Below are 288,358 nucleotides of genomic sequence, written 5' to 3' on the forward strand. Positions count from 1 at the left end.
GCGTCACGAATGCCGTAAGCTCCTAAGACTCCTCATGTAGCTTGATCCGGAAATAGGCCGAGGTGAGATCAAGTGTTGAGAATACTTTTGCGCCTTCTAGCATACTCATCATCTGAGTGATGTTGGGCAGAGGGAATCTGTCGACCACGACCTCTTTGTTCAGGGACCTGAGGTCAATGCACAAACAAACCGACCCATCCTTTTTCTGAGCTGCTACAATTGGCGCCAACCATTCCGTGGCCTCCACAGGTTCGATGGCTCCTGCTTTGCACAGTTTTTCAAGTTTAATCTTCACTGCTTCCTGGATTGCTATCAGTAGTTTCCTCACTTTTGCTACAACAGGCGTCGCGTTTTCCTTTAGTTTGATCTTGTGGCAGTAATTCTTCAAGCATCCTAGTTCTTCTCTGAAAACTTCCTTGAACTCTGTGACAATATCCTCCCTCGTTTCATGCACTTCCTGTATTAGGATTTGAGGATCTTTGTTGGGATTTAGATAGACCCCTAATTCTTTCTGTGCCTGCCAACCCAAGATGTTGTCACCCACTGTAGATACATAGATTTTAGACACAGTTGCTCTATCCTTGTACTCTACTGTGTCCCAGAAGTAACCCTTCACGGAAATGGGACGACCTGCATAGCCCCCAGGCCTTACATCCATCCTGTTCAATCTAATTTTCCCCCTGGACACCCGTGAAAATTCATTTGCGCTGATGATCGTTATTCCTGAACACGAATCAAACAATGCTACTACTTCAGTGCCTTTTACTTTTATGGTGTCTTTGGGGTTGCTGACCTGATCTCCACCTACTTGCAACACTATCTCATCACACACTGTGTTTGTCCTGTCTTTGTTCTGCTTGCTAAACCCCTGACCGCTCCTGAAGTACTGCCTAAAATGGCCCTTCCTCCCGCACTTGTTGCACGTGAATTTGAGTGCAGGGCACTCCTTATCGTTAGCCATGTGTCCTTGCTTCCCCATGTATAGCAGGTACCTTTGAACGACCACCCTGTCTTGTTCTCCTTCTGCACTCTATGTACTATCTTCTGGCCCTTGACTTCTGACACCCCTTCACTTTCAGTCACGACCTCGCTTACTTTGATTTTGTCTTCGCTTCCTTACCCACCACTGTCCTGCTTTATCTCGCTCACGCACTGCAACATGTGTTCCACCTGTTTTGCAACTATTAGGACCTCCCTCAGAGGCGGGTCATCTTTCAGCAACAACTCTTCCCGTACGCGTTCTGTCCTACACCCTAACACAAACTGGTCCCTTATTCTCTCTTCGCATGCACCCCCAAACTTGCACGTCGCTGCCAGTTTCCTTAGATCAGACACAAAATCTTCTACTGATTCCCCATTCTTCTGCACTCTCTTCCCGAAATGGTACCTTTCCATTATGGTGCTGGTCTTAGGAAGGAAGTGTAAATCTAATTTCTTAAGGCTAATTTCTAACTCATTCAACCCTCTCGCTTCCTGCGCACCTAGATCTGGGAGGTGTTCCAACACCTCTTCCCCCTCTGCTCCTAAGTAGTATGACAGTAAGGCTACTATCCTTTCTAACCCTAGGTTTGGGCCGCATACCGTTGCATAGTTCAAAAACACCTTTTTCCAGTGTATTGCAGGCTCTCCAGGGTTAGACTGAAAGAAAGGTGGAGGTGTCACACTCTGCATCTTAAATACTGTATTTGGGAGTCTACCCTGGGCAATGTAATCCTGAGCCCTGGATGCACAACAGAATAGTGTTGAATGCCAGCAAAATACTCTCTCAACGAACACAAAAGGAGTAGAATGAGATCCCTTCACACATCTCCCTAAGCACAAAATTAACCATTAAGCATTAACTGTTGGATGAGAATGTGAAAGAAAAACCATCAAAACATTTTCTGTCCACTAGGTGGCACTGTGGCGCCTAAGTCAGCTAATGGTATTGTATAGCAATGTAAAGGGCTTTAACTTAATGAAAGGCGAGACCTATTGCATTTTTAATGCTTGTTCCTATTGGTCACAGTTACAGTGTCCAGGTCCTGACTGCAGATTCTACACGATATACAGGACACAATTTAATTTTCAAATATAAGTCAGGAATGTGAGACGCGAACAACGAGGTGGAAAAGAGAAGCAATGAATAAAAAAAAGTTTATGCGCATCAACTTGGGGAGGCTAAGTTGCGCGCTGATGATCTAAAGCGGTGGCATGAAGGTCCCAAATTGAGGCAAGTCCCATGCTGATCACGTCTGAGAATTAGAGGGGATTCCACTGTCATGAAGAAGGTCTGGACATGAGGTCTCCAAAGGAGTTAGGGGCGGCACCATACATAAAAAAAAATTGTGACAGCCTGCCTCAAGCACTCCTTCTAAGCAGCCCTGCCTGCCAATCTCATAATCTTCCTGTGCCTGAATGTGCCCTTGTGTAACGTAACTGGAGTTCATGTAAAGCAATCCAATACCTTTGGGTATTGTTTTGTAATTGCATTTATATAGCACTTACTACCCCTGCCGGGGTTGTCAAAGCGCTTTTTAGGCGAGTAGCAAGCTACTCCGGAACCCCTAAAGGATTAGTGTTGAGTTAATATAGTGAAATATGAAAGTAATTTGAGTGGAGGATAGGTTAGTCAGTTATTTGGATTCAGAAGGATAGCAGAAGGATAAGGGGGGAAAAGGCTAGCATTTATATAGGGCTTGTTACCCCTAATGGGGTGTTGAAGCACTTTCTTGGAGAGTAGCAAGCTACTCCAGAACCCATAAGGATGAGTGGTGAATTAGTGTAGTGAAATATGAAAGTAATTTGAGTTGTGGATAGTAGTCAGTTATTTGGATTAAGGACAGCGGAAGGATAGAAGAGGGAAAAAAGGTTTGCATTATGTAGCTTTTGTTACCCCAGCAAGATTGTCATGTAGGTCACTCACATTTTACAGTAAGATAAAAGAAAATAAACACCTTTTAAAAGAATAAGCAGTCATGTGTCAGAATACTAGACTGAATGACAAGATACAACACTAAATTCCCTGTCATCTTTAATGCTCATTCACCTTAAGAACTCCAGCAGCACCTGCGTCTCTATCCCAGAGTATATGCATGCTTTGCTACTCTTTACTGAAAGCACAGTTCTCCAGCCCTCAGCTTTGCTATCCCTGTCTGCACCTCTCAGTTCCACCGCCCCAGGGATCGCCGACTCGGCTATCCCGGAATGAACCCTCACCTCTAGCAGTATTACCTCCAGCGTGGCTGCCTAAGTACGAGCGGCTGCCCCTCGCACCTATACCAATGCCAAAGGTGCAGACCCAATTTTACAAATTAAGACTCATGCCTCATCCCCTTTGTAGAGTCTCACGCCTCATCCCCTTTGCAAACCGATGACCATTTTCTCTGCTATCCAAACGCCTTAGGTTTACAGGCTACACCATCCTTCACAAGCACGCCAGCCCACAACACCTGAATCATGCCCCCCGATGGTCAGATTTGGCCCAGGCCGATACCTGCTCTGCTGTCCGTTTTCACTGCAGCGTGCCAGTGCATTAAACATGGAGCTGCCACCCACCTCAAACACCCCTTCATTGTCAAACTCCGCAGTCATTGCTCTTAGCCATGCTTATCCGCTGCACTACAGGAAATGTCCAACTGTTGCCTATATGTTGTCTGCCTGGAGCGCGACTTGGAAGAGACGCGGGAGGGCAGGAGCGTGACGCCGTGAGCGTGCACGTTGGCGTTCCCTGCAGCTCGCGCGTTCACAGACCGGTGTCTGCTTGTGCACCGGTCTGTACCACTTGGGAGGCCTTCACAACGACAATAAGGCTCGCTAGCTGCAGCGCTTTGCACTGCAACGCCAGGCGAGCCCTAAAAAATAAAACCCTCAATATGTTTATTTATTTATTTATTTATTTTTGTGTTTTCTATAGCGCGAACATGACCCTAAAACAGGGTATCAGAGCGCTTTACAGATCCTTATAAAAATCCAAATCATACGTATTCCGAGTCATTACTGGTTTGAAACAATTAGAATTGCAAACAGCATAGTCCAATATATAGTATTCACACAGATAGCTTATTTTAGCAATAAACCACATAATACGACACTAAAAAGATTATACAGTTTCTGTAGTTGGCGCCATAAAACACATCATGATTGAACAGGTCTCATGATTGCAAGGAGGGCTTGAGTTCGCCTTCGAGCAGCACGGGAGCATGACACTTACAAAGTTCGGCAGTAGGGTATTAGGGAAGAAATTTCTTCATGTAAAATAGTTTTGCTTCCTTTTTGAATGTTGAGATGTATGGAATTCTTCTAATGTCAGGGGGGAGGGCGTTCCAAATTCTCGGTGCTGCCCCTGAGAATGCTCGGTCACAGGTTTTTTTCTTATGGAATCGTGCCGTTTCAGTAGAATGTCCTCTTTGCTCCTGGATGCGCGAGACCCTCCTGACAGAGTGAGTTTCTGGGCAAGATAGACTGGGGATTTGTTGTGCACTGCTTTATGAGTGATGCATGCTAGTTTGAACTGGATTCGTGCTTCGAATGGGAGCCAGTTGAGAGCTTTCAGATGCGGAGAGATATGGTCGAGTTTTTTTGATCCCGCTATCAATCTTGTGGCTGGATTAAGGCATGCTTTCAGTGGGGCTGTTGAGATTTTGGGGAGCCCTGCTAGAGTAGTGCAACCATATTCAATCCTTGAAATGACCAGTACCTGAACTGCTGTTTTAAGGTCAGCTTTATTTAGAACAGTGTGGAACGGAGGCGGCACATACCGCTGTACAGCGATGTCCGAGCGTGGGGGTCCTGTTCCCCGCGCCCGGTCGATTAACGTCCCGGTCTCCCAGGACTCCTTCTCTTTCTCGTCCCCTGCAGGTACCGACACCCGAGCCTGGAGGACCGGAAACGCTCGCCAGCGATCCCGGAAGCGGAAACAGGACGACCTCTATCGACCCGGAGGCACCTGCCCCTGACCCCGGAAGTGGTCGGTCAGACAACAAGCCAGAAGATAGAAAAAGGCCCGAGGACGAAGGAGAGGCATTCGGAGCAACCGACTCGTGGCAGGAGGCAGCGGAGAGCGACGAACCCCCGACAGAGAGCGGCGCAGCACGGCTAGATCGAAGCGAGGACGAGGACGTCTGGACGGAGGACTGGTGGCGTCCTCAGGAGGTGGCTGGAGAGCGGCCGCAACTCGGACGAGAGTTGCGGCGGGGCACGTGAGTACACGTCACCCTTTCTCAGTGCCCCCTCCTGTACATAGAGTTGTATATATAGTTGTATATAGCATGGATTCACGCGCACAGAGACACTGTATATTTATCCCCTTTGTCACGCGCACTGTATAAAGCCCGAGCACTGCCCAGCACCTGGCACCTCTCTTCCCTCCCCTCTCTTCCTTGCCTCTCCCACCTTCCCTTACCGCCCCCCCCTCACCGGCACTCTTTCGTATCCTCCCACTCCCGGGTGTAGGTGGTGTATTCCGACTGTTTTGCTCGGACTAAAGCCCTTACGCTTCTCTCCTTTTTCCAAGCCTCCGAGGAGTCCCAGTACCATACCGAGGAGACTACTGGTGGTAAAGGAGAAGCAGGACCTGATCCACAATCCACCTCGCCGAGCCTGGTCATCAGCCAAGTCAACCAACCCTACCTACCTTGTGACTTTGTGCATCTTGTCATCTGTTGAATAAAAACCTCAGACATAGCTCACTATATTCGGCCTCCCCGCCTGTTATTTCGGTCCGCCCGTTCCCCAAGCCCACAAACAGGTTTTAGCTTTCGTAAGTAGCTTAAGTGGAACCTAGCGTTTTTTGCCATTGTGTTAATATGCGCTGACATGTTAAGATTTTTGTCCAGAATGATACCCAGAGATTTGGTTGATTCCACAATCTTCGGATTACAATTTAGAGCAGTATAGAGGTTGGCCCAGTCTGCAATCATTCTTTTACTTTTCTGTGGAGTAATCAGTAGGAATTCAGTTTTCTGAGGGTTTAGCTTTAGGTGGTTCTTGGATAACCATAGTAGGGTTCTCTTTAAGGCTAGATTCATTGACTTTATGTCATCCTCTGAAGCGATCTTGATGTACAGCTGAGTGTCATCAGCATACATAAGGAAAGCAATGTTGTCTTTTTGTAGAATTTCTGTGAGAGGTTCTACATACAGATTGAAAAGAGCCGGAGATAGCGTTGATCCTTGCGGAACTCCTATATTATTGTTGGTTGGGCGTGAAAGGGTTTGGTTGATAATGACTTTTTGTGATCTATTTTCCAGAAAGGAGTTAAACCAGGTTAATACCGTATCTTCAAAACCCATCCTGTTTTTCAGACGTTCGAGTATATAGGCATGATTAACCGTATCGAAGGAAACCAAAACATAAAAATAGAACACATTCAGGAAGAATCGTGCTGTTTTAACTTCACTCGCAATAAGCTGGGACCTCCATGACCCCGTGATATTAACTCCGCTGCAAATTGGTTCACCGGTAATTGACTTGTGATTTAGACTACGGGATCAGAGTTCAGGTATGCTGGGTCTAGAAACAACTTAATTCTAACACGCAGAAGGCAGGGAAACACAGAGATACTCAATGTGTATCGGGGCTAAGCACCACAAAATGAAATGAGATATATAAGTATGTATGTATGTATGTATATATATATATATATATATATATATATATATATATATATATATATATATATATATATATGTGTGTGTGTGTGTGTGTGTGTGTGTGAAATATATGTTTTACTCTCATAGCAGTAGTATATAACATGCACTGCACTATACTCTAGCCAAATACTCAAATACTGCAGGCCATTTTTATTACACAAGGGTAATGATTGCGAACTACGCAAAAACATGACTCACGTGCTAAGGAAGACATAATGTGTATGTAAGAAATCCCTATCCAAGTATCAGAACCCGCCCCTTCAAGAACCTTGACGTGGGAGTAATCAGCCAGTATCATTCTCTTAATAAGATGCTATCCATAGCTCAGAGGCTGGTAGAGCACGTGTTGCTGAGCTCTGAGGGCGTGGCTGCGCTCAGAGCCTGGGCCCATCTGGAGTGAGTCTGAGCTGCAGCGCGAGCAGCTGCTGGAACCCTCTGGAGTCTTGCATTTACTTTCACTTTTGGTTTCTTCTGTATTAAGGCTAAGAAGTCTGGAGGTACTGAAAAATGCCTGCAGAGGAAAACAGAGACGGGCCTGCAGTCCAGGCGCACGTGGCATTGGGGTCCTCTTTGGAAGATGCATCCGTGGCCCCTGCAGCGCCTGAGCAGTGGGGCTGCACAGTCACTCACTGCAAGCCCTGTGGCCGCATGTGGGCGCTGCTGAAGGCACTGGAGAGCAGAGTCAGGGCCATCGGTGGGAGGCTGGGCAGCATTCACGAGCGGACAGAGGAGCCCTTGAAAGTAGTCTGGAAGGTCTGGGTGAAGAAGGAGGCAGCGATGGAGCCAGGTGAGGCCTGAATCTTTAACTTGTGACTTCTGGGTTGGAATACTGTTAGGCCCTGTCACCTCTCTAACTGCCCTGGTTTGTACCTCACTGGCAGGCCCAGAATCTTCTCACTGTCCCCTCCCTGCGGTCTCTTCCAACCTCAACCTCTGCTCGAACTGACACCTCGATCTGTGTGTGGTCTGCGTGTCATCAGCAGCCACCATAATAAAGCACAAAATGCCACGGTAACCTGCCCTGATCTTGAGAGCTAGTACCTATCTTTGGCATAATGTTACATTTTTCTGATCTGAGGTAACCAGTTTTCCAACTGCATCCGCTATCTTATTATGATAGGATGCAACAGTGAGTGCCATTACAAGAGACCACCAGGGAGCGAAGCCGGTACCTCGTCATCTTGGGGCCTATTATAATCAGAGCCGAGCTGGGGAACCAAAAGCAGGCCTGAGAAACATGCTCAAACCAGCCGCACTCCCTTCCTCTGCGCCCAATCTCCCTTTCCATCCATCCATTGTCTCTCCTCTCTCTTCTCCATCTCTGATCGCGTTCTCTCTGTCTTCCTCCTCCCTCTCTCTCTCGCTTCCTTGATGCTTCCCGGTGCCTGTTGCAATTAACCGCGGGGGCTGAGGAAAGCGACCGAGGCACAATGAGTGGTCCAGGGCCCCTGTCCGCCCATGATTTTATTTATAGCTTGACATTGAAAATTGCTGTGTAGGTGGTCATAGCGCTGCTGTTTATTTGTGGTTGTGTTGTCTGTTTCCTAGGTATCCAAACCCCTACCTTCTGCCCAAACGGACTGGACGTTCTAGGACGCCAGAAACCACAAAAAGTGGCCAGAGACACCCTAAACATCAACATGTGCAGCCAAGTGTCCCCACCGACACCTGCTCGGCACAAGATGCCCAGGGCCCTATGCTGCTCAGTTAAGGCTCTGAGGGACTCGGATGATGGACTTACATTCTAAAACTAGAACTACTGCAACACACCTGTAACAAGACTGCTGTCAGGACTGGCAGTGGCCCCACTCCTGAACACACCCAACAGAAATCTTGGGGCTGATTCACAGAAGTAATCTGAGATAAAATCCTAAACTTACCACTTTTGGTATTCACAGAAGACATTTAGAAGTAGTAAAGTTAGGAATCCTAACTTTACTACTACTAAACTGGGAAAAAATCCTAACTTTACGACTTCCGGTATTCACAAAAGGTATTTAGTAGTAATAAAAGTTAGAACTCCTAACTTTACTACTACTAAATGCCTTTTGGGAATACCAAGAGTAGTAAGTTTAGGATTTTATCTCAGTTTAGTAGTAGTAAAGTTAGGAGTCCTAACTTTACTACTACTAAATGCCTTCTGTGAATACAGAAAGTAGTAAGTTTAGGATTTTATCGAAGATTAGTTCTGTGAATCGGCCCCCTTCCGATTAGGTCAAATTTTTTCTCTATACAGATGACTGAGCTAGGGAACTCGCTCCTGGCAAAAATATGGATCATTCACTACAACTGAATTCCAATGTGCAATAATGTCCCAATGACCCGATCAGGCTAACCTCAGATTGGAGAATGAGGTATGGCATCCACAAGCCGGACTCACTCTGTCTACGTCTTCCTGCACTCATTGCCTAAGCACAGCTGCACCATTGGAGCATCATGACTGGAGCACTGCTGAACATCCCCCACAACATGACTGGAGATTCCATCTGAACTTCGAGCATGACAACCAGATCAAGGCCACAGGGTCTGCCAAACATGCAGCAGAACAGCCTCTTCCCCGACCATCTGGTGCTAGGTCTGCCAAACATACAGCAGGATGAATGGCCTCTTATGCAACCATCTGGTGCTTGGTCTATCAAACATACAGCAGGATGAATGGCCTCATATGCAGCGATCTGGTGCTTGGTCTGCCAAACATGCAGCAGGATGAATGGCCTCATATGCAGCCATCTGGTGCTTGGTCTGCTAAACATACAGCAGGATGAATGACCTCTTATGCAACCATCTGGTGCTGGGTCTGCCAAACATACAGCAGGATGAATGGCCTCATATGCAGCCATCTGGTGCTTGGTCTGCCAAACATACAGCAGGATGAATGGCCTCATATGCAGCCATCTGGTGCTTGGTCTGCCAAACATACAGCAGGATGAATGGCCTCATATGCAGCCATCTGGTGCTTGGTCTGCCAAACATACAGCAGGATGAATGGCCTCATATGCAGCCATCTGGTGCTTGGTCTGCCAAACATACAGCAGGATGAATGGCCTCATATGCAGCCATCTGGTGCTTGGTCTGCCAAACATACAGCAGGATGAATGGCCTCTAATGCAACCATCTGGTGCTTGGTCTGCCAAACATGCAGCAGGATGAATGGCCTCTAATGCAACCATCTGGTGCTAGGTCTGCCAAACATACAGCAGGATGAATGGCCTCATATGCAGCCATCTGGTGCTAGGTCTGCCAAACATACAGCAGGATGAATGGCCTCATATGCAGCCATCTGGTGCTTGGTCTGCCAAACATACAGCAGGATGAATGGCCTCTAATGCAACCATCTGGTGCTTGGTCTGCCAAACATGCAGCAGGATGAATGGCCTCTAATGCAACCATCTGGTGCTAGGTCTGCCAAACATGCAGCAGGATGAATGGCCTCTAATGCAACCATCTGGTGCTAGGTCTGCCAAACATGCAGCAGGATGAATGGCCTCTAATGCAACCATCTGGTGCTAGGTCTGCCAAACATGCAGCAGTATGAATGGCCTCTAATGCAACCATCTGGTGCTTGGTCTGCCAAACATACAGCAGGATGAATGGCCTCATATGCAGCCATCTGGTGCTTGGTCTGCCAAACATACAGCAGGATGAATGGCCTCTAATGCAACCATCTGGTGCTTGGTCTGCCAAACATGCAGCAGGATGAATGGCCTCTAATGCAACCATCTGGTGCTAGGTCTGCCAAACATGCAGCAGGATGAATGGCCTCTAATGCAACCATCTGGTGCTTGGTTTGTCAAACATACAATAGAATGGCCTCGTACCCAACCATCTGGTGCTGGGTCTGCCAAACATGCAGCAGAACGGCCTCTAACTAGACGATCTGGTGCTTGGTCTGCCAAACATACAGCAGGATGAATGGCCTCTAATGCAACCATCTGGTGCTTGGTCTGCCAAATATTCAACAGAACGACCTCTTACCTAACAATCTGGTGCTTGGTTTGCCAAACATACAATAGAATGGCCTCTTACCCGACCATCTGGTGCTAGGTCTGCCAAACATGCAGCAGGATGAATGGCCTCTAATGCAACCATCTGGTGCTAGGTCTGCCAAACATACAGCAGGATGAATGGCCTCATATGCAGCCATCTGGTGTTAGGTCTGCCAAACATACAGCAGGATGAATGGCCTCATATGCAGCCATCTGGTGCTTGGTCTGCCAAACATACAGCAGGATGAATGGCCTCTAATGCAACCATCTGGTGCTTGGTCTGCCAAACATGCAGCAGGATGAATGGCCTCTAATGCAACCATCTGGTGCTAGGTCTGCCAAACATGCAGCAGGATGAATGGCCTCTAATGCAACCATCTGGTGCTAGGTCTGCCAAACATGCAGCAGGATGAATGGCCTCTAATGCAACCATCTGGTGCTTGGTCTGCCAAACATACAGCAGGATGAATGGCCTCATATGCAGCCATCTGGTGCTTGGTCTGCCAAACATGCAGCAGGATGAATGGCCTCTAATGCAACCATCTGGGGCTAGGTCTGCCAAACATGCAGCAGGATGAATGGCCTCTAATGCAACCATCTGGTGCTAGGTCTGCCAAACATGCAGCAGGATGAATGGCCTCTAATGCAACCATCTGGTGCTAGGTCTGCCAAACATGCAGCAGGATGAATGGCCTCTAATGCAACCATCTGGTGCTTGGTCTGCCAAACATACAGCAGGATGAATGGCCTCATATGCAGCCATCTGGTGCTTGGTCTGCCAAACATACAGCAGGATGAATGGCCTCTAATGCAACCATCTGGTGCTTGGTCTGCCAAACATGCAGCAGGATGAATGGCCTCTAATGCAACCATCTGGTGCTAGGTCTGCCAAACATGCAGCAGGATGAATGGCCTGTAATGCAACCATCTGGTGCTTGGTTTGTCAAACATACAATAGAATGGCCTCGTACCCAACCATCTGGTGCTGGGTCTGCCAAACATGCAGCAGAACGGCCTCTAACTAGACGATCTGGTGCTTGGTCTGCCAAACATACAGCAGGATGAATGGCCTCTAATGCAACCATCTAGTGCTTGGTCTGCCAAATATTCAACAGAACGACCTCTTACCTAACAATCTGGTGCTTGGTTTGCCAAACATACAATAGAATGGCCTCTTACCCGACCATCTGGTGCTAGGTCTGCCAAACATGCAGCAGGATGAATGGCCTCTTACCCAACCATCTGGTGCTGGGTCTGCCAAACATACAGCAGAACGGCCTCTTACTAGACCATATGGTGCTTGGTCTGCCAAACATACAGCAGGATGAATGGCCTCTAATGCAACCATCTGGTGCTTTGTCTGCCAAACATTCAACAGAACGGCCTCTTACCCGACCATCTAGTGCTTGGCCCTCCAAACATACAGCAGAACGGCCTCTAACTAGACGATCTGGTGCTTGGTCTGCCAAACATACAGCAGGATGAATGGCCTCTAATGAAACCATCTGGTGCTTTGTCTGCCAAACAGTCAACAGAACGGCCTCTTACCCGACCATCTGGTGCTTGGCCCTCCAAACATACAGCAGAACAGCCTCCTATCCGACCATTTGGTGCTTGGCCTGCCTAACATTCAACTAAATGGCCTCTTATCCAACCATCTGATGCTTGGTCTGTCAAACATACAACAGAACGGCCTCCTATCCGACCATCTGGAGCTTGGTTTGCCAGACATGCAGCAGGATGACCTCTTACGCTACCATCTGATGCTTGGTCTGCCAAACATACAACAGAATGGCCTCCTTTCCGACCATCTGGTGCTTGGTCGGCCAATAATGCAGCAGGATGGCCTCTTACGCAACCACCTGGTGCTTGGTCTGCCAAACATACAACAGAATGGTCTCTTACCCGACCATCTGGTGCTGGGTCTGCCAAACATGCAGCAGAACGGCCTCTTACCCAACCATCTGGTGCTGGGTCTGCCAAACATGCAGCAGAACGGCCTCTTATGCAACCATCTGGTGCTCGGTTTATCAAACATACAGCAGGATGATTGGCCTCATATGCAACCATCTGGTGCTTGGTCTGACAAATATGCAGCAGGATGAATGGCCTCTTATACAACCATCTGCTGCTTGGTCTGCCAAACATACAGCAGGATGAATGGCCTCTTATGCTACCATCTGGTGCTTGGCTTGTCAAACTTACAATAGACTGGCCTCTTACCCGACCATCTGGAGCTTGGTCTGCCAAACATGCAGCAGGATGAATGGCCTCCTACCCGACCATCTGGTGCTTGGTCTGCCAAACATACAATAGAATGGCCTCTTACCAGACCTTCTGCTGCTGGGTCTGCAAAGCATACTGCAGAACGGCCTCTTACCCGACCATCTGCTGCTTGGTCTGCCAAACATACAGCAGGATGAATGGCCTCTAATGCAACCATCTGGTGCTTGGTTTGTCAAACATACAATAGAACGGCCTCTAATGCAACCATCTGGTGCTGGGTCTGCCAAAAATGCAGCAGAACTGCCTCTTACTAGACCATCTGGTGCTTGGTCTGCCAAACATACAGCAGGATGAATGGCCTCTTATGCAACCATCTGGTGCTTGGTCTATCAAACATACAGCAGGATGAATGGCCTCATATGCAGCCATCTGGTGCTTGGTCTGCTAAACATACAGCAGGATGAATGGCCTCTAATGCAACCATCTGGTGCTTGGTCTGCTAAACATGCAGCAGGATGAATGGCCTCTAATGCAACCATCTGGTGCTTGGTCTGCCAAACATACAGCAGGATGAATGGCCTCTAATGCAACCATCTGGTGCTTGGTCTGCCAAACATACAGCAGGATGAATGGCCTCTTATGCAACCATCTGGTGCTTGGTCTGCTAAACATACAGCAGGATGAATGACCTCTTATGCAACCATCTGGTGCTTGGTCTATCAAACATACAGCAGGATGAATGGCCTCATATGCAGCCATCTGGTGCTTGGTCTGCCAAACATACAGCAGGATGAATGGCCTCTAATGCAACCATCTGGTGCTTGGTCTGCCAAACATACAGCAGGATGAATGGCCTCTAATGCAACCATCTGGTGCTTGGTTTGTCAAACATACAATAGAACGGCCTCTAATGCAACCATCTGGTGCTTGGTTTATCAAACATACAATAGAATGGCCTCTTACCCAACCATCTGGTGCTGGGTCTGCCAAAAATGCAGCAGAACTGCCTCTTACTAGACCATCTGGTGCTTGGTCTGCCAAACATACAGCAGGATGAATGGCCTCTTATGCAACCATCTGGTGCTTGGTCTATCAAACATACAGCAGGATGAATGGCCTCATATGCAGCCATCTGGTGCTTGGTCTGCTAAACATACAGCAGGATGAATGACCTCTTATGCAACCATCTGGTGCTTGGTCTGCCAAACATGCAGCAGGATGAATGGCCTCTAATGCAACCATCTGGTGCTTGGTCTGCTAAACATGCAGCAGGATGAATGGCCTCTAATGCAACCATCTGGTGCTTGGTCTGCTAAACATGCAGCAGGATGAATGGCCTCATATGCAGCCATCTGGTGCTTGGTCTGCTAAACATACAGCAGGATGAATGACCTCTTATGCAACCATCTGGTGCTTGGTCTGCCAAACATGCAGCAGGATGAATGGCCTCATATGCAGCCATCTGGTGCTTGGTCTGCTAAACATGCAGCAGGATGAATGGCCTCTAATGCAACCATCTGGTGCTTGGTCTGCTAAACATGCAGCAGGATGAATGGCCTCTTATGCAACCATCTGGTGCTTGGTCTGCTAAACATGCAGCAGGATGAATGGCCTCTAATGCAACCATCTGGTGCTTGGTCTGCCAAACATACAGCAGGATGAATGGCCTCTTATGCAACCATCTGGTGCTTGGTCTGCTAAACATACAGCAGGATGAATGACCTCTTATGCAACCATCTGGTGCTTGGTCTGCCAAACATACAGCCGGATGAATGACCTATTATGCAACCATCTGGTGCTTGGTCTGCCAAACATACAGCAGGATGAATGGCCTCTTATGCAACCATCTGGTGCTTGGTCTATCAAACATACAGCAGGATGAATGGCCTCATATGCAGCCATCTGGTGCTTGGTCTGCTAAACATACAGCAGGATGAATGACCTCTTATGCAACCATCTGGTGCTTGGTCTGCCAAACATGCAGCAGGATGAATGGCCTCATATGCAGCCATCTGGTGCTTGGTCTGCTAAACATGCAGCAGGATGAATGGCCTCTAATGCAACCATCTGGTGCTTGGTCTGCTAAACATGCAGTAGGATGAATGGCCTCTTATGCAACCATCTGGTGCTTGGTCTGCTAAACATGCAGCAGGATGAATGGCCTCTAATGCAACCATCTGGTGCTTGGTCTGCCAAACATACAGCAGGATGAATGGCCTCTTATGCAACCATCTGGTGCTTGGTCTGCTAAACATACAGCAGGATGAATGACCTCTTATGCAACAATCTGGTGCTTGGTCTGCCAAACATACAGCAGGATGAATGGCCTCTTATGCAACCATCTGGTGCTTGGTCTATCAAACATACAGCAGGATGAATGGCCTCATATGCAGCCATCTGGTGCTTGGTCTGCCAAACATACAGCAGGATGAATGGCCTCTTATGCAACCATCTGGTGCTTGGTCTGCTAAACATACAGCAGGATGAATGACCTATTATGCAACCATCTGGTGCTTGGTCTGCCAAACATACAGCAGGATGAATGGCCTCTTATGCAACCATCTGGTGCTTGGTCTATCAAACATACAGCAGGATGAATGGCCTCATATGCAGCGATCTGGTGCTTGGTCTGCCAAACATGCAGCAGGATGAATGGCCTCTAATGCAACCATCTGGTGCTTGGTCTGCTAAACATACAGCAGGATGAATGACCTCTAATGCAACCATCTGGTGCTTGGTCTATCAAACATACAGCAGGATGAATGGCCTCATATGCAGCCATCTGGTGCTTGGTCTGCCAAACATGCAGCAGGATGAATGGCCTCTTATGCAACCATCTGGTGCTTGGTCTGCTAAACATACAGCAGGATGAATGACCTCTTATGCAACCATCTGGTGCTTGGTCTGCCAAACATACAGCAGGATGAATGGCCTCTTATGCAACCATCTGGTGCTTGGTCTATCAAACATACAGCAGGATGAATGGCCTCATATGCAGCCATCTGGTGCTTGGTCTGCCAAACATGCAGCAGGATGAATGGCCTCTTATGCAACCATCTGGTGCTTGGTCTGCTAAACATACAGCAGGATGAATGGCCTCTTATGCAACCATCTGGTGCTTGGTCTGCCAAACATACAGCAGGATGAATGGCCTCTTATGCAACCATCTGGTGCTTGGTCTATCAAACATACAGCAGGATGAATGGCCTCATATGCAGCCATCTGGTGCTTGGTCTGCCAAACATGCAGCAGGATGAATGGCCTCTTATGCAACCATCTGGTGCTTGGTCTGCCAAACATACAGCAGGATGAATGGCCTCTTATGCAACCATCTGGTGGTTGGTCTGCCAAACATACAGCAGGATGAATGGCCTGTTACCCAACCATCTGGTGCTTGGGTTTTGGTAAACACAAATGTGCTGTGAACTTGTTGACTTGATGCTGTGCTGTTTGCCAACTCGCACTGAGGGGCTAAATAAAAGAATCAGCTGTGCTTTTCAGTCATTATTCCATTATACCAGCGTGTATCACTACACCCAAGAATGCGCACAAGAGCTCTTTTATGGTTGAACTCCTGTTAAACTATAAGCAAGAGTGTGCCTTCACATAAACGTTATATGCGCATATTTATTCCTGTCTGTGATGCGATTACGAGTCATGTACCTAATAAAAAGTACCAAAAAAAAGTGTTCCTTCACACCTAGCCTAGTGGTCGCCCTTCACCCTTGTACATGCACCTGTCAGTCTCGCGTTTGTGCATGAAGCTGTGGACACTGGCTCTAGGCTATTTTCTCATGAGTCCATTTGTTGCATAATTTGGACAAGCCATCCCTGCGTTCTCATTTCGCGCCAACCTATTAAATATTGTGACACTATCACCTTTGTGCTATGTCCTGTTTACGTGGTTCTTTGTCTGTCTATAGCTTGTTGATGTTCTTGTCTTCAGCAGGATGTTGGATATTTGCGCTAGAACGTTTTCCAGAGACGGATTAGAAAGCTCAGATGATGATAGGCTGAGCTGATGTCAATATAGTCAACGAAAGTACACCTATTCAAGAAAAGTGTGGGAATAGCAAATAATTACCAAAAAGCCGCCTCATGTTGGCATCCAAGAATAACAAAGACATTGTCATTAAGCCAGCTGATAAGGGGGAAGCAATTGTGGTGCAAGATGCCAAAAAATACAAATTGGAAATCTTCAACCAGCTTGGTGATGGGGTAAGCTACATAAAATTACGCACTGAACCTTCCAAAGGTCTGGCTTTGGAGATCCTCACCCTGACAAAGGAAGGTAAAGAGCAAGGTTTTTTGAGTGAGCTTGAATTCCGTTACCTGAACCAGCAGGACCCTCGGTTACCCACAATTTATACCCTGCCCAAAATCCATAAGAGTATGCAGGAACCACCTGGAAGGCCGATTGTGTCTGGATGCAGCTCGGTCTTGGAACCACTGTGTAAATACATAGATATATTTCTTAAACCGATTGCTAAAACATCTGAAACTTACCTACGTGATATTCTCCAGACCATCAACTTGGTGGACAGTCACCCTTTTGACAATTAGAATCAACTACTGGTCACTTGCGACATTGTGTCACTGTACACCAGCATCCTGCAGCAAAAGGCCCTTGAAGTGATTCAACAGGTACTGGATCGACGCCCTGCACCCATGGGCGTACCAACGGATTTCATTATTGCTTTATTGACCATCGCCATGATGTGAAACGTTTTCATCTTTCAAGGTGGGTTCTACCTACAGACCAAGGGCGTCGCGATGGGGGCAATCTTCGCGCCGGACCTAGCCATCATCTTCATGGATGACTTCGAACAGAAGCATGTTTTCAACTGGACTAACCCCTACTACAATCATGTTACTTGTTAGCGACGCTACATCAACGATGTGCTGTTGCTCTGGACAGGCATGAAAGCAGAATTGTTTAACATAAATTGAAGCACTCCAACTTGTAATAGCCCAAATTTAGCTTAGTCCATACAAAAAGACATACAAAAAGTTTCCATGAAGATTTTCTTCCTTTATTTCTTTTTTTGTTCCGATCCAATCCCAACCAACGCGTTTCGCCGAGGTTATTAAATACCTCTCGGCTTCGTCAGGGCTTATCTTCAAATTGAACCTGCCTCCAGTTTTTTTCACGCGGGTGCTTTTATGTATTATCTGTTGCAATTTAGCTTGGCGGAGGGAATAATATCCTTATATTCGCAAGTCCTGCACTTTTATCTAAAGTATCCAAATTGATTTCACTTGTATATGTCGCCTTTTATCTCAATTACCGCAATCCACTCTTCCTGTCGTTTATCTGCTTAGCGCTGATATGAACACATTTCCACTCCGCTGCCCTTCATAAATCTGCACCAATTCTCACTCTTCTCGAACTGGCGGCCCAGAATTGGATTCCTTCCATATCTGGCTGAATCAGCAAAGCCAAGATATACAATTCACTTTACAGTCCAGTAACCACCAAGTGGACTTCCTTGATATTACCATTTTTGAAGAAAATAACCAACTCTCCACGACTCTGTAACGCAAACCAGCAGAGCGTAATTCATTACTACGCTACAATAGCCACCATCCCCGTGGTTTAAGGGACAACCTGCCGGTGGGCCAATTCCTGCAGATACGCAGGAATTGTACAAAAAAGGAAGATTACTTGAAGGAATCTGAAGATTTAAGCAAAAGACTTCTGGAGAGAGGTTACCCAAGACTACTAATCAAAGAAGCTCAGAAGAGGTCATGGTACAGTCCCCGAGAAGCACTCCTCACTACGCGGAACAAAAACGATGAGAGCCTTCAGAGAATGATCTGCGTAACCACTTACTGTACTCAGAGTAATGCCATACGCAAAATTGTGAACAAACACTGTGGTCTGGTTGCTGAAGATATTGAACAACAGACTCTCCCTATGCACTCCTTCAAAAAGGCTAAAAGTATCAGGGACCACGTGGTCACCTCCTTCCTGGATAGCCCTGATCCACCCACATTACAAACTTTGTGGAATTTACCAGTGACAATTGGACATTTCAGATGTGAAGGATGTAAGGCCTGCGAAGTAGCTGTACAAACCAAGCAATTTACCTACAAACAACACAGGGTGGAGCTTAAATCATTTACTAATTGCAATACTAACAACGTAATCTACTGCATCACATGCCCCTGTGGGCTCATATATGTAGGACAAACACAACAAAAGATAAAAGCGCGAATCCTGCAACATTGCAGTAGAAAAAGATGCGAGGTACAGGGAGCACCCTTAGTAGACCACTTCAGAACAGCCAATCACAAACCAGAGGACTTGAAATGGGTCGTCCTTGAAAAAGTGTCTTTGGGCCCAAGGGGAGGGAACTTAGGCTCTATTCTAAATCTAAGGGAAAGCAAATTGATGAGTCGTTTTGATTAAATCTCTAACGGGCTTAATGAACACGATGCCAATTATGCCCAGTTAGCTTGTCTTTGATAGAACAATGAGGTTTACACAGAAGTAACGCTGCATGCACAGTTATAACCATACTACTTTGTTTATGTATTGTCGTCCCTTTACAGGTGAACAAAGTCCCCAATATCATGACTACTGCCAGTCCTTATGTGCTGAAATTGTCATTATGTTATTTAATACCGTATGTGGAGACATATTTCTCCCTCCTAATGTGGCCTGTACTTCATTTTTTGACTACTGCCACTTTGTATGTGCTTACACTGTGATTATGTAATAACGTTTGTGGAGGCATGTTTTACCCTCCCAATGTTCACTGCACTACTTCTGTTTTTACCGCAAAACGTATGTTAATGCAACTACAATGCCGAATGAGACTGTGCACTGACTTCGTTTCACATGATATGACTCCTACTTTTAAGCACTGAACTTGTGTCTACTGTTAGCCATATCAGCATTTGAATTTCCAACAGTTGTTATATGGAACAGCATTAGATTGGACTCTTTTGGGCCACGTACCTACCTTCACCTCCACCTATGAACCATTTATCTTGGTTATTTTTTATTAATCTAATTAGGTTATTCCTTTTTAGGTCTCGGCCTAGCGTACACTGCGCAGGCAGTGTCGCGCAGCCGAGAAATTTTGTTTTACAGTACTGGGCTTTATCCCGCCTCTCTCTTCCATTGGCTAGCTCCCTAAATGGAGGCTAGCCATTGGAAGAGAGATGTGTCAATCTTAGCGGGAGCAGATTCGTGGGCGTTTCTGTCTTTTTTTTAAGTCCCGCCCCTTTTCTCTCCTTCATTCGGAGGTGGGCGGTTACTTTTTTTTTTTTGCCGGCGCTTTTGATTTCCATTTCCCCCGACCGCCGCCGGAAGAAGTCATCCTCGGGTGAGTGCTTGCTGTCCTGCCCCCCCCCCTTGTTCGTGCTTGCTGCAGACACCACAACCGGGCGCGAGATATGTGGACAGTGTTTTGGGGTTGCAGGCGGTCAAACACAGCGGGGTGGTGCCGGTGAGGCCATTAACGTGTGCACCGAACGAGAGGGTTAGGCGGGCCGCGGTCACAAGTGGGGACTGGGAAGGGAGGTGCCTTGGGCGCGAGACGTAGACAGTGTTACGGGGGTGAGGCCGTTAACGGGTGTTGTCTCCATTAAAACATGTCCGGGGCTTCTGTTCATATTGGGAAGGGGCACCGAACGAGAGGGTTAGGCGGGCCGCGGTCACAAGTGGGGGCCTGGAAGGGAGGAGTGTGTGTGTGTTTGACTGTGATCAGTGCACTGGGGGCAGCTGCTGAGCCCGATCGGGAGCCCCTGACAAAGAGGCGGGCTGGGAGCGCGCTCTTTTTCAAACAATATATACATATATATTCGTGCTTGCTGCAGACACCACAACCGGGCGCGAGATATGTGGACAGTGTTTTGGGGTTGCAGGCGGCCAAACACAGCGGGGTGGTGCCGGTGAGGCCGTTAACGTGTGCACCGAACAAGAGGGTTAGGCGGGCCATGGTCACTAGTGGGGACCGGGAAGGGAGGTGCCTTGGGCGCGAGACGTAGACAGTGTTACGGGGGTGAGGCCGTTAACGGGTGTTGTCTCCATTAAAACATGTCCGGGGCTTCTGTTCATATTGGAAAGGGGCACCGAACAAGAGGGTTAGGCGGGCCGCGGTCACAAGTGGGGGCCGGGAAGGGAGGCGTGTGCGGGTGTTTGACTGTGGTCTGTGCACCGGCGGCAGCTACTGAGCCCGATCGGGACCCCCTGACAAAGAGGCGGGCTGGGATTGCGCTCTTTTTCAAACAATATATACATATATATTTTTAATTTTTGGGGGACACATTTTGCAGGCTTGCCCCAGCCGGGCGTGAGATGTGGGCAGTGTTACGAGGTCGCAGGCGGCCACACGCAACGGGGTGAGGCCGTTAACGTGTTGGCTCCATTAAAACATTTCTGAGCCTTCTGCTCATATTTGGGAGGGGGCACCGAACGAGGGGGATAGGTGGGCCACGTTCACAAGTGGGGACCGGGAAGGGAGGTGCCTTGGGCGCGAGACGTGGACAGTGTTACGGGGGTGCGGGCGGCCACACACAGCGGGGTAAGGCCGTTAACGGGTGTTGGCTCCATTAAAACATGTCCGGGGCTTCTGTTCATATTAGGAGGGGGCACAGAACCAGAGGGTTAGGCGGGCCGCGGTCACAAGTGGGGGCCGGTAAGGGAGGCGTGTGCGTGTGTTTGACTGTGGTCTGTGCACCCGCGGCAGCTCCTGAGCCAACCCAGACAAAGGTGGGCTGGGAGCTTGCTCTTTTTCAAACAGCAACGGCCTCTCCAGCCCCCGCTCCCTGCAAAGGGCGAGCCGGGGCCGGGCTCTCCCGCCTCATAGGGCGTCACATGGCCGCTTGGAGCTCCCGCGCCAGTCCGCAGCTCCTCCATATAAGCAGCCGTGCTGGATCTGGCCTCATTTCTGCTCACAGCACCGAGAAGAGAACATCTCTGGACGCAGCAAAGGAGGGAAGGGGCTTGGCAAAGGCGGCGCCAAGAGGCACCGCAACGTGCTCCGGGACAACATCCAGGCATCACCAAGCCGGCCATTCGCCGCCTGGCGCGCCGTGGTGGAGTCCAGCGCATCTCCGGCCTCATCTACGAGGAGACTCGCGGGCTGCTCAAGGTTTTCCTGGAGAACGTGATCCGGGACGCCGTCACCTACACCGAGCACACCAAGAGGAAGACCGTTACCGCCATGGATGTGGTGTATGCCCTGAAGCGCCAGGGCCACACCCTCTACGGATTCGGCGGTTAAACACTCGACTTGCCCACGGAAAAAAAAGAAAAAACAACCCAAGGGCTCTTTTAAGAGCCAACCACCATGTCCTGTGAGAGCTGTGTCTATGAACTATTATTCCCGCAGCGCAGGGCTGCTATCTAGGCCCACACTCGGTCGGGAGGGGAGGAGGGGGAAACCCGGGGATTTGCTCCGCAGCCACTCTGCTCTGGAAGGCACGGCCGGGAAGGTGGGTTTACTCCGTCCCAGGGGCCCGCCACCATGGAGCTCTAAACTAGGTATTTAAGGCGGGTTCAGCCCGCCCCAGGGGCCTGCCACCTTGGAGCCCTAAACTGGTAACCTAAGGTGGGTTCAGCTCGGTTCAGGGGCCCACCATCATGGAGCCCTGGACTGGGGACCTAAGGCGTGTTTAGCCCGTCCCAGGGTCCCGTTATCCTGGAGCCCGAAACTGGGGAGATAAGGCAGGTTTAGCCCGGCCCAGGGGTCCGCCATCATGAAGCTCTGGGTGGCTCTGTGTGGGTGGCTCTGGGTGGGTGGCTCTGTGTGGGTGGCTCTGTGTGGGTGACTGTGTGGGTGGCTCTGTATGTGTGTCTGGGTGGCTTTGTGTGTGTGGCTCTGTGTGTGGGTGCAAATGCAATAGGTCTCGCATTTGCGAGAGATTAAGCTATTGGCATTTTGAATGACGATGCCATTTATTTATATGTTTTAAAAACAAAATAAATAAAAATAATGTCATGAGCAATGCCAATAGCTCTAACTTTAACAATGCCGAGACCATTGCATTGTAAATGCTTGTTCATAATTGTACAGCCCTATTCACAGTTTTTCCAAACGGATAATACGATTAGAACACCACATTGCTTTCCGATTGAGCTCCCGTATAGTCTGTTTATAGTGGCGCTAGGCAACCGGGCCGCGGAGATGCTGTCAGCATCGAGCGGCTGCAGGGAAAGACGCAGTAGGTGCACGCCTTCTTAAGCGGATTCCTTAGTCGGCTGTCATTCTTTGTGATTCATTCCAGCGGCAGGACCAGTTTCCTGTGGTAAGCGTTGCGAATCTTGATATACTATATCTGATTTTCATTTAGGTATGGTGCTTTGCACGTAGTCCCAGTTATTGATAGAATGCTATTATTGACCCCTTCTAGATTGAGGCACAGGCTGTCCCATTTTGTAGTTGACTTTCCCGGCCACAGCGAATCGGTGAGTTTTTTACTCACGTTGTTTAGATGTAAATTAGATTTTGCGAATTCTATATGGGATAGAGGTCTCATTTTCCCCATGTTTTATCCACAGATTACAAACCTAAATAATCAATGCGTATACCTGCTGAGAGGTATCTATTCATTTATTCATTATTTTTATCCTTTGCTTTTTGTTTGGAATTATAATATTTGGTTAATCTGGTTCATTGCTTTGTGTTTGGAGATACACATTTTGGTTAATCTGGTACGCTCACTAGCACTCTAGAGATGTTGCCTTTGAGTAGGCCACATTTATTGACACTTCGTGTTCCCCATCGTTTAAGCCAAACGATTAGGTTGGAATATTAAATAGCCAATACTCGGCTTGGGCCCCATGTTTTTATGTTAATAATGTAATGGTTTATGGGCCATATATACATTTACTTGTCATTTTGAGTATCCAAGTGTGCTCTGCCCACTTTTACTATCGAGAGGAGAGAATCCTCTGTTCCTCCCTATGGTGATAACATGATGTATGTTCAACATGAAGTTACATTATTTTGTCATCAGCTCTGACACTTACGAATACGGCGCTCTTACCAGGCCACTCATGTATACACCTTATGTTTCAGGTGATATTTCGCTCTCTGCTTTCTAGGAGCCTACTGGCGCTCCATTGCTCGTTGAATCAGCGCCACAAATGAGGCGGCTTTTTGGTAAATATTTGCTATTCCCACGCTTTTGCTTGAATAGGTGTACTTTTGTTAGCTTAATTATAATTTCCATTGACCCTAGGTGCTCTCACACACCCCACCATACATTCCAGTCCTGAGGAAGTCCCCATAGTAAGGTGGAAATCAACCTACGTCTATCAGGGGTCGAAACGTCGACTTTTATATCTTCACCTATCCATGAACAACATATTACTGTTACTGTGTTTCGTTATATGGGCTAGTTGTACAATTGGTCTCTTATGTGGCTTAGTAAATATGCTTGTGTGATGTCAACTATACATTTTGTGACCCCACTGGGTCTCTAAAACTTTCCACTAAACCCAAATCCTCACTAAAACCACCTACTTAACCCCACTTCCTCCCTCCTTCTTGGCACATTGTATATACTCAGTGAAGATTTTTTGTCATACATATGTTTTGAAGAGGATGTGATTAAATAACATCACTCTTTAATCAATTGTGTAATTGTTTTCACTCCTGATTAAGTATTAAGTATTATGTGTGTTCTCTGAATGTACATACTGGGACCACTTTCCCTGTAACATTACCCAGGTCCCAGTACTTTTGGGTTTACCCTCCTATGTAATGATGTCAATATAGATCATGGTGATTTGCACTGAAGTGGATTTAAACTGGTAACTATGCTTGCACTTCTGGCAAAACACCTACATGAAGTTCCCTACACTCTGTGGGCATTCTGTCATCTTCTGTGGTTGCCATTTTGTTTCTCTTGGGGTGAGGGCTGTGTAGGACTCAGCACTCTGTGACCATCTTGCTAAATGTATCTCTGAGTGCCATGGTGCTCGCAGCAGGTCTCGCTTGCCTCTTTACTCCTGTGCGATTTATTCCTTGAGCCTCCTGTTTCGATTGAGGTCTGGCACTGTAAGATTTTTCTTAAACTTTCCCTTGGGCTATCGGCCAACTGCTGACAGAATAAGATGCCCCTGAGACGGGGTGAGTGCACAAACTGATTTGCATTTCTTTTTTATTTGTAAATACTATCTTAAATACATAAAATTGCTTTTAATCCCTCTTTTTTAATAAACATAGACCAATTACAATGGGGTAATCTTATCAATTGCTGCTTTCCCTGAACAATGAAAAAATAATTTGTTGCACTAGCACTTTTTTAGGTCTCGACTAAATAGACGAGAGTATAGGAGTCAAACCAAGCTCTGAAACCATCGCGGATTGCGTCCAGTTCATGTGGTGCACTCGTGCGGAACGTACGTCCACCTGAAACCCATCAGCCTCCCTCCCTCAGGCATCTGAAGCTTCCCCAGCGTGCGCTCGGCCTCACTTCTCCTCCCCCCTAATTACATCCCTGCTGTTTCACTTTCACGCCCGCGAAGCCGTGCTCTGCCGAGAGCTTCACTTCAAAGGGATCCGCTGCCCCGCCCCCTGCTTCACAGTTCAAAGGAATGCGCACCCCGCCCCCGCGATGCCGAGAGCATTTCCCGGCCGCTTTTAATTCCATTTTTAGGTCAAGCGTCAGCGAAGGACCTATTGTCAGCGCTTTTGGGGGAATTTGAGACAGCGTTCGGGCACGCGCCTCTGCTGTCTCAGATTCCTCCTCGAGGGCGCTCACGGCGCCGTGCACATCCCCTGCCTCCCATTCACAGCCTCTCTCAATCACACACAGCCACACTCACGCATGCGCACACACATTCCCACGTGCACACACTCACCCCCCTCCCCACCAGGCATACACACACACACACAGGCAGGCACGCACACACACACACACACACACGCACGCACCCCCTCCCCCACCACTCACGGGCTCACGCGCACACACACGCGCGCACACACAGACACACATATCCCTCCATCCACTCACCGTGCTCTTTTGTTGCGTCGCCTCGCTGCGCTCCTTTTCTCCAGCGCATCTCCACATGCGGGGCACTTCTCTGGATTTTCACGCTACCGCGGGGCTCTCCCTCCATGATGGGAGCCCTGCATCAACGAGCAACACCGGCCTCTTCCGGCCGCGTCACAGGCCCCGCCCATTTCACAGGCAAGGGTGGCTGACTTCCTGGGTTCGCCCCCGCCGGCAACACGTGCAGCAACCTAGACCGGTAACTTGTGATTGCGGGCAAATTACTTGTTTATTATAGTATATGCAAATGATCAACAGGCTTGGTGTCAGTGTAACTAATGAGTGAACTATATCACGCATATGAACTACTAAAGGCCTACGTATGAGTTGACAGTGCAAATATGCAAAAATTGCCGATTGTAATTGCACAGATGCACCGTACATTACACAATATGCGTCCAGCTCCTTCCACAGAGTGCCTCGGTGAGCTGCTCTCACACGGGCGACTCCAGCCTCTACAATGTTTCATTTTACTACCGAAGTCTTTTTTGTGTAGCGCAACCACGACACGAAGTGATAGCGGCGCTTTACATGGGCACCAGTTACATTACACAATATGCGTCCAGCTCCTTTCACAGAGTGCCTCGGTGAGCTGCTCTCACCGGGGCGACTCCAGCCTCTGTGAGTAACTCCAAAGATGTTAACTGCCAGTGAACGCAATAAGCGTCCAGCTCCTTTCACACAGTTCCTCTGTGAACTGCTCTCACACGGGCGACTCCAGCCTCTACAATGTTTCATTTTACTACTGAAGTCTTTTTTGAGGTGCGTTTGCACTTTTGTGTAGCGCAACCACGACCTGGAGTGATAGCAGCGCTTTACATAGGCACCAGTTACATTACACATGGACAAACCCTTCTCTTATTTTTATTATAGTATATGCAAATAATCAACAGGCTTGGTGTCAGTGTAACTAATGAGTGAACTATATCACACATATGAACTACTAAAGGCCTACGTATGAGTTGACAGGGCAAATATGCAAAGATTGCCAATTGTAATTGCACAGCTGCACCGTGAAATGAGGGGTTTCAGTCTCCAGATCGGTAATAACCATGTCCACCTGTTGTTGTCGGTTCCCTTGCCACAGGCTTACACCTGATTTCAGGGACATCTCTGCTACCATTTACCACATGCTTTGACTCTTTGAGCTAATGGTAACAGGGTTTAGGGGGGTTGGAGGAGGGAGCAACGTGAGTCACAGGTTGGTCCATCGGTGTACCTTGACTTAGACCCATGTGGCTCCTTGGCCTTCACTCGTTCCTCTGAAGTGGACAATTTCTGGGTCATCAATGCTTTCTTTGAGTTCGAGGTCCTTGCACTCTTCGAGAATGTGCGTGTTTTCCGGCTGTCTCCCTCATGTGCTTATCTGCCCCTTTGTCTCCGTAATGCTCTGTTTTGCTGTGTGCTTCTTACCCCGTCTCCATGCTGCCCTGTCTCGCTGTGTGCTTCTATGCACACCAACCCTCCAGTCTTATGTTGCTCTGTCTCACTGCGTGCTTCTCTGGGTCCCATGTTTTTTCTGTCCCTTGTGTTGTGTCCCCTGCCTCTGTGTTGCTCTATCTCACAGCTGTGTTCCTTCCGTGTTCTTTTGTCTTGCCTTGCACTTCTCTGTTTCATGTCGTTTTCGACCCTCATGTGGCTTCAGCTCTCATCACCATCCTCACTATTGCTTCCTCACCTGACCCAGCCTCCCATTTTGCTTCCGCTCTTCTCCTTGGTTTACTTTTTTCCTTTTTAGTAACTAAAAAAAACAAAAAACACTGGCATAATTTTGTAGGCACGTGTGCGTGCCTTTAAAATGACACTGCCATTCGTATCACATTTTTTAATAAATTCTTTAGCCATGCAACACAGCACCATGCATACTGTGCAGCATGGCTAAAACCCAGTAGCAAAACTAATAGTTCCCAAAGACAAGACTGGTTGGCTTTGCCATGGTTGTAACAAGTCAGACCAAGATATAATTACACGCCACACAATTACACTCTACTGAATACAACATACACTCCACATAATTATATGCTACATAATTCCACTGCGCTCAACGCAACATACACTACAAATACCACTCAGCACCACATAATTACACGTCACATAATTACACTGCACTCAATGCAACATACACTCCAAATACCATTCTGTGCCACATAATTACACGCCACATAATTACACTCTACTGAATGCAACACACACTCCACACAATACCACTCAGTGCCACAATTATATGCTACATAATTACACTGCACTCAATGCAACATACACTCCAAACAATACCACTCAGTGCCACATAATTGCACGCCACACAATTACACTTTACTGAATACAACATACACTCCACATAATTATATGCTACATAATTACACTGCGCTCAACGCAACATACACTCCAAATACCACTCAGTGCCACATAATTACACTGCACTCAATGCAACGTACACTCCAAATACCACTCTGTGCCACATTACAAGCCACATAATTACACTGCACCCAATGCAACATACACTCCAAATACCACTCAGTGCCACATAATTACACGCCACATAATTACACTCTACTGAATGCAACACACTCCACACAATACCAATCAGTGCCACATAATTACACGCCACATAATTACACTGCACTCAATGCAACATACACTCCAAATACCACTGTGTCACATAATTACACACCACATAATTACATCGCACTCAATGCAACATACACTCCAAATACCACTCAGTGCCACATAATTACACTGCACTCAATGCAACATACACTCCAAATACCACTCATTGCCACATAATTACACGCCACATAATTACATTGCACTCAATGCAAAATACACTCCAAATACCACTCAGTGCCACATAATTACACGCCACATAATTACACTCTACTGAATGCAACACACTCCACACAATACCACTCAGTGCCACATAATTATGCTTCATAACTACACTGCACTCAATGCAACATACACTCCAAACAATACCACTCAGTGCCACATAATTACATGCCACATATTTAGACTCTACTGAATACAAAATACACTCCAGACAATACCACTCAGTGTCACATAATTATATGCTAAATAATTACACTGCGCTCAATGCAACATACACTCCAAATACCACTCAGTGCCACATAATTACACGCCACATAATTACACTGCACTCAATGCAACATACACTCCAAATACCTCTCAGTGCCACATAATTACACGCCACATAATTACACTGTACTCAATGCAACATACACTCCAAATACCACTCAGTGCCAAATAATTACACGCCACATAATTACACTGGACTTAATGCAACATACACTCCAAATACCACTCTGTGCCACATAATTACACGCCACATAATTACACTCTACTGAATGCAGCACACTCCACACAATACCACTCATTGCCACATAATTATGCTACATAATTACACTGCACTCAATGCAACATACACTCCAAACAATACCACTCAGTACAACATAATTACATGCCACATATTTACACTCTACTGAATACAACATACACTCTAGACAATACCACTCACTGCCACATAATTATATGCTACATACTTACAGTGCGCTCAACGCAACATACACTCCAAATACCACCCAGTGCCACATAATTACACGCCACATTATTACATTGCACTCAATGCAACATACACTCCAAATACCACTCAGTGCCACATAATTACACACCACATAATTACACTGCACTCAATGCAACATACACTCCAAATACCACTCAGTGCCACATAATTACACGCCACATAATTACACCCTCACTCTATCTGTCTATCGCCATCACTCTCTCTCTTTATCTACCTATCTATCTATCGATATCACTCTATCTGTCGCCCTCACTCTATCTGTCGCCCTCACTCTATCGCCCTCACTCTTATCTATCTATCGCCCTCACTCTTTCTGTCGCTTCATTCTATCTGTCGCCTCACTCTATCTGTCGCATCACTCTATCTGTCGCCCTCACTCTATCTATCTCCCTCACTCTATCTATCGCCCTCACTCTATCTATCTATCTATCTATCTATCTATCTATCTATCTATCTATCTATCTATCGCCCTCACTCTATCTATCGCCCTCACTCTATCTATCGCCCTCACTCTGTCTATCGCACCCACACTATCTATTGTCATCACTCTATCTATCACCCTCACTCTGTCTATCGTACTCACACTATCTATTGCCATCACTCTATCTGTCTATCGCCCTCACTCTATCTGTCGATCTATCGCCCTCACTCTGTCTATATATCGTCCTCACTCTGTCTATCTATCTATCGCCCTCCTTCTATCTATCTATCGCCCTCCCTCTATCTATCTATCGCCCTCCCTCTATCTATCTATCGCCCTCCCTCTATCTATCTATCACCCTCCCTCTATCTATCTATCGCCCTCCCTCTATCTATCGCCCTCACTCTATTTATCGCACTCACTCCATCTATCTATTGCATCACCACAGCATCATTTAGCACCACCGCAGCATCACTCAGGGACACCACAACATCACTATGCGCTACCACAGCATCACTAAACGCAACAGCATCATTCCGCGCCACCATAGCCTCAATCTGTGCAACCATTCAACAATAACTGGTTCAAATATGTTCTCTCAATGTTTCAAGCTTTATTACAAATGTCATAAAAAGATGTTAATATTTCACTTCTGTTCTTGGATTTTCGTCACAATAAAATACACTGAACATAATCTTCACAAAAGTAATTTACAAAAGTTTAGGCTATTGCCATTATAATTACAATAACTTTTATTTAAGTATTCATTATTAAAAAAATTAAAAGCCATTGTTATTAGTAATATCAATACATCTAAGTCACGTAAATACAACACATATTGCATTACAAATGCTATAGGTGTCACGTTTGCGAAAGTTAAAACTATTGGCATTGTAAATGACAAAGCTATTAATTTCGCTATTTTCAAAACCAACACATAAATATAAAATGTATCATTTACAATACCAACAGCTCAAACTTTCCTAATGCGAGACTTATTGTATTGCAAATGCTTGTTTTCTTTTGGCGATGTTCTTGTTTAGAGTGAGTGCTCTCTCCTAGAGGTTGGAAGTCTGCTTGGCTTGTTTATTTTTTATTTTCTAAGCTACCTGGATCAATAATCGGGCCACTTTTATTTTAGTGCCCAGGCCTATTTCTTGTCAAAGTCCGACACTGGACACGCTCAGAGTTTACCCTGCAGCCTAATAGATGCCAGCTAGTTTCTCATTTAGCGAAAAGGTACTCATAAGTTGATTGCAGCTGAGTGGGTAAATGCTGTCCCCGTCAAAGGCTGTGAACGGGCTGCAGGTCAGGCACCAGTTCATACCCCCGCATGGCCAACTCAGCTTCCACCATTCCAATGTCAGTAATTTCCGCACTATTGCATTATCTGTTAACAGGGGCGTAACGCAAGCCCTGCATCGCAGGGGGGGCCTAACCATCAGAGGGCCCCCCAGCTCTTCAAGCAGGCCCTTGGCAGCCCAAGCTTAGTGAGATATGGGTGACTAAGGCCCCTCTCAACACATTCTGCAACTGGCTCGCTGCTTTACAAAGGGTGAACTTTTGAACGAGCACGTGTCCAAACCCATCTCCTTCACTAAAAGACTATCATATGCTCATCGTCCAGCCTATGTTACTGACCTGATACCTGCCAAACGGTGTCTTGCGCCGCCCACACACCCCACCGACGTACTGCCCCCCTATGGTACCATATGCATGAATTGTAATATATACACATACACTGCTTTTCTGGACCAGCAGGCAAAAACATCTTTTGTCATCATCAGAACAGGACATTGCACGCCTTTCTAGGCTTTGCTGGGGGATGCTGGGGGATGCTGTGCCCACAGTGCCTGGTCCGGGCTACGAGTTGCCCGTGCAAGTTCCCTAAGGCAGTGTGTTCACAGCAGAGGGGCACGCAGCTCCGCTGCACCTCGTTCTACACAATGTTATGTATTAATCCTCTATAAACGGAGCTGTCCCGGAGTCACACGGGTGATTTGATCCTACAGGCTAAGTCAGCGACAGCACTACCCCTCCCCAGAGAAGTGGAAGGGAGACTCCCTAATCTATGGGCTGTCCCCTGAGAACGGAAGGAATCCTGGCCCGCCCTCTCTATCAGCCCCCAGCTCCGCGAAATCTGCTCGGGGTTGGCGTGTCCCTCCGTGTACTTACTGATCCCTTCCTCAGTCTGAACCTTCATTGTAGTTTGTTCTTCTCTGGGGAACCTTTAGCGACAGTTCAGATGAGTGGGCCTCTTCGGATCAAAAATATTGAAAACATCTCCCGGAAAACACCGATACCTCATCGACGGACTCCGCATCCTCCTATAGTTTCATCCGATCTGGGTGTAAAAACGCGCTAGCATGACCTATATGTAAAGTAGCAGCTAACAACTTCCCAATACCATAGGGCTTATTTACAAGCGCCTTGTGTCACCGGTGCGTAACTTTTTCCCATGTTAAAAGTGACGAACTGGCGGCGCAAGTGTCTTGTAAATCGTGCACTATATGCAACAGCGTTTTGCTGTGATTGGTCCATGTGAGAGAACCCCGAGGCAATGTAAACAGAATACATGCAGAAAGTGTCATCAGCTTGTGGGCTGCATACCTCTCAAGATTCCTAGGTCCACAAACGAGTAGTGCATTCGGTGCGTTATTTTATTATTATATTTTTTTTGCTTTGTATTCTGAGCCTTGAAGTCCTGATTTTATACTGGGATGAACCGGACTACAAATCTTCGAATGCAAAGTAAAATCCTGACCACCACAGCACCACTCAGCACCACCACAGCACCACTCAGCACCACCACAGAACCACTCAGCACCACCACAGCACCACCACAGAATCACTCAGCACCACCACAGCACCACCACATTATCTCTCAGCACCACCACATTATCACTCAGCATCACCACAGCACCACTCAGCACCACCACAGCATCACTCAGCACCAGCACAGCACCACTCAGCACCACTCAGCACCACCACAGCACCATTCAGCACCACTACAGCATCACTCAGCACCATCACAGCACCACCACAGCACCACTCAGCACTACCACAGCACCACCACAGCATCACTCAGCACTACCACAGCATCTCTCAGCACCACCACAGCATCACTCTGGAACACTACAGCATCACTCTGGAACACCACAGCATCACTATGCGCTACCACAGCATCATTTTGCACCACCACAGCATCACTCAGGACCTCCACAGCATCACTCCGGGCCTCCACAGTATCACTCAGGTCCTCCACAGCATCACTCAGGGCCTCCACAGCATCACTCAGGGCCTGCACAGCATCACTCAGGGTCTCCACAGCACCTCTCAGCACCACCACAACATCACTTCGCGCCATCACAGCATCAATCCGTGCAACCATTCAACAACAACTGGTTCAAATATGTTCTCTCAATGTTTCAAGCTTTATTACAAATGTCACAAAAAGATGTTAATATTTCACTTCTGTTCTTGGATTTTCGTCACAATAAAATACACTGAACATAATCTTCACAAAAGTTATTTACAAAAGTTTAAGCTATTGCCATTATAAATTACAAATCAAAAAAGGGGGGTTGCTGCACTGTTCCTAGAGGAAGAAGAGGTGGGGGAATTTTTGCTGGCGTGACCAAGGGGGGGATTTTAATGATACCCTGGGGCATCCATTATGTTGGATGTATTTGCCTCACACACCCCGAGGAGTGTCATGCTTCATCATCGGCGGTTGCTCCTCGTCGGGGAGGCGGTGCAATCCCCGACGGGCACACCTCAGAGAGGGGCTCTTTGGCGGAGATCTTTTTCCAACTGCCTATTGGTGAAGTGGGGGTATGTGGGCAGGGTGGTGTATACCTATGATAAGGCGGCTAAAATGTAACAAGGGGTACCGGAATGGACTTTATTCTGGGGGTCCCCTGGCTACGGTTAAAAAGGTGAAGCTAGTTTCCTAGGTGTCAACCTATTATGTTGTGTGACCCTAGAAGATACTAGCGGTGCATGTGGTCAACATGTTTCTCGCTAATGGTATATTAACCGCGATTCTTCAGGACCAAAGTGAAAACAACAACATGCTCGTATCATATGTGTTGTGTTGTTACCTTAGTGGATCCTCCTATGCCTACTGATCGTATGCTAGAGGCCACATGAGTGTTCGGCAGGGCGGGGATGGGTAGGTCACTACACCCGGACACAGCAGACTTCAGCCACACCTTGGGCTCAGCGCTGTAGTATCTTCTAGGGTCACACAACATAATAGGTTGACACCTAGGAAACTAGCTTCACCTTTTTAACCGTAGCCAGGGGACCCCCAGAATAAAGTCCATTCCGGTACCCCTTGTTACATTTTAGCCGCCTTATCATAGGTATACACCACCCTGCCCACATACCCCCACTTCACCAATAGGCAGTTGGAAAAAGATCTCCGCCAAAGAGCCCCTCTCTGAGGTGTGCCCGTCGGGGATTGCACCGCCTCCCCGACGAGGAGCAACCGCCGATGATGAAGCATGACACTCCTCGGGGTGTGTGAGGCAAATACATCCAACATAATGGATGCCCCAGGGTATCATTAAAATCCCCCCCTTGGTCACGCCAGCAAAAATTCCCCCACCTCTTCTTCCTCTAGGAACAGTGCAGCAACCCCCCTTTTTTGATTTGACTCTCTAGTACTCAGTACGGACACTAAGCTGCTACTGGACCTTCCACCATTTTGAGTGGGTAATAGTGTCCTCTCGCCTCCCCCCTCTTTGTAACCCATTATAAATTACAATCACTTTTATTTAAGTATTAAATATTTTAAAAAATTAAAAGCCATTGTTATTTATAATATCAATACATCTAAGTCACGTAAATACAAAACATGTTGCATTACAAATGCTGTAGGTGTCACATTGCGAAAGTTATAACTATTGCATTGTAAATGACAAAGCCAATAATTTAGCTATTTTCAAAACCAACACATAAATAAAAAAATTGTCATTTACAAGACCAATAGCTCAAACTTTCCTAATGCGAGACCTATTGCATTGCAAATGCTTGTTTGAGGATTGCTGTTCGGGCACGAAAAATGATGGATAATCCCTGACTTTTCTCTGTCTAATAACGGGTAATTTTGTCTGATGTCCAACTGATTTTAATTCTGTATGGTTTTATTTTATGATAACATTGTCAATCTGTGTGTGTGCTTTTATGAATTCTTGGAATTCGAATAAAGATTTTTGAACTGAACTGAACATTCTTTGAGCCAAAGAGAACTTATTCTAAGATGATTCTATACGTGCCAGAGAAGCAGAGTAAGCTATAAAGCCATTCCCATAATGACAAGTGTCCAGCCTGGCCCACTTCAATTACTGGAGTCTGAAACTTAGGCAGGGTCAATAACATTTCCCTATGCAAAGTAGTCCTGAAGAAGGTCTTGGGTATTCTATACACTTAAGACTAAAGATCAAAGGTGGTTCCACTTTTGTGCTATAAATTTTCATCACCCATGACTAAGTGCAACATTTAATGTCTGATTACCTACTAAGAGTGGGCTGGCCATACATTAATCTAATGCCTCTATACACACACACACACACACATACACACACATATATATATATATATACATATATTACCTAGTTATAGTTAGGATTTTTTTCAATGTTAAATCTCAAACTTCTATTTGGAATTACTTTGGCGCCGGTTTACGAATCTGCCTGAAAATTTCCTCAAAATGGCCTCTTCGAACTCCGGTCCTTCCCTGAAAGTTTGGGGGGGATTCGTCAAGCGGGGGCCGAGATAAAAGGGGGGTCCCAAAACACGTTTTCCCCATGTTAATTTCCATAGGGCGGTCGACCTCACTTTTAGCCCGAACGGCTAAATGGATTTCCACCAAACTTGGCAAAATTGTAGGGACTGGTAGCCCGATGTGCCTTTGCTATGTCTCAAGATATGTGCTCCAGTGGATTTTGAGTAATTTAGGTTCAAAAAAATATATATATCTGTAAGCGCGCCCCGGTACGCACACTGGGGCGCGAACCAGCGCACTACGCGACTTGCTCACGGAAAGCTGATTGGCTCTCGGGTGTCGGTAAACATTCCAAACGGTCCGGAGCGGCTGCCATCTTGTGTCTCGGTAGGATCGAGACACAAGAGGTGGCCAAAACAAAGGGGGAAAAGACCATTAGGGGGCAGAGTAGACCCCCCTGACCGCCTAGGTTTCATGTGGGGGCTATAAAAGGGCCCCGCGGGGCAAAAAAAATATATTTTTTTTTCCGATTTGTGCGGGGGGAGCGCCCGGTACGCGCACCGTGGAGCGCACCGGGGAGAAAAGAGAATGGCAGAGTTTAAAAATTTAAGTCATTTTATATAAATGGGAGGTAATTCTGAAAAGAACTGTTTTTTTTTCTTTTTGTTGTTTTATATTTTTTTGTTGTTTTTTTAACATTTTTTTACTTTTTATGGCTTTTCTGAACAGTTTTATATATTTTTTGTATTTTCTTAGGGGAGAAACAAAAAACAGGGAATTGTAAATGGCTCAACTGGAGCAAAAACAATTCTGCAAAAAATTAGGGTTTTTTCGGGCACTTATGGTTATCCCCAGCACAGATGATAAGTTTAACACTTTGCTCACCATAGCAAATTAACTTACCACAATATTTGCACATGATTTTAAAATCGTTAAATTTGGGTTGTATGATAGGCATTGTCTCTGTTGCCTCTGAACCCGATGGAGTTGGTTCTTTTGATGTTGAGGGTCTAGATGATGATTGGGGTAGCTTACTGCAGAGGTCCCTTACCTCTGCAGCAGAATAGTTGATTGGGTGCCAACGGATCATGTGCCGAATCATGGTATGATTCCCGAAGGAATATTTTTTGTTAGGGTTTCCCCTGGACAGCTCTGTGTAACGTCCTGAACGTCTCAGGATCGTTTAACAAACACGATAATGAGGACGCAACCACTTGTGTATGCTTAGATACTTTAATGAAGGCACAAATATACAAAGAGTAAACAAAAGTTATAGTCACTGGAGGTCTTCAGTCTATCTACGTTACCAGCCCACAGCACGGATGGTCTTCACCGTCCTCTGCAAATACGCCGATCCCCATTGTATCTTTCTGGTGTTGCCAAGGGTATGGCGACCGGCATTTCCACTACTACCGCAGGGTTTTGGTTCGTGAGGGAGGTGCTGGGCGTGAGCGGGTCCAACTGTATAGCATCCAGTCTGGCCTTAACATCGGCTGTTTCTTGTCTAGATGCAGCCAATTCAACTTGCACGGCCGCCAATGCAGCCAGCACATCATCAAGTGTTGCCATGTTTGTTTATCGACCAGGAGACAGTTAGGGTTTATGGGTCGGATATTTTGTAATGTCCTGAACGTCTCAGGATCGTTTAACAAACACGATAATGAGGACGCAACCACTTGTGTATGCTTAGATACTTTAATGAAGGCACAAATATACAAAGAGTAAACAAAAGTTATAGTCACTGGAGGTCTTCAGTCTATCTACGTTACCAGCCCACAGCACGGATGGTCTTCACCGTCCTCTGCAAATACGCCGATCCCGGCGTATGCCAACAGAGGGCAGGAAACGTAATGGCCGGCAATGCCACTCGGTATGCTGTGAGGGGCTCGAAGAGTGATGGGGAGAAACGAGGAGACAGGGAAACACCCAGCCGGGGTCTCTACCTGAAGGGAGCAGCCGCTCAACCTCTTCCTCGTACTGCACCGGGACGCGGAGTCACCTCCGGGTGATGCGTCACCGATACCCAATTCACAACAAGGGGACAGAACTGAGAGCAGCCGCTCGATCGATCCTATGGACGTCCTAGCCTGTAACGCGGCAAACACCTCCTGGTGTGCGTTACAGCTGGTAGTCCTTGTATCTCGGGTCGGGCTGGGAGCTACGACTCCTACCAGCTCAAAAGCCAATGCGCCTTGACTCAGCCGAGTCAGAGCGAAACTCAATGGTGGACCGGTAGAGCTTCCGGGTCAGTAACAGGTTGCCGTTGGACAAGACACGGCCCAGGGAGTAACGACTCAACCTACCTCCGTTCTTGTCTGTCTGGAGCACCACTCCGGAACACTGCTCTTCACGAAGCAGGTACGTCGGTGTAAACACAATATCCGACAGCGTTGTACCTCCAGGTTCCTCCCTTTATAGGGCGTGTTTTCCTTGAGTTATGTAACGGCTCTCCCGTTTACATAAGGGCGTGTTTTCCTTGAGTTATGTAACGACTCTCCCGTTTACATAAGGGCGTGTTTTCCTTGAGTTATGTAACAGCTCTCCCGTTTACATAACCTCTCAACCGCTAAGCATCCTGGGAGATGTAGTCCGTTTTCGCTGGTTACCGTTTTCCTCCCCTCGCACGACAGGAATTCTTGACAGTACTTCCTCCCTCTCAGCAGCTCCCCACGGGGCCAGCGCTGGCAGGAAAACGCCGATGGAACAAGGAGACCAAGCGCGGAGCATGAACCCCTTCAGCCGGTTCCCATGATTGCTCCTCCGGGCCATAGCCTTTCCACGCAACCAGGTACCACAGCTTCCCCCTGCGCCATTTGGACGCCAGTATGCCCGACACTTCATACTCCACCTCCGACTCCACGCATACCGGCCTAGGTGTCCCAGACGGCTTGGAGGATGCTGGTTTGAGCAATGATACATGAAAGACAGGGTGTATCCGCAATGACTGGGGCAAGCACACCTTCACGATCACGGGACCCATACACTTGGTAATTCGATAGGGGCCCATGTACTTGGGATGCAACACACTGTTCTTTCGAAACCTCATGTTTCTTGTGGATATCCAGACGTAGTCTCCAGTGCCGTACAGTGGCCCGGGCCTTCTCTTCCTGTCTGCAGCAGCCTTGTATCTTCTCTTGGCCTCAATCAGGACAGCCCTTGAGCGCATCAACGTGTCTTTTATGTGTGCCACCCTGTCCGCTGTGGCGGGAATCCTGTCCTCTCTGAACGGATGTAGAAATGGCAAGAACCTGGGATGTTGGCCATAGTTGCTATAGAACGGAGATGACTGTGTGGAGCTGTGAGTGGCGTTGTTGTAGGCTATCTCTGCAACCCATAGCAAGTCGACCCATTCTTCCCTGCCCTGGTCCACAAAACATCGCAGATACTGTTTGAGCGTTTGGTTCAGGCGCTCGGTTTGGCCGTCCGTTTGAGGGTGGTAGCTGGTGGACAGGGCGGTCTTAACGTGCAGCGCAGTGCACCAAGTCTTCCAGAATTGCGCAGTAAACTGCGACCCCCGGTCCGACACGATCACCCCAGGTCATCCATGCAGTCGTACCACATTCTTTAGGAGTAGTGACGCCAATTCCCCGGCCGTAGGGACTCTCTTGCAGGGGATGAAGTGCCCCATTTTCGTCAAGTAGTCCACCACCACCAGTATTGCCGTCATCCCCTGGTCTACCGGTAGGCCCACCACGAAGTCCAGTGATATGCTATCCCATGGTCTATCCGGGGTTGGAAGTGGATGTAAGAGCCCTTGGGTTCGGCCATGGTCGGCCTTCATGGTAGCACACGTAGGACACTCCTGTCCCCACCTCCTGACATCCACTCTCATGGTTGGCCACCAGAAATGCCGTCCCATGCTAGCCACCGTTTTTTCAAAGCCCAAATGACCTGCGCATGGAGAGTCATGACACCAGATGAATGCTTGTTTCCTTAGCCTAGGCGTGGGTATCAATAGGCACCTGCCCTTCAGGGATATCCCGTCCTTCAGCTGCCATTCTCTGTGACTGAGGAGCCACCTCCGCCATGCAAATGACCTGATCCCTCTCCTTATTCCCCTCAAAAAACGTGTCCGGCTGGATCACCCCCAATACCATTCTCGGGGAAATGATGGAATGCTCGTTCGCAGGCAATGGTTCCTTAACTGCCGATTGACGTGACAGGGCGTCTGCCTTCCTGTTTTCCGTCCCAGGCCGGTATGTGATGCGGAAGTTGAACCCCGCAAAGAAGATCATCCACCTCAACTGCCTGGGAGACAGGTGTCTTGCGGCCGTCATGAACTGTAGGTTCCGATGGTCCGTATACACCGAAACCACATGTCGTTCCCCCATCAGCCAATGCCTCCATTCGGTGAAAGCGTCCTTGATAGCGAGAAGCTCCTTCTCTGCAATGTGGTAATTGCGTTCGGCGTCGTTGAGCTTGCGGGACATGTAGGCAACGGGATGAAGCACCCCAGTGTCATGGTTGCGTTGGGACAAAATAGCCCCCAGTGCCACATCCGAAGCGTCCGCTTCCACCACATAGGGGAGATCCGGATCGGGGTGAGCCAACACCGGTGCCTTACCAAAGGCGCTTTTCAGGGCCTCAAAGGCTGTGTTCGCTTCAGGGGACCAGACAAACTCCTTAGACTTCCTCAGTAGCTGTGTGATTGGGGCCACCAATCCCGAAAATCCATCTATAAACCGCCTGTAAAAGTTGGCGAACCCAATGAAACTTTGGACGTCCTTCACGCTTTGAGGCACCGGCCACTCTTTCACCGCCTTGATCTTGCGTTCCGCCATCTCCTGACCCTCCGGACTCAGCATCACTCCGAGGAACTCCACCGATGTGACGTGGAAGTCACACTTGCTGAGTTTACAAAACAGCATATTCTCCCTGAGTTTTTGTAGCACTGCCTTGACGTGGTGTACGTGCTCCTCCACACTGGACGAATAGATGAGGATGTCGTCGATATATACGACCACGTATATATCCAACACATCTCTAAATACCTCATTCAGAAAGTACTGAAAGGCAGCCGGGGCGTTGCACAGTCCGAACGGCATGACGAGGTACTCAAAAAGGCCGAACCTGGTCTTAAAGGCGGTCTTCCACTCGTCTCCGTCTCTCATGCGCACCAGATGGTATGCCCCTTTCAAATCCAACTTGGTGTAGATACGTGCTTTCTTGACCTGTTCCAGAAGTACACTGATGAGAGGCAAGGGGTACCGGTTTTTTATTGTTATCGCATTTAACGCCCTAAAGTCCACACAGGCCCTCAGCTCCCCATTGGCCTTCGGAATGAAGAAGAGCGGCGAGGCGGCCGGAGATTTGGACGGACGGATGAATCCTAGCTTGAGGAGTTTATCCAGATACCCCCGGAGATGCACGTTTTCAGGCTCTGTCAGGGCATACAGCCTGCCACTGGGAACGCTGGCCCCCGGCACCAGGTCGATCTGGCAGTCAAACTGTCTATGTGGCGGTAGCACTTCTGCCTTCACCTCATCAAACACGTCCTCAAAACTGTGATAAGCCTGGGGGAGAGCCACATCTTTCTCTGCCGCTGTAGCCACCGTCTGACTCCCGCTATTTTCTGCGTCAATGGGTTCCGGTCGTATGCCACAATGCAGGGTGCAATATGGTGACGTCATTTCGATGCGATGCGTTGGCCAATCCACAGAGGGGTTGTGTTTCTGTAGCCACAGCAATCCCAATATGACACCGTATTGGGGTGCTCGGATGATGTTAAAATCAATGTTTTCCAAATGGTTCCTCCCATATTTCACCGGGATGGCCCCCGTGTGCTGCCCGATGGGCCCTGTCACCAATCGCCTTCCGTCTACTGCATAGACGTCTTCGGGTACCGCTTTGGGAATAAGCACTAGTCCTAGCCTGCATGCCTCGTTGTAGTCCATAAACATGCCCGTGGCCCCTGAATCCACCATGGCCACAACGGGTATCCACTGGTCGTGCACTCCCACGTGCACCGTGAGAAACAGGTGTCGTTGCCCTTTGGTGACCGAGTTGGAAAGTGAAGGGATGGATGAGTGACTCCGAGATGCCCCTTCTTTGGTCTGGGAGTCCTCTAGTTTTCCGCCGGTACGTCCACTACGGCTGTTACCGACCGGTTGGCCCGATAACGTGACGTCTTCGGCTTGGCAGGGCATTCACGTACGCAGTGGCCTTTTTTGCCACAATACAGGCACAATCCTTGTTTACGGCGTGATTCTTTCTCCGTGGCTGTGAGACTCGCTCGTATAGCGCCAATGTCCATGGGTTCCCCCTTGGATGTGGTGGAAGTTTCAGGACTTCCCACCATCACATACGATGGAAGGGCTTTTCCTTTTCTCCCATGTTCCCCCTTTCTTTCGCTTAGCCTATGGTCCAACCGTAAGACCAGGTTGATAAGGCCTTCACATGTCTTGGGTTGAGGGTCAATATGAGCCACAGCGTCCTTGAGCTTATCGCACAGCCCTTGATGGAAGAGCGCCGTTTGTTTAGCAACAGGCCACTTGGTTTCCGCAACCAACCTACGGAACGCGTTGAGATACTGTACCAGGTCGTTGGATCCCTGTCTTAACTCAAGCCAGTGGCGGTGCGTCCATTAGGGGCGTTGGGGCGTTGCCCCACTAGCCATGGACGACCGCACGCTGCAGGAAGTAAATACTAAATACTACTAGGCTTCAAAAATAAATTATCCGCTTCACTAAGCGTACTCGGCAGTTTGCGACAGAGAGAGCCAGCGGGACAAGCCTGACAGAATCGGAATCGCGGAAGGCAGTGGGGGCGGGGCTTCGGCAATGAGTGACAGCGCAGCCATAGGCAGCGCAGCAGGCACTGTCTGTGAGTGTGTGCGCATTTTGGGCTAGCCATTTTTTTGACTGGCCCACGCATGTGCACACCCAGTAGTACCTTCCCTCCTCCTCCTCCCCCACAGCACGCAAACAGGCAGGGACCCGGCTCCCCCGGGTCCCAAAATGGGCAGTATTGACCCTGATCTTTAGCCAATCCTGGCGCAGTGGCACTGGTAATGCTGCGCCAGGATTGGCTGAGACACCGTGGAGACTTCAACACTGTGGTGCCGCGCGTGGGTGGTGGATGTTTCCTAAGTGCTGCACTGTAATGGCCAATCACATGTGGCTTATGTCAAGCCATGAAGTGGTGATTGGCCATTTTCCCATGCTGCTGTAAGCACGTCACCGCGCCTGGCGTGCCTCAACAGCACACGACGAGGAGTAAGAGAGTCACGAGGAGAGTGTGTAGTATACTACTCTGTCATGTACCCTCGTGACTCGTGCGTGCCAGCGGCAGTCTCCATACAGTCAGCGAGTCGAGTCTGTCGAGTGTCACGTCACCTCATAAAAAGTACGTTTTTTAAAAGTACAACAATCCAGTACAGAAGTGAGTCAGTGTGCGTGGTGTGTCGTGTGTGTCTCTACTAGTCTTTGCATATGCGGTGTGTGATAATGATTGCATGACTGACCTAGTATGTGTATGTAATGTTGGTGACTGCTTGAACCCATGTGCGTGTGCCTATGTGTGCGAGTGCGACTGTAACTGAACTCACATGCATGTATGTTGTGTTGTTTTTTGTGACTGCCGCTGTGTGTGCTTGCTCGTGAACAGTGGTGAAAGCAGCCGTCTCAGACTTAAAGAAAACTGGTTAAATTAATTTCTGCAACAGTCACTGATATCAAATCTTTTATTTCTGCTGCCCGGCTGCCGATCAGCGGCCTTTACATTTTACACTCAAGCCGGTGCGCTGCGCAGCGCACTCCTGCTGCGCTTCACGCATCGCTCGGCTCATGATGTTATTAAACTCCGATTATGGATCGGACACAGACAAGATCAGGCCTGGTTTTATTAGGAACCTATGATGACTGCTGAGACTTCGATAATATTGCATGATTGACTGCTGAAAAACGGAAAACTCTGGCTAAACAGAAAATCAGTGCAGGCTGCTGGCACTAGAGTCCCTGCACTGATGGTAGTGTCCCGAGCTGGCAGGATGGATGCCACACTCTCAGCGTTGCTGCAGGCGGTAGATTCCCAGGGCCGCCTTGGCTGCTCCTGCTTCCCACCACGGGCTAGGGGGCTAGGTTGAGAGCAGCGGCTCTGGCTGAAGTTACAGTCTGGGCTGCGCGAGTTCCCATAAAGGTCCTCTTCCCTGGTCATCACCCGCATTCCAGGCCATCCGAAATCAGGCTTCTGCCGTTCCAGCATACGCATATTGCTTTTCCTGTTCCCCACTCACTGCATCTCCGACCTCCCCCACATGCACTTCACCTCATCTGCTCCCCTAAACTGCCCGGCCACAAACGATCTGTCACATTGTCCTTTCCTGCTCCCGATCCCTACATTACAATGTCTGCTGCTCAATCGACAAACACCCCCACACACTTACCTGTTCTCCTGCAGAGCACTTTCAACCTGCCTGGAACACACAGCTAAGAATGCACAAATGGCCTTTGTTAGCTGCCAGAAATGGACATGCGGCCTCACAGTGGACCCTACAGAAAGACCATTCATTGTGCTGTGCAGCCGGCGATCAGTTCTTGTCAGACACCAGGCCATTAAAGGTATTGCTGTAAACAGGTCTTGGGTTGCACATTTCGGCCACCACAATTCCTAGTAATGTTCTCTGGACAGGGAGGTTTGCAGTCAGGTAATGTGCCCTGGTGCACTGCAGTGCTCGCGTTTCACTTTCTTTGTGCCTGCTGCTTCAGTCTACTGCTCGTGGTCGTGGCTAATAATCTGTTGTTGTTCGTAATCGTTGGCTTGGAAAACATCAAAACAAGTAAGAGTCGGGCGGGGGCCCCAGCTGTGACCCGTGCCCTCTGACCGGCCCTCGTATTATTATACACACATGTGATGATCACTGACTGATAATTTAGTGCTATAATGGCCTGGTCTCTTTGATTAATGATGGGGACTGCAGTGCTTTAACTAACAAAGGTGATTCTGGCAATTATTCAGAGCCTGACGCGCGTTGCAGATACAACATGAAACAAGTCAATTTCTCCTCAGTTCCTTGTAATTAGTGGCCACAATCCTTTACTAGTGCACACTGTCACTGATCACGTTTAGGAGGCCAGGCAGGGTGAAAGAGTCTTTGAATCTTTCGAATCAAAAGCTTCCTACGTGGGAGTGAACAATCAGCAGCCAAGCAAGAGGCAGCAAGCTTATATGTTCGAGAAACGATCGTTTTGTGCTTTGTTTTGTGGTCACCAGTGTCATTATTGGTAAGAAAAGGGGACCTGTTAAGAAAAAAACACACATCATTTCATGTTGATTTTTGAGTTTAACAGTGCTACTAAATTTATTTTCAAAAAGTAGCTTAATCTTTCCAGGATGTGATTGTATTAATTAATGTGCGATGAAACTTTGCTCTAAATATGCTGATAGCCCTGAAATAGAAAGATTGCAGCATCAATCATTTGTAAGGTTGAAACACAGAATTAGTATCTACTGCGTTTCTCTTGCTCATACTCATATTCGTGGTTGAATGTCTCCTTTATCCCTGCTCATACCTGGTATAGGAGCAGACCCATCAGCCCCCCTTCCCTTTGTGGATTTCCCAGTGTTAAGCATTTCTACTTTTATTAAATTAAATGAATGAACATTTAGAAAGCCAATGTTTTAAAGAGCGCATAAGAGAAGCTGAAAGATTGCTCATGAAGCAAAACTTTCCTTCTGCATCTGCATGCCTTATCAACACACCATTCATCATTTTTACTTTTGTTAATGTTGTACTATTTTGCTTCAGAATTTTGACTTGTGCTGCATCCAATTACATTCTTGCCTAAAGTATAGACAAAACAATATACAGTTAGTGTGGTGACTGAAATGATGGCTCAGTGAGCTGATGGTTGGACATCAGGATCATGGTTTTAACAGTCATAAAGTAATAGCTGTCCTGATATATTTCTGTAATACTTAGTTAAATGTTTTTTTGTATTCTACCTTATGATACGACCGTGGACAACCGTGTTACAGGCTTATTTTCTCTTGTGTCCTAATGATGGCCTAACTATAATTCCTTTATTAACCTTCTTGCTTTATCAAACTTGCTTGAAAAGGCACCATTTGCCCACTCTTTTAAAAAAAATAATGCCCGGGGTGGGGGCAACTCGCCCTTATGACAATCGGGCACATTTTCTACACTTGCGCGGCACAGGGGACTCATCCTAAACATTTACGCCCCACCACTTTGAAATGTCACCAGCCGCCACTGACTCAAGCATTTCACGGTCCGCCGTGTACGAGTCAGCCCTTCGGTCAAAAACCTTCAGGAATTCTTCGCGGAAAGCACCCCAATCACACAAGATGGGGTCGTCCCTGCTCACCAGAGGTACGGCCCACTGTGCCGCGTTTCCAGCCAAGTAAGAAATAAGGAAAGCCACCCGAGACTGACTCGTGGGGAACGCCTTCGGTTTGCACGACAGATGCAGTGCCACTTGAGTGAGGAATACCTGCACTGTGTTGGGGTCCCCATTGTATCTTTCTGGTGTTGCCAAGGGTATGGCGACCGGCATTTCCACTACTACCGCAGGGTTTTGGTTCGTGAGGGAGGTGCTGGGCGTGAGCGGGTCCAACTGTATAGCATCCAGTCTGGCCTTAACATCGGCTGTTTCTTGTCTAGATGCAGCCAATTCAACTTGCACGGCCGCCAATGCAGCCAGCACATCATCAAGTGTTGCCATGTTTGTTTATCGACCAGGAGACAGTTAGGGTTTATGGGTCGGATATTTTGTAATGTCCTGAACGTCTCAGGATCGTTTAACAAACACGATAATGAGGACGCAACCACTTGTGTATGCTTAGATACTTTAATGAAGGCACAAATATACAAAGAGTAAACAAAAGTTATAGTCACTGGAGGTCTTCAGTCTATCTACGTTACCAGCCCACAGCACGGATGGTCTTCACCGTCCTCTGCAAATACGCCGATCCCGGCGTATGCCAACAGAGGGCAGGAAACGTAATGGCCGGCAATGCCACTCGGTATGCTGTGAGGGGCTCGAAGAGTGATGGGGAGAAACGAGGAGACAGGGAAACACCCAGCCGGGGTCTCTACCTGAAGGGAGCAGCCGCTCAACCTCTTCCTCGTACTGCACCGGGACGCGGAGTCACCTCCGGGTGATGCGTCACCGATACCCAATTCACAACAAGGGGACAGAACCGAGAGCAGCCGCTCGATCGATCCTATGGACGTCCTAGCCTGTAACGCGGCAAACACCTCCTGGTGTGCGTTACAGCTGGTAGTCCTTGTATCTCGGGTCGGGCTGGGAGCTACGACTCCTACCAGCTCAAAAGCCAATGCGCCTTGACTCAGCCGAGTCAGAGCGAAGCTCAATGGTGGACCGGTAGAGCTTCCGGGTCAGTAACAGGTTGCCGTTGGACAAGACACGGCCCAGGGAGTAACGACTCAACCTACCTCCGTTCTTGTCTGTCTGGAGCACCACTCCGGAACACTGCTCTTCACGAAGCAGGTACGTCGGTGTAAACACAATATCCGACAGCGTTGTACCTCCAGGTTCCTCCCTTTATAGGGCGTGTTTTCCTTGAGTTATGTAACGGCTCTCCCGTTTACATAAGGGCGTGTTTTCCTTGAGTTATGTAACGGCTCTCCCGTTTACATAAGGGCGTGTTTTCCTTGAGTTATGTAACAGCTCTCCCGTTTACATAACCTCTCAACCGCTAAGCATCCTGGGAGATGTAGTCCGTTTTCGCTGGTTACCGTTTTCCTCCCCTCGCACGACAGGAATTCTTGACACTCTGCATCACAAATCAAACAAGTCACCTTCGCAGCGTTGACTTTTTTGAAACCCCTTGGGATTTTGTAGAACTGCCATACGAAGTGCTCTTTTAGTTTGTAGGGCTGATGAACTTCTTGCAGGAACTGCCTTGAGCCTTCCTCCTCTTCCTCCTCCTCCTCCTCTTCTTCTTGACCACCAATGTGATCTTCTGGTGGTCTTTTTGATGGTAGTGGTGGTGGTGGTGGGGCAGATGCTCCAGCTGCTGCTGCTAATGTAGCCATTTTTAAGTAGAATATATTAGAGACAGATCTCAAAACAGGTCTTTTTTTGAGATCTCAGTCAAAGGACAAAGTCAGAATAAAGAAAAAAGGAGGGTGCTTTCATCATTTTGAAAAAAAAACTGTTCTGGACCAATGAGAAGTGTTATTTTCAAGTCACATGACCAGGGCTTTCATCATTTGGAAACCAAAAGTGTTGTGAACCAATGAAAAGTGTAATTTTCAAGTCACATGAGCAGGGCTTTCATCATTTTGAAACCAAAAGTGTTGTGACTCAATGAAAAGTGTTATTTTCAGGTCACATGACCCGGCGCGCTTACGCTACGCGACCCGGGTCGCATAGCGTAAGCGCGTCAGAACGTTTTGCGATCGTATGCTCATGCGTGCTTCCGGGTGCGCTTACGCTGTGCGTCATATGACGCATCACGCGGCTACGCGATACGTCACAAAGTTTTTTTCGTTCGCGGCAATAGCGCTAACGGGACGCTCACCGGTATGCGCCCCGGGGCGCGCCATAGCACTGCGCTTACCGGTGAGCGCATCGGTACGCGCCCCTGGAGCGCACCAGGCCAAACAAATTTTAAAAATATATATATATTACATAATTATGAAATATAAAATTCGTTATAAAAAATATTACATTTCATACCTATAGAGATTCGAAATTTTAAATTCACTGAAAAAAAAATAGGTTTGAGGCCCTATGTATAGTTAGGAATTAGCATTTAAAAAACCTTTGAAATTCACTGATAAAACCATAGGTTTCACACCAGTTATAGTTAGGAATTAGCATTTAAAAAACCTAGTAAATTCACTGAAAAAAACATAGGTTTCACACCAGTTATAGTTAGCTGGAAATTTTACTGACATAAAACCATTGAAATTCCACGTTATAGTTAGTTGGACTCACTATAACTTGCGCGCCTGCAATGCACTGCTGATGACGTCACAGATTACATCACTCATGACCTGGTCAGTGACATTATGGGTGCCTGCATTACCTCAATGCCACATTTTGGGTGGTTCATTGTGTTACTTGTTGGCTCCCTGTATAGTCAATTCATCATATTTAAGATGGTTGTGCAATTGTATTGGTTATTTCGTTGTCTTCTGTACCTTAAGTGCAACATGCGACACACAAAATGTCATTTACCTAATTAAATGCCCGTGTGGCATCATTTACATTGGCAAAACGGAAAGGAAAATAAAAACCCGCATCAACGAACATAAGTCCAACATCAGGACACATAACCCCAAGTCCAATGTAGCTGTACATTTTACAGAATCCAGACACAACGTGTCACAACTGAAATTTCTGATACTTGAAGTGGTGGAAAGACACTAGGGCAAAGACAATCACAAAGAGCTCTTAAGAAGAGAGATGACATGGATTTATAAACTGCAGTCCATGAAACCCATGGGACTGAACGACCGTTTGGAATTTTCGTGTTACTTATAAAAACACCTATCTAAGGTGTTTCATGCCGTGTACAGTTTTTCCTGAAGTACGATTGGCCATGTATTCACCCAATGGTGTAATCGTCCAATTCCTATTGTTTTATTATTCTTGCTGTATCATTTATGTTTGTTTAAATTCCTTATATGCCGACTGCATTAGCTTTCCCTCACGTAAAATGCTTTTTATATCTATCATATAACCCTGAATGTTATACACCCACTTCCTGGTACGCGGGGTTCAGTCCATCGTTTATTTTTAGCGCACACCATTGAGCGTCATTCACCCACTTCCTGGTTCGCGGGGAGTAATCTAGTCCGTTGTTTATATTTAGCGCACACCATCGAGTGTCATTCACTCACTTCATGACTCGCGGTGAATAGGAACGCCGAAGTTTTACCCGTAGAGCACGGAGCACTCTAACATCCTGTAAGTATCACGCGACGAATTAACTAGCGAAATCTATGCAGGTGCCTGATACGCACGTTACATAGAGACAGATTAGCTACTAACACACGCTCCAATTTACCTTTTACAGACGCCCAACAACACCGAGTATACGTGAGTGTTTATGACATCAAACTTAACCTCCGCGAACGTGATTAGACACTTTAATGTATAACTTTATGCACTAAACCTCCTACGCCTCACCATCCGGCTTAAACACACAGAGCACTGACAGAGACACTTTACTTTACCCTCCCGTTCACCTCGCTATTTAAGCCGATCACCCACACCACCAACCCCATCCGCATGCTACGATTATCACCTACCAGATCATGAACTTGTACGCTGCTATATCTTATATTGTTGTTTTCAGAAACCTATGTTGTTGTTTTCAGAAGCTCCCAGATGAAGGGTTCATTACCCGAAATGCATTGGAGCCATTTCAAGAATATATAATGTACATACAAAGAGAATGAATCAAAAATCATGAAGATAATGATGAAATACGATTAAAGATCATCAACAGCTTATCATTTGGAAGCTTGTTTTTTCAAAGCACCTACGGTGTGCACAAGACACAGGGATGTTCCCAAGTTAGATGGGATCACAGTGACTATCTGTATTAGTAAACGCGCGCCGGACGGACGCGCCACCTGTATGTAGCACCCAACCTTCAATCAAACTCAATCAAACATCCCTATAATAACTGCTGTGCGCCCTCCAACCAAAACATTTTCAGTCATTTCCATATTCCGCCCAGTGGAGGACGGCACGCCACACAAAGACAACATGCAATATGAAGAAATAGCCAGATCAACAGAAGCCAGGGCTGATATACTGCCTTTTGATGAAGGAGAAACAGCCCGCATATATGCATTGATAAATGAAGATATAGCCACAAGCTCTTCCAACCGCACTAAGGAACAATGTATCCGGCAATTAATGTATTTATCCAAACGTGAAATCAATCAAAAACTCCACGCCAGTACTCTGCTAAAGTATCATCGCTCGATGCGGATCCCCAGAGGGTTACGGATAGCGCTGAAACCGTCACTTTGCAAGAACTCGAAATCCTTCCAAGAAAAATGGAACGCCATTCTAAACAAGTGCAGCTTAGACCTGATTTTACTCATTGTACAAGAATTATCGAACATACTGATTGAACTTCATAAAGAGATCAAGGAAATAGAAACCGAATTGACAAACATGGCCACCCCTGAGGAGTTAACAAAAATTCTTGAGGATACGAAAGCACAAATAGAGAAACACACAAGAGAGATCAACGACCGAAAAATTAGAAAATTCAGGAGAGACACACAAGATTATAAACTGGGGGAGGTATACACGTAGGCAGACGTGTATGCCAAAGAAGACGAAATAAACCATTCAACCCCCAAACAGACACATCCTCCTCAGGAAGTGACACGTCAAATCGACCCCCAAGAAGGGACAAAATGCATGAACAATCACGAGTTAATGAAACTACACAGGCCACAGATGACAATACAGCTGAACCATCAACTGCGGTTGCTTTTTTATCGGAAGGCCAAAACAATCAAGACGACCCAGGAGGAGCCTCAGAAAAAACAAAAGAAAAAGAATCCCAACAATCCAATACACGGAGCATGAAGAAAAACAAGAAGAGAAACACCTAATCATAAACATTTCTGACACCATCATGAATCCACACGAAATAAAATTACTATCGAAAGGCACATCCTTTATACCCACAGCTAAAACCAACCATCTAGAACTGCAAATAAGCACATACAAGTTCATACGGAAACTCAAGTTGAGACATTTTTTTGATCACATGATCCCACCCACCACCAAAAAAGTCGACCAACTCATGGGACTAACACCAATCAGCACGTTTGAAGCCCCTACTAGTCACAAAAGCATCGACCTCTTTGAGACACTGATAAGACAAGATATATCAAAACTCAATTATAACAAACCATCAAAAAGAAACATAACACAGAAGGATTTCGACACATTGCGAAAAATTTCTAACAATGTCAATATCAAATGTGGAAAGGCAGACAAGGGAGGCGCACTAGTAGTGATGAACTCCAGTATGTACAAACAAAAAATGGAAGAACACATCAATGACGAACAATTATATCTGAAACTTCCCACCAATCCAACGAACCAATTCAAAGAGAAACTTGCCCAAATTGTTAATAAAGCACATGAGACGTCCATCATCAATGATAGGACCAAGAGATATAATTACGCAGATGACCTCCAGCTCGTTTTCGACCTCTCCTCTTCTTCTAACTCCCTCTCATTTTTTCGTTCCACTCTGGTTTTTATTTCCAGTTGGATGAGCGCCAATCATCTCAAGCTCAATCCAGACAAGACTGAGCTTGTCTTGACTGGTGGCTCATCCAGTCCATGGTGCTTTCTGCCCCCCCATCCTTGGTCCCCCTCCTACCCCGGTTTCCACTGTTAAAACGCTGGGCATCAAGTTCAGCCAGGACCTGTCAATGCATGCACAGGTTAGCTCTGTAGTGTCCTCCTGCTTCCTCTCCCTCCGCTTGATCCGAAAAATCTCCCGCTTTTTTTCCCTGGATTCCCTTAAAATTATCATTTCGGCCCTCATCACCTCCCGCCTTGATTATGGAAATAGCTTGTTCGTGGGCATCCCCGCCTACGAAACTCGCCGTCTTTAAGCAATCCAGAATCAAGCTGCCCGTCTTATTTTTCATTTTCCCAAAACTCACCATATCACTCCTGTTCTTAAATCACTTCATTGGTTACCTGTTCTGCAGAGATCCCTATTTAAACTAGGGAGCCTAGTTTTCCGGGCTGTTGATCGCTCTGCTCCGGCGTTCATCAATACCTTGATCTCCACACATACCCCTGCCCGTACCCTCCGCTCATCTACTTCTGCCCTCCTCACTGTTCATCGCTTTCGCAAATCCCGCACTGGTGGTACAAGATTTTCTGTGCTGGCCCCCCGGTTTCTGGAACTCCCTCCCTCTATCTATGCGCTCAATTCCCATCTTTTCACACTTCCGCAAAGCGCTCAAAACATTCTTGTTTGCCCAGGCCTACACCTGTTAACTTCCTTGGCCCTGTCTGTATCTGTTGTTTAGAGCTCTCAGCGCCAGGAAGCCGCTTGGCCACAGTCCGCTTAACAAATATCTTATTCATTCATTCAGATATCTATTAAAATTATTTCCAAAAAGTCCCACCATTACCATGATCCCCAAAATTCATAAGAACCTAATGGATCCTCCATGCAGACCGATCGTCTCAACAAAAGGTTCCCTTCACGAACCTGTGGGAAAACTAATAGACCGCTATTTACAACCGATTGTAAGAAATATGAGGAGTTACATCCAGGACACCACAGACTTTTTAACCAAATTGGCACAAATCAAAATGAACACCAACCAACAACTAATTCTATGCACAGCGGATGTACGATCACTTTACACCTCCATCCCCCATAGCGGAGGGATAGAAGCCATCGAGAAAGCCATCCTCGAGAGTGACATAGAAACAGGGATGCAAACTTTCCTAATGGAATTAATCTTCTTTACACTTTACCATAGCTACTTTCGACAAGATGACACCTGGTATCTGCAACGGTCCAGAACTTCTATGGGCAATTGTGCCGCACCGACCTATGCGAATATCTACATGAAGCTCTTTGAAGAGGAGAACATCTACAACGACCCTAACTGGACGGACAATCTAGTAATGTACGCAAGGTACATTGATGATGTTTTTATCATTTGGAGAAGCACAGAAGAATCTTTAGTACAAGCACTGACGACCCTAAACTCAGCAAATGAAAGAATTCAATTCACATGGGAGATCAACCATGAGACTATAACCTTTCTGGATGTTAAAATTACTGCCACTGAGACCGGTTTCGAGACAGATCTGTTCCGCAAACCAACAGACAGAAATAACACCCTGTTATACACTAGTTTTCACCAAGGATCCCTAAAACAGCACCTACCTACATCATAAATGTTACGGGTAAAAAGGATTATCTCGAACCCGCAACAAACAGTAACACAGTTAAATGAGATGGGAAAAAGATTTCAAAAAAGAGGCTACCGGGGGCGTGGCTAGCAGCCGATCATGGCGGCAGCATAAGGGACGAGCTCCGCGGCTGAAGCGGCCTCTTCGTCGATCCGACACAAAATCCGTCACAATTACAAGCCCCAAAGGCAGGTACCGGATCCCAGGACCGGGCGGAGTGAGCAGCGGCAAGCAGCGAGAAAATCCGACGTCCGTAGCCAAAGATACGTCGAAGCCTCCGGCCGGCCTACCAACACCTCCAGAGCCGGGACCTTCCCCGGACTTTCACCCCGCCGGAAGTGCATCCTGACCGGAGAACTTAGACCGGAAGTGCCCGTGCGGTGGTAGACTCAATAGATCGACTGCACCTCGGGAAGTCGGAGAAGGCGGCACATGCGAATCAAGGAAGCGGTGCCTACAGGAGGGGCCGCTGGAGTCCTGAAAGCCTTGAAGGTCGTCACCTAACGTGCCGAGAGCCTGGGCATCGACGACGGAGTGGACGCCCGCCATCTTGTGACCTGAACAGTCGCTACGCACTTGGCGACTAACGGAGCACCTCGCGCCCCGAAGACGCACACCCGACCTGATCGTTGCTGGACCGGACCGGTCAGGAGGCTTGCACCGATCCTCACATCCTGGCGCGTAGGGGCACGAGGAGCACGACACTCGGCGGCATGGCGGGGAAAGGCCCTAAGGGCGGCGTCACACAGACTCGTATAGATCGCTTTACCTCCGACAAGCCCGCCGGATCCCCGGCAGGGAAGGAACAGCCTGGCAAGACGGCCGACTCCCCTGGGGGAAAAAAGGCCACACTGGACGACGTCATGGTTGCATTGGCACAATTACAAACTACTGTTGGTGGAATCTCCACGGACGTCACCCTACTTAGAGCGGACCTCCACAAAATGTCGGAAAAGGTCAAGAGTATGGAGGTGATCACAAAATCACTGGTGGAAGACGTCGCGGAACTCCAGCGTGAAATGGGGAAGATGGCGCAGGACAATAGAATGCTTCGGGAGAAGCTGGATGAGCAGGAGGGGCGTTCTAGGCGCAATAATATCCGCCTTATAGGGGTACCGGAATCGGAAGGTGTGAAGGCGATGGATCTCTTCGTAGAGAACCTGATCACTAACGAACTAAAGCCGAAGGGACTGTCCAACTTCTTTTCGGTGGAGAGGGCCCATCGAGTCCCGGGTGGCCAACCAAAGCCGGGGGCTAACCCGCGACCCATAGTGGCACGCTTGTTTAACTTCCGTGACCGGGACACAATCCTGCAGGCAGCCAGGTCCTCCCCCCCCTCAAGATCCAGAACGCCACCGTCGCCATCTTCCCCGACTACAACGCGGAAGTCGCCCGTCGGCGACGCACATTTTTCGACGTGAAAAAGGAACTGAGGTCCAGGGAACTGCCGTACTCAATGTTATTCCCCGCAAGACTAAGGGTGGTAGCGGAGAACAAAACCTGGTTCTTCGACAGCCCGGAAAACGTGCAAGAATGGCTCGAGGGATGGAGACCGGGTCAGAACCACAGACGGACGAATCGCTCCAGAAAAGATCGGGCTGAAGGCCATCGCCGAGACTCACAGGCCTCCGGAGGGGGACCGGACAACAGTGACTCTTTGGGAGCTGAAGGCGGCGGGGACCAGGCTGAGGAACAATGAACGCCTGGGAACAATTCATTTTTTGCTTCTGTATTGAGACTATTAAGCTGTGAAGCGCTTCCCGCCATTGGACACTGGGTGAAGGGCCTCCGGGGGTGTGAATGAGAGACTGCCGGCTGCGGAGAGTCCCTCACCCCAACGCGCAAGTACACTGTTTTGGGGATGGGGTATGCACTCTGCTAAGTTGGGGGGGCGGGCAGTTTTGAGTCCGTATAGCAGGGGGGCAGGGAGGGGGGGAGAGTTGAATAAGTTTTCTCTGTGGGACTTTTCGGTCCTACAAGGTTATGTTCTATGCACACTTAAGTATCTCGGCATGTCTTATGTAACTAAGAACTACTGGTACACTCGGGCGCAGGGAGGTCTGATTGGGAGACTGGCAATGGCTGCAACGGATAGTCCAACCACGAAGAACTCACTAACTGTCATGTCCTGGAACGTGAGGGGCCTGGGGGATAAGATTAAGCGAGGGCTAGTGTTGCAGGGGATAAGGAGACGGGGACCGGCTCTCATTCTCCTCCAGGAGACACACTTGTCGGGAGCGGCCACGAAGGCCCTAGATAGGAGAGGCTATCACATGATAGTGCATGCTGAGTTCACTTCGGGGTCCCGTGGCACTGGCATCCTGCAAAAAAAATCTTCCAAATTCATTGTCAAGTCTACTGCAACGGATGGCCATGGCAGATTCGCGGCAGTTCATGGCCAGTGGGAGGGGAAGCTCTTTAATGTAGTCTCTGTCTACATACCACCAGCACTGCACTCTGAGGCCTTGCCGGATCTGGGCAAATTCCTGCTAACACTCCCCGATGGGGAATTGCTCATAGGTGGGGACTTCAACATGACACTCACAAACTCCGAGGACCGCTTTCCCCCACGTACGCACGCAGGAGGGCCCAACAGGCTCCAGACATTCTTGACTGCACAGGGGTTGGTGGATGTATGGCGCGCTCTGCACCCTACTCAGCAACAATACACATACTACTCGGCCACGCACAATAGCCTGTCCAGGATAGACTACTTCTTTACTTTGATTAATGGTCACCTTACTGTAGCCGAAGCCGAGATACAACCACGGGGGGTCTCCGATCACTCGCCACTCACATTAACACTCACCACTACGACCATGGCACGGCGCAGATTATTCCCGATTTTCCCAGGCTACCTCAAGGTACCTCGGATTACCAAGGACTTGAAGAGGACAACCCGGCTGTATTTCGAGGAAAACCAATCTTCGGTGGCCTCCCCCTCCATACTGTGGGAGGCGTATAAGACAGTGTTCAGGGGTCAGGCCATAGCAGTGATCGCAAATCACAAAAGGACGCACAGGCAAGAGGCCCTCGAGATAGAGTTAGGCCTGGAGAGGGCCAACACGGCCCATATGGCGAACCCCTCAGACGACACGCTTCACGAACTCCAGGTCCACCAGCACCGCCTTACAGATCACATGCGCAAGGTCACGATGTCAGACATTGCGGCCACGCAGCACAGGGTATATGATATTGGGGACAAGGCCAGTAAATTGCTGGCGTGGTTGGACAGGAGACAGGGGGGGGGAAGAATATCCTACAACTTACGGACCCACAGGGCAACAACCACACCCGCCCCGACGAGATAGTAGACGTCCTCGCCGATTATTTCACTTCAGTCTACACCCCAGAGATAGTGGTAGAGGAGGGGGAGGTACAGACTGCCCTTGAACACGTTCCTTTGCCAGAGCTGACACCAGAGATGTCCGAGGACATAGACGCGCCTCTCACGGTGGAGGAGATCCAGATGGCTATAGGCGCCCTCCATCCAGGCAAGGCGATGGGCCCCAACGGGATTCCCATTGAATGGTTGAAAGTCATGGCCGAATCCTTAAGCACGCCCCTACTCAATATGTATGAGGAATCTAGAGCACAGGGTACGCTGCCGCTAGATCAGCGGATGGCTACCATTGTGGCGATACCGAAGCCAGGTAAGCCCCCCAACGAATGCTCATCATATAGACCGATCTCACTTTTGAATCCGGAGGCCAAAATTATTGCCAAAGTGTTGGCAAACAGGATCTTGCCGACTCTGTCCCACCTAATCCACCCGGACCAGTCCGGATTCATGCCACACCGCAGCACTGCTCTAAATCTCCGCAGGGTGCATGGTGTAATGGCGCGAGTTCCACTACTGCAAGAACCGGCTGCCATCCTCTCCTTAGACGCCAAGATGGCGTTTGACATGGTGGAAGGGAGCTACCTCTTTGCAGTGCTCACGCGTATGGGTTTTGGCCCGGTGTTCCTTTCCTGGATACGAATGCTGTACAGAGACCCAGTGGCGCAGGTGACGGCCAATGGCCACATTTCAAGAACCTTCTCCCTAGGCAGAGGTACACGACAGGGCTGCCCGCTTTCACCCCTACTCTTCGCCTTAGTTCTAGAACCGCTGGCGGTTACGATACGCACCACCCAACTCCTGAAAGGGATACAATGGACCCCGTTATGGGAGGACAGAGTGTCCCTCTACGCAGACGACATGCTGATCTATCTTACGGATCTGGAAGAGAGTCTCCCTAACCTCCTGGCTCTCTGTACAGCTCACGGGCGAGTCTCGGGTTACACCATTAACTGGACCAAGTCCATCATTTTTGAACTGCGGGGGCCACTCCCGCCTCTCCCGGACTCCTGCCCACTGGAACCGGCGCACACGTCCTTTAAATACCTGGGGATCCATATCACCCGGAATGAGGCGGATTTCTCACGGCTCAACCTACAACCTCCCTTGGCCCGGCTCCGAGAGGACGTGCGCCATTGGAAGGATCTCCCCCTAACGCTCCTTGGCCGTGCAGCGCTATTTAAAATGATGGCTCTGCCACGTTTCCTATATGTGCTGGAGAACGCCCCGTACTTGGTGCCAGATGGCTTCCTTCAGAAAATAACGGCGCAGATCTCGGGCCTGTTATGGGGCAACCAGCCAGCCCGCATTTCTCACGCCAAATTAAACAGGGGATGGTACGACGGGGGAATCGCCCTCCCAAACGTACAGTTGTACTACTGGGCGGCCCAACTCAAAATCCTTAACCAGTGGATACATGCCCCGCAGGATGACCCAGCGTTCAAGGCTGACAGGGCGCAACTGGGTGCAAACACCTTATTGGCCCCACTGTACCACCGTGGAGTGGCGGCCAAACTCACTGGGCCTACGAAACACACAGTCCGCATATGGTACAAGGCACAGGCAAAGTTGAAGTGGGATGGCATCATTACGAAACTTACGCCCCTATGGGACGCAAAGGCGTTGGGCCATTTGCGGCGCTCTAAGGGCTTCACACAATGGGACAGCATCGGCATCTCCACGGTGGGGGACATGTGGACAAGGGAAGGAGTGATCTCCTTTGCCACTTTACAGGACCAATATGAGTTGGGGAACACAGAGCTCTACAGATACATCCAGGTCCGACACGCGCTACAGGCAGCGATCTCACCCGACACATCCCTGCCCGAATCCTCCCCTCTGGAGGATCGTCTACTTACCGACTTCATGCAAGAAGGGGCGACATCGCTGACATACCGCAAGCTGATTAACAATATGCCTGATCCACTGGGGAAACTGAAGGACAAATGGATGGCAGAAGTGGGTGACCTGGATGAAACTGACTGGAACACAGCCATGGCATCCCCACGTGAAGCAGGCATATCGTCTAAATTTCGCCTAGTGCAGCTAAAATTCATTCACAGAATCTACTACACCCGTACGTTGCTTCATAAACTGCGCAGGGCGGATCATCCGTATTGTCTGAGGGGCTGCGGGGCAGAAGGGACCTTCATACACACGGTGTGGGAATGTCCGTTGATAGTCAGCTACTGGCAACGGGTAGTACGCACGATGGCCCAAACACTTCACACCACCCTCACCCTAGACCCACGGCTCTGCCTGCTAAACATCTGGGAGCCGACTGACCTCACCTTTTATGCACGGACCTGGGTCACAGTGGGGATGGTAACAGCGAAACGGGACATAGCACAGAGGTGGGGGTCGGCTGATCTCCCCACGCTGCCCCAATGGCTCCGCAACATGGACATGCTTATGTTGACTGAAAGGGCGGTGTACAAATTGAGGGGCAATCCACGTAAATGGAATGGGGTGTGGCAATCCTGGAACACATATAGAGGGGATATCTGCGAACCACTGGAGGAGGATGACGACGAAGGATCTGAGAGTGACGAGGAGCGTTGATTGGGTTATAACAATGTATATAGGGCGTGCGCAACAGAAGTGGGTGGGTCCAGCCGTGGGAGGTGGTATGGGAGGGAGTGGGAATTGGGGGGTTTGACACAATACACTGCTCTCTTTACAGATGGACTGTGCTACGAGTGCCGAAAGCTACTACTTCAAGTACGTGCCGGACTAAGTGTGCTGTTTTCATTGTTTTATGTTTATTGCAAGGTGAAAAAGGCAAAACTCAGACGAATAGTAGCCAACAAAACACAAAATCGCAAACTGTATTTCTACGACACAAGTATATCCCTATTCATCACATCGTCGATATGACCTGAAATGCTTTGCACTAATGTGGATGTTATAAGTTTTATCATTGTAAATACTGTATCACTTCATTCACCTAGTAACTTATATGTGAGAACGCGATGGATGAAACTGTACATACTATCTTTGTTTTGCACCAAAAATAAAAATTTAAAAATTAAATTAAAAAAAAAAAAAAAAAAAAAAGAGGCTACCCGAAGGAGCTCATAGAAAAAGCCATAGAAAAAGCTCAAAAGTCTCCAAGAGAAAAGTTATTGATAATAACAACCAAAAAGCAGGAGGACAGAATGGTCCTAGTATCAAGATTTTCCACGCTAAGTACAGCATATAGAAAAATTATTTTAAGACATTGGCCAATCCTAACTGCAGAACAAGATTTTGGAGACTCGTTCAAAAGTCCCCCCATCTTTGCATACACTCGTAGTGCAAACATCAAAGAGATCCTTAACAATACCTCAATCACCAAAAGCAAATATAAAGGAACCCAACCATGCATGAATTGTGGCAATTGTAATTGCATCATCAAAGGCACATCTATAAACCATCCGATGAAAGGGAATGAAATCAAACTGAAAGTCAGTGCAACATGCGACACACAAAATGTCATTTACCTAATTAAATGCCCGTGTGGCATCATTTACATTGGCAAAACGGAAAGGAAAATAAAAACCCGCATCAATGAACATAAGTCCAACATCAGGACACATAACCCCAAGTCCAATGTAGCTGTACATTTTACAGAATCCAGACACAACGTGTCACAACTGAAATTTCTGATACTTGAAGTGGTGGAAAGACACGAGGGCAAAGACAATCACAAAGAGCTCTTAAGAAGAGAGATGACATGGATTTATAAACTGCAGTCCATGAAACCCATGGGACTGAACGACCGTTTGGAATTTTCGTGTTACTTATAAAAACACCTATCTAAGGTGTTTCATGCCGTGTACAGTTTTTCCTGAAGTACGATTGGCCATGTATTCACCCAATGGTGTAATCGTCCAATTCCTATTGTTTTATTATTCTTGCTGTATCATTTATGTTTGTTTAAATTCCTTATATGCCGACTGCATTAGCTTTCCCTCACATAAAATGCTTTTTATATCTATCATATAACCCTGAATGTTATACACCCACTTCCTGGTACGGGGGGTTCAGTCCGTCGTTTATTTTTAGCACACACCATTGAGCGTCATTCACCCACTTCCTGGTTCGCTGGGAGTAATCTAGTCCGTTGTTTATATTTAGCGCACACCATCGAGTGTCATTCACCCACTTCCTGACTCGCGGTGAATAGGAACGCCGAAGTTTTACCCGTAGAGCACGGAGCACTCTAACATCCTGTAAGTATCACGCGACGAATTAACTAGCGAAATCTATGCAGGTGCCTGATACGCACGTTACATAGAGACAGATTAGCTACTAACACACGCTCCCATTTACCTTTTACAGACGCCCAACAACACCGAGTATACGTGAGTGTTTATGACATCAAACTTAACCTCCGCGAACGTGATTAGACACTTTAATGTATAACTTTATGCACTAAACCTCCTACGCCTCACCATCCGGCTTAAACACACAGAGCACTGACAGAGACACTTTACTTTACCCTCCCGTTCACCTCGCTATTTAAGCCGATCACCCACACCACCAACCCCACCCGCATGCTACGATTATCACCTACCAGATCATGAACTTGTACGCTGCTATATCTTATATTGTTGTTTTCAGAAACCTATGTTGTTGTTTTCAGAAGCTCCCAGATGAAGGGTTCATTACCCGAAATGCATTGGAGCCATTTCAAGAATATATAATGTACATACAAAGAGAATGAATCAAAAATCATGAAGATAATGATGAAATACGATTAAAGATCATCAACAGCTTATCATTTGGAAGCTTGTTTTTTCAAAGCACCTACGGTGTACACAAGACACAGGGATGTTCCCAAGTTAGATGGGAACACAGTGACTATCTGTAAGCAATTCATAAGGCATAGAGTACAATAGAATTATTTACTATATGGGTATATCCATTTGATTATTCTTGAGTTTTCCTCACTATGCAGTAGGATCTAACAAGGCCAAAACGGGAAACAACCATTGCAACTCAGTCATTACAACGTGCTACCTTTACAACATGGGTATTACAACGCATGTCACTACAACGCATGCCATTATAGACCACACCATCACAATGCATGCCATTACAACGCATTTTAAGGTAAGTAATGTTTTTTTTGTTTTAGTATGGGTGTGGGGGTACATGGGAATAGTAGCCTTTACCCCTACACTATCCAACACTAACCCTACTGTTGCACTCATTGGAGTGGGAATAGTAATTTTTACCCCTACACTATCCAACACTTACCCCACTGTTACCCTAAAAATATTATGCATAGAAAGGGTATGCATTGTAATGGAATGTGTAGTAAAGGTAGTTTCTAGAAATGTGTTGTAACGGCATTCATTGTAAAATCATGCGTAGTAAAGGTAGCTGCGATGTAAAACCCACGTTGTTAAGGCATGTGTTGTAATTGTTTGCGTTGTAACGTCATATATTCGGTCTAGAATTGCCTGTGTTCCCTTCTGGAGCGGTCCATGTCTGCCTATTCAGGATAGACTGTTGGTGGGTGAAAAGCTATGTGTGGTAATGCTACCCTTAAAAATTGCCAGTGTTTTAGACTATTTGCAAGCATTCCACCCATCATCTTCTGATGTAACGCCCTAAGTGGCCAAGGGAATACCCAGATCTGGGTCCCTTGCTCACTGTGACAGAGGCTTCAAACGATACCTCATTAATGAAGCCTAACAATGTTTTAACAACCTGGGTTGATTGTGTTCCCTTCTGGAGGGGTCCTTGTCAGGTAATTTGGGGTGGATGGTCTCATGAGGAACAGTATCAGTACTGATTTGCATAAGGCAGGTCTCTGTCCAGAGTGCCACAGTGGGAGAGCAACTGCCAATGGTTTAGACTGTTTTCAAGCATTCCTCCCATCACCTTCTGAACAGTTGTTCCTGAGATTTGCCATGAATGGTATCTGTGTCTGTGTATGTAGGGTATGCAAGTGCATTTTTTTATGTATTCAGCGATTTCGATATTCTGAGCTATTACCGTTGTATATTATTCTTTATATGTTTAGAAATAATTTCGGAAATAGTTTTCAATGCAATTCAAAAGTTTTCAGTACTTGTTAATGTTGACTGTTTAATGCCAAATTTCTTATAATGCTTCCCCTCTCTTGGTTAAGCTTATTGTGCATATTATTTCATTTTTGGACAAGTTTTTGAATCTTACTATGAGAGCTACACAATAACCCGACCCCTTACTCTTGGAGCCAACAAATTGGGGGCTTCCTTAACTCTGATGGGTGGGGGGGGAGGGGTTCACGAGGGATTACAAATCAGAAACTGAGGGTACTCTTGGAAAAGAGGAACTACTGGGGGAATTATCAATCCAATCACAATTCCCCCCGTAGTCCTCATTTTCATCCAGTATTCACCCAAAGACTCTACCTGCTTTTTGAGTTACTGCAGATTTTGTCATTCTGATGGGCAGATAACGTGTGTTGCCGGCCTCATCGAAATTAAATGGAACCTTGTAATGGGTGCATGAGTATATTATGGATGCTGTGTACAGTCGTTGATATTCTTCTTTACCCAGCTTTTGGAGCGCGGGGTGCCATGTGTGTTTCCTGTGTGCTGTGCATTCTGGTCAGATTCTGCGTTTTGTGGTTTTGGGGTCTGCTATGGGCAGGTGTGTGTTCTTGAGCGAGTTACATTCTGTCTGTGGGAAGACATTGACATTTTTTGGCATCCTAATGCACTTTTTGTTCCAGGCCACATACCAGGGAGGTCCAGTGTATTAGCTGTGCATCACTGTTAATAGTCTAAAGCCAGATGTTCATTGTCTTCAGCTGTTCAGTCATGCACCATTTGGGGTGGCTGAATGCTGCATTACCAGATATGGGTGGTCCAATGTGCTAAAGTTGTATGACACCATGGTGGTCACATGCAGTGTGACATTTATGATGACCAAGTGTTCACTCTGCCCTAGTTGACTTGTCATGCGCATTATGGGTGCCTGCATTACCTCACATTGTGTTACTTGTTGGCTCCCTGTATAGTCAATTCATGATAGTTAAGATGGTTATGCAATTGTATTGGTTGTTTCGTTGACTTCTGTACCTTAAGTCCGCAGTGGTAACTAGTGGAGGGTATTATCCACGCACAATACGGATCTGTTCTCAGTTGTACTTGCACTACAAAGAGGATAGTATGATTTTTTGGGTTGGTCATATTCAGGGTATGTGGTGACTCTTATGAAGAATGAAATGCATATTGTGGGCTACACAGTATTTTGTTTTATAGTTTCTATTGTGGTCTTTCTGCTTTTCGTCTGTGCCATTGTCATGTGGCTGTGCAACTTCCTACCATTTGGAGGTGTTTGGTGTTCATACGTCACTTGTACTCCTGAATGCAGTTTCCACATTGTAGGTCCATTCTTGTGCTGCGGAGGGATGTTTTATGTTAGATGTAGTATGTGTTTTGTGGTATGTCTGGAGTTGTGAAAGTAATTAAGTTTATTTTTGAAGGATTAAAGTTTAATGTGTTTTTGTCTTTATCAATCTTGTGGAATGCAACATTGTTTGGTCCTTTGAAAACAAATGGAGATGTGCTGTGTACTGTCTCTTTTGGCCTTTGTCTGTGAATTACTTGGCAAAGTAACTATATTGTTGAGAATAGGAAGTATGTGGAATGTTTGTACTTGTGAAAGGTAAGCTCAGATGCAGCTGTGTTGAGCTGCTGTATGCATAGCTACTTGTGTGGTGAGTTGCACGTTGGAGACGCACAAGTCTGAAAGTGTAATGCCCCGGTTACTTACCGGTAATCTTCATTACTCCGAGTATAGTCTTCCTCGCCACATGACTTACATAGTGAGCTTCAGCTCCACACCAGAACCCTCCAAAGCAAAAAGTTAGCCTCCCATGCCTCCCATCCCTTCCCAAGATGGCCGACCCATTACCACCTGACCTCTATAAGAGGCGGGCCGGCCCAACCCATCAGCCTGAAACAACCAAGCACAAACATGAAGCCGATAGCCAGACAGGGAGGGAGGGATGGGAACTCATGTGGCGAGGAAGACTATACTCGGAGTAATGAAGATTACCGGTAAGTAACCGGGGCATTACCTCCTCGTTAGTCTTCCTCGCCACATGACTTACATAGTGAGCATATACCAAAGCCAAGCGGCTTCATGGAAAACTCACAAGAAACCAACAGACCAGAAGGGGACGCCCACGAAAGAGGGCAAACCCAACAGACCAGTACAAGTGGAAGGACCGCCCAGGAGAGAGGCAACCACGAGTAGGAGAACCAATCCAGGACCGAAGACACAGGGAAGGCTGAAAAACAAACTGGACCCCAGAGACACCAAGTGCCGCCAGGAAAACCGCCCCAACCGAAGGAAGGCAGAGAAAAGGCACAGGACCGGACCGCACGGAGCCAAGAGGGCAACAGCAACCAGGGCCAGAACAGAAAAGTGCAGGCTGACCAACACACCAGAGCAGCCCAACAGGCAGCACAAAGCGAGAGGGGAGCAAAAGTCCAAAGAGAGGAACCGAACGAACAGAGGGCATCCCCACCACAGCGACCCAACAAAAAGAATCACAAGCAGAAAGAGGCAACCAGTCCGTCCAACACAGCAAAACCGCAAGGGCGACCACAAACCCCGAGAGAGCCGAACCAGAAAAACTGGGAAGCGGCACCAGAGTCTTCCAACAGAGAGGCAAGAGCCGGAAAAACGGAAAAGGGTGCCGAAAAGAAACAGAAGGGGGACAAACCCCCGTCACACAAAGGACCCCCGGAAGGGACCGCGACTCCAAGGAGAGAATCCAGGCAGGCACCAGGGAAAATGAACCCAGGAAGGAGCCGGAAACGACACCAAAGAGACCAGGAGGAGAACCAACCAGTCAAAGGAGAAAAACTGAAAACCCACAGGCCCGCCCACGGCCAGAAGGGAGGAGAAGAGGCAGAAATAGCCAACCGGACAGGCACGGAAACACCCCACACAGGGACCAAGCAAACCGGCCCAGGAAGAAACACAAGAAGGGAGCGAACCGCCGAAGAGAGCACCCAGGCAGCCATACAGACAGCCAGCCCACAACCAGGCCCAGCCCAGCGAGACAAAGAAGAACCGACTGGCACAGAAGCGCGGCAGCAACACACCAAAAGGCGTGAAGAACAGAAGGGCAGGGCGAAGACGAGTCCGAGCCAAGACAAGACACCCAGGGAGCCAACAGGACCCGGGACTCTAGACCCCGCACCCGGAGGCCGACCAGCGAGGCCCGTTAATGGCCAAACCCAGGAGGAGAAGCAAACAGCCCGACCCCAACACACGGACGGACACAACGGGAAAAGGCACCCGCCGCGCCGCAGACCCTCGTGAAAAGACCCAAGCAGACCCCGGAGCACCGAGGAATGCACCTGCCCCGGCACCCGAAGGTAAGAAGAGGAGACAGGGACAGGGGGCGCGGCCGAAAAAATGGAAGAGCCCCGCCGCCAACAGGCACACACAGGGAACCAAAAGGCCGGCAGCCGGGCACCAAGCCGAGCAGGCAGCACCCCGGCCCGCCACATAGGGAATCAAGAGGGGCCGAGGGGAACAAACAGAAGCCGGGGAGTCATGAAATGCAGGGAAGGCCCCCACAAGGCCGAAGAGGCAATAAACGCCCACCCGGAAAAAACCAGGAGATGAGCACACCCCACCAGACATCCCACTAGGAGCAGGACACAAACAACAAAGCCCGCTAAAGCAGGGCATAAAGCAAAAACTGGAGGGGGCGCAGGGCAGAACTCCCAAAAGCCCGCAAACACTAGGAGCCCGCTAGAGCAGAGCAGTGAACCCAATGGGACAGTGTGAGGGCTAGAAGGCAGGGGAACCAGAGAGCGAGCCCGCTGGAGCAGGGCCTCCCCCTAGGGCACTGGGACCCGCTGGAGCAGGCCCTCAGCCCAACTTACCTGATCAGACGCTCAGGAGAATCTGCAGCGCAGAACTAAAAAAACAGGCTGATGGGTTGGGCCGGCCCGCCTCTTATAGAGGTCAGGTGGTAATGGGTCGGCCATCTTGGGAAGGGATGGGAGGCATGGGAGGCTAACTTTTTGCTTTGGAGGGTTCTGGTGTGGAGCTGAAGCTCACTATGTAAGTCATGTGGCGAGGAAGACTAACGAGGAGGTAATCTGTGTTTTTAATTTTGCCGAATTGTAGATTGTTATACCTACTTATTTAGGACTTTTAATAAACTGCTGGTAACTTTAAAGCACTAAAATTAGTGCAGGTTTGATACAACTCCCTTTTTTTAGGTCTTGCCTGAGACACCACATACCCTGTCACTTGTGAGACATTTTGTTTAATTACAGTGGTCTTAGGACCAGTCCATCGCTTACCATTGGTTGGCTTCATCGTCACTCTTATTTGCTTCCTTCTGATTTGTTAATACATGTGGGCTTCATGTCATCTTCTTGTATTGGACCCTCCCCTGGGCATGGGCAAAGTACTCGTGTCCTTCTGCTGCCTGCTTTTTTGGGGGTACCCTTTTTCTTTTTGTTGATGCACTCCATGGAAGTTCATGTGTTTATGAGTTGTTTACCTCATTCAGAATCGCATAATGTACTTCTTTTCACTTGCCTCTACATCAATCAGTCAGGAGTTTATAAAGCGCACTTCTCACCTGTGAGGGTCTCAAGGCGCTGGGAGGGGGGGCTAGGTAGCTCTGGCTCAGTCGAAGAGGAAGGTCTTGAGGTCCTTCCTGAAGATGTGCAGGTTAGGGGAGCGTCTGATGCTGACCGGGAGCTTGTTCCAGGTTTTGGCTGCGATGTAGGAGAAAGCCCTTCCTCCTGCTCTGCTTCTGCGGATGCGGGTGGTCTCCGCTAGGGCGGGGTCGGTGGATCGGAGAGTTGTTTTGGGTGCGTGGAAACGGACTCTTATCGCTATCAGTTCCCTTTTAAGCTGCCAGCCTTTCACTGCAATTTGTCCTTCATGTTTGCTGTGCCGTTTCTTTCAAACTAGGATGATTACATATATTTGGAATGACAATTGTCGTATGTGCCTGTGTTATTTACACCTTAAGTGTTTCACTCTTACTTCTATGCTTTTGCACTCGCTCCCTATGTTGTACCTTCCAGTTGCATTGTTCATTTTCTATTCGATTTCATTGGTTTTCACCTCTGAGTTTTTGCATTGGCTTTTATGTTTGTTTACTGTCAAGAAATCTTACTTTAGATGTACTCAATTTCTCAATTTTTTTCTCTCATCCACACATACAACTTTGCTTTCTCATCCCACCCACCCTCTGCTCCTCCGTTTAGTTGAGGCACTCATGTTGCTCTCATCTGTTAATTCTTCGGCATGTTGTCAATGTTTGTTCATTTGGTGTTACCTGTGCACGGCAAGACAGGCTCCTCCAATGTTTGTCCACTCCTGTAATTTTGCTTCGTCCTTTAATCCTTGAAATAAATTTGGAAGTAAAAGAATACATACTTTCACGAACGTGCCACATTACAGATTCACTGCTAATTTACAATTAAGCCGTGCATTACTAAAGTGTATATACTTGTAATAGCTGAAAAGGGGGCGGGGGATAAGGAGCTGGATATAGGCCCAGTGGCTGGTGCTCCCGAATAGTAGATAAGTCACTAAGGAGAGTCACTGTTCCTGAGAGAAGAATTGGAAAGGAGTCATTTTAGAGAAGTTGGAGGGACTCGGAGAGACTTCTACTTGATGTCCTCACACACCCCGAAGGATGTCATGCTTCATCATGGAGTGGTGCTCAGTCTAGCTACTGAGGGTCATAATGAGCAGCACTCAACCTTTTGCTTTTTTAAACCATGACAGAGGGGTCCCCCTCATTAAATAAGTTTACCTTAGATACCCTCTAGGCATTAGGTCTCGTGACCTATCAATGCGCATGCGCATTGAGCGGAGCGAGACTATAGGGCTTTAAACAGACTTTAACTAACTGGCGATTTGGTGCTGTGCCCGTGCGCTTTTAGGTCAATGCGCAAGCGCATTGACCTAAAATGCGCGTGCACATCATCAAATCGCCATCTGTTCCCTCAGCCACACTCCTCCCACACCTTTGAAGTGAAGCTTAGCTTCACTTCAAAGGCCCCTGCTGCTTCACACCCTCATCGCCGCTCTCCCCGCTCCGCCCCCTCCCCTGCCCGCCGTGTCGCATTTCTCCTCCCCCCCCCCACAGCAATGCCCTCCGTCTTGTTTGCGTTTTGCTTCGTACTAGTGGGTGACCTGTATATTAATGTATGCCGGCATGTGGTGGCAGGTGGACATCTGTGAAATGCCCCAGCCTCTGTATAGGGTGTTCTGGCTGCATGTGCACTTGCACCTGGCTAAGAATCCTTCTGGTCCATTGATCGGGGATTCATGCGTTCATTTGCTGCTTAAACTGCTGGCGATCTGTCTGCTTCACATTGAGTTTGCCCCCCGCCCAAACCACCATACACGAATTGAGAGGCTGTCGGATGCTAGCTAGACCTCTTCAAATACATTGCTGTGTCTGGACAGTGCATGCACAGAGACTTCACACTATAGGAGTTTCACCCCTCTTCACCTCCTAAACCCTGATTTTATTGCTGCACTGCCCTAGCCATTGGAGCGTTCCGACCTACGGAGGTATTCATTTATTTATTTACTAAATTGTACAAGCGCGGTCCGCATCGGATGCGCTTGGTTCCGTGTCTCGTCTTTTTTTTTTTTTCATTAGTTGTGTTTGTGCCTACAAGAGTTCTGCAGTATGCGGCTGTATTGAACAGATCTACTCTTTAAATACATTGCTGTGTCTGGACAGTGCATGCACAGAGACTACACACTGTAGGAGTTTCACCCCTCTTCACCTCCTATACCCTGATTTTATTGCTGCAGTGCCCTAGTTTATTTATTTATTTAATCAGTTGCACAAGCGTGGTCTGCTTTGGCCGTGCTTGTATATTTATTTATTTAATTAGTTGCACAAGCGCTGTCCGCTTCGGCTGCACTTGCTTATTTATTTTTTTCATTAGTTGTGTTCCTACAAGAGTTCTGCAGCATGCGGCTGTAATGAAGAGATCTACTCTTTAAATACATTGCTGTGTCTGGACAGTGCATGCACAGAGACTTCACACTGTAGGAGTTTCACCCCTCTTCATTCTCCTAAACCCTGATTTTATTGCTGCACAAAATTGGTTTGCTTGGATTGACATTCTGAGGCTAGTACTGATAAAATCTTTTTTAAAGGATTTAAAGGAACAGCGTGCCATCCGTCACTGGCCCCCACTCTCATATTGTTTGTTGCTGTGAACACCATGTAATGAAGTACAGTCCCAGGGGAATTGAAAAGGTACTATATTTACAGGATTCGCACAGACTTTTACTACATCGCCCTGCCAGGGCTGAAGCTGCTCGGCATGGTGTGCCCGTGCAGACTCAACCCACCACACCCCGAGCTCTGGCTTTTCAAGCTAGTTTGCAGGAGGAACTCGCTTCTTGTTCTCCCTCTCCCCATCTCCCCCTCTGCCTGCTCTCCTCTCTCTCTCCCTCCCTCCCCTCTCTCTCCCCTCCGTCCTTCGCTCGCGTCCTCCCCCTCTCTTCTTCCCCTCCCTCTCTCCCTCTACCCTCTCTCCTTTTCCCTCTCTCCCTTTCCCTCACTTCCCTCTCTCCCTTTCCCTCTCTTCCCTCTCCTCTCTCCCGTCTCCGTCTCTTTCTCCTCTCTCCCCCTCTCTCTCTCCTCTCTCCCTCTCTCTCTCTTCTCTCCCTCTCTTTACCCTCTCCCTCTCCCTGCTCTCTCCCTCTCTCTGCTCTCCTTTTTCTCCCTCTCCCCATCTCCCCCTCTGCCTGCTCTCCTCTCTCTCTCCCTCTCTCCCTCCCCTCTCTCTCCCCTCCATCCTTCGCTCTTGTCCTCCCCCTCTCTTCTTCCCCTCCCTCTCTCCCTCTACCCTCTCTCCTTTTCCCTCTCTCCCTTTCCCTCACTTCCCTCTCACTCTCTCCCTTTCCCTCTCTTCCCTCTCCTCTCTCTCCGTCTTTCTCTCTCCTCTCTCCCCCTCTCTCTCTCCTCTCTCCCCCTCGCTCTCCTCTCTCCCTCTCTTTACCCTCTCCCTCTCCCCGCTCTCTCCCTCTCCCTGCTCTCCTTTTTCTCCCTCTCCCCATCTCCCCCTCTGCCTGCTCTCCTCTCTCTCTCCCTCGCCTCTCTCTCCCCTCCGTCCTTCGCTCTCGTCCTCCCCCTCTCTTCTTCCCCTCCCTCTCTCCCTCTACCCTCTCTCCTTTTCCCTCTCTCCCTTTCCCTCACTTCCCTCTCACTCTCTCCCTTTCCCTCTCTTCCCTCTCCTCTCTCCCCGTCTCCGTCTCTCTCCCCCTCTCTCTCCCCCTCTCTCTCTCTTCTCTCCCCCTCTCTCTCCTCTCTCCATCTCTTTACCCTCTCCATCTCCCTGCTCTCCTTTTTCTCCCTCTCCCCATCTCCCCCTCTGCCTGCTCTCCTCTCTCTCTCCCTCTCTCCCTCCCCTCTCTCTCCCCTCCGTCCTTCGCTCTCTTCCTCCTCCTCTCTTCTTCCCCTCCCTCTCTCCCTCTACCCTCTCTCCTTTTCCCTCTCTCCCTTTCCCTCACTTCCCTCTCACCCTTTCACTCTATTCCCTCTCCTCTCTCTCCGTCTCTCTCTCCTCTCTCCCGCCTCTCTCTCCCCTCTCTCTCCTCTCTCCCTCTCTTTACCCTCTCCCTCTCCCTGCTCTCCTTTTTCTCCCTCTCCCCATCTCCCCCTCTGCCTGCCCTCCTCTCTCTCTCCCTCGCCTCTCTCTCCTTCGCTCTCGTCCTCCCCCTCTCTTCTTCCCCTCCCTCTCTCCCTCTACCCTCTCTCCTTTTCCCTCTCTCCCTTTCTCTCACTTCCCTCTCACTCTCTCCCTTTCCCTCTCTTCCCTCTCCTCTCTCCCCGTCTCCGTCTCTCTCCCCCTCTCTCTCTCCTCTCTCCCCCTCTCTCGCCTCTCTCCATCTCTTTACCCTCTCCCTCTCCCTGCTCTCCTTTTTCTCCCTCTCCCCATCTCCCCCTCTGCCTGCTCTCCTCTCTCTCTCCCTCTCTCCCTCCCCTCTCTCTCCCCTCCGTCCTTCGCTCTCTTCCTCCTCCTCTCTTCTTCCCCTCCCTCTCTCCCTCTACCCTCTCTCCTTTTCCCTCTCTCCCTTTCCCTCACTTCCCTCTCACCCTTTCACTCTATTCCCTCTCCTCTCTCCCCGTCACCCCCTCTCTCTCCCTCTCTCTCCTCTCACACCACCACAGCACCAACCTGCACCACCACAGCACCACTCTGCACCACCACAGCACCACTCAGCACCACCACAGCACCACTCTGCACGACCACAGCACCACTCAGCACCACCACTGCATCACTCAGCGTAACCACAGCATCACTCAGCGCAACCACAGCATCACTCAGCACAACCACAGCATCACTCAGCGCAACCACAGCATCACTCATTGCAACCACAGCATCACTCAGTGTAACCACAGCATCACTCAGCGCAACTCAGCATCACCACAGCATCACTGGTTCAAATATGTTCTCTCAATGTTTCAAGCTTTATTACAAATGTCAAAAAAGATGTTAATATTTCACTTCTGTTCTAGGATTTTCGTCACAATAAAATACACTGAACATAATCTTCACTAAAGTTATTTACAAAAGTTTAAGCTATTGCCATTATAAATTACAATCACTTTTATTTAAGTAATAATTATTTAAAAAAGTTAAAAGCCATTGTTATTTGTAATATCAATACATCTAAGTCAGGTAAATACAAAACATGTTGCATTACAAATGCTATAGGTGTCACATTTGCGAAAGTTATAACTATTGGCATTGTAAATGACAAAGCTATTAATTTAGGTATTTTAAAAAACAACACATAAATAAAAAAAAGTCATTTTTGAGACCAATAGCTCAAACTTTCCTAATGCGAGACCTATTGCATTTCCAATGCTTGTTTTTAATTGTCACCTCTTACATAACACTGCACACTGACCCGTACACACCATACGGCTAGATCACAAAAAGATCTCCGATGAAGTGACCCTTCGGGGGACCCGTAGGGCATTGCAGCACCGGCCCGACGAGGAGCACCGCCCCATGATGAAGCATGGCATCCTTCGGGGTTTGTGAGGGCATCAAGTAGAAGTCTCTCCGACTCCTTCCCACTTCTTTAAATTGACTCCTATACTTGTAATGCCTTTTACTTTGCAGCATATTATTCAGTTATAAATTTAAACGTTACATTGGTTACCTAAGGTATTTATTTTAAATTCACAATTTTTTCAGTTGTTAAGATGATATGTACTCTGTTTAATATTCCCAGTCATGCACTATTCCATAACACATTTATTCATTCCCATTGCGCGAGTCAGCGCAGAATGACCAGGCCAATGTAAACGGGTGCTTTATTAGGACAGGTATGCAGCTGAAACTTAATACATTATAACATACGTCCCACAACCCCACCTCCATGATACAATTATACCAACTAACTTCCCCCACCCTTAAGCCTCCTTGCAACATGAACAACTCCACCAAAAATTTCACCGTACTTTCACAATTGACTCAACCATTGCTCCCCTGTACTACCTCTGCCAAGGTCTGCCATGCCAGGCCCTAACCCTTCCGACCTATTACGTGATTCCTATGCTTTTGTGCCACCTGTCCAAAGTGACAAATTAAAGCCTCAACCCAACGTTACCTAACTAATAAAGCAAGTCATGGGTAATAAGAAACATCATGGGTAGGGAGGAAGGAAGTAAAGAACCCACTAACGAACCTGCCTTTCAGGACCACAGTGCACTATCACTGTGTCCCAGTCACCTGATGAGTCCCTAACTGCCACCAAGCTGCTCCCCAGGTACCCAACACCCAATCCAGTGCCACTTAGGGCCCAGGCTACGACACCCACCCTAGGCAACCTGGGGGTGGACATCCAGATAGATGCCAGCCCCAAGAGTCCATATTTGCTTTTCACTTGCTGCTCCTGGGAAACTTACACTCACATGTGAAGCCCAGTTACATTTAGCTTCACTACTTTTCTGCTGTTTTATTCCTTTCAAGGCAACCCGCGGCATTGCTTTTACTTTATTTATGTGTTTTTCTTTAAATTCTTGAATAGCGATTGCAGATATTTCATCTCTGTGCCCACCACTATTGCGCTTCAATTTGAGCGCCAACCTACAACCAAATTTCTGGCTTCTTTCTCTAACAATATCTGCTCCTTCAAAACCTTTGGTCATCCACATATAGAACTTTCTTCTCTTTTCTTCCCTCTGCTTGTCCGTACATTGATGCACGCTTGTTGCCCTTGCCCCTTCACACTCCAGCCTGTTATTCTCTTTCCTTTGCATCATAAGCAGTGCTTAATTTGTAAAAACGTAAGTTCCAGGGCGATAGTTATATTTCAGGGAGCCACTGCAGCTTGCAATCCACTGCCCGTGAAAGTCCTGTCAAAATGGCAGTACCATTGCTACTATCAACTAACCATCACGCTTCTACTATGGGTTTTGCGGGGCAGGCGACTGCAAGGAGGTGTGCTTCCTGGGTATTTTGGAAAAATGGTGCAGCCCAGGTTGCAAATGGGCTTGTGTGGGCTACATGCCTTTGGTAGGTAGCCCAACATAAATACGGCCGTCTTAGGGTTAATAGTCACCAGTTTGGGAAGGTGACGCAGCGGTTGCAGTAGGAGAATTTTGATCAGTAGGAGAAATTTGATATTGATGGTAGTGACAGGATGGAGGATTACATGTAAAAGAAGACATACGCCCCCTCGCAGAGGTTGGTCGCATGGATTTACTTTCTCCAGGAGCACGGGTGACAACGCGTGTGCCACAACGAGCAGCGAGTGGGTTTGCCGTGGCGATGAGGGCTTGTTTGCTGTCGGGGGGAGTATGGAAGGGCAGGAGCGCATCTAGGTAAGCTTAAGGGGATGTCCCAGAGGCAGGAGAGCGACCTATGGGTCAACACACGGCACGCACCGTGTCCACACTGTGGTGTACCGCCTCACCTTGTCATTTGTGAAGGGGGAAAGAGGGAGGGGCCCATGGGAACAAGGTGGCACCGGGCAAAGACAAAAGGAATGAACCAGCGGGGATTGTTAGAAGCGAGTCCCTGCTGCCAGAGCATGAGCTGTTTGGCGCAGAAAGAATAGCGGGGACTGCAGGAGACACGGCCTGATAGTGTTTGTAGAGGAGATGGAGTGACGGAGCCACCCGGGCCGTCCACGTACTCCTCACATGCACACACGCACGCACAATGAGGGTGGGCTCGCCCCAGGGTTTAAATAAAGGGGCTCAGGACTGCTCTGCGTCTTGGCCATGTACTATACCACAGTGTACGCGTCCCTTATTTACTGCTGCTCAAGCATGCAGCCTAACCAAGTGCAGCGAGTGTCCTGCTAGTCTAGGACACTACACTGGCGACGAGGGTAGGATCACACCCACGCCTCGTGTTGATCTCACCTGCAGTGCTCCCCGGTGTCCGTGGTCGCGGCCGGCTGCAGCCACCAAAGTTCTAGGAGCATGTGGTCTGCGCAGCCGGGACGCGTGTGCTGCCCAGTGGGTGCCTACCCCGCGCAGCTCTGGTTGCCCTGGAGAAGAGGTGCACCGGCGTGTGTATCCTCAGCGGGTGCCTACCCCGTTACACGTCGCTGCTGGCCTGATGTCTTCGGCGCATGGAGCAGCACCACGAGGTGAGGCCAACTATGCCCACGCATGTCAGCGCCGTCCGGGCCTGCAGACCCAAACCTCGCCCCATCTTGCCGATGCCCCTGCGGTGTCACGGCCTGGCCGCGCTCCCACAGTCACGTGGCCGAGCCGGCGGTTAAAACACATGCTTGTCACCGCGTGTTTGCCGTCTGGACCCTGCTGCGCGTTGCCCCGCACGAGCGAGCTCATCACGCCTATCGGCCCAGCAGCCCTTCGGCCCATCGGCCCTTCAGCCCATCAGGTCAAGGAGGGGGAGGCCTACACCACGGGACTCATAAGGAAGCCACGCACGGGCCTGACACTTGATCCTCTAGGGAGCTGACAAGCCTCCCAGCGTGAGAGCCTACACCTGAGCCAGACTAGTCACACAGCCAGCCCTACCAGCCACTCAGAGGCACCCCTGTTCAGCACCAGCAGCATTAGCATGACCCCACGGTGTGCATAGCGACGCCACACACGGCACAGACACCGTGTGCTTGCCTCACACACCCCACACCAGCGGGACATCAGCTCTGATACGAGCCCACACGCCAATCAGCGTCAACGATCATCACTGCCCACGCACTTCCCCAGGCAAGCTAACAGCCGAGGATGAGCGGCCAAGATGCTAATGGAGGAAGCCCTCCCCCGGTAGCACAGCCGCCACCCCCTCAGCAGGTTGACCCACTAGCTCACACTCGGCCTGGCCAGCCCACAGCTGCCCCATTACCACCTTTCAGTGAGCTCTCCGACCCATCCACAGCCGCAGCGCGCTGGAAATCTTAGATTGACCGCCTTGACCATTATTTCATTGGCGTGCGAAAAACCGACGGGAGGGTGAAAAGGTCGCTCCTCATGTGCTACGTAGGAGGCAAATTGTATGGGCTTTTTGAGACTTTGCCAGATAGAGGGGTGGACGACGACTACAACAGGGCGGTCGCTGCTCTTAACCGACATTTCGATCCACAGATAAACCCCGATTTTGAGCGCTTCAATCTCCGGCAGGCACGGCAAGGAGAGGCCGAGACCATCGATGTCTCCTATGCTCGCCTAAGGAAGTTAGCGAGCTCCTGTACCCTGCCGAACCAGAGGGAGGAGATCAGGGCACAGGTCATCCAGGGATGTCGGTCAGTCACGCTGCGACGCCTAATCCTACGACAACCCAGCATCAGTCTGGATGAGATTCTCGTGCTCGCCAGGTTCCACGAGCTGTCCAACGCTCGCACGGATGAAATGGAGGTGGGCCTCAACCGGCCAACTCCACAGCCCGCATTGACGCAGCTACCCACGATCAAAGAGGAGAGAGTGGACCCGAACTGTGGTTTAGATCACCTTCGGGCGGGGAGGCCTTTCACGATAGGAAATACGTGCTCCCAGTGCGGAAAATGTAACCATTTTGCAAAAGTCTGCAGGAGAGGAAGAGGAAGGAGCAACGCCCTTGGCCCACGTGGGCCCTCGACGGCAGTGAGGCAACTGACGCTGGAAGATCCAATGGAGCAAGTTGACAACACCCCACCAGGTTTTGGCCTAGGAGCTTGTGGCAGTTTGGGTGGGGATAGGCAAGAGGCGAGTCTTAGTTGGGGTTAGACTTGGTTTTATTGCGTGAAACAGTCTATCAGTACAGGTGGGGCGCACAAACAAAGGTCGAGGAGACCGACTTCTTTCTCGTCGGGTCTTGCTGTGTCCGTCGGGCTCCCGGCGTCGGGTCGGGGTCCTCCTCCCAGGCACTCCGGGCTCCGTCTCGACCCAGTCTCCACCGAGGGGGGGAAACAGAAAACAGAGGAGGGGTGAGTATACGGTACGAGGCTACAACCAGTACAGGGGGGAAAGGTAGTGAGGGAAGACTGTGTGCTTTGCTAGATATACGATCAGTGAGGGAAGTGCATGAGGGTCGCTTTAAACTATGGGCCAGCCGATCGTCCCTTCCCCAACCTCAACCACCCCTTGACCCGACCCCGTACCTCTGTTAGCCACGCCCCTCCGGGGGAGTGGCTGGGCGGATCGTGGGTCCGGTGCCCTCCTGGGATCGTGGGGGTTGCCTGCCTTCGCAACCCGTCTGGCTCGGCGCAACTGGGAACTTCCTCCTCTCCGCTCTCCGGTGCTCCCCTGACCGTTCTTCCGTCGCTCTCCCACTCGTCGGACTCTTCCTCGGCCGTCCTGATCCGGGCTGGTTGAACTGTCCCCGTGGGTTCGTAGAGTCCCGCTGTACTCGCTCTCCCTTGCAATCCGCGATTCTGGTGTTCTCCTCTTCTCTCCGTCGCCTCTTCGCTCCGCTCCGCGCTCCACTCAAATCCTCTGCTCCACGCCGCTCCTCCACTCTGCAACTCTCTGACCACTCCTCCGGTGTATAGACACCCCTGGTCCTGGGTTCGTGCTTCTTTTAAAGGGAAGGTGAGTCCCTCCTCCTCATCACCTGCTCCGTGCCAGTTAAAGGGGCCGTGTTCTAGATCCTCTTCATCGCAACTATACTGGATCGCCCCCGGGGCCCAATTCGAGGAATCGGTCACCTGCGGAGAGAAGAGGGGGGGGTCACAGAGTTTAGACACACTCCGGGGCGAAAGGGGGATCGGCCCCTCGGCCCGGTTACACACCTCCCCCCCTGGACGCTTCCGTTCGGGAAGGGGATTACGGGACAAATAGTCGGCCCCCGTGTTGTCAACCCCCCTCTTGTGACACACCGTGAAGGAGTATGGTTGAAGAGCCAAAAACCACCGCAACACCCTCGGATTGTTAGACCTGTTGCGGGCCATCCACTGGAGGGGAGCGTGGTCAGTGTATAGGGTAAACGGTCTCCCCTCCAGGTAGTAGGCCAACTTCTCCACGGCCCACCGAATTGCCAAACACTCCTTCTCCACCGTGGAGTATTTTAACTCCCGTGGGAACAGTTTACGGCTTACATACAGGACCGGGTGTTCCGCCCCATCCTCCCCTGGTTGGGACAGAACCGCCCCGATGCCATAATCCGAGGCGTCCGTGTGTAGGGAAAAGGGTCTGTTGAAATCAGGGGAGGACAAGACGGGCGTCGTGGTAATTGTTCTTTTTAGGGCGGAAAAGGCATCCAACATCTCCACTGTAGGGTTCGCTAGCCCTGCTGCTTTAAAAGTGGTCCGAAGGGTGTGGGTGAGCGGGGCGGCCAGCTGGGCGAACCTGGGGATGAACCGCCTATAATACCCGATCAGCCCCAGGAAGGCACGCATCTCCTTTTTAGAGCCCGGAAAAAGCGTCTCCTCTATTGCTCGGACCTTCTCGATCTGCGGTTCTATCATACCGTGTCCCAGCACGTATCCTAGATATTTTACTTTCTGGAAGGCTATTCGGGACTTCTTGGCGTTGATCCGTAGTCCGGCTCGCGTGAGGGTGTCCAACACCTGTTCCAGGTGGGCCAGGTGAGACGACCAATCGGGACTGAACACGACAATGTCGTCTAGATAGGCGGATGCACAATGTTTGAGGTCCTTTAAGACGTTATTCATCAGTCTTTGGAAGGTGGCAGGGGCTCCATGCAACCCGAAGGGTAAGACATTGAATTCATAGTGACCCGAGTCAGTGGAGAACGCTGTCTTATGTTTGTCTTCTTCCCGCAGGGGCACCTGCCAATATCCCTTGGTCAAGTCGATCGTGCTGATATATTTAGCTTCTCCGAGTTTTTCGATCAATTCGTCTATCTGGGGTATCGGATAGGCGTCAAAGGAGGAAATGTCGTTAAGGGCACGGAAGTCCATACAAAACCGGCGACTTCCATCCGGTTTGGGTATCATCACTATGGGGCTAGACCATTGACTACTGGATGGACGGATGACCCCTAGTTTCAGCATGTCTTCTATTTCCTGTTGGATGCCCTTCCTTCTTGCTTCTGGGACCCTATAAGGACGGATTTTCACCACTCTTCCCGGAATTGTGCAAATTTGGTGTTCGGCCAGAGCGGTTCTTCCTGGCTGATCGGAGAAGACCGTGTGATGTCGGTTCAGGGTGGTCATCAACTCTTTCCTCTCTTGGGCCAGCAGCTCCTCATTGATCACGAGTTGGTTCAGTGAGCTCCCCTGGGTTGAGGGAGGATGGTCGGCCAAGTGTACTGCAGTAGGAGGGCGTCCCAGCCATTTTTTTAGCAAGTTGATGTGGTACACCTGGGTTTTCTTTGGGTGTATCTGAAGTCTATAGCTTGTATTGCCAATAGTAGAGACCACCTGGTAAGGGCCACTCCATTCTGCTCTGAACTTCTGTAGGGAGGAAGGTAACAACACCAAAGCCCAGTCTCCCTTTTGTAATTTCCTCCATTTTTTTCCCTTGTCGTAACACGCTTTCTGTCTTTTCTGGCTACTGTCCAGGTGGGCATAGGCCAGGTCCCTCAGCTTACCCAGCTTGGACCTGAGATTCTGGGCGTACTCCAAAGCGTGCAGGGTCTCCTCAGGGGCTTCGTTCTCCCAAGCCTCCTTCGTCATGTCCAGGAGAGACCTTGGTTGTCTCCCGTAAAGTAGTTCGAAGGACGAGAATCCGGTACTGCTTTGTTTCTGCCCCCGTATCACATACAATGCAAGAGGCAATACTTGGTCCCAATCCGCTCCATTCACTTCCAGCATCTTCCTCAGTGTGGTCTTCAAGGTACGGTTGTACCTCTCCACTAGTCCGTCTGTCTGTGGATGGTACACGGCGGTGCGGATTTGTTGGATGTCTAACATCCTGCACACTTCCTTCATCAGTTTGGAAACAAATGGGGTCCCTTGATCCGTTAGGATTTCTTTCGGGAACCCCACTCTGGAAAATAGTTCGAGCATTCGATCAGCTACTTGCCTAGTGGTAGTAGATGCCAACGAAAATGCCTCTGGAAACCTTGTGGCGTAGTCCACCATGACCAACACATATTGGTGTCCTTTTTTTGTCTTCGGTAGGGGTCCGATCAGGTCCATGCCCACGCGCTCAAAGGGTACCCCTATGATGGGCAGAGGCTGTAGAGGCACCGCTGGGGGACGAGTCATGTTCTTTTTCTGACATGTTTCACACTTCTGGCAGTATTCTAATGCATCCTTGTATATTCCGGGCCAATAGAAATGGCGGAGGAGGGTCTGTGTTGTTTTTTCAGCCCCTGTGTGTCCGGCAACAAGGTGTGAATGAGAGTAGAACAGGATCTGTTCTCGGAACACCAAGGGGACTAACAGCTGTTCTGGTTCGTCCTTCTTTCCTTGTCTGTAGAGCAGGTTGTTTCGGACCAAGAAGCGTGGATATGTCGGGGGGTCCTGCCCTTGCAACCGTTGCGCGGTGTCCCATGCGTTGAGCAATGTGTTGTCGTTGGCCTGTGCAAACTTAAAGCTGCGGTCTAGGACCCAGGGTTCTTGGGACAAGAGGGTGGGCCTAGGGTTGTTTTCTGAGGTCGATCCCAGACTATGATGGAACATCTCCAGGAAAGAGGGGTTATCGGTCCCGATAATAAGATCCTCAGGGAGGGTATCTAAGACTCCCACTTTGATGTTCTGGGGGCGGCCTTCCCTCGGGTATATGGGTAATAGAGCCACTGGATAGGGGCGGACGTCCCCGTGGACACAGCGTATAAACACCTGATCTTTGGGTATCAGATTGGCGGCTGTTATATGCTTGGTCTGTACCACTGACTGTCGGCACCCCGAATCTAACAGGGCTTGTATGCGAGCCCCATTCACTGTCACACTTACTCTAAAGGCTGGTCCCATTTCGGCGGAGTACAGAACTGTTCGGGGGAGGTACCCCACCTCCATGGGTTCTTCGGTGGACTTCCTCCGGGGACACAACCTGGCAATGTGTCCCCAGTTGCCGCAGTCAAAGCACTGCGGGCCGTTTTGCGGGTGAGGCTCCGGCCTCCAGGGTTTGGGCCTCGACACCTCTGACAGACGCACGGGTCTCTTCTCGGGCTTCGGGGGTGCTCTGGGCTTCTCTGCTTCCCACGCGTTGGGTCCTCGGGGCTGCGCCCTCGCATAGGTATTCGCCATCTCGACTGCCTGGGCCGTAGTCAGGTTGTGATGCTGTCGTAACCAACGCTGAGTGGAGTACGGGAGAGCCTCCAGGAATTGCTCCAAGTACACTTTATCCATGATTTGCTCTTTGGTGCTATGTTGGGGTGTCAGCCATTTGTCTGCAGCCATCTTCAGGCGCACGAACAGGGTCTTAGGGGTTTCTCCAGGTACACCCCGCTCCTTCCTGAACTTGATCCGATAGGCCTCAGTGTCTAGTCCCAGGTGATCCAGGATTATCCCCTTGATGGTGGCATAAGGGGTGTCTCCGGTGGGGTTCGCCACCTGATAGGCGGCCTGCGCTTCACCCACCAGCAGGGGGGCCAAGAAGAAGGGCCACTTGGCCGCCGGCCAGCCGCAGGCGCGGGCTGCACGTTCAAAGTTCAGCAAGAACGCATCCGGATCTTCCCCCGGTATGTACTTCTGCAGGGACACTCCCCCTATGCTGTGTGGAGTTAGGCCGGTCGTGGAGGTTACCGTAGGTATCACCGGGTTCAAGGCATTCGCGGTCACTGCCGCCTTCATTATTTCCCGGTCGGCATCCGCCGATTGTATCTGCTTTTCCACCACCCATTCCAGCCGTTCCTGCCCTTTGGCTAGTCGTTCCAGGATAGCCTCCATGTCTGTTACACTGATGGTTGTCGTGCCCGCATTCTCCACCACTGTGGCAGTTTGGGTGGGGATAGGCAAGAGGCGAGTCTTAGTTGGGGTTAGACTTGGTTTTATTGCGTGAAACAGTCTATCAGTACAGGTGGGGCGCACAAACAAAGGTCGAGGAGACCGACTTCTTTCTCGTCGGGTCTTGCTGTGTCCGTCGGGCTCCCGGCGTCGGGTCGGGGTCCTCCTCTCAGGCACTCCGGGCTCCGTCTCGACCCAGTCTCCACCGAGGGGGGGAAACAGAAAACAGAGGAGGGGTGAGTATACGGTACGAGGCTACAACCAGTACAGGGGGGAAAGGTAGTGAGGGAAGACTGTGTGCTTTGCTAGATATACGATCAGTGAGGGAAGTGCATGAGGGTCGCTTTAAACTATGGGCCAGCCGATCGTCCCTTCCCCAACCTCAACCACCCCTTGACCCGACCCCGTACCTCTGTTAGCCACGCCCCTCCGGGGGAGTGGCTGGGCGGATCGTGGGTCCGGTGCCCTCCTGGGATCGTGGGGGTTGCCTGCCTTCGCAACCCGTCTGGCTCGGCGCAACTGGGAACTTCCTCCTCTCCGCTCTCCGGTGCTCCCCTGACCGTTCTTCCGTCGCTCTCCCACTCGTCGGACTCTTCCTCGGCCGTCCTGATCCGGGCTGGTTGAACTGTCCCCGTGGGTTCGTAGAGTCCCGCTGTACTCGCTCTCCCTTGCAATCCGCGATTCTGGTGTTCTCCTCTTCTCTCCGTCGCCTCTTCGCTCCGCTCCGCGCTCCACTCGAATCCTCTGCTCCACGCCGCTCCTCCACTCTGCAACTCTCTGACCACTCCTCCGGTGTATAGACACCCCTGGTCCTGGGTTCGTGCTTCTTTTAAAGGGAAGGTGAGTCCCTCCTCCTCATCACCTGCTCCGTGCCAGTTAAAGGGGCCGTGTTCTAGATCCTCTTCATCGCAACTATACTGGATCGCGCCCGGGGCCCAATTCGAGGAATCGGTCACCTGCGGAGAGAAGAGGGGGGGGTCACAGAGTTTAGACACACTCCGGGGCGAAAGGGGGATCGGCCCCTCGGCCCGGTTACAGAGCTGAAGACGACAACGTGTTCTTTGTGTCATTTGTCGACCGGGAAGGAACAAAGCGCTGACCACCGCCCATGTGCACCATCACGGTAGCTGGGTCTCCTGTGAGTGCCCTCATAGACACTGGAGTGTCAGTAAATGGGATGGACAGTGACCAGTATGAGAAACTATCGCCACGCCTGCCACTCCCCCGTCCAAGGCAAGGATATACACGTATGACGGAAACGAGCCACTTCCTTTACGAGGAGTCATGGAGGTCAAAATCACCAGCGAGGGCCATTGTCTCAACACAAAGTTCCACGTCACCGAAGGAAAACTAGGCACCTTCCTCAGTTGCCACACGGCGGAGGACCTGGAGTTAGTGTTCTTTACCAACCAGGTGCATGATCTGCATGCTCGAGAGATGCTCCGAGACTTTCTCATGCTGTTTGAGGGTCTTGGTTGCCTGAAAGGGAAGACATTCAAGCTGCACGTCGATCCGACAGTCTGGCCCATGGCGCTGAGGCATCGGCGGGTGCCATTTCACTTTTGACCGCAAGTGGAGATGAAGTTGAAGAAATGGGAGGACTTGGGGGTGATAGAGAAGGCGTCGGCCCCACACCGTGGGTGTCCCCTCTAGTCGTAGCCCCGAAACCAAAACAACCAGGAGTCATTCGACTCTGCATCAAAATGCGCCTACCAAACAAGGCTGTGAAGAGACAACGTCATCTCACACCCACAATGGATGACAATGTGGTCGACCTGAACGGCGCCAAGTGGTTCACCAAACTCGACCTCAATGCCGGCTATCATCAGCTGGAACTCCACCCTGACAGTAGGAACATCACAACATTCTCCACCCACGTAGGACAGCATTGCAACAAGAGGCTGAGCTTCAGCATCTCTTCGGCCGCGGAGGTTTTCTAGAATGCAATAAGGGAGACTCTCACAGGACTGCAGGGTGTAATAAATTGGAGCGTTGACATTCTCGTATTCTCCAAGACACTAGAGGAGCACTACGTACACCTCTGGGCCGGGCCACCCTTCAACGGCTTGTGGACAATGGACTCCCCCCGCACAGTGCAAAGCTCTCGTTCCACCAGGAGGTGGTGGATTTCTTCGGATACATCCTCTCCAGGAATGGGCTGCGAGTTGACACGAAGAATGCGGCGGCCATACGATTTGCCCCGAGACCCACGTCAGCCACTGAAGTCCGGAGTTTCCTTGGGATGGCCATGTACTGTGGCCAGTTCATTCCTAACATGGCGTGCCTGTTCAAGCCACTCCGTACCCTCACAAAGTCTGGTCAACCATGTGTCTGGTCTGCAAAGGAAGATCCGGTATTCCATGCCGTCAAGGAAGCCCTCATTGATGAACAATTCATGGCATACTTTCGCCCACATCGGCAAATCAAAGTAGTGGTGGATGCAAGTCCCGTAGGACTGGGCGCAGTCCTGATGCAGAAGACAGAATCCAAGGAATGGGTCCAAACCGCGTACACCAGCAGGGCGTTGACTGCAACAGAGATGCAGTACCCACAGATAGAGTGCGAGGCCCTGGGCATCAAATGGGTGAGCCAGCACTTCCATCTCTACTTATATGGACATGAATTCTGAGTGGTCACGGACCACAAGCCTCTTGTTCTGTGGTAAATAAAATTACCGGGACTATTTTTCTATACATTAAATGACAATAAGGATAGCTCATAAAAATAAGAGGCAGAGTCCGTGGTATCTGAGTCATACAGGCTTTAATTAAGATGACTCGAGTCACTGAGAATCGGGTTCCATCACCACTAAGGTTCAGGAAGGGATATCTAATGTTTTATTAACATCACACATTATATATAGTAAAACTGTACAATTGAAATGAATACAGTAGGCGTAACAAGTGAAAAGAGAGAGATAAGAACACATGGGCGTAAAAGAAGGCGTGTACAGGGGCGTACACGGAGGTGTGTGCTGGATGCGTCACAGAAGTGTCATAGGTGGGTGGGTGGATGCATAGAGGAAATCTGCAGGGTCAGCAGAAACCTTCAACATACATGCGCGCGCAACTGAGCATGACGTGTATAGACGTGTAACTGGGGAGAGCTGGGGGCTTGACTTTAGCACTAGTAGAGGAGTCTGGTGTCTGGGATGTCAGAACGACCTGCACCTATAGCATATCTGATATCTTGTGTTTGGAGGATGTGTTGTCTGAAGTAAAAGGTCTCTCGGGCAGAGGCCATTCATCACTGAATGCTAGTGGGTGCATACGTGTCTTCGTGCAATGCGCGGGGCCATGGGCCTACTATGGCAACGGGTGCAGTAAATTACTTGCAAGGAAACAGGAAGGCCGGGCCCTTTGCTCTGCAGGCGGGGAATATGTTTACCTATTTCACTAGACTGGAATGTGTTTTTTACGGAGTCTGAGCAGATAACTGTAGGCAAAATACCGTCTTGGCAGGCAGGCCAGGCCGAGCCGGGCACTGCTTGGCTGGGCAGGAAGTAAGGTAGAGGTCAGGGATGTATACTTAAACTGCAGCTTTCTGAGACAGAAGAGGCTCGGAGCCTGAATTAAGGGTCTGGCTCCATTGAGCCACAAAAACGTGTGCTTCGCGATATTTAAAAGTGCACCATGTAAATGCATTGGAAACGTAGGTCTGGATGCGGAATTGACGTTAATACCATGGAGGGCCTACTAACTGACATACTAACATTTGACGGAAATGCGGGGGCAATATTAAAACAGGCACGGAAAAGGAATTACATGATAACAGGGACATACATGGGACATAGGTACATGGATAGGGTGCGAGGGGGGGGCACACTGGCTACCTGAAAATTTCTATTTCCTCATTCCCTCCTTGGCCCCTACTGCGCCCTTTAGGATATATCTATTTTCATGAGACCATCTATCTGTTCATATAACATCATTTGCTCGTCGTTTTTCATTCGAGCACGGGAACGTGAATGTGGACGGGGAATACAGGCCGTGGCGCACAAGCCGCAAATCGCTGGGCCACATTGTAGACAGAGACAGCAACTAAACACTATAAGCAATACTAGTCCTAAGAATGACAGTACGGTCCAGCCCCATCCTGCTATTACACTCCAGAGCCAGCCGGACCAAGACCAAGGGTCCTGATGCAATTCACGGGCTATCTTATGGAGTCTCGTTATTGCAGCATACACTGATGGTGCGTTATTTGGAATGAACACGCAACAACTGGAGCCGATCACTCTACAAGCTCCGCCCCTATCGGCCAGGATGACGTCAAGAACAAGGCGGTTCTGAAGTACAACAAGTCTCATAGCAGACTGCTCTTCGGTCAAGTTTCCTAAGGCAAAAGTAGTTTCGTTCACTACCGCTTCAAGAGTTCTGGTCAATCTTCGTATTATCTTACTATTTTGGACGGGACCTATGAACCAGAAGTATCCTTTAATGTAATCCTTATACTGGTCCCACGCTGATTCGGAATAATCGATAACAGGAGGAAGGTCTCTCTTATGTTTAACATGCACAAGACGGATATTTCGGTGATAATCGGATGGGGCTAGAAAAACTGGTGGCAGTAGAAACGCAATATAACATGTTCCACCCCAATCTAAGGGCAGACGTACATAAGCTGTCTGACCACAAATAAAATAAGAATGACTGGAAGCTTTGAAAGTAGACTTTCCTTTATCACTAAATTCGACCACAGTATTACAATCACTGTGTCCTAGGTGTACTGAACCATTTTTCCTAATGCATAATTCACCTTTCACGGGTAAAACTGTTATAAACGGCAAGTCCGAATTAGTCTCGGACTGGACGTTCAGAATCATGAGGTTAAGGGAAAAATTACCTAAATCATAAACTTCATTTTCTAGATCGGTCCCTGTCCTTTGGGGAAGACCGTCTTTGTCTGGGAAACAGGCTTTATTCATAACTGTATTCAGGTCTCCCCATATCCAATTGCTCTGGGAAACTGTGGACTTACTGCCTAATGAGGACATTATTGCAAACCATGCTCCGCACGAACCATTGTGTGAAAACGGATAGGGAAAGAGGGGCAGAGCTCCCTTCATTTTCTGGTAAGGTGGGAGTCGGCCACATACCCAGCAATTCGTGACATTGCTGGTCTGGTGTGAATGGTGTAACATACGGATAAAAGTGTTGTTGCGCAGTGCTAGTCGATAGGATAGTTCGTGAGGTGGTAGGTCACTGAATGTGTGCTCTACAGTGTTATTGAAAGAAGAATGTACATGTGAACCAAGGGGAGGAAAGAAAACATGTAGCGTCAAGCTTATACATATAATCGTAATACTTAGAAAAAACATAAAAAGCAATGTAACGATGCATCTACTACGTAGATTTTTACAATATTTCATTTTCATTATTTCCTGTCTATCTCTCTCACTATTTGGGTCTACAGTCTCATACATATCAGGAACCTGTCTAACCGCTTCACCCGAGGGGGACTTAAACAATTAAACGCTGCCTGACTTACTAGACCGTAACTTTGTTCTGTACTCCTGCTGCGGAGTTTTTTCTAACAAAGGGAGTTTAGTGTCACTATCAGAAATGTTCTCAGAAACCTTCGCGAAACAGTCTTTGGAATCTGAGTTTAGTCCATGAAATCGTTTAACATGATGGGCATGGATCCAGCCCTTGCGACCTTCTACTTTTACTGCCGTCCTCGTAGTTAACAACACAAGTTTCGGTGATTTCCATTGCGGCTCCAGGGGGCTTGACCAGTCAAAATTTCGTACATAAACGACGTCGCCCGGGACAATGGCGTGATCCTTAACCTGGGTGTTGTCTGGAAAGGCGGCGGCAACCTGTGAACGACAAGAGAGTAGTGCAGACATCAAGGAAGCCAGGTAATCTGTCAGCATGTTACTGTCAACGTCGGTAATTTTCCTAGGCATAGGTGTACCCCAAATATTTGGGGGTCGACCGAAGACAACCTCATAAGGAGATAGTCCGGTTCTGGAATGAGCTACCATACGCATGTAAAAGAGGGCAACCGGCAAGGCTACCATCCAATCCACGCCTTTTTCTGCACAGACCTTAGCTAGTCTGGTCTTGAGAGTCTGATTGTGTCTCTCGACAAGACCTGCTGCTTCGGGGTGTCGTACACAATGGAACTTCCACTGGTACCCTAACAGAAGAGATACTTGTTTCATGAGTTCAGAAGAGAATGGCTGTCCATTATCTGAGTACACGACACGGGGCAAACCGTATCGCGGGAAGAATTCACGGACCAACTGTTTGGCAGTGGTCACAGCAGTGTAATCTGGGACTGGGTATGCTTCTGTCCATCTGGATAGGGCACATACAACTACGAGGACGTACTTGAATCCTCGACATCGATCCATCTGGATATAATCCATCTGGAGGACTTCAAAAGGGTGGTCAGGAGGATGAAATCCACCTTGTTCCACGGGAATGCCTTTGCCTGCGATTGAACTGACAACAGATCATACAGGTACGTACTTTCTGTTTTGCTGCTGCGCGTAAATGTTTGTTGAACCAAATGTTCTGTATGCTGTCTAACATAGCTTTTTCTCCTAAGTGTGCTGGACTATGTGCTGTATTAATGATAACTTGAACCATAGAGTCGGGGAGAAACCATGTGGCTTTTCCCTTTGTCATCCATCCCTGATCTGTCTGGACCCCTCCTTGTTCAGTCCATTTCTTGATTTCGTCTGGAGTGGCATGTGTCTGTATGTCGAGTACATCTTGTGTGGGATCCCTGACTGTCATGCAATTCGTCAGTGATGATACTTCAGTCTTTGTCGTGTCAGCTGGAATGTCTGTATGAGTCTGAGCTGTAAGCTTGGCTGTTCGATCTGCCAGGTCGTTACCCTGGGAAATGGTGTCAGTAACTTTCGTATGTGCTTTGCACTTCATGATGGCTATGGCTGTAGGCAAGTGTATTGCATCTAACAGAGCTTGAATGAGGGGACCATGCTGTATCTTGGCTCCATGAGAAGTCAAAAAACCTCTCTCTTGCCAGAGGACACCGAAGTCGTGAACGACTCCGAATGCGTACCGTGAATCTGTGTATATGTTTACTTTCAAGTTCTTGGCTCGTATGCAGGCTTGGGTCAGAACGATGAGTTCTGCTGCTTGGGCAGACAAGGTGTCAATACGATGTGTTTCTATGACTTCAGTTTCAGTGGTCACTGCATATGCGGCCACTAACTCTCCTGTGCTTGTTCTCATGCATGAACCATCCACATAAAGTGTCAGGTCTGGGTCGGGCAATGCAATGTCTGTCAAGTCTTGTCTTGGCATCGTCAAGGTGTTAATGACTTCCACACAGTCGTGTGGCGTAGGGTCTGCTGTAATCGAGGGTAACAGTGTAGCAGGGTTTAATATGTTGCAACGTTGGATCTCTATATGTGGCTGAAACAGTGTCAGTTCATATCCTGTCAGTCGTGCTATGGTCAAGTGCTGTGTCTGTGTCCTGTTTAAGAGAACTTCCACGGAGTGTGGAACCTGTACTGTCAGGGGATGTCCTAACACTATGGAGTCGCTTTGTCTGATTGCTAGAGCTGTTGCTGCAACTGATTTTAGGCACACAGGCAAAGCCTGGGCTACTGGATCCAATGTACTAGAAAAATAAGCACAAGGCTTGTGTTTTCCTGCTTGATCTTGTGTGAGAACAGATAATGCTGTGCCATCGCATTCAGTGACAAAAAGTGTAAAAGGTTTGCTGTAACATGGTGTCGCTAAAACAGGTGCCTGACATAGGGCTTTCTTCAATTAGTCAAAAGCAAGTGTATGTTCCTGAGTCCAAGGGAGGACAGTCGAAGACGCTGCCTCCTGTGTTGTCAACTGTATGAGTGGTTTGGCTAAATATGCATACTGAGGAATCCATTGTCTGCAGTAAGAAGTGAGGCCAATGAAGGCCCATACTTCCTTTTGTGTCTTGGGCTGTGGAAGATGTGCAATTAACTGAATGCGGTCTGGTGTCAGCTGTCTACCCCTCTTGGACAGCAAGTGTCCAAGGTTAACCACTTGCTGGGCACAGAATTGTAGCTTCGAAGGGGACACTTTGTGCCCCTTTTCGGCCAGGAAATACAAGACTGTCAGTGATGCACGTTCGCAGTCTCGTTCTGTTCGTGCTGTGATCAATAGATCATCAACGTACTGGAGTAGGGCAGTGTCAGTAGGCATGTGAATACTGTCTAGTTGTCGTTTCAGTGCTTGACTGTAAATACTGGGGCTTTCTGTGAACCCTTGAGGAGCCCTTGCAAATTTGAAGCTTCGGCCATTTAAACAGAATCCGAAAAGATACTGACTTTCCGGATGAATGGGGACACTAAAGAAGGCGTTCTTGAGATCAATTACAGTGAAGAACGCAGCTTCGGAATCAATGGCAGTCAATAGGGAGGAAATATCTGGGACCACTGGGTACTGGGGTATTATGCATTTGTTTAATTCTCGAAGGTCAATCACCAGTCTGTAGACCGGTGGTGCATTAGGGTCAGTTCGTTTAAGAACCGGGATGATAGGAGAATTACACACATTGGAGTCAGTTTCTACAACCACTCCTTGTGCAATGAGTTCGTCAATAATTTTCAGTAAGGCCACTACAGCCTCAGGTGGTAACTTATATTGTCGGATTCGGGGCAGCACAACTCCTTGTTTTAACGTGACACGGTATGGTGTAATGTGCATGCAACCTACATCAGTCGGACCTTGCGCCCATAAATGCTGTGGTACATTCTGTAATCTTGGATCAAAATCTCTTAACATATAATGTCCTTTAAAATCACGTAAAAACAATCTCACTCCTTCCGGAGAACAACAAATCACTGCTCTTAGTTCTTTCAACGTCTTTATACCAAGCAAGTTTTCTGGACATGATTTCGTAAGCAACAAGTCTGTAGTGCGGGACAATGGACCAACTTCTAGGGAAACTGGCTTTGATGCTTCTCTACTTTTCTCTGATTTCCTAATTTCTTTCTCTGTTCTTCTATGCGCTTCTTTACGCCACAATTCTATGGCATCTTTCTGGGATTGTCTGGCTTTCTTTTTCCACAGTGCTTCTTCTACTCTCATGATGCAATCCGCATCCCATGTCCCTGAGACAGGCCATCTATATTTCTCTTCCAGATCTTTAGTATAGTCAACCCATAAATCTAAGTACAGTATGGCATCTAAGCCATGTTTATGGTACATAAAATGTCCAGGAGTATCCCTAGGCGGGACGGGAACTGCCTCTTCGAGTATCCCTTTCCTGGTTCCTATCTGACGTAATTTCGAAAACAGTGGCATATTTGAACTGGCTTGAACAAGAACACATTAAACACAATAATGAACTGCAAACAATCATTCATACCACGACATTAAAACATTTCGAACAGAGATTACCTGGTACATAGAATAACACAAATCTGAAAAACAATACTGGAATACTAGATACTGGATGCACTGCTAAAACAGTACAGTCATACCGGTCCCATAAAGAGACACGTCATACCGTATCCACCTAGGTGGACACGTCTATACCGGATCTGTGTACCCAGACCCGTCTTGACCGGGCTCAAATAAATGAACCCGTCTATATGCGTTCCCAACAACGGTACTCACCGGGAAGCAAAACTGAAGGCCTCGGAAACTCGACACTGGACTGGACTGGACTGCTACAGCTTCTGACTGCTACGCATGCGCTTCGGAACAGGTGGGCCTCCAGGTACCTCGGACCTTGCTCTCTCGGCTTGGGCTCTGGTCGGGACAGTCCGCATTCCTCACCGCCTCGTGTGGATGCCTGGTCGCAGTCTCCGTCTCCTCCGTGGGCCTGAGGGAGTTAGCAGGAAAACCCGCGGATGTGCACAGAAGGGGGTCCGTCACGGCTGTAGAAGGGGTCAGGGGCCTGCGTTACATCGCCGGCGCGTGGGGAAGGGGACTAGTCCCTGTTCGGGCACCAGATTATGTGGTAAATAAAATTACCGTGACTATTTTTCTATACATTAAATGACAATAAGGATAGCTCATAAAAATAAGAGGCAGAGTCCGTGGTATCTGAGTCATACGGGCTTTAATTAAGATGACTCGAGTCACTGAGAATCGGGTTCCATCACCACTAAGGTTCAGGAAGGGATATCTAATGTTTTATTAACATCACACATTATATATAGTAAAACTGTACAATTGAAATGAATACAGTAGGCGTAACAAGTGAAAAGAGAGAGATAAGAACACATGGGCGTAAAAGAAGGCGTGTACAGGGGCGTACACGGAGGTGTGTGCTGGATGCGTCACAGAAGTGTCATAGGTGGGTGGGTGGATGCATAGAGGAAATCTGCAGGGTCAGCAGAAACCTTCAACATACATGCGCGCGCAACTGAGCATGACGTGTATAGACGTGTAACTGGGGAGAGCTGGGGGCTTGACTTTAGCACTAGTAGAGGAGTCTGGTGTCTGGGATGTCAGAACGACCTGCACCTATAGCATATCTGATATCTTGTGTTTGGAGGATGTGTTGTCTGAAGTAAAAGGTCTCTCGGGCAGAGGCCATTCATCACTGAATGCTAGTGGGTGCATACGTGTCTTCGTGCAATGCGCGGGGCCATGGGCCTACTATGGCAACGGGTGCAGTAAATTACTTGCAAGGAAACAGGAAGGCCGGGCCATTTGCTCTACAGGCGGGGAATATGTTTACCTATTTCACTAGACTGGAATGTGTTTTTTACGGAGGCTGAGCAGATAACTGTAGGCAAAATACCGTCTTGGCAGGCAGGCCAGGCCGAGCCGGGCACTGCTTGGCTGGGCAGGAAGTAAGGTAGAGGTCAGGGATGTATACTTAAACTGCAGATTTCTGAGACAGAAGAGGCTCGGAGCCTGAATTAAGGGTCTGGCTTGATTGAGCCACAAAAACGTGTGCTTCGCGATATTTAAAAGTGCACCATGTAAATGCATTGGAAACGTAGGTCTGGATGCGGAATTGACGTTAATACCATGGAGGGCCTACTAACTGACATACTAACATTTGACGGAAATGCGGGGGCAATATTAAAACAGGCACGGAAAAGGAATTACATGATAACAGGGACATACATGGGACATAGGTACATGGATAGGGTGCGAGGGGGGGGCACACTGGCTACCTGAAAATTTCTATTTCCTCAGTTCCTCTCTTCGCTGGCATATCTCGGTGCGCTTCTCCCCGTATTGAGAGGTGGGCAGTTCAGCTGCAGGCCTACTGCTTTGAAGTAATCCTCCGTCCGGGGGTCAACAACCCTGCCGACTTCCTGTCGCGGCACCCTGGCCTGCCATTGCCGTCCAATGCACTGGCCAACGAAGACTACACTGAAGAGTTTGTCCGGATGGTCTGTCTCAAAGCATGCCCAGTCGCCCTCACGCTAGAGGACACTGGAAAGGCAACTGAATCGGATGAGTGCCTCAAGGTCAAGACCACGTTAGCCAACAGGAACTGGCATCACTTCCTAGATGGTATCAGCTCCCTGAATGCGAATGAAAGGCTGTTACGACAACAAGTGTGGAGGGTACAGAGCGAACTCAGCGAGGGCCTTCATGGAGTTGAATTTCACGGGACCACACTTGTGATTCTGAGGAGCCTGCAATAGGAAGTGGTCCGTCTAGTGCGCCAAGGGCATCAAGGAGTCTCGAAGACCATGGCCAGGCTGAGGAGCAAAGTCTGGTTCCTGGGGATGGACGCCATGGTTGAGGAAGTCGTACGCACATGTCATGCCTGCAACATCAAGGGTGGCGACTCTGCACCCCACCCGGTGATCACAGAAGATCCATGCCTGAAGCTATGGTCCAAAGTGAGCATCGACTTTGGGTCATTTCTGGACGGACGGAGCACCCTAGTACTCGTGGACTCCGACTCAAAGTTCCCGGTGGTGGAGGTAGTGTCGTCGACGACGTTCCACCACGTCAAGAACGCTCTTGAGTGCGTCTTCGCCATGATGGGACTGCCTGCGAAGATCAAGTGAGATAATGGGCTGCCGTTCCAGGGGAGAGACTTCCAAGAGTACCTGGCCTCGAGGGGCATTTGACACCAAAAGATCACGCCACAGTTGCCTCAGGCGAATGGGGAGGTGGAGCGGTTCATGCGAACAATGAAACAGGCCCTCAGAATTGGAGTTGGAGTTGAGAAGGGAGAAGATGCCGAGCAGTGCCTTCTGCAGTTTCTCAGTGCTTATCGTCAAACCCCACACTGCACCACCTAGTGTGCGCCGGCTCACCTAGTATTTCGGAAGATGCCAAGAGAGTGTGCCTGCGGACCCATCGTGGAGTCCCCCAGCGTTGGATCAAGGGGCTGCCCAGACCCGAAGGAAAGCGTCTAAAGATAAGGCGAGCCAGGCTCGAAGGGCACAACCAATGAACATTCACGTTGTGAACCAAGTCGTGGTGAAGGACCGCCACTCCGGCTGGAAGTATCACACCCTGTATGAGCCTGAGGTGTGGGAGGTCATCAATGTACACTGCACCATCGTATCAGTTATGCAAGGGTTTGTGTGGTCACAAGGAACACCTCATGGTTCAAGAAAGTTGTGAGCGGGCCACCACTTACGGACCAAGCCATGGAAGACCAGGATGAAGGGGATGGGATAGTCACCACGGACACCCCTCTTGGCAGTCCAGAGCCAACGCAACATCAAGCAGGAAGAGAATTGGAGGCGGCGGAAGAATCGCAAAATTCTGGAGCCGTGCCTCCTGAGCCAGAGAGGGACGTGGAGGGAGAACTCCCGGAGCCAGAGGTATGGTCTCCGGCCGAACCCCACTCCCAGCCAGAGACTGAGAGACTTTGCGTAGTGCACAAAGAAAGACTGAACGAAACCCAAAAGGGTCTCTGTATCTAAAAGATTGGAAGGATGTAGTGACGGAGCCACCAAGCCCGTCCATATACGTCTCACACACACACACGCACCCCTAGGGTGGGCTCGTCAAAGGGTTTAAATAAAGGGGCTCACAACCATTCAGGGTCTTGGTCCAGTACTATACCCGAGTGTATGCGTCCCTCATTTACTGCTGCTCAAGCCTGTGGCCTAACCAAGTGCAGCGAGTGTCCTGCTAGTCCAGGACACTACAGGAGGGGGCGGAGGCAGTGAGAGGGCCGGTCTAATACCCGCCAGCTCAAAATAAGCCAGGCAGCAGGGAAGAAAGTGTCAGATAAGAGAGGAGAGGACCGGGGAGGGTACATGGGGCCCCTGCAAGTGAAAGATTGTTTAGAAAGGGAGAGGTTTGTGACGAGGACAGAGAAGGAGGGGAGGGAGGGGGCTTGGAAGTCCCGGGGCCAAGCAAGAGTTTATGGGGAGAGGACAGTGAGGAGGAGAAGGTTTGGCAAGGAGAGACAGAAGGAGGGTATGCAGCCATACCACTAGATTCTGTGGGGCAGCCAGGGACGGAGGGGGCAGGGGGTGTAGGAGGGGGTTGGGCTAGGATAGAAAGGGGGTGCCTGGTCAAATGATAAAGCCAGAAGAGGGGCAATGGGTTTATGAGATGGACACAAGCATAAGAGGGCAGGGGAAAGCTCGGGAGAGTGATGGTTACCCTCAGGGACAGTATACCTGGGAGGAGGATTGAGGCAGGTACTGCAGGGGGTTGTTCCCATTGGAAGAAAGACAGGGTAGGGACAAGGGGGAGAACCCCTATTTTCTATACCGCCAGTGAAAGGGTCGGGAGGCCAGCAGTAGGCACTAGATCGGGGAGGGGCACAAGGGGGGGGTACAGCGACATCCCAGCTAGCGGCGATGTTAAAGTGGAGCGGGAGGAAGACGAAGAACTACAGGGGTAGACAGGTGCGCTTTTCAAGGTGCGGTGCAATGGCAAAACAGGATCTGCACAGCACTTTTAGGCGCATGGGCGGAGAGAGGAGTGTGGCATGGTGATAAGGGGGGCCATTCTGTGGTGGCAGAGAGCTGGGGAGTGGGGAGAAGTCACGTGGTAGAGCCACAATGGGAGCATATGTGGCAGGAAGGCATGAAGGAGGGGGTGGGCACACGAGCAGGACAGGTGAGGACAAAGGCAATGGGTGCCAGGTGGAACAAAAGGGCAGATAGGCAGGGATATTAACACTGACACGCTGGACCTTCCTTTCGCTTTGCAGGCACCGGTACACATGGTAGGGCTGACTCAGGAAAGCTGGGCACGGCTTATCTACCCCGAGGTGAACAGAAGGTAGCGTATTGGGTGGCAAGCTGGATGTTGGCGCATGACAGTACTTCCACTGCCACACAAAGGATTTAGGGTGGTCTCAGCACTGCGTCAGCCTGGACAAATCGGTGCGGTTCCCGGGGTGGCGGAGTGCAGTATGGCTGGGCATGAAGAAAAGGTACAGGCAGCAGGGCACAATACGGCCTACTGGCACAGTCCGGATGTCAACAGGAGACAGCAGAGTGCAGGTTACAAAGGTGAAGTGATGCAAGTTGTTGTGCATGCGGGGCAGATGAGTATGGGTGAAGGGGCCATGCAGCTTGATTATGATGAAATGAGCTTGGAAGAGGAGGAAGTGGTGGAGGATGATTGTCCAGGGCACAAGGAAAACATCTAGTGGCAGAGTGGAGCACGTAGAGCAGGGGGCGCAGTTAATGCAGTTGTCACTAGTGTATTACAGGCATGGGCGACGGATCGGAGGGAATGTGGTGCTACTGTTCATGGTGATGGCCCTTCATGTCTGGTTAGGCATCTGGATCTGGAGTGGAGGCAAACCTTGATGCCAGGTAAGGGTGACGAAGGTGCATGGGCAGGTAGAGGTGGAGTGTCGACTGGGGTAAATGCAGGGGGCTGGAATAGTGGGGAGGTGAGGCTATGGAAAGGTTTGTATGTCAACAATATAGGGATAGGAATGAAGGTGCACACAACAGAAGAGAACAGCGGGACGCCCCAAGACACATCGAACAGAGTTGGTGGGTGGATACGGTGCAGACAATGACACTGGGAAGGGGGCCAACGTTGGTTCAGAGAATATTTCAGACAAACTAGAAGGGAAGAGAGGACAGGAGGACCAGGACAAAGGGGAGGGACAAGAGACACAGATTAAAAAACTAAGCAACTCAAGATATGGAAGTTACCATATAAGGGGGTGACGAAGCCGATGGGCGACCGCCTCAGGTTAGCAACTAAAGAGAGGTTAGGGAAAGGGGAGTACGTGGAGATGATGACATTATTACACAGGGAACTCAGAGCTAAAGAAGGTTTCAAGGAAGAGAAGTATGAATTCTCAAAATGACCTTGAGTACCAATGACCATAGAGAACTGGACTGTGACATTTTTTATTTTCGCATGAGTAAAAATTCCCGGAATGGTGTGTGCAATTGTTCAAATATATGGATGTCATCTGAAAGGCACACATCAACTATAAGCATGGGTGCAATATGACAAGGAGTTCTGGGCACCAATGGCTTGGGACATGGAGACAAAGTGGGAGGAAATCAACAACGATCTGTGGCAGCAGACAGTGGGCCTGGCCAAATTCGGTAAAAACATATTCATGGCAAGTGGCCTTCCATTAGTATACCTGCCCTTTCAGCCCCGTCCCAACCAAGGGGGGTGGGAGCTGCACCATGGAATCAGGGAGGGGCACAAGAGACTTGGGATTTCAACAAAGGTTGTTACACAAGAGAATATTAAAAATGTTGACATGAATGTTTGAAGAGCTCAGGCAGACATGCCCTGGTGCACTGCCAGGGGGCAGCGGCCAGGGACAGCAGCACACAGGACAGTAGACACAAAGGCAATACAGGTTTTCAGAAGGAACATTTAGTGGCAGGCTTTCGGGGAGGATGAGTGACACAAGGAAACATAAGCATGGGCTCGTACTCCAATTGATGTAGAGTGTTTAGAATTTTGGTTTGCCAAATATCACAATAGGGAGGATGCCAGGTTGCATATACAGGGGTTTTTGAGAGGGTTTTAGGCTGTGGTATGAGGCCCCACGGTTGAGTAGGTGGGCAGAGAACTTGAAATCATCACAGTCACATAAACATGAGGTGAGGACGAAACTTCAGAAGGAGTTGCGGGAGGGAAGAATGGTGAGCCCTTTCAGAGAGTGGTCTATGCCGGATGTGATTGTATCTTCCATTGGAGTGGTGTTGAAAAAAGATAAAGGGGAGTATTGGCTTATACATCTGTCGCCGTCGAAAGGGAGCTCAGTCAATGATTTTATTTCACAGCAGTCAGCATCAGTCTCATACTCTTCAGTGGACGTGGCAATGATTTTGGTGGACTGGGCAGGGCATGGGGCCAGGATGACAAAGTCCAAATTTAAGTCGGCTTTCGCCTCTTACCAGTGTACCAGAGGATTTTCAGTTGTTGGGTATGCAGGTTGAAGGGCAATGCTATGTGAATAAAGCATTACCCATGGGATGTTCCATATTGTGCGCTATGTTTAAGCGTTTTAGCTCATTTCTCCAATAACTGTTTGTGTGGGATACAGGTCCAGGACCATGACGCATTATCTGGACAATTTATTTTTCATGCAGCTACCTAGTTCTGCGGACTGTCAACAGCAGTTGGCAAGTTTTGAAGAGCTCATAGGTGATTTGGAGGGTCTTTGGTGTAGGAGAGTAGGGTCTGCTTCCTATGGTCACCCCCACTTTTTGCTCTGATATACCTATAAGTCACTCCTATGGCAGGCCTTAACAATCCTGGAGGCAGAGTGCTTGGTTTTATGTGAGATGGTGCTCTAGCATGAGCTGAGCCTGTCTGCAGCTTTCGGAACCATGTCCTTATAGCTGTTCTATGATATAGCCATACCATATACTCTTAAGTGCATTATAATCCTCTCGGTTAATGCTAACTTTGGTTTGGCTTTATCAAAACATGTTGTGTAAGGTGTCATACGCTTTGGAATACTACCCCCCCCCCCGCCAGTTCTGGCGGCGGGGTAGCATTCCACCCTTCTAGAGGGAGAAGACATGTAGTTGTAGCTTTACCCGTGTAGGAGAGTAGGGTCTGCTATCCTATGGTCACCCCAATTTTTGCTTTTTGCTTCACTGGTTTTCGACTTAATGTGGCTGTGGGCCTGCTAATCTGACCCACAGCCTGCTGTTCTCTCTCTAAATTTACAGACATGTACTATAGGTACATAACCAATTTGGTACTGGACACCTTATCAGCCCCTGTACAGTGCACTATAGGTGCCCAGGGCATAGGTGCATCCAAGGCCTACCAGGGGCTGCAGCATATCTTTTGCCACCCCTGGCTGGTCCTTAAATTGACACAACTGGCTGATCACTCAGTTGGGGCAAGGTGATGTAATCACCCCTTGCGTAGATATAGTATACCTATGTCTAAACTTATATCTGGACACATATAAACCTATGAGTCACTCCTATGGCAGGCCTTATCAATCCTGGAGGCAGAGTGCTTGGTTTTATGTGAGATGGTGCTCTAGCATGAGCTGAGCCTGTCTGCAGCTGTCGGGACCAACTCCCTTAGCTGTTCCGGGATAATGCCACACCATATACTCTTAAGTGCATTATAATACATCGCGGTTATGTGCTAACTTTGGTTTGGCTTTATCAAAACATGTCGTGTAAGGTGTCATACGATTTGGAATGCTATCCCCTCGCCAGTCCTGGCGACAGGGATAGCATCCCACCCTTCTAGAGGGAGAAGACATGTTACTTTACTAAAACGCGGTTAATCCTAACCAGAGCCTCAGCTTCACAAAATGGATGCTGCTGCTACCGAAACAAGTCTGACCTCTTGCTGCTGACCGAAACTCGGCAGAGGAGGCCTGGACAAAGGGTTTCCTGTCGCAGGGAGGTGCTACACCTCCCCAGACAGGAGATAGTGTATTGGGGCAGGGAGAGCTGAAAGAAACTAGACACTGCCTGGGGCGCACAAGGCTTCCCCTTGCATAATCCGGTCAAACCGGTTCTGGGGCGCACCAGCCCCAGTCCCAGCGCGACCCTGGACAAAGGGAAAGGGGTGTAACCACCCCCTTCCTGGGTCCCACCCATAGGAGGGACCTAGCAGGTAATCCAGCCCACTAGAGTGGACGAAGAGTGGAAGCAGTGCCAAAGCACATCAGATTATCCTGACTGATACTTATGAAACGAAACTCTGGACCCTTCGACATCCTACTCGACGTAGAAGACTGAAGAATCTCCCTTGTGGTCAAGGAGTGACCACCCCGTGCAAACAGGCACCATCCAGCACCTCAACGTTTGCTTTGTTGCAGTTCCCGCCGGAACTCGAGCGACAGAGATCGACAAGACCCAGCGTGCCTGCCTTCTAACAGCCCAATCCACAGTCCCTGCAGAGCTGAGACCCATGGAGGCGACCTGAAGCGTGGGGCCGGCCATCTTGGAAAGACCACGAGGTGCTGACCGTGCAACTCCCGAGGCTCCCTCGAAGCTGTGCAATGGGGTTTGAGAAGCCCCAGTCCTGAGCCACTCTTGCACCGAAGCTCACCCCTCTACACTCGCCGAGTGCTGCGTGGGGCCCTTCTGCATCTTTTGGCTCAACGCGTTGGTCCGGTCGCTTGCCCGTTGGCTAGCAGCCCCAGTACCGACGAACCATTGAATTTGACCAGCCAGTCCGGTTGCTCTGGACTGGCCCTCGCTCCCCTGAAAAGGAGCACCCGCTCTGATCCTCCTGGTCCGAGTAAGAAGCGATCTTCGAATCCTGCGTGGGTTGCGCTTGCCAAGGGTTGTTTGCTCCAATCCGGAAGCCGACACCGCCGACAGCAAGAGCCTTCGTGGGACAGCTCGTGATCCACTCCTGGACATCCTCGGTGCCCCAGAGTCCACGTGGCAGCGCAGACAAGCTTCACGACATCGACCTGATTGCGCCCGACATTGCCTGGTTCTTTCCTGGTTCCACCCTGGTCACTGCTGAGTCCACTGCTTTCAGGTCATCTTCATCTTCGATCCACCCTTGGATCGCACCGAACACTTCTCTTCTGGCCGCCTGCAGCATCTTCATCTCTAGGCTCCATAGATCTACACAACGAAAGCCAACACTACTTTGCACCTGTGCACCCGCTTACTGTGGGTGAGGTAACTCATGAACGCCGGTGCTCCTGTACTGGTATACACCTCTAGTGTCTAAGTCTAAAGTTTTGTCCTTCTAGGTCAGTCGGAAGACTCTTAAAACAGTAACTCGATAACTTTTACGCACCATTGACTTTGCATTGGTGCATGTGTGTGCTTTAAGCGCTGCACCCGATTCCCGCGGGCTTTGCCCGACTTCAGCATTGCTAGTCCCGACTGGTCCCAGCGATTCCCCAGGCCCTAGGCCTGACCACTGTTCGATTAGTGATACTTATACCACTATTTTAGTATATGGTTTGCGTGGCCCCTGGGCCTCATCCATAATTGTGCAACTTTTGTATGTTTAATTGTGCTTTTGTTTAAACGCTTGTGCTTCTAGACTCATAAAGAGTATAGAGGATTATTCTAGAAATAAATACATATATTTTTATAATATATAACTTGTGTGGTGTCCTTTCATTTGATATTACAGGATTGTGATTGGTAAAACAGCTTGCTTAACACAACCTCTTGAGTTAAGCCTTTAAGGCTGCTTAGTCCATGCTACCCTTAGGATAGCTTGTCTATATGGTTGACAAGGGATTGTTTGGACTGATACAAGGTGCCCCCAGAATTGGAGACATCATATATCAGGCCAACTTCTCACAACCCGGTTAAAGTTAAACAGAGCCTCAGCATCACAAAATGGATGCTGCTGCCACAGACACAAGTCTGACTGCAGCTGGGAGCCCTTCCAGCGAGGGAGGCCTGGACAATAGGTTTCCTGCCTTGGGAGGTGCTAGCACCTCCCCAGACGGGCTTTAGTGTATTGGGGCAGGGTGGGTTGAATGAAATGAGACACTGCCTGGGGCACACAAGGTGCTCTATGCATAGCTCGGTTCAAACCAGTTGCTGGGGCACTCCAGCCCCAGCTCTGGTGAGAAACTGGACAAAGGGAAAGGGGTGTAACCACCCCCTTCCCTGGTCCCACCCATAGGAGAGACCTAGCAGGTAATCCAGCCCCTTTAATTCGTATAAAGCTAGGAGCTGAGTCTAGAGATTTTAGATTATCCTGAAATGAAACTCTGAAACGAAACTCTGGACCTTCGACATTCTACTGCAACTAGAAGACTGAAGAATCTCCCTTGTGGTCAAGGACTGACCACCCTGTGCAAACAGGCACCACCTAGCAAATTGCCGGTTTGCTTTGTCGTCGCTCCCGAAGGATCCGGACGACCCTGCTTCACAGGACTGGACTTCCAGACTTCTCCGACCCCGACCCACATCTCCAGCAAAGCTGAGACCCGTCGAGGACATGAGAGACGTGGGACCGGACACCTGGCCATTTTGCTCTTTGCTAAATTGTGCAGCTTCTGAGGCGTCCTCGAAGTTGTGTATTGGGACTTGAGAAGCCCCAACCCGAGTCGTAAGTGCACTGAAGCTCAGCCCTCCACACTCCATGAGTGCCGCGTGGGGCCCGCTCTTGCATTTCCTCTCGACGCGTCTTCGCGGTTGCTAGTCCGCTGGCTAGTGGCCATCTTGAAGACTCCACTTTGCCTGGTTGCTCTGGTCTTGCTCCTGCTTTCCTGTAAAAGGGAAGCCCCACAGACCTTGCTGGTTTGTTAAAGAAGCCGATCTTCACTTCCTGCGTGGGTTGCCTTTGCCAAGGCTTGTTGACTCCGATCCGGAAGCCGACAGCGCAAAGAGCGAGAGCCTTCGTGGGACAGTCTGTATCCAGTGCCTGGTTGTCGTCGATGCCTCCTGGTCCATGTGGCTGCAGAGACAAACTTCACTTCTTCACCTGTTTGCAGCTCGACATCGCCTGGTTCCTTCCTGGTCACTGGCTAGACTGCTTTGAGGTTCTTCACTTCCTCGATCCACCCTTGGATCCACCCAGACATCTTCCTCCTGGTCGCCTGCAGCATCTTCTTGCAGCTCTCCATAGGAATCGACGACGAAACCCGACACGACTTCACACCTATGCACCCGGCTTCCCTGGGTGAGGTAACTCGAGTACTCCGGTGCTCCCATGGGTAATAACTATCCAAGTGTTCTATTTTTACTGGGTTTTCCCGCAAGTCCACTCGGACTGTCCGAAATCAACTAGTTTCTAACTTTTACGTTCCCATTCTAAGTCTATGAGAACTCGCGTGTGTGTAAAGACACTGCACACGCATCCTGTAGGGCTCCTGCTTCGTAACCTTTGGTTACTCAGTGTAGCCCCAGCGATTCCCTAGGCCCTAGGCCTATTCACTTTTCCTGAAGTGGTTCCTATACCACTTACTTAGTATATGGTTCGTGAGGCCCCTAGGGCAGAATTGTATTTGTGCAACTTATAGTATGCTTATTGAGTAACTTGTACTGTATCTCGAACTCTGACCTCATAAAGAGTGCAGAGGGGTCGTGTTAGTAATAAATACATATATATTTGATATATACCTTGTGTGGTGTCCTTTCATATGGTATTCAAGGGGTTATTATTGGTAAAACAATTGGCTTCACATGCTCTCTGAAGTATTAGCCTAAGACTGCCTTGTCCATGCTACCACTAGGATAGCTGGTCTATAAGGTTGACTTTACAACCATCACCATAAGGGTTGTTTGGACTGATACAGGGTGCCCACTAGAATAGTGGACATCACATATCAGGCCAACTTCTCACATTTGGCACCAGGCAAGATGATGGGTCCCAGTACGGTACTATCTTTCTTAGGATTCAAACTGGATTCTACCTGCATGGAAGCAAGATTGCCCTTGGACAAACAAATATATATGCAACTACTATTGGGCACAATGTTAGCAAAGAATAAGGTGACTGACAAGGAAGTGCGAGTTTTGCCAGGTCATTTAAATTTTGCATGCAGAGTAGTGATGGCAGGTAGGATTTTCTGCCAGATATTGGGCAGGTCATTAGCAGGCCTTTCACAACCACACTACCACATGCTTGTTTCTAGAAGACTTCAATGGCATATCCATAGTGGCCCCAGAGAGAGTGTGATTGGGAGGTACAAATGTATTCTGTTCAAGGGTTGGTATAGGGAAGAGGATGGGGTTCAGTTTAAATTGACAATGATTGACAAAGGTCACAATTACAGAAAAGTTGGCCGGGATAGCGTTTATGTGCAAGTTCCTGTGGGGGGTAAGAGTCATCAGCTGGAGAGTTAGGGAGGATGTTTGAAGGTTGGGAGAGGAAGAGAGGTAGGAGGACCAGGGTGAGGAAACCACTGACAAGATGTCTGTTCCGTGAGGTATTGGAGCCCTGCCCTTGATATGCCACAGGAGAGGGGAGGTGTTGTTGTTTGCAACTCTGATGTCATGGATGTTCATTGGTGCTTTCACAGTGTTGGAACTGCTGAGCAGAAAAGGGTTCATGGCCCTAGAATGGGGAGAAGTGGCAGTTGGGCCCACAAGATAGAAATCCTCCTGCGCCACTCCAAGATAGATCAAAGGTCCAGGGGAAAACAGTGGTGTTACAAGAATTCCCTGTGCAGGCTTTATGCCTGGTTAAACTGGGTAAAGAAATGAAGGCGACAATAGGGGACGCGCGGGGTGTGGTGTTTTGCCATGCAACCGGGACCAAGGTCACCTCTTTTCAACTGTGGTGTTTGCTAAGGAAAGTGTTAACTAGTTTGGGGGAAGCCTCAAAAGATTTTGGAACACACTCCTTCAGGATATGGTGGCCACGGAAGCGGCAAGGAGAGGTTGGGGTGAGAGATAAGTTGACGCAGGTGGTCCTCAGAGTGTTTCAGGCGGTACCTGAGATTGGGGAGGTGGAATTGTGATATGAGGGGGGGTAGGCGATGTGAGACATAGGTTGTTTTTCCAGGTGCAGTGGCTGGTCTAGGGTGATCAACCTGTCCATGTAGATTGTTGGACATTCATTCCTAAAATGGGCGTAGAGACATGAACTGTTAAAAGGTCAAGGCGTTAACCATTTATTTATTTATGGCGATTTTTAGAGCGCGCAAATACCCGAGGGTGTCTCGGCGCTGTGTCACAGAACTCTCTGTCGGAGAAGGGGGGTTTAGGCTTGGAAATTGAGCTGAGTTGGTGCACATTTGATGTGGAGAGGGAGAGTGTTCCACAGTCTGGCTGTGGCAACGGTGAAGCGTTTGTCTCCCCAGTTAGCCCTTCTTGTGCGGGGGATTGTTAGCAGATGAGCTGAGGATGAACGCAGTGTTCTTCGCTGTTCGGGCGGGTGAAAGGCTTGTTTTAGGAATAGGGGGCCATGATTGTGGATCGCTTTATAAGCTATGCAAAAGGCTTTAAATTTGATGCGGCTCCTCACCGGCAGCCAATGTAGCTGTTGGATGTAGGGGGAGACAGATGCAAATTTGGGAATGTGTAGCAGGGTCCTAGCTGCTGCATTCTGTACAGTCTGTAGTTTGTTGAGGACCTTTTGTTGTGCATTTAGAAGCAAGGCATTACAATAGTCCGTTTTAGAAAAGACTAACGTGCTGACTAAAGTTTTGCCTGCAGAGGATGGTAAGTACGGGATGAGTTTTTTGATCTTTTTTAAGGTGTGGAAGGAGGATGAAACCACAGAATTTGCATGCTGCTGGAAGGACAGTTTGTTGTCAAAGATAACCCCCAGATTTCGTACCTTGACTACTGGTTCTGGAGGTTGTCCCATTTGTTGGGGCCACCACTGTGGAAACCAGATTGGTTGTAGTCTCCCGAATGTCATCACTTCTGTTTTATCAGAATTTAGCTTGAGGCAGTTTGATGACATCCAGGAGCTTATTGCTTTCATACCAGATTGGAAATTTGAAGCTACTGTTTGGCCATCATCAAATACGGACAACACCAGTTGTGTGTCGTCTGCGTATGTGGTGAGAGAGATTCCGTGGGATTTGATGACCATGGTTTCGATAACAGCTTGTTCAAGATCACATGGCAGTTGCAGGGGCAAGGGTGTGGAATTCCAATAGCCAGATGCCCAGGACATACTTTTGGGGTCAAGGATAAGAAGTTTTCATTTTTATTATGTCATTGGGACAAGTAGGCATAGCCCACTGCACTCAACCCTTTTGGCTGCCAGAGAACAGTACTACATTATGAGTCAAGAAAGGGCATTGTCTGCTGTTAAGGTAAGAGTTGCACCCATAAGTTAATGCTGTTCCAACTTTTTTTATGGTTAATTAAGACAAAGCCTTCATTATTTGGGTGAGCGCTGTACAGGAAATCTTTTAAATTCAGACTTCACTACTGACAGTGGTTTCATTATAAAAAATGTTGCATAGTTTAACAATATGAGGCTACTTATAATGAAACCAAGATGCTCTCTGGTTAAATGCAAATATGAGCAAAAGCTTGAAAGCGAGATTAATTATCCTTTTCTTTCAAAATAAAATGTTCATTAAAAAAATGCAACTAGGAAAAAACGTTTTGCTGAACTTCTTTGAAGTTTTAAGTACCATTTCTTTGAAGCATCATTTAGAAAAATGTATTAATGCATGTTAGTATTTGCCAAAAATATTCATGATGGCAAATCAGTGTAACTGGTTTCAACCAAATTATAGGAAACATAAAAATATACAAGCATTTGGCAAAGTCAATAAGTATGAAATTGGTGGTCAGCCTTTCGGTTTTGTCAATGCGTGTCTTGCTTTGACATGGATTTTGTAAAAAGGTACTGTTGTTGGATCTACAGGGCCATCATCATTATAACAAACATTGGCAAAAGCTAAAATATTTTTGGTCTCAAAAACCACACATTGCCACAGTAGATCCTGGCACTGAACAAAACTAATTTGCGTGCTGATATGCAACTTGTGAAAGATCAGAATGCTGTCACTCTCAGTGAAACCAGGAGAGAGAGAGAGAGAGAGAGAGAGAGAGAGAGAGAGAGAGAGAGTACATTTGCTCATTCGAGAACCTGTTGAGTGGTAACAGTTTCACTTTCCCACCAACCACTTTTTTCCCTAAACCTGGAAGAAGTTTAACTTCTACCCTTGTCAGGAGTCAATTTCCACCTTTTTTATGTATAGGATGAGCTCATCAAAAGCTGTAAAACATGGAAGTTAGTATAAACAAATACAATCTTTATTCGGCAAAGCATACAGCCATAAAAGATACAATACATTAAGAAACAAGTGGAAGTTAGTAGGTTTGCTCTGACTCAAATGGGCATTCCTACCAAGGGGATTGCTTACCGCTATCTCCAGCCCCAGTATGTACATCTGCAGAAAAGTTGCAAAATAAGGGAATTGCTAGTATTCAAACCGTACATATGGTATGAACGCTGGCATAATCAGAGAGGCTATTATTAGAGCTCTTATATATGAGATTGCTGCTATAATTTGTCACCGCAATGGCACCAAAGAGACAAGTGGATTTTGTTACAGGACAAGTAGATTCAACAAAGCAACCTGTCCCATGGACAAGTAGATATTTTATTAAATTCCACACCTCTGCAGGGTAAAGGTGGGATGAAAAGGTGGGAGTTACTGCATTGTTGGGACAAAATGTTGAACAGGTTAGAGGTCCGGATGTGTTAGTCATTCACTTGGCCGAAAATGACATGGTGGTTTCTATGGGGATAGCGTTACTGAAAGAAATGAAGAATTGTATGTTGGAGATAAAACATAAATTGGCAGGATTTTACATAATATGGACGGAATTTGTTCTGATAGGGAAGTGGAGGAGGGCTGACAGAGACACCACAATAGATAAGGCACGACGCAAGGTCAACAGGGATATGAGGATTTTCTGTAGGGTCGAGAATTTTGAGCGAGTGGAACATCTGGATTTGAGGAATGATACGCCAGGATTTTTGGGAGGGAATAGGGTACACTTATCTTGCTTTGGGATGGAGCTATACTTGTGTCAGGTGATAGAGGTTTTGAACCGAACACTGAACATGCGTAGATGGAATAGTGGTTCCTAGTTGGCGAGGTCAGAAAAGCCAATGACTTGTCTGAGTGGCAGTTGGAAGGTACGCTGTCATGGTTACCGATTCAGATTGTTGTTGGGCAAATAGGGAAGCAGGAAAATGGGGGTGCCAATAAAATTACACCTGAAGGAAACAAGGATAAATGTTAAGAAGTAGGATCAGTTGATAGTTAGATGTTAATAGATGTAGGGAAAGTGGTAAGAGAGTTAAAGGTCACCAGTTCAATGACAGGGTAGGAGTTAGACAATTTGCAAGATGAATATGTGAAGGTAAGTGGGAAGATAAGGGGTGGGGCGTTAAGCAATCGTAGGTCAATGGTTATATAGTGAGGTCTAGTTTTGTGAGGCAAAGGCCAAGGGGTTTCTTGTTGTAATGTACACCTGTTTTTTAACCCCTTTGATGCTTGTGACGGAACCATTCCGTCATCAGTCACGGTTGAGCTGTGCTGATGACGGAATGGTTCCGTCACGACCACACCCAGTTATGGAATGTCCAGCACCGGAGGGAAATCGGGGCCACATGCAAGGTGTTAATAAAGCAGCCTTTTTCCCACAACAAAGCTTTTTTGTGGTCTGTGCTGCTCCCCTTTTACCCAAATATGACAGATATTTCAAGTCCCCCAAAGCAGTACAAATAGCCTGGATGCACTGGCATTATGTTTTTTTATTTATAATAAATCGTTATTTTTATGGGCTCATAAAAAAAAAGCCAGCGCCACCATGTGGTAGACTGTCAACGTGTGGGCGTTAAGAAATAGGTGCTGGTGCTGAGCACCTGCAAACACCAGCACACATTAAGCCCTGAATAAGTACATTGGAAACAAAAAAACGTGTGTTTACTTCAATTTTGATCTATTTGCATACATCACATTACTTTAAAAAAACTGTGAAAGGAAGGACATCCTGCTTTCTATTCTTCAAAACATTTGAATGTACGGGTTCCCTACTTACGTTGCAAAAGGCTGTGCTAAGTACAACTGCCATGGAGGTATGTTTCACAGTTTGGGGGGTACCACCATGTTGGAATGCGGAAGCTACAGCGCTTTACAGTGTAAATACAACACAATCATAACAACAACAAAGGCAGTTATTAGCTGCCAAATTGATGTACACCCCTATACGGGGCATTTTACAAGCCATTCCTTACGATAGAACCAATATAACATTTGCTTGCCAAATATGTCTTAAACAATAGATGTTTGTTAATTTTTACAGAATATAAATTCACTTCCAAGCAGATTCAAGATCACATTCTTTACATACTTATCAAAATAATACAAACAGTAGGTCATAATGTATACTGTCTAGCATTTAATAAAGCTACTACGTTATACAAACAAAGACAAGAAAGAAAAAAATATTCGAGGCGAGACGGTATTGGCTTTGCCAATTCTTAGAATAAATAATCAAAACAGCCACTGTAAACGTAAAGACTCCTCCATGGCACACCAATGCCCCAATATCACACTGCACCATCCAAGTAAGAACATATGGAAACGACCCTCGTAAGTTGTATTGTCGCAATATTCACCATTACGGGGTTAATTCATTCATGTTGCTAGCTCCCGGAAGTCCACGGTCTATGAGGGGCGTTCCTGGGAAATAGAGCGCTGATAGCGTGGAATTACAGCCGCCGATATTCAAGGGGCCCAGGAAAAAGGTTATTCATTTTTGTTGCAAAATCCTTCTCCAGGTCTACCCGTTTCATTGGGGGAGCCTTGGGAGAGGCGGCCCTGTTAGGCTGGGTGCCCTGCGCGGGGAGGGCCTAAAAGTCCCGCCCACTCCCCCGAGCACCGTCGTTCACTCCGTCCTCGTATGCACTGCACAGCATCAAGACTCCACAATGTTCTGGCTGCAGGGAGCTCGGTTCTGGAACCAGAGAGGTGAGGCAGTTCTAGAGCAATTAAAAACGTATGCCATGCATGATGCAGCGAGGGGCCTCTACAACTCGGTTTTCCAGTTTTTGATATAGCGCCGCGCAGCCGCTTAAGAGGTTTGTTCCTTTAACGCACCACCCAGCTCTTCTGGCGAAGAAGTGCGGGTCCAAGATTTGATGGGTGCCTGGACTGGATGAGAGGATTGTTTCTTTTCTAGGAATTTTCTAGTTCATTTTACCCGATGTTCATATTTGCAGTTATGTTTTTTCGCATATTTTACTTTGCAGAGTATCGAAGATTATTTTCTAAAGCAGGTTGGGTTGCAGATGTGGTGTCGTAGGAAAGGATTCGATTTAAGATTGGGTTAGAACCCCCCTCAACCCCCAGGCAGGGACACATCTTTGGATCTCCAGGGTTCAGCTTGGCCCCCGGGCTGGGCTGTGTCTATCTTCTCTCATGTCCAGAGAGTACTAAATGCAGTGACCACAGAGCATCTGAAATGCAAGAACAGTGAATTGGGGCTTCTGCAGAAGCATGGATAAATACGACGAAAATAAAGTTTTTCTACGTTTTGGACCATAACCATTTCTTTCAGCAGTGTTTTCAAAGCCTGTATTTCATCCAAATGATGTCTTACCCATTAACAATTCATTGTCCATTTGCAAAATTGATATCGCAGTGAATTTCAGATTTCAATCAGCGAGAATTAATTGACGTAACATAGTTGCCTACCCATCATTGACCGTCAGAAAGCGAGAGTAATATAGCTTCGGGTTTAACCAGAATAGTGATCGCAATTGCGGCACTACTATAAAGAGATATCCAGAATTTCCCACCGGCTGGTGGATAAACTGAGAACGAGTAAGATACCAGGATTGACCATATGGTGTCAGATAGTGCCGGCTGGCATACTGTTTCTGCCTTGCTGTCAATGAGAGATATACGCAGGCTTTCTTCCAAAATAACAGGTTGTCCAACTGTATTATAGTCCTGATGAAGACCCGCCCAGGTTGCGATAAAACCAGCACCAATGTCTAGGGTCGAAACGTCGACGTTAAAATATGGATCAGTCCCTATCTAAGTTTCAATACAAAGAAGAAAATTGTATCTATTGTGTGAGAAGTTGGCCCGATATGCAGTGTTCACTATTCTAGTGACCACTATGCATCGGTCCAAACGACCCTTATGGTGATTGGTTGTAAGTCAACCTTAGACCAGCTATCCAAGTAGCGTGGATACGAGCAGTCTTCGGGCAAAACTCTAGAGGGCGTGTTAAGCCAGCTGTTATACCATCACATACCCCTTGAACACCAAGTGAAAGGGCACCACACAAGTGTTATGAAAATAAACAGTATATTTATTAGAATCACAACAGCCCTGTACTCTTTATGAGGACAGGGTACTAAGCACAGAACAAAACTCTTAGGAAAATACTTCAAGTGCACAATCAATACAAGTGCCCGAGGGCACGGAAAGTTTAGTGGTCTCGGGCGGACCCGATAAGGCAAGTCGGAAGCGAGGGACTCAGGACCCTTAAGTAAGGAGGCTATGCGGGCACCGAAATGCCGGAGTTACCTAGCCACAAGGGCTGCGGCTGCACAAGTCTTACAGGCGTCGGGGGTCTTCGCTGACGAGCCAGGAGCCGGAAGGAAGGAGTTGCTGGCCACCGACCAGTGAAGAATAGTTCGTAGAGATCCAAGCCTGGATCAGAGATCGATGATACCTGAAAGCAGAGGGGACCAAGTTCGTACTACTAGCCAGTAGTCAGAGGGTACCAGGAAGGCACCGGATGGCCGTCACCTCGACTAGGTGAGTGGGCGACGCTAGGCTCTGCAGTCTCACGGACCAGGAGGCGTTGTCGGCGACCAGGATGGAGGTGCGAGCTGTCCCACGAAGGTTGATGCTGTCGGCGTCGCTGGGCCCAGGATTGGGGCAACAAGCCTTGGCAGATTTCAGGGCCACGTGGTGGGCCTAAAATGGCGTCTTGAGTGGACCAGGAGGGTCCGGGGTGCTCCTCTCGGAAAAGGGAGCAAGGGCCGGTCTGGAGCAACCAGACCAGCAGCGTTGGTTGTCGGATGTCGTCAAGGAGATCACAAGCCAGCGGCTAGTGATCGGACAACGTGCTGAGCGGCGAGCAGAAGGGCCCCACGCAGATCGTGGAGATGCTGGGAGGCTGCACTTCGGTGCTGGAGCTGCTCAGGATCGGGGCTTCTCGGACCCCAGAGCACTCACCAGAGGATTCCTTCGGTGGTCGTGCTGGATTAAGAAAGCGTGCAGGTTTTGATGATGGCCGGTCCCTCGAGGTCTCGTCGCACCCACAGATCTCAGCTGAGCTGACGATGTGGGTAGAGGTCAGAGGTGCCAGGGAAGCCGGTTCTCGTCGAGCTGGGCCGTCGGATTCCTGAGGAAGGACTTGCAGCAAACCGCAGAGTTCTTAGATGGTGCCTGCGGATGCAGGGTGACTACTCCTTAGCCACAAGGGGGAAATCTTGAGAAGAGTCTCGAATGTCCTTTCGTAGAAAGTAGTTCTTGATTCAAAGATGATCTAATTTGGAAGGGTCCCCGCTCCGGCCTTTATCCTAAAGAAAGGGGTGGGTACATGACTAGGTCCTGCCCTAGGGGTGGGACCAGGAAAGGGGGTAGTTACACCCCTCTCCCCCTGCTGGACTTTCCCCCGGTCAGGGGCTGCGCGCCCCTGGAACTGGTTCTAGCCGGCAGATGCGTAGTGAGCACCGGGGTGCCACTCCGCAGTCACCTTCTTGCAAAGCCCTAACTACCCAGAATACACAAACCCTGTTTGGGACGGTGCGAACACCGCCCCTGGCAGGAAACCCTATGTCCAAGCTCTCCTCGCTGGAAGGACTCCCAGCAGCAGGAGGTCAGACTCGTGTCTGTGGTGGCAGCGTCCATTTTGTGGAGCTGAGGCTTCAGTTAACTTTAACCGGGGTTCACAGTTACGTACATGTCGTGTCCCTCTAGAAGGGCGGAATGCTAACCTCGTCGCCAGAATTGGTGAGGGGGCAGCATCCCGATTCGTATGACACCTTACTCGACATGTCTTGATAACGCGATACCGAAGTTACCGATGTGATACGCGTTATCATGGAACAGCCATTGGGTCTTGGTTCCGCATGCTGCAACCGGGCTCGGCTCGTGCCAGAGCCCAATTCACACGGTTCCATGCACTCTGCCTTCAGGATTGTCAAGGCCTGCCATAGGAGTGACTGAGAGGAACTCGGGTGTCCATTTTAAGGTTAGGTATAGGGATACTATACCTACAGCAACGGGCGAGTACGCCACGTTGCCCCAGCTGTCGTGCAGCCAGTTGTGTCACATTTAGATGGCCATCCAGGGGTGGCATAATACATGCTTCAGCCCCTGGTAGGCCCTGGGTACACCGAGGCCCTGAGTTACAGGGTCTGACAGGGTGGCCCAGTTCCAATTGGGTAATGCACCTAGGGTGCACACAGCAATTTAGCGAGAGAACAGCTAGGCTGTGGGTCTGATTGGCAGGCCCACAGCCCGAGAAAGTCGCAAACCAGTGAAACAAAAGCAAAAAGTCCGGGTGATCATAGGATTGCAGACCCTACTCTCCTACATGACCCCCCCCCAAACGTTGGGACAATAAGCTAACCTTGACCAGGTGAGTCTTCTTGTTCTAAGTGGAAATACCTGGAGAGCCCATCTGCATTGCCATGATCAGTGCCAGGTCTATGCTCCACTGTGAAGTCCATCCCCTGTAGGGAAATGGACCACCTAAGTAGTTTGGAGTTTTCACCCTTCATCTGACTTAGCCATAGGAGGGGCTTATGGTCGGTCTGAATCTTGAAATGAGTGCCAAACAAGTATGGCCTCAGTTTCTTCAGGGCCAACACCACAGCGAAGGCCTCCCTCTCTATAGCTGACCAATTTTTCTCTCTGGGGGTCAGCCGTCTGCTTATAAAGCAATGGGCTGGTCATTCAGTTGAGATAGAACAGCTCCCACACCCAACTCAGAAGCATCTGTTTGGACAATGAATGGTTTGGAGTAGTCTGGACTCTTGAGGATAGGTGCCGTGCACATGGCCTGTTTTAGGTCATCGAATGCTTTTTGACAGCTCGCTGTCCACTGAACCTTTTTTGGCATTTTCTTACTTGTCAGTTCATTGAGCGGAGTCACAATCGATCCGTAATTTCTGACAAACTTCCGGTAGTAACCAGTCAGGCCCAAGAAAGCTCGAACCTGAGTCTGGGTGGTTGGAGGAGCCCAGTCCCTGATTGACTGTATCTTGCTCTCCAGTGGTTGAACTTGGCCTCCACCGACAAGGTGGCCCAAGTATACAACCTGTGTCTGCCCTATCTGGCACTTGGTAGCCTTGATAGTGAGACCTGCTGCTTGCAGAGCCTCTAACACTTTCCGCAGGTGGACCAGGTGATCCTCCCAGGTGGAGCTAAAGACAGCGATATCATCAAGATACGCCGCACAGAAGTCATCCAGCCCAGTGAGAACGTGATTTACCAACCGTTGGAAGGTGGCAGGTGCATTTTTCAAACCAAAGGGCATCACCACGAACTGATAATGCCCACCAGGGGTAGAAAATGCGGTCTTAGGCTTGGCGTCCTCAGCTAACCTGATTTGCCAATACCCAGCTGTCAGGTCAAACGTACTTAAGTAGTTGGCCGAAGCCAATCTATCGATAAGCTCGTCTGCCCTTGGTATTGGGTGGGCATCAGTCTTAGTGACTGCATTGAGACCCCTGTAGTCTACGCAGAACCTCATCTCTTTCTTACCGCCCGGGGTGTGAGGTTGTGCACTAGAACTACGGGACTAGCCCAAGGGCTATCCGAGGGTTCAATGACTCCCAGCTCCAACATTTTCTGCACTTCACTCTTGATGCAGTCTCTGACGTGATCGGGCTGCCTGTAGATTTTACTCTTGACGGGCAAGCTGCCACCAGTGTCAACCTCATGGGTGCACCAATTGGTCTGACTGGGTGTTAGAGAGAACATATACCGGAAGGATTGAAGAACTTGTTTACAATCCTCCTGTTGATGCTGGGAGAGGCTGCCACAAAAGACAACACCGTCTACCGATCCATCGTCAGGATTCTGAGTGAGCAGGTCGGGGAGAGGGTCACTCTCCTCCTCCTGTCCCTCATCTATGGCCATGAGCAAACTCATGTCCTTCCTGTCGACATATGCTTTGAGCCTGTTGACATGGAGCACCCTGTGGGGGCTCCGGGGAGTTCCCAGGTCCACCAGGTAGGTGACCTCTCCCTTTTTCTCCAGGATGGTGTAGGGCCCGGACCATTTGTCCTTGAGTGCTGCTGGGGCCACTGGCTCCAACACCCACACCTTCTGTCCGGGCTGGGAAACAGTCAAGACAGCCTTTTGGTCATGCCAAGCTTTTTGGAGTTCTTGGCTGGCCTTAAGGTTTTCGGATGCCTTCTCCATGTATTCAGCCATCCGCGAGCGGAGGCCAAGCACATAGTCCACTATGCTGGTTGCAGGCTTTTTGAGAGGTCTCTCCCATCCTTCCTTCACCAAACACAGGGGTCCCCTTACAGGATGCCCGTACAAAAGTTCAAAAGGGCTGTAGCCAACCCCCTCTGTGGGACTTCTCTGTAAGCGAATAAAAGGCAGGGGATCAGGACGTCCCATCTACGCCGAAGCTTTTCAGGTAGTCCATGAATCATCCCTTTCAGGGTCCTGTTTAATCTCTCAACAAGCCCATTGCATTGTGGATGATAGGGTGTAGTGAACTTGTAGTTGACACCACATTCCTTCCACATAGCAGTTAAGTAGCTCGACATGAAGTTTGCACCTCTGTCGGAGACGACCTCCTTAGGGAAGCCCACTCTGGAGAATACTCCAACTAGGGCTCTTGCCACAACAGGTGCTGTAGTGGTCCTAAGGGGAATAGCTTCAGGATACCTGGTGGCATGATCCACTACCACCAGTATAAATTTGTGCCCTGATGCTGTTGGTGGTTCCATGGGACCGACAATGTCAATCCCCACCCGTTCAAAGGGCACCCCCACCACAGGCATTGGTATAAGGGGGGCCTTTGTCGTGCCACCTGACTTACCACTGGCTTGGCAAGTGACACAGGAGCGGCAAAACTCCTTGGTATCTTCGTTCATGTGAGGCCAGTGAAAGTGCGAGACAAGCCTGTCCCACGTTTTCGTCTGGCCTAAGTGACCTGCTAAGGGAATCTCGTGGGCCAAGGTAAGTAGGAAACCACGCTGAGACAAGGGTACGACCAGCCTCCTGGTCATGCCAGGCTTGGGGTCTCTTGACTCAGTGTACAGGAGTCCATCTTCCCAGTATACCTTGTGGGTACCTGTGGCGTTCCCAGCAGCCTCAGCAGCAGCCTGCTGTCTGAGGGGTTCAAGAGAAGTGCAGTCTAACTGGTCCTTCCCCAGGAAGGGGGTTCTTACACCCCTGCCCCTTTGTCCAGGGTCGTGCTGGGACTGGGGCTGGGGAGCCCCAGAACCGGTTTGACCGGATTATGCAAGGGGAAGCCTTGTGCTCCCCAGGCAGTGTCTAGTTTCATTCAGCCCACCCTGCCCCAATACACTATCTCTTGTCTGGGGAGGTGTAGCACCTCCCTGCGACAGGAAACCCTTTGTCCAGGCCTCCTCTGCCAAGTTTCGGTCAGCAGCAGGAGGTCAGACTCGTGTCGGTGGCAGCAGCATCCATTTTGTGATGCTGAGGCTCTAGTTAGAATTAACCGCGTTTTAGTAAAGTAACATGTCTTCTCCCTCTAGAAGGGTGGAATGCTACCCCCGTCACCAGGACTGGCGAGGGGGTAGTATCCCAAATCGTATGACACCTTACACGACATGTTTTGATAAAGCCAAACCAGAGTTAGCACATAACCGCGATGGATTATAGTGCACTTAAGAGTATATGGTATGACAATATCCCGGAACAGCTAAGGGAGTTGGTCCCGACAGCTGCAGACAGGCTCAGCTCGTGCTAGTGCACCATCTCACAAAAAACCAAGCACTCTGCCTCCAGGATTGATAAGGCCTGCCATAGGAGTGACTTATAGGTATATATGTGTCCAGATATAGGTTTAGATATAGGTATACTATATCTAAGCAAGGGGTAGTTACACCACCTTGCCCCAGCTGAGTGATCAGCCAGTTGTGTCAATTTAGGAACCAGCCAGGGGTGGCAAAAGATATGCTGCAGCCCCTGGTAGGCCTTGGATGCACCTATGCCCTGGGCACCTATAGTGCACTGTATAGGGGCTGACAAGGTGTCCAGTACCAAATTGGTTATGTACCTATAGTACATGTAGTCCATTTTAAGAGAGAGCAGATAGTCTGGGGCCCTGATTAGCAGGGAACCAGGCCAACTAAGTCGAAAACCAGCTAAACACAAGGCAGAAAATCTGGGGTAACCATAGTCAGGTATCCACCCTCCTACATTGCATTTGTCACCCCGAGTGGGATGGGTATGCTCAGACGTGAGTCCCATGCTCTCCACACCACTGGAGTCAAGCTATCCTGGCTGAAGACGGCTGATAGCCAGAAATCTGTCCTAGGATGCTTGATTCCGGTCCAGGAAAGACATGGCTTGGCAGTTCGGGCTGGACTGTTCCCATGAGGCACAGGGTTAAGGCTGATTTGCATATGGCCATGTCTGAACTGGAGTGGTGTGGATTGCAAAAAAACGATGGATTTAGGCCCAGATCTCTGTTCTGGGGTGAATGTATGACATTTTTCTGCATTCTGTCCATCAACTGTTGTTTTTGCATTGTGTTTCAGGCATGCACTCTGACGTGCATTTACAGTTCACTTCTCTGAGAATACTATGTCTCCCTAATTAGTCCAATCAGTTGTTGATTCAGCATGGGGCTCTGCAGTGGCCAGGATATGATTACATCTAGGTTTTAGAATACCTTCAGCTTCATCCCAATTATTTTTAGGGAAAAACATGAAAGTACTCCAGAGAATGGGCTTACATTCACCACCTGCCCAAAAATGTACCATAATGGGGAGCCGCGGCCAACAGTCAATAGGTAAAGGGAGCCGCAGGTTGGAAAAGTTTGGGAACCACTGACCTAGAGCAAAACCACAGTACCTACGTTGGACTTTGGAGGCACCCGCAATTTTTTTCTTGTTGGATTCTGAGTCTTTCAGCAGGGCTCTGCAGAAGTGATTGCAATTTAGAATGATGACACTACGCAGGGTTTACCTTTTCTAAACCCATCGATTCAGATGAGAGGAGTGAAGTTTAAGTGTAGCTATGATAATTTAATCCAATCTTGGGTGTTAAAAGGTTGCAGCCCAGTTTCAAAGCCCTAGACACTCATTCACATTGAGCCCACCCTTCCCCACATTGTGACATTGAAATGGGTGTTGTCAAATTGTGATGGCATGTGAAAGAGCCACGTGATGCTCCTGCCTGGGAAGAATATTATCATTCTTTGCTGCCCTGCTAGCTGTACAGACCTAAGCAGGGGTCGTACCATACCAAGCTCAGCTTCTGCGTTTCCATGAGGAAGGGACTCAGGAGTCCATGTACTGTCAGAGAATGTGAGGTATTCACAAGGCAAAGGCCCACAGTTTACCAAGACATTCAGATGTTCTCCTGTGCAGTAACTTGTGGAAACTCATCTATTTTGCTCTTTTGCATATGCTTCATTCGACCATCATTTAATTTCTATCGCCATTTCTCTTCGGTCTCACTCTCTGCTCCTTTAGTGTCATTTCTTTTTTTGTTGTTGCAAATTTATATAGCGCAAACTCGACCCAAAGGTATTAGAGCGCTTTACACGAGCACCAGTTACGTTACACAAGGACACATTCCTTTTTGGGAGGCTCTGGGAGATTAAGTGATTTGCACAGAATCATAGGATGCTCAGCCGAGGCTCGAACCTGGTTCCCTAACTTTAAAGTCGACAACTCTAGCCGTAAGGCCATATCCTCTTCCTTTCATTCCTCCTTCTAACTTCAATCTCGCCCTCTAGCATTCTGGTGTCCCCTTGCTTGTCAGTGTCATCTATTTTAGGCTCTTCCTTCATACTTTCATTCTCCCTCTTATCTCTGCCTCCATTTATTTACTGCACCCTTGTATTACAAGAAAGTTAGTTCAGAATCTTAGTTAAAGGAATAGCTTAATGTCATCTGGCATCAATGGTACATGCTCCAACAAACTGCTCCAGTTTGTTCTCTTTTTCCTCCCGTTGAGATTTCGCCGTCTGTCTATTCGCTGATGTTACGCCTGACAGTTTCTTGTTGCATACAGTATTTAAAGTTCCTGATTATATTTGTGTAGTGTGTACATGTGAGTAAAGTATGTTTGTAAAGGTAGGTGAGGTAACCAACTTTAAGGGAGAGCCGATCCAGAGTCGAGTTGAAAGTCTTTCTGGGCTTGAAGAGCCATGCACAAGGCAACCACTGACCCTGTTGATCATCTAAACTGTGCAACACTACCTTATAAAAATGTAACAAAGACACTACAAAATGTATTTTTTGTAACAGACAAAAGCATTTCAACGTATTACATCAAGTGATATCACTGCATTTTGAAAATATTTATTAAACATGACGTTAAAAATATTAATTTCCTCCAATCCCCCGCTATGACAAGATTGCTATTAGTAAATTAAGAGGCAAGTCGCTTATAATGTACACGCTGTGTGTGGCCTAGGTTCTTGCATGGAGCAACATTCTAGTGCTATATTTATGCATGGGTTTATATGTGTGTGTGTGTGTGTGTGTGTGTATATATATATATATATATCAATCAAGTAAACACTCCATCCACTTCCACCAAAACCACGGTGGCGAAGAAGGAGAAGCGAACCTCTTATTCTCAGGCAAGATGTTCTTTATTCAACCGTGCATATCCACAACAGCAATCGACAGATGACGCGTTTCGGGCTCGAGAGCCCTTGATCACATAGAGACTGGTTTGGTTGTAGCCATTTTTAAATATTATGCCCCATCCTACTTAGGTCACATGGTCAGCCAGTTAGCATAAAACTAGAAGACAGACTTCGCGATTGATCGCTGTTGCAGACGAACAATTTTGCACATTATTGTGACATATTGAAATCGTTAACTACAACAATTTAGAATGTGTATATTATACATTCTCTATCAAAACACAATTCATCATAAAGTCTTTCAATTGAAACATTTCTGGATAAATCCATATATACAATTTTGTATAAAAAAGAGCCAAATTTCTATCTGCATAAATGCAAAGAACCTACGACCATCATGGCACTAATATATAGGATGTGCAGAGTTGAGCATAGCAACAATTTATGTGCATGAAATCGTGCAAAATAAAATCTCGGAATTGAGATAAAATTGAAATAACAAGGTAGACAAGTAGATTACAACGCATGATAATGGATGTGATATCGAACCAAGAAACATATCCTTAGTATCAGAATCACCCACATCTCTCATAAATAAACCATTGTACACATCCCTGGCATTAGTGCAAATAAGTTAAGTGCAATATTACCAACTATCCCTGTATAAATAAAGGGAACCCAAAATTTCCTTGAAAAACCAATTTTAAAATACATACAATAAGGCGAAAAAGTCCTAATCAGATCATCATTTCATTTTTAGATTTTTAGATACATACAAATTTTCTAGACCATAGAACATAAAAAACAATTTTTATAGGCAAGTGTACATATCCTCCGTGTTGTTAAGTCCATTGGGACACTTGCTATCGAAATTGAGAATGAACTTGGTTTCTAATCTCCTGAGTAACAACTCTCTGTTGCCCCCTCTACGCTGTTTTGGAACTGAGGACACCACATAATATTGCAAACAGTTTAAGTTTTTATCATGCACCTGTTTGAAGTGGCGCGCCACAGGATAATTGGGATCACTGTGCAGAGTAGCGCGTAAGTGCTGCAGAATTCTCACGTGCACCTGTAGCTTGGTGCTACCAATATAATTGAGACCACAGGTGCACGTGAGAACATAGACTGCAAACTCAGTCTTGCAATTGTAATTACCCACTATTTTGTGTGGTGTTGGGCAAAAGGGGGTTTGATACTCTGTTTTATTGACCCCAAATCTACATGCGCGGCACGAGGAACATTTATAGAAACCCGATTTGGGTTTTAGCCAATTGGATTTAGTTCTGATTTCTGGACTGGTTGGATCCAATATGGATCCCATGTTCCTTGCTCTACTGAATGTTGTAGTTGGACTTGGGGGCAAGTTCATTCTCAAAACAGGATCGGTTAGAACTATTGCCCAGTGCCTGTTAACAATGGACCTGATTTTCCGTTCATTCTCACTGAAAGTTGTTATCAGTCTAGGATACTGGTCATTACAATTCATCTCCGGAATGGCCTCAGGTTCAAGGGAACTGTTAAAATCCACTACTGCCTCACTTGGTAGGGGCAACAAGCTAGCTCTCGGTCTAAGGGCGGTTTTGGCTAGTGCTTCCTTCAGTAATTTATCAGAATAGCCTCGAGCTTTCATTCTCTGCATTGATTCTGCTGCGCACATATTGAACTCAGTATCAGTGCTGCATATTCTTTTGAGGCGTAGAAGCTCTCCATAGGGGATACTGGCAATAAGATGCCTAGGATGGGAACTAGAGGCATGAAGTGTTACATTGCTAGCGGTAGACTTCCTAAATAAAGTACTTTCTACCTTATTATTTTTGACAAATAATTTCACATCCAGGAACTCTATACTGGAATCATTAATGTGGGAGGTAAAGTGTCGGTTTAAATTGTTCATATTGATGTTGTCAATGAACTCTACTGCTTTTTGTCTGCTCCCTTTCCATACGATGAAAATATCATCGATATATCTAAGGAAATATTTGATGTTAGTGTCAAAAATTGCTTGGTAGTCCCTCCTAAGAACCTGCTCCTCCCACCAGCCAACGTTCAAACACGCATAGCTGGGGGAGAAGCAGGCTCCCATTGCCACGCCCCTTAATTGCTTGAATAACTCCTTCCCAAAAAGAAAGAAATTATTGTTCAAGCACCAGCTCATCAAATCGATTAAAGCCTTGTTGTGTTGATAATATTCACACGGCCTTTGGTCCAGAAAGAATTTCACTGCATTAAGTCCTGCCTGGTGGTCAATGCTAGTGTATAAAGACTCAATGTCTAATGAAATAAGATACATATCTTCTGACCATTGTAGATTTTCCACTTTACTGAGAAAATCACCAGTGTCTTTGATATAGCTAGGAAGTGACTTAACAAGATTTTGCAGAAAAAAAATCAACATATTGACCTACTTGTTCGGCTACGCTTCCTATAGCAGAGATGATAGGTCTGCCAGGGATGGGAGAAACAGCTTTGTGCACTTTCGGAATTAAATATAGAACAGGCACAATAGGGTTATCATTGTACATAAATTTGAATTCATCATTAGACACTAGTCCATCTCTACGTAATTGCATCAATTATTTCTTAAGAGATTCAGTGGCAGTATTGTAGTTTTTAATGTTTGACAACTCATAACAGTCAGCATTATTGAGTTGACGTTTAGCCTCTTTGATGTAATCCTCCCGTGGCCAAATTACTAAATTGCCACCCTTGTCCGATTTTTTTAATGATGATTTCATTGTTTTCCCCCACTTTTTCATTAAATTAGCATAGTCTCGTTTCTTTTGGTGAATATGTTTTTTCCTTTTTGTTTTTCTGGACTGTATTTGTGTGTTTAGCTTTTTAATTTCCTCCACCACACAGTCGTGGAAAGTATCTAAAGCGTCTCTGGGCATCATGGGAATGTACTTAGATTTTTTCTTAAAGGGGCTGATCCCAGCTCCTTTTTGCAGTAGATTAATGTTTCTGAGTCTGGTTTGAGTGGTTAAATCACAGCTGGTATCGTCAGTTTCCGCATCTCCAGTATTGAGATCATGAAGATTTGAATATGTGGGTATATCTTCTGCCCTAATTCCCATACTATCTACGTTTGGGTCGGTGTTATCCAGAAACTCACCATTTCTGTCTTTGTCCGTTTTTAAAGCAAAATGCTTCCTTAACTTCAGTTTTCTGACGAACCTAAAGATGTCAATTCTCGTAGAGCTGTAGTTAAATGACTGACCAGGACAGAAATTGAGAGCAAGTGACAGCAGTTGTTTTTCGGCAATGGTGAGGGGTACATTGGACAAATTGATAATGGATTTATCCAAATCTACTTCTTTCATGTCCAATTTTTCTTCTTTTTGTTTTTTACCCCTTTGCTTGCACTTTTTTCGTCTTTCTTTTCTTCGTTTGTTTTTTCTTGTATTTTTTGTTGTTTGTTGTCCTTTCTCGGTCTCAAAGAATGTAGTCTCTCTGCCACTAAAAAATTCAATTCCTCGCCCATATTAAGCACAGTAGCTGGTATTTCTCTCTCTCCACTCTCAATGCTAGACTCGCTTGCGACAGATATAGAGTTGAAACTTGAACTTTCTACATTTGCTCCTTCTGTGACACTTACTTTGTGTACATTTCAAGATTCTCCTTTATTCTTTTCTTTTTCTTTTTCTGCGAATTTTTTACGATTTTCATTGTTGTACTTCCGAGCAAACGTGAAAATTTGTCCATTGTTATAATCGGACTCATCTCGGGCGAATTTATGGGCTTTCCGGTGTTTAATTTTGTCCTCATGTTTGCGTAGCCTCTCGTCGATGGCAATTCTTGATGTTTTGATAAAATCGACCTGTGAAGATTTCTTAAGTTCTTCCTCAATGCTTTCGATTTCCTTCAAGATTTCTATACGGTCAATGGCTGCATACTTGATGAGGATGTGTACAGATTTCATGGAAGCGTCTAAATTGTTTTGTGCCCATTCTTCTAGCATTGACAGGTTGGGGTTATCAAAGCTGGGCGCCAAAAGGATACGAAGACCCATCAGAACCCGGCTGACCTCAGGATACTTAGATAGTGATCGGTGTTCCCACCATTTAGTTATTTCTAAACGCATGTTCTTTTCCAGATTTTTTAATAACAATTTCTCATTCTCCTCGGCCATCGGAGGTGTACTTGTAGTGATTGCAGTATTAGATGTTTTTTTGGTTCTTCTACAGAATAGTTCGTCTGCTGCTGCTTCGTGATGGCGTACAGCCTTGTCTGTCATGTTGAGGGATATTGACTTTTGGTTGCGGTATAGCCAGCGTTGTGTAACGGCTATACCCAAATTAACTGCCTATGATCTACCCACCTCTGCCAAAATGCCGACGTCACTCACCGGGTACTGTGTCCGCTTCTGCTTCGAATCAGTCCGATTCTACTTGCTGAACAAATATCCCTGAATCTCCTGTGACTTGCGGCGGCAAGAGGGGGCTGCTACCAGTGTTTCGCCACGAACATCCAAACCAATTCGACTTAATGGCGGCAGCCGCTTCCGGGTGAGAGGGTCCGCAAAACGGAAGAAAGTCGGAACTTCCGTGAATTTCCAATCAAGTAAACACTCCAGCCACTTCCACCAAAACCACGGCGGCGAAGAAGGAGAAGCGAACCTCTTATTCTCAGGCAAGATGTTCTTTATTCAACCGTGCATATCCACCACAGCAATCGACAGATGACGCGTTTCGGGCTCGAGAGCCCTTGATCACATAGAGACTGGTTTGGTTGTAGCCATTTTTAAATATTATGCCCCATCCTACTTAGGTCACATGGTCAGCCAGTTAGCATAAAACTAGAAGACAGACTTCGCGATTGATCGCTGTTGCAGACGAACAATTTTGCACATTATTGTGACATATTGAAATCGTTAACTACAACAATTTAGAATGTGTATATTATACATTCTCTTTCAAAACACAATTCATCATAAAGTCTTTCAATTGAATAAATATATATATATATATATATATATATATATATATATACACACACAAACACACACACCCATACACGTGTTACCATCCTTGTGGGGACTATGTGTGAACACCTGCCTTGTGGAGACTAACCTTTCCCATTTGTTTAAAAATATGCCAATAACAGAAAAATGTTAAGAAAAAATTCCTAATACAGGATCCTGCTTCAAATTTGCAAATATATTGTTTTATGATCACGCGCACAGAACCATCATTGTGGGGACTTGAACATGTGTTACCATCCTTGTGGGGACTTACTCAATAATTATCATTTGTGATTGAATGTCTTCATAAAGAAATGGCTAAATGTAATTTTTCAATGTTGTACTTAAATTACATGATAGTTTAGTCATATGTGAATAGCTCATTGTGTCCTGTGAGCAGACAGAAAATAGTTTGTGATGATAATGCATTTTTCAGCAGAAGCCTATAGCATATGTAGTCCCTGGAAAGGGATGTACAGTTATTTGGCCTGTTACTGAGTGCTCAAAAACTTTTAGGATTAAGGAAACGACACAACATTGAATTAATTTAGAGGCCAAAGATCCTGCAATGTGGGCTGGTAGGAAAGCCAAGTTGAGATTACCTAGTTCCGTTTCATCAATCTCATTACTAGGCATAATTTTTTTGTATGTCGGTGCAATAATAATTCCCAGAGATATGGTATGATATTATAGTTATGTTCTACAACTGACAGAGAGAGTCTGTGATCATAGTAATTTTTAAGCCACTGCAGAGATAATGTGTGATTATTTTGAAATTTTGTTTAAATATAGTCACTCTCAGTTTCTATAGGCATAGTGTGGGATTATACTTATGTTCAAGTCCCCGCATAGACAAAGTGTGGTTCTACTTATACTTAAGTCCCCACAAAGATGGTATTTGATGCTAGTTATGTTTAAGTCACATGAGATAGTTTGTTATTAGAGGGATGCCCAGGTTCTCACATAGATAGTGTGATTTTAGACATGCTCAAATCCTCCAAAACAGTGTCTGAATATAATCATGTTTGGTTATATTCTGGCTGATGTCCCCCTACAGGTCCCCCTACAGAGAGTGGACAATGACAGTCATTCTGCAGATCCTGGTAATATAGCGTGTTATTATAGAAGGGTGTAGGTACCCATAGAGATAGTTTGCAATTATTGTAATGTACAAGTCCCCACAGAGATAGTGTGTGATTATTGTAATGTTAAAGTCCCCACAGAGATAGTGTGTAATTATAGGGATGTCAGGTCCCCACAGAGATAGTGTGTGATTATAGGGATGTCCGGTCCCCACAGAGATAGTGTGTAATTATAGGGATGTCAGGTCCCCACAGAGTTAGTGTGTAATTATAGGGATGCCAGGTTCCCACAGAGATAGTGTGTAATTATAGGGATGTCAGGTCCCCACAGAGATAGTGTGTAGTTATAGGGATGTCCAGGTCCACACAGAGATATTGTGTGATTATTGTCATGCTTAAGTCCCCACAGTGATGGTGTGTGATTACATTCATGCTTAGGCCCCCACAATGATGTTGAATGATTAGTCATGTTAAAAAAAAATCGCAAAACATAAACATAAACAAGTCCCCGCTGGGATGGTGTGTCATAATTGTTATATTTAAGTCCCCCACAGAGAGTGTCATTATATTTATATTCAGGTCCCCACATAGAAAGTTTTATGATAGTCATATTCAAGTCCCAGTACAAATATTGTATGATGATAGTCATACTGATGTTCATGTAGAAATAGTGTGCCATTACATTAATGCCCAGGTCCCCACAAATATAGTATTTAATGATAGTTATTCTAAAGTCCTGATTGAGATAGTGTGTGATTATATTCATGTTCAAGTCCCCTCAGAGAAATCGTATGATTATAGTTATGTTCAAATCCCACCAGAGATAGTTAGTGATCATAGTTATGTTCAAGTCATCACATATAGAATGTTATGATAGTCAAGTTTCCAGAGAGATAATGTATTAATAAAGATATGCTTAGGTCCCTGTAATGATAATATGTTATTATAGTGATGTCCAGTTGTCTGCACAGATAGGGTGTGATTAAAGTCAAGCTCAAGTCCTGCATGGATGTTATATGATTATAGTGAAGACTAGGCCCCCAAAGAGATAGTGTGTGATAATAGGGATGCCCACATTTCCATGAGATTGTGATTGTAAACCTGCAGAGAAAGTGCATGATAACTGTCAAGCTCAAGTCTCTCTACGGAAAAAATCTTTTATAATAGACATGCTCATGCCCCTGCATATATAGTATGTGATGATAATAATATTCAAGTCCTCCCAAAAGAAATAGTGTGTGATTATAGACATGCCAAGGTCACCAGTGAGATAGTGTGTGATGATAGTCATGTTTAATTCCCCAAAATTATATTGATGCCCTGATTCCCCCAGAGATAGTGTGTAATTATAGGGATGCCAAGTTCCCCACATAGATGGTGTGTGATGATAGGGATATCTAAATTCTCAGAGAGATGTGTGTGATTATAGTGTTACCGCTGTCCACACAGAGATAGTGCGTGAATAGTGAATATAGTCAAGTTCACAGCCCCCAAGAAAAGCTTGCATGTGACTGGTTATATTGATGCCCAGGTCCAAACAAAGATATTGTGTTATTATTGTGATGACCAGGTCCCCACAGAGATAATGTGTGATTACAGGGCTGCACAGGTCTCCACAGAGATGGTGTGTGATTATAGGTATACCAGGTCCCCATAGAGATAGTGTGTGATCATAGTAATGTTGAGGTCCCCAAAGAGATAGTGTGTGATTACAGGGATACTAGGTCCCCACAGAGATGGTGTGTAATTATAGGGATATCCAGGTCCCCACAGAGATAGTGTGTCATTATACCAATGGCCAGGTCCCCACAGAGATAGTGTGTCATTATGCTGATGATCAGGTCTGCCCCAGAGATAGTGTGTGATTATAGGGATGACCAGGTCCCCAGAGATATAGTGTGTGATTATAGGGATCCCAAGGTCCCCACCCTGAAAGTGTGGGATCATAGTCATATTCAAGTCTCCAAAGTGATGTGTTTGACGATAGTTATATTAAATATACCAAACAGATTCTATTAGTATGGTGGATTTGTAAACTAATGTATTCACTTGAGGGATATATGTTTGACCTCCCACTCACACATTTAAATCATGGGTATTCCATTCAACTCAAGTTATAATTACTTGAGATAACTATAACTGGTGAATTGCAGTGTTTAAGTTTTAAATGGCATGTTTTAACTGACATTTTCACCTAAATTAAATGTACTATATATATATCTCAAGTCCCAACTGCTGCCAACTCACTGCGGGTGCCTTCACATGCGTAATGGTGAAGCTCACACCAATAAATCCCCGCTTTTTGTAGTGTAGCATCACACACTTGTGTTATATCACCCCACTGACTGCTGGTGGTGTGTGTGCCCGGTGAAAGCGTGCACTGACGGCTGCTGGTGTGTGTGCACGGTGGAAGCATGCACTGACAGCTGGTGATGTGTGTGCTCGGTGGAAGCGTGCACTGACGGCTGGCGGTGTGTTTTCGGTGGAAGCGTGCACTGACGGCTGGTGGTGTGTGTGCCCAGTGGAACTGTTCACTGACGGCTGGTGGTGTGTGTGTCCGGTGGAAGCGTGCACTGATGGCTGGTGATGTGTGTGCCTAGTGAAAGTGTGCTCTGACGGCTGGTGGTGTGTGTGCCTGGTGAAAGCGTGCACTGATGGCTGGTGGTGTGTGATGGCTGGTAGTGTGTGTGCCTGGTGAAAGTGTGCACTGATGGCTGGTGGTGTGTGTGCCTGGTGGAAGCGTGCACCGACGGCTGGTGGTGTGTGTGCCTGGTGGAAGCGTGCACTGATGGCTGGTGGTGTGTGCGCCTGCTGGAAGCGTGCACTGACGGCTGGCGGTGTGTGTGCCCGGTGGAAGAGTGCTTTGACGGCTGGTGCTGTGTGTGCCTGGTGGAAGCGTGCACTGGCCGCTGGTGGTGTGTGCCTGGTGGAAGCATTCAATGACGTCTGGTGGTGTGTGTGCCTGGTAGAAGCGTTCACTGACGGCTGGTGGTGTGTGTGTGCGTGCGTGCCTGGTGGAAGCGTGCACTGACGGCTGGTGGTGTGTGTGTCCGGTGAAAGCGTGCACTGGCGGCTGGTGGTATGTGCCTGGTGGAAGCGTGCACTGAAGGCTGGTGGTGTGTGTGCCCGCTGAAAGCGTGCACTGATGGCTGCTGGTGTGTGCCTGGTGGAAGCGTGCACTGAGAGCTGGTGGTGTGTGTGCCTGGTGAAAGCGTGCACTGACGGCTGGTAGTGTCTGTGCACGGGCGGTAACGATCAGCCCTCTATCATAATGACCCCCTAGAAATTCACCTGCCTCCCAAAAACCCATACCCACCCTGAAAAATCCTTTGGCACGTCAAAACCCACACCCATCCTAATTGCTGAAAAATCCCTTACCACTCAAAAACCTACATGCACCCTAAGAGATTTCCCTTGCCCCAAAAAAATCACACCCACCCTAAACCTTAAAAATTCCCTTGCCACCCAAAAAACCATGCCCACCCTAAACCCTAAAAAATCCCTTGCCAATGAGAAACCCATACCCACCCTAAAAATAAAAATCCCTTTGCCGCACTAAGGCCCCCATTAGGATGACGGGCCCATCGTGGAAAGGGACCGCCCGCCATAAGGGCGGGGGTCCTGTGGCTGGCATTAGGATGCGCCCACCACAGTAGCAGGCGCATCCAGCATTCCTACCATTGTGGCGGGCGGTGCACTCAGCACCACCTGCCACAATGGCAGGAAGGCATGCTGTGCACTTCCATGCACAACATGGCAGGCACCGCGCGGTACCTGCCATGTTGTGCATGGGACTGCTGGGGGGGGGTACCATAGGTAACCTCCATGTGCGCCCCCCAGAGTCCTTGGGGACCTGCAACGGGCCCCCAAAGCAGACTGCATGCCTTTCTGTGGTGGCATTGCCACCACGGAAAGGCATTGCAAAATGCCCATTCTAATATGGCTGGCGTTGTCTGATAGACACCGCCACCATACAGAACCCTTTTCCACCCGGTCGCAAGGAGACCGGGGCGGAAAAGCGGTGGACAGTCATTCCACCCGCCGCGGACCCCCCAGCCATACTAATATGGTGGGGGGTCATTCCGGCACGGATGGCGGGCGGATCGCCCCCGCCAGGCCGGCGGTGGCTACCGCTGGCCTGGCGGGGCAATCTGTCTGCCATCTTAATGGGGCCCTAAACCTTAACAAATCCCTTGCCACCCAAAAACCCATACCCAACCTCAGCCCTGAACATTCCCTTACCAGCCAAAAAAAGATACTCACATTAAACCTGAAAAAGTACCTAAGCACTGAAAAACACACATCCACTCTAATCCCTAAGAATTCACTTATCATCCAAAAACCCATTCACCCAAAACCATAAATTTTCCTTGACCCCCAAAAATCCACACTCCCTCTAAACCTTCAAAATTCGTATGCCACTTTAAAACCCACATCCATCCCAAATGCTGAAAAATCCCTTACCACTCAAAAACCTACATGCACCCTAAACCCTAAAAATTCACTTGCCTCCCAAAAACCCATACTCATCCTGAAAAATCCCTTACCACTCAAAAAAACATACAAACACTACACCTAAATGATTCATTACCACCCCAAAACCCATACCTAGCCTTAACACTAAAAAATCCTGCCTCACCCAAAAATCCATACCCACTCAAAACCCTAACATATCCCTTGCCCCCCAAAAATCCACACCCACCCTGAACCTTAACATTTCCCTTGCCACCCAAAAAACATACCCACCATAAACCCTAAAAAATCCCTTACCACTCAAAAATCTACACCCACTCTAAACCCTAAAATTGCACTTGCCACCCAAAAACCCATACCCACCCTGAAAAATCCCTTGCCACCCAAAAACCACATACAAACACTACACCTAAACGATTCATTAACACTCAAAAACCCATACCCAGCACCAACCCAAAAAAATTCCTTACCACCCAAAAATCCATACCCACCCGAAACAAAAAATATTTCCCTTGCCCCCATAAATTCACACCCACCCTAAACCTTAAAAATTCCCTTGCCACCAAAAAAACACACCCAGCCTAAACCCTAAAAAATCCTTTGTCAATCAGAGTCCAATAACCACCCTTGAAATAAAAATTCCTTTGCCACACTGAAACTTAGCAAATCCCTAGCTACCCAAAAACCCTTACCCCCCTCAGCCCTAAACATTCCCTTACCACCCAAAAAACTATTCTCACGCTAAACCATAAAAATTCATTGTAGCCCTAACCCCCAAAAATCCCTTACCACCCAAAACCCCATACCTACGCTAACCTTAAAAAATTCATCACCTCTCAAAAACCCATACCCACCCTTACCCCATAAAAATTCACAGGTCAACCAAAAAAGTATATCCAACCTAATACCGAAAAAGTACCTTAACACCGAAAAACACACATCCACTCTAATCCCTAAAAACTCACTTATCATCCAAAAACCCATACCCACCCAAAACCATAAATTGTCCTTGCACCCCAAAAACCCACACCCACTCTAAACATTAAACATTTCTTTGCTACTTAAAAACCCACACCCATCCTAAATGCTGAAAAATCCCTTAAAAACCTACACCCATCATAAACCCTAAAAATTCACTTGCCTCCCAAAAACCCCTACCCATCCTGAATAATCCCTTGCCACCCAAAAACCGATACAAACACTACACCTAAATGATTCAATACCACCAATAAACCCATACCCAGCCTACACCCTAAAAATTACCTTATCACCCAAAAACCCATACCCACCCAAAACCCTAACATATCCCTTGCCCCAAAAAATTCACACCCACCCTAAACCTTAAAAATTCCCTTGCCACCAAAAAAATCATACCCACTCTAAGCCCTGAAAAATCCCTTGCCAATTAGAATGCCATAACCACCCTAGAAATAAAAATGTCTTTGCCACACTAAACCTTAACAAATCCCTTGCCACCCAAAAACCCATACCCACCCTCAGCCCTAAATATTTCATTGCTACCCAAAAAAACGATACTCACACTAAACCCTAAAAATTCCTTGCGACCCTAACCCCCAAAAATCCCTTACCACTCAAAAACCCATACCTACCCAAACCCTAAAAAATTCCTCGCCTCTCAAAATCCCATACCCACCCTAACCCCATAAAAATTCACTGGTCACCCAAAAAAACTATGCCCAACCTAAACCCGAAAAAAAGTACCTTACCACAGAAAAACACACATCCACTCTAATCCCTAAAAATTCACTTATCATCCAAAAACCCATACCCACCCAAAACAATAAATTGTCCTTGCCACCCAAAAATCCACACCCAACCTTAAACATTCCTTTCCCACACCCATCCCCAATGCTGAAAAATCCCTTACCACTCAAAAACCTACACCCACCCTAAACCCTAAAAATTCACTTGCCTCCCAAAAACCCATAACCATCCTGAATAATCCCTTGCCACCCAAAACCACATACACACACTACACCTAAAAGATAACTTACCACCCAAAAACCCATGCCCAGCCTAAACTCTAACATATCCCTTGCCCAAAAAAATTCAAATCCACCCTAAACCTTAAAATTTACATTGCCACTCAAAAAAACATACCCACCCTGGACACTAAAAATCCCTTGCCAATCAAAAACTCATACCCACCCTAAATATAAAAAATCCCATGCCACCCTAAACCCTAACAAATCCCTTTCCAGCCAAAGACCCATACCCATCCTAAACCTTAGAAAATACCCTTACCACCCAAAAAGATACCCACGCTAAACCCTAAAAGTACCTTACCACCCAAAAAAACACATCCACTCTACTCCCTAAAATTTCCCTTATCATGCAAAAACCCATACCCACCCAAAACCATGAATTTACCTTGCCTGCCAAAACTCCACACCCATTCTAAACATTGAAAATTCCTTTGCCATTTAAAAACCCACACCCATCCAAAATGCTGAAAATTCCCTTGCCACACTAAACCCTAAAAATTCACTTGCACCCAAAAAACGTACCCACCCTAAACCCTAAAATGTCCAATGCCACCCAAAAATCCATACCAACCCTAAACCCTAAAAAATCCCTTACAACCCAAATACCCACACATTCCCTATAACCCTACATATTCCCTTGCCAACCAAAGAACCCATACCCACCCTAAATACTAAGAAGCCCTTATCACCTACAAACCTATCCTCAGCCTAAAGCCTGGAAATTCCATTGCAACCCAAAAACCCATATCCACCTTAAACTCTCAATATTCCCTTGCCACCCAAAAATACATATCCACCCTAAACCTAAGGCAAACCCTACAACTCAAAAATCGGTAACCACCCTGCACCCTTAAATTCCTTATCACCCAAAAACGTATACTCACCCTAAACCATAAGATTTCCCTTGCCCCACAAAAATCCACACAAACCTAAAACCTTAAAAATGTCCTAGTAACTCAAAAACCCCTACACACCATAAACCCTACAAAATCCCTTGCCACCAAAAATACCACACCCATACTAAAAGCTAAAAATTCAATTGAAACCCATAAAACCCATACCCACCGTAAACCTGTTCCTGCATCACTCTATGCCTGAATGGGTTTTCTTTTGACTTTTACAGGGTGCTCCCTTGTGTCTGGACAAAGCTATACTTCTCTGAAGAGCTCTTATGAGTGTGAAGCACATGTCAGGGGTTGTGCTGCAGTGTGATCAAAAGTGCTATTTATGGCACTTTCGGCCACATTTACGACCATTTTCATTTGCGACTCGCAATTTGTCAATTTTAATGACTCGCAATTAGTGAGTCGTAAAAGGAAATGTAGTAATGTGTCTCAGCTGCATTTTGCAATTCCTAGTGGAGTCGCAACTGACCTACCTCATCAATAATGATATACAATACTCCACTATACAATACTCCACTATACAATACTCCACTCCATGCCACCCCACTCTATGCCACTCTGTGCCACCTTCTCTACAACATTTTGCTCCACTCTTCTCTAGGCCAATCCATTGTGCACTCGGCTACTCTACTCTTCACCAACCTACTGTACTATACTGTACGCCACTCTATGTCACTGTTCTCGACTGTTTCCCACTCTACTCAGCTGTTCACCACTCTACTCAGCTGTTCACCACTCTACTCATCTGTTCGCCACTCTACTAGACTCTATTCTACAACACTTTACTCCACTCTATGACACTATACTCTAATCTAAGACATTTTACTCCACTATTTGACACTTTATTCTAATCTACAACATTTTGCTCCAATCTATGACACTTTACTCCAACCTACGACAGTATACTCTATGACACTCCACCCTACGACAGGCTACCGACTTGCAAAATAGGGTTGATACATGCAACAACCCTTTTTAGCAGTCGCAGATGGCCAGCATCTCCGGTTGTGACCATTAAAAATGGTCATACACTTGGGCGCAGAGACATGGGAATTAGGACCAAGGGCCACATGTATCAGCCTGATTTACAAAAGTAACTTACAATTTTGGGTAATTAAACTTTTGAGTAAGTTTACTACTTTTTGGCTGTTTACAATTTTGAGTAATTAAACGTTTGGGTAAGTTTGCTACTTTTTGGCGGTTCACAATTTTGAGTAATTAAACTTTTGAGTAAGTTTACTACTTTTTGGCTGTTCACAATTTTGAGTAATTAAACATTTGAGTATGTTTACTACTTTCTGGCAATTCCCAATACATGTCTACTCCAAGCCAAAGGGGCTGGTGGCTGTACACTGTTGAGTAATTTATACTTTTGAGTAATTTACACTTCTGAATAAGTTTAATGATGTTTGGCTATTCACAAAATCTAAGTGTAAATGTACTTAAAAGTGTTATTTACACTCGAATTTTGTGATTAGCCAAAAAGTAGATGTTCTCAAAATTCTACATTTTTTCAAAAGTGAAAGTTATCTTTGTGAATCAGGCCCTTATATATTGTCCTAGTGTTTCTCTCTTGTTATCTTAAAGGTTTTTAATTCCCTAAACTAGTGTCAAAGTTACAATGTCCCAGTATGAGATGTGTTTGCCTTGCTATCTGAACTGTCTCTCTACCATTGCCCTGGTCTAAGGCCATGTCTTGGAATTTGTGACTCCTTGTTGCAGTGTCTCTTCGCCAGGGCACATTTATTCATGTCCCAAAGTTTGTGTCTCAGTGTACTGGAATCAATGCAACCCTGTCTCATTGCAATTGTCCCTCTCTGTCCAAAAGCGTTTTCCTGCTTTCCCCATGCCTCCCATATGCACGTCTTTCTATGTCCATGTCTCTCTATGTTAATATTTGTCCATGTCCATCTCACCATATCACTGTCTAGGCAGCTCAATGTTCTTTTGACTTCCTGTGTCTGTTTTCGCATCTATGTCTCCCTGTTTTAATGGATGCCCTTGTCTCTCTCTGATCCATGTTTTATTATTTAATTTTCCCTGTGTCTCCTGTGTCCACGTGTTCCACATTCACCACTCCATGTTTATGTATGGCCACATCAACCTCCCCCTTCTCGTTGTCATTGTGTACCTCTACCCATAATTCCTCTTGTCTCAATCCACAGTGGCTGACTGCAACCCAGCAGCAAATGATCTGTTCAATGAAGCTTAGACCTGTATTTTCTAGGAATTGCTGGACGTTGTACTGAATACACTTTCATTGTAGCAGGAGCTTCCAAAAAGGGGTCGCTTTAATCAGAAAAGTATGTGCAACATCCGTGGTGACTGTAATGCAGAAATCAGGATGTGATAGGAACTTGGAGAGTAATAGTGAAGAGTGCAGATAAAGCGACGTGCACAATCTGCAAAATGTTTTTTGTCTAGTGGAGAACACTGAGTTTCAACCCAGATGACAAGGTGTGAAATTTAGCATTTTACACTATCCTGTCAAGATTAATTATTCACAGTTCACAATCACACATTACAGACTTTACATGCTTATTTGTATACAGGCTTTGAACAGACCTGGAACTACAAATAACCTGGCTTTATGCTAAGCCATTAATTATGCTATTCGTGTGAATATTCATCCTTCTTGGAGCTCTAGGATTTAGATTTGTCAAATTCGAATTGCTGCTGTGCCCATTACATGAGCCCTAAACATTTTATAATAGTAAACAAATTAGTATAGCATTAAAATATAGATAACTAGCAACTTGCAGTATCACAGCATTGTATATGTGGCGAAAGAGGGCCTGATATGAGAAATATATGTTGTCATAAAACAGAAAATAGTTTTTAAAATGAGTTATATGATTAGGTGCACTTGCCATTCTTTTGTTGGACACCTGCCTCTAAAGTAGGGTTAGTTGTATTGCATGGTAAAAGGTTCTGAAAAAACAAATCCACTTGAGAACATGTTATAAACTAGTACGAAATATCTCCTTCAAGTTACAGTTTAATATAGCCCGGAATTTAAATTGGTAATCTTGTCTGCATATGGCTTCATTAAGGGGTGCAGACATCCATACATACAGCCCAAGCGGATTCCCTTCCAACAGCTACAGCCCTGTGCTGCCGGGTTTCTCTTCCATTGCTTGCTGCTCTGTGGGCGCCGGTGCCAGGGCGTGGAGCAGGTCTGAATGGAACTGGGAGCATCATGCACGACCCTTTGTTATGCTAAACTCGGAATAGAGCACATTCACATCTGATTCTCAGCCACAGTCTGACCACAGAGGCTGACAAAGGGCCTCTCACCCGCAGCTCAACAGGAGTATGGGGGGAGGGTTGCCTCAAATAACTGGGCACGGAAGGGCTTCTTATCTTCAAAGGAAGAAAAGTTGTAGCAATGTTACCTGCAAATTTTCATCCACAATCCCACATAACCTACTGCTGGAAAAGTTAGTAAAGTCAGGAATCTGCTAAAGCACCTGCATGCAGCCAACATTTTTCTGTTACGGTTTTGCAATATCCCAATTTCATAAATGTTTCTTTCCATTCAGTCACACGACGGCTTAGGGGTACAGAGACCTGTTCATAATTTACCAATTGACTTACCCCGTTTTCTGTTCTAGTTTTAATATTGTATATTTATTTTTCAAAACAAATTCTTTCTTACTAACTGAGTCACCCGTTTTATAGACACGTTCTGTACACCATTATTTGTTTTCATTTTGTGTTTTACTTTTATCTTCATTATACCTTTAGAAAAAGATTGCCTTGAAATTTTAGGGGCATATTTACGAGTTCTGGCGCATCTCTGCATATCAGCAGAGATACGCCAGAACAAATGCGTCACGCAAAACTACCCTTGCGTCACGGCAGAAGCACCGCATTTACAATGCGGTGCGCCATGGCGCAAGGGTAGGCAGATGCGTGACGGATCTCGTGATGTAAGGGTGGCGCATCACTGGAGTCGCGTCGCAAGCGCGACGCAACTCCAGCAATGCTCTGGGCCGCCCAATACTTAACATGCTGCGTCAGTCCTTACGCCTGCTTCAAGCAGGCGTAAGGAATTGACATAGCAGTATCGCGGAAGTGCCTGCGTGAAATCTTGTAGATTTCACGCAGGCACTTTTGTGAGGCGCACAGGCGCCAGAACGCCCACCCTGCGTGGGAACGCCCCCATTGTGGTGCTGGGCTTTATAACGTGACGCATCTCCCTAGATGCGTCACGTTGTAAATGCCTCGCAGGGATGCGCCACGGTTACGACGCTGTTGCGTCACGCAAGGCGGCGTAAACGTGGCGCAAGGGGCTTGTAAATCTGCCCCTTAGTTGCTACCCTCATCTACAGCGTCTAACATGCCCAGACAGCGTGTAAAGATGTGCCTCATGCATAATTTAAGTGGCACCTGCTCCTCATGCTCAGCTTCAGTACTGGGTGCACATCCCTCCATAACAGAAGTTCCATGGAGTGCCATGTTCAGAGCAGCAAACACCATAGTGTGCTTTCTGTGCATTGTTTGCATAGCTGCCGTCTCAGGCATGTGGCTCCTGCATATCTGCATATGTCCAGCATGTGTTTACTGTACATTGTGTGTGCAATAATGTGATTACAATATGGCTTCAGCATTAAACATGCACTTATTTCTACACTTGCGACAAAGACTTCACATGGACGTTGACACACCAAAATGCCAGGGGTAGTGACAGTGACATGACACACCCTTTTACCTTAATGGCATCACAAGAAGAGACCATGCAATGAATCTTCCCAGTAAGTGAGGCCACATAACTATATCATAATGGCAAACAGTATTTGACAGCGCTGAAATTCCCAAATAGCTGTATGATTACTATGACAACACTACACAGAAATGTGCAATATTAGGATGCTGGTGTGATCTTTGAAAGTGATGGAAAGTAACACTTGCCATGAATTGTAGCGAGCAAAGTAAGTGAGTCAGGCCTCTTATATAAGGGTTCAGATGTGGTTTATGGTGTCTCCCCTTGAGAACATTGTGAATAAAATGGACTCAAATGCTGCATTTGAAGCACAATTTTCACATTCATTTGCTCAAAAGCCAAAGGCACTGTAGGAACACTCATTAAATATTCAAATCCTTTATAGTGTGCCTAATCAATGAATCTTGATGCTTCCCGTTTTTTCAAAGTGTGGATGGGTGCCCCCTATATGCCATGGATGCCGGCATGCCAATAATTACATACAATTTGGCAGTGACAAAGTTTTGCCATTAAGGCCATCCATGAATCATGGCGGTGGGAAGCAGGAGGGGAACATCTGTTTTGAAATAATACCTCTAGTGTGTCAGTGCTAGCATTTTTTCGTGATTGTCATGCCTTTATGCCACAGTTGTCCTCCCTTAGGTGAAGAACTACCTCCAGCTAGCTAGCGGCGGCCTAAAAATTATGCCAGATGGGCAAGAATAGAAGTTAGGGATCTGAGCAGTAGTCAAGCAACTTATTATTATAGGCAAATATACTACCTACTAATGTAGTTATGTCATTGACCTTGGAGCAGAACACCACGAGATATGAAAGATTTTTAATTCAAAGAAATGCTACTCATATGGTGTTCTTGTAAAAGGTATATTATATGGAAAAAAGACCATTAAAAAACACACACAAACATTGGCACTTTGCCAACATTTGTGCCTAAATGAATGTTTAAATCCGAGCTATCTTTGCTCTGCTTGAGGAAAAAAATATCACATCGAGTTGCAAAATGCAGTTTTTTTGGGGGGTTTGCTTATGTGGGGGCCAGCCTCATCACATAAGGTAAAGAATGTTACTTGGTTATTTCTTTTTCACAGTAAAGTATGCTTTGCTTTTAAAATTGTGTTATGCACTAATGTTAGTGGACTCCAGTTTGGGATGTTACTGCAGTCGGTAGAAATCTACAGACACTGGGGTCAGAAGTCAAAGCTACTCGGCTGGAGCTGGCAGTGTCAAGGTCTGGGCTCTTTGTCATTCAGAGCTGCGCGGGACAGCGCTCCTTCGCACCTCTTCCTGGGCCTCAAGAATGACAAAGGAAGCCCTCACCTTGCACATCGAAAGGAGGGGGAGGGGTTGCCACAGAGGATGGAGCAGGGATCCGATGTATAGAGCTGTACTCCTTGAAAGTGTAATGGGAAAGGGTTTACAGTGCCGGCTATGGGAGCTTTTAGTCTCAAGCCTGGGAGATGGTGAATTTAAGTACATGAAAGACTGACCTGGAAATTGTTTTTAAACATAGTCTACAAGTCAATTTGTGGAAGAAACAGAGAATAATTAAAAGAGTGAAACAAAAGACAAGCTACATTAAATCTGTTAATGTTTAAAAAACAAACTGTACTACTGCATTACTGCGAAAGATTATCTGCAACATGCACGCCGGGAACTGTCTCGAATGTGCCTGCGCTACTATCCTATTGTGAATGTTATGTGCAAAAGGTCTGATCTTCCATTAAGTGCTATGATTTTCAGCACTGGATCGTCGCAAGCTTCTCCTTAAAACCGAAGTTGAGTGCAAAAACGCTGGGCTCATTAAGAGCAGAATATGAAATCATTGCTTTATTCTTTAGATTAAAGAATTAGTAGTGCATAACTTTTCTGATTGCAAATGCAGGACTACAAGCCTCCGAATGTAAACTACGCTTGGCGCCTTTCAGGACTATGTGCGACCATATCGAAGTCACACATCCTTGTAATATTTCAGACCCAGTAGGGAACCATTTAGTTCTTGTGGACACGTCACAAATAGAGAATTATTTTGGGCATCGCACTAAAAAGCACTAAAAAAGTTGACAAACACACTATGCAACGGAAATAACATTCTTATAAAGCTCTGGATAACGACGAGTGCTATTGCCACTTCACTGTACATTGCGTACATGCTCTTCTATTTATTAGATAATCTTTCCTCATGGCTATCCAAGCATGTAATTCATAATAGAGTATCTTGGAGAATATGTTGGTAGGTGGACATAGCAGGACACGCAGTCTGTGATACAAAGCACATAGGTATCAATAGTGATCTATTCCATGCTTGAAGTGTATGGAAACCCTCCGAACAGGACATGAAAAAGTGAAAATAAGACCATAGTGAACCAAATATGAGCTTGCTTCATATTGTTTTTTATTTAGGCCATCTGGTCCTACGGCTATAGAAACATTCCAGTAATCAATTAGCGTAGTCACTCTCACTTTTTAATTTCTCACCTCAATTTCAATAAGAACTGAACAGTCAAATATGAGCACAGGAGCTATGCTGTTATGAACACCAAATAGTGTATTTATATATCCCACCCAAAAGGCTTGAGGGATCTCTTCCTTTAATAGAGTATATAGGTCCACAAATATATCTTTTGAGATTAATCCCTATTTTCTTTTAGTGCCCCTATAGACTCGAACATGTTCTCAATAGTGTTCCAGTTCCTTATAACTGTATTTCATTTGTTGTGAATAATCAGATTTTCAGAATCAGGTTTTCTCTTTTGATACTGAGGTGAATTAGTCAATAATTTAAAGTGGCTCCCATTTCCTACACACTTCTCTGAGGTGTTTAAGGTTTCTGCTAACATCTCTAGGTTATCACTGCCAATTAATTGCTCAATCAAGCAGGATTTAGAAAGCGTGGCTAGTCATCTGTGAGAGTGCTAAGGGACTTGCTGCTTCGGGTGGGTTCAGTGGAACAGCCAGGTCTTAAGTGCTTTCCGGAATTCTAGGAGAGAGATCGAGGTCCGGAGCTGATGGGAGAGGTCGTTCCAGGATTTGGGAGAAAGGTAGGAGAAGGAGTACCCTTCACTGTTGCATTACCAGGGGTTGTGTGTTAGGGAGAGGCAGGAGGAGCGTAGGTGTCTGGAGAGTTGGTGCACATTCAGTCGGTGGTTGATGTATGATGGTCCTTGGCTGTGTAGGGCTTTGTAGGTGTGGATTCGCATCTTGAATTGACTTCTTTTCTGTATGGGGAGCCAGTAGAGTTTCTTGAGGTGAGAAGGTGATGTGTGTCTCTTTGGGGAGGTCAAGGATGAGGAGTCTGGCCACTGAGTTCTGTATGATTTGCAGTCTCTTCAGGAGGTTAGTGGTGATTCCTGCATGGAGTGTGTTGCCGTAGTCAAGGCGGCCAATGACTAAGGCTTAAGTGACGGTTCATCTTGTATTGATGGAGAGCCATTTGAAGATTTTCTGGAACATGAAAAGAGTAAGGAAGCAGGCTGATGAAACTGTGTTGATCTGGCTTTTCATGGTGAGTTTGCTGTCAAGGGTGATGCTGAGGTTGCAAGCATGGTCTGTCGGAGTTGGTGAAGGTCCTAATTTTGGGGGTCATGAGGAGTCGTTCCACGGGGAGGTGTTGTTGCTGAAGATCAGCACTTCTGTTTAGTCTGTGCTCAATTACTGGCAGTTGTTTTTCATCCAGTCAGTGACACTCATCATACACCTGCGGAAGTTGGCCCTCGTGGTGACGTCTTCTGAGTGTGAGAGGATGAGCTGGGTGTCATCTGCGTAGGATATGATGTTTAGTCCATGAGCTCTGATGATGTTGGCCAAAGGGGTCATGTACGTGTTCATCTGTGTGGGGCTGAGGAACATGCCTTCGAGGGATGCCGCAGATGATGTTCTTGGGTTCCAAAGTGAACGGAGGTAGGCAGATTCTCTAGATTCTTCCAGTGAGGAAGGAGGCGATCCATTTGAGGGTATCTCTTTGGATTCTGATGGGATGATGTCTTTTGATTAGATTGTGGTGGAATATAGTGTTGAATGCTGCAGAGAGATCAGGGAAGATGAGGGCCGCCATTTCTCCTTGGTCAAGGAGAGTATTAAAGTCATCGGAGGCAGCAATCAGGGCAGTTTTGGTGCTGTGGTTGGTGCGGTATCCAGATTGGGAGGTGTCCCGAAGATTGTTGTTCTCCAGGTGTTCTGCAAGTTGGCAGTTGATGTTTTTTTTAGGACTCTGGTGGGAAAGGGTTGCAGAGATATGGGATGGTAGTTCTTGAGTTCAGTGGGGTTGATGGATGGTTTCTTGAGGAGGGGTTTGACTTCTGCATGCTTCCATTATTCGGGGAAGGTGGCCAAGGTGATGGATGCATTTAAAATGGCAGTAAGCTTGCTGCTGATTTTCTTGCTCCTAAGATTGAAGATGTAGTGGGTCAAGGGTTTGTGGAAGCTGTGGTGTTCTGTGTGGTAAGCTGGCCCCAGGAGGTGAGTAGATGGTCAGGGCTCACATTTTTAGGAGGCAGGTGGCAAAGGAGGTCAGAGGGGGCAGGTTGGAGTCCAAAGTTTTTGTAGACGGTGGAGCTACTGTCATGGAAGAAGTTTGCAGGGGGTTGCAAAGTTCCTGGCAAGTGGTGATGATGAAGATTTCGGTGGCTGAGGGGTTGGAGAACTCTCTGATGATTTTGTAGAGTTCTTTGCTATGGTTTGGGCTCACTTTGCTGCAGTCCTCCAGGGCATTCTTTTTTGTCTCCTTCAGGTGCTGGTGGTAGTGGTTGAGGGCTGACTGGAAGGTGGCTCTGTCTGTGGAATCCTTGCTAGTTCTCCATCTCCTTTCTAGTTGCTTGCAGTTGCGTTTCATGGTTTTTAGTTCCATGGTGTACCAACTGGCCTGTTTGGTGGATATTTTGTGTATGCTGGGATTAATGGGGGCGACTCTGTTCGTGCAGTCAGTGATCCAGACCAAGACGTTCTTGACAGCCTGTTCTATGTTTGCTGTGGTATCAGGGTGTTGAGGGCATCGGTCCACTGGCTGTCTGACACTTTGATCAAGCTAGGGTAAGGGGGCACTGGAAGGCTTGGTGGAAGTGCCGGGAGGGTCATGTGATGATGTAGTGGACAATGGTATGGTCTGTCTAGGTGAGCTCGGGGACATGACTGGACTTGACTCTGTCGCTGGCCATGAAGATGGGGTCAAGCATGTTTCCTGCGTTGTGAGTGGGGCTGGTAACTAGTTGGGTGAAGCCGATGTTGTTCATGCTTTCGAGGAGGATGGGCATGTTTGTGTAGTTGAGGTCATCGAGAAGGAAATGTAGGTCTCAGAAGAAGATGTAGTCCCTAGAATCTATAGCGCGCTGTTAGAACAAGTTGGGAATGGTGTTGCAGAAGCTGGCTTGTGGTCCTGGAGGTCTGTAGGCGAGGATGTCTCTGAAGGTGGATTTGCCGTCAGTTTGGAGCTTGAGATTAAGGAGATCCATGATTGGGTTGGTGTCGTCTTCCATTGTATGGCACATTACACCACTCCCTAACACTTTACTCCACTCTACATTACTTTGCAACACTCTGCTTCACCGCTCTACAACACTGCTCTTTGCCTCTCCACTCTTCATCACTCCATTCTATGACACACTAGTCCACTCCATGCCACTTAACTCTAGACCACTCCACTCCACTCTACAGTACTCCACTCTGAACCACTATACGACTCTACTCCACTCTAGACCACTTCACGCTGACACTTTACTCCCCTCTATGCTCCACCACTCCACTCTACGACACTGCAGAACACTCCATTCCACTCTAAGACCCTCCACTCTATGGCACTTGATGCTACTTTGACACTCTATGCCACTTCACCCTTACTGCACCACTCTACTCTGACACTTTCCTATAGTCTACGCTACAACACTCTATGCCACTCTACAACACTCCTCTCTTCAACACTCTATGTCACTCTGCTACACTCTCTGCCCTCTACTCTACTACACTACACTCTACACCACTCCACTGTATACTACTCCACACCACTCCACTCCACTCTATGCCACTCCTCTTTGGCACTCTACAACCCTCCACTCTACTACACTACACTCTACTCTATGCCCCTCCACTATGTGACAATTCACTCTACAACACTCTACACCATTCCACTCTATGTCACTCTATGACACTTCAATCTGTGACACTCCATGGCACTGTACACCACTCAATGCCATTCCACTCTACTACACTCCATGCCACTTCACTCCACTCTGTGACACTGCCTGCCATGCCACGCCATGCCACTCCTTCTATGACACTCTACTCCACTCTTTGCTATGCCACTCCACTCCACTCCACTCAACTCCACTTTATTTCACTCCACTCTACTCCACTCAGTAACACTTTACTCAATTCTACAACACTTTACAACACTCTATGCTTCACAACTCTATGCTACTCCACTCTATATCATTCCACTCTATGGTATTCTACTCCACTCCACTCCATGCCACTCTATACCACTCCACTCTTAGCCACTATACGACTCTATACCACTCTACGCCCCTCCACTGTATGACCCTCTTCCCTAGGCCTCTCCGTCCTGCAACACTCCACTCTACCTCACACTTTGCCCATCCACTCTCCTCCACTCTGCGCCCTTCTACTCTACGACCCTCCATTCTACAACCCTTCACTCCATGGTAGTCCAGACTACTCTACTATACTCCACGACACTCTACTCCACACCACTCCATGTGTCACTCTACTCTATTCCACTCCACTGTAATCCACTCTATGCCCATCCACTCTACGCTCCTCTACTCTATGCCCACTCCACTCTATGCCCCTCCACTCTACGTCCCCCCATATTATGCCCCTCTGCTCAGCGGCACTCCACTCAATGCCGTTCCATGCCACTCTGCGCCACTCTATTCCATTCCACTCTGTACTCCGTGCTTAGATACTTCAGTTTACTCTACAATATTTTACTCACTGCATGACATTTTAATCAACTTAATGCTATGCCACTCCACTCTATGACATGCCATGATACCCCACTCTGTTCCACTATACTCTATACCACTCCACTCCATGACATTCCACTCCATGATAATTCACTCTATGACTCTCCACTCTACGACAGTCTATGTAACTCCATTCTATGCCACAACACTCTATGACGCTCCTAGCCCCTCCACTCTACAACCGCTACTCTACGTCACTCCACTCTATGCCACTCCACTCTATGCCACTCCACTCTAGAACACTCAACACCCCTGTATGCTAATCCAAGCCACTTAACTCTAGGTCACTCAGCTCCACTCTACACCATCCCATTCTAAGACACTCCACTCTACACACTTTATGTAACTCTAAGTGACTCCACTCTACGCCAATTCACTCCAATCGATTTGAGTCTAAGGTGCTTTACTCCACTATGCGACCCTTCACTCTATGCCCCTACTCTATGTCCCTCCACTCTACTTCTCTCCACTCTACAACACTCTGCTCTATAACGCTCCATGCCACTCTACGTCCCTCCACTCTACACCCATTCACTCTTTATGGCCATTCTGCTCTATGACACGCCACTCTACGACACTGCACTCTGACACTCCACTCCATCCCTCTACATGACACTCCACTCTATCCCACACCACTCTTCCCCACTCCACTCCATTCCACTCCACTATTCAATACTCCACTATTCAATACTCCACTATTCAATACTCCACTATTCAATACTCCACTATTCAATACTCCACTCCATGCCACCCTGTGCCCCCCTTCTCTACAACACTTTGCTCCTCTCTACTCTAGGCCAATCCACTGTGCACCCCTCCACTCTACGCTACTCTATGCTACTCTTCACCAACCTACTCTACTATACTGTATGCCACTCTATGCCACTGTTCTGAACTGTTTGCCACTCTACTCAGCTGTTCACCACTCTACTCATCTGTTCGCCACTCTACTGCACTCTACTAGACTCCACTCTACAACACTTTGCTCTACTCTGACACTCTACTCCAATCTAAGACATTTTGCTCCAATTTACGACACTTTACTCCAATCTACGACACTTTTCTCAAATCTGACACTTTGCTCCAATCTACGACACTTTGCTTCAATCTACAACAGTATACTCTGACACTCCACCCTACGACACTCCACTTTCTCCCACCCCACTCTGTGACACTCCACACCACTTTACTCTATGACACTTTATGCCTCTCCGCTCAATGAACCTGCACTCTACGCCTCTCTACACCACTGTCATGCTACACCACTCTACTCTATTCCACTCTACAACACTTTACTTCACTATACGCTAAGCAACTTCACTCTCTGCCACGCCACTCTCCTCCACTCTATGACATTACATTCTACAACCCTGCCCATCACTCCACTCTACAACACTCCACTCTGTCCCACTCCACTACATCCTACTCCTCTCCACGACACTCCACAACACTCTATGATACTCCTCTCCACAACACTCTACTCCACTCTACGCGCTTTTCTCAACTCTACAGTATGCCCCTTCACTCTATGCCCCTCCACTCTGAGCCACCCTGCGTCACTCTACTCTACGCCACTCTACTGTACACCACTCTATGCCACTCCCCTCTATTCTACTTTTCACCACTCTATTGAACTCTATGTCACTCCACTTTGGACACTTTGCTCCACCCTACAACACTTTATTCCATTCTCCTCCACTCTATGATACACCACGACACTCCTCTCCACTCTATGCCACTCTACTCCACGCTACTCTACATCACTCCACTTTATGACACTCTAATCAGGACACTCCACACCCCATCACTCTTGTCCCGTCACTCTACAACTCTCCAGTCTATGTCACTCCACAACACCGTAGGATACTCTTCTACACTCTAAGCAACTCGCTCTATGTATTCCATGCCACTTTACTCTGTCACTCCACTCTACTCTATGACACACTACTGAAATCTACTCCACTACTCCACTCTACACCCCTCCACCCAACTCTAAGCCACCCTATTCTAGGACACTCAGTGCCACTCCTCTCTACAACACTCTGCTCTACTCTACTCCACTACACCCTACTCCACTCTACTCTACTCAACCACACTTCACTCTACTCCATGACCCTCCAGTCCAGTCTACACCACTCTACTCCATGACACGCCACTCTACTCCATGACACTCCATAACACTCCCCTCCACTCTATGCCACTCAAGAACTCTCCACTTCACCATATATCCCTTTATTTTACTACAGTCCACCCTACTCCACAACACTCCATGACACTCCACAACACTCCTCTCTACTTTCTGCCACTCCACAAACTTCCACTCACCTCTCCTACACTCCACTCTACACCATTCTACTACCCTCTACACAATGCAACTCCACTCTACTTCACTCTACTCTGTAGCTCTCCATGACACTCCACAACTCTCCACTCTACCCCACGGCTCTCCACTCTACTTCACCACACTACATTCTATGACACTCCACAGCCCTCCACTCTACTCTACACTGCTCTACCCCACTCTACACCACTCTACTCTACCACACTCTACTCAACTGTATGGCACTCCACTCTACGACACTCCACTCCACGCCACTCTCCTCTTTGCCACTAACTTTTAGCCATGTTTAACAGCAGTCATGCTCGTGTACAAAATGGCTGAAACACTTTGGCAAAGTCAATAGCTCTTGCATAGGCAAGACCTATTGGCTTGCCAATGCTTGTTATGATTGTTCTTCATCCACCCTCGAGAATGGCAACAAACAGTTTTAATTTGGGAAGCTTCAGGAACAGTTTAAGCAGTTCAAATATTTTAAATGTACTTATATATTTTAGTGATATTTAAATAAATACATTCATAGAAGTTCACTATTATTATAAGCACATGTCTTTTCTGTTAAAAATATATGTTTCCCATGCTGTAGGCATAATATTGATTTAGTTAGCTGCATGAGAGAATGTAGCCCTTACGGCAAAACAATGCTAGCCTCAATTATCTAATATAACATATTCCATGGTGCATTTTAATAATTAAACAAAGGCAAAGCAATATAAAGGCAATGCATTTCTGGCACAAGCATTAAACTAACAATTTCCATTGATGCCTCTAGGTTACCTGTCAAAAATGATCAAAATAGTTTATATTTTTGCGCATTGAATTGCACCATCAATCTTTAAATTTTAAATGCATATATGGATCAAATGGCAATAGCAAAGTATCCAGGGATTCAAAAGTGACCCAAATTTCTTTTAACAATGTTATCTAACCACTAACAATGTTTTGACCGAAAAAGTCCTAATTCAATAGCTTCTTGTCAAACTGTCAATAAAGTTTTATATTAATACATAGAGAAAAGGATCATTTAAATTGAAAATATTTGGAAAAACAAAGGAATATGCAGCTTTTACTTTGAAATGTCTGTCCTTTCTGCTGCTAGTGTTTGTATCTGGTGAGCAAAGTGTGTTTAAATGCTAAGTGTGTTTAAGACTGCAGTACCGCCTCCTGTCTACAGGGGCAGAGCGAGCAAAAATATAAACACACTTATTGAAACACAGGTCCCCACAGTGCAATTTTTTTAAAAGTTGTAAAAATTGGCACAGATGTTCCTGAAGCCATTTTTTATCATTTAAGGGACACTGCCTTGTGGGGACCTGGGTTCAGGTCCCCACAGTGCAATCAAGTCCCCACAGCGTGAGTGTGTTATCACACCCAAGTCCCCACAAGGATAGTAACACAAACCCGCATGCACACACACACACACACACACACACTAGTATGTATATACCATATCCATGCATAAAAATTGTACTAAAATGTTGCTCCATGTAAGAACCTAGGCCACACACAGGGTGCACATTAAAAGTGATTTGCCTCTTAAATCTCTAATAGCAATGTTTTTATAGAGGGGATTAGAGGAAATGAATTGTAATGCTTGTAATTTGACACAATAGGACACACCTAAACCCTGCACTCCTGAGAGGAGGCAAATGCACTCCTGCCCCTTTAAATAACACATTTAAAACAGCACTCCCAAAAGACGAGGCGATAAAACAAGACCCAGCACTCTCTTAAGGTGAGGCAAGAAAACAAATTCAGGTGCATTTAAAGTGACACACACATGTTTATTAATTCAATATTTTGGAAAGGTAAGCAAAATATATTAGTTTATACAGACTCCCAAGTATCAAGTAACCCAAGCACAAAACCAGAATAACATGTAGTATATATATACATGTGGCAAGGAGCAAAGGAATTTAGAAATGATATTCACAAAGTAAGTAACACCTTACTGATCGTTCACTCGACATCCTTGCCAACTCAAGCTTGGGAGCCCGTTGACAGCTGGGCTTGGACTCTCGACCAAGACTCTGGTTCCACTCGTCTTACAACAGTACGTCTACTCCGTAAGTGAGCTCCAATTCACCTGTCAACATTCTCTGGCTTTAATCTGTTTTACTCACTGTGAGGCGAAGGTTCTAGAAACCTCGCCCCTTTATTCTGTTGCGAAAAACCGAGCTGGCTGTACTGGTCTGTGTCAAGGTCAAAACAGAAACTGGCCAGGCTCCTGTATTTTGACTCCGAGACAGAACTGTACATTCTGCACATTCCCTGAAATGTACCAAGCATGCACCCCACACAACATGTTCCAGTTCACTCTGATCGGTGAGGAGCGGAAAAAAGTGAAGAGCAAAAACATGCCCTCCACACTTTGCAGCTACATGTGAGCACAGAAAATTGAGTCTTTTATACCAGATGGAGTCAGCACAGAAAATTTAGTCAATTATGCCAAATGGAGCCAATGGTCAATATATCATTCTTAATATCACTACATTCCACCCTTTGACCATTGGCTTTCATAACATTGTCTGAGATCAACTGATTTAGATCAAAGCATAGATAGGAGATTAGGCACACAATGGATACAACAATGTAATGATATCATGATGCATATTGCTAATATTATCCCGCCTAGAACAGAGCGATGTTTACCAAAATCCAGCAACCACCCAAACAAACAATCCCACCATCCTTTTTCTACATCCTGCTTGACATCTTTAGTTACCTTGTGTAAAGCTTCAATGTGGGGCTGAATTGACCTAGAATGATCTGAAAGATTAAAGCAACACATGCCTGTGAGAAGTTAGCCTGGCATATGATGTCCACTATTCTAGTGGGCACCTTGTACCAGTCTAAACGACCCTTATTGATGGTGGTTGTAAATTCAACCTCATAGACAAGCTATCCTAGTTGTAGCATGGACCAGCAGTCATAGGCTAAGACTTTAGAGAGCATGTGAAGCAAGCTGTTTTCCCACTTATAATCCCTTGAATATCAAATGAAAGGACACTACACCAGGTATACATCAAATATATTTGTATTTATTTCTAACACAACCCCACTGCACTCTTTATGAGGTCAGAGATCGAAGTACATCACAAGTTACTCAATTAGCATACGATAAGTTGCACAAATACAGATATGCCCAAAGGCCTCACAAACCATATTCTAAGTAAGTGGTATAAGAACCACTGCAGAAATAGTGAGTAGGCCTAGGGCCTAGGCAATCGCTGGGGCTACACTAAACAACCCAAGGTTAGGAAGTAGGAGACCCACGGGAGACGCGTGCAGTGTCTAAACACAGTCGCGAGTTACCTTTGACTTATAATTAGGGCTCCCGGTTTTCCGTTTAAACGGATTTTTACATATAAATACAGACGGAAAACATGTTTTCCTTCGTCTGTATTTATGTGTAAAAACGGGAAAATACTAGCACATTTTGCGCGCTGCTGTGCTCCAGCAGTTGTCTCGCCACGTCCTCTTGCAGATTCTAGGGCTGTGGGGTCTTTTTTGCGCTCCTGTCGACCTTTTGTTACCTGCCCCAGCCATTGCTGGGACTCAGCTCCGCCCCTCGAGTGAGCCTGGCCAGCCATTTCAAAAGAAAGTCAAGTACGTGCTAATCCTGTTAATTGTTTTTGCCTTCAGTAGGTGCCTGCACTATAGGGGTCTTGGCAGGAGGCACTGTGCCCTGAGCTCCCAGATGATCCAAGGCTGCAAGCGCCAAGAGGCCCACATTGTTCTCAGTGCTCCACCTCGAGATTAAACACTCTCACACACACCGCATTCAGCCCCCCTACCTTCTCTTGGCTCGGGCTGCGATCTCACTCACAAGACACGCCTGGGGTGGACAGAGGGGAGTGGGCGCCAGAGAGAAGAAACCCAATCCTTGTGTTTTCATCCCGGGCTGCGCAGGAAGGCAGGGCTCAGTCAGACACACACAGGGAAGCAGTGCTTAATTTGTAAAATGATAAGTACCGGTGCCCAAAGTGTTCTTTAGCAGCCTGCTGCGCTCGATCTCGTATTGATTCAGTTCCTTGCCTCGCTCACTCACTGGTATACTCTCCTTGATGTTTTAATTCACTTTGGCACGTTCATTTTCATCCTCGTTTTCCTCCCCTGGCACCGTTTCTCCCTCTCTTCCTCCTTCTTTCCTATGCTGATGCTTTTCTCTATATGTTTTTTATTCCGCCTGGCTCAAACTAAGCACTGAATCCAGCAGGTTCTAAAGGTAAAGTGCCTTGCTGGCAAAACGCTCCTCTGGAGTTATAAATCTGCTTGCCCGTTATGTCCAGATTGTGTGATCCTGGGTGCCCAGTCTTAACTTAAAGTGCCTCAGCTCTGTTCTCTCACCACGCCAGCTCTTAGAAGCAGATTAAGCCACAGTATGAACATCTAAAGAAATGGTAATAGAGAGAAGACTGTTGATGAACACTGTCTTATCAAACTGTAAGTGGAGACCCAAGTAGCGACTGAAAAGTCTTGCTGACAAAATAGAGAATATTCACAGTTCTACCCTCTGCAGAAGCCCTCACACAGGTTTATACTTTTTATGCACTGAATGCGACTGCTTTGATAACTTCTTTCTGAGCCCTCCCAAGTCTGCCCTCCCACACTGTGCATGTACTGTACTCCGTTCTTCACAGCTGTTCATATATTCTGTCGCTTTGATACAGGATTGTCAGATTTTATATGGCGGGGTCAGTGTCACACCATGAGGCTTGTTTGGCGGCCGCGGCCCAAGATATGCCACAGGCTGTGGGCAGACAGTAATGACTCCGCATTTATGGCTACTGCTATAATTTAATAATATTCGATGATACTGCTAGTAAGTATTTAGTACTTACTTACAGACTGACCGTTATGTGGTGGGCTAGGGCACAATGCCTTAGACCTAGTAAAAACTGGGCCTGGTTCTGCCTGCCGCCCTCAACGTCGTGGGGCTGCCTCCCTTAATGCAGGCTGATGAGGAATTGCGGTGCGCTCTGCAAACGCATGTGTGCCGAGTCAGTGAGGAGGAGGAGATGGTATTTAATATCATTTAAGGCAAGTCAACAACATCATGCAAATAATGTGACGTGCAAGCAGCAGACGCGCAGACCCGGCCCTGATAAGTAAGTGTCCCCCAGTCTCCCAGTAGTAAGTGGCACAAATTAAGCACTGAGAAGAGGCTGTAAGTGAGACTCAGAAACAGAGTACTTGTAGAGTCCATAACCATTGCTGTCTCTTCCTTCTTGCCCGGACAGGACAAGACAAGGACAGTGTCCAATTCTGCTGCCCTTCTCTTTCTTCCTCGTACTCCCTCTCTTTGTCGCGCTCCTCCTCACTTGCAGAAAACCGTGACTGTTCTTTCCTTTCCTTTCTGTCATTCATTCCCCAGTGAAATGGATCCAAAAAAGGACACTTGTCTCACAAAACTCTTTTTCTGACATTTTTCTGTTCCAAACGCAGCTTCAGGGGAGAGAAAAAAGGTTTAAAAATATGAGCAATAAATACATAACTAAATAAAACAAGACAGAGAAGTTGCAAAGTTGCTAGATTGGTTTTATTCACACCCAAACACATTAGCGCCACCTTACAGAGTTTGCCAGTCAAGCGCTACTTTTCTTTTCATGTCCTTAGCTTTCTGAATAATGAGTGTAAAAGCTTTAAGTTGTATTCCCTATGAATGTTTAATTTTGCCAGAATAGTGTTACTTTTTTCAGGCAGCAATTTATTCTTGTCTAGTGCATAGTTTGAATTGAGTTGCTTCTAGGTGTTTATAGCGGGGCACAGTTGGGTTGTAGCTGAAGGCAGTGTGAGGTTCTCTCAATGGGGCAGTATGGTGTTCAGTGGGGAAGAGGATGTGGCACCCTGCGGATGACAGAAACTGCAAGGCTCTGAGACAAATGGCTTGTGATAGCACTTTTAAGCATATTTGGGACATTCTGCAAATGGCAAAGTCTTCAGATGAATGTACAGTGTTGACCAATAACAACTGAGCGCATGTGTGCATTGTCAATTTAAATAAATGTGGAAAAATACTAGCTGTAGTGTCGTCTTTTGTTTGCGGCAAAAATAAATGTGGATAAATACAGAAAAAATGCCCAAAAAATAAATATGGATAAATACAGACGGAAATGGCAAAAAAATAAATACCATAAAACCGGGAGCCCTACTTATAATGGAGAACGAAGAAGTTACAAAGTTACTTTTCAAGGACACTTTCGGAGGGACTACGGTAATACCCCTTTAGACTAGGACACTTCGAGAGTCAAGACCCACGGGAGCACCGGAGCTTGTGTTACCTCACCCAGGGAAGTCGTGTGCATAGGTGTCTTTTCGTGTCGGGTTTCGTCGTCGTTTTCTATGTAGATCTGCAAAGAAGTGCTGCAGGTGACCAGAGGAAAAGTGTCCGGGTGGATCCAAGGGTGGATCGGTGAAGTTAAGAACCTGAAAGCAGAGGGGACAGAGTCTGGGTCACTAGCCAGTGACCAGGAAGGAACCAGATGATGTCGCGATGATCTCAGGTGAAGAGGTGATGCTTGTCTCTGCAGCCACGAGGACCATGAGGTGTCGACGACGACCAAGAGCTGGATTCGAGCTGTCCGACAAAGGATCTAGTTGACTGTGGTGACGGTATCCGGACTGGACCCAACAAGCCTTGGCAAACGCAATCCACACAGGATGTGAAGATGGGCTTCGGGTCAGACCAGCAAGGTCTGAGGAGCTTCTCCTTTGCAGGGAAGCTGGAGCAAGCCTGGAGCAACCAGGAAAGCAGTTTGGTTTCAAAGGTTTGTCTTCAGGGGGCTCACTAGCCAGCGGGCTAGCAACCGGGAAGACGCATTGAGCTGAAATGCAAGAGCGGGCCCCGCACGGCACTCGTGGAGTGTGGAGGGCTGAGCTTCGATGCAAATGGCGCTCGGGTCTGGGGCTTCTCGTACCCCAATGTACAACTTCGAGAGTACCTCGGTAGTCGAGCTGTTAGCAAAATGCAGGATGTCCAAGGTGTGCGGTCTCTCGTGTCCGCCACAAGTCTCAGCTTTGCTGTGGATGTGGGTCTGAGTCAGAGAAGTCTGGAAGTCCAGTTCCTGTGTCACTGAGTCTTCGGGATCCGGCGGGAGCGTCAACAAAGCAGACCAGCAAGTTACTGGTGGTGCCTGTTTGCACAGGGTGGTCACTCCTTGACCACAAGGGAGATGTCTTTAGTCTTCTAGTCAAAATAGAACGTCGAAGGTCCAAGATTTCTGTATCAAAGTTTGGTTCCAGGATAATCTAAAATCCTGGGGACACAGCTCCTATCTTTATACTGATTTTAGGGGCTGGATTACCTGCTAGGTCCCTCCTATGGGTGGACCTAGGAAGGGGGTGGTTACACCCCTTTCCCTTTGTCCAGTTTCGCGCCAGAGCGGGGCTGGAGTGCCCCAGCAACTGGTCTGAACAGGGCTATGCATGAAGCACCTTGTGTGCCCCAGGCAGTGTCTCAAAAAGCATCTGCTGATGCAGCCCTCCCTGTCCCAATACACATCTGCCTGTCTGGGGAGGTGCTGGCACCTCCCTGGACAGGAAAACCCATTGTCCAGGCCTCCCCTGCCGGAGTTTCGTCCAGCAGCAGGAGGTCAGACTTGTGTCTGTGGCAGCAGCAACCATTTTGTGATGCTGGGGCTCTGTTTAACTTTAACCGGGTAAAGCAGGAACATACATGTCTTTTCCCTCTAGAAGGGTGGAATGCTACCCCGCCGCCATAATTGGCGAGGGGTAGTATCCAAAGTGTTTGACACCTTACACGACATGTTTTGATAAAGCCAAACCAAAGTTAGCATTAAGCGCGAGGATTATAACGCACTTAAGAGTATATGGTATGGCTATATCATAGAACAGCTATAAGGAGATGGTTCTGAAAGCTGCAGAGGGGTTCAGCTCATGCTAGGGCACCCTCTCGCATAAAACCAAGCACTCTGCCTCCTGGATTTTCGAGGCCTACCATAGGAGTGACTTATAGGTGCATATGTGTCTATATGTATGGGTAGATATAGGTAGACTATATCTAAGTAAGGGGTGCTTACACCACCTTACCCAAGCTGAGTGATCGGCCTGTGGTGTCAGTTTGGATGGCCAGCCAGGGGTGTCATAATACCTGCTGCAGCCCCTGGTAGGCCTTGGATGCACCTATGCCCTGGGTACCTATGGCACACTATACAAGGGCTCACAAAGGTGACCCAATACCCAATCAGGTATGTACCTAAAGTACATGGTATTAATTTAGAGAGCGAACAGCTGGGCTGTTGGTCTGATTAGCAGGCCAACAGCCACACCAACGTCGAAAAACCGGAAAATCATAGCAAAAAGTGGGGGTGACCATAGGAAGCAGACCCTACTCTCCTACACAACCCCCCCCCCCCCACGCAGATACATTAAACTAACCTTGACCAGTTGAGTCTTCATGTTCTAAATGGAAATATCTGGAGAGTCCATCTGCATTGGTATGGTCAGTCCCAGGTCTATGTTCCACTGTAAAGTCCATCCCCTGTAGGGAAATTGACCACCTAAGCAGTTAGGAATTTTCACCCTTTCACCATCTGATTTAGCCACAAGAGGGGCTTATGGTCTGTCTGAATGTTGAAGTGAGTTGCAAACAAGTATGGCCTCAGCTTCTTCAGTGCCCAAACCACAGCAAAGGCCTCCCTCTCAATAGCTGAACAACGTTTCTCTCTAGGGGTCTGCCTTATGCTAATAAAAGCTATTGGCTGGTCTTGACCATCTTTATTAAGTTGTGAAAGAACAGCACCCACACCCAATTCAGAAACATCTGTTTGAACAATGAATTCTTTGGAGTAGTCTGGACTTTGCAGAATAGGTGCAGTGCACATGGCCTGCTTAAGGTCATCAAATGCCTTTTGACAGCTTACCGTCCACTGATCTTTCTTTGGCATTTTCTTTGAAGTTAAGTCATTGAGAGGTGTCACAATGGACCCATAACTTTTGACAAACTTCCTGTAGTACCCAGTCAGGCCCAAGAAAGCTCTGACCTGTGTCTGGGTGGTGGGAGCAGTCCAGCCACCTCTGTCTGAGACAACCTCCTTCGGAAAACTGGGTCTGGATCTTGCTCTCCAATGGTTGAACCTGACCTCCAACTACCAGGTGGCCCAGGTATACAACCTTGCTCTGCCCTATCTGGCACTTGGTAGCCTTGATAGTTAGGCCTGCCTTTTGCAGGGCCTCCAAAACATTCTTCAGGTGGATCAGGTGATCTTCCCAAGTGGAGCTAAAGACAGCAATATCATCTAGATAAGTTGCATAAGTTGCACAGTAGTCATCCAGACCTGAGAGGACTTGGTTCACCAACTTTTGGAATGAGGCAGGTAAATTCTTCAAACCAAAGGGTATTACCACAAATTGATAATGTCCTCCTGGGGTTGAAAATGCTGTTTTGACTTTTGCATCATCAGCTAGTCTGATATGTCAGTAGCCAGCTGTCAAGTCAAATGTACTCAAAAACTTGGCAGAAGCCAATCTGTCAATGAGCTCATCTGCTCTTGGTATTGGGTGGGCATCTGTCCTAGTGACGGCATTGAGGCCTCTGTAATCCCTTGCAAAACCTCATCTCTCTCTTACCATCTTGGGTGTGAGGTTTAGGCACTACGACTACAGGACTGGCCCAAGGGCTCTCTGAGGGCTCAATGACTCCCAACTCCAACATCTTTTGGACCTCTGTCCTGATACAGTCCCTGACATGATCACGTTGCCTGTAAATCTTACTTTTAATAGGCAGACTGTCCCCAGTGTCCACTTCATGAGTGCACCAGGTAGTCTGACTTGGAGTCAGAGAAAACATATGTCTGTAGGACTATAGAACATGTCTGCATTCCTGCTGCTGTTGGTCAGTGGGGCTGCCTGCCAAGGCTACACCATCAACTGAACCATCATCAGGGTTCTGAGAAAGCAGGTCTGGGAGAGGGTCACTCTCCTCCTCCTGTCCCTCCTCTGTATCCATGAGCAAGCCCATGTCTGCCCTGTTAACTTATGGTTTCAATCTGTTGCCATGAAGCACCCTGTGGGGGCTCCTGGGAGTTCCAAGATCAACCAAATAGGTTACCTCTCCCTTCTGAACCATCATCAGGGTTCTGAGAAAGCAGGTCTGGGAGAGGGTCACTCTCCTCCCCCTGTCCCTCCTCTGTAGCCATGAGCAAGCCCATGTCTGCCCTGGTAACTTATGGTTTCAATCTGTTGACATGAAGCACCCTGTGGGGGCTCCTGGGAGTTCCAAGATCAACCAAATAGGTTACCTCTCCCTTCTGTTCAACAATAGTGTGGGGTCCAGACCATTTGTCTTGGAGTGCTGCTGGGGCCACTGGCTCCAACACCCACACTTTCTGCCCTGGCTGGTAAACAGTCAGCACAGCCTTTTGGTCATGCCAGGCCTTTTGCAATTCCTAGCTAGCCGCAAGGTTTTTGGATGCCTTTTTCATGTACTCAGCCATCCTGGAGCGGAGACCAAGTACATAGTCCACAATGTCTTGCTTTGAAGCTTTGAGAGGTAACTCCCATCCTTCTTTCACCAGACAAAGGGGTCCTCTTACAGGATGCCCAAACAGAAGTTCAAAAGGGCTGTAGCCAACCCCCTTCTGTGGGACCTCTCTGTAAGCAAAGAAAAGGCAGGGCAGGAGGATGTCCCATCTTTGCCTAAGCTTTTCAGGTAAACCCTTAATCATGCCTTTTAAGGTCTTGTTGAATCTCTACACCAGACCATTGCACTGTGGATGATAGGGTGTGGTGAACTTGTAGTTCACTCCACACTCCTTCCACATAGCACTCAAATATCCAGACATAAAGTTTGCACCTCTGTCTGAGACAACCTCCTTCGGAAAACCCACTCTTGAAAAAACTCCCAGAGGGCTCTTGCCACAACAGGTGCTGTTGTGGTCTTAGGGGAATAGCTTCTGGGTACCTGGTGGCATGATCCCCTACCACCAGAATAAACCTGTGCCCAGAGGCTGTTTGGGGAACCATTGGTCCAACAATGGCAATCCCTACTCTTTCAAAGGGAACCCCCACCACAGGTAGTGGTATTAGGGGGTCATTTGTGGTGCCACCTGATTTGCCACTGGCTTGGCAGGTACACAGGAGCGACAAAACTCCTTGGTGTCTTCTGACATGTGGGGCCAGTGAAAGTGAGAGACAAGCCTGTCCCACGTCTTGTTCTGGCCAAGATGTCCTGCAAGGGGAATATCATGGGCTAATGTAAGAAGGAAGCCCCTGAATGCCAAAGGCATGACCAACCTCCTGGAAGCACCAGGCTTGGGGTCTCTAGCCTCTGAATACAGGAGCCCTTCATCTCAATACACTCTATGGTTTCCATTAGCATTCCCAGCAGCCTCAGCAGCAGCTTGCTGTCTGAGGGGTTCAAGATAAGGGCAGTCTAACTGCCCCTGCCTCAGATCTGCCCTTGAAGGTCCCCGTCCCAAGAAACTCAACCTGATCAGGCTCAAGCTCTTCTATGACAGTTCCGTCTTGCGTCTCACAATCAGCTTCCTTGGAAGGCTGATCCTCATCCTGAGGCAAGGGGGAAGGCACTGCCTTAACCCTACTGCTTCTCCTCCTGTCAGGCAACTGGTCCATTATTTCAGAATCCAGGGCCTGTTCAGTGTTGCACTTTTTGGCCTGTGACCTGGTCACAGCAAGGACATGTGCTAATATACCTAACATCTCTGTGTGAGTCCTATACTCCACTTTAGACCAGGCTCTTGAGTTGGTATTCTGACTAGGCCAGAATCCATCTCAGTTCCCATGGTTAACCCTACTACACCCTTCTGTTGAGAACCTCCACTTGGAGCTGAACTAGGGGGAACAGTTGCCTTTATTTATTTATATAGCGCACTACGACCCGAAGGGGTCTAGGCACTAGCCTGGCGGAAACAAATCACAACTGCCACATAAGAAAGAGCACAGAAGATTAGATGGTAAAGAGCCACGTTTTAAAATCTTTTCTAAAAGGCAAAAGATCTTGAGCTGATTTCAGATGAGTGGGAAGTGCATTCCACCACCTGGCCGTAATGAGATGAAAGCTTTTCCCTCCCCCATCTCTGTAGGCGGTAGTTGGGAATCTTGACATTATTGGGCGATGAGGAACGAAGCGCGTTGAGGGTAGATACCATTGAAAAAGATTCTGCAAAGACGCCGGCCAGTACCATGTAAAGCCTTGAAGGCGATGCACAGGGCTATAAAGCGTATTCGCCTTAGGGGCAATGGTGGCTGGAGCTGTCTCCTTCTTGGCACAATCACTGGTCCAGTGAGTATTTACTTTACAAATCTTGCACCAAGGTTTCTTTGGACCTTCCTTCTTTTTGGATTGTTGGGAACCCCCACCATTAGAAGCTTTTTGGGGACCTTGAGAAGACTTCTGGGGCCCGATGTAGGTGGCCAAAACTGGTCGGAAACGGCCGAATTCGGCCGTTTCCGACCGGTATTTGGCCTTTTGAGATGTAGGGGACCTTTTTTTCTCCGATTCGGTATTTTACTGATTCGGTAAAATTACCGAATCGGAAAAATACCGAATCATAAATTTACCGATTTTTAAAAAATCGGGATGTAGGTGGCACTACTTTCAGTCCCACAGGCCCTTCAGATTCGGTATTTTAACACCCAATCCAATTGGGTGTTAAAATACCGAATCCAGGTGTGCATGCACATGTGTGCATGCACACCTATGCCATGTGACAGACAGACATGCCCTTAGGGCATGTCTGTGTGCCACATGGCACACAAGCCAGTATTGGGGGTGCTAGAGGGTGTCAAAGTGACACCCCCTGCACCCTTGCAGAAATCGGTAATTACCGAATCGGTAAATACCGATTCGGTAATGCACATTGATTCCTATGGGCTTCAAGGCCCATAGGAATCAATGGGGGATACCGATTCGGTATTTACAGAATCGGTAAATACCGAATCTTACAGATTCGGTATTTACCGATTCTGAAATACCCACATCTCCCCCCCTCCAATTTACCACTTCTTAAATACCGAATCGGTATGATTCGGTATTTAAGAAGTGGTAAATTGGAGTTTACCTACATCGGGCCCCACTTCTTTTGCTTTCTCCCCACCCTTTTGGTCTTGCTTCTTCTGGTCACCACCTTATTTCTGTACCTTCTGCTTCACCCTGGTTCTGACCCATTTGTCTGCCCTCTTACCCAATTCTTGTGGAGAGGTCAAATCAGTCAACCAGGTGTTGATGCAATAACTGGTTCTGACAATTATTAAGAATCTGTTCTCTCATTATAAGGTTATACAATCCTGTATAGTCACTTACTTTACTGCCCAGTAACCGGCCTCCCAGAGCCTTAGTAGCACAATCTACAAAATCTGTCCAGTCCTGAGTCTGTGTCTTCTGGGTATCTCTGAACAGCAACCTGTACTGCTCAGTTGTTAGGCCAAACCCATCTATCAGAGTACTCTTCAGGACATTGTAGTTGTCAGCATCCTCTTTTCTAACAGTGAGGAGCTTGTCTGTGTTTTTGTCTGCAAAGGATAGCCACAAAATTGCTTCCCACTGACTTTGGGGTACCTGCTGTACTTTGCAGGCCCTCTCCAAAGCAGTTATCCACTTATGGATGTCATCCCCAATCTGACGGGGAGGGACAATTTTGTTCAGGTTTCTATGGTCATGAGACCTTCCCCTACCACTAGGGTTGTTTCTGCCACCAGTGGGCTCTAGCCCACACAATTTCTTCTCCCTTTCAAGAGCCAGGGTCTCTTTGGCAAGGGCAATTTCTTGCCTCTTGATCCTAAGCTTGACTTCTTTCATTCTAGCTTTGTGCTCTCTTCTCTGAGGGGAAGTCATTCTCCTTTGAGCAGAGGCAGAGGACCCTACCGATGAGTCCAAATGTTCAGATTTATCGGAAAGAGATCTGTGTCTTTTGTGCTCACTATTAGGCCTACATGGAGGGATAGAGGGAGGCCCTCTTAGGCCCTCTCCACCCTCAGGTAGTCCTGTGTTTCCCAGGTCAGGTTCATTAACCTCATCCTGGTCTGCATCCTCATCATCAGTATCAAATTCCTGGTGGGGAATCCAACTAGGATCTTCTTCTGATGAGGTATGGCCCCTCCCTGCTACCATGTGCCTCTGGGTCTGAGGCTTTTTCTAAGTCAGCTGCCACTAAAAGATTTACTAGGTGCTGGGTGGTTGGACTCTGTCCTTGTCTTAACTTTCTGACAGCACACAAGCTTCTCAAATCTTGAAAAGTGAAAGTGTCATTCTTAGTTGTCTACCCATGGCTGGCATCAGGCAGAGAGGCACTACCTCCTGCTCTTAAAGACATGACTAGTGTGGTGTGGTGTGTGCACCTACCTACACTACTTGTTTACCTAGTAGAACCTCTCTAGAAGTTGTAGTCAGGGTGTGCTAAGCCCTTACCACCTACAACTGCTATGTTCAGTAGAACTTATGTATAATAAGACTTGATTCATATGTACCTACAGGTACCTTGATGTGATTTTTCAAATGATATTCTCAAGATTATTTGGCAAGCTCTTATCCCATCTGCTGCACACCAATGTGAGAAGTTAGCCTGGCATATGATGTCCACTAGTTCTAGTGGGCACCTTGCACCAGTCTAATCGACCCTTATTGATGGTGGTTGTAAAGTCAACCTTATAGAAAGCGATCCTAGGGGTAGCAATGGCCAGCAGTCATCAGGCTAAGACTTCAGTAGGCGAGTTAAGCAAGTTGTTTTATCAATTATAATCCCTTGAGTACCAAATGAAAGGACACCACACAAGGTATATATCAAATATATATGTATTTATTCTAAACACAACCCCTCTGCACTCTTTATGAGGTCAGAGGTAAAAGTACAATACAAATTACTTAATTAGCATACAATAAGTTGCATAGTATACATTTTGCCCAAGGGGCCACACAAACCATATACTAAAATAGTGGTATAAGAACCCCGTGAGAATTAGAAAGTAGGCCTGGGGCCTGTGGAATCGCGGGGCTACTCTAAACAACCAAAGGTTAGGAAGTAGGAGTCCCACGGGAGACGCGTGCAGTGTCTAAACACTACAGCGGGTTACCTTTGACTTTCTACGGGAAACAAACAAGTTACAATTTAAGGATACTTCCGGATGGACTACCCTGGAACCCTTTTAGACTTAGACACTAGGAGGGCCAATACCCTCGAGACTACCAGAGTACTGTTACCTCACCCACGGAAGCCGGGTACATAGGTGTCTTTTGATGTCCGGTTTCGTCGTCGATTTCAGTGGAGATCTGCAAAGAAGTGCTGCCGGCCACCAGAGGAAAAGTGTCCAGGTGGATCCAAGGGTGGGTCGAAGATCTGAAGAACCTGAAAGCAGAAGGGACAGAGTCCGGGTCACTTGCCAGGGACCAGGATGGCGATGGAAAGCTGCCAGCCAATGTCTGGTGATTTCAGGTGAAAAGGTGAAGTTTGTCTCTTCAGCCTCAAGGACCAGGAGGCGTCGACGACGACCAGGAACTGGTTTTGAGCTGCCCCACGATGGATCTAGTTGACTGGGGTGTCGGTATCCGGATTGGACCCAACAAGCCTTGGCAAACGCAACCCACGCAGGTTGTCGAGATTGGCTTCGGTGCAGACCAGCAAGGTCTGTGGTGCTTCTCCTTTGTAGGGAAGCTGGAGCAAGCCTGGAGCAACCAGGAAAGCAAGTTATTTATTTTATTTTATTTTATTTTATGGAACTTATAAAGCGCACTATCGCCTGGCAGGCATCCTGGCGCTGTACGGCTCAAGGAGTGGAAATATGTACAGTGTGGTGGCAACTAAAGTGTAGGAAATAGTTAGATTCAAAAGGAAGTCTTCGGGGGGCTCACTAGCCAACGGGCAAGGAACCGTGAAGATGCGTCTTGCTGAAATGCAAAAGCGGGGCCCACAGGACACTCGTGGAGTGGGGGCCTCTCGGCTTCGGTGCAATTGGTGCTTGGGTCAGGGGCTTCAAGCACCCCAATGCACAACTTCGAGATACCTCATGAAGTGAGTGCAGCTTGCAAAATGCAGGATGTCCAGGAGTTCCGGTCCATGTCTCTCGTGTCCCCCACGGGTCTCAGCTTTGCTGTGAGCGAAGGTCGGGGTCAGAGATGTCTGGAAGTCCGTGTCCTGTGTCGCAGATTCTTTGGGATCCGGCGGGAGAATAAGAAATGAAGACCGGCAAAGTTGCTGTTGGTGCCTGTTTGAACAGGGTAGTCAATCCTGGACCACAAGGGAGATGTCTTCCGTCTTCCAGTCGAAATGGAATGTTGAAGGTCCAGGATAATCTAAAGTCCTAGGGACTGGGTTCCTATATTAATACTAAGTTTAGGGGCTGGACTACCTTTAAGGACCCTCCTATGGGTGGACCTGGGAAGGGGGTGGTTACACCCCTTTCCCTTTGTCCAGTTTCACGCCAGAGCTGGGGCATAGTGCCCTAGCAACCGGTTTGAACTGGGAAATGCATGGAGCACCTAGTGTGACCCAGGCAGTGTCTGGAAAGCATTCACTGAATGCTGCCCTCCCTGCCCCAATAGACAAATCCCTGTCTGCGGACTGGGGAGGTGCCAGCACCTCCCTGGACAGGAAACCTATTGTCCAGGCCTCCCCTGCCGGAGTTTCGTCCAGCAGCAGGAGGGCAGACTCGTGTCTGTGGCAGCAGCATCCATTTTGTGATGCTGAGGCTCTGTTTAACTTTAACCGGGTTTACCAGTAACTACATGTCTTCTCCCTGTAGAAGGGTGGAATGCTACCCCCGCCGCCAGAACTGGCGGAGGGTAGTATTCCAAAGTGTTTGACAGCTTACACGAGATGTTTTGATAAAGCCAAACCAAAGTTAGCATTAACCGCGAGGATTATAATGCATTTAAGAGTATATGATATGGCTATATCATAGAACAGCTATAAGGAGATGGTTCTGAAAGCTGCAGGGGGGCTCAGCTCATGCTAGGGAACCCTCTCATATAAAACCAAGCACTCTGCCTTCAGGATTGTCAAGGCCTGCCATAGGAGTGATTTATAGGTGTATGTGTGTCTATATATAGGTATACTATATCTAAGTAAGGGGTGATTACACCACCTTACTCAGGCTGTATGAACAGACCTGTGGTGTCAGTTTGGAAGGCATACCAGGGGTGGCACAATTCATGCTGCAGCCCCTGGTAGGTCTAGGGTGCACCTATGCCCTGGGTACCTAGGGTACACTATACAGGGGCTAACAAGAGTGACCCTGTAACCAATCCGGTATGTACCTAAAGTACATGGTATCAATTTAGAGAGACAACAGCTAGGCTGTGGCCTGATTAGCAGGGCCACAGCCAGACTAAAGTAAAAAAAACTGAGAATCAGAGCAAAAAGTGGGGGTAACCATAGGAAGCAGACCCTACTCTCCTAAAGGGTGCATACAGTGTGGCATCGCTCCCCAGTTTCCCCAGCAGTGTGGTCGGAGTGACGGCAGATCAGCTGTGTCGCAGAGGAAGGAGGATAGAACTCAGCTATGTTGCAAAGTTCTTCACGGAGAAGAGATAAGGGTGCAGCTTACGACCAGAGACACAGAAGAGATGAAGCTCAGTCAGCACTCAGTGATGGCGATTGGGATAGGCGATCTGGGGTGTCCCTGATCTGAGTGCCTTTTTTTGACGGGTGAAGAAAGTCATCTACCTGCTGTTTGTTCGTGAAGAAGTCGTGCTTATCCCAGTAGGTGACTCTCAGACGTGCTGGATAGAGCAGAGCGTATTCAATCTGGAGTTTGCAGAGTTTTTGCTTGGCAGGAAGAAGTTTACGGCGAGCCTCCTGCACCGCCATCATGAAATCGGGATATATTGGGAAGCTGGTGCCTTCAAATTGGAAGTTCTGGTGATCTCTGGCCAGTTTCAGCGCAACGTCCCAGTCTCAGCGCAACGTCCCAGTCTCTGTAATTTAAAAGGCGTGCAATTATCGGTCTCGGGTTAGGGGCCGGGCGTGGACAGAGGGATCGATGCACCCGCTCCACTATGAACTGAGATGAGAAGACTTCTGCTGTGAAGGTGGTGCGCAGTAGGCGTCCGAGGAAATCTTCCATCCTGCCGGTATTTGTACTCTGAGGAATTCCGGTAATGCAGATGTTATTGCGCCGGCTTCTAGCTTCCAAGTCCTCGTTCTTGGCAGCGATCACCTTTAAGTGCTTATCCATCTGGATCATTTGGCGGCACATCTGCGTGGTAGTGTCCTCTGTATCCGAGATACGCTTCTCTGCCTCCTTGATCCGCTCATCATGCTTCTCCACCTTTTGGACTAAGTAGTCCATGCACGTGCTCATTGAGTTAATTTTGCTAGAGAGGTCGGTCAGGCTGCGTTGCATGTCCAGAAGGAGGGATTTAACGTTGTCTTCTGGAGCTGAGGGAGGGACCAAGGAGGATGCAGTGGTTGAGGAGTCCGACTCTTCAGTGCAAGATCGTGTGACCGACCTCTTGGGATCAAAGGGGAGTTTGGTTTGTTGGCCCTCTGGTTTCCCCATGGTATCTGAGCAACGGACAGAGAGTTCTAGCATAGATGGGAGGCAAAGTCATCCGCAGACGTGTTTCTCAACAATAGTGGTAGCGGAGATGGAGGCAGGCTAGATTCATGCAGAGGGTCCACAGCACGATGCAGGGTGGCGGAGGTAGAGCTTCTGTTATATTGGCAACCGCAGGTTGGATGGAGCAAGGAAATCCAGCATCAGGGGGCCAGAAAGTCAGTCTCGGGTGCGAATTCTAGGAGTAGTGCAGTTAGAACTGCTCACAGTTATCAATTGCAGTGAATCAGGCGTGCAGCGCTCTTCAGAAGGAGTGTATAGGAGGGGATGAGTCCTCAGTAGTCCACACAGAACCGGAGTTCTGTTGTGGCACTTGAGTCGGCAGCCTTTGGAACCAAGACCACTGGGCTGGCCCAAGGACTGTTGGAGGACTCAATCACCCCTAATGCAAGCATCGTTGAGACCTCCTCTTTGATGCAAGCTCTCACCCAGTCAGTCACCCTGTAAGTTTTGTGCTTCACAGGTAGGCTGTCTCCCGTGTCCACATCATGGACGCACCAATCTGGCACACCAGGAACCATGGAGAACAGATCAGAAAACTGTCCCAGCAACTGGCGGCAGTCATTCTGTTGCTCAGGGGTCTGGGTGGAAGAGAGGTTTACACCATCCACTGACCCATCTTGCTCTGTTGCAGACATGAGGTCAGGAAGAGGCTAAGTCTCCTCCTCCATCCCAGCATCCGTCGCTAAGAGCATGCCCACTTCGGACCTCTCCAAGTGGGGCTTCAGGCGGTTGACATGCAGGACCCTCAAGGGGTTCCTGGGAGACCCGCTAGTCCACCAAGTAGGTAATAGGACTTTTGTGCTCCACAACCTCAAATGGTCCGGTCCACTTATCCTGGAGCGCGCAGAGCTCCACTGGGGCCATGACCCATACTTTCTGAGCAGGCTGAAGCTCTACCAGAGTGGCATTCTGGTTGTACCACCACTTCATCTCCTCCTGACTGGCTTTCATATTCGCCTCAGCGAGTTGTCTGAAACGCCTAGTCTGGTTCCTGAAGGCCAGCATGTAGCTATATAAATTCTGGGGAGGTTTCCTAGGAGATTGCTTCCAGCCTTCCTTGACCAGACTCAGAGGTCCTCTCACTGGGTGACCATATAGAAGCTCAAAGGGACTGAACACTAGAGATTTCTGTGGCACCTCACGGTATGCAAACAATAGGCATGGTAAGAGGACGTCCCACTTACACCTCATAGGTTCCTCAAGACCCATAATCATGTCTTTCAGGGTTCGATTGAATCTCTCAACCAACGATTTCCTTGGGGGTGGTAAGGAGTGGTAAACTTGTAAGTTACCCCACACTACTGCTAAAGGGACTTCATATACTTGGAAATGAAGTGGATCCCCCGGTCAGACACTACCTCTCTAGGGAATCCCACTCGGGAGAAAATTCCCATCAGTGCTCGTCCCACCTCGGGGGCCGTCACCTTTCTCAGAGGTATGGCTTCCGTGTACCGGGTGACATGGTCCACCAAGACCAGGATGAACCCGTTGCCCATGGCTGTCTTGGGGTCCAGTGGCCCCACAATGTCAATACCCACCCGCTCAAAGGGGGTGTTGACCACAGGGAATGGCTGGAGAGGAGCCTTCTGTTTCCTCCCACTCTTTCCACTTGCCTGGCAAGTTTGATGTGTCTTGCAATGAGTGTCTGAACTCTTGCGCATTTGGGGCCAATGAAAGTAGGTGACAAGCCTCTCAAAGGTCTTGTCCTGCCCCAAATGTCCTGCCAATGGCACATCATGAGCCAGCCCCAGTAGGAAGGCTGTGAAGCACTGGGGTACCACCAGCACACCGGCTGACCCATGCTCAGCAACCTTAGGCTCACTATACAGGAGACCATTCTCCCAGTATATCCAATGTGATACAGACTGATCAGCTGCTGCCTGGCTTGCTGCCTGTTGCTGCAAACCCTTAGAGAAGGGCATTCTCTCTGCTCCTTCCAGAATTCTTCCCTGGAGGGTCCTTCTTCCTGCTGCCAATGGGTCAGCTCAGGCAGGTCCCCCAGTTCAGCTACTTGTTCCCCTGTAGGCTCCAGGGCATCCCCCTCAGGGTCTACCTCCTCCTGGACCGTGGGAACTTCGAGGGCCGGTTTCCCGCACCCCCTGTCTTTTCTCTCTAAGGCAGGTCCTTGGGCCTCCCTCTCAGGCTCCAGGTCCTCTTGAGCACCCCTATTGGCTGCCATTGACCGGGTAGTCACACACGCCCAGTCAGGCAGACCCACCATCTCCAAGTGAGTGCTCGGCTCCACCTTTTCCCAAGGTAAACTCTCCAAATCGTTCCCCAACCAACAGTCAACATGCATGGCGGGCCTCATAGCTACCTGAAGAGTACCAGCGACCCCCCCCACTCAAAGGGAACCTGAGCCATTGGACAATGGCTCTTTGTGTTGTTGGCGGCAACAACTCGGCAAAATGCATGTTCTTAAGACACCAGGTGACACTTGACACCTGTCAACTTGGCTCCTGTATCTCTAAGAGCTTCCATTTTATGGCCATTGATGGTCACCCACTTGCCATATTTCTTAGTGTTGTTGGGCAGTTGAATCCCTGACACCACCTCACAGTCTCCTAAAGAGACAAGGGATATCTCTGCGGGACCCCACCTACCTTGGACACCAATCTCCTCCCCCAAGGCTACACTCGCCATCTGCTGGGGTGGAGCACCAGGGGGTGCTGTCTTTCCAACTAGACGGCACCTGGGGTCATTCGACTTATGACCCAGGTCCCCATACTTGGAACACTTCAGGGGTCCCTGGTGAACAGGATTACCTGTCGGGCCCCTTGCGTTCCCTCAGGGGGAGACTGGGAACCTTTCCCTTGGGACTTACTTCGGGGCCCTTTATGGAACTCCTTCTGTTTTCCCTAGTCCCCCACACTCTTCTACTGGGGACCCTGCCCACCTTTGGCAGAGTCTCCCATGTGACCCTTGTGGACCTGGGTGCTTCTCCAGCGGTCTCCCTCTTCAGCAAGCTTCCTAGGGTTAGACAGCTTACTATCAATCAGGTGCTGGCGCAGCTCTGGAAAACAATTACTGGACACGTGCTCCCATGCAATCAAATCAAAGAGCTCCTGAAAATCATTAACTTTGCTGCCCTTCACCCAACCATCCAATGCTCTGCAAAAGAAAGTGACATATTCCACCCAGGTACTGCTCTCTATCTTCTTGCAATTCCTGAACCTCTGTCTATAGAGTTTAGGGGTCAAACCATACCTAGTCATTCTTGCATCCTTCATGTGGTTATAAGAATTATGGATTTCAGAAGGCAAGTCTAACAGTGTGTCCCGCCCCTCACTAAGGAACCTTCCCCACAACCCCACTCCCCAATCTCTGTCAGGGACCCGGTGGGAAGACATGGCTACCTCATAGGCTCTGAACCACTGCCCAATATCATCATTCTTATAAAATTCTTTCACCACATCTTTAGGAATATACACCCTAGCTTCTACAGGCACTGACAGTGTGCTGCCACCAGAGGGAGTAATCTCTAAGCTCTTGGCCTTCAATTCCAACTCCCTCAAAACCTTCTCATGTTCAAACTGCATTTTCTTTTCTTCCAGGGCTAATGTTCTAGTTTGCAACTCAAATTCTAACTGCCCATTCAGCTTGAGCTTGGTCAGCTCCATTTCATGCATCCTACTCTCTTTCCTGTCCTCCAACTCTTCTGGAGACAGTCCTCTGGCAGAAACACTGCTACCTGCTGGTGAGGTTTCTCTCCTCCCCTCTGGACCCAATGGCCTCTGAAACTGCTTATCTGCATTCTCAGCCCCTTCCTCAGGGGTATTCCTAGCTTGAAACCAGACCCTCATCGCCTTTTGTAACTCCTCTTTCCTGGAGATACCGGTCATAGAAACTTAGAATCTTCTGCAGAAATGCTTAAGCTGTTTTAAGTTGCAGCATTCTAGTCGCTCCTTTTCCCCAATCAAGATCAACAGATGCTATGGATGCTGCTTTCTCCGTGGTAGTTAAACTTGGCAAAAATAGAAAATCCCAAAAAGAAATCTACCAAAAGTATGTGTTTGTGTTTTGGTCTACACTCACTAGTAGTGTTCACCAATAACTGTACATGAGTCACAAATGTAAGTCCAGAATCCTCACTGCTGACCATCAATGTTAGATTTGGGGGTTTCTAGTTGGCACTTGTGACAAATAGGGACCTTTGCCTCTTATCAGGGTAAGGGGGTACACTCTTAAAATAAACCCTGCTCACCCCCTAGGTAGCTTGGCACGAGCAGACAGGCTTATCTCAGAGGCAGTGTGTAAAGCATTTGCGAACACATACTGTAATCAAGTGACAACACTACAGATGGACACCACACAGGTTTTATATAAAAAATAAGTATTCTTTATATAGACTTATCACAAGACCACAAATGACAAAAATCCACAATACTGTACTTAAACTGGTAGAATTAGATGAGTTCTCTTTAGATCTTAAAATGCGACACTTTGAGTCAGTGTACCTTAAGATGCGACATGCAGGGCAACAAAAGTGTTGCAGGGAAGGTGATGCGGAAGTCCCTTACACACAAGGACGGTGATGCGTTGAAGATCGGGTGCAAAGAAATAAAGATGGAGCTTTCTCCTTGATGCAACATGCTTCCCAGTGATGCTTCGGCGTCTGCTGCGACATCTATCCTCTTCTCCGGTGAGGCGAGTTGCTTCCACAACGATGCGAGCCGCGACAGGTCCTGTGACACTCTTCCCGATGATGCGCCGGCGTCTGCGGCGACGTCGATCCTCTTTTCCAGCGATGAGCCGTGACAGGCCCTGCGACACGCTTCTCGGAGATGCGGCGCCGTCTGATGCGACGTCGATGCTCTTCTCCTGCGACACGCTTCCCGGTGATGCGGCGGCTTCTGCTGAGACGTCGATCCTCTTCTCCTGCGACACGCTTCCCGGTGATGCAGCGGCGTCTGCTGCGACGTTGATCCTCTTCTCTGGTGATGCGAGGCACTTTGTGTTGTGAAGCAGCAGTTCAGCGACATGCTTCCTGTTCTTGAGTCACGCTTCCAGCTCCTTGCATCACTCAAGTCCTCAAAAAGCCCAGCACAACTGCAGGCACTTCCAGAGAACTCTTGGGGAGCTGGTGGGTGAAGTATGTTATCCCTTAGACTTCAGCAGGAGGCAAGCTCTGTTCCAAGCCCTGGGAGATCCTTCACAAGTTGATGAAAAGTATACAAAGTTCCTCTCTCCTTTCTTTGGCAGTCAGGCAACCACTGCAGGCCAATCCCCCAAGCAGCACTTCAGCTGAGGGATAGTCTCACCTCAGTCTCTCTGGTTCCACTTCTCAGCATAGGTTTCTTCTTGTCGAACAAAGTGATCTAACTCTCTGGGGTTTGGGTCCCCTCTTTTATACTACTTTTCTCTTTGTTCACTGAAGGCAGAGAGGCCTGTGCCTAATCCGTACCAGTACTGGTCAGTCCTGGAGCACTCTGTTGACATCACTCCTTCCTTCCTTTCAAAGTGCAGGGCAGAACCATCGGACCCCCCACAGGAGGTGAAGTCAGCATTGTGGCAGAAAGGCACAGCCCTGGAGCACTCTGTTGACATGACTCCTCTCCTTTCACAGTGCAGGGCAGAGACATCAGACTCACCACAGGAGGTGGAGCCAGCATTGTGGAGGGTTGGGGCAGCCCTATTCAGGTCCCTGTTGCGACTCCTCCCTCCCATCTAGATGTAGATCTCTCTATTCACCACTGGGCTGACACACCCTGTCTCTTGGAATCCCCCAGCCCTGTCACTCAAACTCCAGACAAGGAATACACAACCTAGAAGAGGCTGGCTTGGATAGTTAGAAAAGAAAATACCTACTTTCAAAAAGTGGTGTTTTCAAACACAGAATGTTAAAACCAACTTCACTAAATGATGTATTTTATCACTCTGAGTTCAGAAATACTAAACTCGAATTTCTACCATGTTCCCTGAGTCAGTTAGAATTATAAAATGTAATAATCTAACTGCCCATTCTGGCCTAAGGGGGAACAGGTAGCCTTTCCAATAGTGAAAACCAGAAATGGCTGTAATTCACTATTAGGACATGCCACACACACCAGGGCATGTCCTACTTTATACTTACAATGCACCCTGCCCTTGGCCTATCATAGGGGTGTCTGATATGAAGAAAAGGGAAGGTTTCAGGACTGGCAAGTGGGTGCACTTGCCCAGTCAGCATGGCCGTACCAGACTGCACACAGGCTTTGCAATGGCAGGCCTTAGACACACTTTTACAGACTGCTTCTGTCAGGGACTGTCTGGGACTATGTGGGGAACACAGTCAGGGACTTGGACAAGGACTGGGAACTGGGTAGAAGACGTACACAGAAAGGAGGAGTACAGTGCTGCCCAGGATCATACAGGGAGTCAGAGGAGAAAGAGAGATCCAAAGGGGAAGCCTGTACAAGTGAACGAGATGGGTAAGACTCAGAAAGGAAGGGACCTCACAAGGCAATTTAGCATTCAGACTAATTACACCCAGGACGGACGTGCAAGACCTATATATAATACAACATTAACAATAAAGGGGGGTGTGGGGTAAAGCACCCAGGAGCTCCACATAGTAAGACTGAAGCTCAGTAAGTTTCTTACCCGCAATTGCTGTTACAGATACTGACTGCAAATACCCACATGTAGGATATGCATGCAAAGGCAGGGTCTGTGGAGCTTATTCCTATAGTGATGTTATAAATGTAACTCAAAGACAAAACTCACAGTGAACAAGAAACACCACCTAGGTAGTCAGCTGAGCCCACGGATCCTGGTGATCAAACAGGAACACGCAAGGCAGTAACACCAAAGGGGTAGAACTAAGCACAATAGACAAGGAGCTAGCAAGGGGGAGTGCTTAACAGGAAAGGAAGGAAATGACAGGGCACACTTGGCAGGAAGCAGGTAACAAACATACAAGGTAACAGAAGTAAGACAGCAGAATAGAAAGGCAGCAGGCTAGAACTGGAACCAACGAAATGGGAAGCAAGGCAGGGACTGGAAACGGATATACAGAAGGGGAGGCTACAAGGGTATACTAGAATAGTGCAGGTTAAGGAATCAAGAAAACAAAGTAGCATAGAAGGCAGTGCTGGGGCAGGAACAAGAAGTGAGCCAAGGCTCAGGAGTCAAGGCAGCACTGCAGACAGTGCTGGTTCAGGAACAGGGAACTACCAAAGCTTCAGGAGTCAAGGTAGCACTGCAGGCAGTGCTAGTTCAGGAACAGGGAAATTACTAGAGCTTAGGAGTCAAGGTAGCACAGCAGGCAATACTGGTTCAAGGAAACAGGACATAGCTACAGCTCAGGAAACAATGAGTCAAGATAGCACTGCAAGCAGTGCAAATCAGGAACAAGAAGTAGATAAGCCCAGGAACAAAGAATAACTATAGCTCAGGAACTCAGGAAACAAGGTAGCACTGCAAGCAGTGCGAATTCAGGAGAAGGGAAACTGCTGCAGTTCAGGAACAAGGAAATAATAAGGCTATGGGGTCAGGATAGCACTGCAGGCAGTGCTAATTCAGGAACAGGGAAAACAGCAGCAGGTCAGGAACAAGGCATAATTAAAGCTCAGAAAACACTGGAAACAAGAATAGCAAAAGCTCAGGGAACTCTGGAACCAAGGATTGGTCTCACCGGTAAACAGCTACAATGACCAACCTTTGCCTGAAGGGAGCTGGGGCTTAAAAGAGCTCACAGTAATCACATGCAGCTGGTGTGAGCAGGCTAGCAGCAGCCAGCCACAGGTGAGCTGAATTCCTCCACCCATCCTTGGCCTGCAGGGGGTGGAGACAAAGCAGTGAGCAGGGTATTCTGGGTAATGGAGTTTCAGGCATGAGTAGGCTGGCTTTAAGTCTAAGCAGGCTGGCTTTCACAAAACCCGGCATGGATTGGGAATGGATGTCAATTCCCAAATAGTGTCCAAATGGCTGGAAGTCAAGATATGCATGCAGGGGAGTGTCAGGAAGCATATTAGAACACTGGAGAGTCCCACAGTTCAGCCCCCTGGTGGTGGACACAAGAACATAGGGAGCGAATCGTGACAGTACTCCCCCTCCAAAGACCGTCTCCCGGAGTCTGGAACTGGACCTAAAGCCTTTGCTCCTAAGAATTAAGTCAATTCCCATCATAGATTCAGTGCACGCTATCAGAGGACTGAAGGTAAATTGTGATGTTCTGGAGAGTTGGATAGCAGTATTGAAGGTAGAACTTGAAGAGTCCAAATCCAGTGACAAGGGCTTTGAAGCCTGCATTGAATGTGTTTGAAGTCCTGATGATGACAGGCTAGAGTAGCACTCTGAAAACAAAGGCTGATTGACTGTAGGGTCAAAAGCAGATAACGGATTATCAGGAGGCACAGAGGTCAAAGACAAACTGGCTGAAAATGAAGGAGGTGATAGAAAGCAGACCTGAAGTTCTGGCCCCGGAAGAAAACATACTAAAGATACACATGCAGGAGACTTAGGAAGCAGGTATGCAGGAGACCCAGGACCTGGAGGCTTACATGTTGTGAGTTTTGTCTCTGGTGCTGGAGGTTCAGTCTCTGAATGTATATGTATTGAGACCTCTGAAAGCTGGGAAACTGGAAGCACAGGGTCTAAATGTTGGCACAGTAGAGGCTCAAGTCCAGAAGGCAGGGAGCCTGGAAGCTCTGCTGCAGAAGGCAGGGAGCCTGGGAGCTCTGCTGCAGAAGGCAGGGAGCCTGGAAGCTGTGGTGCAGAAGGCAGGGAGCCTGGAAGCTGTGGTGCAGAAGGCAGGGAGCCTGGAAGCTGTGGTGCAGGAGGCAGGGAGCCTGGAAGCTGTGGTGCAGGAGGCAGGGAGCCTGGAAGCTCTGGCGCAGAAGGCAGGGAGCCTGGAAGCTCTGGCGCAGGAGGCAGGGAGCCTGGAAGCTCTGCTGCAGAAGGCAGGGAGCCTGGGAGCTCTGCTGCAGAAGGCAGGGAGCCTGGAAGCTGTGGTGCAGAAGGCAGGGAGCCTGGAAGCTGTGGTGCAGGAGGCAGGGAGCCTGGAAGCTGTGGTGCAGGAGGCAGGGAGCCTGGAAGCTCTGGTGCAGGAGGCAGGGAGCCTGGAAGCTGTGGTGCAGGAGGCAGGGAGCCTGGAAGCTGTGGTGCAGGAGGCAGGGATCCTGGACGCTCTGGTGCAGAAGGCAGGGAGCCTGGACGCTGTGGTGCAGAAGGCAGGGAGCCTGGAAGCTCTGCTGCAGGAGGCAGGGAGCCTGGAAGCTCTGCTGCAGGAGGCAGGGAGCCTGGAAGCTCTGCTGCAGGAGGCAGGGAGCCTGGAAGCTCTGCTGCAGGAGGCAGGGAGCCTGGAAGCTCTGCTGCAGGAGGCAGGGAGCCTGGAAGCTCTGCTGCAGAAGGCAGGGAGCCTGGAAGCTCTGCTGCAGAAGGCAGGGAGCCTGGAAGCTCTGGTGCAGACGACAGAGAGCCTGGAAGCTGTGGTGCAGAAGGCAGGGAGCCTGGAAGCTCTGGTGCAGAAGACAGGGAGCCTGGAAGCTCTGGTGCAGGAGGCAGGGAGCCTGGAAGCTGTGGTGCAGAAGGCAGGGAGCCTGGACGCTCTGCTGCAGAAGGCAGGGAGCCTGGAAGCTCTGCTGCAGAAGGCAGGGAGCCTGGACGCTCTGGTGCAGAAGGCAGGGAGCCTGGACGCTCTGGTGCAGAAGGCAGGGAGCCTGGACGCTCTGGTGCAGAAGGCAGGGAGCCTGGAAGCTCTGGTGCAGGAGGCAGGGAGCCTGGAAGCTGTGGTGCAGAAGGCAGGGAGCCTGGAAGCTGTGGTGCAGAAGGCAGGGAGCCTGGAAGCTGTGGTGCAGAAGGCAGGGAGCCTGGAAGCTCTGCTGCAGAAGGCAGGGAGCCTGGACGCTCTGCTGCAGAAGGCAGGGAGCCTGGAAGCTCTGGTGCAGAAGGCAGGGAGCCTGGAAGCTCTGGTGCAGGAGACAGGGAGCCTGGAAGCTGTGGTGCAGCAGGCAGGGAGCCTGGAAGCTGTGGTGCAGAAGGCAGGGAGCCTGGAAGCTGTGGTGCAGAAGGCAGGGAGCCTGGAAGCTCTGCTGCAGAAGGCAGGGAGCCTGGAAGCTCTGGTGCAGGAGGCAGGGAGCCTGGAAGCTCTGGTGCAGGAGGCAGGGAGCCTGGAAGCTCTGGTGCAGAAGGCAGGGAGCCTGGAAGCTCTGGTGCAGAAGGCAGGGAGCCTGGAAGCTCTGGTGCTGGAGGCAGGGAGCCTGGAAGCTCTGGTGCTGGAGGCAGGCGGCCTGAGGTACTGGTGCTGGAGGCAGGCGGCCTGCAGGTACTGGTTCTGTAGACATGCTCTTTGGAAGCACTGGCTCCATAAACAGGCTTTTAGGAGGCGTCAGCTCTATAAGCAAATTGGTTGGAGGCTCAGTAGGCAGGCAGCCTGAAGTTCTGTAGGCAGGCCGGCTGAGGACTCAGGCTCTGAAGGTAGACAAACTGATGGCAGAGAGGCACAAGGATAACAGTCTTTAAATTCTGAAAATGCTGATTGCCCTTGAACATCCCAATCGACAATAGTGAAATCTTCACAGTTCCTTGGTCCATTAAAACATACTGAAGTGCTTTCTTCGGGATGGCTAAGAATGCTGCTTATTTTAGAGTCTCTGTTGATCAGACTTCCTTTACTTTTTAGCACTTCACATCTCTTAGAGGAAGTAGGTCGGAGACTTCATGGTCATGAGAGATTTGTTCAATTCCTTCTGCTTTATAAGGTGGTACAGATGCATCAGAGCATAGAGTAATATTTCCTGACTTTTCAATATGTGGCAAGCTTGAAGGTGGAAGAGCAAACCAGGGGTCAGGATTTTGTTCCTTCTCAGTGAGGTTGTCGTCAGTTGTAGTAGTTAAATCTCGAGCATGGTCTGAGTCACAGGACATTGTCACAGCAGGGATTATGTGGATCATCGGTTCAGGTTTTGTCTTTATGTCAATGACCTGTCCCTGGCTTATCTCAGAGATAGAACTGACCTCACTACCAGGAAAAGAAAGCAAAGAGATGTGTTTTGTCTTGCCTGGCATTTGGGGTTTCTGAAAAGTGGAGGGACACATCTCAGATGTAGCGTCTGGATGTATTTTAGTACTAGAAGACAAAACAGAGGAGTTAGACATTTCAGGATTCAAACAAATACTTTCCTTAGCTGGACTGTGAGACAAGGTACTATGGTTGTTCTGAATGGTATCTGAGTGATCAGCCACAGAATTATTAACACAATTGCTGGACCAGCTCAGAGGGGAACGCAAAAGAGAGCGCAAGACTTCATTCTCCATTTCTAAGGAGGCTAACAGAGGTGGAAAAGTTGTTTTCTACAGGGGTAATAAATTCCCACTTGAACTCTGGGTTATAATTTTTTAACAGAGTCTGAAACATTTTATTCTCTTGTTGTAATTAAAGAATCTTAGATGAAAGCATATCCTGCGAGGACTGCAGATCTTTCTCTATAAGGACAGTGGCAGACTTGGCAACTTCACAAGCAACAGAGTTATACCTTGGATTTTGTTCAAAGTGGCTATTAGCCTCATGTGTTCTAGTAGGTCTTTTCTCTTTTGTTGAACTGATTATTGTTTACTTTGAATGTGGTATTTAACAAGGTCCCTTTAGTATCCGGGACTGTGATTTTTTACTGGACTACAAGACGAGTAACATTATGTAAATGGAAAACAGAGGTTATGAAATGGATCTGCTCTTTCTTTGGTTGTGTGGTTGAACATTGTATTTTACAACCACTGTCAGCAGACATGCGAGAATCTGAATTCTTGTTCAGCAAACTGAGTAAGGTATTATTTTCCTTTGGCAATTCTGACACATACATTGAATCTGGATCAGAACAGAAGAGCAAGTCAGGATCTGGCAAAGAGGTATTTGAGAGCCAATGAGTAAAATATTCAGAACGTAAAGGTCCATTTTTCATAAGAGGATTTATAGTTTCAGGACTAGGGTTAACATCCTCAAATGGTAAAGTGGACACTAAATGCCTCTCATTTTTGGGCACTGGTGAACTACCCTGCATAAACTTAAATGATGCACTGGTGTGTGTTTCTTAAACCTCTCATTATGACACACCTTCAAGATGTTCAAACAGAAATGTAACAGAGGAATGGTAGCTAACGGAATGCAAAGAAACCTCACAAGTTACCCTGGAGATGTGGTTTGGTCATTCTGTCAGGGACTGTCCGGGACTATGTGGGGAACACAGTCAGGGACTTGGACAAGGACTGGGAACTGGGTAGAAGACGTACACAGAAAGGAGGAGTACAGTGCTGCCCAGGATCATACAGGGAGTCAGAGGAGAAAGAGGGATCCAAAGGTGAAGCCTGTACAAGTGAACGAGATGGGTAAGACTCAGAAAGGAAGGGCACTCAAGGCAATTTAGCATTCAGACTAATTACACCCAGGACGGACGTGCAAGACATATATATAATACAACATTAACAATAAAGGGGGGTATGGGGTAAAGCACTCAGGAGCTCTACTTGGTAAGACTGAAGGTCAGTAAGTTTCTTACCCGCAATTGCTGTTACAGATACTGACTGAAAATACCCACATGTAGGATATGCATGCAAAGGCAGGGTCTGTGGAGCTTATACCTATAGTGATGTTATAAATGTAACTCAAAGACAAACCTCACAGTGAGCAAGAAACACCACCTAGGTAGTCAGCTGAGCCCACGGATCCTGGTGATCAAACGGGAACGCGCAAGGCAGTAACAGCAAAGGGGTAGAACTAAACACAAGCACAATAGACAAGGAGCTACCAAGGAGGAGTGCTAACAGGAAAGGAAGGAAATGACAGGGCACACTTGGCAGAAAGCAGGTAACAAACATACAAGGTAACAGAAGTAAGACAGCAGAATAGAAAGGCAGCAGACTAGAACTGGAACCAACAAAATGGGAAGCAAGGCAGGGACTGGAAACGGATATACAGAAGGGTAGGCTACAAGGGTATACTAGAATAGTGCAGGTTAAGGAATCAAGAAAACAATGTAGCATAGAAGGCAGTGCTGGGGCAGGAACAAGAAGTGAGCCAAGGCTCAGGAGTCAAGGCAGCACTACAGACAGTGCTGGTTCAGGAACAGGGAACTACCAAAGCTTCAGGAGTCAAGGTAGCACTGCAGGCAATACTGGTTCAAGGAAACAGGACATAGCTACAACTCAGGAAACAAGGAGACAAGAGAGCACTGCAAGCAGTGCAAATCAGGACAAGAAGTAGATAAGCCCAGGAACAAAGAATAACTATAGCTCAGGAACTCAGGAAACAAGGTAGCACTGCAGGCAGTGCTAATTCAGGAACAGGGAAAACAGCAGCAGGTCAGGAACAAGGCATAATTAAAGCTCAGGAAACACTGGAAACAAGAATAGCAAAAGCTCAGGGAACTCTGGAACCAAGGATTGGTCTCACCGGTAAACAGCTACAATGACCAACCTTTGCATGAATGGAGCTGGGGCTTAAAAGAGCTCACAGTAATCACATGCAGCTGGTGTGAGCAGGCTAGCAGCAGCCAGCCACAGGTGAGCTGAATTCCTCCACCCATCCTTGGCCTGCAGGGGGTGGAGACAAAGCAGTGAGCAGGGAATTCTGGGTAATGGAGTTTCAGGCATGAGTAGGCTGGCTTTAAGTCTAAGCAGGCTGGCTTTCACAAAACCCGACATGGATTGGGAATGGATGTCAATTCCCAAATAGTGTCCAAATGGCTGGAAGTCAAGATATGCATGCAGGGGAGTGTCAGGAAGCATATTAGAACACTGGAGAGTCTCACAGTTCAGCCCCCTGGTGGTAGACATGAGAACATAGGGAGCGAATCGTGACAGCTTCTGTGGGTGGCACAACCAGTGCTGCAAGCCCACTAGCAGCATTTGGTATACTAGCCGAGGGCACACTCAGTGCACTGTACTAGGGTCTGACCAGTAAACCAAATCAGCCAATCATGGAATCACTAATCCATACAATAATTTACAATAGGGAGCACTTGCACTATGGCACTGGACAGCAGTGGCACAGTGCCCAAAGCATCTAACACCAGCAAAAACACATGAGGCAACAGCAAAAAATGGAAGGGAGACCCACGCCAAGGTGCCAGGTCTAACAATAACCCTGTATCCATCTTAGTGTACATGTGTGTATACATTCATAGATATACTAGCAGCCCGCCCCAACGTTGTCCGGGGGCAATCAGGCTTGCTGGTATTCCACCCGCCGACATGTAATTGTACTGGTCCCGTACTTTTAAGCAGTGTTTTGGGCGCTGGTACTTATTCTTAACTCTGCTTAACCCCAGGCTCACTTTCATTCCCATGTTGTCCGGGGGCAATCAGGCTTGCTCCCAGTCGCCGAAACCCAGGCCCCCAACCCCCTCCTCAGCCCATGTTCACCGCCACCTTCAGTGCCCCCAATCATCCGCACACGCCCTGCTCCCTAACACTGTGGCCACGCATCCGACGCTGCAAAACGAACAAAGCCAGCACTCCAGTGTGGCTAAGTTCTCCGCTCCTCCCCGCGCTGTTGTCCGCCGCCCCTGCAGTCCAGTCCTCCTTACTTCACTGCTCCTCCCCGCGGTTCAATTACCTCAGGCTGCTCCAGTGTGGCGAAGTTCTCCGCTCCTCCCCGCGCTGTTGTCCACCGCTCCTCCCCGCCGTCCTGTCCGCCGCTCTTCCTCGCGCTCCCGTCCTCCAATGATGATGTCAGCACGTACGTGGTTAGCGCACACGGCCGGCGATACTTCTAAGGGACTTCTTTTTTTTTTATTGTAAATTTTTTAAATAACGTATATATATTTTTTTTATATAGCCTATGTCCATCTACTGGACCTCCCCTTTCCAACGCTGTATTGGGTGTTGCGATTGGTGGTGTACTTTTCGAGTTTACCTGGCTCAAAGGACACAGTTCTCTCTTTATAATAGTAAGTATAGATTCCTAAAGGTATGTATGCATGTACATTGGGTTTTTTGTAACATCAGCCATAAATCATAATTGATTCAGAGTACAAGCTAAATACTTCTGCTCTAGTTATGAGGGACTGTCAAATGAACCCTTGGTTAATTGCTGCTATATGCATCATTTTTCCATGCAAATAATCTTGGGGATGGTATCCCTGAAATCCCCCTTGAGCAGGTCAAGTTACTACACTGTGGTCAGAGACATTCTGCACTTTGAGTGATTCTTCGCCCCACCACTTTCAAACTTCACCACCTGCCACTGGGTGGGTTGTCTCCTGCATCAAGATTTGCGATGCAGCCTCCAGAAGGTCTGAGCTTCCATTCCGCTAGAGCCAAGACTGCTACCACTGTGTTGGCACGTGGAGTGCCTATTTTTGACATCTGCCGACTGTGGCGTGGATGTCAGTACAATCATTCATGTAGTGTTTGTGGTGCCTGTCACGATCTGAAGCGCAGACGCTGCAGAGGCGGAGCGCTCATACACACATAAGATGGGCGCTGACAGCAGGAAGCTGCTTGGCGTTCTTATAGTTGTATCAACACAAATAGGGTCGAAAGTTCCTCAAGGGGAGTATGCCTAAAAATAGGATGCTCCAAACGAAAGAGTGGAGAGATAGAGAAAAGTGTAAGGGAATGGTTTTGCTCTTGTTCTGGATTTCCAGGTGGAATTGTAAGATATGCGTGGAGGGAAGTGAGTGCTTCTCCTTGGTAACCTAGTGCCCTCAGACACCTTACGATCGCCCTAGATCATCATTGGGCATTGCTCCTCGTGTGGGCGGCGCTGCAGTCCCTCACGGGCCCCTCAAGGGGCTCTTTGGCGGAGATCTTTTGTTGGAGATGCCGCAGTTGTGCAAAGGGGTAAGGGGGCCTAGCGAAAATTAGTAGTGATAGTGAGGAAGTTAAAATAACCGTACAGTACCCTCAATCTAGTTTAATTCAGGGGTCTGGTAGGTTAGTTAAAAGGGGGTGGTCCCTGGAGAATCCCTATGTAACAAATAATAGGGGCGATTGTCTAACTAAACGCTGCTCTCAGGGTAAGTGCTCAAGTGGGGATAAACAAATTATTCGGTCAACATGTTTCGCGCGTCTAGCGGTCCCTAATGGATCCAATCGTGCTTCTTCAGGACCATATGATGTACAAAAAACAATCTAGGTTTGTTGTTGCAGGTGCCAGGCCTATTGCCCGTGTACCCGCTGCACCTTCGTCGTCAAGGTGAACAGCGTCTTATCGCTGACTGGTACGGTCACTAATGGCACCATAACCCAACCCAATCAGTCTATGGTCTGGGCCCCATCGACGTCAGTTTGCCTGTTAAGCGAGGGAGCAAGTTGTCTCCCTCAGCGGGCGTCTCTGACTCCTACCCACGGCAAGATCCACGTCGAAAAGTTCTTATAGTTGTGCCTGTGGGGCCCTGCCTTGGGAAACACTCACCTTGCACTTCTGGGTCTTTACGCGCTGTCCTCAACAAAGTCAGCTTTTTAGTTGGGCTTCTTTGGCATCAGTGTTTCTTCAGTGGCGCTGGTCCCGATGGTACTTGCGAAAAAGAAAAGAATAAAAAAAAATTATTATCATTTTCTTTTTCACTGTTACTTCTTTGGGTAGGGGCAACATGGTGATGCTTCTCCCTCGCAGCGGAGGAGCCGCCCCTGTGTTTCTTTTACCTTTCTGGCGGCTTGTCTTGCTTTTTGTGGAATCATAAGTAGCGAACCCTGTGAAAAAGACAAAAAGCAGACCCTTAAAGCACTGCAAACTTCAAGCTATGTGCTGCTAAAATTACAGTGTAATTTAAAATACTTCTCTGATGCTGGTGTTTTTCTTCTGGATATAAGATCTGCAGTGACTTTTACAAACATTCCAAATCTATATAACAAACAAATAGAACTGATTAAATGTGTGGGATAAGTACTATGTTATGCAGAATTCTTTTTGCTTATAAAAATGTCCTGTATTTTTGTTTTTCTTCGTTTGTTCTATGGGACATCATGATGGAAATGAGTATCTCCATCTGCCGCATTAATCATTACCTCACGTCTCTCCTTCGCCTTCCTTCTTAACCAATGAGACCTCCATTAGACCCCTCCCTCTTGTACATAAAAATACCCCTCACCCTCACCCCCTCCTCATCCTGTTCTTTTTTGTCTCCATATGGTCTTACCTTCCGGTGTATTCCCTTCATGGCAGAGCCTGAGGGTGGGAAGGAAGGATCACTATCGGCAGTCATCGGACAGTGTCCGGCGGTCCTGCTGTAAACTGGGGCTTTCCTTCTAGGATGACATCTCTGGCAGAGCTGGACTCGTTTCGGGGTGTCTCTTTTCTTCTGAAGAATGGTAGGAGCAGGATTTTGTTACCTGTTTTTTATGGGTCCCTTTTTGGGTATTGCGTGGAGAGGGGGATTGTGTTTGTCTCTGGTCCTTACACTGCTGGCATCCCCACTTTTGTGTGTTTTCGGGCAACTGGAGCAATGGCTCTGCGAGTTCACCTCATGCTACCTCAATCTGTGCTGACCCTGTTTGACGCCTCGAGTGGGCCAACTCAGCCATTCGTCCTTCCTAGGTCAACAAACTGAAAAGCCTGGTCTGTACGGGTCACTTACACTGCAATAATGACAGAACCAAGCATCATTGAATACATTCAAAAAGGTGTTGCCACACGAGCAGGCGGCGGATCAAACAATATATATGTGTTTATCCTGCACAGGGCTCCATTTGGACTGTTGTAAAAAACAGAATGTGTGGCTGACCACGGTGAAGCACATCGGTTTCAAAATAGACTTATTAGTATTGGTTTTGTGCACACAACATTCAGAGCTTGCCACACAGACGCTCTACTGTAGAGACAGATCTGAATTCTTGAAGACAAGGATGGTGCACCAAAGATAAAAGTCCAAAGCTTCATAGTATTGTGACAGATCAATCCTTTATTAATTCAAACATTAAAATGCCTCAGCCAACGCGTTTCGTTCCAGTTGGAACTTCATCAGGGCTGAAAAAATACAAATAAAAACAACACTAAGTACATATACATACAACACATTGAAGTACAAATATATACAATAACTACATTCAAAAATGACAAGATACATTATGGGACAACATGTAAATATAAAAACAGCGCTAAATGTAGCCCATCAGTCATGAGGTCTATAAGGATCAAAACACCAAAAATAAAAGTAGAAGGTTAATAATCTAAGAAAACAAGAGAGTGGGGTAGAAAAGGAGAGTGGGATAAAAGATGAGGAAAGAGGGCAAACACAAAGAGATGTTTTCAACTCAGAAAAATGTTAAGAGTAAACAAAGAAGGGGTGACCAAATAAAGACATATTATGTCACTATCATATCACCTAAGAGGGGCACAGTGCTACTGCTTATCAGAGACTGTAAATCCAAGTTGTAGTTGTTTACAGCCCAGCAGATTCAAAGCCCTATATATAGGTTCAAATTCGAGTTCCACCAATAGTTTGAATGTATATCACCAAAAAACAAAAAAGGGGAAGAATAGTGAAAGAATCTGAAAACAGGGTGAGAGCACAGATAGATATACAACAGAGTGAAAAGGAAGCAAAAAATGAAAGATGAGAAATAGAATAATATTTTTTTGCTCATCAATATACAAGCAACTACTGCCATGCCCTGTGTTACTTTCTTGGCTGATTTTATTATGTTCGAGGCATGTGGGCTGCTGAATTCATATCTGTGCATAGTCCGCCACCTAGTGTTGGGTCCGGATGATTGCACATTGTTGTCCTGGAAGAGTCTTCGAAGTATCACGAGATAGGTGGCTCCTCCCCTGGACTACAGTGCGCATGGGCATCGCCTCCATCCCCAGATTGTTTTTTTCCGCCATCGGGTTCGGATGTGTTTTCGGTTCACTCTATCGGAACCGACAGTTGTTCGACTTTTACTCGAGACCAAAAGGTCTTTAGGCTGGGCGTCGGTATAGTTGCGTTCGGGTTTCTTACTGACTCTCAGCTCCGATCTCCTACTGCCCTTCCACGTGCTTTCGACGCGGACGGGCCTACACTACACCCTTTGCTATGGAGCGGACTCCATTCAAGAAGTGTCCGCTATGTCACTCTAAATATTCGCACCTCGACGTGCACCCCGTGTGCAATACATGCTTGTCACCGGATCACCGTGAAGACACCTGCATGGCGTGTTCAAAGTTTAGGAGTAAGAAAACTTTGAAGATTCGCCGGGCAAATCGACTCCAGGCTCAGTTGTCGGCTTCGGCACCCCCGCCTGATGACATCTTCCAGGAATCTGTCGAGGAAGAAGACGACGTACAAGGGTCGGACTCTGGCCCCGCGTCCGAGGAAGAGACCGGCGACGCGGGTGATGAGGCCTACGACGAAGTCTCCGACGAGGTAGGGGACGACGAACTGGCTTGTCCCACGATGGGAGATAGCTCGGAGGAAGAGCATCCCCAACAAGACTCCGGGGTTACTCCCCGTCATACGGCCCAGGTCGAGGGATCGCCTTCGGGCCTTACCCAAGATCTAATTATGAGTCCTACGTCCCCGCCTCCGGGCCCGGTCACGGACATTTCTAACAAGAAAACGAAAGTGAAGCCAACTGGTCTCGCACCCTCGGATGCGAAACCGAAACCGAAAGTGGCGTTGGTGAAGAAGGTTCTGGAGGCGTCAACTTCCACGAAACCCAAAATGGCCGACTTGAAGAGCCACGCCAAAATGGCCGACCAGAAGAGCCGCGCCAAAATGGCCGACCCCAAGCCCTCTGGGTCGGCGCCGAAGGTGAAGGCGTCCGACGCGGCTGCGTCGGCACCGAAAGGGGTCGCGGACCCGAAGACGGCTTCGAAGAAGCGTCACGCCGACGGTGCGACAGGCCATGGGGCGTCGGCACCGAAGAAGAGGCTTACCGGAGACCGGGCTCCCGGAGACGAAGAATCGCTCGAGACGGTTCAGCCCTCGGCATCCCTTTCAAAGAAGGTGGGAGACTCCTTAAGGCGGCTCCAACAGTCCTCTGTGGTTCCCAGCCAGGACACTGTAGTGCCTAGGCCCACGCCGAAGCCTGCCAAGGACCAAACGCCCATTCGTTTTACCCTTCCTCCCAAGTCGGCGCCGAAGGCCTTCGCGCCTAAGCAGAGCGGACACTCTCAGCAAGTATTGACGCCGAAGGCTGCCTTGGTGGTGTCGAAGCTTCGGCTCCAGCCGCTTGCGGTGGAGGAACGTCGTGAGGTGATCATCGACGCCAACACCGGAAAATTGTCGCTCCTCAAACGAAAGATTACGTCGGAGCCGGCCTTGGAACCTTTTAAGATTCCACTCAAAAACAAGAGCTACTCTGCTGACTCTTCGGCTCTGATGGAACCTCTGTCTCCACAAGCCCTGGAACACTCGCCGGCCCATTCCCCCGTGCCTGATGTGGACGAGGAAGAGGCCGAGTACAACTACCCTGCGTACTCGGATCCGGAAGAGGAGCAGGTGCCCTGGACAGCAGGAGGCGACACAGACGACCCGCAGTCGGGGCAGGACACTCAACTTTTCGCCGCAAAGACGTCCCCGACAGAGGACTCGGCGGCGTTCAATGCATTAATAGAGAGAGCTGCAGCGAACCATGACGTCGAACTGCACTCAGACCCCGTGGATGCAGATTTCTTGGTCGACACCTTCTCGGTAGCCGAAAAACAAGTCAAGACACTACCGATGCTTAAAGGGGTGCTGAAGCATGCACAGGAGGTGTTCAAGGAGCCCACCCGGGCGCGGGTGGTCAATCCTCGCATCGACAGGAAATATAAAGCGGCGCCAACGGATCCCACGTATATTAAGGGACATTTGCCATTGGACTCCCTGGTGGTGTCCAACGCTCGAAAGAGGGCGAATTCGCAGACTACTGGTGATGCTCCTCCCCCAGACAAAGAGTCCAAGATCTTTGAGGCATCAGGCAAACGCATTGCTGCACAGGCAGCGAACATTTGGAGGATCTCTAACACTCAAGCCCTGCTTGCACGTTATGATAGGGCCCATTATGACACATTAGAGGCCATACTGCAACACTTGCCTGACCAATACAAGGAGGCGGGGGAGATGCTCATTCAGGAGGGCAAACTCATTACAAATGCATCCATCAAATGTGCCCTAGATGTGGCAGACACTGCCTCCAGGGCTATCAATACAAGGGTGTTACTTAGGCGCCATGCCTGGCTTCGAATTTCTGGGTTCAAACCCGACATACAAACCACAATACTGGGTCAGACAGTGAATCCTGACCATCTGTTCGGCCCTGAGGTGGATGCCTCCCTAGAAAAGATGAAAAAAGATACCGAAACTGCCAAATCTATGGGGGCCTTACAAAGTCAGCAGTTTCGGGGTGGTTCCTTTCGCCGCTCCAATTCAAGGGGCACCTCGAGAGGCCAGGCATCCCAGTCCACGCAATACTACAAGGGTAACACCCAGTCCTCGTATAACAACAACAAGGGCAGAGGTGGCTACAGAGGAAATAATATCAAAGGCAGGGGACGTGGAAACAATGCCTCCAGGTCCACCACCTCCAACAAGCAGTGACGTCTTGTCACTTCCCCCCGATCACACAACACCTGTCGGGGGGAGACTCCAGCAGTTCCTGCCGGCGTGGAGGTCCATCACCACGGACAGGTGGGTGAGGTCTCTTATCCAGTACGGGTACTGTCTAGAACTTACGTCCATTCCACCGGACATACCGCCAAGAAGCCGTGCTATGTCCGCCGAGCACTTGACCTTGTTGCAGCAAGAAGTACTGGTCATGCTGCAAAAAGGGGCGATAGAGCTTGTTCCTTTGCAAGAACGGGGAACAGGGGTTTACTCCCTGTATTTTCTGATCCCCAAAAAGGACGGATCGCTCAGGCCGATCCTGGACCTCAGGCCCCTGAACTGGTACATCAACTCGGAGCACTTCCATATGCTCACGTTGCAGCAGGTGCTTCCCCTGCTTCAACGGGGGGACTTCCTAGCAACGCTGGATCTGAAGGATGCCTATTTCCATATTCCCCTGCATCCTTCCCACAGAAAGTATCTCAGATTCACGATCTTAGACCAGCATTACCAGTTCAGAGTCCTGCCGTTCGGGGTCACCACGGCACCGAGAGTCTTCACCAAATGTCTAGCGACTGTGGCGGCGCATCTCCGTCGCCAGCACGTCCACGTCTTTCCATACCTAGACGACTGGCTTATTCAGGCAAAGACGGAACGGCAGTGCGTAGACCACGTGTCACGCACCTTTCACCTCCTGCACGATCTGGGATTCTCTCTGAACTACCCAAAGTCCCATCTCCAGCCCGCCCACGTGCGACAGTATCTGGGCGCGACAATCGACACTCTGGCAGCCACTGCGCAGCCGAGTTCAGTGAGAATCGCCAGTATCCAGGCGCTGATCCATCGATTCAGACCCCAACACTCGCTTCCAGCGAAGGTGTTCATGCAGTTGATAGGCATGATGGCCTCCTGCATCTCCATTGTCCCGCACGCGAGGCTACATATGCGTCCGCTTCAGGAGTGCCTGGCACGTCAGTGGACTCAGGCTCATGGGCAACTGACAGACCTAGTGTTGGTGAGCGGTCGGGCGTACAACTCTCTGCATTGGTGGAATCCACACAACCTTTGCAAGGGCCGACCATTCCAAGAGCCTGTCCCACAGATCATCCTGACAACGGACGCCTCTCTCCAGGGATGGGGAGCGCATGTACTCCACTACACTGTGCAGGGACTATGGACACTTCAGCAAAGGAAGATGCACATCAATGTCTTGGAACTGATGGCAATCTTCATGGCCTTAAAGGCGTTCAAAGTACATCTATGCAACAAGGTCGTGTTGATCCGGACGGACAACATGACGGCCATGTACTACATCCAGAAGCAGGGAGGTACACACTCTCCACAGCTGTCTCATCTGGCTCAGAGCATGTGGAAGTGGGCCATTCAGAGGAACATCTTCCTCATGGCGGAGCATCTCCCGGGCAAGGACAATCAAATGGCGGATCTGCTCAGCAGACACAGCCATCAGATGCACGAGTGGGAGATACATCCATCAGTACTCCAACCGTACTTCCAAAAGTGGGGTCATCCAGAGATAGACCTGTTCGCCACAAAGGAGAACGCAAAATGCCAAAACTTCGCCGTTAGGTTCCCACACCCCCAATCACAGGGCAATGCGATGTGGATGAACTGGTCAGGCAGATTTGCGTACGCTTTTCCCCCAGCACCTCTGATACCGCTGGTGGCACGCAAGCTCAGGCAACACTCGATGACGCTCATCCTGGTTGCTCCAACGTGGGCTCGCCAACCATGGTACACCACGTTTCTGGAACTCTCCGTGGTACCGCATCAAAGGCTTCATCTCACTCCCAGCCTTCTGACGCAGAGCCATGGCGACATTCAGCACCCAGATCCGCAACAGCTCAACCTGGCGATCTGGCTCCTGAAGTCCTAGAGTTTGGCTACCTCAGTCTTCCTCCTGATTGCATGGACATCATTCGGGAGGCAAGGAAGCCCACTACTAGAGCTTGTTATGCGGCTAAATGGAAGAGGTTTGTCATCTACTGTGTAGACCACAGCATTGACCCGCTAGATGCTTCCATTCAGAACATCATATGCTACCTCTTTCACCTGTATCGATGTAATCTGGCGTACTCTTCCATCCGCATTCACCTGTCTGCTATGGCAGCATACCTCCAGAATAGGCAGCACCTGTCTCTCTTTAAGGTCCCTGCTATCAAGGCTTTTCTGGAAGGACTCAAAAGGGTCATTCCACCAAGGACTCCACCAGCTCCAGAATGGAACCTCAATGTGGTTCTTACAAGGCTGATGGGTCCTCCCTTTGAGCCACTGCACTCTTGTGAACTCCAGTTTTTGACTTGGAAGGTTGCGTTCTTAGTAGCAATTACATCGCTACGGAGGGTAAGCGAGCTGCAAGCGCTCACCATCCAAGAACCTTTCTTCCAAGTACATGCTAATAGGGTGGTGCTCCGCACTAACCCTAAATTCTTACCCAAAGTGGTCTCACAGTTCCACATGAACCAAACAATTGAATTGCCGGTGTTTTTCCAAAACCCAGAGACGCTGGCTGAGCGCATGCTCCACACTCTTGATGTGAAAAGGGCCTTGATGTACTATGTGGACAGGACAAAAGATTTCCGCAAAACCAAACAACTTTTTGTTGCTTTTGCCACACAACACAAGGGAAATGCAATCTCCAAAGCAGGAATCGCTAGATGGATAGTAAAGTGCATTCAAATCTGCTATGCTAAAGCTAAGCGCACTCTCACTATCCCACCAAGGGCCCACTCCACTAGGAAGTTGGGGGCCTCTATGGCTTTCTTAGGTAACATTCCCTTAGAAGACATCTGTAGAGCAGCCACATGGTCTACCACTCATACTTTCACTAAGCACTACTGTGTAGACGTGCATTCAAAACAACAGGCAGCTGTTGGTCAGGCTGTTCTAAAAACACTTTTTCAGACTGCTGCAGCTGGCACGGGCGGCCGCCGCTAATGGAGGGACTGCTATGTATTCTATGCACAGATATGAATTCAGCAGCCCACATGCCTCGAACTGCAAATGCTACTTACCAGTATGCATCTGTTCTTGGCATGTAGAGCTGCTGACATTCATATCGCCCACCCTCCTCCCCGGCGCCTGTAGCAGCTGCAGTATGTATTCATTTACACACATATGCTCATAGCATGGTCATCACTCACTTCTTCACTCCATCTCTGCCAATGGCTAAAAACAATCTGGGGATGGAGGCGATGCCCATGCGCACTGTAGTCCAGGGGAGGAGCCACCTATCTCGTGATACTTCGAAGACTCTTCCAGGACAACAATGTGCAATCATCCGGACCCAACACTAGGTGGCGGACTATGCACAGATATGAATGTCAGCAGCCCTACATGCCAAGAACAGATGCATACTGGTAAGTAGCATTTGCATTTCCCGATAGCCGAACAATTGCTGCCTTGATCTGTATTTTATCTACAATTGGACAGAGGGTTATCTAAGTCCTCTGGCACTGTGTGTTTTTTTAATGTATAGGTGAGTCCATTTGTGCTCTGCCACTATGACCGTACGTTTACTATTGGGTTTGGCTGCTCATGGTTCTTTAAAACTCTACAACTTAATAAATAAAATACATTTAAAAACTGTATTTTCTGACCTTTTGGGATCTTATTTATGTTTATTTCCAACAGAAAAAAAACCTTCTTTGTTTACTCTTAACATTTTTCTGAGTTGAAAAAATTTCTTTGTGTTTGCTCTCTTTCCTCATCTTTTATCCCACTCTCCTTTTCTATCCCACTCTCGTGTTTTCTTAGATTATTAACCTTCTACTTTTACTTTTGGTGTTTTGATCCTCCATTTGGATTTGGACCACTGGCATTTGTGGTCTTGACTCTTACCATACTGGGTCAGTGTTTCGATGCTTGCGCATACTCCTTAGCATGGAGGGGTGTTGGCACTTTCATTGTTGCCGGTTGGGCCTCAGACCTTACCACTCTCATTGCACCTAATCTCGTCTGATCTCAGAAGTTTAGTAGGGTTAGGCCTGGTTGGTACATGGATGGGAGACCGCTTGGGAATATCAGTTGCTTCCCGATGTCCCATACCTCATGTACAGTTACGCATTATAACACAATGTTAAAAAAAAATAACACATAAAAAAGAAATAGAAAAGGAAAATGGAAATTCATATTTCAAAGGAAGTTTTGACAGTGATGGAGAATACAATGGACAATGTTATGGGATCCTGTTGGTATCGTTTATCTCAGAGTCCCGGTGTAGGGTTGTTGCCCCTTATGTCTGAGATGGGTTGTTGGCCCTGGTTTGAGCTGCCGCAATGTGTGGCCTTCAGACTGTGTCTTGTTGGTCTGTTCTGGTTTCCGCACCCTTGTCTCCTTTTTGGGTCAGGAATCCTTCAGCATTGGATCCGGATGGCTTCCTCAACTTCTTCGGGGTGTTCAGAAGTGATATGGGTTGTTCTATTTCGAATGTATATGGACTTGGAGTGTGGATCCTGACCAGAGACTTTGTGTGGAGTTACCCTTTTTTTATTTGTATTTTTCTCCTTCTTGGTGTGCTGTGTCCTTTCTTGGGGTTTGGTTATGGTTTTCTTCTTGGGAGAGTGACAGATTGCTGATTCTGTTCAGTTCCTGGGATACTGCAGACATTGACCCTGTTAAGGGTTGAGATCTTTTTCTTTCTCTGTGCACCTGGGCTCTGTTCCGGCTCCCCAATTTGATGTGAATCCCTTTGATCTGGATGTTGGCGATGGTTCAGCTGGCTGGGTCGCTTGCGGATTCTCGCTGACGTTATGCACTCTTTGCTCCTGGCACTTTGGTTGCGGCTGTGAGTTCTCTATGACTGGGCCTCTGTCCGTTTCTGGTGTGCGTGGTTCTTTGATATGGTTTCTGTTAGAACTGGCTATTTCTGGTAGGCTAAGGCTGACGCCAAAGCCAGGCAGAAACCACCATTCTAGTCAGGGCAAGGAAGTCACACGCCAAGATAACCTCTGTTCACCCCCTTGGTAGCTTGGCTCAAGCAGTAAGGCTAAACTCGGAGGCAATGTGTGAAGCATTTGCGCCAGCGCACAACAGCAACAACATACTAAGCACACCACAAAAGAGACTCCACACAAGGTTATTATAAAAATAACTTTTGTATTGTAAAAACATATCAGATAAAATCACACTTATACATTGTGCCAACTGGCACAGGCAATATTCACAGGGATTATGTACACCAGACAGGGCCACATGGGCGCCTGTCAGAATCAGATATAGTACTTCCAGATAAAATGTAGAATATAAAATCACTTCTAGAATAAAGAATAAATGTAACATAAAATAATAATCAAAGATAACAACCAGTAACCACTGGTAACAGGAACCAGGACCTTACTAGGACCACCTGTACTAAGAAAGAAGAACCACCTAAGTATCACACAGCATTTAGGGGTCTAAGAAAGAATACATTACTCATGATGCAATAAACCTACATTCAGAGGAGTAGAAAAGACAACCACCTAAGTATCACTCAGCGTTTAGGGGTCTAGGAAAAGAACACATTACCCATGATGCAATAACCTACATGCAGAGGAGTAATAAAGAGAAACACATGATGCCTAAAACATTCAGAGGTGTTAAGAATAAAGCACATGATGCAAAAAAATTACATTCAGGGGTGCAGCGCAAGAAGACACATGATGACTAAGCATTCAGAGGTGCAGCGCAAGAAGACACATGATGACTAAACATTCAGAGGTGCAGCGCAAGAAGACACATGATGACTAAACATTCAGCGGTGCCAGAACAACACAATAGCGCAAAAACACACAGTAGGCAATCACTATTAAAAACATAGGAATCACATTGCGCATAACTTACATAGGCCACCACCTGTGGCAGTCCCTAGGCCAACTGGCCTTGTTGGGGCTCAGATGCCCTGTGTCCAATGTCAGGGCACGCTGCCATGCAGCGCCAGTCCAAAAGTACCAAAAGCCTAAACGTGGCAGCTGCCCACAAAGTGCTGGGCAACTGTGTACTAACAAGCTGAGGCAGGGCTCTCAGTAGCCCCCAGAACAAATCTGCGCCACCTGAGCCACACAGGCTCTAAAACAAGTAGGGCCCATGGAGCCCTCAGGCTCTGCAACCAATGGCCCCCTCGAGCCTCGCTGGGCTTGTAGATTCAAATGCCCCCTTGGAGCCTCCGTGGCTCTAGACAAAGGGATGCCCCCCTAAGAGCCTTCCATGGGCTTGTGACAACGTTGGGGCGACCCGCTGCCAACCGGGGCCGCCCTGACTCTGTGCCTCGAAGCGGCACTAACATGCAGCAAGGTGGGCCCTCAAGAGCCCTTCGCGGCTCTGTAATCATGGTGGGGCGACCCACTGCCATTCGGGGTCGCCCTTACTCGGTGCCTCGACCGGCACCGCACGGAGCTTCATAACATGCCCCCAGGTTGTGGGAGCCTCCACAGGCTCTGCGCGACGTTGGGGCGGCCCACTGCCATCTGGGGCCGCCCTTGAAGCCCTCGTGGCTTCTCCACATCGAGCGTGAGCTCGTGCTACTGTGGGGGGGGGGGGCTGGCGGACACCGACAATGTGTCCCGGCGCCCCTCCCCTGCTCTGCCTCACTCACCGGTCGCTCTCCTTCTCTCGTGGCAGGGCTCCCTCGACACACGGGAGCCCTGTTCACCGCCCATCTTCTTCCTCGCCGCCACGCTTCCTCCAGGGCTCCCTCAGCGATGGGAGCCCTGCACCGACGCCACCAGCCGCCATCTCCTGGGCGCCTTCTCACCCGGCAGCTTCTCTTCTCCCCGGGCCCGGCGGTGATCACTTCTCGGCACCCGGGCTGCGGGGGCGGGACTTCCGGCCGGCCACGCCTGGATTGGCCGGCCGGCCAGGTACTTCCGGGTCGCTGCGGGCAGCGCGGCGGCCCTCGCTAGACAGGCAGGCGGGCAATAAAAATATCGGCGTGGGCAGCCGAAGAGTAATAAAGTTAGAAATAAGCGAGGTGGGCACTCGCCAGTAAATAATCAAATAAGCGGGGTGGCACCCGCCAATCCTCACGCAAAATGTGTGCAACGAAAACGCTCAAAATGCAGCCAGGAGCGCTCTCAAGCGCTAGGATCACAGCACAGTGCTCCCAGGCGCCAAAGGTCCCCAGAGCAGACCCCTACAGCAAGAAGGGTCCACAGAAAGCTCAAGAAGTCCAGCAAAAGTCCTTAAAGATGCAGCCAGGCAGGGGGACAGCCAGGAAGAGTCCCCCAGCAGTCCATCAGATGTCCAGGAGCTGAGCAGGGCCCAGGGATTCCCCTGAGCCCCAGCAGAAGCATGCCCCTGGCAGATTCAAGTTAGAAACAAGAACATTTTGGAAGGGGGCACAGCCCCTTCTTATACACAGAAAAGCCTTTGAAGTCCTTTGAAGTCCTTTGAAGCAGGCAGTGTGAGAACCAGCTGGACTGGTTTAGAGGGAAGTCCCCTTCAGTATCAGGGACAGAGGTGCCAGTCGCCCAGCGGGAGGTGGAGCCAGCTTTGTATTCAGGCAGGCACAGCCCTTCACTATCAGGTGCCATCTCCTCCCACTTCCCTGGCAGCAGATGCTGCCTTTCATCCATGGGCTGACTCAAGACAACCTCCTGGGCTCTCCAGCCCCTGTCATCCTCAAACCAGACAGTCAATGCACAAACAGGCCCAGGCACTCTGGGCCAGGCTCACCAGCCAATCACAGGCTAGCAGCAACTTACACAAATATGCCAACTTTCAAAAGTAGTACTTCTAGACTAGACACAGTCATGCCGCATACATCATTTTGCAGCATTCACTCCCACGAGTTCATACATACCAAACTCGCCCCTGCACTCCCCACACATCAGGAACTACCATGGGCATACATATTCCCCATTCATTCCTATGGGAGGGCAGGTCACTCACCACACATAGAGAGAGCTCAAGCACTTTACATTGTACCACAGTGAAAAAGTGCGCAGAGGCCTAAAATCACCAACACCAGGTTCCATAAACAGGCTAGGAAAAAGCAAAAAGTCTAGGGGTGAACCTGCCCAACGGACCGGGTCCAACACAACTCCCTTCCAGCCAAAACGCAGGGTAGACCAATCACTCTACGGATGGGCTTCCTTGCTTTGGGCGACAAAAACACGGACCCGCACGGCAGGGACACCCTCCGGTTTTTCGCCACTCTGAACCTACATGGTTTCCTCCAAACAATAACTCTCTGACACAACTAGGATACCCCACTGGTACTCCCTAGTCATCCACAGCCAGGACCAGGCCATAGGCCATCCAAATCACAGGTCCTAACTAATCCACAGAGTGGGGGGTAGTAACCCCTGGCACACAATAGCCATTCTCCACTCTCTCTCTGTGTAGCTACAACTACCACTGATCCAACAACCTAGGGACCATACCCTCAGGCTGACCAGAGGTCACGGGCAAGGATGCCCCACCCTACCCCTACTTCTGGGTTTCCGCACCCTCACAGAGAAGCACACACCAGAACACAATTCTCCAACCAGATCAGGACCTCACTCCATCACTGGTCTACCACCTGGAAACTATTCCACTTCTGAGGTACAAAGCACACAGCACAGTTCCTCTTCAAGCAGGTGGGGAGACACAGCACACAGCAAAGCCCCCTTTCCTCTACCTTAGTGGAAACAACAAACTGCAGGTGAGCCCCAGATCACACAGCAAGGGCAGCCCCCTCAGTCTCTTCAGCTGATCCACTTTGGCAGAGATTCCTCTTGACCTAGAAGTTTCCTAATCTCCCAACCTAAGATCTAAACCCTCAGGTTACACCGGGGTCAGAAGTAAGGACACCGTCCCTCTGCACCCCCTTCCAGTATCAGTATGTCCCAGGCTAGACAGAGCACACGCCAGCGGCGTATCAGTGACACACTTTCCTCCAGTACTCCTCCCAGGTCAGGCCACAACCCCAACCCGGCTTTTCCCCCTCCTCGGGGAACGACCTCCAGAGGCCCCACAAATGGTCAAGCACTCTAGACGGTCCAATGCTCAGCGAGCCAGGACTTCTGCACCCTCCACTTAGGAGCGGTACTGCCCAACACTACGACCGCCGGAGTTCTGGTTACAGACACTCCCCGTCCTCTAGACACAGGAAGATCCTCCTCAAATGACCTATGTACAGCTTAGGCCCCTGACCTGGCGCTCCCTTAGGGAACCCTCCAGGCCCTGAGATAGGGTTTCAGGCCAACGTGGGACACACCGTCCCACACTCACTCCGCCTCCACTGAGACAGGGCGTGAGCCCCTACACCCCTACCATACTACTGGGACCTAGCTGGGTTACACAGTAACCACTTCCCCTTCACAGGATCATCAGATACACAAGCCACTCCTTTTAGAATCACCTCCTAATGTCTCTGCAAGACATCTAGCTCACCGCCAGACATCCACCTTCTTGTCCAGTTCCTCTGCAGGAGCTCCTGCACACCACCAGAGGTACACCTCTCATGCAAGCTCTTTAACAAATAGAAAACTCACACCAACTCCTCCAGTTCAAGACACCACTCATTCGCACCCCCCCCCCCCTCGGACTGGTAAGGCAGTTACTACCACCCCTGATCACTCAACCTGACCACACGTGACACAGGTACCAAACTCTGGGAGCGGGGAATGGGAATTAACACACTGGACACATTAAAGCTGCCACCACTGGATCCTACCACACTGGGGAATCCAGACACACACACTACACTCAGGGAACAACCACCCTCCTGAGCTAGTCATTTCTCCTCACACTCCCTCTCTTCCATCTACCCACACAGGGACAGGATTTTGGGATTGGACGCTGGACCCAGCAAGGGATTCCTAAGCTATGGGAACCTCCCCCTCTACTGGCGTCCCGCGCTGTCACTTTCTCTCATCTGCCACTAAACATAAAGCGCAGGAACACATTTGAAAATGACACTTTTTGAGGGAAAAAAAATCAAAAACAATAATCCCAAACATGTGACTATCTGACAAAAACAATTGCAGAATTTTGTAATGTAGCCAGTTGTCGCTATGGCACTGCGCAAACACATGTCCAAATCCGCACCGCTGACCAACAATGTTAGAACTGGCTATTTCTGGTAGGCTAAGGCTGACGCCAAAGCCAGGCAGAAACCACCATTCTAGTCAGGGCAAGGAAGTCACACGCCAAGATAACCTCTGCTCACCCCCTTGGTAGCTTGGCTCAAGCAGTAAGGCTAAACTCGGAGGCAATGTGTAAAGCATTTGCGCCAGCGCACAACAGCAACAACATTCTAGGCATACCACAAAAGAGACTCCACACAAGGTTATTATAAAAATAACTTTTGTATTGTAAAAACCTATCAGATAAAATCACACTTATACATTGTGCCAACTGGCACAGGCAATATTCACAGGGATTATGTACACCAGACAGGGCCACATGGGCGCCTGTTAGAATCAGATATAGTACTTCCAGATAAAATGTAGAATATAAAGTCACTTCTAGAATAAAGAATAAATGTAACATAAAATAATAATCAAAGATAACAACCAGTAACCACTGGTAACAGGAACCAGGACCTTACTAGGACCACCTGTACTAGAAAAAGAAGAACCACCTAAGTATCACACAGCATTTAGGGGTCTAAGAAAGAATACATTACTCATGATGCAATAAACCTACATTCAGAGGAGTAGAAAAGACAACCACCTAAGTATCACTCAGCGTTTAGGGGTCTAGGAAAAGAACACATTACCCATGATGCAATAACCTACATTCAGAGGAGTAATAAAGAGAAACACATGATGCCTAAAACATTCAGAGGTGTTAAGAATAAAGCACATGATGCAATAAAATTACATTCAGGGGTGCAGCGCAAGAAGACACATGATGACTAAACATTCAGAGGTGCAGCGCAAGAAGACACATGATGACAAAACATTCAGCGGTGCCAGAACAACACAATAGCGCAAAAACACACTGTAGGCAATCACTATTAAAAACATAGGAATCACATTGCGCATAACTTACATAGGCCACCACCCGTGGCAGTCCCTAGGCCAACTGGCCTTGTTGGGGCTCAGATGCCCTGTGTCCAATGTCAGGGGGCGCTGCCATGCAGCGCCAGTCCAAAAGTACCAAAAGCCTAAACGTGGCAGCTGCCCACAAAGTGCTGGGCAACTGTGTACTAACAAGCTGAGGCAGGGCTCTCAGTAGCCCCCAGAACAAATCTGCGCCACCTGAGCCACACAGGCTCTAAAACAAGTAGGGCCTATGGAGCCCTCAGGCTCTGCAACCAATGGCCCCCTCGAGCCTCGCTGGGCTCGTAGATTCAAATGCCCCCTTGGAGCCTCCGTGGCTCTAGACAAAGGGATGCCCCCCTAAGAGCCTCTCATGGGCTTGTGACAACGTTGGGGCGACCCGCTGCCAACCGGGGCCGCCCTGACTCTGTGCCTCGAAGCGGCACCAACATGCAGCAAGGTGGGCCCTCAAGAGCCCTTCGCGGCTCTGTAATCCCGGTTGGGCGACCCACTGCCATTCGAGGTCACCCTTACTCGGTGCCTTGACCGGCACCGCACGGAGCTTCATAACATGCCCCCAGGTTGTGGGAGCCTCCACAGGCTCTGCGCGACGTTGGGGCGGCCCACTGCCATCTGGGGCCGCCCTTGAAGCCCTCGTGGCTTCTCCACATCGAGCGCGAGCTCGCGCTACTGCGGGGGGGGGGGGCGGACACCGACAATGTGTCCCGGCGCCCCTCCCCTGCTCTGCCCCACTCACCGGTCGCTCTCCTTCTCTCGTGGCAGGGCTCCCTCGACACACGGGAGCCCTGTTCACCGCCCATCTTCTTCCTCGCCGCCACGCTTCCTCCAGGGCTCCCTCAGCAATGGGAGCCCTGACCGACGCCACCAGCCGCCATCTCCTGGGCGCCTTCTCACCCGGCAGCTTCTCTTCTCCCCGGGCCCGGCGGTGATCACTTCTCGGCACCTGGGCTGCAGGGGCGGGACTTCCGGCCGGCCGCGCTGGGATTGGCCGGCCGGCCAGGTACTTCCGGGTCGCCGCAGGGCAGCGCGGCGGCCCTCGCTAGACAGGCAGGCGGGCAATAAAAATATCGGCGTGGGCAGCCGAAGAGTAATAAAGTTAGAAATAAGCGAGGTGGGCACTCGCCAGTGAATAATCAAATAAGCAGGGTGGCACCCGCCAATCCTCACGCAAAATGCGTGCAACGAAAACGCTCGAAATGCAGCCAGGAGCGCTCTCAAGCGCTAGGATCACAGCACAGTGCTCCCAGGTGCCAAAGGTCCCCAGAGCAGACCCCTACAGCAGGAAGGGTCCACAGAAAGCTCAAGAAGTCCAGCAAAAGTCCTTAAAGATGCAGCCAGGCAGGGGGACAGCCAGGAAGAGTCCCCCAGCAGTCCATCAGATGTCCAGGAGCTGGGCAGGGTCCAGGGATTCCCCTGAGCCCCAGCAGCAGCATGCCCCTGGCAGATTCAAGTTAGAAACAAGAACATTTTGGAAGGGGGCACAGCCCCTTCTTATACACAGAAAAGCCTTTGAAGTCCTTTGAAGCAGGCAGTGTGAGAACCAGCTGGACTGGTTTAGAGGGAAGTCCCCTTCAGTATCAGGGACAGAGGTGCCAGTCGCCCAGTGGGAGGTGGAGCCAGCTTTGTAGTCAGGCAGGCACAGCCCTTCACTATCAGGTGCCATCTCCTCCCACTTCCCTGGCAGCAGATGCTGCCTTTCATCCATGGGCTGACTCAAGACAACCTCCTGGGCTCTCCAGCCCCTGTCATCCTCAAACCAGACAGTCAATGCACAAGCAGGCCCAGGCACTCTGGGCCAGGCTCACCAGCCAATCACACGCTAGCAGCAACTTACACAAATATGCCAACTTTCAAAAGTAGTACTTCTAGACTAGACACAGTCATGGTCCATACATCATTTTTCAGCATTCACTCCCACGAGTTCATACATACCAAACTCGCCCCTGCACTCCCCACACATCAGGAACTACCATGGGCATACATATTCCCCATTCATTCCTATGGGAGGGCAGGTCACTCACCACACATACAGAGAGCTCAAGCACTTTACACTGTACCACAGTGAAAAAGTGCGCAGAGGCCTAAAATCACCAACACCAGGTTCCATAAACAGGCTAGGAAAAGGTAAAAAGTCTAGGGGTGAACCTGCCCAACGGGCCGGGTCCAACAGTTTCCTTTTAGGACTCTTTTTTTTCCTCAGGTTGTGGTTGCCTTGTCTTTTCAACTGTTTTTTGAATGGTTGCTTGCTTGGACCAGTGAGGGTGGTCTTTGGCTGGTTTGGGTTGGATGTCTGCCCTCATGCCTTTCACCACTCTCTTGGTCATTCGCTCTGCCTTTGGTGTTATTGCTTCCTGCTTCACCTTTCCTGAGCGTGCTGTTGTGTCTCAGTTGAGTACTTCGCTGTCGGCCTCCTGTCCATGTCTGTCATGTTGGCCACTGCTCTTGCTGACACCACTAGGTCTTGGGCAGCCTTTCCAGATTGAGTCTCCTGGGTGCCTTTCTGCTCGTTCTGGTCACAGATCCCCTCACTGCTGTCCTGCATCTTTTGTGATGGGATTGATTCTTTTCCGGTTTTATTGTTTCCCCTGGCCTCAGATCTTCGCCCGAGCGTTTCTTTGGTGCTGGCCCTGAGGATGTTTATTCGTGGCATTGAGGGTGTTTTCGTTCCTCCCTAATTTGGCGGCCTGTTGGTACAGCCTCCTGTATTCCCAGTTGGTGCATTATAGGGTTGTGGGGTTGCAAGTCCTGCTGGGTATAGCTTTAGGACCCAGAATCTTTCCCCTCTGCTTTTAGGTACTCTTCATCAAGAATCTGCGTTTGGATTCCTCTGAACACTTTCTCCTCTTCCAGCAGCAGCACTTTCCTGAAGTCCTCCATTAGTTTGACGGCGGTTTCCGATACCACTACACACCTATGCATCCGGCTTCCCTGGGATAGGTAACTTGGGCCCCAAGGTACCCACGGGTGTAGTGGCTCTCCAGCCTTCTGTCTTCCACTGGGTTTCTTCAGTGTCCACTGAGAAGGGTCCCTAATCTTTAAAATTCCAACCGCGACTTGCACATAGACTTGTACGGAGCACGTGGTTGTGTTCACACACTGTACAAGTTTCAGTGGAGTACCTATCTACTCACCTTGCGTGGTTCTGTGGGTCCCCAGCACTTCTACGTCCTCTAAACATTGTCCTGACTCAAGTAGTGGTTCTTATACCACTTTCTTAGTATATGGTTTGGTCCCCCCAGGGCCCACTGTGTATTAGTTCTATGTACAATGATTTCTTTGCGTAAGTATTGTGTGCTTTGTTCTATCTCTGTGTAGGATATACTGTAACGTACTAGATAGTGTTATATAATAAATACATATTTTTATAAATACTTTGTGTGGTTCTTTTTTATTTAATCCATACTATAAGATTGCATTCTGGTTAAGCAAGCTGCTTTACACTCCTTCCACACTAAGCCTGAAGGCTGCTCTCCACATCTACCACTTGGATAGCTTTCTAAGGTTGTGTGAGACCTCCAAAATCACCATAAGGGTTGTCGGGACTGGTGCACGGTACCCACTTCATTAGTGGACATCATATACCAGGCCAGCTTCTCACAGGAAGCTTCAAAAGTCTGCCACCTTTGTAATGCGGCCCCCCCAGTCCTCTGGTTTACACCACTACTTTGGGTAGGAAAACAGGCTGGAAAGCTCAAAGAGACTAGTAGGTGTGCCTACCTTTGTCAACTCCACCTCTCAGATGGAGGAGGAGAAGTTAAGCTCACTTTTCAGTCCTCCCCATCTTGAAGATGAGGGGACTCTTCCAATCAGATCTAGGAGTATGCCCTCTCCCACAGGATGGTGGCAAAATTGAGGGTAGAAGGGGCGTGGCCAAGATGGCGACTTGCTAGGTCGCACTTTCGGAGCTCTCTATTTGCTGTGTTCCCTGCAACGCGGGGATGCTGATTCAAGCGGGAAGCTCTCCCCGGAGCTGTGCTGCTCGACGGGGGAAGTGCTGTGGTGTTGCCGACAGCCCGGTGCTGAGTTGAACCGCTGAAGCAGGAACACTGTACGGAGCCACCATTTGTCCAGGGAGGCCCGCAGCGACTTTGGCGGAGCAGGCGATTGACCGGCATACCGCTGCAGTTCCCTGTGTGCCCTGGGGGCTGCCACAATGCGTCTCCAAGGCAGCCTCCCCCAAATAGAACAGTGGCCGATTCCAGACCGTAGATGCATGTGCCGACCTGGACCGCAAAGGCTATGCGGGACCCCGGCGCCACAATAGCGTGAAGGCCTCATCCTCTGGGTCCTGGAGAGGGAGTGGCCACCGCGCTTGCGGCCTACACGGTGCCCCGGGACTCTCGAGCTGCCCGCTTGCCTCATCTCTGAGGTGCCAGCAGAGAGGCTGATAGACGCTGACTCGCCTGGATTGTTTCGGGTCGGTGCAGCCCGGAAGCCAGAGGCGGAGAGGAGTGCGCACAGGACTGTGCCACACCCGATAGGCCTTTGAGACCCGGCCAAGTCATCTGCAAGGCCCGAAGGTGAGCGTGCACAGCGGGTCTCTCCGACTGGGCCCCTCTACCCATCGGCCTGGCAGAGGAGGATATTTGGGCCCCCGCATCACAATTAGCCCCTCCCCTTTCTAAGGGGCCCCTTGACAGCCTTGGCACTAGACTGAAGAGCCGAGAGGTTGAGACAGCTGCCCAGCCAGCACTCAGTGTATCGTCTCTTGCAAGCGCAGCCACTTCTACCCCGAGACGTGGCGAGCCCCTCCAAACATAGCACCGGCCACAAAGACTCCTGAGAGCCCAGTTGCTGCTGTTTGAACCCCTTGTTAGCAGTGGAGCCTCTGAAGCAGGAGCGCAACTCCAGGGGCCCTCGCTGCGAGATCGGCGCCATCACTGCTGCGTGGAGGATACAAGGCCCAGAAGTAGGTCCTTGCAGTTACAGCGCTTCCGCCGTGCTGTGAACGTGAGGTGACCGGGAGGGGTTTGAGTGAGAGTACATATAGCTGTGGCCCTCCGGCCTGACACTACTCCCTACCGCTTTCTCACGGCCTCCCTCACAGGCGGACCCCTGTGCGCTTCAATCCCATTCAGGCACTGGGCCCTACATGTGCGGAGGCCATGGCTCCCCCCAAAGACAGGAAGGACTGGACGGTGAAGGAGCTATTGCTGTCAGGACTGCCGGGCGCGCGGGAGAACGGAAACTATAAAAATGGCTGACTCCCGCATAGACGCATGCCCGGGAGTCAGCCAGGAGAATAAATGCGCCCCGATCCCGGCCGCTGACGGTTCGCATTCCAGCTTTGGGATTGAGCAGCGTACTGCTATCACTCACCTGAACTCCCGGATATCTTTCGACGGCGTCGGCTCTCCTCTCAGTGACAGGGTCTTCTTCGTCGGAATCCAGATTTTAGAGTTCCCTCGCTCCTCTTCAGTTCTCGTCCTCGTCTTCAAGCACAGCACGGCTAGTTCCTTGCAAAAAACAAACATAAGGCAAACAAAGCTACATTTCCTGAGTTATTTGATAACAACACTTGTTGGCTGTTTGCTTGAACGTTTCTTATAAATGTATCAGTATACTTATTTGAAGGTTGTTTCCGCGTTGAGGAGATCGGCTCTTTCTTTTTTAGATTTCCTTATTACCTGAAAATAAGGAGATGCATATTTATTTGAATACTATCCTGAAAATAAGGTGACGCATATTTATTTTGAATGCCTAAAAACATTTACTTAGAAAGAGGTATACCAAAACAGTGTAACCCTTAGAGAAGAACATACTGAGTACCAATTTCACATTATTGGGTGGGTTGTTCACATTACATTTACTACCTCACTCCTACGTTCCCCTAGTACACACATTACTTACCTTATTGTTTTCGTCCACAGATGCGTATGCCCTCTCTCTCACCCCAATGGTCTAAGCACATGGAAGAGGGGAATCATCCAGGTAGACGTATATGTAAATAGACAGAAATAGTGCATAACGTAAATAGACAGAAATAGTTCATAACAGAAAATAAATATGTACATACTCACCTCTTCTATTATTCCTTTAACAGACTTGCACATTGGATCCACTGTTCCTTATTCAGACTGGTGTGCGACGCGGGACCCTCTCTATCCTTTGTTTTCTTTCCCTTCTTCCTCAAGTTGCTATTGATACTTTGTCATTGTTGGTTGAGATATGCTCACTGGGGAAGTTGTGGACCTTTCTTCATTACGTGACGTTCCTTCAGAAATGTGAGTACAAGAAAGTTACCTGTTAATTCTGACATCTACTCAACAGCCGGAACGCCGGACAAGCCCGGGAAGCGCAGACAAAACTGAGGGGAATGAGACCCCAGTCAACCGCTCCGTCTTGGAGTACCTCTTTTCCTCACTCCAAGACGACCTAGCTACCATGAAGCGCGACCTCCAGGCAGACCTGCGGGACATACACCGCAATGTGGACTCGCTGTGGGAACAATGCACACACTGGAAGAACATGAAGCTGGAAGGGATGAGGAAGTAGAGAACCTCCAACAAGAGGTCCTCCGGCTGCAGGAGCAGAATTTGGGCTGCCAGGCCCATATTGAGGACTTAGAACACATGTCCCATCGGATTAACATCTACATCTGAGGTTTGGTGCACGACGACAGTGATGGTGATATTGAGGCCCTCGTGGCAGGTCTTTTCTGCTCCATCCTAGGGGAACCCCCGGAGATCCCGGTCAAGCTGGATCGCACTCACAACTTGGGCCAATGCAGGGCGGCCCCTGCGCCCCCAGCAGACATCTTAACCTGTGTCCATGATTACCAACTAAAGGTGAGGATGCTCCGCGAGTTTCGACGGAATCCAAACTTCCCTTATCAAGGCCAGACACCAACTCTATTCCAGGACTTGGCTGCCTCCACGCTGCCTAAGCGCAAGTCTTTTCGGTCGATCAAGCTTCACCTCCAAGACCCTGGCATAAAATATTCCAGGGGGCACCCATTTCGGCTGATCTTCTCTTACAAGGGGGAGCTAAGGCAAATCCGCTCACTTTCATTAGCTTACAAACTCCTGGGCATTGAGGAACCCGCACCGGACTAATTGAGCCAGAACTCGCGGCCCCGCAGACGCCGAAGCGGCCTTGGCTGGACCACCATTAAGGCCACGAGCTCAACGGTATGCCTTAATCCAGACACTATAGCCAAGGAGCGGCAAGCAGTGCTGTCATCCCTTGCGGGTGCATCTACGGAATGAGGTGGACCCCTGCCATTTACAAGATTCTTTAAAGGTGCATCCTCGACTCTAGCCTATGGCGTTGATAACTTTCTAAGGGCCAACTGGTCTTAGCGGGGAGCTACGGGCCACAAGAACCCTTTTCTCTTTTTTCTAAGAGCAGGACGCTCTGGACATTGACTTTGATTTTTCATCATTCTTATGTTTTTGTTTCATATTGGTTTTTGTTTCTTTCAATGTTGGGGTCTCCTCCTCCTTGCTGAATCTCTCTTGCGCGCAGCCAGGTCAGCTACCCATGCATACTATCAACGCCTCATCTGGACTACTATGACTCTAGAATGTCTACAGTTTGACTGGCCTTTAGACCCCTGCAGAGCATGGTCCCTCCCCACTTAGTTTGGATGAGTGTTAAGATTCTTATGCTAAACGTGAAGGGGATTAACAACCCAATTTACATAGGGCTATCCTGTCTTATCTGGAAACTTCTGGGGCCCATATTTGCTTACTGCATGAAACCCATTTGATGCTCAGCGATACCCACAGAATGCGTTCCAAGGCTTTCCCGCACCAGTACTACTCTTCCCTCCCCACCAAAAGGACCGGGGTAGCCATCCTGGTTTGCGTGTACGTTTTCTTGGAAGGTAGGAGCCAAAGTGATGGAGAATAAGGGGCGGCTCCTGGCACACACTGTGTTCATAGCAGGGCACACCCTAACACTGACCACCATATACTCTCCTAACGAGGGATAGGAGACCTTTTTACACAAAGCAATAGGTGACTTAACCTCCACACCCGATCGACAAATTCTCATTGGTGGTGACTTGAATTTCATGTTCGATCGTCAGCTCGATCGCTCCGCACAAAGGCATGGATCAGCGGGGGCTCTCTCTGAAGCCCACCGCCGATGGTTGCATGATCTAGGTTTAGTGTATTTGTGGCGATACCTCCACCCTCACACGCTCGACTATACATTTTTCTCTGATGCTCGTGGGACATGCGCAAGACTTGACTACTTCCTAACGTCCCACTCTCTCCTCCCAATAGCGCAATCATCAGTCATTGAACCCCAATCGCTTTCAGACCATGTGGTCCTGACCACGACCCTACTGTTTCCCCCATCACCAGACCACAATATTCCTGGAAATTTAGGGATACACTCCTCCACCACTCTGAACTAGTCACACGCCTCACAAAAACGTTGGAAGACTTTTTAGCTACAAACGACACGCATGACACATTGTCTTCCTTTGGGAATCGCTCAAATTAGTAGCTACTTCTGCTGCAGAAAATAAGGCTCGTAAAGAGAAGAGAGATGAACTTTTTGAGCAAGTGCCTGAACTAGAAGGGATTCCTAAAAGGAAGGGAGCCCCCCCCCCCCCGTATTTGGAGGAAATTAAAAGCGGCCAGGACACAGCTGGCCAGTCTTGACCTCGATGGGGTGGAATATGCTGCGTTTCGGCTGAAGCATGCATTTTATACTGGGGGACAAATGCGGCCGCTTACTGCCCCATAAATTGGCGTGCAGAGACAGGCAGCAACAGTCCTACTCATTCTGACTGACAAGGGCGTCAAGCATACACGGGGCGAGGACATAGCAAACACCTTCTGAGACTTCTATGCCACTCTGCACTCTGCACAGCCTCCGCCCGATCAGAACCCCACTAGGTATTGTCAGAATGTAACACTCTGAAGAAGTTATATCAGCTATAGCCCGACTTAAACCTCTTAAGTCCCCCGGCCCGGACGGGTTCACTGCCCTTTTTTATAAAACTTTTTGCTACTTGTGGCCCCAATATTAACATGACTTTTTAATTCCATTGACGATACCAGGGAATTACCACCTACAATGCTTCTGGCGTCAGTGGCAGTGTTGCCCAAACCCGGAAAAGACAATAGATATTGCTCCTCATATAGGCTGATATCCCTCTTGAACATCGACTTCAAGATCTTTACAGTGATCCTCGCGCATAGACTGGGGCTGATGATGCCAGGCTTAATAGATCCAGATCAGGACGGATTTGTTACAACCAGGCAGTGTAGCAATAACACTAGACGGCTACTACACCTCTGAGATAAGTCCCACCGGCAGTCTGAGGAACGTATCTTCCTATCAATAGACGCAGAGAAGGCATTTGATAGGGTCCACTGGCCCTTCTTGGAGACTGTCCTGGAGATGTTTGGGATTGGACGTCGCCTTCGCCAGTGGGTCTTCAGTGGCTACAGCCGCCCATCAGCTACTGTCAGAGTGATTGGTTTTACCTCTGCACCTTTTAACATCACCAGGGGCACGCGGCAGGGCGGCCCGCTCTCCCCCCTACTGTTCGCTTTCTACATGGAGTCACTAGCTCAGAGAGTATAGAAGATCCGGCTGATTCAGGGCATCCTTTTTGGAGGGGAGCGTCACACTGTTAGCCTTTATGAGGACGATGTTGTTGCAATGCTCAAGTCCCCCCACACCTCAGTCCAAGCATTCTTGGCCAAAATGGAGGAATTTGCAGCAGCCTCTGTCTTTAACGTCAATGTAGCCAAGTCCCAAGAGTTGAGCTTCTCACTGTAGCTGACCACCATCACGGCCCTGGCTCACTCGTGCCCTATTCAATGGGACCAAAAGGTTATGCCGTCCCTATCCATTGCTGAGACGAAGTCCCTAAATTACTCTCGGCTATTGCGACAGACAAGACAGGAGCTCCAAAGGTGGCGACCATTTAATCTCTCATGGCTGGGTAGAAAAGCGGCCCTCAAAGTGAGCATACTCCCCAAAATCCTATATCTCTTCCAAACCCTCCCTGTAGAACCCCCCCCCCCCTCCCTCCCTTAAAGCAACTACAATCTGAATTTGTCACATTTGTTTGGGCGGACAAGCGGCCCCGAATGAACAGGGATCTGAGCTACAGACCCCATGAGGAGGGGGGCTGGGATTTACGACCTTGACCGCTATTACAAAGACGCAACTGCCGACTCTATTAGAGTGGGCTCAACCGGAATCTGAGAAGTGCTGGCTCTTCATGGAGCGAGCGCTCGTGAAAAAGGCTCTCTGGAAGATCCCCTTCCTTTGCAAGGCTAGTAGACCCCCGGGACTATATGGCTGTCCCGTGTCCCATGCCACATTGAAAGCCTGGGACGTGACAGCTACCCGCAATGGTCTGACGATTTTCCCCTCCCCCTCACTCCCACACCGAAAAGGTAAGTAAAGTAGTTTTTAGTTAGTTGCAGATTTTCAAGTTATCGTACAAAACCAACTCCACACAACAATTTTCAAGAAAAACAGTCAATGCAATCCTATGGAAGAAAATTGAGTTATCGGTGTACAGGTAAGTAGTTATTTGTGGGAGTTGGTATTCCGGGGTCAGATCCAGGGTTCCCACAAGATCATGGATGCACTTTTGAAACACCCTCGGCGGCACTTGGGTGGCCGGGTGCAGAATGCTGAGGCCAAATGTTTTCCAAAGGGGGATAAGGGGCCTCCTGTTTGTGGCTAATCATGAGCAGGCTACAAGGTTGTGGGAGCAAAGCTCCTGGTTTTAGGCTCAGGGCAAAGGGGAATCCGAGTTAACACCCTAAGTACATTCACAGCAGCACAGGGGTGGCTGGGTATAGGGTGCTGTTTAGCGTCTCGTGCCCTGTTGATTTCAAATGGAGATTATCCGGTTTCAACGAAGACTAGAGTCTTGGGGCCGAAGATCTTCTGGAGGCGACCACTGGTTGGAGAGGCAAGTTGGGATGCTGGGACACCGTCTGTTGGGCCACCCAATGCTGTGGATGCAGGGGTGTCTTTAGGCGTCGGGTTTTCTTACCAGCTCCAGTCAGGGGGACCCTCCAGAAAGGGGCTGCAGGCTTCGCTTGGAGATTCAAGGCAGGTCAGAGATCACTAGATCTCGGATCAGGATCGCCGGGGAGACTTCCTTGTGGTATTGGGCCATTCGAACTCGGGCCGTGGGCGTTGGGTGCAGAGTGGTGCAGACTCGTGGTTTTGGCTGACGGCGGAGTCTGTGCGTGAGACAAAGTCTTTGGCTTGGAAGGCAGTGCAGGTCCTTCAGGTTCTTGAGGCTGCTGGCTGAAGGATTTTCGTTGGAGCAGGTTGGAGGTGGGGACAGGCCGGTAGGGCTGGGGCCAAATCAGTGGGCATCCCCCTGTTCTTAGTTTCAACACAGCTTCTTCAGTCCTGCTTCTCCTTCTCTTCTTCTTGTCAATTCTTGTCTGAGGAGGCAAGGTACGGGGTTGCCCCTAAATACTAGATTTAGGGGCGTTACAGGTAAGTAAAGGTTGGGGCCAATGGGTTCCTTCCTTGTGGTGGGTACACCCCCTATTATGCCACCCTCTAGTAGGAAGGGGGCATATGCCTCTCTCTGGTTGGCTTGCTCCCCCATCTGCAAGATGGCAGGGACTGAGAGTTGTGCTTCACCTTGCCTCCCCCACCTTAGGGGTGGGGTTGGCAAAGATGGCCACACCTCCTTTCCTCACTTGGTTTTCCTGCCGATTCTCCCACCCAATGTTTGGTCAGAACCAGTGGGAGCAAGTTGCAGGAAGCAGCAAAGAGCTGGGATACTTCACAAAAGAGCCAAACCTTTTTAAGCTTCCCCTTCGTGGACCCTGCCTATCCTGGGTGAGGAGGTTTGGCGCCTCATCCAGGATGTATATTGTTTCAGACCCCCGAGAGCAGCAGGCTTTCGACCCAGGGGTCCAGAAACATGTCTGGTGGTGGCAGCTGGTGAGCAGTCACTCAGCCAGGACACTAGAGTTAGGTTGTTTTTCAGGGGACGTCTCTAAGATGCCCTCTGAGTGCACTTTTCATTAAATCCCACACTGAAATCAGTGTGGGTTTAATGTGCTGAGAAGTTTGATACCAAACTTCCAAGTTTTCAGTAAAGCCATTATGGTACTGTGGAGTTCGTAATGACAAACTACCAGCACCATATACTTTTAATGGCATTACTGCACTTACAATGTCTAAGAATTTACTTATACACTAGGGATACAGGTCTCGTGAATCTGTACCTTCACCACTGGTATAGTGCACCCAGCTAGAGGGGTGGCTGACCTATGCCAGGGCAGTGGGTTGTATGCATGGCACACAGGGGTGAGTGCCATGTTGGCTTTTCACTTTGTTCTGCACCGAAACACGCAGCCTTCAATGGTAGTGTGTGTGTGTAAAGGTACAGGGCCTTTAAAGGTGGCACAGTGAGTGCTGCAGCCCTTAAAGGCCTTCCCTGGCCAAAGTGCCCTTGGTACCTATGGTACCATTTACAAGGGACTGACCTGTGGCCAAAGAGTGCCAATTGGGTTTTGTCTTAATGCAGTTTAGGGAAAGAACATAGTCCCTGGGTTTGGCAGGAACCCAGGGCACACTCAGTCAGTGTACATTAACCGTTTGGGAAAAAGTGGGGTCGACCATGCAAAAGGAGGGCACTTTCTCACACTGGGAGTGTATGTTTGGTGCTGCTCTGTGCCCCCATGCTTCACATAACCCCTCAAAGCTTGGCCCCTGCAACCAAACTACTTACCTGCACGCAGTGTGATTCCAGGCAACCCCAGTCTCCATTGAAAAGTATTCGGCTGAACTCCGATTTTGACCTTTGCACCGAGCCGCCCCTGTGGCGTTAGTGGTGCAGTTTTGGTACTTCCCTGACCCTTGCCGACTTTTGGTCCTGAAGACTGGAATTGTAAGTGCATTACTTACCTGTTGAACCGCAATATTTTTTCCCCCCATAGAATAACATTGAACTGTGCTGAAGTGTCGATTTTTCAAAGTGAGAAGTATTTCTATTTAAAAATGTACTTACTTACTTTATTGCAAACATCTTGGTCTTAAAATAAAATACAAACAAAGTATGTTTTTCTAGCATTTGTATGGGTCTCCATCTTGAGTGGTGTGTCCATTATTGATCCCTGTTGTGCAACAAATGTCCCACACAACCACTAATATAGCACTTTGGGTTTTACATTGGGCTCTGTACAGATTTGCGGAACCCCTGGACTCTGTGCATGGTATAACTACCTAGTGGTAAGACCATGTAAAGAGCCAGCTTCCTACACATTGTCTGGGCCTTTACCACAGGGGATGTTACTCCATAAGCGGGCGCAACAGCCATATTAGTCCGAGTTGGGGCATTCACAATTGATGTAATAGGAGGAGGTCACACTGTCTGATTCATAGCAGAGGCAGCAGGAGCAGTATTACCATTACCGCTATCTGGGGTGTTATAAACATCACTATCAAACTGAAAAACGTTACAGGGTAGTGGTTGGGGAAACTTCAAGTCCTCCAATAAGTCATCGCTAGAATCAGTGTCAGTACTGGACTTATCTTTGGCATCAGCATTTTTTGCTCAATGGGCTCTTCCTTTCTTAGACTTTTCTTTTGTCAGTACTGGATTGAGTCATGTCCTCTCTCCACATCTGTTGCTCAGCATTCCATTTAGCATCTGCCCTACCACAGACAACCATTTTAGCTCTATTCTGGTACTTCTTTTTGCCCTCCACATGTGCAGCATATTCCCAAGCATTCAAGGCCTCATACTGTGCTGGTCTCTGTAGGATTTTGACTCATAGAACACTTGTCTCAAATGTTCGATTATGATTAAGTTAAAGGTACCATATCTAGGAAATTGCAAGGACCCTTCTTTTGAAGTGATCTTGTTCTACTGGGTAAGCCTAATACATATGTGGAACCTGACATTTATCGACATGTAAAGTCCTGGCGTAAATTGCGGTGGAGCTTCCTCACCCTCTCAGACAGGAACTTGCACGTTACCTCACAGCTTGTCTGTGCCCTAAAACATTATATTTTTGTAGTGATCTTTGACAATTTACGAATAAAACAGTCTAAATTCAAACACGCCTCGATTTCCACCAAATCATGATGCAATATGTGGCGGTACTAGTGTGCAACTCAGCGCAGCACTCCCATGTGGATCTATCACAGCGTGCCACCTGATGACCAATATCAGTGTGGCACCCACTGACGTGGGTTATAGCAACTCTCAGCTGCTCTCCTTCCATTACAGGTTCTTTGTGCAAGTGAACTTTTGGAAAAACGCCAAAGCAAGCACAATTACCAAATAACTCTTGTCTGCTATGCTAAAGAAGTTTAAAATAATCACTCATTCAAGGGGATAAGGGGGGAATAACGCTTTCCAACGTTAGAACACACACAAGTGAAATCTTGACCAATAGGAAATCACCCTGACTAATGTAGTTTTGGGTTTTAAAAACCATAAAATTCATCAAATCTTTAAAGGCATATAAATGAAATATGTACACATTAAGGTCCAGATTGAATTAAGAAGCTAATTAGTTAACCCCTTCGCTGCTAGGCCTTTTCCCCTCCTGTGCTAAGCTTTTTTTGGCGATTTGGGGTAGTGCGCGCTTAGGCCCCTGTAACTTTTTGACCAGATAATGTATCCACGCCAAATTTGCGTCCTTTTCTTCCAACATCATGTGGATTCTAAAGGTGTCCAGGGTTTGTGGATTCCCTTGGAGGGGTCCCAGAAATTAAGCAAAATACAGTAAAATGTTAGTTTTTTTTCAGACAAATGGGAAAAACGGGCTGCAAATGAAAGCCTCTGGGTTTTTTTCCTGCAAATGTTATCAAAAAAGGATTTGTGGGGCTGAAATTCCCATTTTCTCAGCTTTGAGGGAATGACAGTCTTTTGTCAGAGAACCAACATTTTTCACACAGTTTTGGCATTTTCTGGGACATAGCCTATTTTTGCTATTTTTAGAGCTTTCAACCTCCTTCCAGGTAATGGTAGAAATGTGTTTAAAAGCAATAATGGATCCTGGACAGCTATACATTTTCGAAAAGTAGACGAAATTCTGAATTCAGAAAGGGGTCATTTGTCTAAATCCATGACGGTTTCTTTATAGAAACTAATAGTTAAATATTGGAATAATTGAAAATTAGTTGAAAAAAACTACCCTTTGTCTCAACGTTTTCACCTGTAACTTCTTGTAATGTAGACAACTCTTTAAAAGCAATATACCGTTACATCCGTTTGACCTTTCTGGTTGTGGGGATATATAGGACCTGTAGTTTCACAAAGAACCCGACGAACCCAGAGCCAAAAACTGAGCAGCAACTTGCAATGGTAATTTATTATTTACCAGGTATAGAGCACTTATTCTTGGAAAATGTATACATGGAAAAATCGGTATGAATGACACCTATGTATTTCTGAACTGGGGACAAATTATAGAGTTTAGAAACAGTATATATTTGCACATTTTCAAAATTGGGAATACTCTTACTAGCATGAGAATTATTGGTCTTTTTTCAAAATGTTTTTTTTTACACAATGTCTTTCATTGGGAAGGGAGAAATGCATGAAAACTCAATAGGTAATAACAGTTGATTTACAAATCTGAATTACCCTAAGTCTCCCGATAAAAACGGTACCTCACTTGTGTGGGTCGGCCTTGTGCCTGCGACAGGAAACGGCGCAAAATGCAACGTGGTCACACCTCAAGTCTGCAGTTAAAAATGATAATGACAAAGCCATACTTGACCTTCTACTGACGGCGGCGGTTAAGATCATACTGAATAATTGGAAAGACACGAGTAAAGCCTCTTTCCCCCCTTGGCTTTACTGGATCTTCAATCTCAGAGGAGCCGATAATATAGCCCTTGCCTCTACCCCTTGGCGACCCTCACATAGGAAACTCTGGACCTCACTGGATGAATACTTTGTCTTACACAAGCCGCCGTGATTGCCTGTTGAATTCACGCGCCACTTCTGTAGACAAGCAAACAGTATTACCTCAAGGTTAACCCTACGATTTGGTCCTTTTCCTGTTGCAGCCACTATGCCTACCCACGCAAGCGAGGTACCATTTTCATCGGGAGACCTGGGGGAACGCTGGGTGGGAGGAAATTTGTGTGAGCCCAGTGATGCCACGCTTTCCAACACAGAAATATGTGAAAAATCTGTTTTTTTCCAGCTAAAATTAAGTTTTGCAAGGGATTCTAGGTAAGGAACGTTGGAGGATCCACGCAAGCCATACCTCTTTGGAAGCCCCCGGGTGTCTACTTTTCAGAAATGTGTGGGTTTAGTAGGTTTCCCTAGATAGCCGTCTAGCACGGGGCCAAAATCCCAGGTAACCCCCCTTGCAAAAGCTGGTGTTTTTGACATAGGCAAGTTTGAAGTTGCCTATGTTTTTCCTGGGGTAGTGTGTCTGCGCTTTTTTCTCACTGCTGATCAGTGGTAAAGTGGAAGTGCTCCTGTGGAAAATTGTGTTATGGATTAGTGTTTCCCTGATTGGATATTTGATGTACTTGTTAGTCACTAGTAAAGTGTGCTGAGTGTGCCAGAGCATGTGAATCAAATGCGACTAGTGGGCATGCAGATTGTGCCACCCACATGAGTAGCCCTGAAAAGGTAACTCAGACCCGCGATTGCAGAGTCTGCGCGCAGTTTGTAACTGCCATGTCGACTTGGCCAGTGCACCTACTTGCCAGTCCCTCACCTTCCCTTTTCTTACATGTCAGCCACCCCTAAGATAGGCCCAAGGTACCCCTGGGGGCCGAGTACAGTGTATGTGAAAGGTAGGACATGACCTGGTGTGTGTGGCATGTCCTGATTGGGAATTCCTGCTGATTTCATTTTCCGCCATTGCAAGGTTATCTGTTCCCTATAGGACATAATGGGGAGTTTGTTAATAACATCTTATAAACATAACTGGCCCGGGGAATTAAGTAGGAAAATATAGGTTAGTATGCCTGAACTCAGAATCTAAAGATGCATCTTTTCGTGAAGGTGATTTTTACATTCTTTGTTTGAAAATATCACTTTTAGAAAGTAGGTATTTTCTTGCCCAGTCATCACGTGTGCCTCTGCTGGAATGTGGATTGACTGTCTGGGTTTTGGATGACAGAAGGCTGGGGAGCAGGAGTGGCTCCAGATAGTCTAGGTGGGTCAGGAAAGAGCTGAATAAGCCTGGGCTGCAATTGGGGAAGGGGGAGGAGATTTCCTTTTACCTCAAAGGGCCTGGTCTGCCTCTGGCCATGCCGTCTCCACCTCCTGCCAGGAAGTCACACCAGAGAAGGCAAAACTGGTTCTGGCTGGGCACAGACACTCTCTGCCTAAGAGATCAAAGGATTTGGGGATATAAATATTGGTGCCCAGACCCCGAAACTTTAGAACTCTTTTGGACCAAAAAGACTGCCAAGAAGAAGAGCTGGAGAAGCTGTTAGGAGGAACTACCACTTTGCTGTGTGCTTTGCTGTGTTGGGCTGCAGTGGCTGCCTCTGTCTTGGGTAGTGAAAGGACTGGACTGGACTTTCTGCAATCTACTTTTGTGAGTTTCTCCAAGGGCTTGAGGTAGCGCTTGCCCCTGTTCAAGAAGTCTCAGAAACAGCAAAGACTTCAAACTCTTCTGCACCCAGCACTGGTGCTGCAACAGAAGAAAAGCAACCTGATGACATCTATGACGCCGCTGCCGACTTCGTGTCCTGAAGGCACCGCCGCACTACGACCCTGGTCTCACCGACAACGCCTGCTGATGCCTCCACCGAATCGCTGCTCACACCACGACCTCTGGGCACCACACTCCGCACCGCCTTGCTTCACGACAACGCCTTGGTATCCCCGATGACGCCGCTCCATGCCGAAATCTACGCTGCTGCTTGCACCATGGTTCGAGGGCACCGCTCGTAAAGTTACACGACGCACCACCCTCATCCCACACCGCAGCCTTGGCCTACCAACGCCGGCGCCATCAACTCCTGTTCGTCAAACGACTAAAGCGCTTCAGCAACGACGACGCCGCTGCTTGCACCGCAACCTGCCAGCACTCTGACAAGCACAGCATTCACTTCACACCGTGACCCTGGTCTCACTGACGACGCCATCTGATGCCACCACTGAGCCGCTGCTCGCACCGTGACCTGAGGGCACCGCACTGCTGCACTTCGCACTGTCAAAAAACACAAAGGGCCTTGACTCTCAACTCAGCAAGGCTGAGCCAAACTTAAATAATCAAACAACACAATTGCCAGTGCTGAGAACCTCTATTGTTAGCTACCAAACTGAAAAAAGGGTCGTTATGAATGTAACATAAACACCTGCTTTATGAATTGCAACATATGAGTTTTTTAATACTTCTTTTTCAATTCTTCAATTTTTAAACAAAAACTTGTTTTGTGCATGGAAATACAAAAATATTTATATACATATTATATACAAAAAAGTTAACACAACAAATACACACTTTGACAATTTGACAATTCAGACACTCTTGGCCGTTCAATCATCCAAACCCATTCAAACAAACATACATACAAAGACTGATCTCGGTGTCAATAATACTTTAAACATATGACATGGAAAGAAATCCTTCTCGTTATCCTCCAATGTAAAGTTCTTTTCAGAGTTCAAATCAATAGAGAATAGGAATCTCTTGCTATTCACAAACCACCGTTGTGAAAAAAATGTTTTAAATGACCCGAGACCGGGTTGGTCGACGCGTTTCAAACCCCGCCAAATACCGGGGTTCTCCTCAGGACCAATATTGTCACTGAAAAAACAGAAAGACATGACTTTAGGACTCTGATCTGGACTAAGAGACTAGAAACAGCCCTGTCCTACACATGAGCAGCCTCATCCTACCTTGCTTCATGGGTCACAGATCCAATTTCAGAAAGGTTGTATCTCCACTTGAAGCGCGCGCGGGGGCTAAGGAAAGGAAAGGCACAAACACACGCTGCATTTAGTCACTGCGTTCAACAACTCTGTTACCTGCAACAAACTGCATTCTCTGCGGTAAAACTTACCCGCTGTGGTAATGATGCCTGAATCTCCGATAGTCTCTTGTTTGGCCGACAATGTTGCCGAAAGCGGATCGCGACTGAATCTGTTAGCTCCGCTGCGTGGAACAAACGAGTCATGTTATAAACTCGTCATGCGGTGGAAAATAAAATAACCAACTGCGCTGTCTACGCTGGTGGAAACCATGCGAAACATACCGCATCCACAGTTTAGGCGCTTCTAACGCGAAGGCTCAGTGCTTCACTCTAATTCACTCCGACGTGGTGAATAACGCGGAAGTAACTTCCTGGTTAGTTAAAGAGTCCCGTGTGGTAGTTCTGGGATATGTAGTTCAGGACAATTGCCTCAGTGAATTCAGACGTCATGGAATGTGGTGCGCGTTTCAACTTAACATCTTAGTCCGCTGGCAGGATTGAAATGAGGAGTTTGTAGCAACAACAGCAGTGGCGGAGCACTCAACGCTGGGGAATAAAATGGGGGCACTAGTCAGGAAGGAATGCTCTAACTACTAGGTTTATATATCTCTGAAATCTCGTTCAGTCCCCTTATGGCAGTGTTAAATTTCATAATTAACAGCGCTTCTCGCTGACTTAACTATGCATCCAAGTCACCTCCACGTGGGTCCCTTTCGATTTTGGAAAGAACTGTCCATTTCAGGTCAGTCTGCTCATGCTTTTTGCCCAACCAATGGTTGACTAATGGGGCATTCTCAATGCCTCGCTGAATCCTCGATTTGTGCTGTGTTATTCGATGTCTCACTTCTTGCGTTGTTTTCCCTATGTATAACATAGGGCAAGGGCAGACAATTGCATAGACTACATTTCGGGTCTTACAATTGGTAAAAGTTTCGTGTTTCCAGTGGATGTTATCAAATGTAAAAACCGAATCTTCCATTGTATCATCACAACACGTGCAGGTGCCGCATTTATGATGTCCTGTTGTTGGAGGTAATCCAAACAGGCTTCTCAATGTGGGGGCTTTTTCAATTGGAAGGGCAGCCCTCACGATATGGTTAGCCACGCTTTTTTCTTTTTTGTAGGCAAATAGTGGAGGGGCTGTAAAATCCTCGTGGAGATCTTTCAGCAGATGCCAGTTGGACGTTATCAGATTTTTATGTTGATTTGCTGCTGGGCAAAAGGTGGTGACACATACCAATCTTTTCAAATCTGGTTTGACTTTTTTCTCCAACAATGTCTCGCGTGGTGTCCACCACGCTCTTTTTAGAGAGTTTTTTTAACAGTTTTTTTGGGTAACCTCTCTGGATGAGGCGATCCTTTAATTGGCCAGTGTGTTCAAAATAATCCTGTTTCCCTGAGCAATTTCTACGAATCCTAAGAAATTGTCCGAACGGAAGGTTCTGTCTAAGACTACGTGGTTGGTTACTTGTGTAGTGTAAGGCTTTATTTCTGTCTGTGGTTTTGCGAAATAAGGTGGTACTTAAGCCCCCTTCATGAGGCTCCACTTTAACATCCAGAAATGTGATGGATTTGTTAGATGCCCTGCAAGTGAACTTGATGTCATTAGTCCTCGAGTCAAGCCAACCAACAAATTCGTTGAGCTCTTCATGTCCTCCCGTCCAGACAAGGAACACATCATCTATGTATCGCATATAACTAGATATGCAATTACTGTAGGGATTATTATTGTATAGGAATTTTTCTTCGAAAAGTCCCATAAACATCACTGCCAATTCTGGTGCGAAGGGGCATCCCATCGCTACCCCCTTTATTTGGTAAAAAAACTCAGAGTCGAAGGTGAAGACGTTTTTTTGTAAAGCAAAGGTGGCCAGTCCTAGGATGAAGTCCGTCGGTACTCTCATTGGTCTTTCCCTAGTGTCCAGGAAGACTGTCAGTGTCTCCAGAGCTTGTTCTTGCGGGATCTGGGTATAAAGTGAGACAACATCTAGTGTGACTAAAAGTTGTTTATTGCAGTCAAACCGGGTTGTCGCTATTTTGTTAAGGAAGGCAGTGGTGTCTTTAAGATGTGCTGGAATCGTTTCTATAAAGGGTTTCAAAAAGAAATCAATATACTTCGCCACTGGTTCGATGAGGGACTCGCAGCCTGAAACTATGGGGCGGCCTGGCGGGTTGGATTCATTTTTGTGCATTTTAGGCAGCACATAGAAAACCGGAGTTCTGGGGTTTTTATTTTGTAAAAATGCCAGTTCCTTCGGCCCCACGAAGCCTTGGTCAAAGCCTTTTTGGATCATGTCAAAAAGCTGATTTTTTTAGTTCCATGGTAGGATCTTTTCCAATGCGTCTGTAGCATTTGTTGTCATTTAATTGTCGATGGACTTCAGTTTTATATTTATTCATGTCCCAAATCACGACTGCTCCTCCCTTATCGGCCTGCTTAACGACCACTGTTTTGTCATTCTTTATAGTCAATAAGGCGTCTTTTTCCACTTTCGGTAGGTTGTACTTAACATAACATTTCTTTTTCTCTGTTGCAGATATTCCTGATAGTACAGTGCGTTCAAACGTCAGTACTTCCTTGGGGATTTTAGACCCTGTCGGGAAGAACGTAGATTTTCTCCTAAAGCCAGTTGCCTCTGCCTGTTGTTCCTCTTGTGGTTCATGAAAACATTTTTTTAACCGAATTTTGCGACAAAACTCTAGTGTCTCCAACTTCATTTTGACGAAGTCTGTTGGTCTAGATGGGACAAAATTGAGACCTTTGGCCAAAATCGCTGTTTCTGCTGTTGTCAGGATCCTGTCAGATAAGTTGAAAATTGGTGATTTGTCTAGTTCTTGTAGAATTGCCGATGGGTCCTCATCTCGCATGGCTGGGCAAAGCGCGTCCGGCCCCTGCTTCTCTGTTGGCCTCGCCCTAAAAAAGGCGTTTGATTTTGTTGTTGTTGCTGCTGTTCTGGTTGATTGCCCTTTCTATTCTGAAGAGACCTGGCAGTACTATCAGATTCACTCCCCCGACGATGAAGATGTATCCGAAAATGTCAAGAACTTCCGGCGTGAGCGGCCTTGATGGTCTTGTAAGAATCTCTGTGAATCAGAACGTGTATAAAAGTCCTTGTTCAAGTAGGGATAGACGGACTCCAAAGAGAATTTTTTTTGTCTAAATCAAACTTGTTGTTTTTTTGTGTTACCGTGAAATCTTTGAATTCCCAAATTTCTTTTTCTATTTTCTCCAATAGTGTTTTCGAGTCAGTGATCAATTGGTTGTTTTCGATTTCTCTTTGCAGAATTGCGATCTCCTCCAGTTCTTTTAGTGATATTCTATGTGCGGTCTCGATGGTAAGGACCATCAGATCTCTACTACATTTAGTTTCAATTCCGCTAAATCCTTTTTTGTAATCCGGATCGTCTGTGAACACTACTGGGATGTTACGGATTTGGAGTCCTGATGGAATGGTACCTGACCGTAAATGCTGTAGTAAAAAGTGCCCGTGAAGGTCTGTCCTTATTTGTTTTTTACGTAAACGAATCAATTTGTCCGACTCGTTTTGAGTTTTGGCTGTAAGACTGAGAGCTGCCGATGCAAACACAGGGGGGTCTCTTATCAGATTCTGAATATATTCCTCACTGTACGCAAGCGTGTCTTTTTCAGCCATCACACAATTGTACACACAGTAAACACTTAGACAAACACACAAAAGAAGAGGTGGGAAAAAAGAGTAAAAACGGAACCTACACCCCACACACAACTGTCCCTACATGGACCTATAACTTTACTACACAATACCCTGTGGCAGCCACTTCTCTGCCCAACAGGACCTCGCGAACAAACTGCCCGCTCTAAAGTCAAAAAACACAAAGGGCCTTGACTCTCAACTCAGCAAGGCTGAGCCAAACTTAAATAATCAAACAACACAATTGCCAGTGCTGAGAACCGATATTGTTAGCTACCAAACTGAAAAAAATGGTTGTTATGAATGTAACATAAACACCTGCTTTATGAATTGCAACATATGAGTTTTTTAATACTTCTTTTTCAATTCTTCAATTTTTAAACAAAAACTTGTTTTGTGCATGGAAATACAAAAATATTTATATACATATTATATACAAAAAAGTTAACACAACAAATACACACTTTGACAATTTGACAATTCAGACACTCTTGGCCGTTCAATCATCCAAACCCATTCAAACAAACATACATACAAAGACTGATCCCGGTGTCAATAATACTTTAAACATATGACATGGAAAGAAATCCTTCTCGTTATCATCCAATGTAAAGTTCTTTTCAGAGTTCAAATCAATAGAGAATAGGAATCTCTTGCTATTCACAAACCACAGTTGTGAAAAAAATGTTTTAAATGACCCGAGACCGGGTTGGTCGACGCGTTTCAAACCCCGCCAAATACCGGGGTTCTCCTCAGGACCAATATTGTCACTGAAAAAACAGAAAGACATGACTTTAGGACTCTGATCTGGACTAAGAGACTAGAAACAGCCCTGTCCTACACATGAGCAGCCTCATCCTACCTTGCTTCATGGGTCACATATCCAATTTCAGAAAGGTTGTATCTCCACTTGAAGCGTGCGCGGTGGCTAAGGAAAGGAAAGGCACAAACACACGCTGCATTTAGTCACTGCGTTCAACAACTCTGTTACCTGCAACAAACTGCATTCTCTGCGGTAAAACTTACCCGCTGTGGTAATGATGCCTGAATCTCCGTTAGTCTCTTGTTTGGCCGACAATGTTGCCGAAAGCGGATCGCGACTGAATCTGTTAGCTCCGCTGCGTGGAACAAACGAGGCGTGTTATAAACTCGTCATGCGGTGGAAAATAAAATAACCAACTGCCCTGTCTACGCTGGTGGAAACCATGCGAAACATACCGGCATCCACAGTTTAGGCGCTTCTAACGGGAAGGCTCAGTGCTTCACTCTAATTCACTCCGACGTGGTGAATAACGCGGAAGTAACTTCCTGGTTAGTTAAAGAGTCCCGTGTGGTAGTTCTGGGATATGTAGTTCAGGACAATTGCCTCAGTGAATTCAGACGTCATGGAATGTGGTGCGCGTTTCAACTTAACATCTTAGTCCGCTGGCAGGATTGAAATGAGGAGTTTGTAGCAACAACAGCAGTGGCGGAGCACTCAACGCTGGGGAATAAAATGGGTGCACTAGTCGGGAAGGAATGCTCTAACTACTAGGTTTATATATCTCTGAAATCTCGTTCAGTCCCCTTATGGCAGTGTTACATTTCATAATTAACAGCACTGTAGCACCCTGTGATGAAACGGCCCGCAAATCCCTACCTGGGGGCCGCCCCCCCCCCCTCGCGTGCCTTGTCCGACACCCCCGGGACTGAGTTTATCTCACCGAAACGCCACCACGGAGACAGGACGCCGAGCAACCTCCATCACCAACGAAACCCCGCCCTTCTCTCTCCCACAGGAGCCAACCCGAGCGACAGGAAGGGAGGAACCATACCAAGCTGATCCCGGAAGTTCCGCCCCTCTGGCAGAGTCAGCACAGGATAAAAACAGGGATTCAGCACAACAAGGCGTCGGAGTTTCGTGGCAGGACCCTCTGGCTGGAGACGGAGAAGGTGACCAGACGTGCGAGGAAGAAGTGTGGACAGAGGAGTGGTGGAGTCCCTTGGAGGTGGCTGGAGAGCGGCCGTAACTCACTGGAGAGTTACGGCGGACCGCGTGAGTGCCTTTTGCCTCCTTTATCCCTACTCACTAGGAGTTCGTGTTAAAGTCCCTGTATATATACCCTCTCTACATAGTCGCACTACCCTTGCACTGTATTATACATATATAGCACCTCACTATAGAAACCCTTTCGTTACTCGCACGCCCCACCCCAACACCCTCTCTTTTACCCCGACCTGTATTCCGTACTCCCGGTACCTTCCTTCCCGCACTGTCATTTTCCGACCCCTCTTGCACTACCCGGGTGAAGGTGTACAGTTGAGTCTCGCTACTGACTCGATAAGACTAACGGTCCCTTGTTTGTTTCCTCTCTTCCGGTCCTCCTGGGAGCCTCCCCGTCATCGGAATCTACTCGGACCATCGGCGGACGCCAAGAAGAGAAGAAGCAGCGCCTCTGTGTCCATCGCCTGGTGCCCCACCTCTGGCCTGTTGGGACTATCTGTACTGTACATCCGTAATAAAAAGCGAATATTGCCCACTACATACGGCCTCCTCGCCTGCTTTTCCGGCCCGCTACACTCACTCCACGACATCTGGTGTCAGAAGTGGGATCAGCTGGAGGTATGGAGGCTGTAATAAAGAAGATGGCAGAGTCCCAAGAACAATTCGGGAAACTTATGGAGCAGTTCCTGAAGACTGCCGAAGACGACAGAGGTCAGCTCCACGATGTTCTGAAAGGCCAGGGGGCGACCCATGAAGAAACCATGACAAAGCTAGCAGACGCCCTGGGCCAACAAAGACCGATGACCTCTCTACCCTCTGTCGTCCTTCAAAAATATGTCCCTGGAGAAGACCCGGACTACTTTTTCACAAACTTTGAGAGGATAGCTCAAGCCGCCAATTGGCCTGCTGATCGGTGGGGACAGTATTTGGGTCCGCTCCTCACCGGTGACCTCCAAGCGGCCTACCAACAGGCCAATATCCAGGGCAACACTCCCTATGCTGACATTAAGAGGTGCATCTTAGAACGCCTTGGCATCGATGATGATACCTACAGGGTGAAACTACGCCAGGCCAGGGAAAAGCCCCAAGAGAACCCGAGAGCTCTCTCCTTTCGGATCCGGGATCTCGCAAACCGGTGGTTGCGCCCCGAAACCTCTACCAAAGACGATATTCTGGAGAAAATCTATCTGGAACAGTTCCTTAACTCCTTACACCCGGCCACCCAACGCTGGGTGAGGCAACACTCCAGACTCACACTTGAGACTGCTATAGAGATAGCGTCTGCCTATAGCAGGGCACAGGAACTTCAGCGGGGTAAGGACGACCACCCCCACAGGCCCTTGCCTGCTACGTCCACTCGCCCTACCCGGCCTCCCCAGGGCCGTCGACCTGAACCACCACCGCTATTTCCCTCCCCTGTAGTGTTCCGAACCCCGACTCCCGGACCCCAGTGTTAATCCTGTGGTGGGTTCGGACACATTGCACGGATGTGTCCGCAGAAGGAGGAACCGATGGAGGTCGGCTTTGTCAGGAACTACCTGTGTAACCCTCCCGGATATACACCACCGCCGTTCTACTGTCCAGTATCCATAAACGGTCAGCCACTGAGGGCGCTCGCCGATACTGGATGTCGGCAGAGTGTTCTACGTCCACAAGATCTTGCCCAGCCCCTCAGCAATCCTACTGGGGTTGTAGCCATACAATGTGTACATGGAGACACTAAACAATATCCCACAACTCAGGTACGAGTCCAACATTTCCAAGACCCCGGGACCTCTCTCACCGTGGGCCTTGTGCCCGCCTTGCCAGAACAAGCCATTCTAGGGAGTGATTATCCGGGACTTCCAATGCTCTTACAAAAGACTTCCGACTCCCTGACTCAGTGGTGGAAAGATGCTCCCTATCCTGAATGTCCCGATCAAGTACCCGGGCCCAAACCCCACAAACCTAGGAGTCAGAAAAGAAGAGAAAAGAAAGAACACATCAGCGCTTATCCTGCCATTATTGAAGAGCACCCCTGGCAGACCGACCAAGAGTTCAGGGCCGCCCAGCGAGAAGATCCTCTGCTACAGGAGGCCTGGGGAAAAGCACTTGATCACGAAGACCCCTTACAAGTAGGTCCTTACTTCGTTAAGAAAAACGGGTTGTTATATCGAAAAGGGGGGCCCCAACAGAACGCCCAGTTGCTTGTCCCCGGCCCCTTTCAAGACAAAGTCCTTTTTCTGGCACATAGTCACCTTTTGGGGGGTCATTTCGGGGACGAGAAAACCAGCCAAGCCATCTTGGAGAAGTTCTATTGGCCTGGGGTGTATCAAAGGATCAAGACTTATTGTCGCGAATGCATAGTATGCCAAAAGAACAGTCGACACAGACCACCCCGCGTCCCTTTGCAACCCCTCCCTATCATAGATGTTCCCTTCAGCCGCATCGGGATGGACATAATCGGTCCCCTCTTGCCCTCCCGTAGCGGGTGTCGCTATGCCCTGGTCATAGTCGACTATGCCACCCGCTTCCCGGAGGCCATACCCCTCCGCCAACCTACTACCCAGGCTATAGCGAAAGCTCTGATCTCCTTGTTTTCGCGGGTTGGCTTCCCGCGGGAAATCCTCACCGACCAGGGCACCCCATTTGTTTCAGCCCTTATGAAACGTGTATGTGCGGAGTTGGGAATCAAACAAATCCGGACCTCTGCTTATCACCCGCAAACAGATGGGCTCGTAGAACGATACAACGCCACGTTGAAGCAGACGTTGAAAAAGCTCTTAGGCCTCGAAGCAAAGAGATGGAAAGACATGCTTCCCTTGGCCTTGTTTGCGATCCGTTGCAAAACCCAGAGCAGCACGGGGTACTCCCCATATGAATTACTGTACGGACGAGCCCCCCGTACCCTGCTGGACATGGCCCAGGAAGCGTGGGAAGCTGAACCGGACACGTCCACTCCCCGAATATATGCAAAACCTAAAGACACATCTGTCTATGATTCGCGATATTGTCCGGCAAAACCTAGAGGCCGCTCAGGACAACCAAAAGAGACAATATGATAAGGGCACTCGTAATCAGGTCTTTGCTGTCAACGACCTAGTTCTCCTTATGATGCCCTCGTCCGACCAGAAATTATTGGGACAATGGCAAGGACCCTACCCCATCCTTCGGCAAGTAACACCAGTCACGTACGAGATACAATTGGACCCTACCCGAGGCACCTCCCAAATCTTTCATGTTAACCTGTTAAAAAAGTGGGAAGGACCCCGTCCGGTGCTGTCGGGAACCAAGAAAAATCTCCTCTTCTCGTTCGACCCTTGTCTGGACCCCGACCTAACCCCCGCACAAGTCCAGGAAATACGACACACCTTGGAAGCCCTGAAAGGCGTCTTCTCGTCCTCCCCCGGTCGAACCACGGTCACTGAACACAGGATTGAAACCGAACCAGGGAAAGTGGTTCGCCTGAGGCCGTATAGAGTGCCAGAGGCCCGTAGGGACGTTATCCGTCAGGAAGTGGAAGTCATGCAACAAATGGGAATAATTGAACCCTCAGTCAGCGAGTGGAACTCCCCTATCGTTTTGGTACCGAAACCTGACGGCTCGGTCCGTTTTTGCATTGACTTCCGGGAGGTCAACAAGGTCTCCAAGTTCGACACCTACCCCTTACCCAGGGTAGACGAAATGATTGAAAGAATAGGACAGGCAAGATTCATTTCCACGCTCGATCTCTGCAAGGGGTACTGGCAGATACCCCTCCGGGAACAAGATAGAAAAAAGACGGCCTTTTCTACCCCGGATGGGTTATACCAATTCCTAGTCATGCCCTTTGGTCTGCATGGCGCCCCCGCCACCTTCCAACGGGCTATGAACCAGGTCCTGAGACCCCATACACCTTACGCAGGCGCGTATCTAGATGACATCGTCATCTTTAGCGACAGCTGGCCCCAACACCTACAGCACCTTTCCAGTGTCATCAGCTCCTTAGGTTCATACGGATTCGCCATCAATCCGGCCAAAACCACATTGGCCGCGAAAACAGTTAAATACTTGGGGTTTCTTCTGGGGGACGGCCTGATAAGACCCCAAGACAGCAAAACGGCGGCCATCCGATCCCTTCCGTTTCCACAAACAAAGAAAGACCTCCGAGCCTTCCTAGGTCTCCTGGGGTATTATCGGCGCTTTGTGCCCAATTTTTCTCAAAGAGCGGCAGCCCTCACAGACCTGTTGAAGAAAACAAACCGGTCAGATGAACAACTCCGGAATCCCTCCTCGGAAGCCTGGCATGCATTTACAGACCTCAAAGATGCCTTGACCTCTGGTCCTGTATTGGTCCCCCCCAATTATTCAGTCCCTTTCATCCTACAGACAGATGCGTCGGACTACGGCTTAGGAGCCGTGTTGTCCCAGAAGGATGCCCTGGGGAATGAACGTCCTATTCTATATGTGAGCCGCAAACTCTTCCCCCGGGAAAAACAATATGCGGTGGTAGAAAAAGAAGCTTTAGCCATCAAGTGGGCGGTAGAAAGCCTTCGGTACTACCTAGAGGGCAGAGACTTCATACTTTATACAGATCACGCCCCTTTGGAGTGGATGGCAAGGAACAAAGGGCAGAATGACCAGGTCCTACGTTGGTTTTTGTCTCTCCAACCCTTTCATTTTCAAACCAAACATAGAAAGGGTTCTGATCAAGGTAATGCGGATTTTCTGTCCCGGTATCCGCATTCTCCTCCCACTACAAGAAGGACAGCTAGGGGAAGGGGATGTGATGAAACGGCCTGCAAATCCCTAACTGGGGGCCGCCCCCCCCTCGCGTGCCTTGTCCGACACCCCCGGGACTGAGTTTATCTCACCGAAACGCCACCACCGAGACAGGACGCCGAGCAACCTCCATCACCAACGAAACCCCGCCCTTCTCTCTCCCACAGGAGCCAACCCGAGCTACAGGAAGGGAGGAACCATACCAAGCTGATCCCGGAAGTCCCGCCCCTCTGGCAGAGTCAGCACAGGATAAAAACAGGGATTCAGCACAACAAGGCGTCGGAGTTTCGTGGCAGGACCCTCTGGCTGGAGACGGAGAAGGTGACCAGACGTGCGAGGAAGAAGTGTGGACAGAGGAGTGGTGGAGTCCCTTGGAGGTGGCTGGAGAGCGGCCGTAACTCACTGGAGAGTTACGGCGGACCGCGTGAGTGCCTTTTGCCTCCTTTATCCCTACTCACTAGGAGTTCGTGTTAAAGTCCCTGTATATATACCCTCTCTACATAGTCGCACTACCCTTGCACTGTATTATACATATATAGCACCTCACTATAGAAACCCTTTCGTTACTCGCACGCCCCACCCCAGCACCCTCTCTTTTACCCCGACCTGTATTCCGTACTCCCGGTACCTTCCTTCCCGCACTGTCATTTTCCGACCCCTCTTGCACTACCCGGGTGAAGGTGTACAGTTGAGTCTCGCTACTGACTCGATAAGACTAACGGTCCCTTGTTTGTTTCCTCTCTTCCGGTCCTCCTGGGAGCCTCCCCGTCATCGGAATCTACTCGGACCATCGGCGGACGCCAAGAAGAGAAGAAGCAGCGCCTCTGTGTCCATCGCCTGGTGCCCCACCTCTGGCCTGTTGGGACTATCTGTACTGTACATCCGTAATAAAAAGCGAATATTGCCCACTACATACGGCCTCCTCGCCTGCTTTTCCGGCCCGCTACACTCACTCCACGACACACCCGAAGCCTGCCAACGCCAGAGAGGAGATCTATCTGCAGAGCGGGTGACTTCGAGCGCCCCGACGACTCCTGCACAGACCTCCGGAACAGACGCTTGCGGATGCCGTGCTTTCGGAAGCTCAACGAAAGGTCGTCGACACCCTGCATTTCTAAAAGGTACTGTTTGCAGGTCTTCCCTACACCGTAACTGGCCTGTGATGCCCCGGTCAGCCAGAACTGTTTGGATTTGTTTCCTCACGACGCCGTGATAGTCCTGGACGGAGCTATTGACATCAAGGAACTATTTTTCAAGCATATTTTGATAACCGATGATTTTTAAGTACCGTATTGTGGATTTTTATTGTTTTTGGTCTTGCCTTAAGTATATAAAAATATTGGATATTTTTCTAAACTGGTGTGGTGTTCTTTTGTAGTTATTACAGTGTTTTACTGTTGGTTATGTGCAAATTCTTTTCACACTGCCTCTAAGATAAGCCTGACTGCTCGTGCCAAGTTACCAAGGGGGTGAGCAGGGGTTGTTTTAGGAGTGTAACTCCCTTATCCTGACTAGAGTGGTGGTTTCTGCCCGACTTTGGCGCATGCCCTATCCGAACAAAAATCCCATTTCTAACACCGGTCAGCTTAGTTGCGGTGCATGCAGATGCAGGAAAATTAATCCTTTACTTCAAGGGAGATTTCTTCAGGTTTCTTGCAAGCCCACATGCTTTGGAAGGTTCCTGTATGGTGCACAGGCATGGATGTTGCAGTAGACAAGCAGGGCGAGGAGATCTGGAGCAGCAGGAGTCTTTCCGGTTGCAGCCTTGATTCCCAGAGCAAAGCCCAGAGAGCCTAGACAGTTGAAGAAGAATTGGTATCTGAAGTACTAAAAAATTGCAAGCCTCTCCAATGTGATTCCGTTCAACACAGGAATGGTTCTGGTGGAATGCTTGTGTTCAAAACATTCACTTCAAGACCCCGCTCGATGCAAAAAGAGTTAAACCCATCGAGTATGCTTTGGATCCCTTTGGGAGATTTTGATAGGAGGAGGGTATCATCGGCAAACCTCAGGGCTGGAATTTTAGTGGAACAAATCTTGGGAGCGTCATTGTCAACGACCCCATTTAGGGTATCTACCAACCTATTGATGTACAAACAAAATGGGGTTGGTGCCAACACACAGCCCTGTTGTATGCCCCTAGTTACCAGAAATGGTTCAGAAATCTCCTCTAGTTTCCTATATCAAACCTGTGCAAAGTTCTTTTCATGTAGCCTCCTAAGGATATCACAGAGGTAGGCGGGAACCCCCATGTTAGTTAGAACAACCCAGAGTTTGGATCTCAGAACTAGGTCAAAGGCAGATTTTAGGTCTACAACGATCAGATACAAACTGCCACCCTCCAGGACCACTGTTTTTCAATAGAGAAGTCTGAGATGGAATACCTGGAATACCTGATTAATGGTGGATGTTTGGTTTCTAAAACCTGCTTGTAAAGTGCTAACAGCAACATGGACCTCTATCCCCTCTTGTAGTTGTTCTAGTATGACCCTTGAGAAAACCTTCTGCAACACATCCATAAGGCTAGTGGGCCTATTTTTCCCCCTGAAAAGGTGGGAAGCTTTCTTATATACAGGGATTATTTCAGCACTGGTCCAGGGCTCATGGATAGGCATGCCACCCAATACAGCATTAAACAGACCCTCCAGGATATCGCGATTTCGCGATTTGCCACGAAATCGGCAATTTTGAAAAAATGCCGATATTTTTACAAAAGTGCCCGCGAAATTGGCATTTTTCTAGAAATCGCTGCATTTTTACAAAAGCCGCTATATCCTGAGGGGTCTGCTTTAAGTGGCTATCGCCTGTGGATTGAGTAATTTACCGTACCTGGCGTGTTTGTGGCTGTCTGGCTGCCTCTCCAGCCAACCTACAAGCCGTCACCACCGCCTGCTGGTTTGCACATTGGTCAAAGCTAAGGCCGCCTGCTGTTTCTGCACTGATGGCTCGAGCTAAGGGCGCCTGCTCTTATCCCCCGGTACTGACGGCCAGGTGCTGGCTCTTTCGACAGGCCTTCCTTCCTTCCCTTCTTCCTGATGTTCACGAAGGGGGAGAGGTGCTGATCTCCGAGGCACATATAATACCCGCTAACTCCTTGATGGTTTTATGAGAAATATATACAGGGCTGATATGTTTCTCGTTACAAGGTTTCAGAGAGATTAATCAAACGGCATTCTTATCACAAGGTTATAAATCAGTGGCGGGGGAGATCTCGAGGGGGCGGGGGCGTTGTGTAAACTACTCAATAAACAAACCCTTTTAGCGCCTCTTGAGCCTTGAGTAGTGATGTACTGTTATGCCACAGTGCCTCTCTTTGCAGGTGCCCAATTAAAAGCCTCTTTGGTAAACAATTAATTGTGCGGTGCATTTAATGTTAAAACCAAGCATTGATTGGTAATCAATAACGATCTCATCTTTACGCTTTTGCTGAGGAGCAGCAATTTCTTTTTGGGATTCACTTGTTGTTGTTGAATTTTCTCAAACAAAAATATTTAAAACTTTCTCGAGTGGTTTTTCACCGTTTCCTTCGTGACAACACTCTGCAATCTGCTGCACCACCAACAAGCAGTGTCCTCTGGAACAGAAAGTACGCGCTGGCGCCGAAATAATAGTGGCCTCTATTCGCAAATAAAACAGTATAACTGTCAAGGCTTCAGATTGCTATGTGTGACATTTTCATACTTTCAGTGTGAATATGAGTTACATTTCAACGATTATGAATGACACTTTCTCACAAGCAAATCAAGCAATGAAGACGAGGGAAACATAAATATCAGAAATTACACCCATTTAAGCAATGAGAAACTTATGGGCCGATTCCCAAAGGTAATCTTAGACAAAGGTCTAACTTTATGACTTTTAGTATTCACAGAGATCGTTTGCGAGTCGTATCTTTACATCCGCAGTTGGGCCGGAATCTGCGCACATGGGCCGTACTATCCGCACCCTGGCCGTACTCTCCGGCGTCACGTTGTAAATACCCCGCACCATGGCGTCGTAAAAGCAGCGCAAGGGGCTTGTAAATCTGCCCCAAAGTGTCTACATTGTAAAGAAACCAAATATACATAGCTTCATGTTGTTAAATAACTAAAAAAACGAAGATATCTGTGTTTGTTGTAGGAAAAATGGCCACATAAAATGCCGCAAAATTGCCGCTAAATTTCCATTTTTGTGCCGCTAAATTTGCTAATCCATGCCGCTATATCCTGGGGGTTCTGATTAAAGATGACTAGCAGTTAGGAGCCCCAAACGTTTGGTTCAGAAAGATACAAGTCCCCAGAGATCTTATTGATTTCAGGCACCTTGTGAGGGTCTATGGTTGAAATAGCTCTACATATTTCCTCAGGAAACTAAGGTGAGGTTCTCATTAGATTTTATACCAACCTGGTTCAGATTATGTTTGATGTTCTACATTTGTCGTCACCACTACCTCATTGGGATCCTGGACATCATAAAGAGAACAAAAGTGATCTCCCTTCCCAATTGCTGAAGGAGACTATGTTCCAAAGTGCTCTTGGATCTTTCCTTTTAAGGTCCTGTAGGAGAGACTCACATTTGGCCATGACCCACTCAATTTGGGCTTGTTTGATGGCATCCTTATATCTAGTTCTGGCACTTGTAACTTTGGTTTTGTCCTTAGATTTTATTTCTAATATTAGGGTGGATTTAGCTTTTTTACAGTGCCTGCATATACCAGGTTGGAATGATTTTGTTTATTTTCTCTGGACCTTTCTTCGACAGAAAAAAATCCCTCCGTGCGGCTAAAAAAGCGAGTGAATCACGGGCACACCTTAAACCTGTTTTCTATATTTGTTGCCTCCATACAAGCACTCAAGTCTTCCATAGCAGTCCTCAATGTTTTATAAATGATGGAAATAGAACTGGGGGACTCCTGTATTTTAGCCCAATGGATGTGTCTCCGTGAGGACGACAGATGCAATCTAACATTGAGTGGGTCACTGTGCTTCCCCTGTGTGTTCCCATCTTGCACTAACAGATCTAATGCCAAGAGTTTATGGTCACAATTGTGGCATGGTAAAATAAAATCTAGAACTGAAGCCCACATTTTTTGCATCCACAAAGACATTCAATTACGGACTCGGACCCGGTCCGATTAAACGTAGGGTGACCATGTTTTTCTGACGTTGTTTGCCCATTGCAGGCCCGAATTGACTGGTTCAGTGTAAGTGTGTAGATCTGTAAAGCTATAGAAGACCACTTTTTTTAGGGGACTATGATTGTGGCAGGTACAGCCTACTGCCTATCTTCCTCCAAGGCCTCACTCGGTCTTATGCTTAGTGGCTCAAATTGGCAATTAAAGTCCCTCCCTGTGATCTCGAGGTCATGCTTTGGATGGGAAGGCAGGAGGATAGGTGATTGCTCCACTACTGGGGATTCTTGTCCCATAATGACTGTTCTTGAGTATACTTTAACCAGTACTACTGTTTCAGCAAAGGTAAATTCCTACAATACACGCAGAAGGTCAGGGGAACCAGTATCAATTGCTCTTGCCAAACAACCTAAATAGGTGGCAATCCAGATTCTAAGCCCCCTGAGGGTCTACCACCTCCCTGCAGTCACAGCAGGTTTTGAAAAACGCTGCATAGCCAATTCGCCTTAGCTCCTCCATGGCCCAAGTTTCCTGAAATAATACTAAATCAAATTTGTCTACTAATTCCCCCCTGTTGCTACAATCTAGCTTAGTCCTAAGGCGGGCTACATTCCAGGATGCAATTTTGATGGTATTTGACAAACTTTTGATAACTGGCAGAGCCCCTCTCGCTTATCCACCTGGGGCAGACATCCCTCATTATTTATTTATTTTTTTTAATTTTTGAAAACCTTTATTGTGCCTGAATAACAGAACAAATACGGGCCCACAACCATCAGGCCGGCCACGGTATGACATCAGCACAAGTGCAAGCAATACAGTCCCCCCGCAGCTGTGAATAAGAGTAGCAAGCAATAAACGTTACATTGGAAAGAGTCACGCCGCCGGGGGAGAGGAGAAGTGAAGGTTAATTTTTCAATTTTTTTTTTTTTGTCGTTTTCATCAAAAGAAGGCAGTGAAGATAAAATAATAAGAGGATTCGAGTCCGCACAGTAACTTCACACTACGGGTAGGCGACGTTATATCTGAAAACATCAACGGAGGTTTAACATCCAGTACAGTGTGGCGGTGCAAATCAGAAGCAAACAATCTACTACCATTCATGCACCCCAAACATCGTCACCCCATCCCTACCATACCCAACCCAGACCCGGAGTCGAACCAAAGTAAAAGCGCAGAAAATAGAAAGGAAGGCCCATAGAACTAAGAGTATATCAAGGTACCCCACCCACCCTGCAACATTGTGGAGGCTACGGCCTGCCCCCCCCCCCCACAGAGTGCCTGTCGCCCCGTAAAACCCGAAATATAGACAAGGAAGAAGAAGAAAAGAAAGAGAAGAAAAAGATCATTAATACCTATGATATAGGGAGTGAGAGAGAACGAATCTATCCACCATCCCAAAAAGAAAAAAGGCGGGGAGGAGCCCACTCGATACCAAATCGCCCGGAGGTCCCGACCCTTCACTGAGACCCACAACACAAACATCGGCATTCCTGAAAGTCAAAACAGAATCAAGTAGTCTTAGAATACAATTGTGGAGAAGCATCGTGCGATGTGCGCCCAGCAAACACGTTAGCCAGTTCCAACCCCATCCCCTTCAGCCAGCTAAATCAATCAGCAGCGAGAGGGCTGCCTAACCCTGACCCGATCGTGGATGTAACCTCCCGCAGACTTCCCCGGGAGAGCCTCTCCCCCCGTGCACATAAGGGCAACATGGCCGCCTGAAAGAAGAAGACGAAGCAGGATCCCAAAATGGCCACCGACCATCGATATAAGTTCCTTTGTCCTCCATGCATAAGTCCATAAAGGCCACTGAGGAATAAAGAGTCCACGGGGAGAAGGGTGAAGACCACCAGTCAGAAGTCGACACGTAGGACAAAAGTTGCTCCGCTGAGTCCCCAAATAAGCTCGATGGTGCAGGCGGCAAGAAGACACGCCCGGAGGAAAGGGGAAACAATGTAGCTGTCACGGGACTGGAGGGCTACAAGCCGTAGGCTTCGGTAGAGGCAACCGCAAGTGTAGCATCAGCACAGGCACGGTGAAACATTGTAGCATCATGGAGTGGCAAAGACAGATTTACACTCAGCTGGGGGCAGATGCTGCGTTCGCGATCCACGGCGGTCAACATGGCGTCCAGTTGAGTACCCAGTGCTTTGAAGCCATCAAACATCTCCGAGCGGAGTTCACGGAGGGCGGCAAGGATAGTCCCATAGGATATTGCAGGTCGCAGTTCCCTTGAGGCGAGTTCCTGCATCGGTACTCTCAAGTCGGTGTCCCGCGCCGGCAGGGCAAGGCTGTCTACGGGCAGGAGTGTACAAGCTTTCTCCGGTCGCGGGAGAACAAAGGGAGCCATGGCGCCGGGCATTCGATAGTGGAGCTGGGGGGGGCGCCGCGTAGGCGAGTATCTCCAGGAGACCTCGATACCGCCAGCGCCAAAGGCAAAACGAGCACACCTCCCACCAGCCGTTTCCCACCAGGCTGGGCAGTGGAGAAAGGTCAGTAGACTTCGCTGTGCTGGTTCGCCGGACACCATGCGCCGCTCACCTTCCACTCGGAGTGCCAACAAAGGGAAACACCGTCCGCGGGCTTCTCAACTCGGCTGTCCCAGTCCAGGCGTAGTCTGCATTGGACGCCAGCTGTAGTGCAGCGGCGACTGCCTCACTCGTAAAGGCGCCGCCACTGAGTCGTCTGCGTTACCCAGCTGAGCGGACCATATCCGAGTCCCAGGAGCCGACGACGAGCTGCAGTGCTGGCGAGGGTCCGGGGCGGGGAACCGTACTTCGAGTTTCCCCGGCACCCGAGCACGCTAGGAGGTCAAAAACGGATCTATGCGCTCAGCTCGTCTTCATACGCATTCCGCCACCGAATTCAATCAGGAAGGACAACAGGATTTCGTTGCGGAGCTCAAGGATCGGCGGAGCCGGGCGACTACACGTCCGCTCCGGTCGCCATCTTGGCTCCTCCCCCGACATCCCTCATTATTAATATCAGTAGCATAGCTTATATCTGCCCCTCTTCTACTTCTGCCCATATTACCATCCTCTTCCCCCTTCCTCCCTTCTTCGTGTTGGGAAGACCTTCATTCATAGGACAGAGTAGCACAGTGGATAAGGTGAAGCTTTCGTCAGGCCCTGATCTACCCACTGTGCAACATAGCCGGGCAATGCTCTTTACTACTGTTGGGTCAGTCCCACTTTGTAAACACTCCCTGCCTTGACCTCCCGGCACTCCCAACAACCTAATCTGGTAAGGTTCTTAGTCGAGGGTCTCGGGCCATGGACTCTGCAGAGTGGGGGCGTCAATCCGCCCCATCTAAGGTATCAGTGGAGAAGTGTGGCTCACTGGTTAGAGCAGGCAGACCCTGAAGCAGAGGTCAGACCCGGGACCAGGGTTCAATTCCCGACGCGGCAGGGTCTTGAGCTCAAATGTCCATGGACTCGATAATTCTCGCTTCGGTGCCTGACCTAATCATGGGTTCACACTCTGCAACTCTGGGCATTAAGCTTGCTTAATCTCCACAACGGCCCCCCCGCGGCAGGATGCCTGGCTTTCACCTTGGGGAGGCCCTGTAGGGGCTATCTCACAGGGAAAAACCAGGACGGGTTCCCAAGGCAAGCGCGGAGATACCCCTTCGGGGGTCGATTCTGGCGCTATATAAGAAATATAATAATAATAATAATAATATCAAATCGATTATGTACATGTACACTATATCTACAGGGGCCAGCTGTAGGAGGGGAGTGGTGGACGTAGGTGGGGGGGTGGAGTCAGGGAGCATTGTGCAGTATGATGAGGCCTACCTATTGGAGGTCTATAAAAATAGCCCAATGGGAGGACAGACATTGCTGAGTTCTGTGCTTGCCTGGATAGATAACGTGAAAACAAATCCAATACCAATTTTGGATCCCTACAGTTGATAACAATGCAGTCCCCAGTTTTTTCTTTGCAGCCTTTCCCAATCCAGCAAACCCTCCGGGTTAGAATAATGACCCTGGCTCTAGTGAGGGGAAAACCTCTGTGCCATGAGGGCCAATGCAGATATTTATTTTTGAGGTCCTCATGGGTTTTTTTGTGGTTACTTTTGAGTCCCGGGACTCCAGGTAATACCGCAACGTAAGGGCATGATCCTAGAGGTAAATTATAACAGGTAGCTTTGCTATGGCATCCCAGGAGACCTGCTCGGGCTCCCCACGAGCTTTGCTGGTTGAACTATCTGCCGGTGATCTTGAGTCCGAGACCTTTGGCTTCAGCGTAGCCCTGTTAACTCGGTTCCTGTTAGACACTTCCTCTGTGCTGGGGTAGCGTGTCCCCACTGACTCAATGATTGGGATTTGAACATTCTGGCATCCTGCATCCAAGCGACCAATTTGTCTCCCACATCTTGTAAAATTAGCTTCCCTGTAAGACTGTTTCAATAAGTCAAGTTGCATTGAGAGGGGCCTCAATTCTTCACAAATTATGATTTTAATCTCCTCCAAAATAACCTTGCTAAATCATCCAGCCAAGGTGGATGCGCAGCTTCAGGCATGCTGTTGGGCGTGCTGGGAGATGATGTGACTTCCCCAGCTCTGACAGCATGGTTGTTAAGACTTCAGTGCGCACCATTGGGCGGGCTTCTTTTTCGCAGCTCCCTAGTGTGACTTTTCTCTATAAGGAGACTGATGTGATTCCCTTGGGAGCCTGTAATGTGTAAGTGGTTCTTTAGGTCATCCTCCCCTGTGGGCCTGCCGGGACTGGGTAAGGAGATATGCGGATCAGACATACTAGGGTTGGCAAGAGAATTAGTGGTCAGCGACAGCCGTTTCTCAGTGAGTTCTATCTCCGTAGCCACAACCCCCATTTCTCTTTGCAGCATCTTACCAATGGAATTTATTTTTGGAGGCATGGGTGTTAGCGCGAGTTTCCCTTGGCAGGTCTTCTTCCCCATGTCCGAGCTATACTGGTCCTTATTAGACTTGTTAGTCGTTATTAGACTGCTGGATCTCTGTGAGGTCTCAAGAGTTCTCCTTTAAGCCACTGATCTAGAGGTTTCACCACAGACTTATCTTTAGTAATAGTATCAAGCCAGTATAACACTGCACATTGAGGGAGAGGGTAGAACAGAGTGTATTGGAGAGGGTTGGTCACTTACCCTGTGACACGGATAGTAGGTGTTAGACCTGGCATCATTGGCGTGAGTCTCCCTTCCATTTTTACTGATTGCCTCCTCTGTTTTGATGTTTTTGCTGGTTATATGCTTTGGGCACTGTGCCACTGCTATTTAGTGCCACAGTGCAAGTGCTCCCTATGTTAAATTGATATACTCATTGGTGATTCCATGATTGGGTTATTTGATTTACTTGTCAGGCCCTAGTACAGTGCACCATGTGTGCCTAGGACTTGTAAATCAAATGCTGCTGGTGGGCTTGCAGCACTGGCTGAGCCACCCACAGAAGCAGCTTGTAAAGTATGTCTCAGGCCTGCCATTGCAAGGCCCGTGTGCTGTCTTGTATCAATGATAGAAGAATACAGTGGAGAGAAGACACTTTCCGCTATCTGGGTATCCGGATCTACTGCCATCCAAATGATCTTTTTGACGGGAACCTAGGTAGGGCATTGAAGGCTATCAGGTCACAGATGCAGTTTTGGGGCAGAGTGGCGCTCGCCAAAATGGTAATACTTCTAAGGCTCTTCTACCATTTCACAAACCTACAATTATATATCCCAGGTTCCTTCTTTGTCACATTAGAAAAGCAGATAAGAGACTTCATCTGGGGCAGCGCTAGGCACAGAATTGCGCTAAAAAATCTGTACTTGCCAACGGACATGGGGGGTTTGGCAGCTCCTTGCTTCGAACATTACTACTTAGCCGCTCAATTGCAGTGGATAACACAGTGGCTGTCAGATCAGCATCGTGCGGACACTGCGACCACACAGCCGCCTTACCCATTGGAACAGATTGTCAGGCTCCTCCACCCTGGCACGAAGACGAGGCCACCAGACCCCTGTACTGCTGTGGCATATAAATGCTTTCGTATGAATCTCTATATAACGAGAGGCATTATTCCCTATGCGGCAGCGATACCATTAGAGGGGACCCCCAGTGGGCAGGCAGTACTCACAGTACAGGCAATCAGGGGATGGCAAGAGAAAGGCATCCAAACACTCAGAGAACTATATCGTGAGGGGTTACTCATACCATGTACTTCATTGGTAGAAGAGGAGGGGCTCCCACCAGGGCAGTTTCTATTACACCCACACGGCCAAATGGAGTGACTTCACCACAGAGCCACGATCACACCTCACCATACAATACTTACATGTTATTGTACAGGGTAGGCACCTTACGCGCTGGTTCTCAGCCTCGCTCAGAACCTACACAGTGATAAGCCTGGATTCGCTCCGCCACAATGGCAGCAAGATCTAGGCCACCAATTTGCAGACTGTGGACCTGGATTAAAGCAATACTGAGAGAAGAGGTGGTTTTAGGGTATTTATTGTAGGTAATGACAGTTAGTTTGTAGCTTTCAGTCCAGGGGGCTGTCTTGATTGCGCCTATCAGATAATCTCAACACCTGGCGCAGCAAAGACTTTAACACAAAACAAACAACACCTTTAGAAAAAGGTTTTATTTTACAAAATGCAAGGACTCTCTTTATTTAGAATAGTCAAAGTCAAAGTCAAAAAGCTTTATTTCGATAAAATTTCATTATCATAAAAGCAAGTTTAAAAAGAATTGGTGGTTAATAAAATTAATAACACATATCCAGTTAATAGCAACAAATACGACATTTGCTAGAATTAATATAGTTTAAGAAAAAAATAAACAGAGTTTTTAAGCTTTCTGGCTCGAATAGCCCAAGCCCAGAATAAAAATTTAGCTAAGGCACAGGCATAGGGTACATAGCTGTCCGAAACAAGTATCCTGATTGCCACATCATGGCTCCTGGTTCCCAGTTGCCGGCACAAATTCTTCAGCCACGCCCTTCTTGGATTGGCATATTCGTTACAGACAAATAGAAAATGGGCTAATGTCTCTGGGTGGGCTAGACATGAAGGACACAGGTCAGTTTTGTGTGGACAGGATTTCCATGTTTTGGTAAAAGTGTTCAATGGCAAGGTACCCGTTCTGAATTTAAAATACAAAGACCGGGCAAACGGTTTCCCGATTATATCCAGGTAGGGTTCTCGCCTGGGAATGTCTTTAAACTTCAGAAAATCCTCAGTGAGCCTGCCAGTGGATGTGCTAGAATGCCTTTGGGAGCAGATCCAATCCCGATAAAGGTTTTTAAGTACTTGTTTTGGTGGAGAGGTTCTGCTTGACCAAAAGTCCAATAGGCCCAAGTTCGACAATAAGGATTTCATGTCTGTTAGCCATTTGACTCTGGCCCAATGTGGTGACGCCATTATTTCTTCCAGGCCTCTGGCGTAGGCACTAAGTTCCTCTACCCGCCAAATACGGGCCCATAATAAGAGAGGACGAAATTTCGCGATTTCGCCAATCTGAGTACAGCCAAAGTCCATAAATAAGGGTAAAAGTGGGGTACTTTGAGGGAGGGACATTATTTGTCTGCAGAAATTATTCTCAGATTTTTGAAGAGCTTGTGAAGATGCAAAGCCCCAAAGTTCAGCTCCATAAAGTGCAGAGCTGACGCCCTTGGCGGCATAGATCTCTAGGACTGTTCCTATTGGTTTCAACGAACTGGAACGTTGCTCCCCCAATAGGGCACCTGTGATCCTTTTATGATTCAGCAGCATCTTGTCTAAATGGGGAGTCCAATCCATTTTGTCTGAAATGCGTATCCCTAAATAATCAAATACTTTCACCCTTTCCAGGGACTCAGTATTTAAAATAGGGGGACGCACTTGCTGTTTAGGGGGGTTAAGGACAAGGTATTTTGTTTTATTGGTGTTTATAACCAAGCCCCGATCAGTACAAAAGGATTGGAAATTGTCCAAGAGTTTCTGCAGTCCCATAGGGGTTTTAGAGATTAGGAGCGTGTCGTCCGCAAAGAGAAGGGTCGGTATACGAACCCCCGCCAGGGATGGTTCGTCAGATGGAAATTTAAGTAAGTGCTCGACCACCCCATTGATGTACAAAGAGAAAAGGGTGGGAGCCAGAACACATCCCTGGCGGACCCCTCTCTCGACCGGAATACAGCCCGTTTTCTCCCCTCCAGAGCCCCACCTAATTTGGGCAAAGCTGTCCTGATGGAGCCTAACTAGTAGGGATAGTAGATACTGTGGGAGCCCCATGTTGGCCAGGACCTTCCATAGCAAGTCCCGGGGGACAAGGTCAAAGGCAGTCTTTAAGTCGATAAATGCGAGATAAAGACTGCCCTTGCCTATCACTACCACCTTCCAGTAAATCATCATAAGCCTAAAGGCCTGCTCTATCGTTCCAGTGCCTACTCTAAAACCGGCCTGGAAATCGGTAAGTATTTTATTTTCATCTACCCAGTTAAGTATCCTGAGTAGAATAACTTTACCAACAACTTTTTGGCTTACATCTAGCAAGCTGATCGGCCTATAATTGGACGGATCATCCCTTGGGCCTTTCTTGTGGATGGGAACCACCTCTGCCCCCTTCCATGACGCGGGAATGGGGGCACCCCTACAAATGGCGAGAAGGAGGGAGTGGATTAATTTGCCCCAAGTAACACCATCAGATTTTAACAGGTCCCCCGGGATACCATCAGGTCCTGCAGCTTTTTGTGGAGTGATGGAATTAATAGCATATTCTACTTCCTTCTGTGTGAATTCAGGATCACTGGGGAGAAGAATATAATTAATGTAAGGAGAGGATTGAACAGACCCTCTCCCGTTCAGATCATTATGGCAGGAATAAAGTTTGGCGAAATGGGCCTCCCATACCTGCCCCGAAATATTGCAGGTTACGAGGTCGCTATCCGGTCTGTTTCGTGCCCTTATGGTGTCCCAGAAGGATTTAGAGTCTTTTTTCATGCTGGCTTCCTTAAGGGTTAGCCAGTAGGCATCCTCCCACTCCCTTTTAGCTACCTGTAGGGCCTTTTTATGGTCTCTTCTAGCAATTTGGATTAGTAGAGGGGACTTCCCTTTGACTGCCTCTATTAGGCGAGATTTGGCCTTCCTGCACGTTGCCGAATACCAATCGTGTTTACCTTTAGTTTTTAGTAGAGATTTTTGTTTCCCTGAGGGCAATTGAACCCAAAAGAGGTCCCCTATGATTTTTACAGCAGCTTCAAATGTAGCGGTGGCCTTGTCTGCTGCTATAGTTAGATCAATCGAGCCAATTTCGGCTTGCATGCCCTTAGCCACTTCATCTATTGCAGATAGTTTGTCGGTGTTGCACATAATCTTACTCCACTTTAGACGCCTGCCACAAGTGGCAACAGTAATCCCCTGTTGGCGGCTTAGAGGGACTGGCAATACTTCAGTGGGCCAAGGATTTTTTAGGGATAAGGAGAGTGGATTATGGTCGCTCTCTATGGTATTGGTGATAACCATGTCGTTAACATGGCTCCAGAGGCCCCTATCCAGCAGAATATAGTCAATCCGTGTGCATTGACCAACTCTGTTGAATGTGGGAGCACCCTGCAGATCAGATCGAGTGCGACCGTTGGCAGCTCTTAAGCCAAACTCCAATGTGAGTGCATTTAGGTGGATTGCACTGCGAGTCCAGCGTTTGATGGGTGGGATAGAGAGGGTAGGGATACCCCATCTGCTATCCTCTTCTCCTAGGTCTGGTACTCCTTCTAGGGGAAGTGGTTCATATGTACAGTTAAAATCCCCTGCTACTAGGATATGCCCAAGTCCACTCTGCTCTCCTAACTGAGCCTCAAGCTCCAACATTGTAGGTGAAATACACCCGTTTTTTGTTCCCCTGATATAAACATTATAGAGGTCAACAATCATGCTTCCCCGTAGGCCCAATAGAGAGACACCAAGAATATCCGGGGTTCTTGGCTTCTTAGTGATTATCCTGCAATTAAGGAGGATACTTATCCAAATAATAAGCCCCCCCGATGGCCGCCCCTTCCCTGCCTTGGATTTTACTGCTGGTGTAAAAATAGTGACAAACCCCACCCGGTGTAATGGTTCAATGGCCCATGTCTCTTGGAATATACAAATTGTATGGGCATCGACCAGGGCATTCCACTCCGGGAGGCCTAATTTCCTTAAAATCCCAGCAAGGTTCCAACTAAGGATTTTTAACTTGCCATGTGCTAAGTTTCCGTCTGAGATCACAGTGCATTGGGGGTTGGATGAGTCACCACTGTCCCTAATTAGTGTAGGTGATAGCACCTCTAAGTTTGTAGGGAGAGATGTGCCCAGCACTGGATCCTTCGTACTGATGTTAACACTAGGGAGGTTAGTATCTAAACCTCCCTTAGGAGAAAGTCAATCAACCTCATCCAATACACAGTACCTATTTGGATGGGCAAACTGTGTATAGGAAGGGTTGAAAGACAGAGATGGAGACGGATCCCGCCATGGCTGTTGCCATTGCTGATTAGTAAGTGATGGCTGAGGAAGTTGTTGCCACTGCTGGGTAGGTTGGAAAAAAGGAGGTAAGGGGTGGAAAGGTTGTTGCCACTGGGGACCAGCATGATGCGGGACAAAAGATGGAAAGTTAGGTGGTTGCTGCCAATGGTTAGAGGCATAATGAGGGGAACGTACAGGCCCTTGATTACTTGGCCGGTGGAAGTTGGGTCTTGTCGAATTGGGGAGGAAGTAAGATAAGGGGAGTGGTTTAATCTGGGTGGCAGGACCGCTGTTAGGTGCATTACAAATAAAAGTCGCAGCCCCCACATCCCTAAAATTGACAGTAATTACATCCCCTGATATTGTTTTCTTACTCCTACCCACCCAATCCACTCTACGCACAGTGAGAATTTCCCCACTCATACTACTGGGTAGTGGTCTATGTAATTGAAGCCACTGGGCACATTTATTTCTTAACTCTACATAAGTCTCTCTAGCTCCTTCCTTCAGTGGGGGGACAGCAGTCAACACAACCACAAAAGAAGAAACTTCTGGTGGCAGACTAATAGACTTAAAACGAGTCTGCCTTGGCTTAGGGGCTTCAGAGTTATTGGTAGAGTGAGGGGCTGGGATGTTCGTAGGTTTCCCTTTGGGGTCCGTGGCTTGGGGAGTGGTAGATTTCAATCCAGCAGCTGGTTGCTGAACGGGTGAAGAGTTGCTCACCGCTTTTGGTGGTGGTTGAGCAAGGTTATTCACTGAGTGGGGAGGATGTGATGCAGATTGTTCTTTGGAAGGCGGAAAGTTTTTCGCTTTGTCAGCTGTAGACTTAGTGACCTTAGCTGGCGGTTGGGGATTGGGTGGTGGTTCTCTGTACGCTTGTTGCTGAACAGGCCCAAGCTCATTGATCTTATTGGGCCATTTGGTATTAATGAGCGATGTTAGTCTATCCAGTTTAGAAATCAAGGGTTGAATTTGGGCCACTATTGTAGTTTCAAGATCATGCTTGAGGTCCGTGACCATGTTTTCGACCCAGCATGGGATGCCAGGCGTTGTGTGTGGAGTAGGTGTCACCAAATTATGATTGCTAGCTTTGGCTTTAGTCTTCTCCTTAGATTTAGACTCCTTGGTTTTGGGCTTAGTCACTACTTTTGGAGGGATAAAAGTAACCTTTCCCCTGGAATCACTGGGCACATAAGGGGTCGACTTGACCCCATCCAGGCCCGGCTCCGTCTCTCCGGGTGTCCGACAGGCTTCTAGGTCTGGGGTCGCCTCCAGATCCACAAAGGACGGGTCCGACTCTGAACAGGTAACTGACAAGTCGACGGCACTCGGTACTGTAACAGTGCCCATAGTGGTCAAGGGCAAGGGCAAGGAGCAATTGTTCGAAGCTTGCTGAGAGGGTGAATTTGCATTTACAAGGGAGCCCAGGGAAGAGCGCTTGGCATTCATGAGGTCCAGGGAGACTCTTTTCTCTAGGAGTACAATGCTCTTGTCGATTGTCTCAGTTACCCGTGAGATAAAAAGGTCAATGGGGCCAGTCACTTGAGCTACCTCCGCAGCTTTTTTGGTACAGCTTCTTGTTTTGTGCCGCATGGTTGGCGTTAACAATGAACAGGCTATACCAGGTATTGGGTGACTGTGGCCTCAAGGAAGGCTGAGTAACAATCGGCCTACCTGGTTGGTGGTCTCAGGGCGATGAGACAGGGATTCAGGGCCTGGGCCGTCCTCTGCCGTCCTTGAACGGCCTTAAACGGCCCGCTCTTTGCCCGGTCTTCGCCCCGTGGCCGCCCCGCGCGCGTCCCGCGTGCGCGTTAGGACTGCACAAAGTTTATAGGAGGAGCAGGTGAGGTGAAGGGGGCGGGAAGAGGACCAGCTGCGGCCGATCAGCGCCGCGCTGCATGCTGGTCCTCGCAGTCCCGCCTCGAGGAGAAGGGTTGATGTTCACTCTCTGAAGTCGCGTTGGTGCTCCTGTGCACTCCGAGGTGACCTTGGGCAGGTTGGTCAGCAAAAGTCTTGCCTTCGAGCGGCACCCGCGGAGCGGGGGCCACGAGGCGTGGAGGTTTTAAACAGGCGCTGGAAACAGGGATGAAAGGCTGAGTGACAGGCAGGCAGCGCTCACGGCGTCCCAAAGGCAGAACCCACACTCCTGACACACCGCTTGGTCTTTATCGGTGGAGGGGGCGGGAAGAGGACCAGCTGCGGCCGATCAGCGCCGCGCTGCACGCTGGTCCTCGCAGTCCCGCCTCGAGGAGAAGGGTTGATGTTCACTCTCTGAAGTCGCGTTGGTGCTCCTGTGCACTCCGAGGTGACCTTGGGCAGGTTGGTCAGCAAAAGTCTTGCCTTCGAGCGGCTCCCGCGGAGCGGGGGCCGCGAGGCGTGGAGGTTTTAAACAGGCGCTGGAAACAGGGATGAAAGGCTGAGTGACAGGCAGGCAGCGCTCACGGCGTCCCAAAGGCAGAACCCACACTCCTGACACACCGCTTGGTCTTTATCGGTGGAGGGGGCGGGAAGAGGACCAGCTGCGGCCGATCAGCGCCGCGCTGCACGCTGGTCCTCGCAGTCCCGCCTCGAGGAGAAGGGTTGATGTTCACTCTCTGAAGTCGCGTTGGTGCTCCTGTGCACTCCGAGGTGACCTTGGGCAGGTTGGTCAGCAAAAGTCTTGCCTTCGAGCGGCTCCCGCGGAGCGGGGGCCGCGAGGCGTGGAGGTTTTAAACAGGCGCTGGAAACAGGGATGAAAGGCTGAGTGACAGGCAGGCAGCGCTCACGGCGTCCCAAAGGCAGAACGTTTGTGCACGTCTCTGACCCGTGATCAAGGTGCTTTGGCACCGAAACGCGTCAGGCGTTTACTTGCCGCATGTTTGAATAATTAAATCACGCTTCAAGAATCACATCGTGGCTCGAGTGGATTTTTGTGTTTGAACACTGAAAAATTATTTGGATCATATTGGGAGGGTCGCGACCTCACCTCGAGCCCACCGCCATCAAGTGGCTAGGAGATCCGTGATTTTGTGTCTGCGAATATATAGTTGTATAGTTCTACAGATGTAGTGAACAAGGCGGGAGCAAGCCGCGGAAACGCGTCTAAGCAGCAAATCAGCCATTAAATATCGTTTGGTTTATGATTCACGGAGTCAGCGCCTTATTTTGATGGAAAGTTTGGTTTGGTGATAATATATATATATATATATATATATATATGTAGCTTTCACCAAGCACAACACAAGCTGTGCCAATGCACTCCAATTCCAGTCCTTTCAATTACTGCTTCAGACAAAAGCATGTACTCAAGATAAGTATTTATTCATTTCAATCCAGCATGGTAGTTCGGAATATGGAACAAACCCAACGCGTTTCGGCGACACACTCGCCTTGGTCACGGGTTGTTTTGCAATCCAAATTGAAAGATTTAAATAAAGTTACAGTAACACAAAATACACATGTGACTCCCAAAGTGAGGAAATAAACAGAGGACATGAAACATCCACTATGGCGGCCATCTTGAAGTGGTGTAAATATACAGGCAAAGAATTGCTAGTCATATCGTTTAGAAGAAGGTAAACATATTACGCCTTCCCATGTATATTGGCCATAGTGTGAAGTAAGTTATATCATGTATCAGTACATTGCGCTTAGCGTGGAAAAGTACCACCGCCTGAGATCCCACCGCATAGTAGCATATCTTAGGCAAAGTAGGGCTCACATCATAATCCCGTTCATTGTCACTTGTCAAATATATCAAATATATAATACATACTGAGCGACCACAATTCATATACATTTTGCGAGCAAGTGCTTCAATATTACTTTCATAGAAACCCCAGTGCGTGCCTGTCGCTGAGTAAGCGATGTATCGAAAACAAGTACGTGAGTCCAATCAGAAAAATACCAAAAATTACATCCTACTTCCCCAGTGAGAGTAGGGCAGCATCAAGAAGATAATCCATGCTGCAAATCAGATGGGGACCAACTCTGGGTTCTTTCTTCTCCGCTAATCCTAGGCAAAAAAGGGAGAGAAAAGATCAAGCCAATCCAATTGCAGAACCATTCCTCTAGCTCCACCTGTTGTATGCCATATATTCAGTGTTCCATGATCCAGCTATACCAGACAATTATACGGATGACATACAGTGAAAACAAATTATATTGAACAAAACCATTCAAAATTGTAAGAGTATCTCGCAGGAGACTCAAATGGACAAAGTTCAGATGGGTTAAAAAAGCACAGTAATATCCTGCAGATAGGAAGCCAACAGAAAGTCTTATTCACATGAGATATTATTCACAGAGGTGCCATATCATTTCCTCCTCAGAATTCAGGCCACCAGGGATCAAGTATCTAAATCAATGATGTACCTATTTTCCAGCTGTCGCAATATATATATAAGCAATAATAACACGCTGGATAAATATAATGCATGAATAATACTGATGAATAAACAAGCAGCAAATAATATGAGATAATATGCTGGGCATCCTGTAAAAGATCAGAAAGATATATTCACTGAATAGATCAAATGAAAACTTTAGAGGTGCACCTTGACTCACTCACACATCACAAAGAAAGCACACTCACTCACACATCAAAAAGACAACACATCAAACTATCACAGCCACTGGCTCACATCACAATAATATTCCCTACGCTAAAAAAGTGGGTTGAGAACCCAAGGGAGCAGCAACAACAACGACATGCTTGAATCGCAAAAGTAGATAGGCTAGATTCCATCCTTCCTAGCACCACAGGCAACATAGGGCCCATGCAAACACAACAGCCACAACCTCGAAAGCCTCGAAAGGAAACAGGCAGCACACGTGCCAGAGAACCTCAGCCAGCCCTACACCTAACGACACAGAGTAATTCAACAGAGACAGAAGCTTGCCGAGACAGAGAGGTCTCAGAGAACACAGAAACATTACATCTACTCGCTGACACCGTGCCGGCACAAGCACAGAATGAAGTAAAAGCGAGGCCTCAACAGGCAATGACACCAATAATTCTAACGAAGTCTGAAGATAAAACTATTGAAGAGTCTAGAGAGAGTAGAGATTTATCCATAATACCGGAGAATACTTCATCACAGCAAGTTTGTAGGGATGAATCTACGATGCCCGCACAGGATTTCACCTCACCTAACAACAGGACACTAAAGAGATTTACAACGGCAGAGGATTTGGAAGCTAACACACATCCAGCACACTTCCCAGATACTTCACAAAGACCAGCTAGGAACACACCAAACGGACACCATGACTACTCAAACTACGATGACGAAACGGAGATATTGAACTCTGCTAACACATCTTATCAGTCCCAGAGAGACATCAAAGGGATACAGACACAAATAGACAACATGGCACGGGGCATCCAGAATACGTTGAAAATAATGGGAAAGATCCTAGAAATCACGGCAGGCACACAATATAAAGTTGAACAGATACAAGAAGTAATGCTGAAAACGCCTGAAAAAAGGAAGAAGGGGACCAGGCCAGTAACAGATCGGCACAACAGGCCGAACAGAAACCTTAGGTACATAACAGAAGAAGAAACACTTTCATTGCTAAAGTCATATGAGCTAACAGAAAATGATGAGGGAGAAAAAATCAAAATAGTTCCGATTGATTCGAATAGAACATCGAAACATAAGACTACGAAACCTAACCTTAACAACCTACAACAAGTCCAGCTATCCACCAACGTGAGTGAAAGGGACCAGAGCAATACTTAAAAACATCTTAAATGCCTTCTGCTCAACTGTCGATCCTCAGTAAAACATGCGTCGGACATCGCTGCATTTGTCATTAACCAGGAAATTGACCTAGCAATCCTAACAGAAACGTGGCTCTCCGAATCATCTTCTCCATGCCTGGATCTGTAGTGCCCCCACACTACAACATAGTGAGACTAGATAGACCAAAGAAGATAGGTGGTGGTATAGCCTGCATCCACCGATCGGACATAGAAATCAAACAAATACAATCAGATCCTCCGGAATCATGTGAATATCTAGGTCTTAATATAAGATCAAATGACAATGAAAGATGCACCCTACACGCCCTGCACCAACCTCCGGGAAATAATGAATCCTTCATAGACCAGCTAATGGAGATTATAACGGATAACAATAACACGTACTCTAACGACATATTCCTGGGCGACTTCAACTTGCACTGGGAAGACAAGGAAGACAAACAGGTGAGTGCCCTAAAAGACTTCCTGGCTGAGCTAAATCTTTCACAAGCATGCACACAACCAACGCATTCAAAAGGAGCAACGCTAGACTGGATATTATCAAGGAACATGAACATAAGGGTCCAGTCAGTTGTACCATGCGACTGGTCCGATCACCATGCCATTATCTTCCTAATTCCAACACTAGAAAGGAAAAAGATGTCACAGCCAGTTAAAATCAATAAGTGGATACGGGATATGAAAGACCTGAACATGGATCGATTAGTGGAAAAGTGTGAGATAGAGCTGATGCCACCTAACAGCCTGAGGAAGGTGAATGATCTAACGGAGCACTACACTACAACAGTAGCAAACATAGTCAACACCACGATGCCACTAAAACTAAAAAGAGTCTCGGAAAAGGACAAGAACCCATGGTTTAACGAGGCTCTGAATGACGATAGAAGGAAATTAAGAATGGCCGAAAGAAAATGGAGAGTACACCCGGCAACACCAGAACTGAAATCACTCAGAAAAATCAGAAGCGAATATAACAAAAAGATCCTTAGGTCCAAAAAAGAATATATTAGTTCAGAATTAGACAACGCCAAAAACAGGCCACAGAAACTATTTGAAATCCTAAAGCAGCAATCGAACAAACTAGCAAAATCGGCCCAAGAAACAACCAAAACCCAAATAAGCTGCGAAGAATTCTCAAAGTTCTTCTCCGAGAAGGCCAACAATCTGGAAATAGAGCTCAAGACAGCAGCGGACCACCTGCACAAACAACCACAGAGTCTGACCATTGCCACACCGACATTCAACCACAATGAAGCAAAAAACCATGCACATTGGAATACGTTTGTACGGGTTCGTGAGTGGTGGTGGGAACAGGAACTGAGTCGGAGGCTTGAAATAAGGATTTTAAGGATGGCTTTATTTTCAAATATGCTCTACGACGTCTGCTGGTGGGCCTTAACCGGGCAAACTCATCCGTTTCCGTCTTGACCCCTCTAGGAAATACAGGTTCCAGGGTGATGCAATCACGTCGGGTATGGAAACCCGCCAGCCGTTCGCTTCTTCAGGTGTTGCTCTGGGTGGCGGTTAACTCCCGTTTTGGCAGGAAGAAAGGAAAGAGAAAAGGAGGAATCAGTCTGGGGTTCTGTACAGACGCAGCGTAAGGGCCGGGTACGTGAGGGACACCAAGTGCTGTGCAGAGCTACGCCACACGCTCGCTTTCGTGCTCGACTGTGCTCGTGAAGGTAGGGAAGGGAAGTGGAGACTATACACTTTAAACAGTGACTTCCTCACTCGTTCGTTTGTCCACTACGTGCAACCCAGCCCGCCACTTTGCCCCGTACCTTTGTAAGCCACGCTCCTCCTTCGGGAACGAGGCGGGGCGAGTCGCCTGTCCGTTGGCCTCCTGGCTTGTAGTCCACAGCTGGGCTCGTCAGGGTCTCCTCTCTGCAACACTCCGTCTCCGATGTAGTCCGTAGAACTCTCGCTCCTTCTCCTCCTCGGGAATCGCCGTCCGTTGAGTACCTGGACGTGCCTCCTTTTGGCTCCGTGACGCACCAAGGTGGAGGAGCCCCGTCTTCCCCGAAGCCAGCATTAAAGGGACCGTCTGCCTTTACAGCTGTACTTTCCCAGTCTGCGCCATTGTCCATACATGTCCAGTTCTCCGACCATGACTGGGTAGGCTGTGTTGTGGAGACAGAAAGGGGCGTAAGGGGAGAGACACCTGACCACCATTCCATGTTATCAGTACAGTTCATATTGTGCCGTCCCGCCCTGTGACATTCCTCCCCCCCTGGAATCTCCCGATCGGGAGAGGAAACACTCGGGACAAAAAGTTGGCATTTCCATTGTCCTTGCCCTTCTTATGCTGCACAGTAAAGGAATAGGGCTGAAGGGACAAAAACCAACGCATTACCCTTGCATTCACAGAACTGTTCTGATACATCCACTTCAATGGAGCATGGTCAGTCTGCAAGACAAACGGTTTCCCCTCCAGATAGTACTGTAGTTTGTCGACAGCCCACTTGATGGCTAGACATTCCCGCTCCACTGTAGAATACTTACACTCTCTGGGAAAGAGTTTGCGACTAGCATAGAGAATGGGATGTTCTATTCCGTCCTCTCCTATCTGCGACAGAACAGCTCCGATCCCTACGTCAGAGGCGTCAGTGGCGAGTACAAACGTTTTGGAGAAGTCAGGGGACTCCAGTACAGGAGCGCTGGTTATGATGTTTTTCAGATCGTCAAAGGCCTTCAGGGCATCCTTAGAAGGAGTTTGTATTTCTTTGGGCCTGACGTCTTGCCGGAGCAGATCAGTGAGTGGTGTTGCTACCTCGGCAAACTTGGGGATAAATCTACGGTAATAGCCGATTAGTCCCAAGAAGGCCCGAAGGTCTCTTTTGTTGGTTGGGAACGGGGTGTTCTGAATAGCCTTTACCTTTTCGGACTGTGGAGAAATAGTGCCTTTTCCCAGGACGTATCCAAGGTATTTGACACTATTAAAGGCGGCTCTAGATTTTTTTCCGTTGATGTTCAGGCCGGCCTGCTGCAAAGCTCTCAAGATGGTTTCCAGATGCTGTAGGTGTTCTTCCCACTGAAAATGACGATGTCATCTAAGTATGCGGAGCTGAATGATGGGTAGGGTTTCAGGACCTGATTCATGAGACGCTGGAACGTAGCAGGTGCGCCGTGTAAACCGAACGGCAATACCGTGAATTCGTACAAGCCATCATCGGTGACAAACGCTGTCTTTTTCCGGTCTTCTTCACGGAGGGGTACCTGCCAATACCCTTTGGTCAGGTCTAGAGTGGTGATAAAGACGGCATCCCCCAATTTTTCGACTGGTTCGTCCACTCTGGGTATAGGGTATGCATCAAATGCGGAAACAGCATTCAGGGCGCGGAAGTCCATGCAGAACCTTTTTGACCCGTCCGGTTTAGGGACCATCACAATTGGAGAAGACCAACAACTTTTAGACGGTTGGATCACGCCTAGGCGTAACATCTCCATCACCTCTTTCCGTACGGCTTCTCGTCTTGCTGCGGGAATCCGATAAGGCCTCTGCTTCACGATTTTTCCTGGAGGCGTTTCGATATGATGTTCCACTAGGCTTGTTTTCCCAGGTAAGTCGGAAAAAATGGATGAAAAGGGGTGCAGGACGTCCTGTAGTTCTTTTCTCCTGGATGGAGACTGATCTGGGTTCACCACCAGATGGGTTAGGGTCGACACTGCCTCGAGTGGAGTCGGAAGCGTTAAATGATTGCTTCTTGGAGGCGGTCCTATCCACTTTTTCAAGAGATTTATATGATAGCTTTGAGTTTTGTTAGCAGACAGTTTCAGTTTGTACGTGGTATTGCCGATAGTCTCAACCACCTCATACGGTCCAACCCACTCGTTTTTATGAGTAACTGAGAGTAGATGGAGTAGAGCCCAATCGCCGACTTGGAGTTTCCTTAACCGTGTGCCTTTGTCATATTGTGCTTTCTGCTTTTGTCTTTGTTGTTCCAGATTGGTATGGGCTAGACTTCGGAGTTTTCCCAGTTTGGAGCGGAGCTGTATGGTATACTCCAGGAGGGATTTCTGTTCTTCCGCCTCTTGCGTCTCCCACGTGTCTTTTGTGATTTCAAGCAAGGATCTAGGAAGGCGTCCATACAGGAGTTCGAAGGAAGAACAGCCCAAACTACTCTGTTTCTGTGCCCTGAGTACATACAAGGCAAGTGGGAGTAGACGATCCCAGGTTTGGCCCTCTGTAGTGAGCATCTTCTTTAAGGTGGCTTTCAGCGACTGGTTATATCTCTCCACCAGACCATCGGTCTGTGGATGATAGACGGATGTCTTCAAGTGATGGATGTTCAATGATTTGCAGACTTCTCTCATGAGACGTGATGTGAAGGGAGTCCCCTGGTCAGTAAGTATTTCCTTAGGAAAACCGACACGGGCAAACAGCTCCACGATCTTTTCTGCTACGTTTGCTGTAGTAGGTGCCCTTAATGGAAATGCCTCTATGAACCTAGTCGCATAGTCCACTATTACGAGGGCGTATCGGTACTCTTTTGAGGATTTGGGTAAAGGTCCTATTAAGTCCATTCCTACTCTTTCAAAAGGGACTCCTACTATCGGCATTGGTTGTAAAGGGGCCGCTGGAGGTCTATGAGTGTTCCTTCGCTGGCACACGTCACACTTTTGGCAATAGTCCTGTACATCCTTATATACTCCTGGCCAGTAGAAGTATCGTAAGATACTCTCAGTCGTTTTCTCCTTTCCAGCATGGCCTGCTGTCAGGTGAGCATGAGCAAAGAAGAGAACCTGCTCACGGAAAGTCAACGGAACCAGAAGCTGGGGATTTTTCTTCTCGTCAGCCTGTCTGTATAGGAGCTCGTTTTGTATCAGGAACTTGGGGAAAGGAGTAGTAGTGCCCTGGTTGGCATGAGCGGCCTCCCATGCGTTAAACAGAGATCTGTCTTCAGCTTGAGCATGTTTGAAATTACGATCCAGGACCCAGGGATCAGGGGTTAAATATGCTTCTTTGGGGCCTTCTATTGCTAGAGGTCGTTCAAATGCTGATTCCCTTAATAGTGCTAGGAACCTAGGATTGTCCACCCGAGGATCATGTCTTCGGGTAATGAGTCCACAACTCCTACTCTCACTACACAAGCTGGTTTATCAGTCGGACATATAGTGATGTCAGCTAAAGGGTAAGGTTTTACATCCCCATGGACACAGCGAACATGCACAAGGGAGTTGGGGACGTACTGACTAGGGAGGACTAGACGTTCCTGGACGACCGATTGTGTGCAACCGGAATCTAGGAGGGCTTTCACCAAACGGTTATTGATCCGCATACTCACGTAGAATGAGGTTCCCATTTCTGCGGTGTATAGAACGGTTCTCGGTAGATAGCCAACCTCCATAGGCTCTTCCGGTGGATGCTTCCGTGGACAGAGGCGGGCTATATGGCTCCATTCGCCGCATTCAAAACACTGTGGACCCCTGGGTGTGGTATCCATTCTAGGGGGCCGTGATCGAGGGGGTTCCAGTATCGGTTTTGGTTTCTTGTCCGCTTTAACTGGGGGAGTGTTTTTGTTAAATTTTTCTTGTTCCCATCCTGAGTTTCGAGGTTGGGCTCTTGCATACGTGGCGGCCATTTCGATGGCCTGTTCTACCGTAAGACCTGCATGTTGTCTCAGCCACCTCTGAGACCCGTAGGGAAGAGCCTCCATAAACTGCTCCAGGTAGATTTTAGCAAGAATATCGTCTTTGGTCCATACTTCCGGTTTCAACCATTTGTCCGCCATCATTTTTAGTCGAAAGAAAAGAGTTTTTGGGTTTTCCCCAGGAATTCCTTTCTCTTTTCGAAAACGGACACGATACGCTTCAGGATCAAGACCTAGGTGATCGAATATCACATTTTTAATCAAAGCATATGGAGCAGTTCCTGCAGGGTTGGCAACTTGGTATGCAAACTGCGCTTCTCCTGTAAGTAACGGAGCCAAGAAGAATTGCCATTTTTCCTCCGGCCAACCCAAGGCTCGGGCTGCTCATTCAAAATTCATAAGGAATGAGTCAGGGTCCTCCCCTTGTACATACTTTTGTAGAGCTATCCCCGAGGGACTGGAATCATGTGCACGGCTGTCCATAGTTACCGTGCTCGTTGGAAAAGTTGTTTTTTTCTGTATGTTTTCCAGTTGAGCACTGATTGTGTTCGTGAACAGGTCTCGGTCGGCTTGTGCTGTGCTGATTTGCTGCTCCACGGCCCATTCTAGTTTTTCCTGTCCTTTCACCAGGTGTTGAATGAGTGTGTCCATCTCCGATAAACCGACGGACTGAGGTGGAGATCCCACTTCTGACACCAGTTGTATGGGTTCGTGAGTGGTGGTGGGAACAGGAACTGAGTCGGAGGCTTGAAATAAGGATTTTAAGGATGGCTTTATTTTCAAATATGCTCTACGACGTCTGCTGGTGGGCCTTAACCGGGCAAACTCATCCGTTTCCGTCTTGACCCCTCTAGGAAATACAGGTTCCAGGGTGATGCAATCACATCGGGTATGGAAACCCGCCAGCCGTTCGCTTCTTCAGGTGTTGCTCTGGGTGGCGGTTAACTCCCGTTTTGGCAGGAAGAAAGGAAAGAGAAAAGGAGGAATCAGTCTGGGGGTCTGTACAGACGCAGCGTAAGGGCCGGGTACGTGAGGGACACCAAGTGCTGTGCAGAGCTACGCCACACGCTCGCTTTCGTGCTCGACTGTGCTCGTGAAGGTAGGGAAGGGAAGTGGAGACTATACACTTTAAACAGTGACTTCCTCACTCGTTCGTTTGTCCACTACGTGCAACCCAGCCCGCCACTTTGCCCCGTACCTTTGTAAGCCACGCTCCTCCCGCGGGAACGTGGCGGGGCGAGTCGCCTGTCCGTTGGCCTCCTGGCTTGTAGTCCACAGCTGGGCTCGTCAGGGTCTCCTCTCTGCAACACTCCGTCTCCGATGTAGTCCGTAGAACTCTCGCTCCTTCTCCTCCTCGGGAATCACCGTCCGTTGAGTACCTGGACGCTCCTCCTTTTGGCTCCGTGACGCACCAAGGGGGAGGAGCCCCGTCTTCCCCGAAGCCAGCATTAAAGGGACCGTCTGCCTTTACTGCTGTACTTTCCCAGTCTGCGCCATTGTCCATACTTGTCCAGTTCTCCGACCATGACTGGGTAGGCTGTGTTGTGGAGACAGAAAGGGGCGTAAGGGGAGAGACACCTGACCACCAGTCCATGTTATCAGTACAGTTCATATCGTGCCATCCCGCCCCGTGACAACGTTCGATCTATATGACGAGAACATCATCGCCAAAACACTCGCAGATATCAAACCGAACAACCACTATAATGATCCACTCCCAGCCAAATGTCTTAAAAAGATAACCCACATCATAATCCCAATATGGACAAAAACAATAAACGCCTCCCTATCACAAGGGAACTTCCAGACTGCTTAAAAACGGGCCAAGTGGTTCCGATCGTCAAGAAGCCAACAGCGGACCCAGCAGATCCTAACAACTTCCGCCCGGTTACCAATATTCCACTATTGGCCAAACTAATCGAGAAATGCGCATAACATCAACTGAGCCAACACATCGCAAAATTCAGGCTGCTAGACGATTGTCAATCAGGATTCAGAACAGGACACAGCACGGAAACAGCGATATTACACATAGTTGACGATGCAATACAGGCTCTGGACATCAATAAGACATGTCTACTAGTCCTTCTAGACCCTTCTAGACCTGTCATCGGCATTTGACACAGTAAACCATGAATAATTGCTTGAAAGACTTCACAACAGGATGGGAATGACGGGAACGGTATTGAAATGGTTTGAATCCTTCCTCCAAAACAGGTCACAAAGATTTTGGGTCAACCAGACACTATCCACATCATGTCCGAATTCAATCGGAGTCCAACAAGGATCGACTTTATCACTGTTTAACTTGTACGTCGAATCTCTGACAGACATCCTCCGAAACGCAAACATCTCCTATCACATGTACGCGGACGACACGCAAGTGTACATCAAGATAGAATCCATGGAAGACATCAAGTTAATGAATGAGGCATTAAAAATGACAGTAGGTTGGCTAACAAGTAATCACCTGAAGCTAAATGCACAAAAAACGGAATTCCTATTAATCTCTCCCCCAAAGAAGTACGCAGAGGCGGAAGAATGGACTAGATTGATCACAGCTTTAAAGTGCACCCCTACGTTAATGGACTCAGCGAAATCTTTAGGAATCGCATTAGACAAGAACCTAGACATGAAAGCTCACATCAACTCAATGGCAAAGAATGCTCGCTTTCACTTGAACTATCTACGGAAAGTGAAACCATTCATCTCACCGACAGACCTCAAGCTAGCAGTACAATCACTAGTAATCTCAAGGATTGAATACGGTTGTACAACATTAACAGGCCTACCAAAAATATCCATTGCGCCGCTGAAAGCTTGCCTCAATGCGGCAGCAAGACTCATTACCGGATCGAGGAAATTCGACCACATCTCCCCGCATTTAAAAGCATTAAATTGGCTACCATACGAAGCAAGAATCCAATTCAAAATGGCATGTGTCACCCACAAAGCTCTTCACTACAAAACACCCAGATACCTGGCCCAGAAGATTGAGTTGTCTGGTGGAGGCAGACCGGTAAGGAGCGCCAATATGCTGATGCTGAAACCACCCATCTTCAGGAAAAAGAAATCATACGACAGAGCTTTCACAGGGGCAGCCCCCAGAATATGGAACTCGCTCCCCCCAGCTATCAGAAAAATTACAAACTCGACGATTGATTCCCTGGAACCGGGAGGAAGAATACACAAATAAAGGACAAGGCTGAACATTTAGACAGGAATACAGAATATCCCATACAAATCTTGTACGTATGCCAGAATATTTTCTTTAGACTTTAGACTTAGACCCACCGCAATGCGGAGGGAAATATCGATTATATAGTTAGACATTTACCTACCTCACTCTGGTCATATAGTAGACACTTAGCTACCTCACCTAATATATTAACTGGTATGGTTATGTTTTATGAACTAAGCCCTCGACACTTATCTACCTCAACCTACCCTATAATAGGAGGAAATTCTTACAATATAGCTAGACAATTTATCTACCTCACTCAATATAATAGTGGTAATGCTATGTTATTTGAGTTAAGCAACTTGACACTTAACTACCTCACTCATTCTATTATATGTTGATATCACTGTAATTGAATTATATATCTACAGAAGGTATATTTGTATGTGAAGCGCTCTGATACCCAAGGGTCACGTTCGCGCTATATAAAACTCTATAAATAAATAAATAAATAAATAAACAATGGCAGTAACCAAAACGCAATACATCACCTGGTGCAAAGACTGCATCTGCATCTTAGCCCACTTCTAACCGGGGATTAGAAGCCGGTGTTCAGAGCTCAGCAACCAGGTTGTCCCGAAATAGACGCGTCCGTCCTCGTTCGGATTCCAAGATCCCGATTTCTGAGTCACCAACCCTCAGCTTTAAACACACTAGAAGGTTTGAGAAAGACCTCCCCCCAGGCCAGAGGAATCTTACCAGAACTGGCCTGGTTCCAAGCAAGTATTCCCATGGCCGGAAGGAGTTCTCACGTCCCCTTCTCAAAATCTCGCATGTTCCAGCCTCTATCTTGACGAAGCTCACAAAGCCTTTCAGAGAACATAAACAATCCCTCACAAAAACAAAAAGACCTTGAACGTGAATAAGCCAAGCAACTTACAAGAGCTGCTGTGCATTCAGAAAAGCTGAAGCAAGGGAAAGCCAGGAAAAAAGGATGACATGAGGCCATGCAAAGTCAATAGTGAGAACTTCATAATTCTCATCAATGTACAACACAGAGCACGTGTGCCTCACTGCCCACAACACTGCACTTCGAAACAAAGAGTACATTCCACAACTCTCTCTCCCTTTCACGCTTCCAAATGCACAACCCGCACGTTCTATTCTTGGCAATGCTGTCTACTCCGTGACAGCTCCCACTGAAAAACAGCAAGATTACAAGAAAGAGAAGCAAGGCATATGCAGGACCGTCATACATCAAGCTAGGATGAAATAACATACTAAAATCTGTTACATTAATGGTAGTCAAAGGTCATCACTGGGTGTCAAACCACTAGAGTGCCTCTAGCACTACTGGGCCTTTAGTAGTCCCATGTTGCCTCCTTTAGGATGAGCGCTTCCGTGGATCTGTGGATGGCAGGCGTTCCTCAGACATAAAGGAAAAGAACAGTAAAGCTTCAAGAGCGCTGTCCAGTCAGTCCAATAACGTAAGGGATAAGGAGTGGGGGGAAATGACACCCGTTGACCGTCACCAATGTATGTGGCATGCCTCGCTCCGTAACTTTGAAATGGTACTGACACCCAGCAATAGCTAAGGATCCCTCTGCCTTGGGTACCTCCACCGTCTTCTCCCGAAACAAGTTAGCAGCCCCGCTTCCCTTCCCCAGAAACCCTCTGAGGCGCGTACGTACCTCTGAAAGGCACGCTCCTCCAGGAACTTGGCAGGCCAATTCGCGGTGTCGGATGGTGTAGGAAGGTACATCCTGACTATGGTTGCCCCCAACTTTTTGCCCTGTGTTTTAGCTGGTTTTGGACATAGTCGACCTGGGACCCTGCCAATCAGGACCCCAGGCCTACTGCTCTCTCTTTAAAATGGATTCCATGTACCCTAGGTACATTTCCAATTGGTACTGGGCCACCCTATCAGACCCTGTAACTCAGGGCATGGGTGTACCCAGGGCTGCCAGGGGCTGCAGCATGTATTATGCCACCCCTGGCTGGCCTCCTAAATTTGACACAACTGGCTGCATGACAGCTGGGGCAAAGTCGTGTAATCACCCTTTGCTGTAGGTGTAGTATACCTATACCTAACCCTAAAATGGACACACCGATTCCTATCAGTCACTCCTATGGCAGGCCTTGACAATCCTGAAGGCAGAGTGCTTGGAATCGTGTGAGATGGTGCTCTGGCATGAGCTGAGCCTGTCTGCAGCTTGCGGAACCAAGTCCTAATAGCTGTTCCATGATATTGCATACCATATACTCTTAAGTGCATTATAATCCTCGCGGTTAAATGCTAACTGTGGTATTGCTTTATCAAAACATGTCGAGTAAGGTGTCATACGAATTGGAATACTAAACCCTCGCCAATTCTGGCGACGGGGTTAGCATTCCACCCTTCTAGAGGGACACGACATGTATGTAACTGTGAACCCCGGTTAAAGTTAACTGAAGCCTCAGCTCCACAAAATGGATGCTGCCACCACAGACACGAGTCTGACCTCCTGCTGCTGGGAGTCCTTCCAGCGAGGGAGGCCTGGACAAAGGGTTTCCTGTCCGGGGCGGTGCTAGCACCGTCCCAGACATGGTTTTGTGTATCCTGGGTAGGCAGGGCTTTTCAGGAAGGTGACTGCTGAGTGGCACCCCGGTGCTCACTACGCATAGGCCAGTCAGAACCAGTTCCAGGGGCACACCAGCCCCTGGCCTGGGGAAGTCCGGCATGGCAGAGGGGTGTAACCACCCCCCTCCTAGTCCCACCCATAGGCAGGACCTAGTCACCGGGTCAGCCCCCTTTTTTAGTATAAAGATGGGAGCGGGCCCCCTGTTCAAATGAGATCATCGTTGGAATCAAGACACGACTTTCTTCGAAAGGACATCAAGATTTCTTCATCAAGATTCTCCCTTGTGGCTAAGGAGTAGTCACCCTGCATCAAGCGGGCACCATCCTAAGAACACTGCGGTCTGCTGCAAGTCCTTCATCACGAATCCGACGACCCAGCTCGACGAGACCCGGCTTCCCTGGCACCTCTGACCTCTACTCACCTCTACAGCAAAGCTGAGAACCGTGAGTGCGACGAAACCTCGAGGGACCGACGATCGCCAAGACTGCACGACTTCTTTGTAACAAGCCCACCGAGTCTTCCACTGGTGAGTGCTTTGGGGTCCGAGAAGCCCCAACCCTGAGCAGCTCCAGCACCGAAGATCAGCCCTCCAGCATCTCCACGATCTGCGTGGGGCCCTTCTGCTTTTGCGTGCTCACCGCGCTGTGTGGCTACTAGCCGGCTGGCTTGTGGCCTTCTTCACGACGCCCGACGACATCACTGCTGCTGGTCTGGTTGCTCCAGACTGGCCCTTGCTTCCTTCTTCAAGAGAGGCACCCCGGACCCTCCTGGTCCACTCCAGACGCCATTTTAGGTCCACCGCGTGGGCTTGAATTTGCCAAGGCTTTGTTGCCCAATCCTGGGTCCAGCGACGCCGACAGCTTCAATCTTCGTGGGACAGCTCGCTCCTGCTTCCTGGTCGCCGACAACGCCTCCTAGTCCGTGAGATCTTCGAGCACAGCGTCACCCACTCACCTAGTCGAGGTGGCTACCATCCGGTGCCCTCCTGGTGCCCACTGACTACTGGCTAGTAGTCTCGAACTTGGTCCCCTCTGCTTTCAGGTGTCATCTTCCATCGATCCAGGCTTGGATCCACCGAACTTTCTTCACTGGTCGCCTGCCAGCAACTTCTTTCTTCCAGGCTCCTGGTCCGTCTACGAGGATTCCCGACGTCTTTTGAGTCCTATGCAGCTGCAGCCCCTGGGCTAGGTAACTTCGGCATTTCGGTGCCCCAGCATAGCCTCACTATCCAAGGGTCAGAATCCACTTTCGTTTTCCTCCTACCAGGTCGGGTTCGCCCGAGAACACTAACTTTGCAATTCCTAGCTACCATAGACTTTGTCCCGCATCACGCGTGAGAGTGCACACTCTGCACCCGAGTCCCCTGGGTCTCCTAGAAGTAATCTAACGATTCTATAGTCAAGTCCTAGCGATTCCAAAAGCTATTAGTACTGTACTTACCTGCTAGTAATTTCTCATTCCACTTTCAAAGTATATGGTTTTCCGTGCCCCTCGGGCATTTGTATATACTGTGCTAACTTAAGTATTTTTGTAAGAGTTTTGGTTTGTGCTTAGTACCCTGTCCTCATAAAGAGTACAGGGCTGTTGTGATTCTTAATAAATAACTGTTTATTTTCATAACACTTGTGTGGTGTCCTTTCACTGGGTATTCAAGGGATATATGTGTGGTAAACAGCTGGCTTAACACGCCCTCTCGAGTCTTTAGCCTTAGACTGCTCGTATCCATGCTACTAGGATAGCTGGTCTATAAGGTTGACTTACAACCAATCATCAATAAGGGTTGCTGGACTGATACATAGTGTTCACTAGAATAGTGAGCACTGCATATCAGGCCACCTTCTCACAGATGGGGTCCTGGTCTCTCTTTTCTTCAGGTACAGGAATGTTTGTACTCGTCACCGCTGGAGTCCTGGATTTTGCTCTCAGAAGCTAGTTGGTCTCTTCCTTGGAGGCGGTCCTGACTCTTGATTGTGCCTCCGGTTCTCTTTTCTCCTCAGAGTCTAGCGTCTTGGGCTTTTCTGGGCTGAGGCAGTCCCAATCCAAACACCCTTCTGTCATGGGATCGGCGTTCATTGGAGCATGTGACCAGAACACATGGGCGGAAGCAGAGTCCTTAAGAGACAGATCCTTAAAGGAGCCGTGTAGGCTTTTTGCACAGGACCTCGGAGGGGACTGAAAACAGAGGAGAGGAGAGATGTAAGGGGGGAACAATTTGATACCATGTCCCTCAGGGGGGGTCGGTCCGTTGGGCAACTCGTGACACAGACACAGAGTTGGCTTGGGTGCTTGAGATTTCCAACACATATCCCCAGGAACATGCGGTTCCGACAAATCATTTTATATATAATTCACAGGGCATATCTAACACCTGCGAAAATTAATTGGTATTTCACCGAGGTGTGCTGAACTGGGAGCTGATTTGATACACATGCTTTGGAGCTGCACCCCGGTTGGCGCATAATGGAGCGAGGTAGCCACTATATTATACGCATGTACTGTGTGTGAGTTTCCTTTTGATTGGCCAATGTACCTATTGCACTAGTTCCATAGAACACCCAATACCAGAGTAACATCCAGGTTCCTTGACTTAGGAATGGTAGAAGCCAAGAGGTTGATAACCAAAAGATGGAAAGCACCAGACCCCCACATGTAAGGCCTGGCGTAACTCATTGCTCGTGTGGGCCAAGGCGGAAAGTCTCTCCATTAGGCGCGGAGAAGCCCTGGGACTGCGTCAGGTTCCCATTGCAACATATTGGGATGCGCTCTTCACTGAGCTGCAGCGGAGGGTGGAGCGAATGTTTGAAGAGTTCCCTTTTTTTTGTTCTTTTGTTTTCCTTGTTAATCAATTAATGCCAATCGGCCACTTGCATTAACCTGTGTTCTTATTTCTTCTGTACTTAACCAGAACAACTGCAAGCAGTAGTTGGTATGCAATAATAAGCATAGTCTAAAGGATGATAGCGTTTCTGCACGATTAACACCTGTCAAGATGCACGGGTAAAAATATAAAGAACCAAGATCAGCATAGCAGCTATATTATCACTTGAAGTGTAACAGAAACTCGCTGATGTATATGTACCATACCAATTGTATTGAGCAAAATAACAACGTCTGTCTATGCAATTTTTTTTTTAAACTGCAAATTTTCTATAAAATAGATTATCCCCCAAAAAATTGTGGTAAAAAAAACAGTTTAGTCAAATCCCAATCCACATTGGCTAGCAAATGTTCAGTAAAAATATGAGCATACATATTAAAATGATCATGCAATTGAAATTTCTATATTATGAAATAAATTCAAAATATAATCAAATAGGAGAGTCAGTCAGTCAAAAAGCTTTATTTTGGTAATTACAGCCATAAAAGCACATAATATATGAAATTTCGAATAAACATCAAAAAATGACAGAATAATTTAAAAAGTAAAAAAATACAAATTGTCATTGGCACTCTTTGACAGTTAGAAAATATCAATATGTAGAGGGTCCCGCCCCTAGAGTCAATTATCACAAGAGGGGCAGCAAACATGAGCAAATTCCTGAAACCAGGGCGTCATTGTTAACATTAAAAATAATATACACAATTAAAACAGACTCTTTAAAAATATAAATTAAACAAAAGATATTAAAAAGAGTTCATACCCTAACTTTGTACAAGTTTCGGTCACAAAATTAATTATAAGAAGGCAATATTACCCAGATTCACGACTCAATGTTTCAATAGGTATCTACGTTTGCACCACATTGCAAATAGAAATTGCAACGACTAAAACTGGGTGAGTGTCATATTTTAGTATCCTGAAGACTTCTCTATAATGTCTTATACCCAGGTTTCTATAGAGTTGCAGCACCCATTTAGATCTTGCCCTTCATTAGGCTAGGCAAAAAAATATCACATGGATTTCGGTTTCTTCCATTGCTGTGCACCCGGGACGGAGTTGTTTAGTAGCACCCGCCCAATTATTAGTGAAAGCATACAGCGGGAGCGTCCCGTGCCTAAATTGTAGAAACAGTTTCTTTGCTGCAAGGGGTTGAATACAGTCCAACACCAGCTCCAAATTATAGTGCTGTTTTATAACCAAAAACCTAGAAGTCAGGCTGTATGAGTCTACTGTCTGCAGCATACGTGCCAATTTGTGTTCTTTCAAATCAATTGTTCGTGATTTTCTAGAAATGGCTGAGCATGCCTCCTACGGTGCTATAGGTCATCCCTCCCTATAGGCCAAAATGAGTTCCTAATAAAAGACAACCAAGGTATATTCCCCGCCCCCAAAATAGACATAACAGCTTTTAGTTCCTCCCTCTAGTTTCCTGGCTCTGGTGTACTCCATAGCCGTCGCCAATATAAAAGTGGGCGAGAAGCAATCAGATCCGCAATGGGAGGAATACCCAAGTCCATCCTTAAGGGTATTAAGGGGTGCTTTTTGGGAGGGCCAAAAGTTGTCTTATAAAGTTGTTCTCTGGCACTGTTAGAATATTAGATGAACAGTGACCCCAGAGTTCAGCACCATACATCGAGGCCCCCCTCGCTTGGATCTTATAGATTTCTGCAGGGGGGACTATAACCGTTACAGCACAACTCCTATGTACTTTTAAAATCCCCCCCGTAGCCTGGATTAATTTTAGGTTTGTTTTAGTGATTTGTGGCCCCCACTCCATTTTGTCATTTAGGGTGAGACCCAAATAATCAAAAATAGGCACCCTCTCTAGAGGCCTGTGGTCCATTTTGGGGTGTAAACAGTTGGTTGAATCGGCATGGAAGACCATATACTTTGTTTTCTGTATATTTATCTCCAGATTCCTTTTCTTACAAAACAGGCTAAATTCCTCTAGGACACGCTGCATCCCCATAGGTGTTTTAGATAGGAGCAGCGTGTCGTCTGCAAACATTAGGGCTAGTATTTTGCGGTTGGCAAGCAGGAGAGACAAATACCAAATATAATGTTCCCTAAAGGCGCTTCAGTGTTCCAAATAAAGCATCAAAAGTGGCACAGGGATTTCTGTGAGAAAAGCGTCAGGATCAGTTGAACCAAATGTAAGGTTTATGAGGAAAAACAAAAGTGCTTGAGGATGAAGGTCAACATCTGGGAAGGGAAAATTAGCAGAGTTAAGAAGAGGGTCTTCTCTCAGTGAATTCAGGACAGAATCTGCCTTAAGTATTAAAATAACACATAATCAAAAGCAGAGAAGTAACTTCTGTAAGATTCTCCATATGAGTTCCCACCAAACAAACCAATCTGAAGACATAGCTCTGGAAACAGGTAGACTCCCTAGTTTCCCATCTCTTAACAGTGTAGTACACAGCTGCTTGGCCTTGGATGTAACATTGTACCGGTCTGACTGGTACGACGGGAAGCTCTCTTCCACCGTCTCGACCTCCATACCAGAAGCCAACATCTAATTAAGTTCCAGCCACCAATAGGTATAGTACAGTAAATAAAATGCCTATTCTAGCTAACAATGCATACAATAAGAAACATGCAAAGGACAGATAAACAAGACTCTGGCAAAGCATTAAATAAAATGAAATTCACATTATTATGCATGGTTACAGTTTTGGCCAATGTCAAATTCAAAATGGCTTCCAATGAAATGCTGTTAGCATATTTGTTCCATTTAATGTGGAGGCATTGATTATAGCTCAACTAGATATACGGATGGCTTCTTACTGTGGTAAATATAGCCATCTACAACATTTGGCTAATATAAAGCAAAAAGATATACCATTAAACAGACCTTAAGAATATATGTTGCATATAAATGGGGGGGGGGCTACTAAATTATGCTGCTCCAGGTTCAGCTTAGACAGTTGACAATACTCAGGACATTTATTGATTTGGTATCTATTCACGAGGTGAGGAATCTGCAGTTCGAAGTATTCATGAGGAGAATAAATGACTTGCCTATGGAAATGCTTTCTATGGCTTTCATGCAGGGTTAGATATGCCTTTATATCACTGGGAATTTCTCTGGTGGGCTGTAGTCCTTGAAGGGCAGTTTTGAAAACCCAGGGCTGCTCCTAGTTCGTCTGTTAGTTTTCCCAGTATCCCAAGTTAACTGCAGCAGCACAAGAAGGCTTCAAAAGAGAGGGGAAGGTAGAGACAAAATGAACTGAGAGGGAGAAGATAGAGCAGAGAAGGAGAGAGAATGGGTGGACGAAAGAGCAACACAGTGAGAAGACATAGAAAGTGGGACTGGTATCAGCATTTTTGCCAGGGCTGCTTTTGGTTCCTTGATCCAGCCATGCTGTCATGTCGAGATGCGGGGTGGAGTAGTACTTGAGGCAGCCGATGCTACCTTACAGAACACAGGAACAATGTTAAGCAGGATCCAATATGGTGCCAGTGGACATTTACAATGTGAGGCATCTGAGGTTAGCTAGAGTATCTATCAGAAACCACATTACTGAATGTAGGGAAATTAAACAACTTAATACATCTTGAAAGTCTGTCAGTTTAGAACATTTTACAGAGCCCCCACTTCCCAGGAACATTTATGAGTAGTTCCTCCAGTTTAGAGTGTAAAGAAAAAATCTGAACTTGATGAGCTACTCATGCATGGAATTGAGAAATTTAAAAGTTCAGGGTAAATATGCTGCTTGGTTTCGGCTTGAAATGTTGTTTCATGGTAGGCACTGGTAGACTTTTTAGGTTGACCTTGGCCAGTGCATAGCCTGCTGTGCAAGGCATACTGTATTAGAGTATGAACTTTAATCCCCGTCCACTCTCTGCCCGTAACTGTCATTGGCTTGTGTGATTGTCCTTCATAAACACTGGCTTCTGATTTGTTAATAGGCTTGTTCTTCCCTCCTTACTGTCTTGTCTTTATTTGTAACCTCCCATGAGGACAGGCCCTTTTACTTCGGTTGTTACACAGTACGTCTTATTGTATTGTATGTTTGGATTTATATAGCGCTTATAACCCAGGGGTCTCTAAGCGCTTGCCTTGGGAACCCGTCCTGGCTTTTCCCTGTGAGATAGCCCCTACAGGGCATCCCCAAGGTGAAAGCCAGGCATCCCGCCGCGGGGGGGGCCATTGTGGAGATTAAGCAAGCTTAATGCCCAGAGTTTCAGAGTGTGAACCCATGATTAGGTCAGGCACCGAAGCGAGAATTATCGAGTCCGTGGACATTTGAGCTCAAGACCCTGCCGCGTCGGGAATTGAGCCCTGGTCCCGGGTCTGACCTCTGCTTCAGGGTCTGCCTGCTCTAACCAGTGAGCCACACTTCTCTAGTCTCTAAGCACTATTTTCTTTCATGAGTTTCTCCTACTGCAGGCACCACATGCTTTCCTGCAACATTCAGCACGGCATGCGCTCTTTAACTGTCCAAACAGCCTGGAACAATGGCGGCTGCACCTTTGAAATGCAATAGGTCTAGCATTTACAAGAGTTTGAGCTATTGTCATTGTAAATGACAATGCCTTTTGTAAATGTATTTGAGCTTATATAGCGCACAGCTACCCGCAGTGGGTTTCCCGGCGCTTGCTTAGGGAACCCGTCCTGGTATTATGTAGTGAGCGCGCTAGCACGGTACGTCACGTAGCTACGTGACGTACGTTGATGTAGAGGCGCGGCAGGCGGAGCGCGGCATTCAGAGCGCGAGCAGGCTGGGCGCAGGACATGCTTTGCGCTCCTTGTATGTATGTACCTGAATAAAGAGGTTGGTACCACCATCCGACTCCGAGAGTTATTGGGGGAAGAAAGAGCATCATTACAGTGGCGACGAGGGTGGGATACCGACCCACGACCCCCACCGCGCAGACTACGAGAAGCACGGCGGAACGGAGTGGTGGCGCAGGAGAAACGAGGAAGGCCCGAGGGTACGCACAGCGACCCCACCCTCATAGGGCACGGCAAGGAGCGCAACGCAACCATCAGCAAAGAGAACAGAGCACCGAGAGCACAAATAGCGACGGTCGAAGAACCCTGAACAACCGAGGTAGGAAGCCAGTCACGGTCACGGCCCACCGGGATACGCACTGGCTACTCCACCCGAACAGGAAAGGGCTGAAAGGAACAGCCCTCCACCCTTGATCAAGAAGGAAGAACGAAACGGTGCACCAGGGAGCCCGAGAAGCCTGGAAGGTACGCTGCCCGCAGCCCGGGCGGAGAAGATGAATGCACAAGCGGGCTACGCGATAGCACCAGTCCAGTTCCTTCCCCGACCAGGGGAACCGCTCATGAAATGGGAGGACTGGAAGGAATACATAGACAATTTCATAGAAGTGATGGAAGACGAGAGCGAGGAGAAGTTCAAGCCGCCGAGAAAGAAACGCATCTTGCTGCTAAATCTGGGCCCAGAAGGCCTAAGGATCTACAAAAGCTTGGTGCCGAAGAAGAGAGAGACAGAGGATGACGACGTGTATGCCCATGCGCTGGAAGACCTAGAAGAACACTTCAAACCCTCAGTGTGCGTCTCAGTAGACAGGTTTAACTTCCAGCAAAGGAAGCAACTACCCGGGGAAACGGTGGAAGAGTATGTGGCGGCGTTGAAGAAACTGGCGGTCTCGTGCAAATATGCCAACTGGGAAAGTGAATTCATAAAAGACCAAGTGGTGATGCACACCACGAGCGTGCAGGACAAGCTATGGGCCGCAGGGGACACCTCTCTCAAGGACGTGTTGGTGATAGTAAAAAGGGCTGAACTGGCACGAAGGTGTGCAGCGGCTACGAAGAAAGAGATCGTGCCCAGTGGAACGGTGAACAAGGTAGACGAGGAAGAACACCACAAGGATAATCAGGCACGGAAACAGCCAGAAAAGGGTCCCGACAAATGGCGGAACAGCCCAGGCAACCCTGGCAAACAGGCCGGAAGTAACAAACGGCCTTGCTACAGATGCGGCAGTTGGACGCACGAGGCGCACGACCGGAAGTGCCCCGCGCTTCGCGCCAAATGCACGTTCTGTGGAATAGTCGGCCATTTTGAAAAGGCGTGCAGGAAGAAGGCAGCCAAGAACGCAGTGAAGTACGTGGCCCAAGCATCGGAGGAGCCAGAAGGAGCAGCAGAGAAAGAGGTGATCACAGTCCTCTGCATCTACGACGAAATCTTAAGCATAAACGACCGAGGCCGTGGCACCGGCGGAGGAAGAACGATGAAACCCGTCATGGAAATGAAGATCGGAGGCGTCGAAGTCCAAGTGGTGGCAGACACAGGGTCGCCTTACACCATCATCCCCCGGAGCGTGTGGGAAGAGAAGTTTGCTCCGCGACTGGGCCCCGAGCTGGACAAGCTGGACATACGTCCCGTTACCTACAATGGTGATCGAATCCCCATGGCCGGGTGCAGGAGATTGAACTTCGAGTTCAGGGGCAGAGAGGCCAGGTGCAAACTGTATGTCTCCGAGAAAGGTCCCTCCGTCCTAGGGTGGCTCGACCAAGGAGACCTGGGCATCAAGCTGGACCCGGGAGGCAAGGAACAGATATTATTGACGGAGCCGGAGGAAGCGCTGGACACGAATAAATGGAGGAAGAAGTTCCCAACGGTCTTCGGAGGCTCAGTGGGCAGACTCGACAGATTTGCACACAAGATCATACTCAAAAAAGGAGCTGTACCGGTGGCACACAAGGTGAGAAACATCCCGCTAGCAGTAAGGGACGACGTGAAGGTAGAACTACAACAGCTGGAGAAAAGAGGGATCATCGAGCCGATAGCCTGTGCTGAATGGCTATCGCCGTTGGTGGTGGTGAAGAAACCGAATGGGAAGGTCCGTTTATGCGTGGACCTACGTGAGTTGAACAAAAATATAGTGGTGGAGAAGTTTCCCCTTCCCCGGATAGAGGAGATGCTGGCCAGCACAAGGGGTATTCAGTGGTACTCCACCATAGACTTGACTTCAGCGTATCACCAGATAGCGTTACACCCAGAGAGCCGCAGCTTAACATCCTTCATAACTCCCTTCGGATGCTATCGTTTCCGCCGCATGCCGTTCGGACTAGCCTCGGCGGCTGCAGTGTTTCAAAAGCTCATGCATCAGCTGTTTCAGGACCTCAAGGGAGTGCAATACTTCCAGGACGATATATTGGTGATGGGCCAGGACAGGATGGACCACGACAGGAAGCTGGAGGCGGTGTTGGGCATCCTGGAAGGGAAGGGCCTCACAGCAGAATGGGCCAAATGCCGGATAGGGATGGAGAAAGTAACGTACTTGGGCCACGAAATCAGTGCTCAAGGAGTGACTCCCAAGAGTGAAAATGTAAAGGCGATCTGCGACGCACCATCACCAGCTACCAAGGAGGAAGTCAGGTCATTCCTGGGAATGGCGGAATACTATGGGAAATTCATTGAACATTTCGCCTCGAAAACTCACCACATGAGGCTGTCAACCCGAGAGAACAGTGAGTTCTGTTGGTCAGAGGAAGCTCAACGGGAATTTGAAATGATAAAGAGAGAAGTGGCAGGGGCAGTTCCACTGCAAGGGTTCGACCCCCAAGGAAGCACCATACTCACTACAGATGCGAGTGATAAAGGACTGGGGGCAGTCCTCATGCAAGACCGAGGCCAAGGGAGAGTCGAAACCATATGCTTCGCATCCCGCACCCTGAATGACACTGAAAAGAGATATAGTGTGATTGAAAAAGAAATGTTGGCGGTGGTGTGGGCCATGTCCCGGTTCCGGCAGTTCCTGTGGGGCTCAAGGTTCCGGTTGAGGACCGATCACAAGCCCCTGCACAAAGTGCTCACGTCTAGTGGACATGCGGAAGCGACACCGAGGATCTCGAAAATGTCGCTCAAATTAATGGAGTTCCGTTATGATGTTGAACACATTCCAGGGAGCAGGAACAAAGTGGCGGACTACCTGAGTAGGGCGGCAGCGATGGAGCCCAGTACAGAATGCCCCGAGGCGGGGGAAGAGTGGGTCGCACTCACCGAGGACCTCGAAGTATCCATCAGCAAACAGGAATGGAGAACGGCATATGAAGGAGACCCGAATCTGGAGAAAGTGAAGGACTACATCGTGAGAGGCTGGCCGGACAAATGCAAATTAGAGCGTGGCCTTGTCCCCTACTTCGAGGTGAGAGAGGAGCTATCTATGGAGGACCAGGGAACATTTATATACAGAGGGGAAAGAGTCATACCCCCGTCAACGATGATACCCAGATTGATGGACATGTTACACGAAGGCCACCTGGGAGTGGGAAAGCTGAAACTAAGGGCCAAGCAGAATTATTGGTGGCCAGGAATGGACATAAGAGCGGAAAGACATGTGAGAGAGTGCCTGAGGTGCCAGGGCGCGGACAAGACGCTGAAACCTTTGCGCCCTGCCCTGGGAAAAATTGATCCTCCACAAAACCCGTGGGAGGAACTGTCCATCGACATTTTAGGGCCAGTGCTGAATGCACAAGGTATACAGAAATACATTTGTGTAATGGTGGATCGTTATTCGAAATGGCCGGAAGTAAAGATTGAAGAAACAATGGACACTGAGAAAATAGTGAGCTTCATGGCGGAGACCTTCGTGAGAGAGGGCATCCCTAAGTGTGTCCTTAGTGACAATGGGCCCCAATTTCGCTCTGACAAATGGAACCAATTTATGCGAAGAAATGGAATAGCGTCTAAACACACATCCATATATCACCCGGCGGGGAATGGGTTGGTGGAGCGCTTCAATAGAGTGGTGATGGGCTCGATACAAGCGGCTATTGCAGACAACAAAGACTGGGAGGCGGAGATATGGCACATGGTGTGGGCGTATCGGATAACTCCCACGAACACTGGCTATAGCCCTTTCCAGATATTAAGGGGCCGGGAGCCGTTCACCCAAGACAACAGGATATGGAAGGACAGAGTTATTAAGAGTGAGTGGTCACCGGCAGTGGTGCAAGCCAATCTGAAGAAGGCACAAGCAGTGTATACCAAACACTATGATGCGAGGAGGAATGTAAAAGACACTGCCCTCGAAAAGGGGGAATGGGTGAGAGTAAGATTGCCCACTCTACAGAAAAAAGGGGAAAGTAAGTACAGCAGGCCCCTGAGAGTTGTGGAAATCAAGGGCCGGGCGGCCTTGCTGAGCGATGGAAACGTGTGGTCGCAGGATCGCATGGCCAGGTGCAATAAAATACTCAACTGGAGAAGCAGAGGCAACATGGAAGAGAGTGAGAGCAACAGTGACCACTCCAGTGACTATGGAGGTGAAGGCCCGGACTTAGGAGAAAGTAGTAACGAAGATCAAGAGGCAAGTGCAGAGTGTCAGCCGGAGGAAGACAGCAGTCGGAGCGTGCCTGGCGCGGCTGCGCTAGAGAGTGGACAGAGTGAAGAAGCAACGACTGCCAGTTCCCCGGTAAGACTGACGAGAAGGGGCAGGGCGGTGGTCCCACCAGTGAGGTTCAGAGACTACGATATGAGTCAGGACTTGTTCACATAACTCTTTGGAAAAAAGGGAGATATGTAGTGAGCGCGCTAGCACGGTACGTCACGTAGCTACGTGACGTACGTTGACGTAGAGGCGCGGCAGGCGGAGCGCGGCATTCAGAGCGCGAGCAGGCTGGGCGCAGGACATGCTTTGCGCTCTTTGTATGTATGTACCTGAATAAAGAGGTTGGTACCACCATCCGACTCCGAGAGTTATTGGGGGAAGAAAGAGCATCATTACATATTCCCCTGTGAGATAACCCCAGCAGGGTATCCACAAGGTGAAAGCCAGGCATCCCGCCGCGAGGGGCCGTTGTGGAGATTAAGCAAGCTATTGCCCAGAGTCGCAGAGTGTGAACCCGTGAGTCGAGAAGGCACCGGAGCGAGAATTATCGAGTCCGTGGAATTTTTAGCCCAAGACCCGCCGAGGCGGGGAATTGAACCCTGGTCCAGGGCCGATCTCAGCTTCCGGGTCTGCCGCCTCTAACCCCTGAGCCACACTTCTCTTTTATTTATGTTTTAATTATCATAACAGATCAATAAAAGGCATAGGCATTGCTACAATGCCAATAGCTTAAACTCTTGCAAATGCATTACAAATGCTTGTTAGCAAGTACTACCTGATAGCAGTTGAAAAAGGTACAAAAAAGTGTCCCCTGAGCGTGAGCGCCCACCGAGCTTTGGAAAAAAGTGTAGGGTCGTAAGGAAAGTGAATATAATCAAGCAAATTTCAACAGGATCCCTTAACTATAGAATACAGGCACTGCTAAAATCGGACATTAAACAATTCAGAACAAACGTGCACGAACACTAAGCTAACTTTTCTGCTATCCTGATTTGCACGGATTAACCTCTTTCCTAAATTAAACGTGTTTGGAACCAAGTATTGTGTGCTTTCACGCTTGATTGAACTGTTTTTGATTGCCTTTTCTGGAGTTTCTGATGGTGCCGCATGGAACGAGCTACATTCCAAGGTGGCCGCCGGTGGGAGCACAAACTTGGAGCATCATACAGCTCGCGTCCCTCCTCAGTATCTAGTGTTTCATCCGTCACTAGGCCAATGATGGCGGCCTCCAGGGTTGTAGCGCCGCTGCTGAGCCGGCTTGGGACAGGGTTTCGAGGTGCCCGCCGGCTGTGGGGAGGCTGCTCTCTGTCAGAACCTGACGGAAAGGAGGAAGAAGAGCATAGAGTCCCCGGGGTCATGAGGACAGGTAAGGAGAAGAGTGAGGTCAAGGGCATGTATAGATGGATGAAAGGGGGCGGAGCTGGAACGTGTTCAGGTGAGGAAGTTCAGGCTACAGCGTTAGGGACTTGTACTTAGGATGGGACAATGTTACCGTGTGGTGGGGACTGTCGTCGCTTTAACGTTCGATTTGGAGCGTATCTCATATTAGAGATCCTCATGAGCAAAAGCTGCTACTGGGTTGCACTTGACAGAGCAGAGTCGTGCATATTTAATCTGTTATGTTAAAGAGAGCGAAGGTTTTCCTGAGGTAATCACTGCATGAAAAGTAGCAAAATACTCTAAGGTCAGTTCGGTTGCCTTGACACTGAGAGATCTGCGCTGCTGCGCCGTCTCTGCACAAGCCTCTCCTGAAGCCTCTCCTGATACACGTGCTTCCAGTTCATGCTCATGTCTTATTTACTTTCAATATTTGTAGGTCGAGCCTGGGAAGCGCATGCGCTTCTCTGCGAGGTATGCTGTCTTGAGGAATGGAATGGAATAAAAACCCCGCCCATTTTTTTCAATTGGCTCCTGTTACAATCCTTTAAATCGTTGCTTTTTATTCGTGAATAAGCTTACTAGTCCTTCCTTGGTACCCTCATGTCTGCATTTGTAACCTCCCATAACGACTGTACTTTTACTTGTGGTCTTACACTAGGGTTACCAGACAGAGACGTTTTAAGGCATAGGCAAAGTGGGCTCTTGCGCAGGGCCCTAGCCAGGGCTTTAAGTGGGCTGAAAAAAACGGGGGGGGGGGGGTCTCTCGAAGGGGCGTGGCCAGTGTAATTAGGGGCGTGGCTTTAAAATACTTTCGCTAAAAATCTGTGTTTAGCATAGTGTGTCGCTTGACTTGTATTTTGCTGTTTCTGTCATTGCATCCAGATATTTGATACAACAAGTAACATCATACCTACAACAAGTAAGGACTATTGGCTTTGTCAATGGTTATTAGTTGCATAAGATAAATAAGCTGCAACTAACTATGGCTTGTTACATATAATATTGAAAAAGCTTCAGCTTAAAGCCCTGGTGCCCCTACCACAATGTTGCTTTTGCTTTTCAGAAAGAGAATGGAAATCCAGAAAGAAAATGACTCTTTAAAGGATTTCCCTTCCCCCCACAATGCTCACCTGGCATGACGTCATGCCGTACCTTCTCCACTAGTGAGAAGTGAGCAGTGTGGGGAGCACACATCGATGTGCTTGCTGTCTCGAAATGGGTCTCCTTCGGGCTGTTTTGCGCCCTGGCGCTTTTTTCCGGACTGCAGTGAAAGCAAACTACTGTCTCTGCAGTCCGGAAAAAAAACGGACCACCTGTGCCAGGGCTCAAAACAGAGCCCGATAGAGACCCGCGAGGCCCCCTTTAAAAAACTGCCAGTGCTCAGACCCCTTGAGACCCGGCCCACTTAAAGCCCTGGCCTTAGCCTTTCAGTGGGCCCCTGAGAGAGCCAGTTAGCCTCTGCATAGAGTCTTGCCCTGGTGACCTTTAATAATTTTTAAACAGATCGTAGTACATGGCATTTTTCTATACTTTATTTTTAATGTGTGAGAGTCTATTACAGACATTTTGTAGACAAGATGTTTGTTTCTTGCAATATCCATATAAACAGTTTCTTTTAAATCAATAAAGGACCTCACATATGAGAAATGGGAGGGTGTGACAGATTATTTGCAGTAATACTTGTGAGCTGCTGCTGTGTTACAATTCTGAAAACACGTATCACTATCCCTGATTATCAGATGTAAACATTTTTAGAATTTGACCAAAGAGGGCATGAAGGAGCTGAAACTGGATCATAAATTCAAAGGTTCTCCTAGCAGGGGCCCCCAAAATCAGTAAAAGGTCCCTGTGACACGACGGCCCGGTTTTACTGTCCCGGTTTTCGGAGAAGTGTTCGGGAGTCCCAACAATTTGCTCAAAATTACAGAAATAGCCTGTTTTTTGTGCAGTGCCCCTGTTAAACCGAGAAATGTACTACTTTTTAAATAGTGTCTTGCACCGAGACACTATTTTTAAAAGCCGGGACATTTCTCTACTTACTTTGCATAGGTGCTGAAATGGGTCTCTATTGGGCTCTCCAGTCTTGCCCTCAGGATGAAAAAAAGATCTTACCAGTGCAGCAATACCACCCTTCCCTGCCTTCAAAGAGACCCGTTATAGTTCTTTCACAGTCTCATCGTTCCAGAACTGAAACATTTTTAATGTAATGTACAACAAAGCCTAAGTTGTTGCTTATTTATCTTATTCAGCTAACAACAACTGAGCTAATAGTTCTGGCTTGTTGTAGGTGTAATGTTACATGTTGTATTATTTATCTAAATACAATGACAAAAGCAGCACATTTTTTGGGCGGGACACTATGGTAACCATAGATTTTTTTAGCTTGTGTTAAGCCACACCCTTGATTACATCACCCACACCCCTTTGGGAGACCCTCCCAGTTTTTTTCATCCCACTTAAAACCTGGGGACTTCTGTCATGTCACCTGGCCTTTGTAGAGCGCTGTATGGGATTTCAGTGCGCTGCCCTGTTTGGGAGCACTGGGAGGGTACAGGATGCATGAGTGGCTGCAGGAAGTGTGGGGGGGAATCATCGTGTCATGCGCAAGTGGTGATGTGGTCAAGTTACTGCAGCCTCCAAGCCTGCTCTGGTAGTATTTCTACTACATCTGAAGGCCCTGTGTGACGTAGAAGATTTGAGACATCTGCGGGTGCAGTTGTCTCATGCGACCTGGTTGGGTGAGGCACAGGGTCAGAGGCTAGCTCTGCTTGATGTGACCTACAAAAGTCTGTGCTGAGTACCCTTTTACGGACTACTTAGACCACCTACCTGGGAGGGAGCTGGATGGTTCTACCAGACAACCAGCAATGCTAGCTTGTAATTGGACAGTAACTGCCCCTGAAGAAATGCACTCCCCAAAATGCACTCTTGTAAATGTTATTGAGCACTATGATGTCATTGGTTTTATCACAGCAAAGAATGGATGCATACACAGTGCCTACAGGTATTTTTAAAGCTGCTCAACAGGAGGCACTTATATATGACAGCAGCGTGCACAGAGCCGACATCACTAGTAATATAGTGCCTCTATTTTAGAATTAGCCTTGTACCTGAGAGAGGCCACAGTCCCCGTTCCCCTTCCTCATCTGAGAGGCACAGACAGGCCTATAGTCACAGCCCATCCCACACCTCAGAGGCAAAGACAGGCCTTCTCTTAGCCCTCCCCTCATCACTGAGGCACAGACAGACCTTATCTCATCTCTCCCCTCATCTCGGAGAGACAGGCAGGCCTACCTCCTCAGCCCTTCCCGCATCATAGTACCCTTTTGTTTCCCTTTCTCTTCCTTCTTCCCCTTCTCAGCTTCTGCATGGGGCAATCTTTTTAGCCATTTTTGCAAGTTACTAATTTGGACGCCGTTCTTGGCATTGTTTAAGCAAAACCCAAAAATCCTATAATGCACATGCTGTTAGCTAAAACATCAATTGCTGTCTGTATCACACATCTGATTTGTTGCCTGTAATTCTTCATCTGTGTCTGTGGAGATGGCTGTCGTAGTCCCTTTTTTATGTCAATGACAGCTGTCAAATAGTCCTACTTTTATGTTGACGGTTAATGCAACCTATAGTCCTACTTCTGTGTCTATGAACTGTCCCGCTTTTTGTTTTGAGAATCTGTTCACCCTATCTTACTCGGTCTGCTTTATCTAGTCGGTGAGCACTATTTTATTTAAAGTCTATTCTAGCAGCCCTAACCCACCCGGTTTTCTGACAGCACAGCGCCCGATTATGGATGCCGTGCTGTATTTAAAAATGTGCTCTCTGCGCAGCGCAGCACTTTTGCACGCGCCGTGCTGCTTAACAGATGCTTTATTATTTTTTTTTAAGGGCCCCATGCGGCGCTTTCACTTTAATATCATCCACGCATCTTTCTTTACATGACCTGCGTCTAAAGAAAGGGGCGTGTTAACGTGAAAGTACAGCATGTGGTGCTTTTACCCAAAAAACTATTGTTTATCAACTTCTAGGGGTAATTCACTAACAGGAATGGGCTTGAGTTGCGTCACACGACATCGATCAATCCCCGGACTTAGTCTTTGGAGCCGGCAGTAGAAGTCGTTGTACCAGACCTACATTCTAGCTTTGATCTCCGCTCTATGGTTGTGTGCATCTGTAGCTTGCCCTCTATCCGGCTTCCTTCAACTCATACCCGAAGGCTGCATGACATAATGGAATAGACAAGCATTTACAAAGTAATAGGTCTCGCATTTGCGAGAGGTTAACCTATTAGCATTTTAAATGGAAATGCTGTATATATATTTATATTTTATAAAACAAAATCTAAATAAAAGGAATTGTCATTTACAATGCCAATAGTTCAAACTTGCGTAAATGCGAGACCTATTGCATTGCAAATGCTTGTTGTAAAAAGCCCACAATTAAAGTAATTTAGAAGTATGAGTGATATCCTGGTGAGTGATGAACCTGTATCCATCTCCTCGCCCCAGTCGTTCACTGAACTCCACAGTACGAGTGGTCTATGACCCCAATGTTTTTCTGATTAGCTTGTTACTTTGGAGAAATGACAGAAATACATTTTGGTTAGCCAGCTGTTCATTCGGAAAGACTCTGAATTTCTCCTTAACTGTCAGTGTCCAGATTGTATTTATTAATTGAAAACCAATGCATTTCAATCAACGGTGTTGTGTAAAAGAGAATTGTTATGGTTGTCGGAGACTAAATATGATATGATAAGCATTCATATCTTTCTCGCATTGTCCTTGATAAACTTCTTTTGGGGCCAACATGGCAGCCGTTCCAGGCCTATGTACAACTGCACTTGGTGGGTCAATAAAGGTCTTCACCATCGCAATGGCTGGCAGAAGTCATCAGTACTTACCAGCTAGTAGTCTGGGGGCACTGTATCAGATACCACCCTGTTGGTTTGACCACCAAGATGCACGTTAGCATACCGTCTTTCTCTCCTTATGCCTAGTCTATATCAAAATATGACATTTAGGCCTGCAGCATGGTCTAAGTCCATCCCGAATATGTCCAGTATCTCACCCTTTGTTCGTTGGTGTTTTCCTCAATTTTTACTTTCTTTATTCCAGTAGCAGTAATTGAACAGGTATGATGGACCTGCCCGTTGTAAGGGTAGGTGGTTATTTCTTGTGTTGACTATGTTGGGGCTGAGCTCTCCAGTTGCTGTTTTTCTCCTGGTTTCAGCCCAAAAATGCCTTTTAACATCTTTGAATCGTTCTTCCTTTTATGTGACCTCAGGTTGTCTAGTGCTGTTGTGTTTGTGGTAGATGATGGCACCTTTGCTAGCGGTGGCCTGTTTTTCTGCTGCTAGGGCATAAATCCAGTTCTTTTTTGGTGCATTTAATAGCAGTCTGTGTGGCCAACAGGACTTGTTCTGGGCTCTTCCACCGAGGCTGAAGACAGTTGGATCTATGGAGGGTGTGTATCAGCACCCACTCACCGGACTGAAAGCTGTGCCCAGTACCTTACAGAAACTTCAGCAAGGCCACCTTCACCTGCTGGTTAATAAAAGCAAGGCGTTTAGTCACGGCAAAACAATAGTCCGTCATTAGTTATTTTGACATAGAAGTTGTCATTTCTCTTTCTGTAACACCCTCATGCTGTAATTGGTACGCCAGTTACTATTTCGCGGAGGCTTAATTTTGTTCTTTCATCAGGTGTTTTCTCATGCTCATGAGTGCAATCGGCAAAGCATCCATCCATATTAAAATTGGATCTGCACATATTTTTGCAATCTTTCTTGAGCTTGCCATTCTTTCTTTCTACAGCACCCTCTGCTTCTGGCTGCTAGGTGCAGTGAAACCTTTGCCTCACCCCTAGAGCTTTACACACCAGTTCCATGACCTTGTTTGAAAAATGGGACACATTGTCTATTCAGACCACCTTTGGAAATCTCGGTACCAAGTCTTTCACTAAGCACTTTACTGTTGCCATTGTATTGTTCACTTCCACTGCATATGCTTGTATCCATTGTGAAAACGTTCACAGTACTACAAGAATGTACCTGTATTTATTCATTGCTGGCATCTCAACATAGTTGAGCTGTAGAGCTTCAAAGGGCACTGTTGGCTGTATAAAGTGGCCCTTAAGCATTGGAGCTGTTTTTCCCGCATTATGCCGAACACACACCATACAACTCTAGCACACTTTTGTTGCATAATTCCTGATGTTCTTGTTGATCCAAAACATAGTCATACAGTTCACCAAGCCATCCCTACCAATGTGTGTGAGGCTGTGCATCGTTACTGTTATTGGGTGGAGATACTTGTCAGGCAGCATGTACAGTATTCCTCTTTGTCCATTCAGCACCCGTTCAAATGTATGTCAGTCACAGACCATTATTTTGTTATTCCTTAGTAGCATCTTTTTGCATTTCTCGTATACCTTCCAATGTCATATCAATAGTTATTTTTAGGTCGAGTCAACAAACAAAACTTCTGCCTAGATATGATAGGTAAATAGGCTCATATAGAGTCCCAAACTTATATAATTAGTCGAACGCCCACTAGACCAATATCATAACATCAAAAAAGACCACGGTTAGAAAAACATTTTCATATTTATTTAGTTTTTTGTATTTATCAATTCAGACATCAAGATAGAAAGTCCCATTTGCCTTAATTGGTCATTTTTAGGTCGAGCCTAGGTATTGTGCATGCACTGTCTTGGAGACATTCTTTTTTTTTTTTTATTCTTTGTATTGTAATTTTGTGAAAAAACAACATACAATCGTCTCCCATATGTATCTCACAGTGCAATATCCTATTGGTCCAAATGTCCAGTACATTAGTTCTCAATATAACACGAACATGGCATATGTGCAGTTCAATCATCATATTAGAGTAGTGGAGTAATCGCCTATGGGCTTCAGCCCCCCCCATCCACCCCTACATCTTCTGAAATATACAATGACTCAGCAGGGAGAAACGTACAAGGCTGTCTTAGATTGATAACCACCCCCCCCCCCCACAGCACCAAACCCGAACCTCAACAACATGTCGGTGGTAACAAATCAGAAGGCTTCAAAGTCTGTAGAGTCAAAGAACCACACCTCCTACAACTCATATGCATGCAACCTCAAATTCTCATTACTCCACATCTATGGCGATCAACTCTTCGTTGCCCAATTTAGCAAATTCTCTAGCAATGAGATAACATGAGAGGGGGGCCCAGATGTCATTCGGCCTGGAAGCCACTGGCAACAATTCCGCATACGTGGCAAGACGTTCCTGACAGGTAATTAAATCATCAAGCCATGTCTTAATTTTGGGTGCCCGTCCCCTCCCCCATCTGCAGGCCACCCTTCGTTTTGCCATGAGAAGAGCCAAACCACCTGTGCTCTGCCTTTACTGGGGTAACAAACCCCAAGAGCGCCATTAAGGGGTCTGGCAGCAGTGTCTCACCTATCATGTGTTGTAATGCCTCAAAAACCTCACTCCAATATTCCAGAATACTCGGACAGTCCCATGCCAGATGTAAAAAATCCACCTTGGGGGCGCGACATCTGTCACAGTGATCGTCCTCCCTCAGCTGAAATCTGTGCATCTTAGCAGGTGTATAATATAATCTATGGAGGAACTTATAATGTATGATGCGAAGTCTGCTGCTCGCTGAAACCCTCAGTGTGCAGGAGGCAGGTCTCTCATTCTGAGTCAGTCAACGGTCTCCCTAATTCTGCGTCCCATTTTAGCCGCGCCTGAGCTGCATGTCTCTCTGTTTGTACATGTACCATGTTGTAGATCAGTGAAACTAGACGCATGGGTTTGGGTCTTTCCAGCAACGCATGCAACGGCGTCAGCCGTGCTGGCTTGTCCGGAAACGTTAGGGTGATAGCCTTCACCCCTTGCCGTAATCTAATATATAGAAACACATCTAACGGTGTCTCTTCCGGGCACATATGTGTTAGAGCGCGGAACACACTATCCTGGTACATATCCCCCAATTAATCAGTCCATATTTGCTCCAGAATTTCCTAAACACCTCCTCTTGCAATAGCGGGATATTCGGATGATAGGTGAGGGGCATCAGTGGTGAGTATGCCAGCACACCTTCAATAACTCCATGATCCTGTGCCTTGCCTTAACTGAACTGTAAAGTGCGTCTGGTTGTCTGTCTCTGGGACCTATCTTGCTGTATATTGCCCCCTCTAGTGGGACTGGGTGGGCCAGCCAGTGTACAGCCGCTACTTGTGGCATGTAGCGAGGTTGATTAATTCAAAACCACACAAAGCGTGCCTGCGCCGCTATAAACTATAGCTCCAAATCCGGTACCCCAAAGCTTTCCTGGGAATAATGTCTAGTTAACACTTCCCACTGTAGCCGAGGCTGTTTACCTCCCCACACTAGGCGTATTAACTCAGATTTCAGGGTTTTGAAGAAGTAGGAGCCCCGGTAGTAGGGTATGTTCAGAAATAAATAGAGCACTTGCGTGAGTTTAACAATTTTAATTAATGAAGCTCGTCCCGCCATAGACAAGGAAGCGCCACCCACCTCGTCACTCAGTCTCCAATCTTGGATATAACAGTCCCATAATTTGCCCTCATTAATTCCTCCCTATTCCTTGTGACCTTGACTCCCAAATATTTGAGCTAATTATCGCACCATTCCAAAGGGTAGTCCATGTCAAATCGTTCCACCGCCGGTGTGAGTGGGAAGAAACTAGATTTGGTCCAGTTAATCTGTATACCGGATATGTTTCCAAAGACTATGGTTCAAATTCTGACATGGGTCTTCGGATATATAAAGTAATATCATCCGCATACCTTGAGATGAGTATCTGGAGCTGGAAGCACCTCAAGGCCTTATCATTGTGCGTCTGCCTCAATTTTGCCGCAAGAGGTTCCATCGCCAGTGCAAATAGCAGTAGCGACAGAGGGCACCCCTGCCTTGTCCCCCTTGTTATCTCAATCGCTCGGGATGTGTGCCCATTAATCGAAACCATGGCCATTGGTTTTGTATAAAGTAGTTCAATCCAGGCTAGAAACAACTGTCTTGGAGCCATTCTGTATTCACTCTATGGGCTTTCATCACGCCCATCACTTTTCATTGGTTCCTTCCTGTGCCTTTTAAAATTCCTTTATTTTCATTGGTGAAAAGTTGCTATTTGTCTCGCCTTTGGGTGTGTGTTTTATTTTCATGGCTACTGTCCCTGTTGCATGCACAGCCCCCACTCTATTAGTTTGTTTTGCACACTCTTTTTATTGTCTTGGAATTAGTCCTGCAGCTTTCCCCGGCCGCTCTCTTTCCCTTCGCAGCACCTGCACCATTTATTGTGAGTCTCCAGTTGCTCTGTCAGTGGAGTGAAGTGTTTACTGTGAGCTCCTGCTGTCACATGTTTTCCTCATGTTCGTTTGCACCCTTAGCTATCTTGTGCTTTCACCCTCCCCCTTCTCTTTGGCTGTGTGCGATCAGGTGGTGTTCCTCGGTGCTCCTCAGATCTGTGTGCCCTCCTCTCCCTGCGTGTCTGTAGAGGTATATAATCTTCTTGTGCCGATCCCCTCCTGCCCCCCTGAACCTGCATTTCCGTTTTTTGTGTTTCTGACCGTCAATGTGATAAACACTTCTCTGTCCGAAAGATACATTTTAGGCATGGAATTTAATAAAATATCTTCTTGTCCATTGGACAAGTTGCTTCATAAAATTACTAAAACAAAATCCACGTGTCCCTATGGTGCGGCAGCAAATTATGGAAGCAATCTAATTATATAAGAGTTCCGATACTAGACTCTCTGATTATGCCAGTGCTCAAACCATAGTAGGGTTTGAATACTAGCAATTCCCTTGTTTTTGCCACCTTTCCACAGATCTGCATACGGGGGCTGGAGGTAGCGGTAACCAATAGTTCACCATGGTTGCAATTCCCTTTTGAGTCTGTTGTGGGTTTTCGTCAGCTTGTCTCTAATATTTTCCCATACAGAGAAAGGTTGGAAATGTATTCCTGACAAGGGCAGAAGTAAAACTTCTTCCAGGGTTGGGAAAAACACAGGTTGGTAGGAAAGTGAACTTGTTACAGCGCAACACATTTTTGCTTGAGGAAATCTACACATCATTATTTGTCAAGGCTAAAATACAGTTCATAAATAATTTCTTGGAGTATGATTTCCTGACCTACTTCTGTAAATTCTTAAGAATTCATGAAAGCAGTCAATCTGCAGACCTGCAAGGACATACACCATGGGTGCACTTTTGTGACTTTCTTTAAGAATTGGGCCCTTTTTTAGGTCTGCCATACCTGGATTGCTCCTGTTTGAGCCTGTGAGGGGACAGCGTGCTCTTCCAGTGAGAAGCCTAAGGAAACGCCTGAGAGTGCCCTCCCGCCCTCCCGCCCTCCCGCCGCCGTAAACTACACCTGGCCGCCGAGTGGAGGAGCGGCAAAACTACAATTCCCAAGGTGCATAGCGGAGCCCCACGTCATCGCCCGACACCGGAGGCGCTTGAAATTGCGCGCTCTCCCCGCGTCGCGGGACGCAAGCGGGACGCCCGGACGAAGCCCGGACAAAGGGCGGACAGTCCAAGACAGAACGGGACTGGACTGGCCCTGGACCCTCGCCTGACATTTAGCTCTTGACGATCTATGCTCAAAATTCGTGAGATTTAATTTACGCTTATCCTTGTGGTCCTTGATTGCTATTTTCTCACTTGGTTTTGTAATTTTAGGTTTCTTATCTTCATTTTAATCTTTTCTTGAGCCGACAGAATTTGTGAGGCTAGTTAAGGGTCAGATACAATGTCGAAGCAGAAAACCCCCTTAGTGTCAAACACTATGGATAACTATCTAGTACAGGTTGTTAATAGCATCAATAGCAAGCGTAGGATGTCGTTGGGATTAAGTGTTTCCCCTCCTAGCAGCTCGCAGAGTCTTCCACAAGATTCCCCCAACTCAGCACCCCCAACGCTGGACATTAGCTCTGTTGTACCGGACATAGTCAGTCTTGCTAGTGATATTATGGTTGATAATGTATCCCCTGTTGTACACCTAGAGAATGACTCTGAGGACGACACTGAAATGACAGTAGATAAGTCCCCATCTCCAGTGGCTGCGCCAGCGCATAGAGTAGTTAGAGCGTGCAGAGTTAGTCAGTCCAAGCGGGGTGGTTTACGATCGAGCAGGAAAAAAGATAGTTTCTCCCCCCAAAAGAAAAACTATAGACGAAGGAAACTGGGCACAAGAGGAAAATATGTTGTTGCAAGACGAGCTCATTAACAAATTAGCTAGTATGATCGACTCCAAGATCAGGTCTATCACTAAACCGCTGATAGCCAAAATAGATAGGCTTACTGCCGAGGTTAACAGATTGGCAGGGCTCCAAAATAAAACAGTGGAGGAGGTGGGTAACATCTCTAAATTAATTGTAAACAGAGCTCCCTCAGTGGTAGCCCCCCAGGGAAGTGTGGTGGGACGTCAACAATCCCTCCACCCACTCCCCACCAAATAAGAATTGACGCCCAAACGCCTGCTACAGAAAATCTTCTACCTAGACCCATAGTACCATGTTTAGAGAAAGGCCCAGTTGAAATAGTTGTTGAAGCCTCTCCCCTTGTCCTGGCTAACGTACCCCTTTTGAAATCTGGTCAGATAGAAACCACACCCTCGCTGATGAGTAAAGCCCTACATTGGCTGTCTAATAACATGCTGATAACCGCAATGGGTAAACAACAACTTGCTGGGGAAATAACAATGGCAAGAAGGGTGGGCTGGGTAGGGATGGGCCCGAAAAAATTTGGAGGTGACTGTGTTGTTTTGACTTTTTCAAGCCTAGAAGTACTCTCAGAAATATTGTTAAATATATTCCCCCCTCAACGCAGGAGAACTGACATAATTCCGCTCACACTTGACTTCTTCTATAGTAAGGGGGGCATAAGAGTAAACTCTAGTGTATTAAGGACTAAAAGGAATTTGGTAGCAAATCATGGGAGCAAGGGCGTCCAAGTGAGCGAATGGGGGGTTAACTTAGAAAACAGATTTGCTGCATTGTCCAATCTCAACGAATGTGATTGACTTGATGGAGGTTTTAGCACCATGACCACAGAATCTAGGGAACTTGTCAGGAGCCTTGAACCCCCAATCTGGGGACCTGAACTTTCCAATGGCACCCATCCAAACATAGAAAAAAAGGATGGGGTTTCAAATATCTCAGGGTCCCTATCGGAGTTCAGCAGCCCTGTGCGGCTGAAACTTGGTAGTCATCCTGCGATTTGCACTAGACCGAGCCCAGATTTCCCCTCTTTGGCCACAGAAGGCCCCACGGATGCAAACTTAGGTTTCGAATCTGGAGAGGTAGGTTCAATCCTAGAGACTTTATTATCTCAAAACCTGCCATGCCCCTCTGTAGTGGGGGCTAGGCTGCTCATCCTCTCATGGAACCTAGCGGGAAATTCTAATAAGTTGGTGTCTCCAGAATGGTGCAAATTTATTGACCAATATGATGTCATTTTATTTCAAGAAACTTGGGCACTGATCCCAGTGCATCGTGTTGGGTTCCTTAGCTTTCATGTGTTGGCCACGAAAAATCCCAAATGGCGCCCGTCTGGTGGGCTAATAATTTGGGTTCGCCAGTCATTACATTGCAAAATCAGGCTTAGGAATTCACCATCAACTGATATCCTGTCCGTAAATACAATATGGCCTAATGGGCAGGAAATGGTCATTTTTAACATCTATGCTAGGGGGGTTGTAGGAGGCCAAACCTCGGAAGTAATTGCAACCCTAGATCGTGAACTTTAGCTGCTTGCTACCCCGGCATCAATAATGGTAGGGGGTGACGTTAATACCACATTCGAACCGCTGGGACAGGAGGACCAATTTTTGGCTGCAGAAGAGGACAGTAAGTGGGGTGTGCCTCAATTGGAGCTACCTGGGGTACGAAGATGGTCAGCAGCAGCCATTCAACTTAAGAGCTTATGTTTGGTGAGAGGATTGAGAGCAGCGAATGGTCGCAACCCTTCAGATCGACAGGGAGCCAATACTTTTGATAATGGGAGATCCTCGAGCAGAATTGACTATTTCCTTGTGAATATTAGGGAATGGCACAGGTTGATCGATATGAGGGTAAGCAATAGGTTGGAAAGCAACCACAATCCGCTTTGCATAGAATTTTTAGCCTGTGAGGGCACAAGAAAAATGAGGCAAGGGGATAGAATGGTTCCCCTGGATATCGTAACCTCGAACAATCTGAGGCATATAAAATGGGAGAGAGTGAGGAGAACCCGGAGAGCTTGGAGGCCCTTAAAAAGGCGGCTGCTGAAGAAGTAGCGAATATTAACCTATTTAGTAAAAATCCCCACTTTCCGGTACTTATATTAGAGGCCCATTCAAAATTTTTCATTAAGCTCCAAGGGTATTTCATTAAGCTCCAAGGGTACTTCATGAAGTCTATAAAACCCGCAAACGCCAATAAAATCCCTCCCGTAAAGGGGTGGTACAACCAGGCCTGTAGATCAGCTCGTAGAAATCTTGGAATTCAACTTAGATCAAGGAACAACCAGGCAGTAAAAGAGGCAAGAGATAAGTATAGGAGGGCCCAGAAAGCAGCCAAAAGGCAATGGGATGAGGATTATTGGCGGGATTTAAAGTCCGCTTGTATGGCAAAAGATCAAAAGCACTTCTGGGCTCTTTTCAAGTGGGATAGAGGAGGGAGAGCTGAAACCCCAAAAAACAATGTAGCAAAAGACCAATGGGTTGATTTTTTTTCAGACCTCAATATGCTCGCAATCAAACCGTAGGCGATAACGCAGCACCCCGACAGTATTCTACCTTCATCAGCCATTCACGGCAAAGGAGGTTAATATAGCATTGGATTGCGTGACTGGTGGCAGGGCTCCTGGCATGGATGGGATACCAGTCGACATATTTCTGAGCGATCGAGCAACTTGGAGTCAGTACCTTGAATGGCTAGCAAATTCAGTGGCCATGGGGTCACCCATTCCTGACTCTTGGTTGGGCGCTGAAATAATCCCGTTGTTTAAAAAGGGGGACAAAGCTCTACCAGGCAACTATAGACCTATTAGTCTTATTGATTCTGTACAAAAAGTGATGGGACGGTTAGTGCAAAATAAATTACAAACCTGGGTAGAAGAAAACGAAATCTTGTCACCTTATCAAGCTGGCTTTCGCCCTTGCACGAGCTCAATTGATCAAGTTTTCTATTTTTTTGCTCCTTATTGGAGGAATGTGACCTTATCTAAGGAGACTCTTTACGCTGTTTTTGTTGATTTTAAAATCCCCATTCGACTTAGTTCCTCGTAACAAACTTTGGAGGGTGCTTGCTGATGCTGGGATTAGCCCTGAACTGTTAACCTTGATCGTCCGTTTGCATGAGAACAACTACGCCAGAATTAGGTGGGGGGCTCAGGGTGAGGTGACCGACCCATTCCCTGTCGAGCGTGGTGTTCGGCAGGGGTGTGTCTTGGCACCCACACTGTTTTCTATTTACATCAATGGCATAGTAGACTATCTGAGCCAGTCCCCCACCGATGCTCCTGTTTTGGCAGGCGCACGCGTTCCGGTTCTCATGTTTGCGGACGACATGTTGATAGTTTCTAGAACTCCAAGTGGGCTACAGAAGGCAGTCAACGCATTTGGCGAGTTCTGCCAGATGCGCGGCCTTGAATTAAATACATCAAAAACTAAGTTTATGTGCCTCAACCAGCGAGAAACCTTCAGGGGAAAATTATATTTAATGGA

General features: G+C 48.0%; 1 protein-coding gene across 2 annotated transcripts in view; it reads left to right on the forward strand.

Annotated features, from left to right (window-relative positions):
* Positions 1 to 273,457: 273,457 nt before the first annotated feature.
* Positions 273,458 to 288,358, forward strand: part of DHX30 (DExH-box helicase 30) — a 1,000,138-nt gene continuing 985,237 nt past the window's right edge. The window contains exon 1 of one of the 2 annotated variants that reach the window (XM_086941023.1): positions 273,458 to 273,620. Coding sequence is in view for 1 of the 2 variants with exons in the window: in XM_086941022.1 (XP_086797148.1) it covers positions 273,470 to 273,620 (151 nt within the window). In the remaining variant the exon portion in view is untranslated. The remainder of the gene's footprint in view (positions 273,621 to 288,358) is intronic. The other variant, XM_086941022.1, reaches the window with a different exon arrangement.

Source organism: Lissotriton vulgaris, chromosome 10 (genome assembly GCF_964263255.1).
Source record: "Lissotriton vulgaris chromosome 10, aLisVul1.2, whole genome shotgun sequence".
Classification (NCBI taxonomy): Eukaryota; Metazoa; Chordata; class Amphibia; order Caudata; family Salamandridae; genus Lissotriton; species Lissotriton vulgaris.